The sequence below is a fragment of the Monodon monoceros genome, unplaced genomic scaffold (genome assembly GCF_005190385.1).
Source record: "Monodon monoceros isolate NGI ecotype Baffin Bay Population unplaced genomic scaffold, NGI_Narwhal_1 Super_Scaffold_21, whole genome shotgun sequence".
In the NCBI taxonomy this organism is placed as follows: Eukaryota; Metazoa; Chordata; class Mammalia; order Artiodactyla; family Monodontidae; genus Monodon; species Monodon monoceros.
The window spans coordinates 139,925,850-140,204,061 of NW_021703778.1; the positions used below are offsets into that span (position 1 = coordinate 139,925,850).

A 278,212-nucleotide genomic window follows, 5' to 3' on the forward strand; every position below is an offset into this window, starting at 1 on the left:
ACTCAAGGTAGTTCAGCCTGAAGTTGCAAATTTTTATTAGGTTTAAACATACACACACACACACACACACACACACACACACACACACACAAACTTGCTTGCTCTTAATAATGTACTGAATTTTTTTCTTAAAAATAGGTTTTTGGTCAAAGAACGTTCATAAATATTCCATAAATGGGTTATTTCGACTTTCTGCAATATTCATTATTCTTTGTTATATAACACGTAAGACAGGTTTATAATATTTACCTAAGCTTTTAGAATTTCGTACCAGTACTCCTTTATATTATTTTCCATATCGTCCTGCTGTAAAAATAGTTCATGGGATAGCACATTGATTCCTTAGTACAGCACTGTCCAGTAGAATTTCTGTGATTATGAAAAGTTCAATATCTGTGCTATCCAATATGATCAGCATAGCCTTAGAACACAGTTCTTAAGACAATGCCTGTTATAAGGAAAAATATGTTCATGATTCATTCTACTTTAAAACAGAAATATTTTAAACTATACTTTGGAAATCTTTCAATAAAAAGAGCGTGATATTCCCTGTGGATGGATAAATAAGTGTTACCTATAAATACCAGATATTAATCTTGAGCATAACTGGCTATCAACTGTTAATGGTCTGTTAATGTCAATATTTAAGGAAAATTCAACTAAAGACCAGCAAGCTAATTATTAATACATGGCCGATGCAAGTGAGTGCAGTGTTATCTTTCCAGGAAGCAGATGATCTCCATGATTTAGACATAAAGTCAGTCATTGAATGTATAATATTTGTTAGAAGAGCCTTTAGATATAAACAGGCTGAGCCATCAGAAGTGCACATTTGTCCTTTGTCACTGCTACTGCTACAGGACTCCAAGCCACAGAGACAGCTCTTACCTTCCCTGCTACTGGCACCACTGCATGGGACCAGGACAAAGTAGGGGTGTCCCAGATTTTCTGGCTAGAGAACTAGTGTGAATACTACGGGAAGCAATCACTTCCCACAGTAATAAGTTTTAACTTGGAACACATTTTCTGATGCATTGGTGAAGTTCTGTAGGAGCAATGTTATGGATCAAATAAGGTGTTTTGGTTTTGGAACTGATATAAAAACCTCACCATCATAACTTGTCTGTTATTTGAGAGATCCTTGTATCTTTAAATATATCAAGCGGATCTAGATTTTGCAGGGCAGAAAGTCTCTGTGGCTCACTGAACACGTAAATAAAGCCTTCTTACTAGGGGAAAAGCAGCATGACTTCTGAAAGGGAGACTCATGCCACAGGAATCTATCAAAGTTCACTAGAGCTAAGTCTGTGTGAAAACAAGGGCAACTTTATAGAATTTTAGAGTATGAATTTATTTGAACTGTTCACACCTTTTGACAGCGTGCCATATCAGAAATGTTCTGCTATGTGTGGAAAGCAGCCCTGCTGTGGGAGTATGACATTTCCTATGCTCACAAGAAAGGAAATAAGGGGCTTCCCTGGTGGCACAGTGGTTGAGAGTCTGCCTGCCGATGCAGGGGACATGGGTTCGTGCCCCGGTCCAGGAGAATCCCACGTGCCACGGAGCAGCTGGGCCCGTGAACCATGGCCGCTGAGCCTGCGCGTCCAGAGCCTGTGCTCTGCAACAGGAGAGGCCACAGCAGTGAGAGGCCCGCGTACCGCAAAAAAAGAAAAAAAAAAAGAAAGGAAATAAGGATCTTCTGCAAGAACTGGAGTACGTCCTGGGTGGGTTTGGGAGAGAGGCAAGTAATACAGCTATTGTTAGAGAGAATGTAGACACAGACAATAGACTGTGATAATGCTTTGAACATTATTTGATTTTATCTACCTGATCCTCTTGGTCATTGCTCAGAGGAGAGTAAAAAGCTCAAGGCTCACAGATAAAATACTCCTCAGCCCTAAATATGTTCATATGTAATTTATTGATGCCTAAAGTACTTATAAAATGTTAGATCACCTGGTGGTTTTAAAAATATGTCCGCAGATGCTTGGTACTCCTCCCTTCGAGAGTTGGAATCTGTTGCCTTTACCTTGGGTGTGGGCTGGATTTAGAGGCTTGCTTCAGGAGGATAAAGTGGCAGTGATGGAGTGTGGTTTTGGAGGCTAGGTCATAAAAAGGCCCTGCAGTTTCCATCTTGGTTGTTTCTCCCTTGGATTGCTTATTCTGGGAGAAGTCAGCTGTCATATCCTAAGGAAAGGTCCACATGGCAAGAAACTAAGGCACCTAGCTAACAGCTATGTGAAGAAAATTCCTGGAAGCACTTCCTCCCGTCCTAGTCATGCCTTCAGATGACTGCAGACCCAGCTGACATCTTAGCTGTAACCTTAGGAGAGACCTTGAGCCAGAGCCACCCAGCTGAACTAAGCTCCCGGTCTCCTAACCCTCAGAAACAGATTATATTTGCATGTAATTTTGCATCACAAAATCTCAGCCTTAATTCTACTATTAGAAGAGCTTGTCTTTCTGGGTATATTTTATATGAGAACTTCTAGATGTTTTGTGAAATATGTTAACATGTTTTGGACACTCTTTGAAAGAGCTCAATTTTCTCATTAAAGCTAATAATTCAAATGTAAGAGAAAAAATAACATAGCATAAAGCAAAGGTAACTATTAATCTTCTAATGCTTTACAAGGGGTCAGCTCTTTTCACTGCTAAACATAATTTGCTAAAAGATAGTTTTCAAGGAATAATTGTCAAACTGTGATTTTGAATAATGTCTTTGACTTCTAGGTTACCAGATGAGAAGAAACAGGAAACTCTCAGAGTTTCTGCATACTTTCAAGAGCCTTTAAACATGTGGTTGATGTAATAGATGTTTACAAATTATATATTTTTTAAGTTAGAAAAAAAAAACCCAACAGTTAGTTCATACATTTAACCATGATCCTAGGTATATTCATTTCCTATTCTAGACTTCAAAGAAAAAAAGTCAGTGCATTTTTATTCTTGTTGCCAAACTGTTCTCAGCTCTTCTGTGCCCTGAACCAAGATCACAAGGCTTGGGGTACTCCTGTTTGCTACTCCACCCTCTAGCATTTGATTCAAGTGTTATCCAGGTGCTATGAGGCCTGAAAGCTTTCAGTCTAAGTACTTGGTTAGTCAGGCCCTGGCACCAGCTTCACACTATTTACTTTTACTTGATTTAAAACAGTTTATATTCTCAAATATGGTTTGAAAAATTCTTCTAAAATATACTCCGGAAAAAGGGGGAAAAAGATACCTTTATTTTTTCTCAGTGGCCCTAAAGTGTCCACTGTGGTACTCCAGATCTCTCATTCAACCCAACACATTTTTTAAAACTTAGTTGAGGGCAAATGCATATTCTGTTTCTCCTGGAGTCTATCACATATCAAAGTTAGGACCTGCCCATGAGAAAGAAGTTTGTAAAGTCCCAGATATATGTTTCCACTGAGTTTTTGCAAATTCCTGGTTAGAACTATCTCCTCTATGTGATCTGTAATTTCCATCAGAAACTCCCTTCCCCTACCCTGTCTCATGGCAGGGGTATGTACGCTCTGAACTGACATGTCCATTAAAGGGTCGCACACATAATAAGCCCTTATAATCTGTCGGATGTTAGAAACAAGATATCTAAGCTTGTCAGAGACTTGTGTAAGTTCAGAAGTGAAAGTTAAGTGCAACGAATTAGTTATATCTATTACTACCTTTGAAGGAGATTTTTGCTTTCTAATTCTCAACTTTATCAGATAGATGAGGATTTATTTTATAGCAAATGGAATGACCCATGAAGCACAGGAAGGAGGTCGTGAAGAACAAATAGTTTTCTCTTCCTTTTTTTTATTTGTTATACTGTCTCCCTCCCTCAACACAGAGTACTACCTAAGAGCAAAAACAATCATCTTTAGGCAGAATTTATTTCTAAGGCTAGTCATAGGCCAAACATTTGACAAAGCTGAAGTTTTTCTTTGACCCTTTCATCATCATCCTTATTCCACATACTCAGATCTATTTCACTCATTCATTCATCAAATATTTATTGAGTACTAGTTAGAACTATCTCCTAACTATGTTAGGAACTATTTTAGATACTGGGGAATCTAAAAATAAATAGTGGTGAGTAAAATAGACAAAGTCCTTGCCATTACATTCTAGTTTGGGGAGACAGATAACAAATATGCAATATGTCACATGGTGAATAAATACAATGAAAAATAAAGTTGGGGAGAAGGGATAAGGAGTGCTGGTGCATGAGAGATATTCTAGATTTTATCTAGAATAAGACAGGTCTCACTGATAAGATAACGTTTGAAATGTGACCTAAAGGAAGTGAGGGAGAGTAAGCATATGGGGATTGGATGTTTCAGGCATAAGAAATAGCAAATGCAAAGGCTCTGAGGCAGAAGCTGTTGGAATATGTGAGGAGCAGCAAAGATGCCAGTGTGGCTGGTATGAAACGAGAAGGAAAAGTGTAGTAAGAGTTGAGGTCAGGGAGATCATGCCAGGCTATAGGCGACTAAGCAGAGCAGTGACTTGATCTCACTTTTATTTTAGCAGGTTCACTGTGGCTGTAGTATCGAGAAGAGAAAATATGGGTGGGAAGAGCATATCTCAGTAATCTAGGCAAAAGATGATGATGTCTTGGAGTACAGTGGTAGCAGTGGGGTTGGTGAGAAGTGGTTAGAGTCTGGGGTCTTCCCTGGTGGCGCAGTGGTTAAGAATCCGCCTGTCAATGCAGGGGACATGTGTTCGAGCCCTGGTCCGGGAAGATCCCACATGCTTTGGAGCAACAAAGCCCGTGTGCTACACTACTGAGCCTGCGCTCTAGAGCCTGCGAGCCACAACTACTGAGCCCACGTGCCACAACTACTGAAGCCCATGGGCCTAGAGCCCATGCTCTGCAACAAGAGAAGCCACCACAATGAGAAGCCCGTGCACCGCAATGAAGAGTAGCCCCCACTCACTGCAATTAGAGAAAGCCTGTGCACAGCAACGAAGCCCAACACAGACAAAATAAATAATTTATAAAAAAAGTGGTTAGAGTCTGGAAACATTTGGAAGGTAGAAATAAAAGGATTTCCTGATGGATCAGAAGTTCAATGGCAAAGAAAGCCTGAACAACTGGAATAGTGGCATTACCTTATACTGAAATGAAGAAAACTGGATGAAAATGAAAGTTTGACATGTTAAATTTGTAATGCTCATTAGAAATTCAAATGGAGATGTTGAGCCAACAGTTGAATAGGTGATTCTGGAGTTTAGGCAGAAGTTCAGGCTAGAGATAAGCTTAGAGTTTATGGTGTAAAGATGGAATTTAAAGCCACTGAGACTAGAAAGAATCATGTAGGAAATGAGTGATAAAGAGCATGATAATATGAATAAGGACAAGTAGTTTTTTTTCCTTGTACATCTCTCTTAGTGCCTCTAAGAGTCCTGTGTTAGACAGGGTGCTTCAGAGAAACAGAACCAGGAGGGTGTGCGTGGTTGTGTGTGTGTGTGTGTATGAGAGAGAGAGAGAGAGAGAGAGAGAGAGAGAGAGAGATTTATTTTAAACCTTGGCTCATGAGCCTGGGGGTCTGGTGAGTCCAGAGATACAAGTTGCGTGGGCAGGTGGGCAGGCTGGAGACTGAGGGAAGGGCTGATGTTACAGACAGGGTCCAAAGGCAGTCTGGACAACAGCATGGCTGGGCTGGACTTTCTTCACTGTGAGATTTAGGAAAATCTGGCAGAGTAGAGATGGCGGAGTAGAAGGATGTGTGCTCACTCTCTCTTGTGAGAGCACCCGAATCACAAATAACTGCTGAACAATCATTGACAGGAAGGCACTGGAACTCACCAAAAAAAGATACCCCACATCCAAAGACAAAGGAGAAGCCACAATGAGATGGTAGGAGGGGCGCAGTCACAATAAAATCAAATCCCATAACTGCTGGGTGGGTGACTCACAAACTGGAGAACACTTATACCACAGAAGTCCACCCATGGGAGTGAAGGTTCTGAACCCACATCAGGCTTCCCAACCTGGGGATCGATAATGGGAGGAGGAATTCTTAGAGGATCAGACTTAGAAGGCTAGGGGGATTTGATTGCAGGACTTTGAAAGGAATGGGGGAAACAGACACTCCACTCTTCGAGGGCACACACAAAGTAGTGAGGACCCAGGGGAAGGTGCAGTGACCCCATGGCAGACTGAACCAGACCTACCTGCTAGTGTTGGAGGGTCTCCTGCAGAGGTGGGGAGTGACTGTGGCTCAGCATGGGGTCAAGGACACTGGAAGCAGAAGTTCTGGGAAGTACTCCTTAGCATGAGCCCTCCCAGAGTCCACCATTAGCCTGACCAAAGAGCCAGGTAGGCTTCAGTGCTGGGTCACATCAGGCCAAATAACCAACAGGGAGGGAACAAGTTCCACCCATCAGCAGACAAGCAGATTAAAGTTTTACTGAGCTCTGCCCACCAGAGCAACACCTAGCTCTACCCACCATCAGTCCCTCCCATCAGGAAGCTTGCACAAGCCTCTTAGATAGCCTCATCCACCAGAGGGCAGACAGCAGAAGCAAGAAGAACTACAATCCTGCAGCCTGTGGAACAAAAACCACATTTACAGAAAGACAGACAAAATGAAAAGGCAGAGGACTATGTACCAGATGAAGGAATAAGATAAAACCCCAGAAAAACAACTAAATGAAGTAGAGATAGGAAACCTTCCAAAAAAGAATTCAGAATAATGATAGTGAATATGATCCAGGACCTCAGAAAAAGCATGGAGGTAAAGAAAGGGAAGATGCAAGAAACGTTTAACAAAGACCGAGCAGAATTAAAGAACAAACACCTGGCTTCCCTGGTGGTGCAGTGGTTGAGAGTCCACCTGCCGATGCAGGGGACACGGGTTCGTGCCCTGGTCCGGGAGGATCCCACATGCCGCAGAGCGACTGGGCCTGTGAGCCATGGCCGCTGAGCCTGTGCATCCGTAGGCTGTGCTCCACGATGGGAGAGGTCACAATGGTGAGGGGCCCACATACCGCAAAAAAAAAAAAAAAAAGAACAAACACCTAGAATAATTAAAGAACAAACAGAGATGAACGATACAATAACTGAAATGAAAAATACACTAGAAGGAATCAATAACAGAATAACTGAGGCAAAAGAACGGATAAGTGAACTGGAAGACAGAATGGTGGAATTCACTGCTACATAACAGAATAAAGAAAAAGGAATAAAAGGAAAGAAGACAGCCTAAGAGACCTCTGGGACAACATTAAATGCAACAACATTCACATTATAGGGGTCCCAGAAGGAGAAGAGAGAGATAAAGGACCTGAGAAAATATTGGAAGAGGTTACAGTCGAAAACTTCCCTAGCACGGGAAAGGAAATAGCAATCCAAGTCCAGGAAGCACAGATAGTCCCAGGCAGGAAAAATCCAAGGAGAAACACGCCAAGACACATAGTAATTAAACTGACAAAAATTAAAAACAAAGAAAAATTATTGAAATCAACAGGGGAAAAATGAAAAATAACATACAAGGGAACTCTCATAAGGTTAACAGCTGATTTCTAACCAGAAACTCTACAAGCCAGAAAGGAGTGGCACGATATATTTAAAGTGATGAAAGGAAAGAACCTACAACCAAGATTACTCTAACTGGCAAGGATCTCATTCAGATTCGATGGAGAAATCAAAAGCTTTACAGACAAGCAAAAGCTAAGAGAATTCATCACCACCAAACCAGATCTACAACAAATGCTAAAGGAACTTCTCTAAGCAGGAAACATAAGAGAAGAAAAAGACCCACAAAAACAAACACATAACAATTAAGAAAATGGTAATAGAAACATACATATCGATAATTACCTTAAATGTGAATGGATTAAATGCTCCAACCAAAAGACACAGGCTCCCTGACTGTATACAAAAACAAGAGCCGTGTATATGCTGTCTACAAGAGAGCCACTTCAGACCTATGGACACATACAGACTGAAAGTGAGAGGATGGAAAATGATATTCCATGCAAATGGAAATCAAAGGAAAGAGGAGTAGCAATACTCATATCAATAAAATAGACTTTAAAGTAAAGAATGTTACAAGGAAGGACACTACATAATGATCAAGGGATCAATTCAAGAAGAAGACATAACAATTATAAATATAAATGCACCCAACATAGGAGCACTTCAATACATAAGGCAACTGCTAACAGCTATAAAAGAGGAAATTGACAGTAACACAATGATAGTGGGGGACTTTAACACTTCACTTACACCAATGGACAGATCATCCAGACAGAAAATTAATAAAGAAACACAAGCTTTAAATGACACAATAGACCAGATAGAGTTCATGGATATTTATAGGACATTGCACCTGAAAACAGCAGATTACACTTTCTTTTCAAGTGCACACAGAATATTCTCCTGGATAGATCAAATCAAGCCTTGGTGACTTTAAGAAAATTGAAATCACATCAAGCATCTTTTCTGACTACAACGCTATGAGATTAGAAATCAACTACAGGGAAAAAAAAACCGTAAAAAACACAAAAACATGGAGGCTAAACAATACGTTACTAAATAATCAAGAGATCACTGAAGAAATCAAAGAGGAAATCAAAAAATACCTAGAGACAAATGACAATGAAAACACAATGATCCAAAACCTATGGGATGCAGCAAAAGCAGTACTAAGAGGGAAGTTTATAGCAATAGAATCCTACCTCAAGAAACAAGAAAAATCTAAAACAATCTAACCTTACACCTGCAGGAACTAGAGAAAGAAGAACAAACAAAATCCTAAGTTAGTAGAAGGAAATCATAAAGATCAGAGCAGAAATAAATGAAGCAGAAACATATAAAACAATAGCAAAGATCAATAAAACTAAAAGCTGGTTCTTTGAGAAGATAAACAAAATTGATAAATCTTTGGCCAGACTCATCAGGAAAAAGAGGGAGAGGACTCAAATCAATAATATTAGAAATGAAAAAGGAGAAGTTACAACACACACCACAGTAATACAAAGGATCATAAGAGACTACTACTCTATGCCAATAAAATGGACAACCTGAAAGAAATGGATAAATTCTTAGAAAGATATAACCTTCCAAGACTGAACCAAGAAGAAATAGAAAATATGAACAGACCAATCACAAGTAATGAAATTGAAACTGTGATTAAAAATCTTCTAACAAACAAAAGTCCAAGACCAGTTGGCTTCACAGTTGAATTCTATCAAATATTTAGAGAAGAGCTAACACCCATCCTTTTCAAACTCTTCCAAAATACAGCAGAGGAAGGAATACTTCCAAACTCATTCTGCGAGGCCACCATCACCCTGATACCAAAACCAAATAAAGATACTACAAAAAAAGAAAATTACAGACCAATATCACTGATGAATATAGATGCAAAAATCCTCAACAAAATACTAGCAAACAGAATCCAACAGCACATTAAAAGGATCATACACCACGATCAACTGGGATTTATCCCAGGGATGCAAGGATTCTTCAATATACACAAATCAATCCATGTGATACACCACATCAACGAATTGAAGAATAAAAACCATATGATCATCTCAATAGATGCAGAAAAAGCTTTTGACAAAATTCAACACCCATTTATGATAGAAACTCTCCAGAAAGTGGGCATAGAGGGAACCTACCCCAACATAATAAAGGCCATATATGACAAACCCACAACAAACATCATTCTCAATGGTGAAAAACTGAAAACATTTCCTCTAAGATCAGGAACAAGACAAGGATGTCCACTCTCGCCATTATTATTGAACACAGTTTTGGAAGTCCTAGTGACAGCAATCAGAGAAGAAAAGGAAATAAAAGGAATACAAATTGGAAAAGAAGAAGTAAAACTGTCAGTCTTTGCAGATGACGTGATACTATACATAGCAAATTCTAAAGATGCCACCAGAAAACTACTAGAGCTAATCAATGAATTTGGTAAAGTTGCAGGATACAAAATTAATGCACAGAAATCTCTTGCATTCCTATACACTAACAACGAAACTTCAGAAAGAGAAATTAAGGTAACAATCCCATTCACCATTGCAACAAAAAGAATAAAATACCTAGGAATAAACCTACCTAAGGAGGTAAAAGACCTGTACTCAGAAAACTATAAGACACTGATGAAAGAAATCAAAGATGACACAAACAGATGGAGAGATATACCGTGTTCTTGGATTGGAAGAATCAACATTGTGAAAATGACTCTACTATAACCAGTGGCATTTATTACAAAACTAGAACAAAAAATCTGAAAATTTGTATGGATACAAAAAAGACCCCGAATAGCCAAAGCAGCCTTGAGGGAAAAAAATGGAGCTGGAGGAATCAGACGCTCTGACTTCAGACTATACTACAAAGCTACAGTAATCAAGACAATATGGTACTGGTGCAAAAACAGAAATATAGATCAATGGAACAGGATAGAAAGCCCAGAGATAAACTCACGCATCTATGGTCAACTAATCTATGACAAAGGAGGCAAGGATATACAATGGAGAAAAAACAGTGTCTCCAGTAAGTGGTGCTGGGAAAACTGGACAGCTACATGTAAAAGAATGAAATTAGAACACTCCCTAACACCATACACAAAAATAAGCTCAAAATGGATTAGAGACCTAAATGTAAGACCAGACAGTATAAAACTCTTAGAGGAAAACATAGGAAGAACACTCTTTGACATAAATCACAGCAAGATCTTTTTTGATCCACCTCCTAGAGTAATGGAAATAAAAACAAAAATAAACAAATGGGACCTAATGAAACTTAAAAGCTTTTCCACAGCAAAGGATACCATAAACAAGACAAAAAGACAACCCTCAGAATGGGAGAAAATATTTGCAAACCAATCAACAGACAAAGGTTTAATCTCCAAACTATATAAACAGCTCATGCAGCTCGATATTAAAAAGCAAACAACCCAATCCAATAATGGGCAGAAGAGCTAAATAGACATTTCTCCAAAGAAGACATACAGATGGCCAAGAAGTACATGAAAAGATGCTCAACATCACTAATTATTAGAGAAATGCAAATCAAAACTACAATGAGGTATCACCTCACACCAGTTAGAATGGGCATCATCAAAAAACCTCCTAACAACAAATGCTGGAGAGGGTGTGGAGAAAAGGAACACTCTTGCACTGTTGGTGGGAATGTAAATTGATACAGCCACTATGGAGAACAGTATGGATGTTCCTTAAAAAACTAAAAATAGAGTTACCATATGACCCAAGAATCCCACTACTGGGCATATATCCAGAGAAAACCATAATTCAAAAAGACACATGCACCCCAATGTTCATTGCAGCACTATTTACAATAGCCAGGTCATGGATGCAACCTAAATGCCCATCGACAGATGAATGGTTAAAGCAGATGTGATATATATATACAATGGAATATTACTCAGCCATAAAAATGAACGAAATTTGGTCATTTTTAGAGACGTGGATGGATCTAGAGACTGTCCTAAAGAGTGAAGTCAGTCAGAAAGAGAAAAACAAATATCGTATATTAACGCATATATGTGGAACCTAGATAAATGGTACAGATGTACCAGTTTGCAAGGCAGAAATAGAGACAGAGATATAGAGAACAAACGTATGGACACCAACGGGGGAATGTGGCGGGGATACTGGTGGTTGTGGGATGAATTGGGAGATTGGGATTGACATATATACACTAATATCTATAAAATAGGTAACTAATAAGAACTTGTTGTATTAAAAATAAATTAAATTAAGAAAAAATTTAACAAAACTAAGCCAAATGATTAAATATATCATTATAATAAATGATTTTGGTGACTGAATGAAAAAAAAAGAATAAGGACAAATAGTTAATGCATACAGTGTCGGGCACTGTTCTAAGCACTTTACATATACATTTCATTTAGTCCCTATAACCACTGGAGGTAGCTAATTTTATTATTCTCAATTTATAGATGAGGAAATTGAGTCTTAGAGAAATTAAGTAACTTTCTTCTGATTAAACAGCTAGTAAATGTTAGGGCTGTTTGTTCAATCCCAGGCAGACAGAGAAGTAAAATATTCCATGTGAGAGCCCTGGGACACTCCAACTTTTAGCATTCAGGGGGATATAAAAAAGAACCAGCGAAGGAGACTGAACAGGAGGATGCAGTGGGTAGGACAAGAAGCTAGAGTGGTACTTCGGGAGCCCAGAGGATAAAATGGAGAAAATGCTCAACAGTGTCAAACGCTGCTGGCAGGTCAAGGAAGATGAGGACTGAGCATTGACCTTTGCATTTAGGAAAGCTGCTCTTGAGAAAGGCTGTTTTGACTCAGTGGTGGAGTTAAATCTCAATCAGAGTGAGTGCAAGAGAGGCTAGAAGAGGCATTAGAGTTCAGCTCTTTGGAGTTGAGCACAGGTACCACTCCAGACTCAGTCTCAGACAGGTATTCACATATGGATATGAATCAAAGTGACAGGTGAGATTAACACACTAACAAAATAGAGATTTGATTGGGAGCTTGGTGAGGAAAAGATGTGGGTCACTTTATAGCCCTTTTTCAAGGAGAACAAATTTGATTTCCTTTCTCTTGGCATTCAGTCTTGGACTTCCCTTCATTAGAAAAATTTCCAACCTCCAAATTTGCCTACTACCTCTCTCCAAAATAAAAATTTTCCTGGGTCATGTTTTATTTATATATACATCTTCATCCTAGCAAAGGACCAGCTAAGAAGGGTACAAATAAAAGTGTGATAAATGATTAATATCCTATATATTGAATATCCTAGCCTGAAGTTATTGTAGACTACTTGCTGTTCCCATATGAGCCCATGTTTGTCTCTGTGGACTGTACTCAGTCATTCAAATTGATTAAAAATTTTATATCTATCTTTCTAAAGCCATGTGTAAGATCTCGGTTTTCCTATTACTGTGGGTATTTTCATTGTAGTTTACTCTCTGTCCCTCTCTCTACCCCCCTGTCATTAGAAGCTAGTAAAGTTTCTCTTAGTATAAGACTACCTTTCTCTAAGTCCATAGAGCACCTTATTTTCATTTACCATATTTTCCCTTGTATCTTACCTATATGAACTTGCCTTACTTTTCCCTTTCCTCACCTTTTTATAGTCCAGGACAGGAGCTGTCACATGTTTTGATTCCCTATAGCCCAGTTCTAAGCACATAGGAAGTACTCAGTATACATGTTTTAAATTAATGAGTGAATATTTATTGAAGTCAATTGAGTCAAATGATACTGACCTATACTGAATGATACTGATGCTAACTGCCGACAGTGGGACCTCCCGTTCCACATGGCAACAACTGCAGAGTGTTCTTAGCTTAGGGACATAATATTTTTAGGTAGGTTTATGAAAGGTTAAGAAGTACTATAAAATATCAAAATAATAATAACTAAACCCAATTAAATTAGAAAAGTTCATGGTTTGTTGGTTTGCTTTCTGGTTTTTTTTTGCATTGATAAAAATTTTAGATATTTGTTTAATAATTAATGTACCTACTAATTTGTTGTTTCATAACTTCTCATATGTGAATCAGTGAGTATTCTTCTTTTAATTTACATTATTTCTGATCATCTGGTTCATACAATTATAAGGTGATTAGGCTATTATTTTCAGTTATGAAAACTCAGATTTCACTACTACACAGAGGTGATAAGACCAAAGGGATATAATAGCCTTAGTTAAGAATTTCACATATAACCGTTAATGAATCTTGAAAACTGAGATTTCAGACCTGCTGAAAATATCTGAAATGCAATATTAATATATTTCCCCCAAGCCTTTAATGAAATAAACAGCACAACATTTTATTACATCAACATGTAATAGAAGCTGTTGTCAGATGATAGACCGAACAGATGCCAAGATGAGGAAGGAGGAAGGGTATTTACTATGGTTACTCTGCACCGTTCACTTGATTTTACAGTTTGGCTTTCATTATTCATCCAAAGTACTTAGTTATAAATTTGCCAGGGTGATTCAGGGGGTAAAGTGCCTTCTGACAGGAGGGTTTAAACCACAGGTTGCCCATTTCATTCTATTTTGGGATGAAGATTATATTTTCTTAACTCCCTATGCTATCCATGTTAGATTACATAAGCAGAGGCTTCCAGAATCTTAAAACTAGAAAAAAGAAAAAGTTGTTAACTTGTTAATTTACACATGAGAAAATTTAGGCCCAGGAAACTTGTCACGCACCCATATCACAGAACTAGTTAATTTCAAAGCTGAAACTCAAATCCAATCACCTTGCCTCCAGTTTCTATACCTTCCATTCTTCCAGCTATCCTTCATTTTTTGCACACGAGACCAGTAATTTGAGTGATTTTGGGATTCCGGGAATGGCTCTATTTACCAGAGAATAAATTTTTAATTTGCCATAGGTTCTACCCTTTTTTAAGATGAAAATACCTTTAGAAAGTAAAAATAATAATTAACATTTGTATAGCATTTCACAAAGGAATTTCCACATATTTTTAGGTCAGTAGCTGCTATCTCAGAGAGTTGTCAGCATTTTATTAGGATGGGGCTCTGTGACAGAGGAGTCCAAGCAGCTGGGGAAGCAAGGCTAGGTAGCTGCAGGGTTCATATGGGTGGGGTCTTTTGCAAAACTGCTTGAGGCCAGGCAATTGGAAGGCATGGGTAGAAAGACTACTTTATAAGGAGGCCGTTTCTTTGAACAGCTAGATCAGTGGTTCTCAAATGGAAGTGAGTTTGTCCCCCAGAAGATCTTTGGCAACGTTTAGAGGCATTTTTGAGGGTCACAAATGGGGGTAGTGGTGCTGTTGGTATCTAGTGGGTAAGAGAGCAGGGGTGCTGCTACACATCCTAAATTGCACAGGACAGTCCCCAAAGAAAGAATTATTTGGTCCAAATGCCAATAGCGCTGAGGTTGAGAAACCCCGAGCTAAAGGGGAAAAAAATTCATTGAGGAACCAAAGGAAATTTCTTGAATTATTACTTATTTTATGCATTTAAGAACTTAGAAAATGAACTAGATCTCTCTTCACACACATGCAAACCTTTTTTTTTTTTTTTCTTTTTTGGATATGGCTGTTTCTAGGGAATCCTGAAGACTGTTTATCTGGATTTCCTTGCGTTGGATGTGGGTTGAGCCAGGGACTTGAGTTTTGTGAAACAGCTGTGGCCCTTGGCACCTTCCTATCTGGTTTTCAGAACTCGGTCCTACATACTAACTTTGTGGCGTCTTCCGTGGTAGCAGAGAATTCTTTTGTGGGACACTACACACATCCAGGTGTTCAGGTATGTCGTGGTTCTTTTTTACACAAATGTTATATTGTGTGATGTGTTTCACAGGACACGAGGAGTCGCCTCAAGAGGAATCAGATTTTCTTCAGGAGCTGACAGACATTCAGGGAGAGAAGAAAGGTCTGCAAGAGCGTTAACCCGCCCATTGCGTCTCAAGGAAACCTCACGTCCTCCCACAACCTGGCCCGCAGACTCTAGCCGAAAGCTGTTCCCCAGCGACTGAGCGCGAAGAACTTCGCTTTTTCCACTTGAGGCGCACGAGTGCGTGTGCGATCCGGCCCCCGGAGTTGCGGAGCGGTCCAATGAGCGGGCCCTTTCTCCGCGCCGGCTCGGGATTGGGCGAACCGCGCCAGGCTCTCTGCCTAACAGCGCCGGGAGCGCGTGCGCGGTCTCGAGGTGGAGTCGCTGCGGGCGGCGGGGGCGGCTGCGGCGACGGCGGCGACTGGCGGTGGGGCGGGGGCGGGGACTAAGGATTGTGAGGTGGGGAATCGCGAGTTTCTGGATTCTTTATCCGGTATTTTAAGTGCCGCGGGGGAACTGTCGTTTCTGCAGTGTTTGGGAGAGGCCAGGGCGGGAGAAGCGGCGGCCGCCGTGGCGCGGAGGTAAGAGGCGGACCGGCAGCGGCTCGGTGTGGAGGTCTTAATCAACAGGTCCCAGCGAGCGGCCGGGGGAGGGGCAGCCGGGCTCACCCCCTCCCCCACGCGCCGGGCCCGGGCGGGACCCCGGGCTGCTGCAGGCAGCCGGCGCCGGGCCGGCAGCGGAGGGCGTGAGCCCAACCTTTGTCCCTCGGAGGAACGCTGTCTGGCGGTGCCCGCTCCCTCTGGCTTGGTGAACGACTCACCTCGGCGGGGGCTCCTGCCCGGCCGGCCCGAGGTGCAGGGAGGCGCCTTCTCTCTGCGACCGCGCTCCCGAGTTAGCGACTCTCCTGACTCCCTCCAGGCAGGGTCCGGGAGATCGGCGGGGCGAAGAACACTTTTCTTTAGAAGACGGAATGTAGTTGGCGTTTCTCTGCCCGACTCAGCTGCTGGTATTCGGCTGCTCGCTGCGTTCTTTAAACAAATAAACAACTTGCTTCCTCGTAACCATTTTCAAGAAGAGCCTAATCTTCTTCATGGTTTCTGATAATTTACTCTAAGTTTGCAAGGTGAACTTTGAAGATTGTAAGTTGTTTTAAGCTGCTTTTAATGAGAGGCTTTAAACAATCTTTGGTGCAGATTATGTAACTTCCTAATGATAATAATTCACCTCTGTTTAGTTGATTGACATACGGTAAGGTGTTCGAATTTAGGTTTCGGTCGAAAGGTTTTTCTTGGCATTTGGCGCTGAAATTAAAATCTGATAGCCAGAAGGTTTCTAGTAGTACATAGTGTGTGTTTTGTCTCCATACTCGTTTAGGATTGTGAGAATTTAGATTTGGAAAGCCTGTAGCACAAGAATTTTGAAAGTTTGATTTTAATGACAAGGTGAAAGGAGTTAATATTTGGGTTTTTTAAAAGTGTATATGTTAATGATAGTATTCTAATTATGCCTTTGGATTATACCGGAAATTAATAACGTAATAAATTCTGCAATAGGAACAAATGGCATGTTGGTTATTGGTGTCTTTGAAGTATTAGTACTGGGATAATGAAATTGTTAAATAAGCTTTTTGGATTATGAACTACTGATTTTTTACTAGATTCCTGTGGACTTGGCATATTACAATTTTTTTTTTTTTTAATTGCTGCGTTGGGTCTTCGTTGCCGAGAGCAGGCTTTCTCTAGTTGCAGCGAGCGGGGGCTACTCTTCGTTGCGGTGTGCGGGCTTCTCATTGCGGTGGCTTCTCATGTTGAGGAGCACGGGCTCTAGGCGTGCAGGCTTCAGTGGTTGTGGCTTGCGGGCTCAGTAGTTGTGGCACGCGGGCTCTAGAGCGCAGGCTCAGTAGTTGTGGCGCGCGGGCTTACTTAGTTTCTCTGCTCATGTGGGATCTTCCCGGACCAGGGCTGGAACCCATGTCCCCTGCATTGGCAGGCGGATTCTTAACCGCTGTGCCACTAGGGAAGTCCCTATAAGTTTTAAAAGACTTTTTATACTATTGTAGAAGGTGAAAGCTATTAAATTATAATGTAGGAACTCTGTAGGTGAAACAGGCAAAAAATACGGAAAGCAATATGTCATTTTATCTTTGTTAAAGCAAAATCAAGTAAATCTTACCATGTACTTCAATGACTTTTGGCCAGACTGATCTGAACTTGACAAGGTGGACTCATTAATATTAACTTGTTTAGAATGTTAAAATGCGAAAGGATATGAGGGTTACCCAAGTCAGTAGGGTGAGTTTAGGAGTTTGTATGGTCTTTCTAAATTATTATTATATGATTAAAAAGCTCATCACAGACATGCCAAGAAAGTTGGTCCATTTTTTTGTATCAGTGTTCTTGTTGAGTTGGAAATAATCTTAGTCTTTGTATAGTCTAACCTCTTCATTTTCCAGGAAAAGGAAGGTGAGGTTTATAGACAGACTAGTTAGTGGCAGAGTTGGAACTAAGTGCTAATATGCTTGCCTTCAGATTCCAAGTACACTGTTCTTTTCACTATATACTATTGTTAAATAAACAAACCAATAAGTTACCCTTCTTTGATTTTTTTTTTCCATCTTGCATTTTCTTTCCTTTTCTGTTTTAAATAACCACTAACCACAATTAATTCATTCCCTGACTGAAGGGTTGTTTTCAGTTTTTCAATATTTCAGACAATGTTTAATGAACATCCCTGTGCATATCCCCTTGAGCACATTTGTGAAGTTTTCCCTAGAATGAATTGCTGGGCCATAGGTTGATGTGCATTTTCAACTTTACTAGCTGCAGCCAAATTATCCTCTAAAGTTGTAGCAATTTACATACCTGCCAACAGTATATGAGTCATCCTTGTCCAAACTTGGAATTGTCAGATTGGCATTGTCAGATTTTTAAATTTGTGCCAATCTGATGGGTGACAAATGATATAATTATTTTCCTTCTTTCACAGAGGTTTTAACTTTATTTTTAATTTACGTGAAGTGAAATTAACTCTTTTTGTTGTACAATTTTCTTGACAAATGCATAGAGCTGTGCAACTACCAAAGTCAAGATACACAACAGTTCCAGCACCTGCAATTTCCTTGAGCTGCTCTTTTGTAGTCAGCTCTTCCCCCACCCTTAACCCCTGGCATCTGATGTTGTCTTTCCCTGTAGTTTGTCTTTTCTGGAATATCAGGTAATGGAATCATACAGTGTTTAGCCTTTTGAGTCTGGCTTCTTTCATTTAGCGTAATACACCTGAGTGGCAGTCCATGTTGTTGAGTGTATCAGCAGTTTCTTCTGTTGTATTGCTGAATGTAGTATTCCATTGTATGGATGTATCACAATTTATTTATCCATCCACCAGTTGAAAGACATTTGAGTTTTTTGTTTGTTTGTTTGGACTATGAATAAAGCTGCTATAAATCTTTGCCAACAGGTTTTTACGTGAACATAAGCCTTCATTTCTCTTGGATAAGCACCTTCAAGTGAAATTTCTGGGAAGTGTATGTTTATTTAAAAAAAAAACTGTGGTGGGCCGAATAATGGCCTACAAAGATGTTCTAATCCCTAGAACCTGTGAATAAATTAGGTTACATGGCAAAGGTGAATGAAAGTTGCAGATGGAATTAATCAACTGACTTTAAAATAGGGAGTTTATCCTGGGATTATCCAGATGCTGTGCTGGTGTATCCTGAAGGTCTTTAAAGGGGAAAGAGAAGATAGAGTCAGAAAGATGTAACAATGAAAGCAGGGACAGAAATGCAGAGTTCTTAGTTTTGAGGTTGGAGAATTTGGGGCACAAGCTAAGGAATGTGGTGGTCTCTAAAAGCAAGAAAAGGCCAGGAAATGGATTAACCTTTAGAACTCCCAGAAAAGACTGTAGCTCTGCCAGCAACTTGATTTTAGCCCAGAGAGACCTGTGTCAGATATTTAACCTACAGAACCTGAGAATAATAAATTTACGTTGTTTTAAGCCACTAAATGTGTGGTAATTTGTTAAAGCAGCATAGGAAACTATACACTGTAAAGCTGGTTTTCCAAAGAGGCTGAATTGTAGTCCCACTGGCAATGTATGAGTGTTCAGTTACTTTACATCCTCATCAACACTTGGTATGATCAACCTTTTTAATTTTAGTCACTCTAATAGGTATATAGCAGTATTTCATTGGGGTTTTTATTTGCATTTTTCTCATGAATAATGATGATGATCATCTCTTCTTTGCTTATTTGCTATCTGTATATCTTCTTTGGTGAAGTGTCCAAATTCCAAATCTTTTCCCATTTTTAAATTGAATTTTCTTCTTTTTATTTTTGGCTGCGTTGGGTCTTCGTTGTTGTGCGCAGGCTTTCCCTAGTTGCGGCGAGCAGGGGCTACTCTTGGTTGTGGTGTGTGGGCTTCTCATTGCGGTGGCTTCTCTTGTTGAGGAGCACGGGTTCTAGGCATGCGGACTCAGTATTTGTGGCTCTTGGACTCTAGAGCGTAGGCTCAGTAGTAGTGGCCCACAGGCTTTGTTGCTCCGTGGCATGTGGGATCTTCCTGGACCAGGCCTCAAACCCATGTCCCCTGCACTGGCAGGCGGATTCTTAACCACTGTGCCACCAGGGAAGTCCTGAGTTAATTTTTGTATAAAGAAAGGTTTAGGTTGAGTTTCGTTTATTCAGTTGTTCCATGACCATTTGTTGAAAAGACTATTCTTCTCCATTGAATTGCCTTTGTCTCTTGGTCAAAAACCATTTGACTACATTTGTGTGGGTCTATTTCTAGACTCCTGTGTTCCATTGATCTATTTTTTTTGGCCAATATCATAGTGTCTTGATTAATATAGCTTTAAAATTAAGGCTTGAAATCAGGTAATGTGAGTTCTCCAACTTGTTTTTCCTTCAAAACTGTTTTAGCTCTTTTAGCTCTTTTGCTTAAATTTTAGAATCAGCTTGTTGATATATCAAAAAAAATTCTGCTAGGATTTTGATTGAGACTGTATTAAATCTATAGATTAACTTGATAATTGACATCTTAACAAGGTAGAGTTTTCCAATCTATGAACATGGTATTTCTCTCCATTTGTTTAAGTCTTTGATTTCTTTCATGAATGTTTTGTAGTTTTCAACATGTAGATCCTGCAAATATTAGATGTATACCTAAGCATTTCAGTTTTTTAGTCCTATTGTAAATGATCATTTTTAAAAACTTGGGTTTCCAATTGATCATTGCTAGTATAATTGATTTTTGTATGTTGACTTTGTATCCTGCGTTTTTACTAAACTCATTTATAACTTTAAGGAGCTTTTTCCTGTATATTTCTTGGGATTTGTCTAAGGATATAGTCATGTCATCTATGAATAGCGAAATGTTTCTGGAGATAGTCATGTCATCTATGAATAGAGAAATGTTTCTTTCTAATATGTATGTCTTTTCTTTGTCTTGACTTTGCAGTCTAGGAGTTCCAGTGAGATATTGATTAGGAGTGTTGAAAGGGAACATCCTTGCCTTGTTCACAATCTTAAAGCATTCAGTCTTTCACCTTTAAAATATAATGTTAGATATAGGTCATTTTGTAGATTCTCTAAGTCAGGTTAAGGAAGTTTCCTTCTGTTCTGAGGTTGCTGAGGGTTTGGGTTGTTTTTTTTTTAAATCATGAATGGATGTTGAATTTTGTCAGATGCTTTTCTACATCTATTGAGGTGACCATTTGAATTTTTTTCTTTAATCTGTTAATATGGTGAATTACACTGATTAATTTTTATTTGATGCAGCCTTGCATGTTTCTGGGAATAACTCCAGCGTTGTTACAAACTAAATCATTTTGGATTATTTTTCTTTGACATTAACATTTTTCTTAAAAATAAACAAGGAAACTGAACATAAGATTTTGTGAACCAAAGTGTTTATAAAGTCAGATAAATCAAGGTATTCATTAACAGTTGTGTAAATTTTACATGTTGGTAGGACTTAAGTTTTCTTGATCTGTCTATACTGGAGTTTATAGACTGTACCACTGGAGGACTCTTCTTTAAAATTACTAAATGGAGAAAGGAAATATTATTTGTGACACTGTAATCAAGCATTCCTCATGCTGGCTCAATTTAGGCAAGTTGTTTAAATGTATTTGGATAGTAAGTATATTTTGAATGAAGATAAAATGATTTAATTAGGAGATTTTTTTTACTTGGAATGAAAACAACCACAGGAAAAAAACAGGCTCCTTCCTCAACACCGGAAGATCAATAATAGACCCTTGAGTGATCACATAAATGTTTGGCTTGGTCCAAGTATAATGAATTAAGTGAATGTATTAAAAAGTGTGAATGAAATATAAAATAAAGTACTTATAAGAAAAAGCCAGGCTCTGTTTTGCTATACTGAAGATATTCTTTCATGAAAAATGTGGGTACATAGTAAAAAGATGCATGCTTATTAAATATTCTTTAGTACGTTGAATTGTGAAATTTTTCCTCCATCAGTTCAGACTACAGAAGACAGTTTAATTATTAAGAATAAGATTTCATGGGGAGTTCCCTGGTGGTCCAGTGGTTAGGACTCTGTGCTTCCACTGCCGGGGGCACAGGTTCGATCCCTGATCGGGGAACTGAAATCCCGCATGCTGTGCAGCGCGGCTAAAAAAAAAAAAAAAAAAAAGAAGAAGGTTTCAGTAACTTCATAATCAAGCTGTTTAATTTTATCATTTTTATAAATTTGGGCTTATCATATGATTTAACCACTATAAAAATTCAAGCAATTTCTCCCACATAATTTTAAAGTTCCTTCTTAAGTTATTAGTTGTCTCAAAGACCCTAAATATCGAAGTTTTGAGGCCTCTGAGGTTCTTGGCAGTATTGATCCTTTAAGGCAGGGGTTGACCAGTTTCTTTAAAGGGCAAGATAGTGAATATTTTAAGCTTTGCAGATCATATAATTTCTGCTGCAGGTCCTCAACTCTGCTGTTACAGTGCAAAGATGGCCAAACGAATGTGACTGTGTTCCAGTAAAACTTTGTTTATTAAAATCAGGGTATGCCTTGATTTGGCCTGTGGGCTTAGTTTTCCTACTTTGGTTTTGGGCAAAAAGTTAGCAGGAGAAATGAAAATAATTATAGTAATGTAGCAGAAAGACCCTTAGGGTCAGCTGAGTTGGGAGGTTATTCCATGCTCTAATTCCCAGCCCAGCCCTCACTTTCCTTATCTTTAACATGTGGCCACCTCGGAAGATGATTTAAAAGGTTAAAAATAGGGTATGGAAGGCACTGAGCAAAATATTCTGACACATAGTAGATACTCAATAAATATTTGCTCCCACCACCCCACCATTTTATATTATTTTACAGTGTGTAGTATATCTAATTAGTTATTCCAAATATTAGAAATTATAGTTGTGTTTATAGCTAAATTATCTTTTGAATTATGCTTTTTGGCCATATAAGTTATAACTGTTTGGTTTCACAATAGTATCAGAAACTTCACATGAAAAAAATTGAGAATTTGTGTTGAAATATAATTTCATGTTTTGAAGATTTTACATTGTCACAAAAAATGTTTGATAATGTCACTTAAAATGCATTACTTTAATTTGACCTAAAAAGTAGGTTTTCTGTATTTTGTGTGCTTCAGAAGTGCCTTTAAGACTGCATTCATTTAAGTTAATTGACTGCCTCCTGTGAGTGAACTGAACTAGGTGCTCTGCTAGGATTTGGTTGTACTTAAAAAGTACCCGTATTTAGGTACTCATTTTTGTGTAATGTTTGGGACATAAGGGAAGCGTCAGAAAGTTGTTTTTCTTTCTTTCTGAGTTACTGTCAAGATAAAGCTGGATTCGAGATTTTTAACTCCCCTCCAAAAAAAAATTTTGTGCTCCTTCACAGATCAGAGGCAGAGATGCCGCATAGGTGGATGTTGAAATAATTTTGTGCCAGTAGTTGGTGGCAGGACTAGGGTTGGATCTCACATACCAGATGCATAATCTTTCTAGTACTCTTTTCATTGCACCATTGCTTGGTTTGTTAGCTCTGTTATCACCTGCATCTGGACTCCCAGAAATCTAGTTTTCTTGTCCCACATTCTCCATTTTCCCCCTAAAGCTTAAACAGAAGCTGTTGCAAAGTCTTATCAAATTTTACTAAGAAAACTTTGTATTATTATTTAAATACAGTTACAGCTTAGAATATAATTGTATTATACTTAATATGAAAGAAAAGTTGGCTGTTTTTAAGCAGATTTTTAAAATTCTGCTTTACATTGGTTATATTATCTGTATGATATTTATGTATAAGGAGTTGGTTTTCCTTTGTTCTACAAGTAATCATCGTTCACTTTTGCACACTTTTGTCTGCCTCAGATTTCCTAACTAGTTTATTCAGAAAATTATAGGTAAATACTGAATACTTACAATGTGAAGACTTTGGGCAGGATATAGAGAAGTATTAGATAAAGTCACTGCCCTCAAAGGTCTGGCTTTGAAATAAGTATGGACAGTCCCTTAGAGATTAGGTTGGATTAAGAGAATTTAGTAGTTGTTTGAAACGGGCAGAGTCAGAGAATTGCTCAAATAATATGCAAATAAATTGTGGGATTGTACTTATAATATTACAGAATTATAAGTTTATTTAAAAAAATAATATATCACAGTTTATTTAACTGTATTACTGTTGGTGAGTTGTTTCTAGCTTTTGGTTATTATGAGTAATGTTACCATGAATGTCCTTGCACGTTTAGTCTATCAAGGTTAATATGTACATGTGTTTCTCTAGGGCTGTGCTCTCTAGTATGGTAGCCATTAGCCACATGACTATTTATTTATTTATCTTTGAATTTCATTTATTTTTTTATACAGCAGGTTCTTATTAGTTATCTATTTTCTACATATTAGTGTATATATGTCAATCCCAATCATGACTATTTAAATTTAAATTAACTAAAATTAAAAATTCAGCTCTTCAGTTACACTAGCCACATTTCAAGTGCTTCATAACCATATATGGCCAGTGGCTATGTTATTATTGCACAATGCAGATATAGAATATTTCCATTATTGCAGAAAGTTCTATTGACATCACTGTTCAAAGTATATAATTAGGAGTGAAATTGCTGGATGATAGCATAGGGGAATGGTCAACTTACTAGATAATGCCATACTCTTTTAGCATAAACTATTGAGTTTCTTCAAATTGCCTCACATTGAAAACTGTAAATTCTACTTTATAAATACTGGACATGTAAACTTAACTGTCTGTTAATCTTTTGTGAGTCTTATGGTCGTTTGGCCCTGTCCCCCAAAACACACACACTGTTGTGCATATCAGGGAATTCATGGAAATTAGATCATGAACCCCAGAGTTAAACCTCTGATCCAAGTGATTTGTCTGAGAACTATACAAATAAGCTGCAGGTGTTTTTCAAAATAATGATTCACTTAAGAGTAATCAGTAGATACCTAAGAGTTTATGAAAGGAAATTTGATGGTTCTTTGTAGGCATCTAAAGGGATAGTGTTCCTTTTATGTCTTATCCTTTTATACTTTACACCTTACCCTTTTATACTTAAATTTTATAGTGAGAGTAGTAGTGCATTTGGCTAAATTACAGTACTTTTTGCTTTCCCCTAACTCCTACCCAGAGCTGTATCCCTCGCCCCATCTCTTAATGTGTCATGCAGTATGCGATATCCTTTGTATATAGTTGTTTTTTAAAGAAATTTATTTTATTTATTTATTTTTGGCTGCATTGGGTCTTCATTGCTGCACGCGGGCTTTCTCTAGTTGCGGTGAGCAGGGGCTACTCTTCGTTGAGGTGTGTGGGCTTCTTATGGCAGTGGCTTCTCTTGTTGTGGAGCAAGGGCTCTAGGCACGCGGGCTTCAGTAGTTGTGGTGCATGGGCTTAGTTGCTCCGCGGCACGTGGGATCTTCCTGGACCAGGGCTCGAATCCGTGTCCCCTACATTGGCAGGTGGATTCTTAACCACTGTACCACCCGGGAAGCCCTGTATATAGTTTTAAACATTAACAACTTTGTGACTGAACAGAGGCTCAGAGAGATTATTTTATCCAGAGTCCTATTGTAACTGATAGCAGGTATTTGAATTCAGTTTGACTCCAAAGCCCTTGGATTTTTCTACTTTGTATTTTAGCCTGCCTTAAGACTTACCTTGTTTAACACTGTTTTTTTGGTAAGATTAAGATCCTTTTTTGGGAAAACCATCCTTAATTTAGTGTTTAAATCGTACTTGAATTAAAGTGAAGAACTTTGAACCTGTAAATTGTAAGCTCCTTGAGGGTAGGGGCTATGTCTTTTTATTTTAGTATCTCACTGCTTAATATGGCACAAGGTAGGTGCATGTTATCCGTTTGCACTTTTTAATCATTTACTTGTTAAACCTTAGCCTTACTTGTGAGTTTCATCCCAGAGACTCTTCTAATCTAGTTACCTCCTGTAATCTGAGAGAATTTGAGATTCAGAACAATTCCATTTATCCTCTTTTGGCTGTAAGTGTGTTTAATTATGGGTGGAGGGTTCTTGATTCACTTCATTTACAGAGATATAAACATGAACAGATGAATTTGCTCATGGCTTTGTCTTGCTTTTTTGTGGGCTCTTACTGATAGACATTATAGTTACAAACCTTGCGCCGATTAAGTACTCAAGACTACGGAGTCAGACTTGTGCTGAAATGCCTTCTTGACCCTTCTTGACTTGTGTGTGACTCTGGGCAAGTTTACCTGTGAAAATCTGATTAGTTATCTGCAGAATAAGGAATGTTGTACTTGTGGGGGGTTGTACTTGTGCCTGATTCAGAAGGCTTTAGGGGAGGAAAAACCTTTTTCTCTTTCCTCCTAGGTTCATTGTCCGGGGCCCTGTAAATTAAACTGACAAAAGACAGATTAACAGGAGAAATGGTTTATTACTTATGCATATGGAGACCTTCAAAGAAAAGAGTTGAAGACCAAAGAAGCAGAGAGACTGAATGATAAACTGTGGAATCCAGACAAGACAAAGGAAAAGAGGCTTTTAGAGGCTGTAAATTGTGGGAAGGTAATTATGTGGGGGGAACTAAACTGAATATAAAGGTTATTTTAGTAAGGTTTGTTATGCAGATTTGAGTTGGTGTCATCTGATTTGATAAGAGTCAACTCCCAGGGTTGAGGTCCTCTTTATGGTACCTTTTTACAAATGGAAATTCATGCTAGCTTTAAAAAGGGAAATTTATGCTGTCCTTTTTAAGCGTGATAGGGGAGGACAGTTTTTTTTCCTGTGTCTGTTTCTTAATTGCCTTTAGCTCACAATAATCCTTATGCCAGTGTCACATTTTGGGGTAGAATATTCTGATCCCCTTCAGAGTCTTTATTTTGAGGATTAATTGAGATGATGTATCAAGAATGATTAGCGAGAGGGCAGACAGCAGAAGCAAGAAGAGCTACAGTCCTGCAGCCTGTGGAACAAAAAACACGTTCACAGAAAGATAGATAAGATGAAAAGCAGAGGGCTATATACCAGATGAAGGAACAAGATAAAACCCCAGAAAACTAAATGTAGTGGAGATAGGCAACCTTCCAGAAAAAGAATTCAGAATAATGATAGTGAAGATGATCCAGGACCTCGGAAAAAGAATGGAGGCAAAGATCAAGAAGATGCAAGAAATGTTTAGCAAAGACCTAGAATAATTAAAGAACAAACACCTGGAATAATTAAAGAACAGACAAACAGAGATGAACAATACAATAACTGAAGAGAAAGATACACTAGAAGGAATCAATAGCAGAATAAATGAGGCAGAAGAACGGATAAGTGATCTGGAAGACAGAATGGTGGAATTCACTGCCACAGAACAGAATAAAGAAAAACGAATGAAAAGAAATGAAGACAGCCTAAGAGACCTCTGGGGCAACATTAAACGTAACAACATTCATATTATAGAGGTCCCAGAAGGAGAAGAGAGAGAGAAAGGACCCAAGAAAATATGTGAAGAGATTATAGTCAAAAACTTCCCTAACATGGGAAAGGAAATAGCCACCCAAGTCCAGGAAGCACAGAGAGTCCAGGGAGGATAAACCCAAGGAGAAACATGCCGAGACACATAGTAATCAAATTGACAAAAATTAAAGACAAAGAAAAATTATTGACATCAACAAGGGCAAAATGAAAAATAACATACAAGGCAACTCCCATAAGGTTAACAGCTGATTTCTAACCAGAAACTACAAGCAAGAGGGAGTGGCATGATGTATTTAAAGTGATGAAAGGGAAGAACCTACAACCAAAATTACTCTACCCAGCGAGGATCTCATTCAGATTTGACGGAGAAATCAAAAGTTTTACAGACAAGCAAAAGCTAAGAGAATTCAGCACCACCATACCAGCTCTACAACAAATGCTAAAGGAATTTCTCTAAGCAGGAAACACAAGAGAAGAAAAAGACCCACAAAAACAGACCCATAACAATTAAGAAAATGGTAATAGAAACATACATATTGATAATTACTTTAAACATGAATGGATTAAATGCTCCAACCAAAAGACAGGTTCGTTGAATGGATACAAAAATAAGACCCATCTATATGCTGTCTACAAGAGACCCACTTCAGACCTACAGACACATACAGACTGAAAGTGAGAGGATGGAAAATGATATTCCATGCAAATGGAAATCAAAAGAAAGCTGGAGTAGCAATACTCATATCAGTTAAAACAGACTTTAAAATAAAGAATGTTACAGGAGACAAGGAAGGACACTACATAATGATCAAGGGATCAATCCAAGAAGAAGATATAACAATTATATGTGCACCCAACATAGGAGCACCTCAATACATAAGGCAACTGCTAACAGCTATAAAAGAGGAAATCGACAGTAACACAGTAATAGTGGGGTAGTTTAACACCTCACTTACACCAATGGACAGATCATTGAAACAGAAAATTAATAAGGAAACACAAGCTTTAAATGACACAATAGACCAGATAGATTTCATTGATATTTATAGGACATTCCATCCCAAAACAGCAGATTACACTTTCTTCTCAAGTGCTTATGGAACATTTTCCAGGGTAGATCATATCTTGGGTCACAAATCAAGCCTTGGTAAATTTAAGAAAATTGAAATTGTATCAAGTATCTTTTCCGACCACAACATTATGAGGCTAGATATCAATTACAGGAAAAAATCTGTAAAGAAAATACAAACACATGGAGGCTAAACAATACATTACTAAATAAGAGAACACTGAAGAAATCAAAGAGGAAATAAAAAAATACTTAGAGACAAATCACAACGAAAACACAACAATCCAAAACCTATGGGATGCAGCAAAAATAGTCCTAAGAGGGAAGTTTATAGCAATACAAGCCTACCTCAAGTTAACAAGAAAAATGTCAAATAAACAATCTAACCTTACACCTAAAGGAACTAGGAAAAGAAGAACAAACAAAACCCAAAGTTAGTAGAAGGAAATAAATCATAAAGATCAGAGCAGAAGTAAATGAAATAGAAACAAATAATAGCAAAGATCAGTAAAACTAAAAGCTGGTTCTTTGAGAAGATAAACAAAATTGATAAATATTTAGCCAGACTCATCAAGAAAAAGAGGGAGAGGACTTAAATCAATAAGATTAGAAATGAAAAAGGAGAAGTTACAGCACACACCACAGTAATACAAAGCATACTAAGAAACTACTACAAGCAACTCTATGCCAATAAAATGGACAATGTGGAAAAAATGGACAAATTCTTAGAAAGGTGTAAACTTCCAAGACTGAACCAGGAAGAAATAGAAAATATGAACAGACCAATCACAAGTAATGAAATTGAAACTGTGATTAAAAACCTTCCAACAAACAAAAATCCAGGACCAGATGGCTTCACAGGTGAATTCTATAAAATATTTAGAGAAGAGCTAACACCCATCCTTCTCAAACTGTTCCAAAAAAATTGCAGAGGAAGGAACACTCCCAAACTCATTCTATGAGGCCACCATCACCCTGATACCAAAACCAGACAAAGATACTACAAAAAAAAAAAAATTACAGACCAATATCACTGATGAATACAGATGCAAAAATCCTTAACAAAATACTAACAGACAGAATCCAACAACATATTAAAAGGATCATACACCATGATCAAGTGGGATTTATCCCAGGGACGCAAGGATTCTTCAGTATATGTAAATCAATGATACACCATATTAACAAATTGAAGAAAAAAAACTATATGATCATCTCAATGGATGCAGAAAAAGCTTTTGACAAAATTCAACACCCATTTATGATACAAACTCTCCAAAAAGTTGGCATAGAGGGATCCTACCTCAACATAATAAAGGCCATATATGACAAACCCACAGCAAACATCTTTCTCAATGGTGAAAAACTGAAAGCATTTCCTCTAAGATCAGGAACAAGACAAGGATGTCTACTCTCGCCACTATTATTCAACACAGTTTTGGAAGTCCTAGCCACGGCAATCAGAAGAAAAAGAAATAAAAGGAATACAAATTGGAAAAGAAGAAGTAAAACTGTCACTGTTTGCAGATGACATGATACTATACATAGAGAATCCTAAAGATGCCTCCAGAAAACTACTAGAGCTAATCAATGAATTTGGTAAAGTTGCAGGATACAAAATTAATGCACAGAAATCTCTTGCATTCCTATACACAAATGATGAAAAATCTGAAAGAGAAATTAAGGAAACACTCCCATTTACCACTGCAACAGAAAGAATACAATACCTAAGAATAAACCTACCTAGGGAGACAAAAGACCTGTATGCAGAAAACTATAAGACACTGATGAAAGAAATTAAAGATGATACAAACAGATGGAGAGAGAAACCATGTTCTTCGATTAGAAGAGTCAATTTTGTGAAAATGACTACACTACCCAGAGCAATCTACAGATTCAGTGCAATCCCTATCAAATTCCCAATGGCATGTTTTTACAGAACTAGAGCAAAAAATCTTAAAATTTGTATGGAGACACAAAAGACCCCGAATAGCCAAAGCAGTCTTGAGGGAAGAAAATGGAGCTGGAGGAATCAGGCTCCTGGACTTCAGACTATACTACAAAGCTACAGTAATCAAGACAGTATGGTACTGGCACAAAAACAGAAATATAGATCAGTGGAACAGGATAGAAAGCCCAGAGACAAACCCATGCACCTATGGTCAACTAATCTATGACAAAGGAGGCAAGGATGTTCAGTGGAGAAAAGACAGTCTCTTCAATAAGTGGTGCTGGGAAAACTGGACAACTATATGTAAAAGAATGAAATTAGAACACTCCCTAACACCATATACAAAAATAAACTCAAAATGGATTAGAAATGTTAATGTAAGACTGGACCCTATAAAACTCTTAGAGGAAAACATAGGAAGAACACTCTTTGACATAAATCACAGCAAGATCTTTTTTGATCCACTTCCTAGAGTGATGGAAATAAAAACAAAAATAAACAAATGGGACCTAATGAAACTTAAAAGCTTTTGCACAGCAAAGGAAACCATAAACAAAATGAAAAGACAACCCTCAAAATGGGAGAAAATATTTGCAAACCAATCAACAGACAAAGGTTTAATTTCCAAACTATATAAACAGCTCATGCAGCTCAGTATTAAAAAAACAACCCAATCCCAAAATGGGCAGAAGAGCTAGACATTTCTCCAAAGAAGACATACAGATGGCCAAGAAGCACATGAAAAGCTGCTCAGCATCACTAATTATTAGAGAAATGCAAATCAAAACTACAATGAGGTATCAGCTCACACTTGTTAGAATGGGCATCATCAGAAAATCTACAAACAACAAATGCTGGAGAGGGTGTGGAGAAAAGGGAACCCTCTTGCACTGTTGGTGGGAATGTAAATTGTTGCAGCCATTATGGAGAACAGTATGGAGGTTCCTTTAAAACCAAAAATAGAACTACCATATGACCCAGCAATCCCACTACTGGACATATACCCTGAGAAAACCATAATTCAAAAAGACACATGCACCCCAATGTTCATTGCAGCACTATTTACAATAGCCAGGTCATGGAAGCAACCTAAATGCCCATCAACAGATGAATGGGTAAAGAAGATGTGGTACATATATACAATGGAATATTACTCAGCCATAAAATTGAACAGAATTGGGTCGTTTGTAGAGACGTGGATGGATCTAGAGACTGTCATACCGAGTGAAGTAAGTCAGGAAGAGAAAAACAAATATCGTATATTAACACATATATATGGAACCTAGAAAAATGGTACAGATGAAGTGTTTTGCAGGGCAGAAATAGAGACAGAGATGTAGAGAACAAACGTATGGACACCAAGGGGGGGAAGTGGCCTGGGAGCATGGTGGTGGTGTGATGAATTGGGAGATTGGGATTGACATATATGCACTAATATGTATAAGATGGGTAACTAATAAGAACCTGCTGTATAAAAAAATAAATAAAATAAAAATTAAGAAAAAAAGAATGATTAGCATACTACTTGGTGTATATTAAGCACTTCATAAATGCTTATCCATAGATAAGAGATAGGAAGAATACAAAACTGGTTTATGATGTTTACATGGAATAGCAATGAGCTGCATTATGTTTTAATAAATATATTTTGAATAGATTGTATGATTGTCAATAATTTGATTAAGCAGTTTTATAGGAATTGTGTGAATTGGTTGTCATAGACTGAGTCAGTGATGAATAATTATAATTGTGTGTTGAGGTAGAGCTTTTTTCATCTCTGAAATAATAGTGAAAGTGAATGGGGGAAAACAGTTTGTTGCTTTATTTATAAACAGCTTATGTATGTAGTGAGATCAAGTTCTACTCAGCTTTATCAGTTTCTCTTATTGACTCTCAAGCATTATTCTAGGGTAATTTTTACTAGGTCATTTTTGCTACACATGTTTAAAATAGGCTTAAAAAGTAACAGTTTGTAGAGTTTGAGTTTAATTAGGGAGATTTAAAATTTTATGTTTAGAAAGCATTTGTTTAATTTTACTCATGTCTGTGTGCTTGCATTAGTGTTTTGTTCACTTTTTTTGGAAGCCTTTCATATTTGTCTTGGGTCTTATATTCTTTCCCATTTATACAAGTTTTCTTAGAATGCTCTTCTTCTACAGGTAATTCCTATAGCATTTTCTGCAGTTGTAGTATAGCACTTACCAAATACCATTGCAGTTCTATAGGGGTTTTGTTTGTTTGCTTGTATACGTCCCTGTTTTCCATACTAGAATTTAAGTTCCTTAAGGATAAAGACTCTGCCTTAGCAGTCTTTTTCTTGCCAACGACTATCCCATGTTTTTGTACCAAATGGGTACTTACATTGTTGCACGAATGTGTAGTTTAGTAACCCTTCATAACTATAGTATTTCTGTACAGTAATCTTTAAGATTGACCTTTTGTTCTTATTTCTTGTTGCATAATATCCCCTTTATGTTTTCCTGCCTTCTAAGACTGTCTGGTCAAAATCAGATCATTACTCATACCCAGACATCAGTGAACAATTCTATAGTACTAAAAGTTCAGTGGATTCTAAACTTGGTGACAGTTTTATCGTCATCAGTCTTCTTCATTCTCAAATTTTTTTTTTTTTTCCGGTACACGAGCCTCTCACTGTTGTGGCCTCTCCCGTTGCAGAGCACAGGCTCCGGCCGCGCAGGCTCAGCGGCCATGGCTCACGGGCCCAGCCACTCTGCGGCATGTGGGATCTTCCCAGTCTGGGGCAAGAACCCGCGTCCCTTGCATCGGCAGGCGGACTCTCAACCACTGGGCCACCAGGGAAGCCCTCCTTTCCTGTTTTGATGACACAACTCTACTTCTGGTTCTGAAAATATTCTCTATTGATTATTAATTTTGCTTAATGTTCTTGTTCTAATAACTCTGAAATGGTATTTCTTCAATGACAAGGCAAATTCCTTTTTTTTTTTAATGGCCATTTGTTGAATTGTATACCAATAAGTCATCTAGGTAGAGGTAATCATCTACTAATTTGCTGACGTTTGGAGTATATTTTTTGTTCTCTAGTAAGCTTGAGGTCACTTGAGGTCAAAATTTAGTATCTCTTACAATATATTTTTAGAGACCTGCAACTTGTGACACATGTGTTTCAGGGAAAGTAATTGACTAAAGGATTGACACCTAAGATTAAAGGGGAAGGAGAAAATCTATATAAAATAGCCATAGAAATAGGCATCTAGAAGGCAAAACAATAGCCATGTGAGTTTGGTAATTAGGATTCTTTGAGTTTGTGATTATGCATTATTAATATGATGAAAGATGAACTTGACTTACTATATTGTAAAGTATTAGTGGTCGCTTTTGGAATTTTTCTTAAAACTAATGTTCTTATTCCATTGGTAAACTGGTTTCCTCTCATTTTTAAATTAAAGATGTAATGTATGCATTTTTATGTGGCAGAGGAAATCGTGACTTCCAAAGAGTCATGATCCTAAGGATTGCTTAAGTGCTTCATTTAGAAATTCTTATTTATTGTTGCATTGTTTATAAAATTGTTTAGGGCCTTGGGAATAATATTTTGATTCCTTTTCTTTGCCTGATGGTTCTAGAGCTCTTTTTTTTTTTTTTTTTTTTTTTTGCGGTACGCGGGCCTCTCACTTTTGTGGCCTCTCCCACAAAAATACCAAAAATTTTAAATAAACCTTCACTATCAATTCCTTTTCTAGAAATTTATCCTATAAAGTATGTTTGGAAAAACTGGGATATGTTACTCTACTTCTTCAACTGTAAATTTTAAAAACTCTAAATACAGATCAAGTATTTCCAATGAAAGTTTATCATTCTAATTGAGATGTGCCATCAGTATAAAATACACACTATATTTTGAAGACTCAGTGTGGGGGAAAAAATAAATGTAAAACATCTCATTATTTTTTGTATTTAATACATGTAGCGATGGTAATTTTTTTTAGACATTGTGTTAAATAGAATATACTATTAAGGGAGTCCCCTGGTGGTCTAATGGTTAGGATTTCAGGCTTTCACTGCTATGGCCTGGGCTCAATCCCTGGTCAGGAAACTGAGATCCTGCAAGCCATGCAGCGCAGCTAAAAAAAAAAAAGAAAAGGAAAGGAATGTCACCTGTTTCTTTCAAAAATTTTTTAATGTGGTTACTAGAGCATGAAGCCCTATATCAACTAACATGGAACAAAGGCAAGTGAATAAATTAGGTTTCCAAATGGTGTTTATATATCATCCCAGTTTTATAAATGCACATAAAAATACGTTTATAAAATTACTAACAAAAAATCTGGAAGAATATATGCAATACTGTTTTCACTTACTATCTCTGAAAAGTAAGGATAACAGACATCTGAGGTCTGTCTTCTGTACAATTTGGATATCTTACAAAATATTGACAAAAAAAGTGTTACTTTCATAATTTGGGAGAAAAAACACACAGATAATACTTTTTTGAAAGAAAAAAACATAGAAACTTTAAAAATTACAACTACCTTCTTAAAGTACATAAAAATTAGCAGAAGCAACAAAGCCCTTTCAAAAGTTCTAGAACCGGGCTTCCCTGGTGGCGCAGTGGTTGAGAGTAAGCCTGCCGATGCAGGGGACGCAGGTTCGTGCCCTGGTCCGGGAAGATCCCATATGCCGCGGAGCAGCTGGGCCCGTGAGCCATGGCCGCTGAGCCTGCACGTCCGGAGCCTGTGCTCCTCAATGAGAGAGACCACAACAGTGAGAGGCCTGCGTACCGCAAAAAAAAAGTAAATTGAATCATCTACCAGGTAGTATGGGGATATATTAGTGATTTAACTAAAAAGTGAAATATAACTTATGGGGAGAGGGAAATGTATAAATAAATGCTACAGCAGAGGCATAGATTAAGTACCCTAGAAGGGTAGGTTTGTTGTGGATGGGAACAGGCAGAATTAAGGAAGATTTCATAAGATATTTAATGGAAGAGGAAAATTATGACAGATAAAGAATTGAACAAAAAGGACTTTTCCCCCAGGTATGAGAAAGAATAAGTCAAAGTTGCAGAGGAAAGAAATTGCAGGGCTTGTACTGGAAATGGCAAGTACAGCTGACCCTTGAACAACTTGGGGCTTAGGGGCAAACCCCTCTGCCCAGTCAAAAATCTGAGTATAATTTATAACCTGCCCTCCGTATCTGTGGATTCAACCAACCTCAGATTGTGTTATAGTGTAGCATTTACTACTGAAAAAAAATCTGCATATAAGTGGATCTGTGCAATTCAAAGCCGTGTTGTTCAAGGGTCACCTTTAGTTTGATACGGAAGACAGAGGAGGGAGAAATAAAGTGGGAAAAGTATTCTGGACTAAGTCAAGGGGAGCCATATTCCAGGCTAAGAAGTTTGAAATGTGCTCTACAGAGTAGTTGTTAAGTGCCAGAGTCAAACAGACTTCAGTTTGATGCCCAGCTATGCCATTGAGCTTTTGGCAATGGACAAGTTACTTATCTTTGCTAAATTAAAAAATTGAGCAAGGAGATGGTTGTGAGGGTTAAATGAGATATTTCATACAAGGTGTTTAGCTCAGCGGATGAACGGTACCTAGTAAACCCTTGGTAAACAGTAGCTTAAGATAGGGGAAAGGCAACAGGAACTTTTGAAAAGGGATACTGTCATGATTGTACGTGTGCTTAAGGAAAGTTAATCTGGCAGTACTCCGTAAAATGTAAAATGATTGTCAGCTAGAGACACTGAGTTGGGGGTGACTATCAAGAAGTTCATAGAAAAACCCATGAAAGAAATAATGTGTATATGATTTAAGGTAGTAGTATGAGAAGAGAGAAGCTGAAGGAGGTATATGTGAGATATTATGGAAGGAGAATTGATGGGAGTTGGTATAATTAGTTACTAACATATTTAGGGGTATTAAGGTTATAATTTTCAGTACTTAAATTTGACCCCATGGGGATAGCTAATTTATCCAGCAGCATCTGGTCTATTGTATTTTTATGGTATTCATTTTTCAAGCTATACATTAATATTTTATTATCAAAACAGTTGGCAAGACAGGACATTTGGCTCACTATGGCAGGACATACTGAAATTGGAACAATCCAGAGTAGAGAATAACATTTTTAAAATGTTACTGAGAAGTTGGGATATTGGTAGCTTAGTTTCACTTTTCAAATAGGTTGGAAAATTCACTTGCATTTTCTACTGTTTCTCCACTTGACTACTTCTGCTGCTTGACTGAGTATTTAGAAACTGAGCAATAGATGTTATGCTGCCGCAATCTGGCACTATAGTAACTTTGTAGTCTCTAAACACATGTAACAGTGAAATTAATTACCAGATTAAACTTCATTTTATGAAGCACTCAGTTGAGGAGAAAAGATGAATTTTCTATAATCATATTGTAAAGGTAAAAGAATGATGTAATTATGTGATTTTTGAAAGGAAGCCTGTAGTCAGTATGTAGTCTTACAGAAATATAGCTAACTTAGCACTATGGATCCACATAAAGTTTCACTCATCTGGATTTTAGTTCCTATTCTAGTACTTCTAGCTCTGACTTAACTTGCGGTGCTTGCATATCTTCTGGAAAATGGGGATATCTGACCTGCTTACCTTTCAGGGCACCTGTGGAGATCAAATGAGATAATGTGCTTGGATTACTGTGGAAACTGAAAAGCTTTACAAATGCAAGATGTGAATATGAAATCACTTACAAATTTTCATTTCTAGCCTTTGGTTCCCTGACTAGCAGTTAACAGCCTGACAGAATTCCCACTTTAAATGCAATACTTCTAAAATGGAATTTATCGTCTTTCTAATCCTCCCCCTCCTCTTTCTCTCACTTCCAGGAAGAGAAACTTTATTCTCTGAATTTTCCTATTTTAAGGTCCCATAGCCAGGTTCAATTGTCATGCTCAGTATTTTAGAATTGTATTTGGTTCCTGGTCTCCAAAGCCTGTCAAATCATCCTTTGTTATCAGCATTGTTTGAAATTATCCCTTTTCCTTTCTTCTCCTTCCTTTATCCTCCCATGCATAAGTATTAAAACATTGTCTCTATTGGCTTCTCTACTTAAATTTCCCCTAGTCAACTCTGGTTACAGTGTAGAGAAGATTTAACTTTCTAAAAAACCTTTTTTTGATTCTTTTAAAACTCAGAAACCCATAGTCTCCCATTGCTTGCAGGAGAAAATTCAAACAATTTAGCTTGCATTTAGAGTCAGTTCTGGCTTTATCTTCTATCTCTTACACTGGCTCTGTTCCTTATCAGAGACTGTTCTTGTTCTCCAACTAGGCCATATATATTGTTGATCGGTAGCAATATTACTGAAAAGCCATATTGCAAGTAATTTTATCCCACAAGTTTAAAAATCCGTTTCTAGTCAGTTTGAAAATGTTGTAAATTAACTTTTGTCTTAGTGCCTTTTTCAGAAGCTTTACTTAACCTTTTGGATGCATTTAATCTTTCATTACCAAGTTGTTGAAGGTGATAATGGGGCAGTTCAAGTAACCAACCATTTGATATCTTTGATACTGTTTGGCTTTTAACCAATTCCTACTATGAGTGTGTGGTCTTGAATATCTCCAAAGACCACCATATCTTCTATTTTGTGTTTGATATAAGCAAATGGAGAATTTTCCCACTGAATTGAAAAAAAAAACAATACTTTTCTCTGCAGAATATTACATAATAAATTGGGAGCTTATTATCATCTGGTTAGCAAAATGATTTCTTGTCCCTCCAACAGTTTTTTTTTAAACTTATTTATTTTATTTATATTTATTTTTGGCTGCGTTGGGTCTTCGTTGCTGCGCATGGGCTCTCTAGTTGCGGGGAGTGGGAGCTACTCTTCGTTGTGCTGCACGGGCTTCTCGTTGCTGTGGCTTCTCGTTGCGGAGCACGGGCTCTAGGCGCACGGGCTTCAGTAGTTGTGGCTCGCGGGCTCCAGAGTGCAGGCTCAGTAGTTGTGGCACACGGGCTTAGTTGCTCCGCGGCATGTGGGATCTTCCCAGACCAGGGATCAAACCCATGTCCCCTGCATTGGCAGGCAGATTCTTAGCCACTGCGCCACCAGGGAAGTCCCCTCCAATAGTTCTTAATATTGCAAGGTACTACTATAACAGGATACTATCCAGATTTGTAAAGGAACATGGTGAATGATTGTTCTTTAAGTAGTCCCATTGGTCCCTGGGAATAATTATTGCCAAAGCTAAGTTTTAGGCATAAAAAAGCAAGAGGAGGCTATTAGGTATCTGGATCTGCAAGTGTGATTTTCATAGAAGTTCATTGGTTAAAAGAGAGACTCTCTATGGACAAAGTGAAGGAAGGTTCAAACTGAGAATAATCAATAGAAGTTTTCTTTCTTTCCTCTTTGTATTGGATAAGACTAGATAAAAGTAATGGCAGGAGTGAAGAGCTTCTATTCTGAAGTCTTACAGACTTGGTATGAGTCTTGGCTCTGTCATTTAGATTTATGACCTTGGGAAGCAACTTAACCTCTTCATACTAGTTTTCCACATCTGTAAACTTGAGGATAACTTTGAGGAGTTGGAAGGATTGAATGTGAATAATATATGTGAAATTTTTGGCACCCTGCCTGGCAAGAAGTGCTACTGCTTCTACTTCTATTAATACTAACCGCTATCCCATCACTGCTACTCAAAACCATTTAAATAATCGTTCTACTTTTGGCCTCTGTAAAATACCACATAAGGATGTTGTAAGGATTATATGATACGAAGGACTTGAAACCATATACATAAAAGTGCACGTTACAGTTGTTGAATATTTATGTTGAGGTGCTCTTTGGGCAAAATACTTTGCTTCTTTAAATTTGTCTTCCCTTTTGTCATTGGGGATAACAGTAGTACTTAAACTTGTAGAACTGTTTGAGGATTAACTAAAGTTTGGTAGCCCAATGTTCAGGACACAGAGAGAATCAGTAAATAATACTAGCTTGACCATTAAATGTTTTGTCTAAACACTTTTTTAGTCTTGTTTGGGCCGCTCTTAATGTAAATATCATTTTATATGCATGTTTAGTCTCTGGCCAGATGGTAATCATTTGATGCCGGTGTGGGGTGGGGGGGAATATGTTACTGAAATTGTATTTGCTTTCCCACTCAGGTTCTGGTATGCAATACAGGGCAGTTTATTTGGCACTAGTTTTTATTCCATTTACTCTGTTGCTATTCTGTTGGCGATCGTTACCTTGTTGAATTTCTAGATTTATTGACCTCTGCCACTTTGTCAAGTGACTTAAATTTTTCTGGACCTTACTTTATGATTTGTAAAGTAAGAGTAATTCATGAGATTAAAGGTTTTATTATTTAAACATTTAAGTTAACAGAACTTTTATTCCTTGAACCTTAAAAAGAATGACAAAAATGAGCTTCTGCTCTTTCCATCCACTGCCAAGATGACTCTTGAAATAAATCCTTTCCTGAACATTTTGAAAAACACTAGATGATACTTAAGCATCTCTCAGCCGCAGTTTATTTGGAAACCAACAGTACTGTACTTGAAAAAGAGTTGAAACACAATCAGTGAAAATAATCTAACAATCAGTGAAAATATTCTAAGTGGTTATTAGCAAGGGAGCTTGACTGTTTAAAGTTTTGTCTTGGAAGTGTGAGAAGCTTATTGAAAATTATTGAATGAGTGAATGCCTCAATTTTGGGTTAGTGATTGCTTGGTTTAACTCAGGGTCTCTCAACTTTGGCATTACTGTCATATTTTGGACTGGATAATTCTTTGGGGGTGGGGACGCTATCCTGTACATGTTTAGCAACATTTCTGGCCTCTGCTAAGTAGATGCCAGTAGCACCCCTCAACCCAGTCCTGACAATAAAAAATATGTCTAGACATTGTCAAAATTCTCCTGGTGGGGACAGGTGGAAGGCAAAATCACCCTTGATGGAGAGCCACTGTAATCCAAAAATGTTTTAAGAAGAGTCAAGGTGATATTTATAAATGTTTGATAAACTGGTAAATGAATATTTTAGGATATAGATGTTTAACAAACGATAAATGCAGCATTATTTTTCCAGCCAATTTTTCCATGTTGTCTTATTTTTATTTTTGTCTTAAGGCAATCATATGGCCTAAAATTACAGGGTGAGAATAGGAACTTGAAAATTAAATCTTTCTGTTGCAGATATGTTTTATATACAACTTTTGCCAGTTATGTTCAAAGCTGCTAAGTCTCTGAAAGTTTTCATCTGATAAAGATGTGTCTTCTAAGCTATTGACATGGCCTTATTGATATCCAGTTACATTGAGCAGGAATCATACCATTCTTTTTTTTTTGTCTGTGAGAGCAGATGACTTATGTGGCTTTAAGTTATATGTTACCCCTACTTCCCTTTGAAATATTTACTCATTTGATTTCTACTTTGAGGATTTTTTTCAAATGAAGGAATTTTGCTTCCATTCTATACAAATTTATCTGACATACTACATTCTAAATATATAAATAGTTTTAAAGCTGTGAGTATAGCAGTGGCTTCTTTGGCATGCAGTTATCTGGATGATAAATAAAGGTACGTTTATCTGAAACCTAAACCATAAACTAAGTAGAATTTTAGAAATGCCATTATTATAGGACTTGTCAGACTGTTCCATTAAAAAATAAGCCCAGGATATTTGCATTTGGTCTTTTTCTTAAGGGGCTTGGTTTGTCAGTTGTATAAATCTGTTTTGCAGCTTAAAAAAATTTACATTGTTACCTATTGAATTCAGTTTACTTCAAATATATTATTTTTTATTTTAAAAATATACTGTTTAGTTCTCCATAAGGAATAATTGAAAAAACTAGTTTTTCAATTAAATCTTTGGTGAGTTTATATATTTTTGCTTAAATTGTTGTCACTAGTAATTTCTGAGCTAGTACTTTTCATGACTAGCCCAAATACAGTTGACGCTTGAACAACATGGGTTTGTACTGTGCAGGTCCACATACAGGTGGATTTTTTTCAGTAGTAAATACTATAGTATTACAGGATTCATGGTTGGTTGAATCCATGAGTGCAGAACTGCGGATATGGAGGAATCACCTATACGGAGAACTGCCTGTAGGTTATACATCTTCCACTGCACAGAGGGTTGGCGTCCCTATACCCGTGTCGTTCAAGGGTCAACTCTATTTGAGTTTTGACTTGTATTAGCTAAATTTCTTCTCTGTGAAGATGATGTGTGGGGCATTCATTGTTGGAAACTAAAATTTTTGCATTGAGTTAAACATTTATTGAGTAAATAGGTTTTTTTTATGTGATGTCAGTATATGACTTGGTCTTCTTTTAAAATTGGTTTTGTTGAGATATAATTTACATGTAATAAGATGCAATTTTAAATGTGTAATTTAAAATCAGCTCAATAGGTATAACTTACATTAAAATTTAATAATTTTAAGTGTTCAATTTGATGAATTTTGAGAACAACTTTATCGAGGTATAATTTACATTCCATTAAATTCACATGTTTTACAGGTACAGTTTGAGTTTCATTGAATTTATATCGTGTAGATATCACTGAAATCTAGTTTCATTACACTTCCATCCCATAAAAAAATTCCCTTGTCTCCTTTTATAGCTAGTTTCTGCTCCCATCCACAGCTCCAGGAAACCACCAAACCGCTTTCTCTAACAGCAGTAATTTTGCCTTTCCTAGAAATTTCATTACAAATGGAAATCATACAGTATGTACTCCTGTGTCTGGCATTATGTTTTTGAGGCCACCCATGTTGTTGCATATATCAGTAGTTCTTTCTTTTTTATTACTGAATAGTATTCTGTTTTTTTTATTTATCCATTCACCAGCTGAAGGACATTTGGATAGTGTCCAATTTTAAGCTATCATTATTAATAATGCTTCTGTGAATATTCCATATAAACCTTTGTGTTTTTTTACAAATAAAAATATGTATTTCTCATATGGAATCAGTGGGTTATATCATAAGTGTATGTTTAACTTTTTAAGAAACTGTCAAACTGACTACCGTTTCATGTTCTCACCTGTATTAGGGTTTCAGTTTCTCCATATCCTCTCCAAAGCTTAGTATTGTCAATCTTTTAAATTTTAGCCATTTTACTGTGTTTGTAATGGTATTTCATTGTGTTTTTTTTAACAGCTTTATTGAGTTATAATTCACATACCACGTACAATTCATCCATTTCAAGTGTACAATTCAGTAACTTTTAGTATATTCAGAACTGTGCGACCATTACCACAATCAATTTTAGAGTCTTTTCATCACCCCTCAAAAGAAACATGTACCCCACTTAGCCATAATCCCCCCACCCCACCAGCCGAAGGCAATCACTAATTTACTTTCTGTCTCTCTAGATTTGCCTATTCTGGATATTTCATAACTGGAATTATACAGTATGTGGTCCTTTGTGACTGGCTTCTTTCAATTCTGTTTTTAAAGTTCATCAATGTTGTAGCATGTAACAGTACTTTCTTTTAATTGCCCAATAATATTTCATTTTGGATATACAACATTTTATTTATCGGTTGATGGACATTTGGATTTTTCCCCCCCACTTTTTATATTAATAATGCTGCTGTAAACATTTTTGTACAAGGTTTTTGTTTGGACATATATCTCATTTCTCTTGGTCGTATACCTAGGAGTGGAACTACTCTGTGTTTGGCCTTTTGAGGAATTGCCAGACTATTTTACAGTGTGGCTGCACCATTTGACATTCCCAACAGAAGTGTATGAGAGTTTCAGTTTCTCCATCTCCTTATCAGCACTTGTCTTTTTGATTCTAGCCATCCTAGTGGGTGTTGTGGTGTCTCATGGTTTTGATTTGCTTTTCTCTGATGGCTAATAATGTTAAATATCTTTTTATGCACCTATTTAATAAAGCCATTTGTATATTTTCTTTGGAGAACTGTCTATTCAGGTCCTCTTCCCACTTTAAAATCAGACTATTTGTCTTTTTATTATAGAGTTGTAAGCATTTGTTACATATTCTACACATGTCCCCCATCAGATAAATGATTTGCAAACATTTTCTCCCATTGTGTGCATTGCCTCTTCACTTTCTTGATGGTGTCCTTTGAAGCACAAGGTTTTAAGTTTTGATCATGTCTAATTTATTTATTTTCCTTTTGTTGCTTGTGCTTTTGATGTCCTGTCTTAAGAAACCATTGCATAATAATCAAAGGTCATGAAGATTTATTTATGCCTTTGTTTTCTTCTAAGGGTTTTATAGAATTCTTGCATGTGTGTTTTTGATTCATTTTGAGTTAATTTTTGTATATGGTGTGAGGTAAGAGTGCAACCTAATTCTTTTGCATGTGGATGTCTGTATATCTAGTTGTCCTGGCACCATTTAAGAGACTGTTTTTTTCCTATTTAATTGTCTTAGCACCCTTGTTGATAATCAATTGCCTGTAAATGTTAGAGTTTATTTCTGGTCTCTTAATTCTATTCCACAGATTTCTGTCTATCCTTATGCTGGTATCTCATTGTGGTTTTAATTAGCATTTTCCCTAATGATTAATGGTGTTGAATATCTTTCCAAATGTTTATTTTTTGCCATTTGTATATCTTTGGTGGTCAGATTTCTTGCCTCTTTTTAACAATTGTATTATTTGACTTTCTTATAAGAGTATTTATAGTGAATATAAGTATTTTGCAAATATTTCTCCCTTTTTATAGCTTGCCTTTTCATTTTCTTAACAGTATCTTTTAGTGGCATATTCTGGGGTGGCTATTCTGCCACTTTTTCAGTGGATCCTAAAAACCTTGTGGTATCAACAGATCTTTGCAACTGATCGGATAATAAGGCTTGAGGAAGATCTTGGAGATAGTGCTATAATTAACAATAGTAGGGAAGAAGTTCAGGTCAGTTTGGGATATATTGAAATTGAGATTCTGGTGACATCCAGAAAGTAAAAATGTACTTTCTGTTCCCTCAATCTGGAGCCCTTTATTTCTGGATCTTCCCACAACTAACTTTTTTTTTTTTTTTTTTATCATTCAAGTCTCAGCTTAATTATCATCTCCTAAAATAGGCCTTCCCTGACCATCTTATCTAATGTTGCCCCTTCCAAACATCACTGTCTATTGTATAACCCTGTTTTACTTTCTTTATAATTCTTTCTCTGAATTCATCTTATTGTGTATTTGCTTTTTATTATCTTTTACCCTATCAGAATGTAATCTCCCATTAGGACAGGATCCTCTTCTATCTTGGTCTTCAATGTAGCATCAACATTCCCGCCTCTGAATTAACTGTGGTTCTTGTCTGTCAGATTCTTTTTGAATCTTTTTGGATCCTAAACTTCTCATTTTCTTGACTTTATGAAACTATTTATAAGGTTTAAAATGGATCCAGAAGTTGTAGTTAAAGAAAAAAACCAAAAACTGCATTTTTGTTTGAGCCTAACCTAGAGATAAAAAAAAAGTCATTAAAAATCATCTACAAAAGGGTCTTGTGCTTTTTTTTAAAGCTTTTAAACCAGTTATGTTTACCTCTTTCTTATCATTGACTTCAGGTAATTTATATTGATTTTAATTGATGTTCATTAGAGATGGGTGTGTGTACATTTTTATTGCTTTATACTGAGAAACCCTAGTCATCTGAAAACAGAATTGGATATCGTATTGAATTAACTTTTCTCTGCCATTCCCTCCCTCTAAAAGACACTACAGACTTTTACACTTGATTAATTGTCTCTTTTCTGTTTTACAGAGTAAGAAAGTTAGTCTGAGTTCTGTGAAAAATCAGAGAAGAACTAAGGATAGTAGACAAGGACTTTCCAATTTGCATAATGTAAGTTCTTTTCACTATTCTTGGCCTGAATTTTGTGTTAGCTGACAAAGCTGTTTCTATGGAAACAAATAGTGCAACTTCTTAGAATGTCAGAGGAATGCTGATCACTTAAAATGCGACTTCCCAGCTGCTGGTCAAAGGGCATTACTCCTGGGAGAAGGGGAGGAAGGATGAATTGAAAACAAAAATCTAGAGTTCTAAATGCTAGTGTAGACCGACTGTTTTCATATGAAGTATATGTTTTACATATCCCTTTGCCTAAAAGTTAGGATACTGATTATATAGAAACTGGTCTTCCTGCTAACAGTTCATGTTTCCCAGCTCTCACACCAATGGTTTTGTTTCTTGGTGTGGAGTTTTCAGTGGGCCTATATCCCTCAGGCTATTTCAGGCCCCCCAGTCTCAATCATTTGTACTTATTGAAGCTTATTTAGCTTCTTTTTACCCCCTTCTTCTGTATTCAATTCACATAAGCAGAGCCCTTTCTCTCCAGTAGTTCAAAGTTAACATTGAAATAGCTTTGGCCTACGAGCCTGAAAATTCATTTTCTTCTTTTGTGGAATGTGTAAAGAGTTTTGCTTTGTTTTTAAAATTTTTCTTTCTTTTTTTTTTTTTCATGGGGGTGTGGGTATAATAAGCTGAGACTTTGATTAGGATTTGAAATGTGGGCCTTTGAGGCATTTTTATTTATTTATTTATTTTGCGGTACGCGGGCCTCTCACTGTTGTGGCCTCTCCCGTTGCGGAGCACAGGCTCCGGACGCGCAGGCTCAGCGGCCATGGCTCACGGGCCCAGCCACTCTGCGGCATGTGGGATCTTCCTGGGCCAGGGCACGAACCTGTGTCCCCTGCATCAGCAGGTGGACTCTCAACCACTGCACCAGCAGGGAAGCCCTGAGGCATTTTTAAAACAATTTGTTTATAATTAGAGTATTGAGATGAGAGGAATACTCTTAGGACCAGCAGCTTGTAACTACATTGTCTGCATAAGTCAGTCTTTCATTTACATATAAGGAGGTAATTCTCTAGTTCAGTTATTTACCAGCCTCCAAATTGTCAAACAAAGGACTGTAGGGTTTTTTGTCCCGTCCACGGCACCCCCCCCCCCCCCCCCCCCCCCCCCCCCCGCCCCGAGAGTGACAGAATAATTCCTTTGGACTAGTTCTCTTTCATTGTTTATTGTTATGTGATGACTACATAAATGAGCTAGAATATTCATGGTTTGCCTGTTTAAAAATTATAATGATCTTTAATGGTAAAACTGTGGGACACAGCATAATGTTTCTTTGATTCTGGAAGAATCTGTCATGGACCTCATGAATTAACTTGTGAGCATTATGAAGTCTTTAGGAGTGTTGGTATGGTGAGATCATTATTTAACTGGGGTGATCTGGAAATATTTCTTGAAGGAATAGTGATTTGTGGTAGATCTTGAAAGCAGAAGATGAAAGGAGAAGCAGTTCTTATTTCTTAGTTCGTAAGACATTTGGGCAGGAAGAGAAAGATATGGGATAGGCAGGCACAAATGAGGAAGCTAACTTCGAAGGCTTGTACAGGAAAGTAGTAAAAGATACAGTTAGGAAGTTTGGATTTACCTTGTGAGTTTAGACTCTGTTCTTTAGGCAATATGGAAGTCATCAGATGTTCTGAACACAGGAGTAATTTGCTTATATGGTTAATTAGGCGTTTATCCCTTAACTAGTTATCAGGGCTATAGAGATCAATAAGACAGATCCTTGCTGATTAGATCATTTACCTGTATGACGTATAATCACCTTGAAATTGTGCCTAAAACTAAACCCGTAATGCCCTTTAATTTATCTCCCCTTCTGTCGAATTCTCCATCTTAGTTAATGACATTGCTGTCCACCTTGTGACCCAAAGATAGTGGCCATGAAGTCACACTGCCTGGGTTCATATTCTGGAGCCTCCAGTTTGCTTGGTCTTATACTAGGCAGTGTCACGGATCCAGAGATGGGTCGGCATGGTTCCTGACTTCCAAGCGTTTCTAGTCTGGGGCAGACAGACAGAGATACAAATAGCTGTAGTCGAGTTTGATCAGAGATGTGATAGGGATTGTGGGATTTCAGAGGAGGCACATATCCAGTTTGGGAAATTATGGAAATCCAGAGGAGGATGTATTTGAGCTGAGACTTAAAAGGAAAATAGGCAAGGATTAGATCCTAGGCAGCCTGGTTCTGGAGCCTGTACTCTTAAACATTGTGTGGTCTTGGGTAACTGGGTAGATATAGTGGCATTGATTAGAATTGAGAATGGAGGAAAAGGATCAAGGAGAATAGAGGGGATTAAAGGGAAATATGAGTTTAATTATGGACACATTAATTTCTAGATCTCTGTGAGACATTTTGGTAGATAAACTAATGGGCAGGGATCCTGTCTCTGTAGCCCCAGTACCTAGCCAGGGGTAAGTGCTCAACTAAATTTATGTTCAGATCACCCCTTTTTTCTAAATCTTTGATGGCTTTCTTACTGCCTTGAGATTAAGGACTTATATTTAAGACCTTTCATAAGTTGGACCCAGTCAAATTTTCTAGCCAGTATTCTCTTATACAAACTGACTGCTATAGTTCAACTAGCTTTGTTTGTACTTTTCCCATACATTTAATTTTTTGTCTTCAGTTCATATGGCCTCTTTCTTTTTCCTTCATCCTGTCTTCAAGGGCTACTTCAATCCCCATTCCTCATTTATAAAACAGGCATATCTGGACCTACTTTTAGAGTTTTAGTGAGGATTAAATGAGTGAATACTATGTGAAGTGCTTGCAGTAGTGTCTGGCATAGAATTATGTGCTCAGTAAATGTTGTACTTGTTGTTACTATTACTACTACTACTACTACTACTACTACTACTACTACTACTACTACTACTACTTCTTCTAGTGTTACTACTTCCTTCTCTCCTTTTTGCCCTGCTATATGAAATATAGACACCAAGTTTTAGGAATTCTGTAACCTACATGCTTCTTTAATATAACTTTTCTTCATTCTCACTGTCTTAAATTAGTTCAGGACCCCATTTCTTTCTTTCTTTCCCTTTCTTTCTTTCTTTCGGCTGCATTGGATATTTGTTGCTGTGTGCTGGTTTTCTCTAGTTGCGGCGAGCGGGGGCTACTCTTCCTTGTGGTGCACGGGCTTCTCACTGTGGTGGCTTCTCCTGCTGTGGAGCACGGGCTCTAGGCACATGGGCTTCAGTAGTTGTGGCACGTGGGCTCAGTAGTTGTGGCTCGTGGGCTCTAGAGTGCAGGCTCAGTAGTGTGGTGCATGTGCTTAGTTGCTCCGCGGCCTGTGGGATCTTCCCGGACCAGGGCTCGAACCTGTGTCCCCTGCATTGACAGGCGGATTCTCAACCACTGCGCCACCAGGGAAGCCCAGGACCCCATTTCTTACAGTTGCCCTCAAACTGGTCTCATTGCCACCCTTCAGTCTATCCTCTAGTCTTCTACCAGAGTGATATTTCTCTAAAAGTGAGTGTGATCATGTTAGTCCCTGCTTTAAATCCTATGATGATTCTTACTACTTTCAGGATAAAGGTCAAAGTTTTCATCTGTTACTCTTCTCCAACTGGCCCCCTGCTTGCCTTTCTAGTTTTATCATTATTCATGTATGACATGCTCCCATTGTCCCATCCAGCCATTTTGCATTCCATTCTACTTCATGCAAGTGCCATATTCTCACGTTCTTCCTTCCTTTTGGTCTTGTGTTTCCCTCTGCCTGGAACAGACTGTTCTATCTGGCTAATTTTTAGTTGTTTTTTGAAATGCTGCTGGAAGAAATGTGTCCTTATGTTTTGAGGGTTTGCTATGACTATCACAGACTAAATTTTAGAGCCCATCATCTGAATTTATAACATTTCTAAGTTCAGTTGAACAAATACTTAATGGGCATTTCCTATATGACATGTATTGTGTTAAGTACAGGGAAGGTATAAAAATAAGACATGAACGACCCGTTTTTAACAAATTTAGAATCTAATGAGGAGAAATCAACTGAGAAGAATAATCATTCACTTTCTTTGCTGTCTCGGCCAGTGGACTATGAACACGCTAAGGGAGATGTGACCAAAATGGAGATTTAAGTGAATTAATATCAGGTTGCAGAAATTTTTCTGAGGGTAAAAGTCTAGATCCAGATAGACAAGCATGATTATAGTCCAAGCATGAGAACTCTGACTGAGATCACCTGGCCTAGTTTCTCTTGCATGATTGTAATCTCCACCTCCATGATTTAGTACAGTGAATATGGACACAATCTTATAATTTTTAAGCTAAGTTTTAATTTCAAATCATAATTTTTGTAGACCAGCATATATATAAATAAAAAATACTCATGATTAAGTTTGATTTTTAATATCCCATAAATGTTGTAGGTAGAGAAAGTTGAGAGTTTTAATTTTCTGGAAGTACATACACTCCTAAATTTTTAAAATTAAAATTAAACATAGCACTACCGTAACTCCTACATAAATTTCTGCTTACTTGTAATGAAAATATTAAATAAGATAAATTTGCATTTGCATATAATCAATATTATAAAACAAGAATTATCTAACATAATTTTTTTAATATATAAATTTATTTATTTGTTTTATTTTTGGCTGCATTGGGTCTTCGTTGCTGCACACGGGCTTTCTCTGGTTGCAGCGAGCGGGGGCTACTCTTTGTTGCGGTGCACGGGCTTCTCACTGAGTGGCTTATCTTGTTGCGGAGCATGGGCTCTAGGCTCGCGAGCTTCAGTAGGTGCAGCACGCAGGCTCAGTAGTTGTGGCTCGTGGGCTCTAGAGCGCAGACTCAGTAGTTGTGGCACACTGGCTTAGTTGCTCCGCAGGCATGTGGGATCTTCCCAGACCAGGGCTCGAACCCTTGTCCCCTGTGTTGGCAGGTGGATTCTTAACCACTGCACCACCAGGGAAGTCCCTATCTAACATAATTCTAATAGCTCTCGTTTTAATGCAAGAGAAGGCAATTTAATGATAAATAAGGTATTTCTATGTAGATCGCATAATTATAAGAAAACAGAGCTATAATTTGGATGGAAGACAGAAAAATCTACCAGAGTTCTTGTGAAAATGTAATTCTAGTGGCTCATGTAGCTTGCATCTATTTTCCTGATTATTGGTCTAGTGGTTTTCCTGGTAGTCTAGGAGGGTTTGTGTTAAGCAGTCTGTGACAAGATGTTTGCTTGAGAGAAGACTGGCTGGCATTAGGAATATCGTCTGAAAACTCAGCTTTTGCTTAGTTGGCATGTTCTCTAACCAACCTATTAACTGGAGTGCTACTCAACTCAAGGAGGTAGTAGGTTTATTATTGTAAATATTTTTAAAGTCTTGAGCAAAAGAAGACTAATTAGATTTAATGTGTGGGTTTGCACATATATAAATAATCTGCCTATTTATGCCCAAGAAATGGCTTGATGAAAAGCCATTGTCATCCAGTAAAATATTTTTCTTGTCTAAAATACGTTGAAGGATTTTTAAAATAGGAGAATCAAATTAATACTAAGAATTAATATAAGTATAAATAGTTTTTAGTTCTAAAACTTTATCTCATTTAAAACTCAGAACAGGGGACTTCCCTGGTGGTCTGGTTGTTAAGACTTCGCCTTCCAATGCAGGGGGTGCAGGTTCAATCCCTGGTTGGGGAGCTAAGATCCCACATGCTCGTGGCCAAAAAAACAAAACATAAAACAAGCAATATTGTAACAAATTCAATAAAAGACTTTAAAAATGGTCCACAGCAAAAAAATCTTTAAAAAAAACAGCTCAGAACAATTCTATGAATAAATTTTCCAAAGGAATCTAAGGTTCAGAGAGAGAAACTAGTCTTAAATCATAAAGCTAGAGGAAGTAGCAGAGCCAGAATTAAAATTCAGTCTTCTGGTCTCCAAGTCCAATAGGTTCTTGTTTGCTGTATAGTGTGACTTTAAAACATTTTTGAGTGGTAACAGATACTACCATTTTCTCTAAATGAATCCTCTCAAAGAATTAACCCTAATTCTTTTTTTACTGCCACCAGTTATAAAGACTGATAACTGACATAGTCTTTTTCTCACTTAAGGTAGTTTTATCCTGTAGATGCCTTAGCTGCTAATTAAAATTTCTTTTTCATTGGGTATCTTCTTCATCTCATAAACTCCGAAAAGTGAATTGTCTCCCACAGTGCTGCCTTTATGTCGAGTCAGCAACATGGCTTGCTGTATGCCAGGTTCTTTAGCAGTTAACTAGGAAGGGATTTCAATCTCATGTATATTAATTGAGCATAAAGGATTGTGTTGAGACAACTGTAAAGATGATTAAAATACTTTTACACCTTAAATATCTCATTCTCTACTAAACTAGTACCCAGAACCTTCTTATTTTCTTGCTGTGCTAAACTTTCTAGTACATCATTTTTCTTAGCTGTAAAATTAAACAGTATACTTGAGAGGGTACTTTTTTTTCTTGAAACACCTTGTTTTCCTCAGATCTATAAAATGAAAGGAAAATATTTAATCTATATAGCAAGATAATATTATATACTTATGAGATATTTTCTATATTGTGTAGAGATAGAGATTGGAAGTGGACTATGTAAAAAAATCTACTTTTATATTGTAATTCTTATACTTTTTTTCCCCATCTTTCCCCTTAGATTTCCTTCATGGATACATTTTCATAGCATTATTATGTGATGTGAGAAGTTTTTTTTTTTTTGAAGTAACATGGATTTTATACTACAGAATCAAGAGATTGGCTTTATAGGAAAAATTGAATTATAAAAAGTGGTACGGGTTTTTATAGATAACCATGACAACATCCCATATGAATGGGCATGTTACTGAGGAATCAGACAACGAAGTAAAAAATGTTGATCTTGCATCACCAGAGGAACATCAGAAGCACCGAGAGATGGCTGTTGACTGCCCTGGAGATTTGGGCACCAGGATGATGCCAGTACGTCGAAGTGCACAGTTGGAACGTATTCGGCAACAACAGGAGGACATGAGGCGTAGGCGAGAGGAAGAAGGGAAAAAACAAGAACTTGACCTTAATTCTTCCATGAGACTTAAGAAACTAGCCCAGATTCCTCCAAAAACTGGAATAGATAACCCTATATTTGATACAGAGGAAGGAATTATCTTAGAAAGTCCTCATTATGCTGTGAAAATATTAGGTAAGTAAAAACAGTAGAATAATAGAAAATGTTTTGCTTTTGTTTCTCTTGCCATGACATAAATGTGTATAGGAAGGAGGAGGGACATAAGAGAATGTAAGTAATAGCAATTTGAATTCAGACCAAGATCAGTTCCTTTCTCAGAAAGGCCATATGACCATTGTTTACTGTTAGCCATGTAGAGCTAAAGCACATATCCTAAGTGTTCAGTCACTACAACATAATTTTTATATCTAATCTTTGAATTAAAAATTTATGTATGAGGCCTAACTTTTAAAGCCTTGAAATTCATGTTTTATTTCAAACTCAAACTTTTATATCAAAATTACTGAAAAGTAGTTTTCAGATTTTGAATTTCTGATTTCCTTAAGGTTAGTAAAATAGTAATAAAATTAATATATGTAGCTTAGCATTGATTTGATTTTCTTTAATTAATGGCTGTTAATGAGAAGAACTGGTGCTATTCCTATGGCATAATCCTATACTAACTATTCCCAAATTTCATTTTGTGAAGAAAACAAAAAAACTAGTGACATGAGATATTAATAGATATAAATAAAAAAGAATTCTGTGATCAAATAAACTTTGAGAACACTGGGTTAAATAAGTTAAACAGCTTCTTATTACAGTACTTCTTGTAGCCTTTATAATCTAATAGGCGGTATGAATCTATAAGAGAAATTGATGTCGAATATGTGTTTCCAAACTTAAAATATTTCATAATTGAACTTAACTGCCCTCTCTTCCTACACACACACAGGAGAGATTCCTGAACTAGTGTCAGTGGTATACATTAACTTGTGTTCCCTTAAAACCAGGCTGACTAAAAAGAAGTATTTTATTTCTTAGTGGTTTATTATGTATAGATGTGAAAAGAGAGACACTTCACTTTTCTATGGAAGGAGAGGGTTTTCGTCGTTGTTGTTTTGCCATTTATTTAAGTGTCTATTGAATCCTGTACTAGATGCTGTAGCAAACAGCTTTCTGTTTAGTACCCAGAGTGGTCCTGTTAACAGGGCTCTGTAATATCCATTACAGAAAAAGAAATTGAACCTCAGTTAAATCACTTGTGTAAGACTCCATGCTAAGTGGTAGGGCCAAGTTTGAATTTGCCTAATCTGAATATGCAGTTGATGTACTGCAAAGAACAGAGGGTTTGAGTGGAGACTGATATCCAGCCTGCTCTTCACTCACTAGACCAGAGCTTTGGCTACCAAGAGTGGAACACCTTTTTCTGATTTACTCAAAGGTACCATATGTACTCTCTCTCTGTATATAGTATACCATATATATTAAATCTGTATATATAAAGGTGCCATATATACTATATATGGTATATACACCATACATACTAAATCTAGTCTAGAACAGTTTCTACTTTATCACAACATCTGCTTCTTTTCTTTGCTATACATTTACTAAGGATCCACATTTCTTGACAGAAAGCAGTGTGCACACTTCTCTGTGACTTAAGAAATCATAGGTGTGTTCAGTCATAGTGAAGTCTGCTAAATGCCTTCAGATGAAAGGCATTATAGTGAAAACAGAAAGATTACATATTTTTTAAAATACATTTATGTGAAGGAATTTTATGCTCTTTTTTCCTAAGAGTTTTGTTAGAGTAAAATTGTTTCATTCCCAATTGCCTCTTGTTGGCCTTCATCTCCTACCACTCCATTATTTTATATTAAAATATTCTGTAAATATTCTCTGTGACTTGGAGAAAGCTTATATTGTAATCCAACCCAAGCCTGGATTGAGTCTTCTGGGTTTCTGTTTAAATTTCTTTAAGATTAATGTATTTGTCCATTTGCTTTAATTGTATGAGGCATAAAAGTCCATCTAATAGACAATATTCGTGTAATCTCCATGAGGAAACAAATACAGCTTAAGCCAGATTCACTTAGGGAATTTTTATTTATTTTTTTACCTAACCACAGAAAACTGAAGACCATTTCTCTTAAAATTTTTGCTTTTTCCTATTTCTTTTTGTATGCTGCTTGGTTAATTTTTCTACAACTATAGATTAAAGTACAGATATACTTTCTTCCAACTTGCAATCCAGTGTGGTTTTAAAAGTTATCTTTGTGCAATCTTTGAACGTAAGGCTGTTTATTATATTTTATTTTAAAGTAATTTGAAATGTAGTACCAGGTATCTGTAAGTCATTTCTTGGTTAGGAGAATATTTCATATTTTGAGAAATAAGTGATAGATTTAATTTTAATACACTCAACACAAATGTGTTAAGTGTAGGAAACATGAAAAGTTATCGTAAGTTATAAGGTTGTTAGTCAAATCTTCAGTTTTTGGATATACTCAGTTTTAAGTTTTCATTTTAAAATGAAGTATATTAGCTTTGTATCAGACATTTTTTTTCCTGTTTATAATTTGCTAACACATCAGACTACAACAGTACTCCCTTAAAGTTGTATGAGTCTCCCTGCCAGTGTTTTGATTAATATACACATGCCAGGAGACAACTTCTCAGCCTTTTTCACAGCCAGAAACAGCAACCTTGTGTTAAATGAGGGAAGGATGGGGCAACTGATTTATTTCTTTGAGAGGGAGCCTTGAGTTTCCAAATGATACATCATCATTTATCTGTGAGTAGAGGAAATTCTCCTTAAAGAATTGAAAATGTGATTGGAAAGGTTAGATACTTTAATTATCTGGGTGGTGGTTTTTAATGAACGTATTTATAAATTTGGCACTGTATAATAATAAAAATGCAGGGATGGAATTAATAGAAAATATTCAGAAAGGATAAACTGAATTTTCTTATTTAAAAGCAGTTAGAATCTTATTGAAAATTAGAAAATAGTGATGTGGAAATTTCAAATGAATAATTAATATTAGTAGTATAAATTATAAGAATTTTGATATATTAGGGAGGCTTTCCGTAAAATTGGCACGAGTTATTCAAACTTGCTTTGCTACAAATACAATATCATTGTCTTGTTCTCTTTCATAAGTAAAGCAAGCTACCCTGTGAGAAAAATTCTGAGAAAAGAGCAGAATGCAGGTAGGTTGAGGTAGAGTAGGATCATCTTCAGATGTCTTTAGATTATAGAATTCACTGTTTGATTGATTTTTATAGTCAAAGATAAGTAATTTGGGGCCAGGATTGTGGACAAGTAAATATAGTAGACAGAATATTTAAAGGGAATAAACTAGGAAACATTGCTGTCTATCATGGATGTCACTGTATGATTATCACACTTTTGAAGAGACCTTAGGAAAGGCATACACACCCACCCATCACACAACCATGGTGAGCTATCTGTTTTGTGGCTAATAAGGAGATTCTTGAAATTTATGATTAGGGGCTTTCTGATTTACACCAGATGCTACTAGTGTTAAGAAAAAATAAAAAAGACACGCCAAGGGGAAGAAAACTAGCATGAATAAAATATTTTCGTAATATTAATAATACCATGTTTCAGGCTTTATTAGTATCTACATATTTTTTGCCAGGTGTCTCTGAATATTCAGACTTTTAAGTCAAGAGTATTCTTCTGTTTGATGTTATAAAATAAAATATTTCTTCCACATTTGTTTCTGATGTTATTTGACTTTTGATTGACCGTGGGAAATGCTGGAATTTTGCTGGATTGTGATAAACTTTTTTTAAGATTGGCTTTTAAAATAAAGTTTATTTAAAGGCAACAAACAAAATTCCAGTGCCAATAAACCTTGAGTTCATACATTTCTGAGAAGTTAATTATTCTTGCTATTAAATTTTTGCTCAACTGCTATAGATACTTCCAAACTTTATTAGCCGTTCTTTGAGAATTTTTTTTTTTTCTGGAAATGAAATGATTAGACCCATTGGTATTATGTTTAAAATGTTGGGACATTTGACGATTTTTTGATTTGTTCAGATTGCTAAAATTAGAACTAACCTAAAATAAAGATTAAAAAATTCATTTGAATATGTGTATAGTCATGTAATGTTTGGTTATTAAATATGCATAATGCTACTGAAAAATAATTAACTGCTATACCATTTAGTCTTTGACACAATGTATCAAAACTTCATTCCACCTATTAAGTATTAATAGGTTTTAACTTTTTCCCCTTGCAAAGACTTGAATCATTTTATGTTCAGAAATGCGTGATATCATTGCATATTGGTACAGGGATGCCTGGAGTCAAATGTAGAGTTTAAATACTTTTTACCTTCACTTGCTATTGACCTTTGACAAGTTACTTAAGTTTCCTGAGCCTCAGTTTCTGTATTTTCTTGAGGACCAAGTGAAAACACATATATAAACATGTTGCACATTGTAAGTTTGACTAAAATTTAACTTTTGTAAGGACCAGAAGCTACCAGAGATCATCTAACCTTTTAGTCCATGAAATTAGTTTGTGGATCTTAACCAGTAATTTTTTATTTCATTTTTTAAAATGACAGCTTTACTATACCATAAAATTCACTCTTTTAAAGTGTACTGTTCATGAGTTTTTAGTACATTCACAAGATTTGTGCAGCCATCACCATTATGTAGAGTGTTTCCATTACCTCAGAAAGAAACTCTGGACCCATAAGCATTCACTCTCTATTCTCTCCTCCCCCTAACTCCTGACCACCCTAATCTACTTTCTGTGTATTTGTTTATTTGGGACATTTCATCTAACTGAATCATACAGTATGTGGCTTTTTGTAACTGGTTTCTTTTCACATAGCATAATGTCTTCAGGGTTCATCTGTGTTGTAGTATGAACCATTACTTCATTCCTTTTTATAGCTGAATAATATTCCACTGTATGGAAATACCATGTTTTGTTTATCCATTCATCTGTTGGTGGAATGTTTGGGTTGTTTCTACCTTTTAGCTATTGTGAATAGTGCTGTTACAAATATTCACATATAATTTTTGTTTAAACATCTGTTTTCAATTCTTTGGAGTATATACCTAGGAGTGGAATTGTTGGATCAAATGGTAATTGTGTTTTAACTCATTGAGGAACTGCCGTATTTTCCCCAGTACCTGCACTATTTTACCTTTTCATCAGCAGCATGAGAGGGTTACAGTTTCTCTACATTCTTGCTTCTATTTGTTATTATATCAATATGTCTTTTTAATTTTAGCCATCCTATCAACCGGTAATTTTTTTGGCGGTACACGGGCCTCTCACTGCTGTGGCCTCTCCCGTTGCGGAGCACAGGCTCCGGACGCGCAGGCTCAGCGGCCATGGCTCACGGGCCCAGCCGCTCTGCGGCATGTGGGATCTTCCCAGACCGGGGCACGAACCCGTGTCCCCTGCATCGTTAGGCGGACTCTCAATCACTACGCCACCAGGGAAGCCCAACCAGTAATTTTTTTAAGAACTAGAAAAAAATAGAAGATATTAAGGTATATTATGTTGCATGTAAGTATTTATAAATTTTTATTTCAAATAGGGATGTATATACTGGGTTGAGAAATTTAAAAATACACATTTTTAATGGATCACTAACGAAAGTTTGAGAAATCATATCCAAGTCAAACCCACTCATTTTATAGAAAGGCCCAGAGACTTGAGATGGATTTTCCAGTGATATATATTGCAGCTAGTAAGTGATCCAAGTCATAACTAGGACCCAGGTATTCTGCCTTCAAATTTGGGTCTTTTTCTTGCTCACCAAACTCATTTCAGTTTTGTCCAGAGAAAAATCATGAAGCTTTTGTACTTGATTGAATAGTAGTCATTTCAATGATATTTTTCCATTGTCTTATATTTAGGGCTCAGGTTTTTGCTCTGCCATCTCTCTCAACTATCTTTGCTTGTATGCTTGTCTAGAATTTCTTTTTAATTTGTAATGCAATTTTTTAATGATTAATTACTGTTCAGGGTGTTTCATGAGCTTCTCGTTATTTTTAATAAACGCAGTTTAACCTAGTCCACTGAAAACCAAAGCTCAGAGATCTGAATTTTATGTCCTTAAATTTAAAAAGAAAAAAAGAAAAAGGAAAGACAACCCATCCCTACTTAAGCAAAGATTTCCTAAATGAACATTCGAATTTCGAGTCAGTGGATAGATGTACTGGAAACTGGTATAATCTCCTCATACTCAATACTATTAAGTTCCTCATCTGAATAGTCAATTTGACTGTACAGTTTAGGGGAAAAGAAGAAATCTTTAAAAGTGTTCAGGAAAAAGTCATGAAGTTGGTTGAAATATAGAAATTTCTGAGGATAGGTTAAAAGAATTGGTATTATTTAAACAATGAAATGGAAGAATATTAATGCTAGAATAGATATGTAGAAACCGTTTTCATGTGGGGTAAATGATAGCAGTAAGTGAAAATAACAAAGCTAATCCAAGGTAGATGGTTATCTCCATTGCTTTGAAAGATCTCCAGAAACGGAGATTCCTTAGCTTCCTTGAGTAATTTTATTGTTTACCCTTACTGCCAAACAATTCTCCAGAGTCTTGGGTGTTTGAAGATAGAATTTTCAGATAGAGCAACTCTTGGTGATTGCTTTCTGTTGCCCATTTTAGAGTCTTCATTCTTTTATATTTTAGGCAGCCAGGAGAGGGCCAAGGGGAGAGGAGAGTGTTGGGGGGTGGATTTGTGGGCTTATGTGTGTGTTTGTATTTATCTGATTAATTGTATCCCAAAGCGAAATGTAAGTGATTTTTCTTGCTTTTAGATAATATGTCCTCTCTTTTAACATAAATAATCAAGATTTAACTGTTGTATGAAACGTTAGAGGAGATGGGAAACTTAAAACAATGTCTACTGAACATCAAATAAGAGGAAATAGATCAAACTGCAGGACAAGGTATTTGAACTAGATATAAAGAACTCGCTTCTAGGGAAGTTGCTACAGACTAGAGTTTATCACCAAAGCCAGATTTGCCATGCCTGCCTTTGCCTTCCCCTCAGCACAGTGTCCGTCCGCATTTCTGTCTTCCCTCCCTCCTGCCTTGTTCTGGGTACTGCTCTTCCTCAGTAACCCCTTCTTTGTTCACTCCCCACTCTACACCTGTGTCATTCTTTCTTGGTAGCCCTGTGTTCTTTATTTCTCTCTCTACTTCTCTGTCCATGTGGTTCTTTTTCCTTGTGCCTGTTGTGTCTCTGTGTATGGGAAAGGGGAAGGGAGCCTCTGATATCTGTATATGGGGAGTCTCTGTTCTCTCTATAGTCTGTCCTCTCTTTGTTGTCTATCTTCATCATTATTATAAAAGAGGGTACATATTTGACAGGATGGATTTAGCTGCATCTGATTAGATTTTTCAAATTTCCTCTGGAATTGCACAGAATTTCGAAGAACTTAGGTGGTTTTCGTTTAAGTAGCACGTAATCTAATTACTACATCATACAATGGAGCATTTCTTATGTGTAGAAAATTTGCTGTTTTGCATAATATGTATTTGTAAAATACTTTTAAAGATATACCATATAGAAACAAAGTTTTTTAAACCTACAACAAAATACCTTTTGAAATTAAGAATTTTTATATGAAACTAAAATGAACGTGTGTCAGAATGAGAATCCCAGAGTTGATATTTCCAACAATTATTTTTCATTATGACATCATACTTAATATCAAAGAAAAGACCTTTTGTCAGAATTCCATTCAGAATTTTCCAATAAAATTTATCATAATCAGTATTTTAAGACTAATGCGATAGATATTTTTTGCTTTCTCTGTGACCTTAAAACTTTATTGGGCAGAGGCAGCATCATTTTTAATTTCCATTAAATTGATAAACCCTCTGATGAAATTCATGTCTTTATAAATAAGTTTATATCATTTACTGTTTCATATTTCCTTTTACATATTTATTTGTTTCAGCTACATATGGTTTAATCCATATCTTCTTGTCAAACTATATATTTATATTTAATGAAGTCTTAAAAACTCTGATTGTCTAGTAACTTAATCTGTTCTCTTTGTTCATTAAACATTTGTCATGGAAACATATTTGAACCTGAAGCATGAGAGTACTTGGGGAGCTTTCCTGCCTAAGAATGCTATCTGGAAAATTTCCCAGCTAAATTGGCCATGAAAGCAGATACGGAATTTATCTGAAAACTTCCCGTTTAAATCATAAGTTATCAATTTTGCTGAACTACTTAGTTACCCAGGCTAGTGCTACACTATCAAAGATGTTTTTACAATATTTCTCAAAAAGATACATAGTCTCTACATTCACAAGAACTGCAGTTTTGGTTTCTTTTGCTGAACTTTTACAGTGTACTGCCTAGCATACTATTGTGATGTTAGAGTTGAAATAAAATACTCTGAGAAAATATTTGAAGCATAAGACACTTGGTTAAAACAGCAGAAATAAAATGCAACAGTATTATAAAAGTAGCATTTGGAGGGTGTATTATATGTGTGAACATGTACAAACACAGTTAACTAGAGGAAATTCTTCGTACAGGTACATGGTAAAATAGAATGTGTAAGCTCCTCTAAATACTAGTCAGTGTACATTGCATGCTGCTATATTGGGCAGAAAGACACTTCAGGACAGCTTTTCTAAAGCAGATAAATGACATGTCACAATCAAGCCCTAAAATCTAAAAAAGAAACAAAAATTTATTTTTTTTTAAGCCCTTGGTACGGCAGAAAAAGCACTGCCTTAGAAGTTCAAAAAGATTCTTCACCCAGGTGCCGTTTTTCTGTATGACTTCATTTTCTCCATCTGTAGAGATTTGCTCTGAACTATGTATGTCTCAGGTTTTGGTGGGTTTTTTTAAATTGGGAAAAGTTTCTCAGATTTTATGAGGATTAAATAAAATAATATATATGTATATATGCCTGTAATACAGATATTGTTCTATGTCTTTCTATTCAATATTGGCAGTGACTAGTGTGTAATTCAGGCCAAATACATATTTGTAGTTTTTCAACTACAAATAACGGGTTGGTGATATTTCATTGTGAAAGCTGAGCTTAAGTGCAAATGATCTCAGTTTAGTCTAGCAACATTGATTAATGCAGTAAGTCTGGAGACAACTCCTAAAAAAAGATAATTTCAGTGAAAACACTTTTTACTAATTAAACAACAGAAACGTGAATAGGACTTCATAGAGGTTAGTGAATTTGTAAAGGATGATAATTAACAAGTTTAAATTGGTCTTGATGCCAACCTACAAAATTTGAACCTTAAGCCCAGTTAAAGTTGTTATTTCTGGCACTTGGCATGGTCCTTAAGTTCTCCTGATAGCCTTTACTTAAGTAGATAGGTACTAAGTCAACAGCCTCTTTGGGACTCAGTTGTATTGTTCTTCTGCTTTCAGCCTTCCTATTTCTTACAGATCTTATCTTGGTCCCTGATCTCCTGAGAGAAAGACATTTCCAGTTTGACCCTGAGATTTTTTTTTCTTTTCTGGATTTTAAACTGTCCCGGATGGTCTTTATGTCTTTAGAATTCCTCAGTATGAACACAATATGAAAAAATTGACCAGATTTACTCTTTATCTGGAACCTCTATTCCTTACCTAACTTCCTATCAACACGAGAAGCCTACTGATTTCTTAGAATTTTTTTTTCTTTTTTTTTTGGCTGCGTTGGGTCTTCATTGCTGCACGTGGGCGTTTTCTAGTTGCGGCGAGCGAGGCCCACTCTTCCTTGTGGTAAGCAGGCTTCTCATTGGGTGGCTTCTCTTGATGCGGAGCACGGGCTCTAGGTGCGCAGGCTTCAGTAGTTGTGGCACACGGGCTCAGTAGTTGTGGCTTGTGGGCTCTAGAGCGTAGGCTCAGTAGTTGTGGCTCAGGGGCTTAGTTGCCCCGCGGCACGTGGGATCTTCCCGGACCAGGACTCGAACCTGTGCCCCAGCATTGGCAGGTGATCGATTCTTAACCACTGCGCCACTTGGGAAACCCCTCTTAGAACTTTAAAGCAATCATCCCTTTTGGATTAACCACAAATTTTCCTGTTGCCTGGGCTTCCCTGGTGGCGCAGTGGTTGGGAGTCCGCCTGTCAATGCGGGGGACGCGGGTTTGTGCCCCGGTCTGGGAGGATCCCACATGCCGCGGAACGGCTGGGCCCGTGAGCCATGGCCGCTGAGCCTGCGCGTCCGGAGCCTGTGCTCTGCAGCGGGAGAGGCCAAGACAGTGAGAGGCCCGCGTACCGCAAAAAAAAAAAAAAAAAAAAAAAAAAAAATTCCTGTTGCCTCTCTGTGCTGCATCTCAGCTGTTAACTGATCTCGTGAAATAAGGCCATTGATCTCCAGTTTTATCTCTCATTAAGCCATCCCTAGTTTAGATTACCCTACCTTTTCCTATTTCCTTGCTGGCTTATGACTACAGTATTTTATTTGTGCGTAAAATATTCTAAAAATGAAAATTATATACTGGGTTTGCTACGGAAGTAAGAGGGGGCAACAAAAGGAAATATTGAATAGTTGCAAAGGAGGAACTAGAATAACTATAAAGCAGACACAAAAATTCAGTACAGCAATCAAGGTTATTTAGTATAGAAGAAAATAGGTGTGAGTGCTTTAGTTATTCCCAAGTATATCATGTCTTAAAATATTACAATAACTGCTGTTAATAAAGCCTGTAAGTCATTGGTTCTTAACCAGAAGGGTACATAGTCAACTTAAAAAAATATATATATATATATAAAATTAAAGAAGACACAGGAGATTCTGATTGTGTTTGTGTTTGAGGTAGAACTCAGGACATAAATATCTTTGTAAATTTCCTTAGTGATTCTCATAAATATCCTTGATTAAAAACCATTGTTCTGATACAGCAAGAAAATTTAGTACATTCTGCTTAAGACTGCAGGGATATTTATATAATCTCTGTAATTCTAGTCATTAAGAAAAAAAATCTAGTAGAAAAATGGTCAAAAGATAAGGAGAAAATCGATGAAAGAAGAAATACAAATGACTGTTAACCTTGTGAAAATACATTAAATGTCACTACTAGACAAAGAAATACATGTTTTTCTAACCAGATCACCAAAAGTGAAAAATTTGGGCTGTTTGTAGAAACAGGCACTCAAGTTCTTTAGTGGTAGGAGTATGAGTTAGTACAAATCTGTAGGGCAGTTTGGCAATATGTATCAAAGTTTTAAATGTTTTTATTATTTGATAATATTTGATATATATTTGATATATATTTGATATATATTTGATAAATATTTGATAATTTTATCCTAAGAATTTATTCTAAAGACATTGGAAAATATCAGATTACAAAACAACATTTACAATGTGACCTCTATGGTTAGGATCAGCATTTTTTACAAGTCTGAAAGGCTATATATATATATATAGTATAACAAAATAATACCAGTAGTTATATCTGAGAGGTATGACTACAGATAAAAAATTTTTTTTAAATGTCAGTATTTTAGTGTCTGTGGGTGGCTTTGGTACACAGAGATTATGTAGAAGTTCCTTTGTCTCTAAAATTTTAAATCCCCCTGGGCTTGAACAGACATAGTAGGGAGTTTGTTACCTTCTGGGCTGTCTAAAGTTGCTTATTGATTTCTTTCAGCAGTGAGATCCTGAAGCTCCTGATTTTCTCATTGCCCTGACAACCAGGCTGAGCCGCTTTAAATGATTACTGAAATTTTAAACAGAAGTCTCATTATTCACTCAGAAAGTCTATAGTCTCCTTAAGATTGTAGTCAATTACCTTAACTACTTTGTTGGTTTTGTAATTCTTTTTCCTTTTAAGATATTTAAATGTTTTCCTGTTTTGCTCTAAAGATACTTTAAGGCTATTGAATTCTTTATACTCAGGGAATTCTTTATACACTTAGGTAATTCTGTGGTAACTTCTTCGAATTTGATGAAATCTGACACTCCATATTCTTCCCCCACCCCAACTTTATTGAAGTATAGTTTGCAAAAAAATTTTATTTATCTAAAGTGTACAATGTGATATTGTGAAATGTTTACCACAATTAAATTGATAAACACATCCATCACCTCACATAGTTACCTTTTGTGTGTGTGGTGAGAATGCTTAAGATGTACTCTCAGCAAATTTCAAGTATACAACACAGTATTGTTGACTCTGGTCACCATTGCTGTCCGTTAGATCCTCAGAACTTATTCACCTTAAAACTGACAGTTGTACTGTTTGACCAACATCTTTAAATTTCCCCTATCTATATTCTGTCTACTCTTGTAGAAAACATTAACTTATGGTTAAATTCTGGCTGTTTCTCAAGTTTTATTTAGTTCTGGATCACAGCTTCTTAGGTCATTCAAATGACAGTTTTGACTTTCAATTTTTTTTCCAGTTTTTTGGTACATTTTAAATTACTAAAGAGCATATATAAGTTTTATAAGGAGAGCTAAAGCTGTTTTGATTTGGGGGGGAAAGATAGGGAACTTCAGAATCAACAGAAGAGCTATTCTAACCTATAAAACATTTAACAACTCTTAACTAGTAGGATATAAGATAAATAAGAATCAGTAACTTTTCTACAGGTCCTGTGTGAAGAAAACTAACAGAAAGACTTAAACCAAGAGGTTTTTTGCTTTTTTTTTTTAATGTGACTGTATAAGACACAGATATACACAGATACTCTCTACTGAAAGTTTTTCCCAGAATCATTTACAGTTTTAATTTTAGTCAGCATCTCAATAGGTTTTTCTTTCTGGATGAATAGGAAATAGAGAGTGAGGAGGTATCTTAAAAAAGATTCTGTAGCTCATTTGAAGTCAAGACATTTTTGAAAAAGTAATGAGCAAGTATTTGTCATATCAATATGAGCAAAGACTATAATACTATTGTAAGACGATTGTGGTTCTGATAGACCAGTGGACTAGAAACAGACCCTGATATATGTAAGAATTTGGTGGTATCATAAATCAGTGGAAAAGGAGGGATTATTCAATAAATGGTGTTAGAATAATTGGTTAACCATTTGGAAGAAAAGAAATGAAGTTAAAATTTCCCCTCAAATCTGTAACAAAATTCCAGATAGATTGAAGTTAACTACAAAATAGAAGCCATTAGAAAATTTAAATGTAGGTAAACATTTAATGACCTAGGGGAAGGAGTTTATAAGCTTAGACAGTGAAAGAAATCACCCAGGGAAAGGTGGATCATTCTTAACACATAACAGCCGAAAACTTCTACAATAAAGGTACCACAAATGCAATTAACAGACAGATGGAAAAATTAGAAAACTATTTCCAGCAAATGTGACAAAGTGTATACATGTGCACATATCTACCTCTTGGGGGTCAGAGAAGAGATAAACTGTAGTTCTTAACCATTTTGGGATAACCCTCTTCCAGAAAAATGTATGTGCTGCACGTGCACACTAATGGGAACGTGCATATGTACACATGCCCCAAATTTTCAGTAAAATTTTAGGAGACTCACATGTTCATAGGAGTTCTATGAACCACGAAAGAAGTGCCTGAGTAAACTTCAACCTCCCTGTTAAAGAAGTAGAAGGTTTTTAAAAATGGTAATTTTGAATATTGGTAAAAATATTGGTAATGGGATATAAATTAGTAAAACCTCCCTAGAAAACTCTTTGGCTTTTAAAATGTCAGAATCTTATTTAAAAATTCTGTTTCTTGGAATTATTTTAAGAAACACCAGAATCTCAGACATTTTTACTGTACATAGCAGTGATCATTATGTACAGAAATGCTCATTACTTATACTAGCAAAAAATTGGAAGCACCCTGAATGCTCAACTTAGTGTAATGGTTATTATAAGTTTTAGTTTAGACATATAATAGAACATCATGGAGCCATTATAAGTTTTTTAAAGACTGTTTGGTGATGTGGGAAAACAATGAAAATGCCCTGTTAAATGAAAAAAGGAAATGCAGTACGATTTTTTTTTAAAGTTGTTTCTAAGTGATGAGACTATTGGTGGTTTTAAATTTTTTATTCATTTATGTATTCTGTCCTTCATTTATTTTTATAGTGATATGTATTAGTTCCATAATTAAAACACTCTTGAAAAAAAGTTATTCCGTTGTATAATTTTTAAAGTCTTACTTAAAAATCAGTAAAATGACAATGATTTGACACTCAAAAATATTTGCAAGTTTTGTTTTTCTTTAAAACTTTGATTGTTATTGGTTCAAGAAATTTTATCTTAAAATACATGTGGAATTAAGACAGAAAATTAATTTTTGGATACCTTTTCCTTCTCCTACTAGAAGTGGAAGACCTGTTTTCTTCACTTAAACATATCCAACATACTTTGGTAGATTCTCAGAGCCAGGAGGATATTTCACTGCTTTTACAACTTGTACAAAATAAAGATTTCCAGAATGCATTTAAGATATACAACGCTGTCACAGTACACATGAACAAGGCCAGTCCTCCATTTCCTCTTATCTCCAATGCGCAAGACCTTGCACAAGAGGTATGTATTCTGAACGTCTCATTGACATATACAAAGTAATTGATAGTGATAGTAAGGCAGCGTTCTTGGAAAATACTGGTGTGAATATAAGGTTTGTTAGAATTAATTACTGCTGATCACATGTTAATAATTTATTGTGTTAGGAAAAATTTGCTTATGTGTATTTTATCCTGAAAAAAATATATGCCTTAGTTCACAGTCAGGGCTCTGTTTCATGAAGAGAATAGCATTAGGTTTGTATATGCAACTACATATTTGCATAGTAAGAGAAATATTTGTCTAAATTACTAAAGGGGAAAAATTTTAACGTAGTATAGTTTTATTATAAGCATTATACATTATAAACTGAGATAAATTAATACTGATGAGATTAAATTATATTCGATAATCAGGTATCATAAATATGTAACTTCTAAGATTTGTTACTTGTAGGTATTTTGAAGTTTTTCCTCTATAGATACTGTATAGAAGGTCCAAAATAATTAAATTTTAATGTACAGTGAGAGTTTCTCATGTTAACATGCTGATAGTTAAGTTCTAGTGTCTGCTGCTTGTTGATGTTTAGTGTTTAATGTGTTTTGCAAACATATTTTATTTTATTTATTTTAAAAAGTATTTATTTGGCTGCGCCGGGTCTTAGTTGCAGCACGCGGCATCTTTAGTTGTGGCGTGTGGGATCTTTAGTTGCGGCATGCAGGATCTAGTTCCCTGACTGGGGATCGAACCTGGGCCCCCTGCATTGGGAGCACAGAGTCTTAACCACTGGACCACCATGGAAGTCCCTCTGCAAACATATTTTAAATTGAAGGTTTTAAAAGGATGTAAGTAAGCCATCTCCTATTTTTGGGGGGTGGACATTCTGTCATTATTACAGGATTTTAAGTTATTTTAAAATGAATAATTCTGGAAGCCCATCAGGTAAATCTATTTCACTGAACCCAGACACAAAACAGAAAGTGGGCTGAGGGAAGGGTAGGACTTCCAGAGCTACAGACACGTAAAGTAGGTTAGGAGGCACGTTTTGAATTAGCACAGAATGTATTTTCTTCATGTAGATGCTTACAGTGAGCGAAGGTCCTATGTGCAAGAGTGGCAGAGAGCAGTCTCATGTTGCTCAGGATAGGAGTGTGACCTAGGGACCTGTTCCTAGAGGGGAAATTTCCCATCTGCTAGTTAAAAGACCTAGTTGAGACCTATTCTTTGTGCTCATTTTTTATTATTGAAATTAAATATGCAGAATTTTTCATTAATAAATTATCCCTGTAGTTTTACTTATAGTTTAAATGGGTTTCCTGAAAATTCCTTACAGAGGTTGAAATAGCTGACAGTACTTTGATCTTATTTATTCACAAATATAGTATAACTTTTATTGTGTAGGGTTGGGAGGAATACATAATAGATCATTGTAATCCTTCTCTTCCCATTTAGGAGGAAGGTTTGTCCAGCCAGGTACTGGGGCTTTGTTTTGTTAAGAACAGTAGGTAGAAAAGAGAATGATATAAGCAAGAGAGATTTAAATTGCTCCATTGGAAGAAAGTGACACAACAGAAAGGCTGGAAGGAAAGGAAAAAAAAAAGGAGGCAACGTAGCTTTAAAGGTTTTAGGAGTTGAGAGGCAAAGAACTAGAAGTGGCTTAAAGAGTAATGCTTTGAGAGAGAAAGAAATGGTTAAAAAGGACTTTAAAAACTCAATTTTCAATATTAGATTTAGCATAGTTAACATGTACATGGTTCACAATTGTAAAAGTATTGATTCTATATCAAGGAGATTTTCTCAAAGTTTGCTTTCACAGCCTTCAGTAATACTTGAGAATTGTATTGCTTTGGTGGTGGTGGGATAGTAGGTGATTAGTGACATTGGGCTGAGACTGGTCTTAAAATGAGTGCAAAATGACTAACCTAGTTGGGGCAACAACATACGGTTGTGCTACAAAGTGAATGACTTCCCCTGGAGTTGTGCATGCACAACTGTGTGGCAGCCCTGACTTGACAGTACATAACATGTGAGAAAAGGATGTACTTGGAACTCATCAAAGAAGAGTGTTAAATCTGATAACAAAATTCTGAAGGTTAAATGGACTCATTGCTTTTATTTTACAGCTGGAAAAGCTTAACAATCACCTTATTCAACCCTTCTGTTTTATGTTTCTGAATTTTGAGGCCAGGTGAGGTTTTGTGACTGGGATGAGACTAACTAGGCTACTCATATGCCCATTGCCTAATTTTTTGCTTTTTAGCATTCATAATTCCAGCTTGTTTCATATACAGTATTTAAAGGAAGAAATTACCTCATGTTTCAGTTAGTATATCATTTTTAAATGGAAATTTAATCCAAGTAAGTAAAAAAAACTCAAGAATTTGATGAAAGAATGTCTTAACACATTAGGAAGTGTTCTTTGTTTTTATAGCTTAAAATATCAGTTAAACATTAAATATCATATAATAGATAATACAGCTTCTGAAAACTTCAGATACTGAGATCCAGATTATATCTTTGACAATCCAGGATACTCATTAATAAATGTAAAACAAGTTTTTTGATCATTTTTAAAGTGCTTTTATCAAGAAAAGGTTGAGAACCTGGGTTTCGTTAAATGAACTTTTGCTTATCCAGTAAAAATGCAAGCCAACAAACTAGAAAATGGTATTTGATTTTGAGATATTGAGGTATATACGTGTATAAGTATATATATAACAAAAACTTGCATCCAAAAGAACTGTCGCGAATTAACAAGAAAGAGACTACTTAGGTTTTTTTTAATGGGCAAAGGACTTGAACAGACACTTCTCAAAAAGAGGAAACCCCAACAGCCAGTAAGTATGAAAAGTTCAGCATCATTAGCTAATAGAGAAATGCAAATTAAAACAAAATGAGAGACTACCACATAGACACCAAAATGACTAAAAAAATTTTTGAAAGACTGGCAATGTTAAATCTTAATGAACTTATGGAGGAACTGAAACTCTGATAATGTTACTGGTGGAATATAAATTAGTACTGCCACTTTGGAAAATGTTTGGAAATGTCTGCTAAAGCTAAAGTACCTATATCTGTGAACTAACATTTTTATGTCTGGGTATGTACCTGAGAGAGATGAAAACATATCCACACAAAGGCTTAAGCATAAACGTTCATAGCAGCCAGATAATCATTAGAAGCTGGAAAGAGCCCAGATGCACATCAACCAGTGAAAATTGAGTTAGACTCTCACTGTGGAAGAAAAATGAGTTAACAATCACAATCTAAAGAGAAGTACTATGGTGGCAGTATGAAAAAGGTACCAAGAGCGTAATGAGATGTGCCTACTTCAGTAGGGGTTGGGGAGAGGCAGACATGGCAAAGGAGGAGATTTGGGAGGAAGGAAGAAACAGAAAATTTAATATGCTAAGTCTTGAAGGACAGTTGGGAATTTACCTGAAAGCCCAAGAAAGAAAAGCCTTTCCACTGGCAAAGGGTTCAAAGATAGTAGTGACTGAGAAAGCATGGCATATTTATTGCACAATGAGTAAGGAGTAGGATATGATTTTCAAGATAGAGTCCAGGTCCTGAAGGCCAGATAAGCCATATTAATAAGTTTAAATTTTCTTACGATGGATCCACATTAGTAAACATTTTAAAGTAATTAAGTTACATGAATAGATGAAAGGAGAAAACCATATGATCAACTTGATGCAGAAAAGACATCTGAAAAAAATTTAATACCTTTTCCTTGATAATGAGAATTCTTAGAAAACCAGGTACATTTTGTTAACTTGATAAAGAACAATATCAGAAACTAATAGGGAGCATCTTACCTAATGATGAAACACCCAACACGTTGCTTTTTTTTTTAATTTTTGTCTGCGTTGGGTCTTTGTTGCTGCGCGAGGGCTTTCTCTAGTGGCAGTGAGCAGGGGCTGCTCTTCATTGCGGTGCACGGGCTTCTCATTGCGGTGGCTTCTCTTGTTGTGGAGCTCTAGAGCGCAGGCTCAGTAGTTGTGGTGCACGGGCTTAGTTGCTCCATGGCATGTGGGATCTTCCCAGACCAGGGCTCGAACACGTGTTCCCTGCATTGGCAGGCAGATTTTTAACCACTGTGCCACCAGGGAAGTCCCCAGCATGTTGCTTTTTAAGCCTGGAATAATAAAAGGAATCTACAGATTCTCACCACTAGTATTCAGCATTTTTCTGGAGGTACTAGCTAGTGCAGTAAAACAAGAAAAGTCATGAAATGTTGTAGGGGAACAGGGAAAATGTGAATAAGTTTAATTAGTTACTTTGAAAAACTAAAACCTTGATTCATTTGGTAGTCAACATGAGGCCTATTAAAGTATAGATAAAATGTGTATACACACAGATACCCTATTTGAAAATGCACGTAAAGAGATATTGAGAGAAATAATAAATTATTAACAAGGCTATCTCTGGGTGGTGGATATATAGGTAATTTTCTTATTTAGATGTTGATGTGTTTCTCAAATTTAATACACAAAAGCCACTAAAGGAGAGTTCAAAGCAAGAAATTTATAAGTGATTGCAGAGCTACTGAAGGATTTTAAACAAGAGTTTGATATAAACAGGCTTCCTGTTTAAAGTATTATTCTGATAACATTGCGGGAGATGTGTGAGATCAAGAATGGAGTCCGGCTTAGAGTATGGAGGCTAGTGTAATTGTCCAGATGTAAGATTTTGAACAGCCATTGAACATGAAGTGAAGAAGTATTTCAGTAGGAAATTAGGGCTTCCCTGTGGCGCAGTGGTTAAGAATCCGCCTGCCAATGCAGGAGACACGGGTTTGAGCCCTGGTCTGGGAATATCGCACATGCCACAGAGCAGCTAAGCCCATGCGCCACAACTACTGAGCCTGCGCTCTGGAGACCGTGTGCCACAACTGCTGGAGCCCACGCACCTGGAGCCTGTGCTCTGCAACAAGAGAGGTCACCGCAATGAGAAGCCTGCTCACTGCAACGAAGAGTAGCCCCCGCTCACTGCAACTAGAGAAAGCCCGCGTGCAGCAATGAAGACCCAATGCAGTAAAAAATAAACAAATAAATTAATTAATTTTTAAAAATAATTAGTATCAAATTGAAATAGTTATATTGTTATAAAACTGTATGACTAGCATGATCTCATTCTGGTAAAAGTAAGAAGTAAAGGATATACACAAAGATTTTCTCATGGTTTTGAGGTTATGGGTGTATTGTTTTTGATAACCAACTTTATTGAGATATAATTTACATACACTTAAAATTGGTATGCTTCATTATATAGTTCAATATTTTTGGCACATGTATACGCCTGTGTAATCTACCACCACAATCAAGTTATAGAAACATCCGTGAATGCATAAAGCTCCCTTAATTTCTTTTGTAGACAGTAACCACTTCCCACTCCCCAGACCCTAGGCAGCCAGTGATCTGTTTTCTGTTTTTACAGATTTGCCTTTTCTGGAAATTTCATATAAATGGAATAAAATAATATGTAGTCTTTTATATCTGACTTGTTTTGTTTAGTATAATGTTTTTCAAATTCATCAGTGTGTTGCATGTATTTAGTAGTTTGAACTTCTTGTTGAGTAGTATTCCATCGTATGCATATCCTACAATTTGTTTAACCACTTTCCTATTGGTGGATATTTAGGTTATTTCCATTTTATTATTCTAGCAGATGTGTAACAGTATCTTGTTTTAGTCTGCATTTCCATATGTTGAGCATTTTTTCATAAGCTGTTTCCTTATCTTCTTTTGGAAAATATTTTGATCTTTTTCCCATTTTAAAAATCATATTGTATATTTTATTGAGTTGTAAGAGTTCTTAATGTACTCTAGTTACAAGTCCTCCTGTCAGATGTGTATCTCTTGGTGAATATTTTGGTAAAAACAAGTATAAGAATATAGGAGGATATATACCAAATGATTCTCCCTAGGTTTGGGGATTATGGTGAGTTTTATTTCCTTCTTTTGGATTATCTATTTTCTGATTTTTCACATTTAACATATACCATTTCTGTAATTTAAAAAAAATAGTTTAAAATGCTCTGAAGGAAAATAGAGAAGGTATTTTAGCTAGAGAAGAGTACAAGATCAAGAGAGAACTTTCTTTTTTAAAGATAAGAGATTAGAGCATTTTTATAGCCTAATGGAAAGGAGCCAGTATGAGGTAAGAATAGCCTTTTAATTCCTTAGGCCTTTGTAGAAGTAGCTCATGTTGTATGTTGACACTAAAATAGGCAACAACTGGATTAATAGGGGAAGGAAATAAACACTTAACAGGAGTTGAAATTTCTTTAGAAGGGACTATCTCAGAGGTGCTAGGAACTGATTTAAAAGTAAAAATAGGAGGGAATTCCCCTGCAGTCCAGTGGTTAGGACTTGGCACTTTCACTGCCATGGCCCCAAGTTCAATCCCTGGTCGAGGAACTAAGATCCTGCAAGCCGTGCAGTGCAGCCAAAATAAATAAATAAATAAAAAGGTAAAGATAGAAAAAAAGTGTCTATACACAAAATTATTGAGTTGACTTTGTACATTTTGTTCAAAGTGCATTTCTAATCCAAAATTTTCTTTCTCTCTCAGGATTACTTTCTTAGGGACTATAAATTTCATTTTAAATTAACTGGGATATGATATATTTAAAAAAGAAAAGTACCCTATTTTAAAAATCAGCATTTAATTATTCACAGTTTTGGATTACTGCACTCGACCATTAGTAAGACTTTAATCGAATTCTTGCAAAAGATAATAATTGCTATGCCCCCCTGTTTATACATATAGAACTTTACATTTAGAAACATGTTTTTCTAGGTACCAAAACCAGAGGACAGGCTAATTTTGATGCTGTTATTGCTATGATCTACTTGTGGTCAAATTAGTTAATCCCAAAATTATCATCTCTTAGGTTTGATAGGGGAATTACTTTAAAAATTATTTAAAATAGCCATAAGAGGTATTAGAGAATTACTAGATTCCTGTTCTAATCATGAGTTACTTTTTTAAAAATTAATTAATTTAATTTTGGCTGCGTTGGGTCTTTGCTGCTGTGCACAGGCTTTCTCTAGATGCGGCAAGAGGGGGCTACTCTTTGTTGCGGTGCACGGGCTTCTCACTGAGGTGGCTTCTCTTGTTGTGGAGCACGGGCTTTAGGCACGCGAGTTTCAGTAGTTTTAGCACCGGGCTCAGCAGTTGTGGCCCGTGGACTCTAGAGTACAGGCTCAGTAGTTGTGGTGCACAGGCTTAGTTGCTTCGCGGCATGTGGGATCTTCCTAGACCAGGGATTGAACCTGTGTCCCCCACACCGGCAGGCAGATTCTTAACCACTGTGCCACCAGGGAAGTCCCAATCGTGAGTTAGTTTTATTAAAAAATTATACTATATATTAATTTACTTCTATATGTTTTCATGATGATAATTTTGGCTTTGTTAATCTGCATTGCTGCAAAGTGCTCTTTTTGGTACTCGAGTTAGGAAGCACAGAAAGGAAGAAAATCAGAGGCATTAATAGTGAAAACATATATAGTATAATCTTTGAGGAAAACTAGTCCACAGAGCAAATTTGTACCTTTAAATATTTATGGTAGAAAAAAAGATGGAAAATAATTCGACTGAACATACAGCTCAAGTGATTAGAAATTGAAAAGGGAAATAAACTAGAGCAGAAAAAAGGAATTAAATTATTTAAATGGAAAGAACAATAGATTTAACATCAAAAGCTGGTTTTTTGACAAGTACAAGAAAATAGAGAAACCTTTGACCAGTTAGATGAAGAAAAAATACTAATAACATTAGGAAAGAAAAAAGAAGCATAGATGCAAACACAGGAGACTAAAAAATTATAATTGCAACTTTATGTCACTAAATGTGAAAGTGCTGTCAAGTGGGTGGTTTTTGTAAGAAAATGTAAATTGCCAAAAGTGACTTAAGAAAAGGTAACCAAAAAAAGTAGTAACTATAGATAAAATTGAAAGTTGGAAATCCACCCCTAAAATAAACTACCAGGCCCAGATAATTTTACAAGCTCTATCAAAACATTAAGGAACATATGAGTCTTACGTTAAATAAACTGTTTTCATGTATAAATGTTGACTATTTCCCAACTCATTGTGCTAGAATAGTATAGATACTAAAAACAGTAGTTCTGTAAACCAGTGTATATGACTATGCTCACCAAGTCTCTAATCCGGTTTATGAACATTAATATAGAAATCTTAAAATGTGAGTAACTCACATCTAGAAATATATTAAGGTAATAATTTACTATGTGCTAGGTAGTGTGCTAAGCAGTTTATGTGGATTATCTCAATCTTTTAAGAACCTTACATTGTACGCGCCAATCTACAGGTGAGGAAACAAAGACTAAAAAAAATTCTTCATAATCAAGTGGAGTTTATCCTAGGAGTGCAAGAATTGCTTGACTTGGGTAAATTTTTTAATGTGATTCACTGTAGTATGGTGGTTGTTTCATTACTCCAATATAAATTTATATGTTAGTCTGTAACTCTTTAAAATGTCATCTCTGATTTAAAATGTAGTTACATAAACATATGATTAAAACACTATAAAATAGCAACATAACTGTTAGAACAGTTCTTCCCTTATATAATCATTATTAGTCTCTTTTACATAGTATGTTTGCAGAAATTTTCAAGAAGGAAATACCTCATTCATAGGCATAAATAAAAATGCTATTGTCAATCAGGTAACAAGATTGAAAACTCTGTGAGAAACAAATACTTTTTTAAAGTTATAATTCTCTTTAGTGCTTTTCTTTCTTACAAGTAGTTTTTACAATTTTTTTCTGAATTTTTATTTTATTTATTTTTTTAAGCAGCAGATTCTTATTAGCTATCCATTTTATACATATTAGTATATATATGTCAATCCGAATCTCCCAATTCATCACACACACACCCCACCACCACTTTCCCTCCTTGGTGTCCATATGTTTGTTCTCTACATCTGTCTCAATTTCTGCCCTGCAAACCAGTTCATCTGTACCATTTTTCTAGGTTCCACATATACGCGTTAATATACGATATTTGTTTTTCTCTTTCTGATTTACTTCGCTCTGTATGACAGTCTGTAGATCCATCCACGTCTCTAAAAATGACCAAATTCCGTTCCTTTTTATGGCTGAGTGATATTCCATTCTGTATATGTACCACATCTTCTTTATCCATTCGTCTGTCAATGGGCATTTAGGTTGCTTCCATGACCTGGCTATTGTAAATACTGCTGCAATGAACATTGGGGTGCATGTGTCTTTTTGAATTATGGTTTTCTCAGGGTATATGTCCAGTAGTGGGATTGCTGGGTCATATGGTAGTTCTATTTTTAGGTTTTTAAGGAACCTCCATACTGTTCTCCATAATGGCTGTATCAATTTACATTCCCACCAACAATGCAGGAGGGTTCCCTTTTCTCCACACCCTCTCCAGCATTTGTTGTTTGTAGATTTTCTGATGATGCCCATTCTGACTGGTGTGAGGTGATACCTCATTGTAGTTTTGATTTGCATTTCTCTAATAATTAGTGATGTTGAGCAGCTTTTCATGTGCTTCTTGGCCATCTGTATGTCTTCTTTGGAGAAATGTCTATTTAGCTCTTCTGCCCATTTTTGGATTGGGTTGTTTGTTTTTTTAATATCAAAATGCATGAGCTGTTTATATATTTTGGAGATTAATCCTTTGTTGATTGGTTTGCAAATATTTTCTCCCATTCTGAGGGTTGTCTTTTCGTCTTGTTTATATTTTCCTTTGCTGTGCAAAAGCTTTTAAGTTTCATTAGGTCCCATTTGTTTATTTTTGTTTTTATTTCCATTACTCTAGGAGGTGGATCAAAAAAGATCTTGCAGTGATTTATGTCAAAGAGTGTTCTTCCTTTGTTTTCCTCTAAGAGTTTTTATAGTGTCCAGTCTTACAATTAGGTCTCTAATCCATTTTGACTTTATTTTTGTATATGGTGTTAGAGAGCGTTCTAATTTCATTCTTTTACATGTAGCTGTCCAGTTTTCCCAGCACTACTTATTGAAGAGACTGTCTTTTCTCCACTGTATATCCTTGCCTCCTTTGTCATAGATGAGTTGACCGTAGGTGTGTGAGCTTATCTCTGGGCTTCCTATCCTGTTCCATTGATCTGTATTGCTGTTTTTGTGCCAGTACCATATTGTCTTGATTACTGTAGCTTTGTAGTATAGTCTGAGGTCAGGGAGTCTGATTCCTCCAGCTCCGTTTTTTTTCCCTCAAACAGCTTTGGCTATTCGGGGTCTTTTGTGTCTCCATACAAATTTTAGGACTTTTTGTTCTAGTTCTGTAAAAAATGCCATTGGTAATTTGATAGGGAGTGCATTGAATCTATAGATTGCTTTGGGTAGTATAGTCATTTTCACAATATTGATTCTTCCAAGAACATGGCATATCTCTCCATCTGTTTGTATCATCTTTAATTTCTTTCATCAGTGTCTTATAGTTTTCTGCATACAGGTCTTTTGTCTCCCTAGGTAGGTTTATTCCTAGGTATTGTATTCTTTTTGTTGCAGTGGTAAATGGGAGTGTTTCCTTAATTTCTCTTTCAGAGTTTTCATCATTCGTGTATAGGAATGCAAGAGATTTCTGTGCATTAATTTTGTATCCTGCAACTTTACCAAATTCATTGATTAGCTCAAGAAGTTTTCTGGTGGCATCTTTAGGATTCTCTATGTATAGTATCATGTCATCTGCAAACAGTGACAGTTTTACTTCTTCTTTTCCAATTTGTATTCCTTTTATTTCTTTTTCTTCTCTGATTGCCGTGGCTGGGACTTCCAAAACTATGTTGAATAATAGTGGCGAGAGTGGACATCCTTGTCTTGTTCCTGATCTTAGAGGAAATGCTTTCAGTTTTTCACCATTGAGAAAGATGTTTGCTGTGGGTTTGTCGTATATGGCCTTTATTATGTTGAGGTAGGTTCCCTCTATGGACACTTTCTGGAGAGTTTGTATCATAAATGGTTGTTGAATTTTGTCAAAAGCTTTTCTGCATCCATTGAGATGATCATATAGTGTTTCTTCTTCAATTTGTTAATATGGTGTATCACATTGATTGATTTTTGTATATTGAAGAATCCTTGCATCCCTGGGATAAATCCCACTTGATCATGGTGTATGATCCTTTTAATGTGTTGTTGGATTCTGTTTGCTAGTATTTTGTTGAGGATTTTTCCATCTGTATTCATCAGTGATATTGGTTTGTGATTTTCTTTTTCTGTAGTATCTTTGTCTGGTTTTGGTATCAGGGTGATGGTGGCCTCATAGAATGAGTTTGGAAATGTTCCTTCCTCTGCATTTTTCGAAGAGTTTGAGAAGGATGGGTGTTAGCTCTTCTCTAAATGTTTGATAGAATTCACCTGCGAAGCCATCTGGTCCTGGACCTTTGTTTGTTGGAAGATTTGTAATCACAGTTTCAATTTCATTACTTGTGATTGGTCTGTTCATATTTTCTATTGCTTCCTGGTTCAGTCTTGGAAGCTTATACCTTTCTAAGGATTTGTCCATTTTTTCCAGGTTGTCCATTTTATTGGCATAGAGTTGCTTGTAGTAGTCTCTCATGATGCTTTGTATTTCTGCGGTGTCTGTTGTAACTTCTCCTTTTTCATTTCTAATTTTATTGATTTGAGTCCTCTCCCTCTTTTTCTTGATGAGTCTGGCTAATGGTTTATCAATTTTGTTTATCTTCTCAGAGAACCAGCTTTTAGTTTTATTGTTCTTTGCTATTGTTTTCTTTGTTTCTATTTCATTTACTTCTGCTCTGATCTTTATGACTTCTTTCCTTCTACTAACTTTGGGTTTTGTTTCTTCTTCTTTCTCTAGTTCCTGTAGGTGTAAGGTTAGATTGTTTATTTGAGGTTTTTCTTCTTCTTGAGGTAGGATTGTATTGCTATAAACTTCCCTCTTAGAACTGCTTTTGCTGCATCCCATAGCTTTTGGATCATCATGTTTTCTTTGTCATTTGTCTCTAGGTATTTTTGATTTCCTCTTTGATTTCTTCAGTGATCTCTTGGTTATTTACTAATGTATTGTTTAGCCTCCATGTGTTTGTGGTTTTTTGTGGGGTTTTTTCCCTGTAATTGATTTCTAATCTCATAGCATTGTGGTCAGAAAAGATGCTTGATATGATTTCAGTTTCCTTAAATTTACTGAGGCTTCATTTGTGACCCAAGATGTTATCTATCCTGGAGAATGTTCTGTGTGCACTTGAGAAGAAAGTGTAATCTGCTGTTTTTGGATGGGATGTCCTACAAATGTCAATTAAATCTGTCTGGTCTGTTGTGTCATCTAAAGCTTGTGTTTCCTTATTAATTTTCTATTTGGATGATCTATCCATTGGTGTAAGTGAGGTGTTAACGTTCCCCACTATTATCGTGTTATTGTCGATTTCCTCTTTTATAGCTGTCAGCAGTTGCCTTATGTATTGACGTGCCCCTATGTTGGGTGCATGTATATTTATAATTGTTATAGCTTCTTCTTGGATTGATCCATTGATCATTATGTAGTGTCCTTCCTTGTCTCTTGTAACATTCTTTATTTTAAAGTCTATTTTATCTGATATGAATATTGCTACTCCAGCTTTCTTTTGATTTCCATTTGCATGGAATATCTTTTTCCATATAGATGGGTCTTGTTTTTGTATCCATTCAGTGAGCCTGTGTCTTTTGGTTGGAGCATTTAATCTGTTCACGTTTAAGGTAATTATGAATATGTATGTTCCTGTTACCATTTTCTTAATTGTTATGGGTTTGTTCCTGTAGGTCCTTTTCTTCTCTTGTGTTTCCTGCTTAGAGAAATTCCTTTAGCATTTGTTGTAGATCTGGTTTGGTGGTGCTGAATTCTCTTAGCTTTTGCTTGTCTGTAAAGCTTTTGATTTCTCCGTTGAATCTGAATGAGATCCTTGCTGGGTATAGTAGTCTTTGTTGTAGGTTCTTCCCTTTCATCACTTTAAATATATCATCCCACTCGGTTCTGGCTTGTAGAGTTTCTGCTGAGAAATCAGCTGTTAACCTTATGGGAGTTCCGTTGTATGTTACTTGTCGTTTTTCCCTTGCTGCTTTCAGTAATTTTTCTTGGTCTTCAATTTTTGTCAGTTTGATTACAGTGTGTCTTGGCATGTTTCTCCTTGGGTTTATCCTGCTTGGAACTCTCTACGCTTCCGGAGAGTGGCTATTTCCTTTCCCATGTTAGGGAAGTTTTCGACTATAATCTCTTCCAGTATTTTTTCGGGTCCTTTCTCTCTCTCTTCTCCTTCTGGGACCCCTATAATGCGAATGTTGGTGCGTTTAATGTTGTCCCAGAGGTCTCTTAGGCTGTCTTCATTTCTTTTCAGTCTTTTTTCTTTATTCTGTTCTGTGGCAACGAATTCCACCATTCTGTCTTCCAGGTCATTTGTCCATTTTTCTGCCTCCATTTTTCTGCTATTGATTCCTTCTAGCATATTTTTCATTTCACTTACTGTATTGTTCATCTCTGTTTGTTTGTTCTTTAATTCTTCTAGGTCTTTGTTAAACATTTCTTGCATCTTCTCAATCTTTGCCTCCATTCTTTTTCTGAGGTCCTGGATCATATTCACTGTCATTATTCTGAATTCTTTTTCCAGAAGTTTACCTATCTCCACTTCATTTAGTTGTTTTTCTGGGGTTGTATCTTGTTCCTTCATCTGGTACATAGCCCTCTGCCTTTTCATCTTGTCTTTCTGTGAATGTGGTTTTTGTTCCACAGGCTGCAAGATTGTAGTTCTTCTTGCTTCTGCTCTCTGCCCTCTGCTGGATGAGGCTACCTAAGAGGCTTGTGCAAGTTTTTTGATGGGAGGGACTAGTGGTGGGTAGAGCTGGGTGTTGCTCTGGTGTGCAGAGCTCAGTAAAATTTTAATCTGCTTGTCTGCTGATGGGTGGGGCTGGACCCTCCCTGTTGGTTGTTTGGCCTGAGGCAACACAGCACTGGAGCCTACCTGGCTCTTTGGTGGGGCTAATGGCAGACTCTGGGAGGGCTCACGCCAAGGAGTACTTCCCAGACCTTCTGCTGCCAGTGTCCTTGTCCTCACAGTGAGCCACAGCCACCCCCTGCCTCTGCAGGAGACCCTCCAACACTATCAGGTAGGTCTGGTTCAGTCTCTTATGGTGTCTCTGCTCCTTCCCCTGGGTCCCAATGGGCACACTACTTTGTGCCCTCCAAGAGTGGAGTGTCTGTTTCCCCCAGTCCTGTGGAAGTCCTGCAATCAAATCCTGCTAGCCTTCAAAGTCTGATTATCTGGGAATTCCTCCTCCCTTTGCTGTACCCCAAGGTTGGGAAGCCTGACGTGGGGCTCAGAACCTTCACTCCAGTGGGTGGACTTGTGTGGTATAAGTGTTCTCCAGTTTGTGAGTCACTCACCCAGCAGTTATGGGATTTGATTTTATTGTGATTGCGCCCCTCCTACCGCCTCATTGTGGCTTCTCCTTTGTCTTTGGATGTGGGGTATCTTTTCTGGTGAGTTCCAGTGTCTTCCTGTCGATGATTGTCCAGCAGCTAGTTGTGATTCCGGTGCTCTCGGAAGAGGGAGCGAGCGCACATCCTTCTACTCCACCATCTTGAACCCGTTTTCCAGTTTTTACAATTTTAAATCATACCTTTTTTTAAAAAAAATCTTTATAAATGCTAGTGATAGTTTTTATAACCTAGGAAGAATATTCTTTGTTTCTTAGGTACAAAGTGTTTTGAAGCCAATCCACCAGAAGGAAGGACAAGAATTAACTGCTTTGCTGAATGCTCCACATATTCAGGTAGAAAATGGAGAGAGCATCATATGTGTGGTTTTTCCAGCATCCAAAATCACTTTGAATCAGTCTCTTGGGCTAAAAGAGACCTCAAATATTAATGTAGCCTGTTTTGATTGCTTACAACTTCCACTGCAGAATAATTATTGTTAACCACATTATTTTTGAAACAACTTCTTATTCTTTACAAATTCCTCCCTTTTTTGGTCATATTTTTCCATAAATTTTAATTATCTGTGATGTTGGACCCTTGAGGTAATTTTGTTTTTTATGAAGTTTAATAAGCATTTTAGACTTTGATAACTCATCCCAGAGTATTCCCTATTATACCTAACAAATCTTTAGTTATTATTAGCTATAAAAGATACAGGGTTGCATCTGTACTTCAGTTGGAAAGTTTGGAAAGAGATCTGAATATATAATTAATTACAGCACTTCTTTTAAAGGTTTAATGATCAGGATACTATGTACATGATTAGGTTAAAATCTCTCTACAGAAATAAATCATGCTGTTACTTTAAATGCTATGGGTTTCTTTGAAACAGGCACTTTTACTGGCCCATGATAAGGTTGCTGAGCAGGAAATGCAGCTAGAGCCCATTACAGATGAGAGAGTTTATGAAAGCATTGGCCAATATGGAGGAGAAACTGTAAAAATAGTTCGTATAGAAAAGGCTCGAGATATTCCATTGGTAAGTGTCCCACATCTCTGATATGAGATCCTTTCTACACAGGGGTCTTCTGTATGGCAGATAGTTGAAGACTTTACATTTCTGGTAGTTTTTCTCTTTGGAGGCTAACTTTTTGGAATTCTTTTATGTTCTTCCTCATACTCCTTATTCATCTGAGAAATAATTTGTTCATCTTTTCTCACCCATAATTTGATGAAAATAATAGCTTGTGAAGTAATCGTTGAACAAAGAAGGGACAAGTAATCTGCTTCATTAGTCTGCCAGCTTTTTAAAAAAACAGTGGAAAGTCTGATCTTTTCATTCAATGTAATTACTTACATACTTCACATATACTTAGAAGTATGCATTGTTTAATGTTAATATTTTGTAGTTTTTGTATGTAGAACGTTTTTCTGTTAGTCTGCTATCATTGACTTAATTTTCTTTATTTTCAGAGAAATATTTTTGAATCCTAAGTTCTCAAATTGTCTTGCACAGTGTGGTATATGAAATAGGGACTGTATTTTATTAAAGGGAATTTTATGTAACTAGGTTTTCCCAACCAGAAAGAAAGAAATTGGGAATGTTATGACAAAATTTTAAAATAAAAGTTCAGGAGAAAAGTGTTACAAACTATCTAATTTCAAGCTTTATTCTGTATTTCATATTTCCAGTTTTTGAGTGTATATATTGCAGTTGCACTTCCAATTTGTATAATAAATATTGATGTTTAATACATTTTAATGTGAATTGGATGCAGCTATCATATTTAATATTTTGATAATTAACCAGATTAGTATTCATCTCTTAATGATATTTTGAATTTAAAAAGACTTTTAGTTACAAGTCATGTTCACTAATTATACCTAAATATAGTATAACCATTTGAATAGCATCCAGCATATAGAGAACAAATTTGATTATAGGCTTTCACATTGTTCTTGAACAAGTGCATTTTTATGCTGTTGTATGCTTCAAAAGCCTGATTTTAGAATTTTAACGAATGGAATGCTTCTGAAGCACAAAATGTGGGGGAAATGATCAGCTTTCAAACCTAATTGCCATGATTATTCTAGCTGTGTAAATACATTTTTTTCTCAAGATAACTGAAGGCTAGAATTGTTGAATACAAAAATAAAAATTAAAAAATGAGTACATGTTGAACCCAAAAATTGCATTTTTATTTCAGTATTGGCTATTGAATTTTTTTAAGGGTGCTACAGTTCGTAATGAAATGGATTCTGTCATCATTAGTCGGATAGTAAAAGGAGGTGCTGCAGAAAAAAGTGGTCTGTTACATGAAGGGGATGAAGTTCTGGAGATCAATGGCATTGAAATTCGGGGGAAAGATGTCAATGAGGTTTTTGACTTGTTGGTAAGTTGCCCCGAGTAGAAGAATAATTGATAGACTCTCAAAAGCCTCCTTTGTTATTGGACTTCAGAATAAAATATTTAAAAAGCATTTTAAAAATAACTGTTAAGATCTCTATACAATTTCTAGCACAATTTTCCCATGGTATAATTGTTTCCACAATATTTATTAGTAGAATTTTATTCTTGTGGGGGTGGAGGTGCTGCTGATTTTTTTTTCTTTATTACTACCAGGTATATTTTGTTCGCCTCTGAAATCACTAATAATAACTCATTCAAAAATACATGTATTAAATGCCTACTGTGTGCTAGCTGCTAGGGAAACAGTAACAAAACAAAGTTCACACCCTCATGATTTTATGTTCTTTTTTTTTTTTTTTTTTTTTTTGCGGTACGTGGGCCTCTCACTGTTGTGGCCTCTCCCGTTGCGGAGCACAGGCTCCGGACGCGCAGGCTCAGTGGCCATGGCTCACGGGCCCAGCCGCTCCGCGGCATGTGGGATCTTCCCGGACCGGGGCACAAACCCATGTCCCCTGCATTGGCAGGCAGACTCCCAACCACTGCGCCACCAGGGAAGCCCTTATTTTGGTTTTTTATTACCTACAATTGATTGTTGTTTCCTTAGCAATATTAGATAATAGCAGTGGTATAGATCTACATTGTTGAATATAATAACCATTAGCTACATGTGCTAGTTATTTCTATTTAAGTAACATTTAAAATTCAGTTCCTCATTCTTACTAGCTGCATTTCAGATGCTCAAGAAGCGTATGTTACTAATGGCTATCATATGAAGGTGTAGATATAGGAATATGGCATTCTGCAATTCCAGTCCACTGATCAGAATTCCGTCATCATAGAAAGTCCTGCTAGACAGTGGTGGTATAATCAGGAGGCCATTTAGAGCCAACTTCTGAGGGTGATTTATGATCACTTCATATATACCCATCAATCAGATTTATATTCTTATTTACTTAATATCAGTTGTTACATTAAAATCTCTCCTATCTGCTGACGTCTACTGAAGAATCTAGAAAACATCCTCACATCCTTATTGTCACCCAGTGCCATTCATTGCTTTGATAGCACAAAGTGCCAGTGGTCATTGTTCTTAGCCCTTGTTTTACTGGCTGCTGTCTCTAGATTGAGTACTGCTCCCTGCTATCTCAGGACCATAAGTGTGATTACTGTCTAGGCTGGAGGTAGCTGAGCAAGGTGGGCAGTGGTATACAGTTGTCCCTTGGTATCCATGGGGGATTGGTTCCAGGGCCCCCATGGATACCAAAATCCATGGGTGCTCAAGTCCCTTACATAAAATGGCATAGTTTTTGCATATAAGCTACATACATCCTCCAGTATACTTTAAATAATCTCTAGATTATTTATAATAATACAATGTAAATGCTAAGTAAATAGCTGTTTGCAGGTGGCAAAATCAAGTTTTGCATTTTGGAACTTTCTGGAATTTTTTTCCATCCGCGGTTGGTTGAATTCACAGATATGGAACCCATGAATACGGAGGGCCGACTGTACTGGAAAATAATTGAGAACCTAGTAGTAAGACTATACAGTTATAAAATAGAATGAATGACAGAGACAAAGCATCTGGGAAGTAAGAATATTTGTGTACTTGTATCGCTTTTCTAATCCTAGTAAAATTACTATTTCAAATTCTACTGTATTAAAATCGATGTATGTCAGAGTAGATGACCCTGAAGTGCTGCAGTGTCTTCCAGTCCTTCACTGTGGAATCTTCCAAACTTAAACTTAATGGAAGATAAAAACCCAAGACTTATGGGCTAAGTGGCTTTTCCCAGTGGACGAGAGGACCAAAATTGCAGAATGTCATATTCCTAGGTAGCTCTATGATGGAGTCCACGAAAGGCATAATTTGTGCTTCCTGATAAAATGGGATTCATCTTTTCCAATTTTTTATTTTTAAGTCTCCTTGGAGTTCCAGAATAGTCCAGTTTAGGGACTATTGATCATAAGATCATGGAATGATTTTCATAAATACAGCTTTTTAAAATAATGTACTTTTTCTGTTACAGTCTGATATGCATGGTACTTTGACATTTGTTCTGATTCCCAGTCAACAGATCAAGCCTCCTCCTGCTAAGGAAACAGTAGTAAGTGACTTTTTTAATGTTCATTATTTATTTTCTGATGGCTACTGTTTACTTTTTTCTTAATTAACAAACTTTATTTTTTAAGAGGATTTTTAGGGGACTTCCCTGGTGGTACAGTGGTTGAGAATCTGCCTGCCAATGCAGGGGACACGGGTTCAATCCCTGGTCTGGGAAGATCCCACATGCCACGGAGCAACTAAGCCCGTGCGCCACAACTACTGAGCCTGAACTCTAGAGCCCGCGAGCCACAACTTCTGAGCCTGCGCACCACAACTACTGAAGCTTACACACTCTAGGGCCCACGTGCTGCAGCTGCTGAGCCTGTGTGCTGCAACTACTGAAGCCCACACGCCTAGAGCCCGTGCTCCGCAAGAAGAGAAGCCACCATAATGAGAAACCCGCGCACTACGACAAAGAATAGCCCCCACTTGCCACAACTAGAGAAAGGCTGCATGCAGCAACAAAGACCCAATGCAGCCAGAAAAAAAAAAAAAAGTAGTTTTAGGTTCACAGCAAAATTGAGCAGAAAGTAGAGTTCACACATAATTCCCACTCTCACACATGTGCAACCTCCCCTGCTATCAACATTCTACACCAGAGTAGTGTATCTGTTACATTGGTGAATTGATGGTTTCATTATTACCCAAAGTACACAGTTTACTTTAGGATTCAATTTCGGTGTTGTACATCCTATGAGTTTTGACAAATGTATAATTTCGTATATCTACCATCGTAACGTACAGAATAGTTTCACTGCCCTAAAAATCCTCTATGCTCTGCTTATTCATCACTTCCTCCCCCCAACCCATGGCAACCACACTGTCTTGACTGCGATGGTTTACCTTTTCCAGAATGTCCTATAGTTGGAATCTTACAGTATGTAGTCTTTTCAAATTGGCTTTTTTTCTCTAGTGGTAAGCATTTAAGTCCTCCATGTCTTTTCATACCTTGATAGCTCCTTTCTTCTTAGCACTGAATAATATTCCATTGTCTGGATATACAACAGTTTACCCACACACCTACTGAAGGACATTTTGGTTGCCTCCAAGTTTTGGTAGCTATGAACAAACACCCCTGTGGAGGTTTTTGTGTGGATATAAGTTTTCAGCTCATTAATACCAAGGAATTGAAAACCTCAAACAAAAGCATGCACAGTGATGTTTATCATTTGAGCATCAGAAATGTCACTCTAAATATTTCTTGCACTCAAGTAAAAACAGGTAAATTCAGTAGATTTTATTTAAATAAATATGACATATTAATATTTCAGAGTTAGTGAACTCTGAAAAGTAAAAAAATAGAAAATACTTCTTTTTCAGAATTTTTATGACTTACAATGTTCAGCTTTGTCTTTTTCTGTCAGTATAGGTGGGCTTATTTAACTTAAATATGCTTAGTGTAGTGGGAAAAAGTGCTTTTTACAAAGTATGCACAACTCTTAAATACTCTAGCTATAGTAAAAAACAGACTTCATTACCATATGATCCAGCAATTCCACTCCTAGGTATAGATCCTAAGAGAACTGAAGACATACCTCTTTTCAAAAACTTGTACATGAATGTTCAAAACAGCATTTTTCATAGTAGCCAGAAGGTAGAAACAACTCGGATGTTTGCCAGCTGATGAATGGAAAACAAAATATGGTATAGCCATAAGAATGGGATATTATTTGGCAGTTAAAAGGAATAAAGTACTGATATATTGCTACAACGTGGATGAACCTTGAAAAAGTTATGCTAAGTGAAAGAAGCCATTCGCAAAAGGCTGTGTATTGGGTTCATTTATATAAAATGTCCAGAATGGGTAAGTCCATAGAGACAGAAAGTAAATTAGTAGTTACTTAGGTGAAAGGGTGGGGATTTAGGAGGGAATAAGAGTGATTCCCAATCAGTAGGGCTTTGATAAAAATGTTCTAAAATTGTTTGTGGTTGCACGACTCTAAATTTACTAAAAACCACCCAAGTGTATACATGGGTGACTTGTATAGCATATGAATTATATCTCAATAAAGCTGTTAAAAAGTCATAGACTTCAGTGTGCTGGATTAACATGGTAGCCTGATGTATTGCATCTGTTACTATTCTTAATTTTTGTACAAGCATAACAATTTGAAAGGGAACGCAGTTTCATTTTTTTCTTAATATTTCATCACAGTTATGCTTTATATTTTGGCTGTCGTTCCATCTTTTCCCTTTATTGGAACATATTGAAGTCAGTGTTGCATTTGCAACCTTCCTTCTGTTTAAAGTTCTTTGTAGGAAGAGAAATGAGGAAATAGTTTGTCTTTGAGTTTCAACAGCCTTATTCTCAGTACACTATCCTTTCCCACATATCTCTCCCATGAGCAAGCCCTGAACTTCAAAAGTGGCTATGCAGTGTGAGGAGACACAACAGAAGAAGGTTGGAATATTTGCTTACTTATATGACTTTAACAAGAAAGGGAGAGAAAGGAAAAGAAAAGATGCTAGGCTTATCCCTTTTAGAATACAGCATTTGACGGGTAGAGGTGTTTTCAAAATAGAAATGGTGTGCAATATTTTTTTTCCCTTCATTTCCTCCTTTCATTGAGAAGAACTCTCAATTGCAATATCTCTTGTAAAGTTTTTATCAAACTTAAACAGGTTTGAAATGAACTACTGTTATTAATGCTCGCATGGAAGATTTCCGCAAGGAAAACAGTGATAGTATATCATAATTTTATTTGGCATATGCAGAATAATTTTATATGGGATTAGTGATTTTAAGAAATAACCATTTTTTAAAATTGAAGTATAGTTGATTTACAATGTTATGTTAGTTTCTGGTGTACAGCAAAGTGATTCAGATATCTATCTGTTCTTTTTCATATTGTTTTTCATTATGGCTTATTACAGGATATTATCGTTCCCTGTGCTATTCAGTAGGACCTTGTTGTTTAACTGTTTTATATATAGTAGTTTGTATCTGCTAATCCCAAACTCCTAATTTATCTCTCTCCCACCCCCTTTCTGTTTTGGTAGCCGTAAGTTTGTTTTCTACCTCTGTGGGTCTGTTTCTGTTTTGTAAATAAGTTCATTTGTATCATATTTTAGATTTCACATATAAGTGACACCATATGGCACTTGTCTTTCTCTTTCTGACTTCACTTAGTATGATAATCTCTAGGTCCATTCATGTTGCTGCAAATGGCATTATTTCATTCTTTTTTATGGCTGAGTAGTATTCCATTGTATATGTTCCACATCTTTATCCACTCATCTGTTGATGGACATTTAGGTTACTTCCATTTCTTGGCTATTGTAAGTAGTGCTGCTATGAACACTGGGGTGCGTATATCTTTTTTCATAATAGAGTTTAATTAGAACCAACTTACTAAGCGTAATTATGGTACAGGTCGGTATCTAGTAAGAGCAACAAAAGGTTATCATTCTGATGTATGTTTTGTGATGTTAGAAAGAAATATGCATTTAAGATAACAAAATAGGTGTTATCTGAAACTCCATCGTAATCACTTGCTGAATTATAACATTACAAATGGCAAGACTAAGCTGTGTCAGGAGAAGTACTCCCTTATTTGGTAAGTTTCTTTTGTATCACACATAGCAGCCAGGGGCTGCTCCATTGGTTGCAGTGGACAAAAGTCTTGACACCTTTGTAGTTTAGCTTCCTAGGTTACTGGCACATTTGTCTGAGGAAACATATACATTGTTTAAACTGCAGTTACCTTCTCCCCGCATTGACTAAAAGAAAAGTTGTGTACAACTTTAGATTATTTCACAATATAATTGAAATAATATTGAAGGGAGGAAATAGAATATTTGAGCCAAAGGCACTTTTTTCGTCTAGTCCGATGCCCAAATATAAACAGGAGTAAATTGAAATGTAGGGGATCACACTAGTTATTAGTGATGGAATATGCACTAGAAAATTCAGAGATTATTGATTGTCCAATAAGTGTTAGCTATTATTATGATTACTTACTTTGTGCCAGGCACAATACTAATTGTTTTACATGTGTTATCTCATTTAGTCCTTATAGTATCCCTTTTAAGTATAGCTATCTTTATTACTCCCATTTAACAAGCATTGCAACTAGAATTAGAAAGGTCAAGTTAATTGCCCAAGCCCACTATTGGTGAGTGACTGAGCCAGGACTAGAACCCATGCCTATTCCAGAACTTTTGCTCTTAACTGCTGTGTAATATAACAGGTACTGTCCCACAAAGCTACTAAATGTTAGAAGGTTTCTGTATTACTGTTTATTATCAGTCCAAAGAAAATAATTACAATACCGTGATAGAAAATTGTAACTGTGGATGAATTAACCTGTTAGTAGCTATATGATATGATAGTGAGTCTGGATTTTGAGTATAATAAAAGCATATTATGAGACTTCAGTATTTGAAATTGAGGTAGGATCTCTTCTATCTGTAGGAGACTTGATAACTCTAATAATGCTGGGAGCATGACTGAAGTCTCTTGATTTTGGGGGTCTGGGCTGGGAGTATGGGAGAAAGATGTAGTTTTAGGGGAATTTAAAGACTTAGGAGGATACTAAAATCACAGTTCAGGGATACAAACCATAGAATTAGCCACTAGGCCAGTGGTATTAATAATTGAAATATTATGGGCCCCAAATAGTTTTTTTCCTCACAGTGATTATCTACTTGATCCCTTTTGTGTACTAGGACACTGTGCTAATAAGTGCTAGCTTTATAATAATGAACATGACATTAATTATAGTTTGCAGTAAGTGATAAGATGGAAATCAATAGAATTTGAACACTGAGAATAAAAGGAGGTGGGATTGATTATATAAGGTTGGCAGGAAAGGCCTCCTGGAGGAGACAACATGAAGCTGAGACCTATAGAATGAGATGAAGCCAGGCCTGTTAATTACCAGAAGGGCTTCCAGGTATAATTTCTAAAGAACTTTGTGTTTGGAAAGCCTGTAGGAATGGAGCAAGTAGGAGAGTAGAACGGTGAGGAGGGAATTCTAAGAGATGAGGCTTGAGAGGTAGATAGGGCCAGGTCAAGTAAGTCTTCTTGGCCGTGGCAGGGAGTTTGCATTTCAAATACAGTAACATGGTGTGATTTGTATTTAAAAACAAAACACATCTGGCTGCTGGGTGGAAATTGGATTAGTAGAGCCAATAATGGAAGCAAGGAGATTTAGGAAACTGTTGCCGAAGCCATTATAAAGTATGATGTTGACTTACAAATTTCGATGATAGCAGTGGCAGTGGAGAATATGAATCAGGCTATATGTTCTGAAGTAGAAATGACAGGACCTTGTAATGAATGTGGAGAGTAAAGGATAGGGAAGAAGCAAGGATGCTCGAACAACTGGGTGGATAGTGGTGGTGCTTACTAACAGGAAATGTGGAGGAAAAACTGGTTTGGGGAGAAAAATCCAAAGGTTTATTTTATAGATTTGAGATACCTGAGAGGCATTCAGGTAGAGATATCGAATGCATAGAATAGAATATATCATTTTGGAATTCTAAGGAGAGATCTGGGCCATAGTTGTATTTATTGTGGGGAAATCAGGTCAGGGGAACAGTCTGTTTATATGTACTTTATGTGTTTGCAAAAACTTCTACAGATTTTAAAAGATGATAGGTTAAGAATTGTTCGTAGCCTATGAAGATAACTGGGTTGAAAGGAAAGGTTGAGAACCACTGCCATCCAGTATACTTACTTTTCTCTTAGAGGTATAAAATGTATAATATAATTTTCATCTTAATTTTTTCTCATTTGGAAGAAGATCTGCAATTTTATAATGCAATAAAATTTTTATAAATATTTTATCAGAAGATGAAAAAATATTGAAAATTTCAGTGTACAGTGTATTAGATGGACATCCCTTTTCAGGTTAGGGCAGTTGCTCTATTAAGTTTGCTGTTACCCTAAGGTTCATATTTTTGTCAGCCTACTACTACTAACCATTAACTGGATGCCCCACAGATATCCCAAATTTCTCCTGTTAAAAATGGAAGAGAACAAATAATAAAGATATGCCTTCTTGAATGGGCATCGGAGAGGAGGAATCTCAGGATGAGGAGAAGGAATTTGAAAACTGTTGCTTGACACTCAAAGGCTTTTCTTGATGCTGCCCTTAGTTTTATAATCTGCCTTATGGTAAAGTTTAGGCCAAAGACAAAAGAAGACACACTTTCACTATTTTCTCTTCTATAAGTAATTTTAAAAGTTAGAGATAAGTCTAGTATAATAAGAAATACAGAAATAAAAATTACAAGGAAAAATTATTTTTGAGCATTGAATCCCTTAGGAAAGATGTAAATAAATTAATGAATTATTATTCCTTTACTGTGCTCCCATCATTAGGATTTCAAATGTGCTTAAAAAAAAGGGGCAAGGAGAAAAATGTTGGACTGGAAGATAGTTGTGTCTAAACAGCCCTGTAATTTAAAATTTAAACAGATGGTTTTGTTTGGATTAGAAATCAGACATTGTTTTGGTCAGATACATTGTAGTGATACTACAGCATTGTTAAACCCTGGAGCTTTCCTATAGGGGTCGGCATCTCTCCTTCATTTGAAAAGGACTCTGTTTTCTTTTGTATGGGAAAGGAAATAAGTTAGCCACTTACAGAGCTGAAGAGGAAAGATTGCTGAAGATAACTTCTAGAGCTGATAAGAATTGCAGTGGAATACAGGCATACTTCAGAGATATTGCAGGTTAGATTCCAGACCACTGCAATAAAGTGAGTCACACTGTATCTGCAAAATGCAGTAAAGTGAAACACAATAAAACAAGGTATGCCTATATATAGATAGAAGTCACATAGTACATGTCAAGTCAATACTCAGACTTTTACTCAGTCATATGGTTAATTTCCCTGATATGAAATAAACTTTGCTCTCAATTTTACTCCTCTTCCCAGCCTGCACAAAGAGGGGCCTCATTCCAAACCAACTAAATCTGAATAGTGAAGAGGTAAGACCTAAGCAGAGTAGGGAGAAAAGCATCTCTGGGTGATTTTGTTTGGCCTCTGGCAAAGGTCATAGACTTAGATACAGCGTCCTCACTGGTCTATTTAGTTTCCCTCAGGGTAGTAGTTCCCTGAGATTTTAGGGTACATCTTAAACAGCATGTATGTAACAATTATCCAAGGAACATAATTAAAATACAGAGTCTGAAAGTTTGAGACGTGGCATAAGAAGTCAGTATTTTAATAAACATCCTAGCAGGTGTTCTGAGAAAAACAGTTTGAAAACAACATGCTGGGTATCGATTTCAGAAAGTGATTTGATAAAATCATCCATCAGGCTGACAAGTAGTCTGATTTCATGCATCTTTGAAAAGCCTGATAATAAAATGATCTCTCCACCACCATAAATGATGCCTATAATTTCATGTTCAGATTGCTAAGATTGTTTGACTACAAAGCAACAATTTAAACAGATGTAGAAGCATTATTGATTAACAGGGATGGTACTCAAGCAGAGATTTTTTTTTTTAATCATCCTATAGATTAGAGACCTCATGCCAGGGTTACAGAATTGTATGTATAGTCTTTTTACCCAGTCTCTCAACTGTTTTGACTCACTACTACCCTGTATAACTCTCTAAAATTCATTTTTGGTTTTAACTGACAAAGTTTTCAAGATTTTATTAAAAAGTCTGTTTTTCATATCAAGAATAAGGCTGTTTCGGGCACACTCCAGTTGTAATGCAGCAGAACACTGTTAAATTGAGTGAGGTATCTTAAACATATTTAATCCAAGAGTGTGTACTATGTGATTCCATTTATATGAAGTAAAATACAGGGAAATTAATCTATGCTAGAAATCAGGGTGATGTTTACCGTTGGAGGACAAAACTAATCTATTCTAGAAATCAGGATGATGTTTATCCTTGGAGGACATAGCATGGCTAGTGACTGAAAGGAACGTGAGGCGGGGCTTCTGAGGTGCTGGTGATATTCTGGTTCTTGATTTGGGTGCTGGTTACACAGGTTTGTTTTGTTTATGAAAATTAATTGAGCTATACATTTAGGATTTTGTGTACTATTTGAATTTATGTAGTACATCAATGAAAAGCTACCCCCCAAAAAGCAGACTAGCATTTAAGTTCTGTATTTTTAACTGAATCACTTGCTTTACTTCAGTGTTGCTGTTTGTATATTGAGACTTAGATTTCCTCATTTCATATTTATAGCAGTAAAATATTTTTCTGAAATTAAAAAATACAGTATTCTTTATCTAAAGATACCTTCAAAATTTCTGAAAGAGGCTGTTGCTTTCATGAGGATTCTTGGTTATTATAATGGAGGGATATGTATTATATATATAGCGCTTTAAAAGTATTTTATCAGATTTCATATATTCTCATTATTGATTGAGAATAGTCAATTTTTTAAGTGTTTCAGGAGCTGAAAAAAGATAGTGTTTTCTCATAAAATAGTTTTTGAAGCAGACCAGTATTATTTTTATGATTGGTGGCCTCAGTCATGGTTAGGGTAAAAGGCTTAAGGAAAGTCAAACAACAGTTGGATAGAAAAGAACTCAGAATTATAAAATTCTTAGGCTGTCAATCAGGTGCCTGGCTCACTGAGCCCAAACCTGAAATATAACCTATGTGGGGCAGAAAAACTCATTGAAAATAGGTGTAGGATTTTGTTAGATGAAAATGGGCTTCTTCCAGATTTTGGAAAATGCTACATGCCATTTGACCAGCTTGGATAAAAAGTACAGATAGGGGAGTTAAAGAGAATATTAATTCCTTTATACCTCCTAAGAAGTAAGAATACTTTCTTTATCTTATAGAATATATTGAAGAAAATAGCATCGGAAATAACTTAGCTTTCAGTAAGGTTCATGTGAATTCTTACCTTTAGTGCTAAGAGCGTTAACAGGTTTTAGATATGCAAAAACACAGTTAACAAAAATTTTAACTTATACCACTAGTAATAAAGCCTATGTATAGAACACGATAGGAATGATTATACACTTGATTTAGATAATTTTAGCAGTTTAGGGTGTCATTATTTATGAACCCTAAACATATCCCTTTAGAAGAAACTCTGAAAGAGATTAAGGCACAGTCGCACTGACAGTGTGGTCAAGAACAGTTTCCCTGGATGGTGGCACCAGGGAAACTGACACTCACCTGCTTAGATGACAGATGTGGTGAGGTTTACAGTCTACCTTTCCTGGTAGTAGTGGTTTAGAAATTACATACCTTACTGCAGAGTCATTGTTTTCACAGGTCAGGAATGGAAGGGGAAGGAGTCTCTATTACATTCCTTCTGCTTCTATCAAACCTTTGAGGCCCCTTAGCACCTCAGCTTGTTAGCAGCTAACAGTGCAGTGTTTTGCATACTCTTGTACATGTTTGCAATCAACAGGACTGTCTTAACTGAAGAAAACAGATGAGTCTGGGAAAATTCTGCTCCCAAAATACAGTTACTAAACTAACCTCCCTTCTTTCAATTCATAATATCTTTGCACTAATGAAAAATGTAACATTTTAATTATATTTATGCTGAAGATTTTGTGTTGCCATTTCATTATTGTTGTTCTTACTTTTACCCTTTTTATCTTTTAGATCCATGTAAAGGCTCATTTTGACTATGACCCCTCAGATGACCCTTATGTTCCATGTCGAGAGTTAGGTCTGTCTTTTCAAAAAGGGGATATACTTCATGTAATCAGTCAAGAAGATCCAAATTGGTGGCAGGCCTACAGGGAAGGGGATGAAGATAATCAGCCTCTAGCTGGGCTTGTTCCAGGTAAGAGACAGTATAGTAGAAAGTACAAAGTTTAAAAAAACATTTAAAATACAAATCTTCAAAGAGAGAAACTCACTTTTTCATGCCTTTTAAAAAATGATGTAAATACTTTTTCACGTCGTTGATTTTTATGTTGTATCTGTAACATAAGTATCTTGAATATAAATTAACCAATTTGTTGGGCTTTAGAATGGAATTACGATATAATCTCGTCAGCCAATCCCATGTTGTACTACATTCACTGTAGGTACATTGAGACTACCCTGTTTTCAAGGCAACAAAACTTGTATTGAACAACAAAAGCATCAAGGCAACAAAACTTATACTATAACAGGAGATTATCATCAACTGGAGCATCAAACTTGATATCTAAAGAGGAATTTGTGAAGATGCATCACTTTATAAGGAATCAGGAGAGTAAGACTACTGAATTTATCTCTCCTAAGATATCTTAGGGTGGAAATAGGATGCCCCCAACTTTTCATTGAAGAAGACTCTCTAATTTAGACTATACTAAAATAAAACTTTAGCTCACATTGGACATAAAGATTATTAAGGGAACATATTTCTTCTGAAGAGTGAAGATGATGCTTAATGGAATGAAGTGTATAGATGTAATTTTTCCTACAAATTGTTCCTGCAGTTCCCAGGATGTGGGTATGGTGGAATGAGGGAAACAGAACCAAGGAAAGTATAAGATACTAGTGAAGGCAAAGGAATACTTACAGAATGATGAAATGGGAATAAAGTGATAATTCATCGGCTTATTCACTCAAAAAATACTGTTATATCAGCACTGTATAAGGCACTGAGATAAGCTTCTCTTCCATATTTGACTTTAAAGCATATCCATTAATACTTTAATTATACATTAATGTAAAACAATAGGTTTTTTTTTTCTTTTTTTGTGTGCCCTACTTTATAATACTTACATGGAATTGTCTGTTACAGTACTTTGTACTGGATATTCTCAGTTTGTAAACTTCTAGGCCACTGACTACATCTTACTTATTCTTTTAAATTTAGGGCAGTATCTGCTAAATTAATAAATAGGTGGTTTTTAAAAATAATTCTGCCAGAACTGATGCTTCTGAATTAGACCTTCTACGGCTGTTTTTTTTTTTTTTAAACTCTTCCAAGCCTTGACTTTTGCCTATAACATTTTTTCGGGATTATACCTCCTATTAAACCTTAAGATTTTGAGCATAACAGATCTGGCTATAGAATTTGGCTTACAGTGACTACAAGTAATACATTATGTGTATAATGAAGTCACAGCCACAAATCATCTGCTTTAAAACCCCAAAGCCGGGGATTCTGTGTACACTGACCCGTATATCAAGGAAGGAGGAATGGGCTTCGTATATTAAGTTCAGAGGATGGTACTATACCCTTGATTCTTCACAGTAACGGTTACAGGAACATTCCTCTAGAATCCTGGGGTACTGGGCAGCCATTATGGTTCGTAGTGCTTGTGCCAGATATCAATTTGATATCTTTCACCATGTCAGCTTTAGCCCATAAATACTTAGAACTAATATCTATTGACTGATTGATTACATTGAGTTTCTGAAAATATATAGATAAATCAAGGAAGTTTTAATGATACCATTTGTAAGTCTTTTTATAGGACAAATAAATGGACCCACGTTAGTTTGAGTTTGACGGTTTTCTGTCAGAAGGATTTCTAAGAGGTTATAATGTCCATCTCCCACTAATGTCTGCTTCCATTTCAAAAACAGTCTACATATGTGTGTACTATAAAAATGTGCCATAGCAGTACATTACTGTAATGTTTTAAAACATTTTAATATGTAAATTATTTAAATTATTTTGTTCTTTTTCTTCTAAATCTGTTGAAGTCAAATACTTTTTTAAAAAATTTAGTGCTCTTAAAAATTTCCCTATAGTTATAGCTACTTGTTTTATCTAGAAACACAATCTGTACAGCTTCTGGAGATAACCTGATTTCTTTTAATGCTTTTTATGTATATCAAACTCAATACTGTTTTTGCTTGTGCTCTTATAAAATGCACTAAGTTCAACAGATTATCCCAACATCATAGATGGAATTTGCTTATTGATTTTTAAGAATCTCTGGCCTGAAATGGAAAGAATTAAATATAAAAATTAAATATAAAAGTAGAACTCTAATTCAGAATTTTCTAACTAAAGCCACTTTTATCCTTCAGGAAAAAAATATATTTGATTCTAAGGTAGATGTCTGAAAAGAACATGAAAATCAGAAACCTTGAAAGCCTCCTATATTAAAATCTTAATCCTGAGAGGAAAAATGTAATAGGTTTTTCATTTATTTGTATCATGGGTAGCTTAAGGTAGAAATGAAAAATCTTTAAAGCATATACATACATACAAAGAAAAAGAGGGATTGAAAATGATAAATGCAAGGGAATATGTTGAATGCTGTCTTGGAATCAAAAACTGGTGACTGTTTACATATTATTTTGGAAAGTTAACTCCTAGAATTAATTTGCTTGATTTGCAGTAATTCAAATGATCAGAACCATTGTAACATCCAGCACAGTGCTTTCCACATAGTAGATGCTAAATGAAAACTTTGTAAAAATTGAACTATTAAGTTTTCTAGCACTGGTTTGTTATTTATCTTTTTTAATAGATGATATATAGTCCAGTAATACATGTTCTAGGATTGATTGAGAGCAAGGTGGAGACTTAATACTTTAACTGTTTGGAGCGTATAATCATAGTTGACATACTCTGATGTGGTGGCAGGAGGATTTAGAAGGGAATATAAATGAAGAGTTACTTCTGGTGGTGTCCCTTGATTTAAAAAAAAATACTTCTATACTTTTGACTTAACTATTTTACTCTCTTTCCTTTCTGCTTATTAGGGAAAAGCTTTCAGCAGCAAAGGGAAGCCATGAAGCAAACCATAGAAGAAGATAAGGAGCCAGAAAAATCAGGTTGGACGCTTATATTTGACATTGAGGTTTCTTGGGTCTTCATCTGGAATCAGGTTTAGATTTACATATCATAACTGTCAAGAAAGATGTATTCATGGCAAGAGTGATGTAAGAAGCAAAACTGATTACCTTAGGACTGTAAAGGAAGGAGAGGATTTAAGTATTAAAGATTATCTATCTGTGATGTGAGATTAATGGAAAATTATAACTACTTCTCTGAAAAATAGTTCTTCTATGAACAATGTAACATGTGTCTATAAATTTAAAACTATTTGAGTTCTTCTATTTGAAATATGTAGCTTTATTCAAGGAAACAAATACCACATTTACACTTACGTTTTTTATTCTCAACAGGAAAACTATGGTGTGCAAAGAAGAATAAAAAGAAGAGGAAAAAGGTTTTATATAATGCCAATAAAAATGATGGTAAGTTCCACTCTCAGATATAGTTGTATTTATATCCCAAAGAGGTCCATATCTAACACTTGAAAGAAATTAAATTGATATTTTCAGGGAATTTTATTTCTGGTCTTGGCCTCTTAATGTAACATGTGTGCTTAATAAAGCCATTTAGCAGAAATTATTTTCTTTTGGAATCCTATGAGGAATGCACAGTTTTAAATTCTGAGAAAAACTGGTATAAAAATTATAGTACAATTTACCATGTACAGTGTTATATTGATAGTTTCCTCATAAATTTTTTCCTACTTAAACTCCTTATTTGCAAAATTAATACATGTTTCTAACAAATTCTAACAATATAGTTGTATTTTAAGTAAAAAATGAACATTTTGTCTATAGTAACTCATGTCACCAAGGCAAGCCATTGCATAGAGCCTGCTGACTGAGTCAGGCACACAGGAGAGTTTTCTGTTCTATTTTAATTTATTGTTAAGATTAAAAAATTTTTAAGTTGTAGCTTCTCTTAAAATCAAAAGCTCTAATAACAGTGGGCTCATATTCCCACATGACACTGGTCTGCTGGACCTGAATGATATGCTTTTGCCTTTATACTGGGCACCTACTTAGTTCAGCAGTCTCCGCCACATCCAATGTTTTATAAACCCAGCCTGATTTAGTGCTTTCATTACCTTCTTGGTTGGTCCTTATGGGCTTTAGAATTTGCTACCCCTTCTTTAATTCACATTAGAAACAAGCCAAATAATAAAGCAAAGGGAGTCTTTAACTTCTTACACAATTTATAAGGCTTATTTTTATTCTCTCAATACCTTGAAAATTTCTTAAGTGGCATAAATTGAACTAGTGAAAATAAAATGTTATAGATTATTGGAAAATTTGATACAAAACTAAACCTGAGATTCCATCTACTATAATAAATTTTTTTTCCCAAAATAAACATCCTTAATGCTAATTGATAGATTATGTAGCTAAGAAGATTTATTGGAATTTTAATCTTTTCCTCTATACTTGGGTAAGTGATTAATATCTGTTTATCTTTTGAAATACACTAAAATTAACTGGTTCAGCTCTAATAGCTGTTATAGTATGATATATCTACATCTGTGAGTCAAAATGCTTCCACAGTCTGTACATGTTAGAAGAAGGAACTTAGATTTTTCAGAGGGAAAAGCGTTTTGAGAAGGGAAGGAATTACATTTCTGTTCATGGTGCTGTTATCATAATTAACATTTTTATTAATAACTATCATTTATAATAACTTCTATGCCAGGGGCAGTAACCTTCATCCATTTAGTTCTCACAATAAATTCCTTGAGACTACAGATTAATGAATTCAAGTTCAGATGTGAAAGTGGCCTGCTTAAGTTCTTACAGCTAATACATGGTTGAGTTGGAGTTTAAACAACTAGAGTTTGAGTTCCTGCTCTGTGCTCTGTGCTAAGCACTGACAAGATTAAGATGGTCCCCTGCCCCCATGGAACTTATAGCTGACGGTCTGACTACACATCTGATGCTCTTACCCAGTTAGGTGAAGTAATATGATTGAGAAGATAGCAGGTCACTAGTTGTATGCCTTTGTTCTTACCACTTGACAGCTCTGATTTCATTTGGATTATGGGCTTTAGGAATGTTACCCCACCTGTTATAATTTATACCTCTTCTTGAATCATGATCTCAGGTTAGTATTAGTATTCCAGGATAAAGTAAACATAAGTGTAGAAAGTTGGATAGCATAGATATGCTGTGTTTTCAAGTTATATGATCACAGAAAAGTATTCCAGCTTTCTCTGATAACACTAGTTGCAGCACTATTTGTAAATGTTTGTCTATGCCAGGTATTGTTTGCAGCATATACATTGTCTTCTCCTTAAACCAACCCTCTAATTAAAGTATTAGTATCCCCATTTTACAAAAATGACAGATATTATTCTCATTAGTTTATGCCTTGGTGCCTCACCCTCTGTCAAAGTATTGGCTGCAAACTAGCTATTTGATATGAATCAGTATAGTTATATTGTATTAAACATTCAAACACAGTATGAAACAAGAAGCAATAAACATTTCTAGAAGGATTAATATATTATTTGATTTATTTTCGTAATCCTGGCAAGGATATAATGACATGGGAAAATACTCATGATTTTCCATATTACTGTCTTGATCCCAAAAGTTAAGCATTTTTAATGATAATAACTTGTGCTTTTTCTCAACTTTTTGAAAGATCTATGAGTATATATTTATTACATGGCAATAATTCTGTCTGAAGGGCTTAACTTTTTCTTTTTCAAAGATTATGACAATGAAGAGATCTTAACTTATGAGGAAATGTCACTTTATCATCAGCCAGCAAATAGGAAAAGACCTATCATTTTGATTGGTCCACAGAACTGTGGCCAGAATGAATTGCGTCAGAGGCTCATGAACAAAGAGAAAGACCGCTTTGCATCTGCAGTTCCTCGTAAGTTTGGATGCATTCCCATTTTCCTGTGCTTTTCAGCTTACCACCTTAGAACCTAACTGTGTAGGGAAGTTTTTCACCCATTTCATCAAAAGAGTGTTGTCCAAGAAAGAGGAACTTTGTTTTAACCAAATCTTTTGAGAATTTGCTATTAAAGATAGTCACTCTTGATAAATATACATTTTCTCTAAGAGTATGGTACTAATTACGTTCTAAATGAATTTCAATTTGGGCCTCTCACAATGCCCTGCTCAGTATGGAATCAGCTCCTGTTTTTTTTAACTGATGCAGAAGATAGAAATTTAGACCTAATTTCTGAATACAGAAGTTCTGTTTAAAGATTGTATAGTACCTAATCTTATGGAAAAACTGAGTGATAGTATTTTATTTTACTTTTAAAATTTATTTATTTATATTTATTTTTGGCTGCGTTGGGTCTTCGTTGCTGCGTGTGGGCTTTCTCTAGTTGCAGCAAGTAGGGGCTACTCTTTGTTGCAGTGCGTGGGCTTCTCATTGCGGTGGCTTCTCTTGTTGCAGAGCAAGGGCTCTAGGCACGTGGGCTTCAGTAGTTGTGGCACGCGGGCTCAGTAGTTGTGGCTTGTGGGCTCTAGAGTGCAGGCTCAGTAGGTTGTGGCGCATGAGTTTAGTTGCTCCATGGCATGTGGGATCTTCCCAGACCAGGGCTCAAATCCGTGTCCCCTGGATTGGCAAGCAGATTCTTAACCACTGTGCCACCAGGGAGGTCCCCAGAGTGATAGTATTTTAAATGAAATGCAAGATGAAGTAATTTGGAGTGTAAGCATAAAACATATTAAAGGTAATGGTTATTAAGATAGTAAAAACACAGTTTTGTTCATTTCTCAATCTAGAAATAAAACCAGTCAATGTTAAATTAAACACATGGGGGTCTAACATTTCCTTAATTCATTATTTTTAAATTTGTATTACAAAATAAACATTTTTTCTGACTAACAGAATTATCCCTCATCCTTACTCTGATCCACGTCCATTATTTTTACCTCATTTTGTTTGCCTAGATACAACTCGGAGTCGGCGAGACCATGAAGTAGCCGGTAGAGATTACCACTTTGTTTCACGGCAGGCATTTGAGGCAGACGTAGCAGCTGGAAAGTTCATTGAGCATGGTGAATTTGAGAAAAATTTGTATGGAACCAGCATAGATTCTGTACGGCAAGTGATCAACTCGGGCAAAATATGTCTTTTAAGTCTTCGTACACAGGTAAAACTATTTTGGTTTAGGGTGTTGAACTTGAGGACATTTTTCACAGAGTAATTTTTAGTGGGAACTGTATTTTGGTCCAAGAACCACAGGACCTAATTAAGTTCTCATACAGTTTTTTCACACCGATTCCCTACGAATTTAGGTTGCTAAATCTCTTTCAGTTTCCTCTGAGGGGAAAATACATATATTCCATACTTACATATATACACATGTACATGTTTTCTGAAACTTAAAATACAGTAGCTGTAGTGCTGGTAAATGTGTATATACTTTAGTATTTTAAAGGTTATAAAAGGTTATAAAATACTTTGGTATTTTAAAGGTTATAAAAGAATTTCCCTTTCCTGATTCTTATATGAGAAAAATTAGAATAATTAGAGGTCATTTTTATGGTTTTAAATGACATAGTTCAAATATTAGTAAGTATCATTATGAGTGCTGGGTTGTATCTAACGAAATGTCCACTGTTCTATTATCTGTCATACAAAAGAAAACCTTCAAAAATTACTAACAGTTTCTTTTCAGATTTCCATTAAAAATAAAATAATTTTAGAAATTTGGGATTTTTAAGATTGTGTTTGTTGTGAATTTTTTTTCTTTTTCTACATTGTACAGCTTTAGCGTAAAACTTTCCTTAATGTGGTGGAACCTACTGTGTATGTCAACTCACGAGACATAGGCAGTGGTAATTAAAGAGATGTATATGAAAGAGAATTGAGGGACTTCCCTGGTGGCTCAGGGGTTAAGAATCCGCCTGCCAGTGCAGGGGACACGGGTTCAAGCCCTGGTTTGGGAAGATCCCACATGCCGCGGAGCAACTAAGCCCGTGCACCACAACTACCGAGCCTGCGCTCTAGAGCCTATGAACCACAACTGCTGAGCCCGTGTGCCACAACTACTGAAGCCCATGTGCCTAGAGCCCGTGCTCCGCAACAAGAAAAGCCACCGCAATGAGAAGCCCACACGCCACAACGAGGAGTAGTGCACCCCGCTCACCACAACTAGAGAAAGCCCGCGCACAGCAACAAAGACCCAACGCAGCCAAAGATAAATAAATTTATTTAAAAAAAGAAGAGAGAGAGAATTGATTCCAAAATGGCTTTCCTGAAATAGTAATTAGGTTTTCTTTATTTTTTAGTGAACAAAAGAGCTTATTAGTCTCTGCTGTTTCAATTATAAATATCAGACTTAAGAGAAGGATTGATGTTTTTACTAAATTCCTTCAGAATTCTTTATATTATTTTGGCTAACAGATTTACCAAAGAGCTTAGAGTAGTTAAGCATATTGTCTTAATTACTGTTTTTAAGATAGAAAAGGACATGTCCCTAATAATCCCCATTTTTGTAGAGTGCTTCAATTTAGGGACACACATTCATGCAAAGGCAAGGTGAAAACCACAGTCTCTTAATTCAGACAGTATGCTTTTTCTTCTTGGATGTGCTTTTCCAGAATTTTCTTTTGTATGTGTATGTGAAGTTTTTCTCTGGTTCTTTTTGCATTTAGACCCTGGCACATGGTAAGGTGACTGCTCATTTGTAATTCCTTCAAAACGGATTTTTAATACGGTTATTTTAATCTGTGTGTGATCTTATTAGCAGGGTATTTTATCATCACATAGTTGTAATTCTTCATTAATTTTATTTCATTACATATAAAGAGTAAGCCAATATTCTGTGTGTGTTATAGGTACACAATATATTCTTATATTGAATGGTTAAGATCTATCTTTTCTTTACAGTCATTGAAGACTCTCCGGAACTCAGACTTGAAACCATATATTATCTTCATTGCACCCCCTTCACAAGAAAGACTTCGGGCATTATTGGCCAAAGAGGGCAAGAATCCAAAGGTAAAGTTATTATACTGTCATACTATTCCATTGAAAGTAACATGAAACAGTCATGGCTTAATATGTCACAGTGCTTAAAAACTACATCAGCTTAGGCTTTCAAACGGATTATTCTTTCTGCCATATCACTTTCCCCAAAACTGCCACAGTTGCCTCTGGTTGGACTTCAGCAGCTCTCCAAAGCAGGGGGCTTCTCTTGTTGTTCCGCATACATTCCCTATTATCACCCCAAATGTATGGTAGTAATACATACAGTTTTATGTATTCCTACCATATATACATACAGTAATACATACACCTTTGGCATTTCTTAAAACTTCCTTACACTTCTTCACACAGATCTATGTTTTTTTCTAACAAGGATTAGGTAACACCCTCCCCCCACACCAAATATTCTCAGCAGATTCTTAGGGATTACCCACTTTTATCTGCAGGTAGTCCACATATGCAAGGAGCCAAACTTGAGTCCTCTTGCTTTTCTCTTCTTTTTTCTCATTGAAATTTTATGTTCTGTTTGTCTTCTGCCTTTGATCTTTTCGTATGATCTGAAATGGAAAAATGTTTTTAGTTATTTTTTTTTTGCCAGAATATAGTCAAATTTTATTTTATATGTTATAAGGTACAGACCTATGATGCCAGAGATTGTACTTTAAATTTGGCATTGAAAAAATATAATTTGGAAATATAAATAATTATTCAAAGTTCCATAATGTATTTACTCCTCAGATTTGAAATTCAAAATCTGGCCGTCCTTTCCTATGCCCCAAGGTATCAGTCAGCATGAGGCTGCGAATCTTGTGTTGCAGCATGCAGCAGAGAATTCATCTTTGAATCCTTTAACTTTGAGCAACACTTAGTTTTCTTTAGTTTCATAGCAGAAAATAGCTGCTCACAAACATAAGCACTTCCAAACATGGACAGAATCTTTGCATAATGGTTTTTATATTTAGGGTAACCTCCCAAGATATCTGTAGAATTCTGGGATTCCGACCTTATCATATTTGGCTTTCAGTATAGTGCTGACCTGCAATTCAGTAACTTCCATTTGTAGCTCTTTATTCACATTATTAATACTAATTGAGAAAGGGGAACTAAACAAGATTAGTTCATTCTCATAAAGTTGGAAAAGTCAGAGAACGTTTTTTGGAATTGAGTCTTCAACTCTTTAATTTGGGGAATGTAGTTCAGGCTGTCATTTTCATTTTCAAAAACTAATTTCATCGTAGGAAAGTGGGCCAAGTTGTTCCTTCCCAAATGAGTCTACCAAAGACAAAATTTCACTAGGAAGGAGCCAACTGAATCATACATTTGTGTCACCACTTGTGAACGCCTTTGCAGAGAAATATCCAGCATGTTTAGATATGTTATAATAATGTCAACCAAAAAGGTTAAGTCTCTGACCCAATCTTTGCTCGTAAGCTGAGGCTCAGATTTTCCTCTAGAAGACATGAAAAAGTCAGTTTCCTCCAACTGTTCAAAAAGCTGCCTTAGGACCACACCACAATTCAGCCACTTAAGTTCCATAGAGCAGAACATGTTTCCATATTGTGCATCTAACTGATTAAACACAGCACCGATTTCTGTGGTCCGAGCCATGGGAGTGTATCCGGGTTATGGTATAAACTATGTCCATGACGTGATCCATTTTTAATCTTTTAGCACAAAGTGTCTCCTGGAGAATGAGACCGTGCAGAGACTTAAGTTCCTTGTCTTGGCAAAGCCCTGACACTTTAGATTTCAGTTTTGTAACTAGTTCTTTAACACTAACCATCACAGAGTCACCATCTGTGCTAATACTTACCAACTTTGACCAGTCCACGTTAAATTTTTTTAAGACTTTCCTCATCACGTAAAACTATTTCCTGATGTTGTGCCTGTTATGGGAACCATGTCCAGAAGTTCTTTGATCACATCAAAAGTTTCATTGACACCATGAATAAATACAGCTACGTGGGGGGGTGTTATTTCCATCCACACCTTCCTGAGCTACAATGGAAAAAAGCCACAAATGATTCAGCTTTTTCTTGCAACTTGTCCTGCAAGTTCTCAGTCGTATTGTTAACATGCTGGGCAACAACATTACCAGCTAGTCTTATGTTGGCAAATGCGTGTCTGTTCAGGGCACATGATTTCTGCTGCGCTCAACAGACAGTCTTTGATAAACTCACCATCTGCAAGAGGTTTTGCTGACCAGGCAATTTTCTCACTTAATACATAACTACATTTCATGGCAGCATCACTTATTTTATCCACGTTCAAAAGCAAATCATGTGGAAATTTCAGTCTTTTTTTTCAGTTTGTTGAATTTTCTATCACACGTCTTTTCTGTAAATCCATCGTGGTTCCTATGATGATTGCTTTCATAATGGTGTTTTAGGTTACATTCTCTCGACACAGACAGGCTTTGTTTGCATATTAAACATGTAGGAACATTCTTTACCTCCACAAAGAAATACGCTCTCTCACATTTTTCTTGAAATGCATGGCTTTCTTATTCTTTCGTTTTCCCATTCTCCAAGTGCCCTTTTTTCCGTCTCTTTCATCTTGGCCTTGGCTTTTTTCTCCAACAAGGTCCAGAACTACAGCAAGCCCACTGATCTCTGTTCCTTGCTTCTCTTCCAAGGCTCGCTGTGCATCGGCCTGTGACTTGAAGTCAATATAGGCGATCCTTTCACTCATCCTATCCTTGCCCACCAATCTGATTTGAAAAGCATCCTAAAACACTTTTATTAATTCATGCTGAGTGACTTTGTCAGGCAGGTTCTTGATCAAAAGTGTTTTGGCATTTCGATCTTTGTTTCCTTTCCCTTTGGTTTCTTCAATGTAGTTTCATATCCAGGGACCTTTGTTTCACTGAGTTCCAGGGCTTTTTCCTGGTCATCAGCAGATTTAAAATTCACTAACCAAATCTCCTTCTAATTTCTGTTTTTTGGTTTCAGTGGAAGCCTTCTGTTTGGTCATTTCCTTCTGTTTATCAGGTGCTTTCTTCGTAGGCTCTTCATCCTCCTCCGAGGTCTCATGTCTCTTCTCATGGTCCTTGAGCTTGGCACTCCTCCTATCTTTTGGCAAATTGGCCCCTGTGGCTCCCCTCCTGTGTGGTGATATTAATTTCTCAGCAAACATGGGAGCCAGAAACGTTTTTTTTCGATTTTATTTCCGGGAGCAGTAGCAACCTTCCTACCATTCTTAGGGACGACAGCCTCATCTCTGCTGCCATTGTCATTATCTCCTGACATCTCATCTTCCCCATCTTCTATTTCTTTTAGGGAAAGACTCATTTTCTTTAGTTCACCTTGATTTGTTTTCCTCTCCAGACTGAGAACTCATTGTTAACGGGACCAGCTTCCATCTCTACCCCCATCAAAATTAACAACATAAATAAGGAGTCTAAAGCCAGAAACTTTAACCATCACTTCCCAAATTAACCCGCACAGTGTCGTCCCTGACGAGTTCTCCTCCCTTTAAGGCTATCGCTGGTGTAGGGCACTGCCCACTCAGAGTCCTGCAGGCCATTACACGGAGCCAGCCAGGACTGGACGCCCAGGAGAAGCCTGCAGCATCCCACAGGCACCAACAGGCCAGGAAGGCCCTCTCAGCAGCCGCCCAGGACTCTAGGCCCCAGGCAGCTAATTATTTTAGATGCTGGATGTGGTTGAGGTAGTCCATATTATACCAAACAGTACTAAAAATTAAATGATAATATATTGATATATTAATCAGAAAGCATTGACATTTTATTTAAATGTATGAAATGAAAACCGTCAAGTGACATGCTATATCAAAGTAACAAATACTCTTCCTTGTTTTTTGCCAATTTCCTAAAAATTTCTATTTTACAAAGGAATCACTTAGATCTCATTTCATTTGCTATGCCTTTAAATCTCCTTAAAAGCCATAAAAACACATAATAATATTCCTCCCTAAAATCTCCTCAAAAGTCTTTGATTCTTGACTATTCACCACACCCACCAGCCCTCTTTCTTCCTCCCCAAGGTATCTTTTTCTACTCTGGGTCTACTTACAGTTGTTATTCAGTCTGTATGTGAAGGTGGTATTTTTCAGTGTCTTCGACATCAGGGACTTTCCCATCCTTTGTGTTGAGCATAATTCTGGTTGCTTTATTTAGGCTAAGTAGGCCAGCTGTTTAAAGTAGTGTTTCACTCCTTTTTTATTTTTGCAACACAAGTGCAAGTTCATAAATAAGTAGGGTCAGAGTATCTGCTGTCCTAAGCACTTGAGATGATACAAAAGAAATCTGAGACATAAAGTGGGGGAGGTGGTGGTGGTGGGATGAACTGGGAGATTGGGATTGACATATAGACACTAATATGTATAAAATAGATAACTAATAAGAACCTGCTGTATTAAAAAACTAAAATAAAATTCAAAAAAAAGTATGAGACATGTTTGCTGGCTGTTCTTGAGGAGGATCACATATAATAAGGAAAACTAGATCGATAGTCTATGAAACTTGGTGCCCAGTTAACTACTTTGGTAGACCAGAAATACTGTCGTGGTTCTAGGAGAGGAATGCACATAAAGGACCAAAATGGACTCCATTTTACTTGTTCAACCTAATTTTCTATTTTCTGACATGCACACTTATTTTTTGTTAGGTTATTCTTCTCCAGCAAGAATTTGATACCATGCCAAGGGCCACATGCCGTTCCAAAACATGTTAAGCAACTTTCTTTTGGTTGGTGGTCTCTGCCAGGGCTCTCATGGAATTTTTTAACCTATTTTATTTTTGATATTTTAATATTTAATTGTAATATTTAATATTTTAAATATTTTACCTACTTTAATTTTAATTCAGATTGAGTGAGTTCTAGAAAGAATACCTATTAACAGTTGACCCTTGAACAATGTGGGGTTTGGGCACCAAAACCTCCACACAGTTGAAAATCTGTGTGTAACTTATAGTTGGCCCTCCATATCTGCAGTTCCACACCCTCAGATTCAACCAACTGCAGACAGTGTAGTACTGTAGTATTAACTATTGAAAAAAATCTGTGTACAAGTGAACTGTGCATTCCAAGCCTGTGTTGTTCAAGGGTCAACTATATACATGTTTTTAAAGCAGGAACTTAATCAGTTACCACAATGTTTTAGCAGTATACAATGTGCTTGATTTTCTAATTATAGTTTTCTAATTTTAAAAAATTAACTTTATTGAGATTACTTTACATGCGTGCATTTTAATTGTATGATTTAGTGAGTTTTGGCAAAATGTGTACCTGTGAAACCACCATGCCAGTCAACATTTAGAACATTTGCATCACTCTAGAAAAGTTCTCTCATGCCCCTTTAAAGTTAATACCCCTCCACTCTTTCCTAGGTAACCACTTACCTACTTTCTGTCACTATAGATTTGTCTGTTCTGGAAGTTCATATAAATGGAAACCATTTATAAGTTTAAGTTTATAACCATTTATAAGTAAGTTTAAATTTGTATCTAGCTTTTATTAAAATAAATTTATTAATTATTTTTGGCTGTGTTGGGTCTTCATTGCTGCACGCGGGCTTTCTCTAGTTGCAGTGAGTGGGGGCCACTCTTCGTTGAGGTGTGTGGGCTTCTCATTGCGGTGGCTTCTCTTGTTGCGGAGCATGGGCTCTAGGCGCTAGGGCTTCAGCACCTGTGGCACGTGGGCTCAGTAGCTGTGGCTCGCTTGCTCTAGAGTGCAGGCTCAGCAGTTGTGGCACACGGGCTTAGTTGCTCTGTGGCATGTGGGATCTTCCTGGACCAGGGCTCGAACCCGTGTCCCCTGCATTGGCAGGCGGGTTCTTAACCACTGCGCCACCAAGGAAGTCCTGTATCTAGCTTTTGATAAGTATAATGTTTTTAAGATTCATCTATGTTGCATCTAACAGTAGTTCATATCTTATTGCTGAGTTGTGTACCATGATCTAAATATATCACAATTTGTCCATTCACCAGTTAAAAAACATTAGGGTTGTTTCCAATTTTGAGCTGGTGACTAAAGCAGCTCTAAACATTCATAGTTTTTTGGTGGACATATGTTTTCATTTTTCTTGAATTGCTGGATCAAATGATAAGTGTATGTTTTAAGTGTATAAAAAGTACAGAACTATTTTATAAAGTTTTCCTTTCTACACTCTCACTTTGGTTCCATTTGCTCTACATCCTTACCAACTTTTGCTGTTGTTGTTTTGTAACAACTTTTTAGTCATTCTAATAGGTGTGAAGTGTTACCATTGTGGTTTTCATTTGCATTTTCCTGATAACTAATGATAGCATCTTTTCATGTAGTCATTTGGACAAATTCTTTTGTGAAATGTCTCAAGTTTTATTTTTTTTAATTGAGTTGCTTTCTTGTTGAATTGTAAAAATTCTTTATATATTCTGGATATAAATATTTTTTCAAACTCTTTGTAATTTAAAAACATATTTTTTGAAGATCAGAATTGTTTTTAATGAAGTACCTCTGTCCCTTGGTATGCATGGGAGATTGGTTTCAGCACCTGCTGCGATACCAAAATGGAGGATGCTTAAGTCCCATACTTGGCCTTCCATATCCACAGTTTCATGTCTTCAGATTCAACCAACCATGGATCATGTAGAAATGTATTTATTGAAAAATATCTCTGTATACACAGTTCAAACCTGTGTTGTTCAAGGGTCAACTGCATAATTTTTTTCATTTTTCTTATGGTTAATGATTTTTGTGTATTGTCTAAAAAAATTTGCCTACTCCAAGATTATAAAGATTGATTCTGTATTTTCTTCTAAAAGCTTTCTTGTATTAGCTTTCCCTTTAAGGTCTATAATCTATCTCAAATTAATCTTTATTTTAGTGTGATGTAAGGGTTTGGTTTTTTTTTAATCACACATGGCTATCCAATTGCTTTAGTGTCATTTCTTGAAAAAGGCTATCCTTTTTTTCCCATTGAATTACATTGGCATCTTTGTCAAAAATGACTTGACCAAATACGTAGCGGGGAGGGATTATTTCTGGACTCTATTCTGTATTTATGCTAAATCACATTGTCTTGATTACTGTAGCTTTATCTTTTCTCGAAAAATGGTCATTAAAAGGAATGAAGTACTGATACATGGTACAACATGGATGAACCTTGAAAACATAAGTAAAAGAACCCAGTCACAAAAGACCATATTTTGTATGATTCCATTATTTGGAATGTCCAGAATAAGCAAATCTATAGAGACCTGAAGTAGATTAGTGGTTTCCTAGGGCTGGGGGTTGGGAGAAAATGGGGAGTGGCTGCTAATGACTATGGGGTTTTGGAGGGAGGGGGGTGAGGGGGGATGGAGGGTGATGAAAATGTTTTGAAATTGATTGTGGTGTTGATTGCACAACTCCTCTGTGACTATACTAAAAACTATTGAATTGTACATTTTAAGTGGGTAAATTGTATGAATCCCCCATTGAATTGCTTCTAGTTCACCATTAAATGGGTGAATTGTAAATGAATTATATCTCAAGAAACCTGTTATCTGGGCAAAATAAATCCCAGTGGGCTTTTCTCTGGAAATTGAAAAGATTATTTTAAAATTGTATGGAAATTTTAAAGAATAACCAAACACTTTAGAAAAAGAAATAAGTTGGGAGACATTTTTGTTAATTTTCTTTATTGTTTGACTATTTTCCATTTAATTGACTTATTTTTATTCTTATACTTACTTTGGCTTTAATTTGCACTTGCTCTAGTTTCTGAAGAAAATTAGATGATTTTTAAACCTTTCTTCTTTTCTAATATAAAGTTATAAATTTCCTTCTAAGTAGTTCTTTAGTTGCGTCCTACAAATTAAGGTTATATTTTTCATTACCATTTTGTTAGAAATATTTTCTAGTTTCCTCTGTCATTTTCTTTAACCCATGGGTTATTTAGAAGTATCTAATTTCCATCTGTTGGAGATTTATAAAATATTTTATTGATTTACAATTCCATTGTGGTAAGAGAACATACTCTGTAAGATGTCAGTCTTTCAAATCTTGGTGAGTCTTATTTTATGACCCAGTTCTGTTCTATCTTGGTGCATGTTCCGGCACACCAGTAAGAATGTATATTTTGCAGCTGTTGGGTAAAGGGTGGTGTATCTGATTGCCTTTTATGTTTTATCTCCTTTGGTATTTAATAGTGTTTTATCACACAGTAGAAGTGTTGAGTAAAAACAAATTCTCAATTTTAACTCTGTGAGATAGTGCTAACTAAGAAAGTGATGGTGTTCCTCACCAAATGCAAAATTTAAATAATCAGTTATTTCATTGTACTGTGAATCTGTTCTGCTGTAATGGGGGCTTGAGAGTGGTAAACTAATAGTATGAACTATTATGGTCAATTTTGCCTATAGATAATTTTTTCAGGCCAAAGATATTTGAGCAAAAACATTTTGTTTCAATTTCGTCATGAATTGTAATTTGAAAAATTAAAACATAAACTACCAAGTAAATAAGTCATTTTGGCAAAAGATGAATGCTTAAATTTGATGAAAAACTAGGTGGATTAGATATTCAAGTGAATCTATGTAAGATGTGGGGCTTAACATTTATTTTTCAAATCTAGTAACACAAGGTTTAGATTCTACCTTGAATTCTAGAATGTTCTTTCAATAATCTTGAGCTTTGAGTAGACATAAGTTTTAACCAGAATGTCACAGTATGTTCAGTTACAGTGGTGTAGTAGAGTCCCTGCTGGGAAACAAAGGATTCTGTGTACCAGAGCCAGATGCACAACATTCCAGAATGAAAATTAGAGGGCCACACAAGAAACTAATTCAGGACAAGCCAGAGCTGTCTTTTTTTTTTTTTCCTTGACTTATGTTTGTTTTTATCTTTAATATCCCATAACTTAAAGACAATGATATAAAATTAATAATACTTAACACTATGATATATGATCTTATGTTACATGATAAGGAAATAAGAGAGGGAAGAAAACAAAGATATTTTAATAAAAATGTATTCTGAAGTAAATAATGAAGAAATACTTATGACAACTACAGTCCTTATTTCTTTAACTGGTCACATGGTCATAGGTGGTATTTGTAACTACTTTCTTCTACTACGGTTTTTTTTTTTAAACATCTTTATTGCAGTATAATTGCTTTACAATGGTGTGTTTCTGCTATATAACAAAGTGAATCAGTTATACATATGTTCCCATATCTCTTCCCTCTTGCATCTCCCTCCCTCCCACCCTCCCTATCCCACCCCTCTAGGTGGTCACAAACCACCGAGCTGATCTCCCTGTGCTATGCGGCTCTAGTGAGTTGGATGGACCTAGAGTCTGTCATACAGAGTGAAGTAAGTCAGAAAGAGAAAAACAAATACCGTATGCTAACACATATATATGGAATCTAAGAAAAAAAAGGTCATGAAGAACCTAGGGGTAAGACGGAATAAAGACACAGACCTACTAGAGAATGGACTTGAGGATATGGGGAGGGGGAAGGGTAAGCTGTGACAAAGTGAGAGAGTGGCATGGACTTATATACACTGTCATATTTTTAATGTTTTCCTTCTGTTAAAAAAGTTCAACCAGTTGAAAGATACAAATTGGTATTGTGGGTCCAATATAGTATTGATGTGTGGCCTTTATGTCTGAGACATATGGACATTTAATTAGTTCTCTTCATCGACAGGGGTGATTTGGGGGCAGTTTCACTTTCTTGGACACATGTGCCTGATTATCAGAAGGTTCTCGATAAGTATTGCATATAACCTTGCCATCTGCTTATCTGTGAAACAGCTGTTTCCTTTATGCATTAAAGTAGCCTGCTCTATATGGCTTCCCAGACTCTTCTTAGGATACTTGTTTTTGCATCTTGAAGACCTCCTTTGTGTATTGAAAGCAGAGAAGCAATTTTAAAAGGTATTTCCCCCCAAAAATATATTAGATTATTAAAATCTTGGATTTCCAGCAGTGTTTTCATAGAAAAAGGTACCCATTCTGTTGAGCCTTTTCTCATGATGTTTACTCTTTTTAACTCTGCAACAGATATAGAGGGCAGGGGTTCTTTATAAGAGCCAAGAGCAGGTGGCACTTGAGGTCCTGCCAGAAAGGTTCACTGTTACAGAAGATGTTATTTTTAGGAAGAGGTTATGGTGCCCTGAAATGTTTGAAAACGAACGTCTATAGGGAATTCAAAGTAACAGTCTGTGCTCTTGAAGCCTCTAGTCTTGTGGATAAAACAGAAATATATAAAAACCTAAATAGCAGTATAAACAGGTTATATTGAGTTGCAAATGGTTTGCAGTGTGAGTGCTGAAGATACCAGAGCAAAGGAAATCCCTGTGGCCATGACAGGGTTGGGTTGAACACTGGAGGCTGAGTATCTTGAGAGACAGAAGGAAAGCAGTGTTAAGGCCATTTCTTGTTCTACAGCCATCTCTGACTCATTGTATATTTTGGTAAGGAATGGATTACCTCATAATTTTTTTTTTTTTTTTTTTTTTTTTTTTGCAGTACGCGGGCCTCTTACTGTTGTGGCCTCTCCTGTTGCGGACGGAGCACAGGCTCCGGATGCGCAGGCTCAGCGGCCATGGCTCACGGGCCCAGCCGCTCCGCGGCATGTGGGATCTTCCCGGACCGGGGCACGAACCCGTATCCCCTGCATCGGCAGGCGAACTCTCAACCACTGCGCCACCAGGGAAGCCCCTACCTCATAATTTTTATCTTCTCTTTGCAGCCTGAAGAGTTGAGAGAAATCATTGAGAAGACTAGAGAGATGGAGCAGAACAATGGCCACTACTTTGACACAGCAATTGTGAACTCGGATCTTGATAAAGCCTATCAGGAATTGCTTAGGTTGATTAACAAACTTGATACTGAACCTCAGTGGGTGCCATCCACTTGGCTGAGGTGAAGGAAACATCCATTCTGTGGCATGATTGGACTTGATCTGGCAAACTGCCAATAGGAAGATAGCCCTCATACTTGAGCAAGTCTCTGAGAAGGTGGCAGGCAGTATAAATTGTAGACCTGTTCTTAGATCTTGAACTAGTGAGAAGAAAATCCCCTTAGGCAATTCATTAACAGCATTCTTTATTCTCTGTACATGGGCTTTAGAGGTTCTTGCCTCATTTGGGGATTTTAAATGGAAGTTTTCAACAGAGCAGTTCCATTTTATCCACATAAAAACCTTTTAATTCTGTTTTCACCTAACCAAGTCTTTTCTGCCTAGTCATATTTCCATGAAAAACTTTTGTGTGTATACACAATGGTCCATGTCTCACATAGTAATAAATATTGATGTTATTTAACAGTTAACTTAAATGACTTCATGGGAATTTGTGGGTGAAGGGAAACTGCTTCTGTGCACTGGGCAAGACAACAGTATTTGGTTAGTCACCAGAACTACTTTAAAAAAAAATGGTGCCACTTTGGTCTGGAGCTACTCTGTTAGGCTTGAATTCATTTGTATGTCTTTTAATTCATAAAAACATTCCGTTAGAAGCACCAATTTTTTTTAGCTCAAACTTGTGGATCAGACTTCACTGCACACGTGAAAGGTTTATGCAAAGGTCACACCTGTTTTAGACTCTGATCTAAAATATGTACAACATATGCTGATCTTTTTAAAGGTATAATGATTTTCTGAATTTTTTTCTTTAATTGTTGCAACTGATTGGGTAACTTTTACTTCCTTTTCCTGATCTGCATAGTACAATAGAATGTATAAGTTACATTTTTATGAATGGCAGATACTGATATAAACTCTGTTAAGCTTCTTCCTCATGATGCAAATAGTTTTTACATGCATAAAAGGACATAGCACATTTGACAGTTTTTTCATTTTTATATATGAGCACAGTATAATTTGATGACTGTGCCATATATGTAGGTAATAAACTGGAATTCTGTGATCAATATAGTTGCTGTACTGTATACTAATATTTAATAGATTGACAAATGGTCATTGATTACACTTGTTCAGCATTGGAATAAAATTATATGAGGGAAATGATATGACAATTGACTTTGAGATCAGAAGGAAAAGATGACCTGAAAGTCATTTGAACATTTTAGGAAAAGAACATTGCAGGGGAAAAGTTAAGCATATAGAAATAGGTTTTTATCCTGATAAGGTCTGCCTCTTACGATCAGAATGCAACAAGCTAAATCATAAAACATTTAAGCTAATGAAACTTTCATACTGTCTCTATAGCTTGTAGCTTTAAAATTCAACTTCTGTAATTGGCATGGAAAGTTAATTTGTAGTATTTTCAAGGCTTAAGGGATGGTGTGATGTGTGACAGACAACCTCAAATGTGAATGTCTTGATTTTATTTATATGGTGACTTTAGCTACAATTCCTGTTCCCAAAGCTAAACACTGGAATGATACTGAATTGTCACTTAATTTAACATAAGCAACTGTTTTTAATGAGTAGTTTGTCTCAGTGTCATGTACATACTTGAGTTTTTCTCCTTTGCATAATATTATTTGAACAAATTGTAGACAGTTTATATGCTGCCTTTTTTTGTTGAAATTCACGTGGCCTCAAAGTTGGCTGTGGAATATATCTTGTGTGGAAATACTTTCAAGATAATGTTCCTTAGGAAGAAAGTAACATTCCTAGGTTGAGGTAAGGAATGCCATACATACTGTCTCTTCAGGTCTGAAACACTCCAGTTTATGGCAGGAAAATGCAAAGGTCACAGTGATTTTCAGCACTGAAAACAAGGCACCGTAAGTACTTAATCTTTTCAGTTTTCCAGTATACTTTCTCTTTAGGAACGAAAGGTAGTCTGTGGTAGACAGTGGAGTTTTGTGAGCTGCTTATCATAACTGACAACTATTTTCAACCCTACGATCTAAAACGTTTGCAGTTTGAGTCAAGTTAGAATGAGATTTCAGGCGGTGTCAGTAAGTGGCTGCTGTGCTAGTCCCTGAGTGAGTTACCTGTAGACCACAGGGCCAACACTAGGGCCATGTGCTATGCAGACTCAGGCATGGCTTTAACAAGCAAGTCCAAGTCCCCTACCGAGGCACATGCTCTGCCGTAGTATACTTCTTAAAAATCTAAGCTGATGAGGTCTTTGGGGATCATTTAAGTCCTGTATATTTTTCTTCCTCATCAGCAGTGGTAGAGGGATAGAAATGTTTATATCCCAACTTTCCTCAGTCCTGGTGATATGGATGTGCTCATATTCGACATAGTCCCTACAAAGTGAAAACTGAGTTGTTGCTGACTTCCTTGAAAGAAAATGGAAAAAAGCCTTGCTCTCCACCTAGTTGTGCCCTACACCGCTCTGGCCAATTCCATTTCCTGTCCCTCTGTGGTTCTGATTGGAGACCCCAGTGTGGAGGGAGGCCTTAACCACTTATAGGAATGATACCAATCGCTAATGAAATGTACATTAGTTCAAGTAAGGAAATAATCTTCCTTTACTAAATTTCCTTAAGTCAGAACAAACAGAAAGGAGAATAGTGTTTGTTTAGATTAATCCAGATTTGCTTTCTATGAAAATCTAATGTCTGGATTTTTTTTTTCCTTTTCTCATGGCCTAAGGAATAATTTGAATGTAATTCTGTGAATGTGTGTGGAAAATTTAAACCAGGGATTTAGCCTTAATAAAGGTAACCTTTCTGACATCTATTGTTAATTCTCCTTTGTACTCTTATCCTGCCTGTATCTGCACTCTGTTGTTTTGAGATGTAACACTGCACATTGTAATGTAAAAATAAAAAGTAAAATTATATTTCAAATTTAAAAAGTCACTGAATACTTTCTCTTGCTGTGTTTATATCCTCTGCCATTCAAGGTTTCAACACATCTAAAATGACCCACCCTTGTCTTCAAGTTTTGCCAGAATCAAGTCCATTGGAACCTCTGGGTGAAACACAAATACGTTTTAATTTATTCTTCACAGTGGGGAAGTGCCCCCTACTGGCACAAATGTAGGTTGTGTTTCCTTAATTGTTTGTTTAAACTGTATTAAAGATGACAGATAGACAACTTAAAGCTGTGAACTCTGGAACTAGTTTTCTGGGGAAGAAGGTATGTAATACTCAGGCGAATTCCACTACATGCAACCACCAATTTGAGAACACTGAGGATAGGATGACTTGTTGACAAATATATAACATATTTTCATTCTCCATTCTTCATCCCTTCCCTTTTTCTATAATACCTACTCTGTATCTCCCAAAGGAGGCCAATCAGGTACCAGAAAGTGTTTGTTACACATACACACACACGCTACCCCAGTCGAGCTTTCTATTCCTATTCCTGATCTACTCCCTTCCCATACAGCTCCAATCACCCCAACCCTACACAACAAATTTTCTGTCCACTCTTGTCTCTTTCTTTTTAACAATATGCTAAACTGTAAAATCTTCTGCACTTACTTATGTAGGGAGGGTAGCCAAAGCCAGTAAGTACCAGAGGTTTATGGTGCCACAGGAAAAACTCTAGGGTACTTCTCTGGCTTAATTCCTTAAGTTGAACATAAATTTATCTAAACGAAAACCCACGAAACCTGGCTCTCTGCATCTACTTTCCAGCTAATTTTTGCCTCCTACAGAGCCGTACATACATACATACCACTTAAGAACCAAGGCTCTGAAATCAAGATACATTTGGCCTGCCTTCCACCTGCAAAATGGAGATGATGGTATTTATAACTCACTAGAGTGTTGGGAGGATTAAATATTAAGCAGTTCATTGTTACCTATTTATTTTCAAGACTTATGAACTCAGTTGTTGGTTTTCCAATCACTACTGAATTTACATTGAATCTGAGATTTTATTGTGAGCAGCAACAGGATTTCCTAAAAATCAGCTCCTCCAGGACAGGCCTTATGTCTTTACCTTTACCCAAAGTTTTTAACATAGGGGAGGCAAAAAGGATAGAAGTTAAGGATGTAAAAATTCTGAAGGTAGACTGCCTGGATTTAAATCTGGGATTCACCACTTCAAGCTCATTGTGCCTCAAAATTTTCTTCTGTGAAATGCAGGATTAAAACAATACGTACCTCTTAATGGTTGTTGTGATGAGATAATAATAGATAAAACACAAATGTCTAATACCACTAAGCTATTTTATAGTAGGTCTTTGTTAAATGTATGCAAAATTACTTTAAAATTACCTACTTTAAAATTAGTCTAGGCTGTGATATCAGTTGATTTAAACACAATACGGTTAACGCTAGTGTCACAATTTCACGAATTAAAAACTGTTCCATGGCCAATCATGTCAAACAATGCCTATAACTGAGTGCAGGAAAGCCTGAATAATCATGGATGGCTCACACCAGATCAAACTACTAAAAACCTCAGTCACCCGATATGGTCATTCAAATGCCTCAAGTTGTTACTGATTATAAAATACTACAGTTACCTTATTACTCTCAAATGGGAATTAATTATTTTTTCTTAGAAAAAACGGCAGTAATAATAAGCCCTCTTAACTCATTGGCAATCATATTTATTAGTATCCCAAAATTCAACAATCACTCACTCACCTCAGTAAGTTTATGAAGGGGGGAAAAGGGAAGCTACCCACTTCATACATGTCTGCAGAGAAAGCTCTTTTTGGATGCCAATCCCACGTGGTGATCTGAGCATAAGAACACAACTTAGCAGTAAATTCATTAAAAAAGGAACAACTCATTTTTAAATCATTTTACTGTATATTACCATAGTCACATTTGAACTGGCAGAACTGTTCCCATGACAGACAAGACAGACCTGTCATTCAAGGAAGAATAAGTGAAGGTTTTCATAATGTTTGAGGAGAGAAGTCCCACAGTAACTAACACAAGGATGGCTGCAGCAATCTCAGACAACGGTGTGCAAGTAGGTAGGAACAAAGGGTGTTCCAGCAGTAGCTGGCCTACGTGTGTTGGCCTGAGACCACTGCTGTTTCCTAAGGGGAATTTCTTAATATGTTGGTAAGCAGGTCACTTGCAACAGACATGTAAGTGGAGTAGGGTGACACTTCGCAGAATAAATTCTGTAAGTTTCTGGGCAGGTTCTCCAAATCTCATTGGTGATAAATGGTTGCTGAATTATGATTCTGCAAAGGTAACCCCATAAACAGACAACAGGGAATTTTACAACTGGTGAAATTCTTAGGCCAAAAATTAAATAGCCACACATACCAAACCTACACACCGTGAATTAAAATGATGCCATGTTAGGCCTTCTGAAGGAATCAGAGCAGGAAAGATTATTCAAAGAGAAGATCCTCATCCTTCTCTTCAGCCAGAAGATTAGCAGGTTCCATCACCTCTCCAGCTGCCTTCCGTTGTTCCAAGTCCTTATCAGACTTTTCCTTGAGAATCTTTTTTTTCTCCTGTATTTTCTTTAACCTATAAAATAAAGGAGGGAATTTTCTGAATGCTGTTTTGGTACTAAGTAGAATTGATTTCTTCTAGTTTTGTAACAAGGATAATAAACACCTACAAAGTAGGACAAAATTGTACCCTTATTAATTTCAATTTCAGTAACATATTTATAACCCATTAAAAAAAAAAAGATTTGAGGTAGAATACACACACATTTTAAGCTAATAACTGATTTCAAAAGCTCCTGTCTCAGGGTGAATAAACTTTGATGTCCATTCCCTGATAATGGAACAGGTTTTCAGCATTCAGACACTAAAATTTTGGATCATTCAATCTGGATTACCACAACCCTGCACATCAACTGAAGGACAAACTAAATTTTGCTAATTACGATTATAAATCATACTCAGAAGCTACTCAAGGTCCAAGACAGCTATGTCTTTCCTGAATACGCCTGCCTTCACCTATCTCCCACTTCTCTGAAACTGACACACTGACCCCTGCACACCACCTATTTAGTATTTATTGTCCCTACTAGCTCTAAATGTTCAGAGCTAATTCCTGTACAGGTATCATTTCTCTCCAAGTACTCTGACTTTCTAATGGTATGATTTATATTATTATGTAATGTCCCCAAGTACTTTATACCTTCTCCTGGAACATTTCCAACATGCAATACGTATTTGTTGATTGACTGATTAATTCCAGTTTCTTTTTATGTAGGAGACACCCCATCTAAATCATTGTTTCATTTTAAAGAATTATCGAGGCTATTTATAGTTTCTCTGAAGGGCCTGAGTTTTCAGAGATGCCATATTTTAGGTGTGTGCAAAACTTGGCACAGATCTATCTCCACAGCCTTTGGCAATATTATTCCTTGTTTCTTATCAGAATAAAATACAAGTTGTACTAATTCTTTTTTTTTTTTTTGCCCGCGCTGCACTGCATGTGGGATCTTAGTTCCCCGACCAGGGATCAAACCCATGGCCCTTGCAATGGAAGCGTGGAGTCTTAACCACTGCCAGGGAAGTCCCAAGCTGTGCTAATTCTAAAGAACATAAGCCAACATGTCTCAGCAAATCGAGCTTTTGGAATATGGAAAAACAAAAAATGATCAATAACTGCAAATTCCAACAAACCTATAGAACTCTTCTCTCTCTCTCTCATCCAGCTCTGTGATGATATAAGCAAGGGTACGTTCAATCCGGGGAATGATGACTAGGGTTTAAAAAATATATATATAGTGAGAACTTCAAATCTTTTTTCAAATTGCCAGTGCTCATTTGTATAACAGTAACTTATTTTTTCTAACTGTAAAATAAATGTACATTTAATGCAAAAACCAAAAACACAGAAATAAAATGAAGTATAATCCAACCACTCTATAGTTAACTAATTATAAATATTTTGGAATATGCCCTCATACTGTCTTTTCTATGGACAGGTAACACTGGACCGTGATATATATACAACACTGAATATACTGAATTTATATGAATATGTAACATTGAACCATAGATGTTATTTTAAATACAACAGCAATCCATTGTTAAAAACTGGAGCACTGAGCAGAGAGAATACAGGAAGTTGGATTTTCTGTCAATCATAAGGTTCTACTTTACACAGAATTTGCCTATTCTGCTTCTAGAATGTGAACTCCTTGTGAATTGGAACTGTTACCTTATCCATTTTGTTTTGCTTGCAATTCCATGCAAGAGGCTGGCACAAGCAAGCAGTCAGGAAATCTTTAACACTAATAGAGCCCAAGCAAAATAATTTCCTTGCTGCTCAAATTTTGCTCCTTTCTTACTTTAAAATTGAATAAGTGTTGCTTTAATGAAAACTGAGTTTCTTAAGCAAAAAGTACTGCGGCAACATTCAGCAGTCATAGTTTTAAAATAATGAAATGAGAGATGGAAAATAAATGCATCCAATGGGAAAATTTATTTTTAGAAATCAAGGAGAACAGCAAGAGAACAGGACATAAGGCCTAAGAAAGAGAGCTTTAAAGTTTAATACTTCATGTGTTCAAAAACATTTATCACTCAGTCATTGGAAAGAACTTACAAAAACATTAGGGCTCTTGAGAAATAGTTTCACCTTTTATTCATGAATAATCAGAAATGAGTAAAACATTCCGTACTTTTTAACTCACCACTCTCCTCTAACTACCCCCTAAATCATACACACACTTCTATCAAAGAATTTACTAACAGTTATTTGTATTACTGACTCACTGCCCTTCCCACTGTGGGCAGGGGCAACATCTTATTCAGTAGGTGATCAGTGCCTGATTCCTAGTAGGTCCGTGACAAATGTGGAGGTGCGGACAAGAGGATGGACAAAGAGCCCCACAGCAGCTTACACTCACCATGTTCAATGGCATTTACACGCCTGTTGGTTATCTTAATAGCTTCATCCAAAGTAACAAAGGAAGTCTAAAATAAGAGGATAAATTAATAATGTAAGCACAAAGTCTTCCTACTCATGCCCTGTCCACCACTCGCCTTCACTCAGCACTTGTAAAAACACTTGGAAACCAAGACTACTTCAACATACTTAAAGAACAGAAAATTCTTATGAGATTTCCATAGAGCTAACATGATTTCCATTCTATTAGAATTTGTTTACTTCAGACTCACCTGAAGTTATAAAGATGGCAAGAGAAGAGAATCATACACTAATGACCTAGATATATATTAACTGGCCACAAAGAGGGGGGGAAAAAAAGGCTTTCATGCATAAACCATATTATATTTGCATTTAAATCTATATTGACTATTGCTGTTCTCACCTAGCCAAGAGTGAAACTATACCATTGCACAAACATTTTGTTAGTAGTAAAAAGTAGGGACGATGGTGCAGAAGCCACCATTTCAGAAACTTACCTGCAGCGAAGCTAGTTCCACCAGTAGTTCCACTGCTTTGGCATAATTCCTCTTCAGTTTAGCCAACTGTTCACCTCCTCTGGCTAAACCAGTCAGTTCATAACCTGAAAGAACCAGTCAGACAACATTTGTATTTAGGGTGTAATCTTCCCCATAAACTTCCCAAAAGAAGATAAGTCAGAATAATACCAAACATGGAAAAACAAATTCACTAACCCAAACATTAAGTGCCCATTTCACTCCCCCAAAACTGTAGGACATGTTGCTGAATAGTTTTGCACAAGGATACTATTCTAAATCTAACTATAGGAGAAGTTACCTTGCTGGATTAACGAATGCACCCCTTCCCTTTGTAGATTATACTGCCTGATGCCCCAGTACGGTTGACACTCTGTTAACAGGTGACTCTCTAGAATATTCTACTTCTTTATTCAAGCAGTACTAAATATTTGATGTGAACCAATTTAATATGAGGGCCAAAGAAAGAATATTGTTGTTTCTATGAAAGAAAGTTGATTACTTTGCAAAGACTCAACAAAGATGCATTACCACCTGAAACATGCTGTCAAATTAGGAAAAGGTGAGACAATTATTAAAAAAGTGGGCAGGCTGGCTATAAAAGTCTAGGAAGATTCAGCATTCAGATTGTATCACAGTGCCTAAGATCTTAACTGTACTTTAAAAAGACCCAAACTGGAAATTATAAACAATACATTGTGGGTGTGGTTTATGCAGAAAGACAACATGGAAGTCTAATCAGTGGATTCATACTCAAAGAAAGGCCATGGCCTTATATTTTTAAAATTGCAAATGACTCTATAAATTTCTAGGTTGAAATAAAATATTTTAAGCAATGTATAATGTTTTGTGACTCCCTGCAATAACACTTTTTTGATTAACTGATAAACTATTGTCCCAAATATATCTGATAAGAAGGCTTCTGGACTTCCCTGGCGGTCCAGTGATTAAGACTCCACACTCCCAATGCAGGGGGCATGGGTTTGATCCCTGGTCGGGGAACTAAGATCCCACATGCTGCCCGGCGAGGCCAAAAAAAAAGTAAAAAAAAGAAGAAGGTATCCAACACTGGAACCACTGAACTCTAAGCAGGTCTATTTATCATCATTTTCCAGAATAAGGTTCATTTAAAGAGGAACTGGAAGAACCCAGAGACACACACATAAAAAGTTTCACACTTACTGTCAGTTCCTTCATGGTAATGTTCAAATACTGGCAAAGTAACACCTGTTAAACACAAAAACATATATGGATTCACAAACATGTCCTTGAAGTACTGTTTCTTAACCACTGTTTCCTGTGTTTCTTTTTCAGCAAATACTCAAAAGTTAAGAGATTGCCTGGAACTGTAACTGGTTTCAATGAATGAATTTAGGAACCTTCCTTAAGTGTTCATTCCTATTCAAAAGTCAAATTATCCTTAGTAAGGGATCTGGCTGTTACAATGTTTGTTTTTTTTCTTTCATCTTTGAGGTATACATAATATACAAATAATTGCACATATTTAATGTATACATTTTGATGAGTATAGAAATATGCATACACCCATGATACCATCATCACAATTAAGGTAATAAACATATCCATCACCTCCAAAAGATCTGTGTCCCTTTTCCTGTGTGTATGTGTTAACACTCAACATGAGATCTACTTTCTTAAGTTTTTAAGTGCACAACACCCTATTAACTGTAACTATACTACTGTACAGCAGGTCTCTAAAATGTATTTATCTTGTATAACTGTAACTTCACATCCACTGAACAACAGCTTTCCCCACCCCCATCCCCTGGCAACCACCAGTAAACAAGTTTTAACATGTAAAGCCAAACAACTTTGTCTAAGGAGAAAAGATTAATTGGGCCATCAAGATCTTGCTGTATAAACGGGTTAATTTTAAAATGTTATCTTTTCTCCGCCAAGAGTTCCAAAGGGTTGAAAAGTTACCTGCTACATTATCTTTCTTTGCTCTAATCTTCACTTGGGCTTTATTTACATTTTGGATTACTGTGGTGCTGCAGAAAAAGAAAAGGCCTTGATTTAGTTGAGTTTTTAGAGTGAGAAATAAACCAGCAGGGACCCATCAGGTGACTTCAACGAAAGTAAGATGTCATGATTATGCTTTGATGATTGTCTTCTTTCAGAAAAGAACAATCACTGCTACCAGAGGAGGGCCTCAGAGAGCAAAGTATGAACAATATTCAAACATTAGCCATAAGAATACAAAGAATGATTTTAATGTACATGGGCTGCTTAAGTTTTCAATCAGACATGTGGTGCATAGATGTGACTTTAGGGATTTTCATTCCACTAATGTAATTTGGAGAAAACGTTCCTTCTGGGTTTGCTGTTCAAATCTGTAGGTGTGCCTAAGCAGGAGTTCAATTCCTTTACCTTGGAATCTATCTAATTTCCATCTGGCTTTGTCTGACTCCCCACCTGTTACTATCACAAAATAAAGTGTCTTCCCCATAACCACCCTAAAACACTTTCACATACCACATACACACTATTTATTCCCACCCTCTCATGGAAAAGTCAATGCAAATTGTTATCCTACCAACACTGGCAAAAATTAAAAGTCTACTACTTCAAAATGTCTTATGAAAAAAAGAAAGGTCGGGCTTCCCTGGTGGCGCAGTGGTTGAGAGTCTGCCTGCCAATGCAGGAGACATGGGTTCGTGCCCCGGTCCGGGAAGATCCCACATGCCGCGGAGCAGCTGGGCCCGTGAGCCATGGCTGCTACGCCTACTCGTCCAGAGCCTGTGCTCCGCAATGGGAGAGGCCACAACAGTGAGAGGCCCGCGTACTGCAAAAAAAAAAAAAAAAAAACAAAGGTCTTATGCCCCTCAAGCTGTAAGACTGTCCACAGGTAATGTTCCCAGATAACACAAACTAAGAATGGAGGCATTGTGTTATTGGTAAAGAAGACTAAAATCAAAAACCCTGAAAACTTCCACTTCTGCCCCTGAGTAGTCATTTGACTTTAGGAAGGCACTAAACTTAAACTGAGAACAACAATGCTCGCCTGGTCCACCTCACAGGCTTATTTGGAGAATCAAATCACATAACCAAACATAACATATGTAAAGCAATAACTAAGCCATTTTGTACACTTTGTAAAGCACACATTGACATATGCCATAAAGTCCATGCCCTTTAAACAACCAATTCCATTCTCAAAAATTTTCCTAAGGAAATAATTCAAAAGAAATTTAAAAATATATACATAAAGATGTTCATGGCACCTTTTCTAATAATCCAAATATCTGAAAATCAACCCAAAGGCCCACCATTACAGGAAAACGTTAATACATTATCATACATCTAAAGATTATGCAGCTATGTGAAAATAGGGAAAAATGTTTATGATACAATACTAAATGAAAATGGACTGTAAAATATTAAGTATTCTGTGCCTGCAACTATGTAACAGATACACGTGGGTGGTAATAAACACAAAAGTGTTAAGGTGATGGGGTTAAAAGTGTTCTTATTATTACTATATCATTTGTCTTTAATGCTTATGTATTTTTTTAAATTAAAAGAGGCTTTTACATGAAATTATGAACATGATAGCACTTTGTTTTTCAAAACACCCCACTTAAGTGTTCTTACCTGAAGTCCCCTGCTGTGAACTTGGCCTCAGCAAGTGAAAAGGCAGCTTCTCTCATCACTTCACCCATCAACATTTTAGTCTGGAAAAGCAAAAACCAACAGCTAATAAAACCAAGTTTTTTACAGGGAAAAATCATATCATAACCATGTTCCTTTAACAACCATCAGTATTTTACACTAGGTGTACATGTAAATATTGATTTGGTAACAATAAAATAAATATATCCAATTTTGCTTGAACAGTTTTGGTTATGGTTACTAACAATGTTGCAAAACCATGAGTTTTATAATTAAAATACTGGAACAAAGGCACTAAGAAATAGAAAACTGAATCTTTACTGAAGGGCCGACCTTATTCCTGAATGAGTCCATGCTGTTTTGCTCAAATTAATCTTTTAAATTCACTATACTGCTCTCAAAATCCTAATGGCACAGTGATTCTAAAATCTGGAATATTTAATGTTTGAGAATACACAGTAATTTTTTTTGAAAGAGAAGAAAAACTGGGACAGGTGGGTAGAAAGTTACCAGACAGGCCAGAGGACAGTCATCATAAATTCTGGGGAAAGAGCATTTCGGGCATTAGAAACAGCTAATGCAAAGGTCCTAGAGGAGGATGTTAGAAAAAAAGCTCCAAATGAGATCAGAGGGGCAGGCAGGGGCCAGAGTAGATCAAGTGGGGTTTGGGGGCAAGAGTAAAGAGTTTGAATCTTATTAAATATACTTTCTGAAACTTGTTACATTTACAATGGCATTTTTACTTTTGAAAGAAAAATGTTTAATTAAAACGCCAACGGTCGTGCTGGATTTTCCATAGATACTTCTAAAATAAATACAATTCTAAGCAAACTTCACTCTACCTCTATTATCTTCTTAAGGATCTGTCGAAATCGAAGAGTTAAGGCGTCAGATTTTTTCTTTAGGAGGTTTCGACCTGTCTGTGCTCCTTTTAACCGAGCCCTCATGATGGTCTGTGCCCTATGTAAATAAAGTTAAAGACATTTAAAATAAAAATACTTCCCCAATATGGTGTTAAAATTATGCGAATTCCTTGATGTCATGAGAGCAAGAATATATACCATTTGTAACTGACAGGCTTAATTGGTTTCTCAATACTGTAGATTTCCACCCTCAGTGTTCCATAAATAAGAAGTCTTTTTTATTTAAAACAGAAACAATCCTTTAATAAATAAGAACTTAATAATTTGATAAATGTTAATAAATAACATTAATAATTTAATAAATTATAATAATAAATATTACTTAATTGGTTAATAATTTAATAAATTTTATTATGATTTAATAAATATTTGTTAGAACTATTTTATGATGCCAGCATAGTTTAAATAATTACTTGATTTGTGAGTTAAAACAGTATATGTTTCCATTAGGGATGCACTAAGAATTTAAAAAAAAATCTGTCCAATGATATGTATCAAAATTTGAAATGCATTTACCTTCAGGACCAACAATTCTACTTTAAGGGATTTATCCCCCTGATTTACTCCCACATGTACACAAAAACATGTACAAGGTCAAGGACGAGTAGTCCAGCCTTATTTATAATAGCAAAAGGGTGGGAACAAGTTAAATGTTCCACAAATCATGGTTCATCATACAACAGAATGATATGAAGCCATTAAAAAAAAAGAGGAAGCTAGATCTGCATGTGCTCCTCATATTACATTGTCTCAGTTATGCACAGTAAGGGATGAATGTGCTTATATAGATAAAGAGAATTGTTCTAGAGAGGTTCACAGAAAGTGGTAACAGTTTCCTTTGGAAAGTGAGGTTGAGTGAAAAAGATGGATTTACTTTTTACTACTATATTCTGTTTTACCTTCTGTATTTCATACCACAATCATTTATCACTTTTTCCATTAAAAGTGTGGCATCGAAAAAAAAAAAAGTGTGGCATTGAAGTGTTTTGATATCATCAATTAAGACTCTACTACCAATCACTTTACTAATTTGTAAATGACTCCAGGTAACAAATGACACATATAAGTAAACACTTCTGAGAAGTGACAAGCCACTTAAATCTCCTTACCTCCCTATTTCAATCTTTTCTCATCAGAAACCCCAAAACCAAAGTCAAGAAAGCAACAGCAGAAATTGACATTTCCATTCTTGCTACCATATGCCAGATAAAATTTAATAATGAGAAAAAAAAGTGGATAATAAGATTCAATAATCAATTGTATAACATACCTAAAGTGATTTAAGGGGACATAATTTCATATGACTGGTGTTATTACCAACTGCAAAATAGTTTTTGCTAAACTTCTGACTAAATTCTTAGATTATACTGAATCTTCTACCATAGGCCAAAGATTACTAAAATAATTCTATAGCTGGAAGGGGCTTTAGACATTATCTTGAAAGATAGGAAAACGAAGCTCAGAAAAGTGAAACGACTTTCCCACAGTCACTCGGTGAAGAAAATGCAGAGCAAGACCTGAAACAGATTTCTGACTCCAGGGATTTAACCAAGGTTCAAACCTAGGTCCACTGTACCCCAACCATATGCCATACTACCTCACCTATAGATTAAGGGGACATAATTCAGGTGAACAGTTCTGTCTTTGAAAAACTAGCTATCAGTGGCTGAATTTGCACTGACTAGCTTCACTGGAGGTCTAACCAAGTGAAGCTGGTTCAGCTTCCAGCCTGAGCAAGAGCTATGCACCCCAATGTGTACATTTAACATACCGTGTTGTTGACACTAACCACCAGACTTTGGGCTCAAAGAGTTGAACCAAATTTAAGTCAAGTCCTAGTACTGCAAATGGCAGCAAGTTTACAGTAAAAAGGTGAACTGGTTCATAAAACTGAATTCACCACGCTAATTTTAATTTCCTCCTATATTTAATTTCTTTTCTCATGAAATAGACAAATTTTAATTCTTGAGACTCAAAGAGTGACTTGCCCAAAGGCTTATAGCCAGTATGTAGGAGAACCTGGATGTGACTGACTTCTGTTGACTCCAAATCCTTCATGCCTCTTTTGCTTCCACTCTAAACTTGTTTTGCTCTCTCTGGTGCCTAAGTGGGTGACAGCCCCATTTCACAGGATAACACTGTAAGGTAGCAGTGTCTGAAACAGAAGTCACTAGTGTGTTTTCTAGCCTCGCTCTTTAAACACTTGTTCTTTTACAAGTCACAGAGCTGCTTGGCCCTACAAAAAATGTTTGACCTTCAGCTAGGATGATGACTTTGCTTCCAGCTGAATCAAAAACATCTGACTACATGACAAAGTACCTGCTGATAAGCCTTGGGGAAAATATTTAGAGAAGCAGTTATTTCCTGCACCTGATTTTCCTCTTAATCGGCAAGCTGAGTGCTCTCAAATAGCAATTTTCACCTTCACAAACCTATCATTCTTGTCTAAGCCCAAAGAGTGTATTTTCACCTCTTAGTCTCAAAGTAAAAACAAAACAAAACAAAATGTTAACATTCTGACTACTATCAAAGATAAACACAGCCAGACATTAGTTAAAGCTGTGAAAACAGATATTATTCAGTAACCACTGACAGCAGGGGAAAGAGCTGAGCTCCTTTCTGATTGTGCACAGGTGATTAGGCATTTTAAAATGAGTGAGGAGAGTGAGAGTGGACGCGAGTCAGAGAAAAATTCCAAAAGGTTGGGCATTGGAAATGCCATCAGGCCAGCTGTGTCTGCTAGCAGGCAATTAAAGAAAGGAGGTCAGGGGCATAGTCTCAGGTGTTGCATAGAACAAAGAGTAAATTCTGGCTGGATGAGTTTTCTCAAGCAGGCATTTTACTAGGGGCTGGAGTCATTCTAGGAACATAGCCTTAGGCTACTAGAAGCCATGCTAGAGTCTGGTGTCTCTTAGGGCAGAGGTTTGGATGGAGTCAGTCTTTAAGTGCTGGGAGTTCTACAGTCCTCACTACCCCAGGGTAGTCCTGAGCCTTACCTATTTCACAGGCACTGCCTTTCTCCACACCTGACTTACTTCCCACCTAGGACTAAGCTATTAGAAAGTCAACAGGCAAAGGTAGAAACCAACCAAACAAAAACCCCTTCATTTCATTAAAAGCTGTAGCCACCCAGGTAGGTACAGAAATCTAGCTTTGGGGGTTAAAATATAACTCTTATTTTAAAGCATCCTCAGATTCTCTGAGAAAAAGTCAAAATAAAGAAAAACAGCAGAACACCCCCAAAGAGATAGGACCACAATCAAAAGATCTAAGTGTCAAAGCCAAAACTGATTTTCTGCTCCTCAGTGAAAAAAAGAGGAAAAGGAAGAGGGGGAGGGGGAGAGGGCAAATAAGAACAATCTTTACCTTCCACACGTCGTTAGGCACATTTGAGAAAACTCAAATTTTTTCTCCTGACAAAGAATTCAGGCCCAAAGAGAAAAGGAGGCCACAACTGAACGGATTCCATGGCATGGGTTCATTTAAGTAACATTTTTTATGGACCTTCTGTGGATTAATAATCAAGACACTTCTCATCCTGGAGAGAGCTCACAGTTCAGTGGTAAATATACATAAACAAATATGCACTTTACAATGTGATGGGTGATTATTAACAGAAGTCTGAATGACATGCAATGGTGACAGACAAAAGGAGTGCCTCGGAAATTCAGGTCTAGCTTCCCACCGCATGTGACATTTCAGGGGATCTTGGAAAATGAGTATGGGTATCCAAGATCAAACCTGATGCCCACTTTAGGGCGATTCGATTAAACCCCCAAATTGGTTTAGAAGCCTGCTTCCCACCGCAGTAGACTTCTCTTCTCAAAGCACTTATCAGGGCTTCCCTGGTGGCGCAGTGGTTGAGAGTCCGCCTGCCGATGCAGGGGACACGGGTTCGTGCCCCGGTCCGGGAAGGCCCCACATGCCGCGGAGCGGCTGGGCCCGTGAGCCATGGGCCGCTGAACCTGCGCGTCCGGAGCCTGTGCTCCGCAACGGGAGAGGCCACAACAGTGAGAGTCCCTAGTACCGCAAAAAAAAAAAAGCATTTATCAAACTTCGTCCGCTTGTCTATCCCTCCACTAAACTGTGAGCTCTGTTAGGGCAAGAGTGGCGACGATTCATAGTTATATAAATCCAGTGTCCGGATCAATAAGGGAATATGGAATGAATGGCTCGATTAATGACTAAAGTAAGCTGATCTCTACAAAAGCCAGCAGGCCGGGCGCCTGTTCTCACGCGCTGGACTTCCTCTGTTCAGTCTGGTTCACTCAGAGGAATGTGTAAGGGGCCCCTCAGGGAGCCTCGCCCTGGACTCACGAGAAGAGACTGGAGAGAGCTCAGGTCAGCCCAGGAAACAAGGAGCCCCGCTGCTGGTCCAGGGTATGGAGGGACAGCGGCTCGGGCAGGTCTTCCTGAACACCTGTTCGTTCCATTCTTTTACTTACATTCTCGAGGGAAAGATTTCAATTCGGTCTTTGGCCGACATTCTGACGATGTCTGTTCGGCCCGGGTCCCTGGCCAGGCAATCGTGGCTGCAACAAGCCCACCCACTGAGTCTTGCTCTACCTGAGTCAGCTGGTTGTGTCCCGTGACCCCCTCCGGCGTTGCTAAGAGGCAGCCAGGATACGCCTTCTTAACTTCCGCTTCCTGTCGGTAGGGGTAGGGGGTAGGGGTGTGGGGAAGGCGACAGGAAGAAGGCGATGCCCGGATGTTGAAGCGCGCGCACCCCGGAACCGCCTCTCATTTCCGGTTCGTCTTCTAGCCCCCACCCCCGCCCCCCCTAGTCTCCAGCTCCCTGGCGGCTGCGCAGGGCGAGGCGAAAGAACAGGGAAGAGTACACTCCGTCTCTTCCTCTACTTTTCATCTTTGGTCACAGCGCCACCTCATGGTTGACTAAAGCTTTCAGAGAGGATTTATTTTTCAGGGACAAGGAATCAGAGTCCTCCCTCTTACCTGCGCCTTGAAGGTTACTTAGCGAAAGCTAAAGACAGCGAGAAAACGTACTTTTCAGGTCCTCCTAAGGTCCACATTCTTCTTTGTTCTCGGAGGACCTGGACTCTATGGTCAGTGACGAAGAGGGGCCTCCATCCTGTTGGCGCTTGCGTGCTGGTGGTTGCGCATGCGCGGTGGGGTCGAGCGAAGCGCACGCTTAGAGTCGGCGGCTGCTACGGGTGGATCAAGTCTGGTCTCTCCGATTGAAGAGCGTGGCGCCGGACACCAGTGCGGGATTCACACACATACCTCAGGTGACTAGGCGCCCCGATCGGTTTCTCCAGGAATTCACTTTGGTTGTGTCCAGTGACATGGGTGGTCGATAGAGGGTAGGCCCCGGGCTAACACCCCCTCCTTCTCCCGTCCCTGCGCGGGAAGTGTCTGCACACAGCTGCCACCGCCCGCCGGCTCCGTGTCGGTCTCCCCGTGTAGCAGAGGTGTCATGGTGCGAACGGAGGTCTCTCGTGAAGGGAGGCGGGCCGAGTGACTGAACAGCTCTTTAAGTGTGCTTCAAGTGGGGACGCCGTGAGGTGGGGCGGCCTTGGGAGAATGCCGTGACGCCCCCGCCCCGGGACGCGGAACACTTTGCCCTCTCCGGGCCTGAGAGTTCCATCCTTTTTTCGTTTTTTTTTTTCTTCCGCCCCAGCAAATACTCTCAATTGTAACCAGACCTGGCACTTCAAGGAACCCATTGATTGGGCCACAATATTGACAAGAGTTGGGTTAAAAAAAAGATCCAAGTTTGTTCATCTGATAAGTGATATTAAAAAAATCGAAGCTGCTTTCGCCCTGTGTTGCTGGCGTGGTGCGTTTCTGGAGAGAGAGTCGCTCCTTAAGATGGCACTAAAAGATCCTACTGAAGAGTTTATTACTCTTCGTATCGGTTTGCCGTGTTTCAGCACCGATGAGAATAGACTTGTAGAAATACGCGCTGTGATCTTACGGTTAAGCAGAACTAAAACACATAAGATACGGGAATTTTAGGTCCTTTTTGTCAGCGCCCCAAACTTAGGCTACTTTAACGTTCATTAACAAGAAACATTGTTTCTTGGGGAAAAGGTGTAGCAAAGAAGTCTTGTTTTTTCTACCGATTTAAGCTGTTATCCACGGGGAAAAAACCTTGTAACTCTGTGTCTTTCAACAGTTTGGAATTATTTACATAGAGCTTTACTGCCTCTTCTCAGTTCATTGTATGCCAAATGACAGCGATTCTCAAAACATCTCAAAAAGATGCACAGTAATGTTTTTAGAGATGGGTGCTTCCTATTTCAACGACAGTGAACTAGTTTAAAAGCTTTGTTTGTGTAGCACTTATGTAGTCAGAACGAGCATTCAGAACATAACTAAGTGTCAGGCCCGAATCAGAATGATCACGGGAGTTGCCTCTATCACATTATACTTTACTTTGGAAAAGAATGTGGACTTCTGTATCCATTATGGCGACTTGAGCATGCAGTGGTTTCAGAAGTCCTGCCTACTGTTTGACCAGGCAAAATTACTGACATTGCAGGGTATTTGAAATTATCTTGGAATTCAGTTCATGTATTTTGAAAGATGGGTGTTCTTTACTGGAGAACACACACAGTATTGTAGTACTCTGACATTTTGAGGCTTTGTGGGTTAAACTCTGGAGCCAATGTCAGATGACCTGGATTTAGCTCCTGTTGTACTTAGTAAGCATTTGTCTTTGAGGAAGACATTTAATACTTTATTTTAATAATAAAATAATTGTTTAATGAATTAAGTTACAAAATGGAAATGATACCTCCTTTGCCTTTTAATAGCTTATATTTGTATAGCACATTACACTTTCCAAATTTTATCACATGTATATTATTTCATTTGATACCCGCCACAAACCGGTGAAGTACATGGCACACACTAGAAACTACAGTTAATGGGAATGCATTTCCCAAGCAGCCACAGCTAGTAAGTAGGAGAGCGAAGTCTGGAACCCATGTCTAGAGCTATTCCCAAAGTCAGGCTATGCTACTTGCCTGACTTGAAGACCCTATTGAGGGTGAAATAAAATAAGTCGAAGTGCTTTAAAAATTATGTAAAAGGGCTGATAGATACTTGATGTGTGACTCCTATTTTCCTGACTGATTTTTTTCAAAGTTACTGTTATTAGCATAATATTTCCATAAATAAGGAGATAGGTTCAAAATCTGTTAACCATTATGCAGGTTCTTTTGCAAAGTAGATTTTTTTTATACTCCATTACTTGTCTTTTACTGGGAATGACATACCATTAGCAGTATTCCTTTATTTACACTGTCTATTGCAAAGAGACTTGTACCTCCTGAAGCATTAGCATCCATATCTCCCTTCAGGATTCTTTTACACGATTGCCTATGTTCTTTTACAATTGAATTAAGTCTTGCTTCTCCAAAATTATTGGCTTTACTATTTGAAGAAACTTGGTGAGTAAAAGTGGTTAGCACCTGTTAAATCTCTTAAAACTGTTTCATACATTTCCATAACGTTTATTTTTATATCCAGTTTGAAACTTTTTCAGCTCTCAAATTTTAGTACCTTACATGCAGATAATTGACAACAGTTGTCCAAGAAAAAAAAAAGCCCTGTTTAGAAATGAAACAACCAGCTCAGCTGTTTCTTGGTGGGTAATTGAATGTCTGCTTCCCTTTATTTGCTAAATCCCTGTTTTGTCAGGCTTCAAAGAGAAATATATCTCTGCCACTGTTATTAATATGCAGCTTTATTTTTTGTTATACGGGATAGGTTAATACTAGAAGTTTGCACTAATTTATAGTTTATGTTCCAGCACTGAATATGTACATTGATAGTGCTTTTTGTTTAAGATGTTTTACTGATTGTCATGTATTTATCAGTGATATTGAGAGAAAATATAGCCTGTTGTATAAGACACAAACTATGGATTCAAACTTCATAGGTTCAGATTTTGACTGTCACTTGTTAGCAGTATATGACAAAACAAGATGCTTAACCCATGCTTCATGTTTTTCATCTATAAAATGGGGAAGACTAGGAGGAAAGTGATACCTCAGGGAGATGGGCAGTGGCCAGATAAATAGGACCCTGTAGGTAGTGGAAAAATGTATAAATCAGTGGGTAAGCCACTAGGAAGAAACATGTGGGTACAGGTAGCAAGTTCTCAAACTGCTCTGAAGCAGAACTCTGGTGTTCTATGAGCTGGATGTAGGTGTTCTGTCTTTAAGATAAGTAATGACAGTCTTATTTCCCAATTAATAAGAAAAAAAAAATAGGTGAAGTTTCACAAATTTTTCATAGGACCTTAGGTCTTATTATTGCCTGTCTTCTGAGCTTTGACAATAGTAAATTAGTTAAGGTTAGCAGAAAAACATGAAAATTATCAACTATGATTAATTTGGGAGCTTCCTTTTAAAAATGTGTTTCTACATATGGTATGATTTTAGGCCTGTGGGTCATAATAGGAGTGGTGTTGAAAATAGGTTGGGTGGATCAAAGGGAGTAATTTTAAATATATTTAATGTGTGGAGGTTAAGAGAAACTTGAACTTTATAGTAGTGGGAACCTATAAAGCTGTTCTCGAGCTTGGGTATAACTATTCAACAAAAGAGAAGAATATTTGGGAGTAATGGGAAAAGTGGAAGCTAAAAATTTTGGTAGTTGTGAATTAAATTCAAGTTTGTTTTAAGAGGAAAAAAATTCAGATTAGTGTGTTTTGTGATTAATAAATTTTTTGTTTTTGTCTTGACATGTGATACTGTAATTTTGGCTATAATAAATAATGGAGTATATCATTTGATATATGGTTAGGGTTAGGATTTAATTTGTTGGAAGAGTCTTCCCTTCATATAGCAGGCGGTAACATATCCAGTCTTAGCTGACTTGGAGGAAGAGTAGCTTTAGTTTTTCTGACAGGTTTATAATAGTAGTGATGCTTCCTATCATTTGTTATTTCTTAAAGTATTAAAATAATATTTTACTCTTAAGGTATACCTTTAATCGTTCAGTGTCAGGACTTTGTAAATGGTCATTATTTTTTATGATTCCTCTGAAACTGATGGTAGAGAATCACGCAAGCCTTACAAAAATGTGGAGCAAAATAAAAATTAAAGCTTGGTTCCAGAACATTCCTCTGTTTTCTGGTACCTCTGTTTTCTTTATGTCTTTAAGAAGTTTAAAGAGGGGAGAAAACCGATAACTTCTTCCAGTGGCAAGATGTGGAAAATTGACATTTTAAAATTTTGACCTTAACTGAACACTTACTTGATTGTTTTGTTCAGATTGCAGAATGCCGGGTCTAAGTTGTAGATTTTATCAGCACAAATTTCCTGAGGTGGATGACGTAGTGATGGTGAATGTAAGGTCCATTGCTGAAATGGGAGCTTATGTCAGCTTGCTGGAATACAACAACATCGAAGGCATGATTCTTCTGAGTGAGTTGTCCAGAAGGCGTATCCGTTCTATAAACAAACTCATCCGAATTGGCAGGAATGAATGTGTGGTTGTTATCAGAGTGGACAAAGAAAAAGGTAAATGAGAAAAAGATTTAAAATAATTTATATTTTAAAAATTTATATTTACTTATTAAATATAAGTTTATATTTAATATATAAGTATTCATATATTAAATAATTTATATCTGGAAATTTTTATTTAAAATGATTTATTTTAAAATATATTTTTTGTAAATTGCCTACTGAAGTAAAAAAAAAGAAAAAAACACCTCCTTTTGTCTTTAAACTCTTTTACATACAGAGTTGTTAGAGAAGGGTGCTAGTTAACCATCTAAACAAGACCTTTTAAGTTAGTAGTGGGTTTTTTTTTTTTTAATTTTATTTATTTATTTATTTCGGCTAAGTTGGGTCTTTGTTGCTGTGCACGGGCTTTCTCTAGTTGCGGCGAGCGGGGGCTACTCTTCGTTGCAGTGCATGGGCTTCTCATTGCGGTGGCTTTTCTTGTTGCAGAGCATGGGCTCTAGGCATGCGGGCTTCAGTAGTTGTGGCTCGTGGGCTCTAGAGCGCAGGCTCAGTTGTGGTGCATGGGCTTAGTTGCTCCGCAGCATGTGGGATCTTCCCGGACCATGGCTTGAACCTGTGTCCCCTGCATTGGCAGGCAGATTCTTAACCACCACGCCACCAGGGAAGCCCAGTAGTGGTTTAATTAGTACATCCCAGGACTAGTTTTTGTGAGCCAAGTAACCTGAATTTTATTCCCAGAGGTTATCAGGATCTTGATAATTGACTCATTGCCAAACTCACCAAACTCAGAGAGACAAATAAGCAAACCAGAGTGCTAGTTCATTCATATTTGTCAGGTGCCTTTTTATTGATTTAGAGTTAGATTAGTAATCAGGTTATTGAATAAGTGATGGAAATTGGGCAAAGGTAAGTGGATTTTAGGAATATTTTTTATGTCTTTAAAAAAGCAATATACTGCAGACACACACCCAAAACCCAATATTGTATGTCTCTGATAATCAGAATGTTTGTGACCCCCAGATCCTATGGGATCTTTCCGGCAGAGATGAATAGGTATTCATTTATTTACTCTTTGGGTATCCCTTCTTTGGACCCCATGTAAATCTTCACCTTAGTGAACACAATTTTTCTAAATATATTGTATAATACCATTGAGTAGGTTTTGTCTTCAACTGGCTTAATATAGTTAAGATAATTTGTTTTAGTCATCTTACTATAGTTTGTTAGATTTTAGTTTCAGGCAAGTGGTTACTGTCATGCTTAAAAGACCAATCAGTCACCCTGACTGAGCTTGGCTTTCTGAATCTCCTCAGCCACCTAGTTAATTGATACTTCTGCAAATGAATAATTTTATACATAACTGACTTCTTTTCTGATTATAATCTTAGACAATAAACTTTCGAGGCAGCTTATATTACCCCTTAGGTGGTGCTACCACTTAGTACATTGATTATTCTAAATGCTTTGATATGACTGACTTGTGGCACCCTCCCCAGCTTCCATTTATTAAACTGCTTGAAGACTGAGATTATTCCTTAAACTTGTGTTTCGTTGTTGCTCCAGTAGGACTTTGAATGGTGTCTTATCTTATATTGCTTTCCTATTATATGAAATATATACACAAAAAGGAATCAAATACATTTTCAACTGCCGTCAGAAAAAGTGAAAGGGTAAACTTGTATAAGTACAGTATTTACATGTAAAAATTTATTTTCATAATAGCATTGTTTTCATAGTGTTAATTAAAAACAAGAAACAACAATCTAAATTGTGGTTATATAAATCATGACACAACCAATCAAGGCAATTTTATACAGAATGGGATCTGAATATTCTGATATGAAAAGATCTCCAGGGTAAGATAAGAAAAAAAGCAAAGTGCAGAAGATCTACAGAAGGGATCCTTTCTGTTACTAGAAGATTAAGTCCTATTGGATAAACCATTCATCATAACTGCTATAAACCCTAAACAAGTATCTGAATGGGTGATAAAAATTACTCAAGGAGAGTGAGAGCAACCAAAAGCAGGCTGAAACTGAAGGCAGGTTGACACTTGGAAGAAAGGAACTGCACTGGATAAATTTTACAGTTTTTTGACTGAGTGCATGTTACAGACAACTTCCAAGCAGGGCATTGACAATTCTAGGGGAAAACATACAGTCTTAATGGCTTGAGAGCCAGAGATGAGAGTTCTGGACAACCACAACAGTTGGAAAGTAGTGATAGGGATTAGAGAAAGGAGAGACACAGAGGGAGAGCCCCCAAGTTTATATATAAATTATGCTGAAATCTCTGGCCAGCCCGTGAAACTAGTAATACACAGGGTAGACTGCAGCCCAATAGGGTAAAAATCTAAACAAATTTTGTTTGCTTTCCATCTGGGGAGACAGAGCTTATAGTTTTGAATTCAAACAAGCTAACTGCTAAAACAAAAATTCAGTATCCTTGGGAATTCCCTGGCAGCCCAGTGGTTGGGATGCCTCACTTTCACTGCTGAGGGCGTGGGTTCAATCCCTGGTTGGGAAATGCAAGCCGTGCGGATTAGCCAGAAAAAAAAAAAAAAGAAAAAATTCAGTGTCCCTAAGAGGAACCTAAAGGAATTCACAATGTGCCACGTATATTTCCTAATGTCAAGGATACAACTCAAATTGCTAAATAGTTGAAGAAACAGGAAAATATGACCCATACAAAAAAGGTAATCAATGGAGACTGACCTAGAGATCACCCTAATGTTGGAATTAGCAGATAAGCATTTTAAAGTAAATGTTATAACTACTCAAAGATATTAGGAAAATATGCTTAATAGTGAATGAACAAAATGAAATCTCAGTAGAGAAATTAGAAACTCTCATAAAGAACTAAAATGAAAAATATAATATCTAAAAAATTCACTGGATGGGCTAACAGCAGATAAAAGATGACAGAAGGCTTCTTGAAATTTGAAGGTAGTTCATTTAAAAAGAACCAATCTGAAGAACTGAGAAAAAAAAAAACCTGTCAACTATCAAAAGCTCTATTCCAAAAGAAGGGGAGAAAAAGAAAGAACAGAAAATATATTTGAAGAAACCATGGCCAAAAGTTTCCCATATTTGCTGGGGAAGAAAAATGTTTATATATTAGAGAAGCTCAGCAAACCTGAAGCAGGATAAATACTAAGACCACATTTAGGCATACCAAACTATTGAAAAACAGAGAAAATCTTCAATGTAGCCAGAGGAAAATGATGTTATTTGTAGGGGAACAGTAATACAAATTACTGTGGCATTCTTATTGGAAATAATGAAGGTCAGAGCATTGAATGATATCTGTAAAACACTGAAAGAACACTGTCAAACCAGAATTCTGTATTTGAAGAAAATATTCAACAACAAAAATCAAATGAAAACATTTTCAGGTAAATAGAAACTAGGGGGATTTATTACCAGGTAAGACCTACATTATAAGAGATGGTAAAGGAAGTTGTTCAGGCTGAAGAACTGTGATGGCTGAAATGGAAAATATGTGGGTAAACGTAAAAAACCATTTTCTCCCTCTTTATTTTTTTTTTAATGGGGGTGTAGTTGATTTACAATGTCATGTTAGTTTCCAGTGTACAGCAAAGTGAATCAGTTATATACATATATCCACTCTTTTTTTAGATTCTTTTCCCATGTAGGCCATTACAGAGTATTGAGTAGAGTTCCCTGTGCTATACAGTAGGTCCTTATTAGTGATCCATTTTATATATATAGTAGTGTGTATATGTCAATCCCAATCTTCCAATTTATCCCTCCCCCCACCATCCCCTGGTAAACATAAGTTTGTTTCTACATCCGTAACTCTGTTTCTGTTTTGTAGATAAGTTAGTTTGTACCCTTTTTTTAGATTCTACATATAAGTGATGTTACGATATTTGTCTTTCTCTGTCTGACTTACATCACTCAGTATGACAATCTCTCCATCCATTCACATTGCTGCAAATGGCGTTATTTTGTTCTTTTTTATGGCTGAGTAATATTCCATTGTATGTATGTACCACATCTTCTTAATCTGTTCCTCTGTTGATGGACATTTAGGTTGCTTCCATATCCTGGCTATTGTAAATAGTGCTGCAGTGAGCATTGGGGAGCTCCCTCATAATTCTTTAAAATACATTTAACTACTTGTCTCATTGTGTACCCATGGGACTTTTATTTATGGAGGTGACTGGTGACATGGAGAGGCCAATGCCATTGAAAGAACATTTTTATTATTAAAGTTTCCCAAGAGATGGGAACCCAGCATGCCATGCAAAGCCACATGAGGAAGCACCGGTTTTGATCAGGAGATAGAAGGAGCAAGGGGAAAGCCTAGGCCAGAGCTTTTATTGAGGTTTCCATGACAAAGGCAAGGCAGGTCGGCGTAAACAGTTTAGGGTTGGCTCATTTGAATAGTTTGGGCAGGGCTTGGTGCATTGGGGCTGTCCCTAGTTGTTTGGTACCTGGCTCTATGCTGGTTTAGGGCATGGGATAATATTGGCCTGCTGTGTGGAACTTTGATGAGATGATTGGGGGTATGGGCTCTAGATTGGTTGATTTGCATGTAAAAGGCTGCTCCCACTGAGGCCTTTGCCAACTCTAAGAATTGTCTAGTGCCAGGCAGGGAAGTCTCTTCCCCAGTCAGCCAGGCCACAAATGTCAGAGCATCAAGAATACAGAAAATATAGTTAATGCAGTTGACCCTGTGATGAATGGATGCCAAATAGACAAATACAGTGTCTTTTGGCTTTATCTCTCATTTGGATAATTGAAAATTATCCCCTCCACTAAGGTAATAGAATATGCAGTTACATGATGATAAAAATTCATTTCTGAAAACAAAAATCTCTTACCTTGTACTTTTTATGCAGTATTTTGTTGATACGATTTTAGTGGGGAATAAGTGTAGGTATGCCAACCCAACAATCTGGTGGTGAAAATTGTCACAGTGATTCTTTGGCACTTAGACAGAGATAATTTTTTCAAATTTTTCTCATATAGGATATATTGATTTGTCAAAAAGAAGAGTTTCTCCAGAGGAAGCAATCAAATGTGAAGATAAATTTACCAAATCCAAAACTGTAAGTTGATTTTTTAATCAAATTAGTCCACTATTTGATGTGTTTAATAAATAATCTGCATGGTGTGTTCCTGGCAGAAACAAAACCTACATTTTCTGTAACAGTATTACCATTTCTCATTCTGTGTTACATAGAAAAACAATTTGAAGACTTTATTTCAAAAGAGTATGACTTCAGTGTTCTTGTCTCATGATGTTACTACCTTAAAGCATTGCTTGATGTGTAATATTCTCAAATCAGTACTGGACCATTAGTGTTTTTAAGGTATTTTAGGTTAAATTAACTATGGGTGATTTCAGCTGATTGGGCTTGTCGCAGCATGTAGTTTTTGATTTTCAGCTCTGTTCTGGGATAAGGATCACAGAGACAACCAGCTGTTGTTTGTTAAGAATGAGCAAAGGTCAAGCTTCCCTGGTGGCGCAGTGGTTGAGAGTCTGCCTGCTGATGCAGGGGACACGGGTTCGTGCCCCAGTCCGGGAAGATCCCACATGCCGCGGAGCAGCTAGGCCCACGAGCCATGGCCGCTGAGCCTGCGTGTCTAGAGCCTGTGCTCCGCAACGGGAGAGGCCACAACAGTGAGAGGCCCGCGTACCACAAAAAAAAAAAAAAAAAAAAAAAGAATGAGCAAAGGTTTGTAAAATGTCTTTGAATCCAGGAAAGCAAGGCAGGGCCTGTTACTTAGTGTGGTTCTCCACCCCACCCCTCACCCACCTTGGTTTTTTTCCTTTTCTTATTAGTTTTGCTGTAATTTCCTCAGTAAGCACTAATAAAGCAAGGACAGTCATTTCTTCATTCTCATCTTTCTGTATTTTTCTGTTCTCTGGTCCTATTTAGATTTTCCTTTATTCCCTAGATCCTCAGTGCTTATTGGCAGTTTCCACTGGTTCTGTTTTCTCTACCCTTCTCTTGTGTCTTTTGTTCCTCTGCCATGTGTCCTCAAGATAAAATGCCAAGAAAAGTGTTTACATGAAGAAAAGATTTTTAAAATCTTGCTTAGCCCCAGTAAAAGAGAGTACAAATCTAAAAGCCATCAGACCATTACCCAAATCTTTCAAGTCCCACCAAGTCCAGATCTGAGAAGCACTGCTCTAGGAAACTTCCTTTTTGTTTTGTTCCCCTAGGATATTGTAAAATGAGCATAATAGATCTTATTAGGATAATAAGACGATAGAATGAAATAGCCAATGTTAGTACTTTTCCTCACTCAGATTTTGTGTGTAATTAACATGAAGGCCTTTTTATACTCTTTCTCTTCTTTAAGCCCTTTTATGTTTAGGAGATTAGGAAAAGAGTTTGGCAGCAGGTGGGTAGGATTGAAGGATAACTGTTAAATGATAACAGAGCAAAAGAAATAATAAAATCTCCATCCAGGTTCCATGCTCTCATGGAGTAGTAATAATACTATCTTACATTTTGATCCGTAAGACCTCACTACAGTAAAAAGGAAAGATACTAGTATCTCCCTTTCCAGTTGAGGAAATATATTCAGAGAGGTTTGTTTGTCCCAGAATTGACTTGATCTGGGTCTTAGGTTGTAAATGCTATACTACTTGTACTTGTTATACCCACTTGAGTTGGTTATTATGGAAAAGCGAATATTTCTCTATGGAGAAAGAATTTGTGTGTGGCGATCTTTTGTTGTTAAGGAATTAGTGTAGTCAAATTAACCAAACGTTTGTTTTTATATGCTATCTACTAAAATGTAAAAATACCTTTTTTTTTTTTAATATAGATCTCTTACCTTTGAATTGTTGAGCTCTTCATTTTGTTTCTAGGTTTACAGCATTCTTCGTCATGTTGCTGAGGTCTTAGAATATACCAAGGACGAGCAGCTGGAAAGCCTGTTCCAGAGGACCGCTTGGGTCTTTGATGACAAGTACAAGAGACCCGGATACGGTGCCTATGATGCATTTAAGCACGCAGTCTCGTAAGAACACCTTCTTAGCTCTGCTTCTCCATTGATACTACAGCTGCTGGGTCTAGCACACAAGTTGAGAGCCTGACATTTAATAGCACAACATTCATGTATTAAGTCCTTGCCAAATTTAGATTAAAATATTTTAGTATAATAGGCCCATGATATGGGCCAGTCCTATAAAGCCGAGCCTATATGATTTGGTATACCATAGTTATGTAGTTTTGTAAACCATATGGTTTCATCTCACACTACTGTCTTACATACTCTCCTCTCCTAGTTTTGTTATTGTCCTAGGTGACTTCAGGGCCAACATAGATGTTTTGTTTAAAACTTGTTTTCTTTACCTCAGTTCCTTAGACCTTCAGCCCATGCCACATTAGCTAGTCTTCCATATAGCCTTACCCTGGGTCTTACTGTCACCAGGATTTGCTCTGTCTCCGAAACCTTTAATTCACACATTCTGTTCTTTCACCACAGCCTCCTGTCCTTCCAGCTCCCACAGTTAGTCCTACTCTGTGTCGTTTTAATTCTTATTATTATCAGGCTCTGATTCCAAACCTTTTTTTTTTCTCCCTTTTTCACCCTTTCCTGCCTTCTCTTTCTTATTCAGCATAGACACACCATGGTCCATCATTTCAACAACTTTCTTGCCAGTGTCATGAGTTTTGCCCTGTTTTTCCTTCTGTTACATCCAGCCTTGGAGCGATGTTCCTGCCTTCTCTGCACTTGTAGACTGCTGGGTGCTGCTAGGAAAAACCACAGTCTTGCAGGTTGGTGCCACTGCATATTCATGGTCTCCAACCTCAGCTGGGCCTTAACTGCTGCCCCACATTCTCTTTACTCCTGGTCACTTCTTCCTCTCATTCTTAGATTGGCTATTTTAGAACTTCTCCACACTCTTCCTCAGATACCCACTCTGTCCCTCTCCTCTCACTCTCACCTGGTGCGCTCACTACCTAAAAAAGAAAGTAGAGGCCATTGCACAGGATCACCTCTACTTCCACTTTCTCAGCCAACTTATCTCCATCCCACCTGTCACTACCTCCTGTGCTCCTGTCATACTGGAATTCGGATCCTTCCTGCTCTCAAAGTAATCTTACCACCTGTGCCCAGCTATTCCTAAGGGATGTCTTTCCATCTACTATTCCCTCTCTTGGGTCTTCAGCCTTTTTCTTTATTGGTTTTGCTCCATCAGCATAAAAATATGCTCAGATTTCTCCTATTTATACTAAAAACGAACTTTTCAACCTCCCCTCTACTTTCTCCTGTCACAAGCACTGTGTCCTCTCTTTTTAACAGCCAGATTTCTTAAGTTCTCTGCACTTACTGCTCTACTTCTGCACCTCCCAGTCCTTCCTAGATGTTAATACCTCACAAGCAGCCTCACCACTGCATTGTTACTTTCCCAGCCCTTGTGCTGCCAAGGGTTGTTGGTCTCCTCAGCCCTCAGAATGGCCAAGTGGGGCTTAGAACTGTTAGAACCTCCATCAGGCCTACTCCTCAGAGGCTCCAAATACCTTCTAGTTTACCCCCTCCCCTCATGTGACTTATTTTTTTTTTAAATATCACCTTGTGGGAAAGGTGAGAATAATAACAGCTAACATTTATATAATTCTCACGACAACCTATGGTATAAGTGTCATTATTATTCCTATCTTATAGATGAGGAAATTGAGACGAGATTAAATTGTCCAAGTTCACACAGCTACCAAATGGTAGAGCCTCAAACACAGGCATTGTAGTTATGCTACAGAGCTTATGCTATTAACCATCAAGCACTGCTTTGTATTTCTGTCCTCCCTGACTTCAGTCCTGGATCCCTCAGTCAGTACATGTCTTACCTTGGTTTGCTGTCATTGTCAGCCCCGCTTACCTCTCTAGCTTCTGCCTCCACCCCGTCTCCGTTACCACTCTGCATTCTTAACAAATAACAGGTTACATTCTTAACAAATTAACATTCATCTTAACGAATTAACATTCACTCATCACCGTTCACATTCTTTTCTTGCTTCATCAGACATGTTGCAGCTGTCCAGATTTAACTCATGATAATTCTGTGCCACATGTGCTTCATTTTTTTTTCTCTTAATTAAATAATTAAATATAATTTCTGAGATTGTTGGAAACGATATTTTATTCCTCCCAAGCCGGAATTCCGGTCACTTATCAGTGGTAACCACTATTCTGAAATTAGTATGTATCATTATCATTTATATACATATACATGTGTGGGTAGGTTATGAAAAGTATGTATAGAATCTTTTTTATGTTTAAATAATTTGTTTAAACAAAAAAAAATTTATTTTATCATTGTAACAAGATTTTCTGTACTTTACATTTTTACTCAATGCTATTATTGACCAGAATTTGTCCAAATTGATAGATGTATGCCTACTGCATATTAATTTCTATATAGTATTTCGTTGTGAGAATATGCTTTATTTGTTCCTCTATAAAGAGATTTTTACATAATCCCCTCCGCCCTTTTATCCCCCTACTTTTCAAAACTGCTATGACGAATGTCCATGTACATGTCTCTCTGTACAATGTTTGGGAATTGCTAAGATACCTAGGAATAGAATTGTTGGGTCATAGGATTGATTATATGCACCTTTAAATTTACTTAGTTTTGCCAAAGTACTCTCCAAATTGGTTCTACAATTTATATTCCCTCTTCATCAACATTTGGTATATATCTCAGATTTTTTTTGCCAAACTGATTGACGTACAATCGTGTCTTGTTTTGATTTGCATTTTGCTGGATGTTGGTAAAGTTAACAGCATTTCATATGTTTATTGACCATTTGTATTTCTTCTGTGAAACATCTGTTTATCTCATTTCCTCATTTTCTGTTGGTTTGTCTTTCAGTTATATCATAACTTTCTTAAAACTTTAAGTTCTACCTTAGCTCGTTAAAATCCTACCATTCTTTTAGTCGTCATTTCATTTTTTCCATTTGTTCATTCGTTCAGCAAACATGCCAGTGACTAAGACTGTGGTCCCTGTTTGTGGCACTTACAAGGGTCAGATGAAATGCCACTTCACCCATGAAGCCCTTCCTGACCCCACTAATATCTTCCTCTCCTCACCCCCAGGGATGCACTTCTGTTTGTTTTTTAAAAAATTTTTTCCATGTTTTTTTTCTTTTTAAGCTCCTTGAAGCAGGGACTGCTAATTACATGGAAATGCTTAATTATAGTGGGATGTGAGACGTATAAGCATAACTCATTTTATTGCACTTCGCATATACTGTGTTTTTTTTTTACAAATTGAAGGTTTGTGGCAACGCTTCATCAAGCAGGTCTGTTGGCACCAGCTTTCCAACAGCGTTTGCTCACTTCATGTCTCTGTGTTACACTTTGGTAGTTCTTGCAATATTTCAAAATTTTTCCTTATTTTGTTACCGTGATCTTTGATGTTACTATTGCAAAAAGATCACATCTCTCTGAACACTCAGATGATGGTTACCATTTTTTAGCAATAAAGTATTTTTAAATTAAGTTATATACATATTTTTAGACATAATGCTATTGAACACTTAATAGACTACAGTATAGTGTAAACATAACTTGTGTATGCACTGAGAAACCAGATGTGTGACTCACTTTATTGCTATACATGCTTTATTATGGCAGTCTGGAACTGAACCCGCAGTATCTTCGAAGTATGCCTGTATAGGTGACATTTTAAATTGCTTGCTTTAGCCAGATCTCTAAAATTTTTCTTTTAATAATAATCAATTGGATGTTTTCTGTTTGTCATACAGGCCTAAACGCTTTACTTGCATTATCTCATTTAATACTACAATCCAGTGAGACACACTGTTTTCATTCAAATTGTACATATTTGGAAATTGAGGTCTAGAAAGGCCCAAAAACACATAGTGATTAAATTGTGAAGCTAGGATTTGAACTCTAATTCTGACACTGAAGGCTGTGCTCTTAACCATTATTCTGTGGTATTATGTTTGGTGTCCTAATTATCAGTAAAGTAACCTTGACATTTTGTTTTGTGTATGTGTGTGTTGTTTTTTTTTTAATTATCAGAGACCCATCTATTTTGGATGGCTTAGATTTGAATGAAGATGAACGGGAAGTACTCATTAACAATATTAATAGGCGTTTGACTCCACAGGCTGTCAAAATTCGAGCAGGTAAATGATTTTTTAAATGATGTTTAAAATATTTTGCATGTACCAAAAAAGCGGTTACATAATGAGCCTCACCAAAGAATATGTTGCTACATCAACATCTACCTTTTTCTAAATGTTTTTCATAACAAGAAAAGTTAAAGAAATTATCTTTGCTTTTACAGAATTATAAAATACATATATATTGACGCAAGTAAATGAGTTCAGCTAACCTTGTTAGCCCGCTTTCTGGGGCATGGGGGGTGGCGATTATTTTGTTTTAGTGCATGCTTTAAAATTCCAGCAGTCCAGTAATATCCTCCCAGGCCTCTGGATTAACCACTGTTATGTTAGTTTGCAACATACTCTTTCAGCAGAGATTTTTCCTATCCACATATGGTGTATAGGAATGTATGCTGTTTATATTCAGATGTAAATTTTTATGTTTTTATAAGGATGGATACTATGCAGAATTTTCTTCAACTAGCTTTTTCCACTTGGTGTATCATGGCTGCCCTTTCATGTAGAACACGGGAATCTTTCTCATTTTGAATAGCTAAGTAATATTCCATAGAATGATAAACCTTGATATAAGCCAGTTTCCTCTTGATGAGTGTTTAGATGGTGCCAGTCTTTTTACAGCAGTTGACCCTTGAGCAACGTGGGGGAGTTAGGGTCGCCCATCCTCTGTACAGTCTAAAATCCACATATAACTTAGCCCTCCGTATATGTGGTTTTGAGTCCAAGATTCAACTACCATGGTTCGTGTAGTGTTGTAGTGTTTACTGTTGAAAAATTCTACTTGTAAGCAGACAATGCAGTTCAAGTCTGTATTGTTCAAGGGTCAACTGTATTACAAAAAACACTGCAAATTAACACCCTTATACACATACACTTAACCCATTTATACAAGCGTTCGGTAAGGCAGATTCTTAAAAGTAGAATTGCTGGGTCAGAGGGTATGCAGTTTTTAAACTGTTGTAAACAATTTGTGGTTATTATTTCATTCAGTCTTCATCACACTCCTCCTTATCTCCATTTTACAAATAAGGAACTGAAGCACAGAGGGGTTGAAATCATGACTTTTAACCCAGACATAGCCAGAATTCAAGGTGTTCGTTAAATTTCTCTTTTTTTTTATAGTTTCATCATTCAGGGGCTTGATGTGAATGAGAAGATACAATTTCAGTGCATATTCAGATATTTTTAATTATGAAAATTAATGGCTGGGATTGATTGATAATTGAAAGGATGATGAAAGCTTTCATACATATTTGAATACTAGTGTATTTGTCATGTCTCTGATTTCTTTTAAACCTCTAAAAAAAATTTTTGCATTTTTTTGGTATAAGCTTTTGAATTTTTATAATTTTAGATATTGAAGTGGCTTGTTATGGTTATGAAGGCATCGATGCTGTAAAAGAAGCCCTGAGAGCAGGTTTGAATTGTTCTACAGAAACCATGCCCATCAAGGTGAGTAGTCAGTTTTTTCCCTCCCTGATAAACCAAAATCACCTAAACCAAATCAAACCAGATTTTTTTAATGATCATGTCTCATAACAAATGTTATGAAAAGTGGTTCTTGATATGATATTTCTAGGAGATGTTTACAATTATGTGTAGGCTTTTTGTTGTAGCTACTGCTACTGTCACAGTGGATGGAGATTCCTGTTGGTATTTAGTGCCAAGGGGCCAGCTGTGCTAAGCCTACTTTACAGTAAAGAGTCACTGTGCCCATAATGCTCATAGAATCTTGAAAAGAGCAACTTATTCTCTCATATTCACACAGAGCTTTCAAGATGTTTGCCTTGAATCTTTCATTAGCAGTAAAATTAACTGGATGGTTGTTATTCAGAATCTCATAGAAGAATTTCTTCTATCAGTTTAGTTTGGAACCAAACAGGAATTTTAGAGACAAATTATCCATTGTGCCAATGATAGCTATAGTTAGTTTAGCCACCAAAGACCCAGAAGTCATAATCCTTCATATTTGGTATTGCAGTAGCCTGTTTATACTACTGGATTAGATCATAGTATCAGTTAGCTTTGGCTACTTTAACAAACTACTCCAAATTGCTGTGCTGCAGAATTGGGAGTAAGTTTTGGGGTGATTTGTTGTTAAAGCAGCAGATAAGCAAAACGATTCTCGAACATCCTCATTGTTGTGTGTTGTATAGGTACATTCATAATTGAATTTTGTCTTCCTTAGATTAATCTAATAGCTCCTCCTCGGTATGTAATGACTACAACCACCCTGGAGAGAACAGAAGGCCTCTCTGTCCTCAACCAAGCTATGGCTGTTATAAAAGAAAAGATTGAGGAAAAGAGGGGCGTCTTCAATGTTCAAATGGAGGTGAGGTCAATACTGGGGTGTTTTGCCTTGTTCTTAAAGTTCTTAAGAAATTTAAAGGATCTAAGTGATTTGCATTCTAAAATATCTAATCGGAGTCATTTTAAAACATGAGATACGTTTAAGATTACAACTCCCCTAAGCATAAAATAATCATTGACTCAGAGAGTTCCTAAAAGGGTGTTTATAAGTAAATAAGAACTCTCATGGGATGGTTATTCAGGACTGTGGTCACTGATCCCCCAAAAGGAAAAAAATATAGACAATGAAAATAAGTGATTGGTTATTGCCAGAATTTAATGTAGAATGCTTAAAATTTGATTTCAGAATTAAAAACAAGAATAGTCTCATACTTTCCTCATCTCAACAAGAACAAAAACTAATTTTCATATATAATTTTCAAAACAGTTTCTTCTGTGGAAAAGAATAGTAAGTAATTTATTTTGAAGCCAGAAGATGCATTTTTACAGGACATCTTTTTGTGTATTTGAAAGATACAGCCACTGCAATTATTTTCATATATTTTCTGTTCTAGCTTGTTAGAAATTGCAGAAAATGTATTAGGTTTTAATATTTATGTTTTCTTTTCCTGTATTGTCTTACTCTCATAAATTTCTTTTATTATTTATCTCATGGAATTTATTGGTGATATTTCAGCACTCAAAAGTGAACAGATAGGGCAGAGTTGTTAGCAAAGTGTTTTTTAAGAGTTAAAATACCAGGCAGTAATACTATTGAAATTGAATTTGTGTACTGTTTGACTACTTCACTTTGAAATTGTGCCTCTGCTTCCACAGCCCAAAGTGGTCACAGATACAGATGAGACTGAACTTGCAAGGCAGCTGGAGAGGCTTGAGAGAGAAAATGCCGAAGTGGATGGAGATGACGATGCGGAAGAAATGGAAGCCAAAGCCGAAGATTAACTTTGTGGGCAACAGAGTCCAGTTTAAGGAACACAAAGCAGCCTTCCTGGCTGTTAACCCTAGACTTGAAAGTTTTCCAGTATTGAAAACTTCAAAGCTGAATATTTTTTATTTCGAAGTATTTAAATGTTCCAACAGACCAAAACGTGAAATGCCCTCCTAAATGTCAGCTGTTTTCACACAGTAGCTCTGACACCTTGAGCATTTTTTAAGGGAGTGGCCTGATTTCACTAGAGACAAATCTTTAAGAACAGTCATAAAATGGGGCGTGTGATTTCCATTTCTGATGTCTCCAGATTGGCACCCCTTTGTAGTTCAGTGCCTCCATGAGATTTACCAGGGGCACCCAAAGCAAATAGTCCTAACCTTTCTATATAAAATGTATCAAGCAAACATTAAATAAATTTCTGGGATATTTAACCATAGGTTTCTTCCTTATTGTCACCAGTTAAAAGCATTATGATTACTAAGACCCTAATTCTATTATCTTCATTTTATTTGAAATGTAGTAATATAAAGGCAGGTGACCTAAAGGATCAATATAGCAGATCCTTTCAAAGGGAGGGTTTAGAGAACATAATTTTAATTAGTGAAAGTTTACTCCTAGGGGGAAAAAGCCTTAAAATGCAACTAAAGAATTACATTGGTTGTGTGCCTTTTACCTATTTGAGACTGATGACAACATGTGGGATGAGGGAGAATTTGTCACACTGGTCCTTGTTGGCGTACTAAGCTGCTTGCCTTGAGTTTGTAATTCAGGGTGGTAAAGGTTTTAGGGGTGTTTCTTCTGTTTTTTAAGAAAAAGATGCTGCTTTTTAAATTAAGTTATTTGAGTCTCATTGCCCAACTTTCGATTTTTTTTTCCAGTAAAATATCTGCTAGGTGCCACCTAGAAGCTTCAGTTCTCTTCATAATAGAGTGGGGATCTGTTTGAACACAATTACAATGGTTTTTCTGTGTTTCCATCATTTTTTTCTTTAAGAGCTGATTGTTCTAAAGGTAAATAAATAATATATACAAAGGTAAATAAATTTCATAGATAACGTATGGTTTGCAGTTACAGCTACAGTAGCCAGGGTGTAGAAAGTCTTAAGTTAACTTTGGTCTGCTTCATAAATTTAATCTCTTAGGGTACTTGAGGTACTATATAAATTAATTTTACTAATCATTCCCAAGAAATACTTCTTAGAAGATTAAACCTAACCCACCTTAGTCAATCCAGGACTAGACTTACCTCAGTGTTAAAGGGAATGGAAAATAGAAGAGTGTGTTGGTGGGCCATTTGAGCCATTTTTGAAGGTTTGTCCCTTTGTTTAATTTAGCAGCCTCTACTAGCTCTTTAAATCCAGAAGTCTAATTTCATATAACGGTTTCCACGAGGGAGCCATGATTGCTGGCTTGCATACTGGGAATATTTAGAGGAGAATCTGGCACATAATTTTCACTTCAGTCTTTCTGAGGAGTCAAAAAAAAGTCTATAAAGCTCACAGCATCAAGAATGTTATCAAACTGTAACAGGTGCTCCTTAAATGTTTGCTGTAAGCAGAGGAATTGAATTTTCACTTTGTTTACTGAATTTTTTTTAATACTTCAAAAGCCATAACTGTCGAGAAATACCGGTGGCATCAGTGGTGAGTGATTTTATCCCATGCAGGTCTTTTGCTCAGTTACGCAACAATTTTGCAAATTTATGACCCTTATGAGAAAAAAGATCAATACCTCACTGATCATGAAGGAGAGAACTAACTAAACTTACCCTGGTGACCTAAAAGTATCACTTTCAAATATGAGAACAAGATCACACCCAGCTCCAAATAACTTGAACAGATTGACAAAGACAATTGACCAGTTTATCCAAATGGATCTCTCCCCACAAAGACTCTTCATTAAAAATTGACAATTTCATCTACTCCCCATGCTGCCTTTGAGGTCAAGTGGTTATCGACTCATAACTGAAAATAGTTTGAGTCTCCATTAGGCATAATTAGTTGAAAATCTTAAATGGCCTGGAAAAATATGAACGCAAACCATTTTTCACGTTTTCTAGTAAAACAAGACAAGCCATTACTTACATGGATAATGCTCAGACACTTAGTGGAAACCTACAGAGACGTGCGAAGCTGTACAGTTACTACTCAGCTGCCGTACTTGACCTCGCTGCTTTTACATCGAGAACGGTGTAAATGGTTCCGGATTTTTAAAAATTCAAGTGCTAGTTACTCTTGGCGAGAGTTGACCCCTGATTTGCCTCAAGGTGATAGTCAACTACTTTTCAACACACGATACTGATACCATACAGAGTGGGGTGTAATTGTGCTAATTTAGAGTCAAGAAGCCATCAAACCAAATGCAGTTTAATTCAGGTAAACACCTGTTGATAACAAGAAGCAATAAAGAAACTAATTCCAAGGACATAGACCTTGGTGAAATGCCAAATGGGAAATGGTGCTTTAAAAGGCAGTCTCTTAGAATGTGAGGAATAAAGTAAAACCTCAGATCAGTTATTCTAGACAAGATTAAGAGGAGACAGTTCAAACTATTGAAGAGAATGAATTTTTACTTAAGCACTTTGGAAGTATCCACTCCCCTTAAATGTAAGTTACGTATCTATTCATTAAAGGAAGCCGAAGCACTTGTACTTGGCAGATTACTGTATTAAACTTGAAAGTAATAAAAATGTTTTTAAAGATACTGTATGATGCAGACTTTTCACTACTTCAGATTAACCTCCTAACTGGTGAAGCTTCTTGGTACCTATTTGTCTCCATTAATCTTCATTCTAAAACCCAAAATTTCATGCCTTGATTTAATTCTTTTCCCATTGACATCTTTCTGTGTCCTTTAGAGAGCTCCTGTTCCTGTCCTTCAACAAACTCCTGCTCTGTCTATCTAAATGACATTTTTTTCCACAGAGAAACTGTAATTTTACTTTTTTTTGTATGTGTGACTAATCTGAGTCCGTGATTTCTTTTCTGCAACGTATAATACTTACGAAAGCTTATTTTTCAAAGCAAAACGATATTTTCAAAATTTTGCCCCCCATCCCCACTTTAAGATGAGGCATGTTTTAGTGACAGATCACTTGAGATGTTTTTATAATCAGCTTGCCTAATAATTCGTATAGCCTTAAGCATGAAAAACCTTTGAAAACTAAAACTTGGTATAGGAATTCTAATAGCCAGGAACAAATAACAATTTTTATTCATTCCAAAGAATGAGTTGCTGACAGCATTTCAGAGAGCGCCACCATGAGACTATAGTGTTTTATTTAGTATTACAACGTGGCCAGTTAGTGTGACAAGGGAAACCTACTTTGGTACCCAAGGAATGGCTGGTTGTGATGATGAGCGAAAGTCAAGATGCTGATGCCTAATGGCTACTCTAGCATTTCCATGTTAACTTTGAAGGTGGGGAAGGAAATAGCACCACTGCCCACTGTAATCTAAGGAACTCTTCACCAATCTCACTCCAAAGCAGTACAAAATAGAAAAAGCTAAAAGTCTTAACACATTCCCTTTTTCCAGGAAATCCTGTCATCTGTTAAGAGGGAGGAATCCTGATCCCATTCCCTCAGGTCCTTGTCACGTTAGCTTTTTGATAGCTTCAATCCACTCTGAACGCTCAGCCTTGCTGCTGGCCTGGATATAATAGTGTGTGTCATCCTTAGTAATCACTTTGAAGAGATTTCCCTGGACATTCCCTTTAACCCCTAGGCAGGAAGAAGAAAAAAAAAAAATCAGCGAGTGAACATCCATGTCTGCTTTCAGCTGGGAGTAGCTGAAAGTCAACTGAGACACAGACAAAAACACATACCATGAAGTATTTCTTAGTACAAATGTGTATGGTTAGGAAATCCCACCAGATGTGCGCTTTCCTGTATTCCTCCTGTCCATCCCCTCTCCCTCACCTGTGCCTTAAGGCCTGCCAGTGCTATGTCTGGACATTCTTGGAAGCCCTCTTGGCCCGCCCGCTATGCAAACCACAGGTCTACAGTCTAACTCACATCAAAGAGTCCAGTATGTTTATGTTAAAACCAGACACAGATGTGGGATTTGACTTGAATTGTTGTAACTTCTTTGAACCTCAATCTCTACATCCATAAGTTAAGAATAATACTATCCTCCTACCTCAACTGTCTATTGTGAAATTAGTGTGCTAACAGTGTGTTGTCAGTCCTTAAGCACTATTGTAAGCTACTGTTCTTAGGCGGAAGCCTATGGGCCAGTAAGCACAGAAAAGGATGGGAAAGAATATGAAAGACAAGGGTCATTTAGTTGTGTTGTTAACACACTAAGAACACCCCACTTGCCCTTTCTCTAATGGGCTTCAAAGCTCACACCATTCATCGTCTCGCTGAGAAAGCCCATCAGCCCTCACAGCTTAGCCCTTCAACAGCAGAGTGTTAACTGAGAGCACAGGAGGGAGGCCCCCGAGATCAGGCCAGGGCGAAAGTTGCCCCTTACCAGTGGGAACGCCATTATCCTCCAGAGCAGATACGAGTGAACCACGAAGAGAAAACCCACCCACTGGCCGGTTCTCTTCCTGCAAAGGAAAGGAGACCTGATTAGGAACTGTGTGAAGGCACAAAAAAGAAGAGTCACCCTCTCATCTATAACCACCCGCAGTCAGCCTGCTAAAGTAGTCTGTGAGAGTCATTTGTAACTGCAGTTGAGGCTGAACTTGGACATCACATGGCAAGTCGTCTGCACCAGCGAGGAAGTCCGGGCTTCTTCATTCCACAGCCAGCTGCAGCAGTGCCACCCCCCTCCCTGTCCCTCGGCCCTCCCTGTGGTCTAGCAGGGTCCCGGGGTGGGGGGCTCTTTCAAGCTCCTTCAGTTTCTCAGCTTAGGGTGGGGTTCCTGACTGAAGCTCAGCAAGGGAGGAACGTCCATTCTTATTTCAAAAAACAAATGAATACGTCTACCAAGACAAGGCTGAACAGGCTGACTGAAAGGACATTTTTCTTTTCTTCTGATTGGAATTAGATCAAACTCAGCATGCAGGAATACTTATTATCTGAAACTCAGAATTATGGCTTAAATATTACATGGTAAAAGAAACCTTTCAAAACGTTGGTGGGGACATGAGGTTGAGGGGGCAGAATTCCTGGACTCTTTGGGTGGAAAGGGGTGAAAAGAGACTAGAAAGCACCAGTTAGGAGTCTCTTGATCAGCCCACCTCACCTTCCCTAGGCACACAGCCAGCTTTGGAGAAACTGAAAGACGCTTTTCCTCTCAAAACAATGTAGATCCACTGAGCAGGCAACAATGTGATGAAAGAAAGGAGTGATCAGACTGTGAGGGGTAGCTTGCACCGTGGAAGGAAAGGCATAGTGGGTGGGAGTTATGGTAGGGATGCTGGGAGGAAGGGCGGAGGTGAAGCCAGCTGCCTGCTCTGCTCTGGAGAGATGTCTGGGAGCATGACAAGGCACTCACTTTGGAAGGGTCGTAGTAATGCAGAAAAGCCGGGTCCTTCCTCAGAACAAAGCGCCGCACCTTCCAGTTTTTCCTCTTGTGCCCCTGAGGCAAAGAGAGGGTGCAAGGCTCATCAGTGACAGCTCTCAGTCACTTCCTCCCACCTCTGTGCCTCCAGTGTGGAACCTCGAACCTCCCAGCCAGCCTGCTCCAACGAATGACTTTCTCAAAAGAGCCTGGAGACCTGGGGATTGCAGTGACGTGTCATGGACTTCACGGCTCAGTGACACTTCACCAACAGCAGTCACCTTTAGCCGAGTTGACACAGCCAAAGAGGGTCAGCACTGAAAGAAAGGGGGAGCACTGCCTGGACACCACTCAGGGCACACGGAGGACAGGGAGGTCACAGGTTTCAACTGGACCAAGAACTCACAGGCAAACTTGAACCCAAGGGCACCAAATTTTAAGCGTCAACTTAGTCCGAAAACAAACCTACACCTACAGGTATATATGTGCACTTATATACAGTGAAAACCACTTTGGCATTCTGCATCAGAAAAAGAGTAAGGCGTATGGTTACCAAAGGGGAAAGGGGGTGGGGGAGGGATAAATTAGGAGTTGGGGATTAGCAGATACCAACTATTATATATAAAACGGATAAACAACAAGGTCCTACTGTATAGCACAGGGAACTATATTCAATATCCTGTAATAAACCATAATGGAAAAGAATAGGAAAAAGAATATGTATATATATATTTATAACTGAATCACTTTGCTGGACACCAAAAACTAACACGACCTTGTAAATCAACTCTACTGCAAAAAAAAAAGAGTAAGAAACAATCAATTATATGTTTAAATCTAAGCGTGGAAGATACTGCCGTGCGTGTGACTGTGGCTTCACCCCTAGGTCACAAAGCTTCCTTAACCCTCTAGTCTGGAGCACCCCGAGTCCCTCCCACACCCTCCTCCTCTCCCAGGACCTCACTACCTCCCCTCACCAGACTCCCTTCAGGCCCAGCAGAGGCAGAGCCCTTGGAATAAACAGGCAGTTACATGGACGGTAAGCAATCTAAGAGCAGAAGGGGATCCTGATACGCAAGAAGCAGGTGACAATGACATCGAGTGCTCCAAGAAGATGGGAACGGTGCTGAGCAGTGTTGTACAGACGCACACATTCACGTGGCGTGTCAGGACTGCATAGACACAAGAGGTGTGTAGGAGACTGGCTTACACCTCACGTGCCGGGACGCGGCAGCTTGGTTTGCAGGCGCAGGTGGACATGCCGCAGGTGTGACTGTGACCTGGCTATCCCCGCTTAACGTGGCCGCTCTCCCAATGTGGTAGGAGCAGTGGCCACGGTCAGTTTTTAAACACAGAGATTACACTGCAGAATTTCACCTTCAACCTACTGAAGTAGGTGGAGAAAATACTTCTCAAGGGGGCAGGCAGAGTACCACAAAAGCAGGCAGAGACCCCAGGAAGCCTCAGGGAGCAGAAAGCCAGCAAAGGCAAAATGCCAACCAGTAGGCAATGCCCTTCCAGACAAATAAGTGAACTGGGCAGTGACACAGGCATTGTTTTCTAATGCTGTGATAACTACTTGTGTGCACTTTTCCCGGAACGCCCCCTTGTCTGGGGCTCGTGTATGCGCGAGTGGACACGTGCATGCCCCTTGATTTGCTCCCGGTGGCTGCCACTGGACCCTGACTTTAGCAGATTCTGCTGATAATTAGTGCCCCTGGCAGTCTCAGCCCTTCCCGCCCTTTGCGGGGATTCCTGCCTCCCCCGAGCTTGCGAACTGCCCATCTGCTCCCCGCTCCAAGGCGGCCATACCTGCTTGGCCAGATAGCCTTGCTTTACCACTGTGCCACTTAACTCCACGGTGCTGAGACTGATTTCTTCCTTGGAGCTTATCCTCCTCTTGGGGCTCTCAGCCTAGCGGGAAGGAGAAAGCAAGGACTCTGTTACCAAAAAGTCCTAGTTCTAGGCTGTGGAGGCTACCGCGGGGGAAAGGAAAAGCCTCCATACAGAAAACCCACTCCACCTGGGGTGAAGCTGTTCCCCCAGCCTTGGCCTCTCACCCGTGACTGTGGATCCCCACCCGCCCCCCAACTCTGTTGCCTCTTCCTCTCTCTGCCCCTGTGGCAAAAGGAACCCACTCCCTAACTTACAAAAGTGTACAGGGCCATGGAGTCATCCAGGAACTGCTCAGCCAGATCCCCAGAGCGAATGGCTCCCGTGCTTCGGGTGCCTACCGGCCTCAGGAAGTTCTCCTCCATGAGCATGGAGGCCAGGGTCATGGCCTCCAGACGGCTGGCTGCAAAGTTGTTGGAGATGAGCCAGTCCACCAGGGAGGAGCCTGCATCAGGGTAAGGGCAGCACCCGTCAGACGACAGGCTCCAGACCAGCTTCCTCAGGGGTGCTTGGCTGTGACCTCATTGACCTTGACCTCTTGGGCAGCCTTGCATAGCCTTGGGGCTCTGCCCTAGAGCAGACCGAAGGTCACACCTGCTGCTCAGAGCTGTGGCCGCACTCACACGTGGCCATCTCAGGCCAGCCCCTTGGCTGGCAGGCAGCTCTGGCCTCAACACAAGCCGCTCAAGCACACTGAGTCCCGGATCACCCAGCCCCAGGTTTCCAGTGCCTGGCCCAGCCCCCGAGAGGGGAGGCTCACCTATGAAGGTCTTTTTGTAGGTGCTTCCCTGCTCCATGTTGGGGCTTGGCCGGATTCCGCTGCTGCTGTCATGCATCTTGTCCACGATGCGACTACACAGAAGGAGGGCAAAGCAGAGGGACCCTGGTCACACTGACAGGTATGAGGGAGGGTCCAAGAGTCGTTGCTAAGGGTATAAAGCACATGGCACATGGGATGATACACATCGCAAAAAAGGGGGTATTCCATTATGCATCAGAATTTGAGAGGCAGGATTTGGGGACGTTCCTTTTTCTTCTTGCTCATCTAAATGTTCTAATATTTCTAGACTAGACAGGTATTCCTTTTGTAGTAGAACTAATGAGCTGTGGCTTTTAATTTAGAAACAAAAGAATGTTCAGTAATGATTCTCTATGATCTACTGCATAAAGTTCAAACTCCTCCAGCTGCTTCTCAAAGTCACCCATCACTTGAACCCGCACCCATCTGCCACTGGTCCTGCTTTGCACTCACCACGGTTCAGCCGCGCCCTAGATGCACAATCAAGATCCCAGAGCCTGGTATGAAGCTTTTTGGTAGTTTTGCTGCCTGGAAGGTTAGGGGGTATTTCCTGCAGATGGGCTGATGTAAGAGATTCCATGATGGGAACTCCTTTCATCCGTCCCTACTTTATAGTATCGCCTCCACTACTGTTTTCCTTCTGTTCTGTGGGGTGATTCCTGCCACAAATGGAAGATCTTTTCTCATTCTCTGTTTATGTACTTGGGCTGGAAAGCCCCTGAGATGAGACTTTGTTTATTCTCATTTGCATCTCCTGAGCACCTAGAGCAATGTATGGCATGCCGTAGGCACTCAATAACTGTTTCTTGAATGAATGAATAAATGAATGAATGGATGAATGGATGAAGAATCCCACAGAGCGAGAATGCAACCGCTACCGGAACACATCGTTCTTGCCCCCAGGCTGCAAACAAGACTAATGACTTGGGTGAGCAGGGATTTCTGGGGAGCTGTCACATAGCCCTGAGCACTCTGGCTGAAACTGAAGAGAGGGTGTCAAGACACTGAGGGGGGCAGGAGAGGCAGAGGCCCCAAGAGGTTCCCAGGGCAGGTAGGTAGGGCCACTCCCAGGCAGAGAAAACAATGTAAGCAGGACAGTGACAGCGAAAGGCCCTGAAGCACAATGGTGGTACCAGTCAGGCCTGGGTAACAGCCACAGGCCGCTCCCCCCGCCAAACCCCACCCCAACCCTGCATCCCCGCTGCACACACACAGAAGAGTCTGCAGCCAGGCCAGATAGGGCAAGGGCAGGGCCCAGGCACTCACTGCAGGCTGATGTGAGGGGGCAGCTTGAAGGAATTCTTCAATATGTGGAGCTGTTGGACCTTCCCCGGCTGCCCCGCGTGAATAGCTCCTGTTATCTCAAAGGCCCAGGCGTCCCTCTCCTCTCGAGAACAGGCCTCCAGGAAGTACTCCGTGGATGTTTGAGTCTTCAGCTTAATGAGGAGCTGTGGGAAGACAGCCAGTCAGACCAAGCAGGCAAGAGAATGCTGGCTGAGCAGCTAAAATGACAGAACCGAGGGGAATCCAGGAGGCCACGTGGTCCAGTGACTGCCGAGTGCCTGAGCGCTCAACCACACCCCAGCTTGTGGTCTTTAAAGATTTGCTTGTACACCTCCAGTGATGGGGAGCACACCACCTTTCCCCTTTGGACAGACTCATTAGCATAGGGTCTGCTTCCTGGGCACTTGGTCTCTCTGCTCCTGATTCTGCCTTCTAGAACCACATAGATTAAGCTCACCTCCTATGACAGCCCCTGTGCTGAAGTGGGAAATGCACAGGCTTCCAGGTCACACTGATGTGGATACTTAGCTATGGACGTTTGGGCACATTAAAGGACCCACTGACTCTCAGTTCCTTCATCTGTCATATGAGGCTATTAATGCCTACCTTGAAGGAACTGTTAGTTCTGTTCCTTTTCATCCTCTTTCTAATCGGGTCTAATCATCCCAAGTCTTTCACACGTTCCTCATATGATACTGTTTAAACTTTCTCAACCAGTTTATGCCCTGCTAAATGTTCTGCAGTTGGTTCAACATTCTCATAAAATATGACCCTTGGAATGGAACAAACTGCTCCAGGGAAGGTCTGGGGGTACAAGACAGCATGGGCCTGAGGTCTCATTAGCAGTGGCATCCTCAAGGCTTGATGCTCTGTGCAGTCAGCTGAGAGTCTTTTTCAGGTGGGCCACATCTCCTCCATCTTTTAAATGGGCATTTAGGGTTTTTTTTCAAACATTGTGAGATTTTGCATGTTGATCCTACTAAATGTCATCCGAGTAGACGGGGCTCACCACTTCTGTTGGAAAACAGAAGGATTCTGTCTCATTCTGATTCTGGTTTCCAATGTATTAGCTCCTACCTCGCTTTGCTTGCAAACTTCATCAAGTCCTTCACCTAAACAGCAAAAATGGTGGATAAGACAAGGCGGGCTCACCGTCCCAAAGAGTACCATGAAGCTGTTCCTCCAAGTTAACATGGATTCACTCATCAACATCGTGGAAAGATGAGTTCAACCAGCACCCTGTCAGTCTGTAGTTCGCCATTTTAATGAAAAGATCTCAGGAGAGACTATAAAGTTCCACGTGAAATCCAGACACATTTTTTTATAGCTTCCCTAATTAAAAATAAACACACACACACACGATACACTTTATAACTTGTTCTTAGTGAACCTACTGACTCCTCTTGGCTTCTTCCCCCTCAAGTAGTCATGAACTGGCAGATGCCAATTTTCTCTGTTTGAGAATTTTACGTAGAATTAGCAAGAAGTTCACAGCTCCAGTTAGCAACTTGTCTCCTTTTTCGAAACACAGAACAAACTTTTCCTATCGCCAGCCTGTTCTACCAGCACTTCTGCTCTCCACTGTTCCTTAAAGACTATGAAGCGGTATCAGGTCAACAAGTTAACCTACAGCGGAGGAAGAGCCAAGATGGCGGAGTAGGAAGAGGTGGAGTTCGCGTCTCCTCACAACTAGGGCCCCTACCAGGCACTGGTCAGGGACCTCGGAAATCTAAAGGGACGGGAGGAATCCCCGAGCAACCAGGTAGGATGTTGGGGGCGAGGGGGAGGGGAGGAAAAGAGGAGGCGGGATGGGACTGGCACCCCTGAGGGGCGGCTGGGGGAAGGGAGGGGTTCCCATGATTGGAGGAGCCCGCCCATGGAGCAGGGATTAGCAGGGATGGGGAGAGACCTTTGGGGTACTGGGGGATCGGAGGGGAACGAGGCTAGCGTCTCCCTTGCCTGCTTGAGCCCCAGAGAGCCTGCTGGGGCCCTGGGCCTAAACCTCAGCCCTCCGTGACCCCCTCCAGCCACGCTGCACCTAAGCTCCGCCCACCACCAAGGCCTTTTCCAGGCTTCTTTTTTTTTTTTTTTTTGCTGTCGTGGTTCTGTTTTGCCTTGTGGTTGTTTCATTTATATTTTTATTTTTCCTAATATATTTTTAATTTTTCTAATTTTATTTTATTTTTTATTCTTTGTTACTGTTTTGCTTTTTTTTTTTTTTTTCTTGCTGCGCTGCATGGCTTGATTCCCAGGCCAGGGCTCGGACCTGAGCTCCTGTGGTGGGAGCACTAAGCCCAAACCACTGGACTAACAGTGAACCTCAGGCCCCAGGGAATATTAATCGTTGTGAGATCTCCTGGAGGTCCTCATCTTGGCACCAAGACCTAGCTCTATCCAACTGCCTGCAAACTCCAGTAATGGACGCCTCAGGCCAAACAAACAGTAAGACAGGAACACAGCCCCACCCATCAAAAAAAAATGAGACAACAAAAAAATATGTTACAGATGAAGAAGCAAGGTAAAAACCTACAAGACCAAATAAATGAAGAGGAAATAGGCAACCTACCTGAAAAAGAATTCAGAGTAATGATAGTAAAGATGGGCCGAAATCTCGGAAATCCAATGGAGCCACAGATTGAGAAAATACAAGAAATGTTTAACAAGGACATAGAAGAACTAAAGACCAAACAAACAGTGATGAACAACACAATAACTGAAATGAAAAATACACTAAAAGGAATCAATAGCAGAATAACTGAAGCAGAAGAATGAATAAGTGACCTGGAAGATAAAATGGTGGAAAAAACTGCTGAGGGGCAGAGCACAGAAAAACGAATGAAAAGAAGTGAGGACAGTCTCAGAGACCTCTGGGACAACATCAAACGCACCAACATACATATTATAAGGATCTCAGAAGAAGAGAAAGAGAAAGGGTCTGAGACAATATTGGAAGAGATTACAGTCAAAAACTTCCTTAACATGGGAAAGGAAATAGCCACCCCAGCCCAGGAAGTGCAGAGAGTCCCATACAGGGTAAACCCAGAGAGAAACACACCAAGACACATATTACTCACACTAACAAAAATTAAATTCAAAGAAAAAATATTAAAAGCAGCAAGGGAAAAGCAACAAATAACATACAAGGGAATCCCCATAAGGTTGTCATCTGATTTTTCAGCAGAAGCTCTGCAGGCCAGAAGGGAGTGGCAGGATATACTTAAAGTGATGAAAGAGAAAAACCTACAACCAAGATTACTCTACCCAGCAAGGATCTTATTCAGATTGGACAGAAAAATCAAAAGCTTTACAGACAAGCAAAAGCAAAGAGAATTCAGCACCACCAAACCAGCTTTACAGCAAAGGAACTTCTCTAGGAGGGAAACACAAGAGAAGAAAAAGACCCACAAAAACAAACCCAAAGCAATTAAGAATATGGTAATAGGAGCATACGTATGGATAATTACCTTGAATGTAAATGGATTAAATGCTCCAACCAAAAGACACAGACTGGCTGAATAGATACAAAAACAAGACCCGTACATAGGCTGTCTACAAGAGACCCACTTCAGACCTAGGGACACATACAGACTGAAAGTGAGGGGATGGAAAAAGATATACCATGCAAATGGAAATCAAAAGAAAGCTGGAGTAGCAATACTCATATCAGATAAAATAGACTTTAAAATAAAGACTGTTACAAGAGATAAGGAAGGACACTACATAATTAACAAGGGATCAATCCAAGAAGAAGATATTACAATTGTAAATATTTATGCACCCAACATAGGAGCACCTCAAAACAGGGCAAATGCTAACAGCCATAAAAGGGGAAATCGACAGTAACACAATAATAGTGGGGGACTTTAACACTTCACTTACACCAATGAACAGATCATCCAGACAGAAAATAATAAGGAAACACAAGCTTTAAATGACACAATAGACCAGATAGATTTAATTGATATTTATAGGACATTCCACTCAAAAGCGGCAAAATACACTTTCTTCTCAAGTACACATGGAACATTCTCCAGGATAGATCACATCCTGGGTCACAAATCAAGCCTCGGAAAATTTAAGAAAACTGAAATCGTATCAAGCATCTTTTCTGACCACAACGCTATGAGATTAGAAGTCAATTACAGGAAAAAAACTGTAAAATACACAAACACATGGAGGCTAAACAATACACTACTAAATAACCAAGAGATCACTGAAGAAATCAAAGACGAACTAAAAAAATACATAGAAACAAATGACAATGAAAGCACAACAACCCAAAACCTATGGGATGCAGCAAAAGCAGTTCTAAGAGGGAAGTTTATAGTAATTCAATCTCACCTCAGGAAATAAGAAAAATCTCAAATAAACAATCTAACAATTTAACAATCTAACAATCTAAACAATCTAACCTTACACCTAAAGCAACCAGAGAGAGAAGAACAAAAAAACCCCAAAGTTAGTAGAAGGAAAGAAATCATAAAGATCAGAGCAGAAATAAATGAAATAGAAATGAAGAAAACTATAGCAAAGATCAAAAAAGTTGGTTCTCTGAGAAGATAAACAAAATTGATAAACCTTTAGCCAGACTCACCAAGGAAAAAAAGGGAGAGGTTTCAAATCAATAAAATTAGAAATGAAAAAGGAGAAATTACAACTGACACCACAGAAATACAAAGGATTATAAAAGACTACTACAAGCAACTATATGCCAATAATATGGACAACCTGGAAGACATGGAGAAATTCTTGAAAGGTACAACTTTCCAAGATTGAACCAGGAAGAATTAGAAAATATAAACAGACCAATCACAAGTAATGAAATTGAAACTGTAATTTAAAAATCTCCCAGCAAATAAAAGTCCAGGACCAGATGGCTTCACAGACTAATTCTATCAAACATTTAGAGAAGAGCTAACACCTATACTTCTCAAACTCTTCCAAAAAATTGCAGAGGGAGGAACACTCCCAAACTCATTCTACGACGCCACCATCACCCTGATACCAAAACGAGACAAAGATATCACACACAAAAAAGAAAATTACAGACCAATATCACCGATGAATATAGATACAAAAATCCTCAACAAAATTCTAGCAAACAGAAACCAACAACACATTAAAAGGATCATACACCATGATCAAGTGGGATTTATCCCAGGGATGCAAGGATTCTTCAATATATGCAAATCAATCAATGTGACACACCATATTAACAAATTAAAGAATAAAAACCATAGGATCATCTCAATAGATGCAGAAAAAGCTTTTGACAAAATTCAACAACCACTTATGATAAACTCTCCAGAAAGTGGGCATAGAGGGAACCTACCTCAACATAATAAAGGCCACATATGACAAACCCACAGCAAACATCATTCTCAATGGAGAAAAACTGAAAGCATTTTCTCTAGGATCAGGAACAAGACAAGGCTGTCCACTCTCGCCACTCTTATTCAACATAGTTTTGGAAGTCCTAGCCATGGCAATCAGAGAAGAAAAAGAAATAAAAGGAATACAAATTGGAAAAGAAGAAGTAAAACCGTCACTGTTTGCAGATAATATGATATTATACATAGCAAATCCTAAAGATGCCACCAGAAAACCACTAGAGCTAATCAGTGAATTTGGTAGAGTTGTAGGATACAAAATTAATGCACAGAAATCTCTTGCATTCCTAAACACTAACAATGAAAGATCAGAAAGAAAAATTAAGGAAACAATCCCATTTACCATCACAACAAAAAGAATAAAATACTTAGGAATAAACCTACCTAACAACGCAAAAGACCTGTACTCAGAAAACTATAAAACACTGATGAAATAACTCAAAGATGACACAAACAGATGCAGAGATATACCGTGTTCTTGGATTAGAAGAATCAATATTGTGAAAATGACAATACTACCCAAAGCAATCTACAGATTCAGTGCAATCCCTATCAAATTACCAGTGACATTTTTCACAGAATTAGAACAAAAAATTTTACAGTTTGTATGGAAACACAAAAGACCTCGAACAGCCAAAGCAATCTTGAGAAAGAAAAATGGAGCTGGAGGAATCAGGCTCCCTGACTTCAGACTATACTACAAAGCTACAGTAATCAAGACAGTGTGGTACTGGCACAAAAACAGAAATATAGATCAATGGTACAGGATAGAAAGCCCAGAGATAAACCCACGCACCTAAGGTCAACTAATCTATGAAAAGGAGGCAAGAATATATAACAGAGAAAAGACAGTGTCTTTGCTGGGAAAACTGGAAAGCTATATGTAAAAGAATGAAACTAGAACCCTACCTAATACCATACACAAAAATAAACTCAAAATGGATTAAAGACCTAAATGTAAGGCTGGGCACTATGAAACTCTTAGAGGAAAACATAGGAAAAACACTCTTTGACATAAATCACAGCAAGATCTTTTTTGATCCAGTTCCTAGAGTAATGAAAATTAAAAGAAAAATAAACAAATGGGACCTAATTAAACTTAAAAGCTTTTGCACAGCAAAGGAAACCATAAACAAGATGAAAAGACAACCCTCAGAATGGGAGAAAATATTTGCAAATGAAGCAACTGACAAAGGATTAATCTCCAAAATATACAAACAGCTCATGCAGCTCAATATCAGAAAAACAAACAACCTAATCCAAAAATGGGCAGAAGACCTAAATAGACATTTCTCCAAAGAAGTCATACAGATGGCAAAGAGGCACATGAAAAATGCTCAACATCACTAATTATTAGAGAAATGCAAATCAAAACTGCAATGAGGTATCACCTCACACCGGTCAGAATGGCCATCATCAGAAAATCTACAAACAGTAGATAGTGGAGAGGGTGTGGAGAAAAGGGAACCCTCTTGCACTGTTGGTGGGAATGTAAATTGATACAGCCACTATGGAGAACAGTATGGAGGTTCCTTAAAAAACTAAAAATAGAACTACCATATGACTCAGCAATCCCACTGCTGGGCTTATGCCCCGAGAAAACCATAATTCAAAAAGACACATGTACCCCAATGTGTATTGCAGCACTATTTACAATAGCCAGGACATGCAAGCAACCTAAATGTCCATCAACAGATGAATGGTTAAAGAAGATGGGGCACATATATACAATGGAACATTACTCAGCCATAAAAAAGAATGAAATTGGGTCATTTGTAGAGATGTGGATAGACCTAGAGTCTGTCATACAGAGTGAAATAAGTCAGAAAGAGAAAAACAAATATTGTATATTAATGCATATACGTGGAATCTAGAATAGAGACACAGACATAGAGATCAGACATGTGGACATGGGGCGGGAAGGGGAGAGTGGGATGAACTGGGAGATTAGGACTGACATATATACACCACCATGTGTAAAATAGATAGCTAGTGGGAACACGCTATAAAACACAGGAAGCTCAGCTTGGTGCTCTGTGATGACCTAGATGGGTGGGATGAGGGGTGGGTGGGAGAGAGGTCCAAGAGGGAGGGGACACATGTATACATATAGCTGATTCACTTTGTCGTACAGCAGAAACTAACACAACATTGTAAAGCAATTATACTCCAATTTTTAAAAATTACCACCCCCAAGAAAAAGTTAACCTACAAGTTCCAAGGTTTAATTTATTGAAACCCAGAGTCTTAAATGCACCTAGAAAACTAGGTTGTCTTCTTAGAACTGTCTCACTTATCTGTAAATCTTTCTTTTTTATTAACCATTTATTCAACAAACATTTACTGAGCATCTGCTATGTGCCCAGACATTGTGTCTGGTCTGATGATGCTACAAGGAAGAAGATGCAGACCCAAGTCTCTTACCAGGCTCAGCACTCCCCAGCAGTCCCATCCCACCCCCACGGAGAGCTATACCATCTCTCTTAATCAGTGGCATTTCCAGGTTTGCAGTGGAAATTACAGAATGACATTTCACTTTTGCAGCCTCTTAGGCTGGAATGATATTCAATGCCTCTCTCTCCCTTGCCCTCAACATCCAGTCAACGATGTCCTGTCAATGTCTCCTTCATAATGTTTCCTCAGGTTCATCCCTTCTTTCTGCCTCATTTCATGCCTGATTATTTTAACAGCTCCTTTTGTTTCCTATTTGAGAAAACTTTTAAACTATAAAGAAGTACAAAACAAACACCAGTAAACCCATTACCCAGAATTGACTGTCATTAATATTTTCTTATACTTAGAAGATTCATCAATTTGTCTAGAAGAGTCAAAGAAGAAAAACATGATAAGAAAGAAGAAAATGGTAAGATCCCTTCTTTATGGAACTAGTTATCTTATTAGGAACTGAGCTTAGGTGTTCATTTTGGTCTTCCTAAGAGAGTTTTCACCAGCCCCTTCTCTCAGTCAAGACCTTCAATGGCTCCCTATTACCTGTACCTGGCCCCAGCCAATCTCCCACCACTCCTTCAGTGAACATACCCTTTGGCCACAATGGCCATCCTGATCTCTAAATTTATCCCTACCTGTCCCTCCACTTTTGCCCAAGACCTTCTACCTGCCTGGAAACTCTGCCTCTTTCCTCTTTCAGATCTTTGCCCAAACCTCTATCCCTCTCAAAGCTGTACCTGAGCAGACAGCCTATGATGGCATTTTCCTCCCCTTCAGCAATAGTGTTCTCTACGGCTAACGATGTTTGTACCAACATTTGGAACTCTGAATGTTTTTCTGTTAATCACTTGCTTTCATAATAAGATCATTAACTCAAAGAAGCAATCTTACCATTTTCTTCCTTGACACCTCCAAGCCCAGCAAATTTCTTGGCACTTAATGGGCCCTCAGTAAATGATTAATTCAGATTCGTTTCTGATGGTAGAGTTGAAGCTGCCCCGAACTTTTGGAACATGTGCCCCTCGGGTGATGAAAGTCATCCTATTGAACCCCAAGTAGCAGTAATTATTCACGTTTGTGTAGTGGCTCCTAGCCTACAAGGTGTTTTGACCCACCGTTACCTTCATGATTCTCATCACAGTCGTGAGAGTCAGGTGTCATTATTTTATCCCATTTTATAGATGAGGGACTAAGGCTCGAAGAGATGCAATTACTTGCCCAAGGTCACATGCCTGGTACGTGATGCAGCCAGGATTTGAGTCTAGGTTTTTCAGTAACTCAGCTCTTCCCATGACCCACACCACCTTCACCAAAGAGGCCAGAGACGGGAGGGTCCAGGGAGTGGGAGGGAGGAGCTGGGAAGCGGGGGCCTTCACTTACTGGTCGGTTTTCATACTCCAGGCAGGGGCAGGTGATGGTGCAGCCATCCAGAAGGATGCGGCCCTTGGGGGGGATCACTTTCCGACCCCCCTCGAGCTTGTAGTACAGCAACGTGTTCTGCCGAAGGATGAACCATCGCACCTTCCAGTTGTGGACAATGTGACCCTGAGGACAGACAGGAGAACCCTGAGGTGAGGTGGCCGAGGGGACAACGTGGTGTCCAGGGAGAGGTGGCCCATGGCACAGGTGACCAGACTGTGCCATGGGATCAACTCTCCAATACGGGGACAGAATTATCTCTCTTTTTTAGCTTAATTTTATTTTTTTACTTTGAAATAGTTTCAATTCAGAGAAAAGCTGAAGAAAATTATAAATTTTTTTACAAAAGCAATTAAGAGTTAGTTTTTAACATGATGAAGCTCCAATCACTTCTCAGTATTTTATTGTGTAACTCCTACCAAAAAATAAAAAGGGTATTTCCAACATAACCACAATACGACATTAGAAAATTTACATGAATATATTATTTTCATCTGTTCCACAAACTCCATTCAAGTCTCACCAATTACCCCAATAATGTCCTTAATTGCCAAAGGATCCAGTTCAGAATCACATGTTTTATTTGCATTTTCATGAAGAAAGCATGAGCTTTGGATCTCTTTGTCATCTCTTTTGAGTATGTAACAAACACCTTTGGCATTGACTTTCTAGTTCCCATCTGTTCTTTTTTTCTGGTTATAAGCCTTGAAAGAAACTGCAAAGTCAACAGAAGAAAAGATCCTGCTACTGGGACACAGCCATTGTTAACATTTTGTATTTCCTTCCAGTCTTTTTCCCTTTTAGTTTTTACTTTCTGGTTTTCTTAAAAATCAGGATATTACATATATGAGTTTTATTTTCTAGTGTTTCTTTTGCTGACTTTGCCAAGCATCGTCTCACACCATTAAATTTCTTTAAAACATGTCTTTTAATGACCACTAGGTGGATGCATCATTTTCTTGTCCATCTCCTGTTGTAACTGAGGTTGTTTTTTTTCACTGTTATAAACAACTCTGCAATGAATATCCTTGCACATAAATTTTGATCTGCATCTCTTAATTTTTTTTCCTTAGGATATATTCCGAAAAAAGAATATTATTAGTTGAAGGATGTGGGCAATTTGTAAAGTTGAAGCCACAAATTGTTAAGGACCCTAACATTTTTACCTAGCCTGCTGTGACAGGCCTAAAAGGCAGGGGAGTTGGGGGGGCTCTCAGGTGGGTCATGGAGCTAGTGGACAGGATAGTCAGGTGAAGGCAGAGAGTCTGTTTCTAGAACAGAACAGTGGATGGGAAAATGTCTGCTGAAGAATCAGAATGAAATGATTTTGTACACGCTCATGAAAGTGACTTTCTTGGCATGTTTCCCAGAGCAGAGCCCAATTAGGGCTGGATTCTAACCAAGAGAGATGCACTTTATCTGATTCAGAGACTGTCCCCGATTCATGGTTTCCTGACCCAGCATTTATTAATTTCAAAGGCCGCTTCAATTCTCATATCTGTGGTGCTGCAATTCTGTTCCACGCTCAGCGTGCGTGTACTGACTGTGTTAGGGAACTGAAAATTGTCGAAGGAGTCGACTGTGTGAGCACTGGTCTACACCAGACCACATGGCCCAGACTCAAGTCCCCTCGCCCAACAATCCCTGCTGAGGGGGTCCTGGCGCAGCAATTAGCAGTAAAGGCAGTTGCTGGCACACAGGTGTGGCTCCGGCATGGCGGCCGGTGTGAGGCGGAGAAGGGGAGGGGGCAAAATAGTCTTAAACCTTAAAACATAGGTGTTCTGAGCTGAATTATCCCCCCCTCCCCATTCATATGTTGAAGCCCTAACCCCCTACTACCTTAGAATGTGACTGTATTTGGAGACAGGGCCTTTAAAGGCGTGATTAGGTTAAATAAGGCCATTAGTTGGGCCTTAATCCAATCTGACTGGGGTCTTCACAAGGAGAGGAAATTTGGACACGCAGATGTCAGGGAGGCATGCACACAGAGGAAAGGCCATGTGAGCACACAGCAAGACGTGCCATGTACAAGCCGAGGAGAGAGGCCTCAGAGGAAAGCAAGCCTGCCAACAACTTGACCTTAGACTCCGACCTCCAGAACTGCAAGACAATAAATCTGTTGTTTAGGTGGTCCTGTCTGTGGTATTTTGTTATAGCAGCCCTAATAAACTAAAACAACCGGAAAGGAGAAAGGGGCCTGGAGATGTTAGGGAGAAAAGTGTAACCAACACATGTTGAGCAGAACAAACCAATAGAGATAGGGCTACGTTTCCTGGACAAAATGCTACATTTCCCAGAATCGATGGCAGGAAGGAACAGGGAGGTGGCCAGGTTGCTGCCAGTCCTGTGCATGGGGCATTGATGCATGTTTGGCAGCCACCAAGGTGGCAGGATAGTGGTGGAAGGACAGGTTCTTCTGACACCCAATCCCCAGAGTTACCAGGGACAAGTGGCAAACAGTGGCGGCAGTGACGTTTCCACAAGAAACGTCTGGTGGTGCTGTTGGATATTTTGGTCTGGCGGCATCATCTCTGGCTGTGTGGCACCCGGCCCTCCCAAATATTCCTGAGTTACTTGATATTTATTATTCTCTATGAAATCCCTTCCGTTGAAACTTGCTAGAGTGGACCGTGTTATGAGCAGCTAAGAATCCAGACTGACAGCAAAGGAGAGCAATCGAAGAAAGGCTGATGAGATAGAATCTACTACGTAGGTAGAAAACTCGGAGCAGCTGGTGACTTCACTGTGGCCAGAGGGGAGTCCCTGAAGACTTTTAAGCAGAAGGATGACAAGCGTAGGTTCTCATGTTAAAAGGATCAACCGACCACACCTGAGCAGAACAGCTGAGTAAGGTCGGCCAGACTGGAGCAGCCAGCTCAGCTGGAGGTTACTGTAATAATCCACAAAATGAGAAGGAAAGCCCCATTATCCCTGCTTCTCAGATAAGCTTCGCCATAATCAGAGGGCGTAAGGGACTCGTCCAAAATCAGCAGGCAAATGGTGTCAGAGACCAAAAGTACAGTGGTATAAGCTGAAAAAGAACCCAGGCTTCCCTTCACCTGGGAATCTGCCTCCCTCTCCAGGCTCCTTGTCTGTAAGTGGCTGACTGGGACCAGAGGCCAGTTGGACCATGAATGGCTTAGAGCCCCCTTAGGGGGAAGGAGGAGATTCCATAAGCTGGGATGTGACCCTAGGACTGGGCTTAAGAAGCACAGAATGGGACTTCTCTGGTGGCACAATGGTTAAGAATCCGCCTGCCAGTGCAGGAGACACGAGTTCGAGCCCTGGTCCAGGAAGATCCCACATGCCGCAGAGCAACTAAGCCCATGTGCCACAACTACTGAGCCTGTGCTCTAGAGCCCACGAGCCACAACTACTGAGCCCACGTGCCACAGCTACTGTAGCCCATACGCCTAGAGCTCCGCAACAAAGAGAAGCCACCACAATAAGAAGCCCACGCGCCGCAATGAAGAGTAGCCCCCACTAGCTTCTCTCTGCAACTAGAGAAAGCCTGTGCACAGCAACAAAGACCCAACGCAGCCAAAAATAAAAATTAAATAAATAAAAATTGAAAAAAAAAAAGCACAGAATGTTACAGCTGGAGGACCCTTTGAAAAAGCCTATACTATACTCCCTAACTTTAATGATGAGGAAACTGAGACCCAGAAAGGTCTTGCCCAAGACCCTACAACCCCAAAGAAGCAGAGATGGTATTTGTTGTGGGTTGAATTATGTCCCCCCAAAAGATACATTGAAGTCTTAACCCCAGGGAACTGTGAATGTGATCTTATTTGGAAATAGGGTCTTGGCAGATGTAATCAGGTTAAGATGAGGTCATACTACACTAGGGTGGCCCTAATAACACTAATATGATTGGTGTCCTTATATGAAGAGGAAAATTTGGACACTGAAAGACACACAGGGAGAAGACAGTCATGTGACGATGGAGGCAGAGATAGAATGATGCATCTACAACTCAAGGAACAGCAAGGAGTGCCTGTGTGAGATAACAGAAAATGCAATATATTGCTCTCTGCCCCCGGTTCTTGGTACACAGCTCCTGAACCCCCTGTAATTTCCTGGGTGACAGGAGTATCTTTTGTGCTAATGAGACAACTCTGGGTGGGCTCCTGGGTGAGGGCTGGTCACTGGAAAGACCACACCATGATTAGAAGCTTGGAATTTTCAGCCCCCCTTCCCATTCTCTTGAGAAAAGAGAAGGGCTGGAAATGGAGTTAACAATCTATCATGCTTACATGATGACACCTCCATAAGATCCCAGAAATATGGGATTTGGAGAGTTTCCAGGTTGGGGGACACACGGGGGTGCTGGGAGAGTGGTACACTCGGAGAGGGCACAGAAGCTCTGGGCCCCTTCCCACATACCTTGCCCTACACATCTCTTCCATCTGGATGCTCATTTCTTTCCTTTATCACATTCTTTAATAAGCTGGTAAACATAAATTAAGTGTTTCCCTGGAACCTCTGATCTATAGGCAGTTGGTCAGAGTACAGGTGACAACCTGGGCGTTTGACTGGTGTCTGAAGTGTGTGTGTGTGTGTTGGGGCATGGGGGAGGGCTGGGGAAGCAGTCTTGTAGGACTGAGCTCTTATGCTGTGGGATCTAACGCCGTCTCTGAGTAGATAGCGTCAGCCTTGAGTTAAATTGTAGGACACACACTGGGTGTTGCAGAGAATTGCTTGGTGTAGGGAAAAACCTCCACACATTTGGTGACTAGAAGAGTCAGAAGTGAAGTGTTCTGTGTAAAAGTAAAGGAACCCCACAGGATAGAGAAACACACAGTGGGGAAGAGCTAGGTTTTTCCTACACAGGAAGGAAAAACCTGCGTGTTTCCTTTACAGCCTGCGAATACAAGAAACAAAAGCGACAAAGAAGGATTCTCCCCTGCAGGTTTCAGAGGGAGTATGGCCCTGCGAACACCTCGATGTGAGAACTTTAGCTTTCGAAACTTCTTCTAGCCTTCTTGCTTTTTTCTTCCAAGCAAATTTTTTCCTTACTCATACCATTTATATTTTTACTCTTTGGATTATAATATTATAAACATTTTTAACCTCTGCATAACTGAAATTCACTTGTAATCATTTGTTTATTTGGGGGGACATATAGGTAGTTTCCAGTTTTTTCACTACAGAAATAACACTTTGTTCCTTAAGCTTGTATGGCATTTCCTGGGGATAGAGTCCTACAAATGAAATTTCTAGGCCAAAGCGTGTCGACACTGCCATGTCATTTTCTGAGTGTTGTTTCTGAGGTACGAGCCGGGCAGCAATGCCTGATTCAGTGCTTCAGCTGCTTCTTAAAGCACAAGCAGTCCTACCCGTGCAGATCCGCCTTCCTTCCCCCTCACGCTCCTTCTAAAGCCAGGCCAAGTGAGCACTCTGCATTTCTGTCGGGAGCTTTGCTTCTTTCTTGTCTGGGCTGGATTAAGAGCCAAATCCATCATGTCCCTGCCCGTCTCCTGCTTTGCCCTCACTGGTGACGACTGTTCTGTACGCTGGGTTTCCAGCTTAGGCCCTGCCCCACTTCTGGACAGTAATCCCCCCCCGAATCTGTGGAATCCCACCGTCGTAGCCCTGCACCTTCTCCAGTGGCCACGGGGGCTGCTGTTGCCATCCAGGAGGAGGGGGGAAATGGGGGAGAGGAAAAGTCCGCCTGATCAGTGGGCAGGGACAGTTAGCAGGGGCAGGGGCCCCATCCCTGCCTTGTAGGAAAGGGTGTGGCTTCCGCTTGCCTCAGGGTCAGGCTCCAGCTCCAAACTCTTGTCTTTGGGTTTGGCTGGAATGTGCTTTAGGTATTTCAGCCAAGGCCCTCGGTGGGCTTTTGGGGCCAGACCTGTTGACTGTCCTCACTTCCCTGTACCCTATACTCCCTAAGCTGCCACCCTGGACTGGGTGGCCCATCTGGAAGAGAACTCACATCCTTCCTTCCCTCCAGCCCTCCCCTGACTCTGCGTGGTGGTGGTGTTGGTGGGGAATCATATAAAGTAACCCCCAGGAACAAGGGGATGCCCCAAAGGGCCCCTCTGCGAGGGCTTGTCCTCAACAGGCCCCTACCAGGGCTCGGCTATCCCGGCAATCAACAATGCCCATCAAAACCCCTGCCCAAACCCCTCTCCCTCTCACCTTATGAGCTGCAGGAAAAGCTCCCCATAGGTGGTCTCTCTGAGGTGCAGCTGCCTCCACAAACTGTGAGGGACCAACCTATCACTTTAATCCCAGTGGCATGGAACAGGCGTGGAATTTTGTACCTGCTTGTATCCACTCTGACCCTTGATCCGGCACAGCCTCCTACACCTCCTGCTTACAGTTTTGAGCAAACAACACACCCGCCCTCCTATGTCAAATAGTGTGTAAAATAACATGGCTGCATTACCTATTGAACAGAAAGTGACTTGAGACCTCAGGGTTGATCTGGTGGCCAGGGGAGGCCGAGTCCCTTCATCCCTCTTCATCCATCCCCCTTCCAAAGCTATAAACTCAGAAGAGCCAAAAGGCTCATCCCCAGATTTTATGCTCTGCTCTTAGGGTTAGCATAAATGTTTAGTGTGAATATCAATGTTAAAAGAACTTTTAAAAATCTAATTTCCTCTTGCAGCTGCTTTTTCATTCATTTTCTACTTTTTTTTTTTTTTTTTTTTTTTGCGGTACGCGGGCCTCTCACTGTTGTGGCCTCTCCCGTTGCGGAGCACAGGATCCGGACGCGCAAGCTCAGCGGCCATGGCTCACGGGCCCAGCCGCTCCACGGCATGTGGGATCTTCCCCGACCGGGGCACGAACCCGTGTCCCCTGCATCGACAGGCGGACTCTCAACCACTGCGCCACCAGGGAAGCCCTCCCGATATGTTGAGTTTTTGTCTGGACTCTTGCTTGCTGTGGGAAAGGCCACATGGGGTGATGTGGAAGAAACGAGGATGGCGGTTCCAGTCCCGGCTGTTATTAGCCCTGGGGCTCTGGGCAAGCGCTCTCATCTTTCTACCCCTGTTTCCTCATCTGTAGTACAGGAATAACAATACCCACCCTGCAGTGGGCAGAAAACGGTTTGGAGTCAGCCTGAGTGGGTTTGATCCTGTTCCATCACCCACTAGTCCAGATCCTGAGCTACTTAACCTCTTGGAGCTTTGTTTTCCCCTTGAAGAAACGGGGCGGGGGGTAATGTGGTACCACCAACCTGTCGGACTGTTGGGAGGATTAAAGGAGACAACGTCCAGGACTGGTGCACAGTAGGGGCTTAAGAAACATAGGCTTCCTCCTCCCACACGGGTTATTGTGAAGAATATAGGAGATGATGCATTAACTGGACGGGCGCTGGGGACTACCGAACACACTTTCGTTGTTTTAATACATCATATTTAAATCCTATACGCTTCGTATTTTAGTAAGTTGTTTTAATTAAGCTGTCCACTACGAGTAGCCGCCCCCTGTACCCCACACGCCCTAGCCAAGCGAGATTCTCCTCCTCGCCTGTGCCCTGGCCCCTCTTTTCTATCTAAAGCTCACCCCCAACCACCGTCCACCCGGCTTTCCCTACTACACGCGACTCCGCCCAGCGTGGCCCCAGGCCGGCCGACCGCGGCTCAGGTGAGCCGGCGCCCGCCACGGGCCCGCCCCGGGCCGTGTCCGGAGAGGCTCCGTTGCGCTCACCCTCTTGACGAGGAAGCCCTCCTTGAGCACGCCGTCCTCCATGTCGCCGCCAGCGCGCCCTCCCCGGTGCGCCGTCCCGCGCTCCCGCTCCTCCGCGCGCAGCTCGGCGCGCGCTGCGCCCAGGAAGCGCCTCCGATCCGGCGCCGGCGCCGCCCCGCTGGCCCGCGCCCAGAGCCCGAGGCCGCGGGGCCTCCCGGGCAGGAAGTCAGTCCCGGACGGGATTTCTGACGTGGTCTCCCCGCCGAAGGTGCCCTAAGGTCCGTGGTTAGTCCTCAGGGGAGGGCCGCCCCCGTGTCGCCTCCCGGAGCCTCCCCCGCCCAGGCTCTCTTCATCCAGGTTCCCCCAGCGCGCTCTGCGCCTCTGACTCTTCCCGTCTTTGCCCATCTTCCTCCACTCCCAGCCTTAACCAGGTACTTGCCTGGCACTTAGTATATTGCTGTTGACTATTACTTAACGGAATTAAGCTGAACCGAAAGGATTTCAAAGATTTGGGGTCATTCCTGAGCTCCATGGAAATGGGGGTGGGAGAGTGGAGGAGTTGGAACCAGGCTGGGAGCTTTATCCTGGCCTCTGGTGGGGGCAGAGAAAAGTTCCCATTAGCAAGGTCACAGGTTTAAGGAAGCAGGCACAGTCGGTCCCCAAAATACACCTCTCCCCTCAAAAAGTTAGAGCTGAAGTTTCCATCATTAGGGGCAAAAGTTAAGGGAGTGCCAAGGAGCTCAGTAATCAAGATAAATAATATTTTAATGCAATGTTTTAAAATATGTTAAATATTTTTAAAAATTTTAGTAAAAATTAATGCAAACAAAAATCCATGATGAACAAAATGTCACAAATTTAAGTGAGGACTGGATGGATGGACAACAAGCCATATTGGAGCCTGAAACAAAAGGAAGCATCAGTAAAACTGATCCTGTCTGGTAGTCCTTAGGAGAAGGTCAGTTTATTCCTTGTTTGCCCCGCAGTGTGAAGGGCCCTGTTAGGACTGTTCACCAGGAAGGGGAAAGGCCCCAGATGCGTAAAAGGGAAGAGAAAGCTCTAGATTGGGAGGTGGTGCCCCTGGCTGCCTTTCAGACCCAGCCTGGAGCCCACTCCCAAAGCACAACGGGCTCCTGTGCCCTGGAAATGGCCCATTTCAGCCTTCTGCACAAAGCAACTTTTGGATCTCAGAGGAGTCCAAAAGCAATGGGGCTTCCACTCCATTGCAGACTGAACATCGACTCAGCACCTTCTAAAGCCAGGCCTGTATTGGGTGCTGGGTTCTATTTAATGCACAGCATGCCATGAGGTGAGTTTATTATCTCATTCTTTCCAGCCAAGGAAACTGAAACTTGAAGCAGTTAAATAACTTGCCCAAGGTCACACAAACTTGGATTTTAACCCCAGGGCAGTGTGAATGCACTTGTTTCTCATGTCAAGAGCTGGGAAGAGGAGGAAAGGATAACCGGAGCTGTGAAAACTTGCTAGGCTCAAACCCAGGACATGAGAGACTGGAATGGGAAATTCTTATCCTCTTTGGCTCTAACTATGGTCTGTTTTTCTTCTTCTCGGATGCTGGGGGGCAGTCATTTGGCACAGAGGCAGTTTTGGCCTTACCCAGACACAACCTTCTGAGGCTTAGAAGAGGTGGCATTTTCTTTGGCAAGAGGAGTTCCTGAATGAGTTCACAGAAATGGGAAAGGGAGAAAGATTGGTCCTCTATCCTGGCAGCATCCATATTAGGAGGGAGCTAAGGCCTCTGCATACTTAGAACCTGCTTCCTGTCCTAGGAAAGCCCCTGGTCCAGCCCACCCCAAGTCTGACTCACTGGACACAGGGCATGAGTCACACACCCTCTTCCCCTGGTTGTGGTGGCTGAGCCACCAGTCCACCAGGGAACTACACTAACATAAACCAGACTCAACCACAGCGAAGAGGATGGAGACAGAGGAAGCAGAGAGACAGTGGGAAACAGCTTGAGACTGGAGGAAGGAAGCAGGGAAGGGAAGGAAACTCGGGACCAAGGAACTTGTTCTTCCAGAGAGACACCTCCCGTCTCCTTTTCAGGGCCAGAGGCTGATGTGGAAGGGACTCTGACTCTCTCAAAAGGGCCAGCTGATGTCTAGAATGTGTAAGCTGTAGAGAGCTATAAGGTCAGTATTTGGGTGTTGGTGATTCACAGTCTGATGTGAAATTCTACCATTGGAGAGTCACTTCTTTAGCTATAGCTAAGAATCCCATTTACTAACACTAGAAAAGGATAAATCATGAAGCCTTATTCACAATGAATACCTTGACCCAGTGAGTTTGTTAGAACCACAGAATCAGAATTTAATTCTTAAATCATCTAATCCAGTAACCTCATTTTATAAATGAGGACCCCAAAGCCCAGATAAATAAAATGACTTGTCTGCAGTCCCACAGCCAGTTAGTGGCAAAGCCAGGACCAGAATACAAGCTAACCATGTAAGGCTTGCTCCTGGCAAATGCAGGGGCACTTCCCCCAACAGTGTCCTGCATCAGAGCAGGACTGCAGTGAGAGAGTGACTGTCTGCAAAACCAGAAAAGACTTTAAACAATGTTTTCTATATTTTTTCTGATCATAAAAATAATCTGTGCTCATTATAGAAAGTTTAGAAAATACCCAAAAGGATAAAACCACTCAAATCCCATCACCTAGACAGGTGATGAGTATTTTTACATGCACGTATATTTTTATTAAATTTTATTTTAAAAATTTAAACCCTTCCTTTTCCATCTGTCATAGCTAATAAGCATCTCATCAAATCATTAAAAACAATTCAGAAACATAACTTTAATGGCTGCATAATATTTCATCATGCCTATTTCATAATGTATTTATTTGATCATTTCCATTTAGGTTGAATTTCCTGTTTCACTGTGTAAATGATGCTATGATAAATATCTCTATACATAAAGATTTTGCTACATCCCTGATTATTTCAGATAAATATCTAGGGCTTAATTTTAGGTTAAAGCATATAAATTTTTAAAATTCTTGACACATGTTGCCAAACTGCTTTCTAGAAATGTACCACATTTCTAGATGCCCTCACCAGCAGCATATATTAATGCCGGTCTCCTGTGTCTATCAGACCCAACACAGACCATCCCCAGTTGCCTATGCTCTGTATTATCTCTGTTTTATCTCTGTTGGGAGTGGACCCCTACTCCCCAGAGGCAGTCAGCTGGAGGGGGTCCCCCTGGAAGAGACTCAGAACTGGGAAGCTGCTGGGGAAAGGGGCAGTGAGAGGCCCAGAATAGGGCACCACTCACAGGAAAAGGAGGGCTTGTGGGGTCCTGAAATGTAAAAGTTTAGGCAGAGACAAAAAGGGGGAGGAGAGAGGAGATAAGAGTGCGGGCAACAGGAAAAGTTGGAAGAGAAATTTTGCCCAAACCTTGGCTTTGCCCAAGGCCATCAAATGGCCCTCTTACAGTGAGAAACATATTCATTCATTCATCCATCAATTCATGCATTCACTCACTGGAGCAGGAGACTCATATTGAGTGTATCCTGTGTACAAGGCACAAACCAGTTGCCATGGGTAATACACAAACCCTGCCCCCAGGCCTCACCCATCAGTGTAAACAAGGTATCATTTTGATTAACCACAAATATTTCCCTGGTCTGCCGCAGCTGACCCGGCAGGCCCACCAGCACATAGTGAATGCAGTGTTCCAGATCCCTGCCCCTCACACCATCTGTGGTGACGACCAGTGATTTTCATTTCCTCTGAGTCATAGACAATTGTGTGGTCCTACTTGCATGACTAGAATGGCCTCCACCACATGCAACTTACCAGAGACTTCTACATCACCTAAACTAGTCTGTATTCTGTTCAGCGAAATAAGGCTATTTCGCTTTAGCTTGAATGTCATGGCAGTGTCCACCTGCCATAAGTTTCCAAACTTACTCTCAGTTTCTTTTCTTATCTACCAAACAAATCACTCTCAAAAATCATGGCTCTAGAGCATGGGTCCTGGAATCTAAAGCATGGCTTTAAATCCTATTTCTGTCACTGCATGACATTTGGCAAGTTACTTATCTTCCCTGAGCCTTATTTTCCTCATCTATAAAATGGGGTAATAATCGTACCTACCTCACAGGGTTATTGGACAAAACAAGTGAGATCATGAAGGTAAACTGTGTGGTTCAGTGCCTGGTACGTAGTAAGGACACAATAAATTCTCTCTGTTCCACTTGATCCCAACCCTGTGAGGTTAGTAGATGGAGTCTTGGTAATAAATACCTCCAGAGTTATGGATAAGATACAAAAGATGGGCAGGGAGTAGAGTAGGGAGTTTTTATTTACGGTATTCCTACTATGTGCCAAAGACAATATTTACTATCTCATTTAAGCCTCAAAATTTCCCTGTGAACTAAGTATTATACCCATTCTGTAGATGGAAAAGAAGATTCAGAGAAGGTAAATAACTTGGACAAGATCACACAGCTAGTATGTGGCTGAGTCCAGGTTATAATCTAGACCTGTCTGATTCCAAGCCTTTTTCTTTTCACCACTTCATACTGTCTCCTTTGGCCAAAGGATGTTCTCTCTTCCTTAGAAGGAATCCCCTTGTCCTAAGTCAGGGTCCCACTGTGGGAGATTGCATTACTGTTCCTGATTATTCACTGCCCTATCCTTGTGATAGAATCATACGTCCCTGCTCCGAGTCACACGCAAGAGACTTGGGATGGGTCACGTGACTTGCTTTGACCAATGAAACATCAGCTGGATATCCCAGCAGCCGCTTTAAGCACCATCACTTGGTTCCACCATTGCTCTTTCCCTGTGCCACAGCCCAGCATGACCCAGAGAGGGGCTGTTCCTACAGCTTGGATCCATTAATGAAGACAACCTGGGAAGGGAGCTGCAGCCAAACTGAGTGAGAAGTAAGCCTTTGTTGTTGTAATTACTGAGGTTTGAAGGGAGGGGTTGTTTGTTACCATGGTGTAACTTAGTGAAAACTGATACACCCACCTCTCTATCCCAGCTGCCCACTCTCACCATAATGGATGCTATAGGGCAATGCCAAAAGAACTACATGACTCGGAACCTCTCCCAGACATGAAGGGGTGGAGTGCCCTCTCATTAACACCCTGGAACTCACCTCCCTTTTCCACTGGAAAGGCTGGAACACCTTGAGAGGGGTGTCACTCCCTCCAGGGTGCTCAGCCAGCCTTTGGTGGAGGAGAGCCCAGACTCCCTGCCACCAGTACCAGCAAGCCTGTGTAGCCCCCAGAACCCAGTCCTGAAGGAGAAATGCCCATTGGCAGCTGTCTCACTTCCAGGAGGTGGGGGGTGGAGCAGGACACCTAGCATGACTCAGCTGTGCTCACAGGCAGAGCTGGACCTGTTTAATGTAGATAAGGGCCCTCCCCTCCTTCTCTTCCCCCTTCCTTCCTCTTCCCTCCTTCACTCCCTTCCCTAAATGTTATTCCTGGAGGTTAGGCTTTCTTTTTGTTTATTCTGTGTGGGTAATAAAGAAAGGGGCAGAACCTTGGCCTGGGAATGTCTGAGGAACCCCACAGGAAGTGAGTGGCCATGGCGCCATGTTTGGCCAAGATGTATCACATTCACTCTCCAGGCCTCAGAGACTCCCATTGGCAAGTCATCAGAAATACCTGCAAGGCTTTTACCAACCCCACCCAGGTCCATGGCTCACAGCAGTGCAGGTTTTGTTCTGCATAAAGTGGGCAAATGGGGCCGAGGGCAATGTGTGTCCCTCAGTCCAAGATCTCCGAGCCCCCAGGGCTGCATTCCTAAGGGGAGGGTGTTTCTTCGCCTGAAGGCTCCATCCACTTGCCAAGCCACATCCCAGCAGGGCACATCTGCTCAGAGTGGGCACCTTTTTTCTACTTCATACAAAAGTAGCGGGGGCCATCTCCAGGAGATTCTGATGTGTGTGGATTGGAGAATCCTAATTTTAGAAATCTCTGCAGGTGAGGAAAAGCTCTGAAGGTAAATTGGCTCTGGGAACCTGGGCCCTGGAAAATCACTAAGTTTCTCAGCCCTCCCATCAGCAGGACCCTCTGCACTCCAGCAGCCATGGGTACCAGCTGCAGATCAGCGCCCTTGCTGATGCAGCCCCAACCAGACGCTGCCCCAGGGGGCCTCTGGCCTCTCCCGGGTGCTGTGAATGGCTCGAGCTGAATTCAGGTGAGCCATCTCCAGCCTGGCCTCCCGCCTGCACTCATGCGGGCACAAAAGCCACAGGCCCCACGCACCCAGCTCCGCCCCGGGAGGGGCTCTCTGATGCAGGGTGAAGGCAGCCCCAACCATCTCCAACGCAGAGCTGTGAGCTTAAAGGTACCAGAGGGGTAGAGGGTTGCTGCCAGCTTCCTAGGGTTAAAAATGATAAGAGATGGTGAAAGGATTGAATTCTGATTCTGAGCAATCAGGCTCTTTTTTGACGTACCCTGTACCGGAGCTGCTGTAACCAGAAACCCCCAGGACTGGAGCCTGGCTCTTCTAAGCGCCCCACGCGCGCCTGCGGAACAGCACGGACGGGCACCGAACCGGTGGGGGAAGCGCCAGCTAACCGAGACTTCTCACTTTCCCCTCACTTTCACTTTTCACTTTTCTCACCTGAGGCACGCATATCAGAGCCGTGCGGCTGCGGAATCAGTACCTGGGAGCGCGTGCCTCCTTAAATTCTGCGCCCTCCTCTCCTTGGCGCCGTTGTCCTAGTCCCACCCCAGTCCGGTCCTGGGGACAGTGTAACGTCTGAATTAGCTGACGCTGCTGACAGTCTGTGCGGGGGGCCTGCCCACGCTGTTCTAGGATCTGGGGCCCTTAGAAGCCCACTTCCCAGAAGCAAGGTGAATCTCCCCTCACTTGATGATCAGAAATTGAGGTCTTTCCTGTTTCCAGTAAATGCGGACGTGGAAGGAAATGGCAGACGACAGCGATTGAGGTTGCAGGCTCTGGATCTGATCTTGATAAAAGCGCAGATCTGACTCCGGAGGGCTGTGCCGGGCCTGGGACTCTGCATTTCCGACTAGCTCTCAGATGATGCTAGCTATTGTCGTTGGTCAGGGACCACAACTGTCAGTTACTCAGCTACTCTAGAGGGGAGACCGGCAACATAATTTGCAGGGCCCAATACCGAATGAAAAGGTGGGCTCATGGTTCAAAAATTAAGAATTTCAAGACATTGATAGCTAGGTATTAAAACAATTGCTGGGCCCTTTGCCACTTAACCTGAGCCTCATAGGGTTGTTTGGAGGATTAAAGCTTAGCTATGTAAAGCACTTAGAAAGCACCTGTGCCTGGTAAACCCTTGATAACGTTAGTGATCATTATTGCCCAGCCCCAAACAGCCTCGTCCTGAAAACATGAACTATCAGTCTGAGAGCTTACGTAGACCAACCTTCGCTTTACAGGGGAGGAAATGGAGCCCCATAGCAGGAGCTCAAAGAATAACGGTTGGGTGGACGGGTGACTCGGGTCTCCAGACACCAGGTTAGGGATCTTCCTTCTGGATTGTCTCCTCAGTGGGGAAAAAAAAGTGGTAACAAGAAGTAGGTAACGTTGCATCTCTCAGAAATGCTGGGGAGAGCTTGAGACTGGATGGGTGAGGGTTGGCCCTATATGAACACAATGCTAACCATTGCATCACTCACCCGTTGGACTTCTAGAGATGTATCTTCTGAGCCTGTTGGTAAGAGCATGGAATTATGCAGGAACTGCAGAGATGCTGTCAAACACGCCCTCTGAAACAGATCCAGACTGCTGTGCTTTATGGTTTGTGGTCTGCTTTTCATAGTTTCTCTCTCTCCTCCCTTATTACCGGCTGCCACTTCTCTTGCTGTCAGGGTGCCCATCTCCAGCGGCTACTCTATAAATTGACTACAATCTGATTAGACTCAGACAACTAACCCGGGTTATTAGATGGTGCTTAAGAAAAGGGATAAATGGCGTCCAGAAGCATTAGTGCTGTCATCATGTAATATCTATTTCAGTTTCTCCAGGCTTTTCCTCCTTCACCTGATTTCTGTTTCTGTGCTTTGTTTTGCACATGAGTGAGGTTGCCAGATACTGAATTCTGGATGAATGAGATATCAACATAGCAATAAGGAAACTGATACCAGAAAAACTGCAGGTTTTAAACATTACTGCCACTGTTACAATTTTCGTTGTCATTATTAGGATAAAAAGACCGACAGTGAGTTTCTGAGGTCATTCTGAGAACCAGACCTGCTCGTCACTTCCTATGACAAGACAGGGTAATCCGTGCTAAGATGGTAGTTGTGCCTTCTCTTTCTAGAGGCCACAACCAGGCAGCTTATATTGAGGACAATCCTGGACCCCTCATGGCACTTTTCCAGGGATGGGGACACGCTATGGCCAGAGATGTGAAGATGCGGTGGTGAGCTATCCAGCCCTCAGCTTTGTATCCACCCCAAACCAGGACACAGATCATGGCCGCCTCCTCCCTCTCTCCCTCTTACCCCTCGTGGTGTCTCTTGATTGGCTTAGGAAGGGAAAAGTGGGGGAGGCTCAGGGGTCAGCCCAGTCAGGTAGGCAGCCCCAAGGACTGGGCAAGACAATTGTCCTCCTCCCAGAATGGTCCTCCCCACTTCCCTCTCTAGCATATGACCCTGCCTGTCGCAGACCCACCTCAGCTACTGAAGCCCCCTTCAGCTACTCCCAGACAGAGCTGTGGCTCAGCCCTGTGTGTAACCACAGCTTACTAGTAATAATGATAGCTGCCATATTTAGGGTACCGTCCTAAGGGGTCCATTAATCCCAACGGGCCTGTGGGATAGCTGCTGTTTTTCTCTGCATGTACAGGTAAAGAAACAGAAGTAACTTGCCAAGGTGATACAGGTCTGACTCCAACTCTGAGCTTGTAACCTCAGAGGTGCAGTGAGGTAGTGTATTGTATTCTACGGAGGTGGTCTCCCAAGGAATGGAGCAGCATAGAGGCCTGGTGCTCCAAAGACTTCTCTTTTTTATCACTTTTTTTTCTGTTTTTAAACGTGTAATATTTTATTTTATCTATTTTTAGCTGTGCCGCTCTGCACATGGGATCTTAGTTCGCCGGCCAGGGATTGAACCTGTGCCCCATGCAGTGGAAGCACAGAGTCCCAACCACCGGCCTGCCAGGGAAATCCCTCCAGTGACTTCTTTTTTTTAATTTTTTAAAACATCTTTATCGGAGTATAATTGCTTTACAATGGTGTGTTGGTTTCTGCTGTATAACAAGGTGAATCAGCTATACGTATACATATATCCCCATATCTCCTCCCTCTTGCATCTCCCTCCAGTGACTTCTGAATGAATAACAGAATGCAGGGGATGGAGGCATTTTGGAGGACAGGTAACTCTGTAGCACAATCCCAGGGAGCTGCCTGGTCTGCAGGCCTGAAATGCTCTGGGGTGCCTTGAGGTGCTTCTCCTTGTGGCTGTGGCCTGCTCAGTACATTGCTGGCTCCTGGAAGTGGACTTGGGTAGGAAGCCTGTCACCTATGTTGTCAGGGTCTCTGGGAAGTAGGCCTGGTGGGGAACAGTCCATATTTCCCTGAAGACCATGGTCAACTTGAGAGGATGCAGTGCTTGTGTGTGAGACCCAGAGGCAACCAGGGAGGGCAGACCTGGGGTGGGTCAGCCCAGCCCTAGGACCTGGGATGACTCAGTCCCCTCCTCATGTGTCCTTTTTGGAGCAGACTCTTGGGAAGTGTATTTGTTTTACCCTCCGGCTCCTTGTTGTAGCCCCTGAATCAAGGTAGCTATCCGAGTTACATGTCCCTGGGCCCCAAGGGCTGCACATTTGCATCTCGTAGCCTCACACCTTCTTCTCCTTCTGCCTTAGAATTAACACCAGGAGGTCCTTCCTCCTGGGGTCCTGAGTCAGGACTGGGTTCCAGGATGGGGACCTCCTCGCTGCCCCCAGCCTTGCTGTCGCACAGATGGGGCAGGTTTGAGACCTCTGTGGTGGGCTCTCATTCTGCGACTTTACCCACCAGCTCTAGCCCTGCAAGTGGTGTCACTGAGCTCATCTTAAAAGTCTGAGGGCTGGACACCTGGCCTGTCCACCACCCATATACACATGCATGTGCGCGCACACACACACACACACAGACACAATCGCACGCATGTAGTGCTTCTCTAACCACCAGCTGGTCCCAGTCTGTGCCTTGGTAGTGGGATGACAAGTAAAATAAACAGACCTCCTGTTTACACATGGTCCTTTTCTCTAAGCCAGCGTTATCCAATAGAACTTTCTTTTCTGATGGAAATGTTTTATATCTGCCCTGTCCAATACCACTGATGGCTATTGAGCGCTTAAAATGTGGCTAGGGTGTGGAACTGAAGTTTAAATTTTATTTCAGTTAGAATTATGTAGCCACATGTAACCAGTGGCTAGCAAATTGGACCGTGCAGATCTTGACTTACAGGGATCATCTTGCTTTCCAAATAAAAACTCAGGACCCAGGGCCCAATACACGGCAGTGGACATGTAGGGCAAAATATTTGAAATTGAGACTGAATGCTAATTCCTGGACACTAGATTTGTGCTTGAGCCCTAGCTTAGGTTTATAAATCTCCTCTCTCCTTCTTTTATACATTTTTATTTCTAATCCTCACAGAAACTCTGTAAAGAAGATAATCTTACTCCCTTTTTGCAGGTGAGGCCAGTGAGGCTCAGAAAGCTTAGTGATGGCCCAGGTCACGCCCCAGAGCTGTCTAGTTCCAAAGCCAGCCTCCTCCCACTGGGCCACACTGCCGCTCCTTAGGCCTTTTGAAGTCAGTTCTTCAGAGGGTGGCCCAGCCCTCCCCCAAAGCCCAGGGCACAGTTGCAGTGAGAAACCTGGGTACAGAGCTCTCTGAGTTCCATGGCGGAGGAGAAGTTACTGGTGTATCCAGGAAGGGAAGGGAAGAGCCGGCCCACCCTGAGAGCCCGAACTGCATCCCAGGCATCTCCCATGCAGAGCCCACTGGTGTCTTATGGAGGAGGGTGTGTGGGAGGTGCCAGGTCCAGGGCCTGCCTCCTGCCTAAAATTTGCTTGCTGTCTGAATTCCAACAGTGACAGGCTGGTTTTCTCTCTCAATATCTCATTCACTTGCTCTCTCACTCTTTTTTTTTTTTTTTAATAAATTTATTTATTTATTTATTTATGGCTGTGTTGGGTCTTCGTTTCTGTGCGAGGGCTTTCTCTAGTTGTGGCAAGCAGGGGCCACTCTTCATCGCGGTGCACGGGCCTCTCACTATTGCGGCCTCTCTTGTTGCGGAGCACAGGCTCCAGACGCGCAAGCTCAGTAGTTGTGGCTCACGGGCCCAGTTGCTCCATGGCATGTGGGATCTTCCCAGACCAGGGCTCGAACCCGTGTCCCCTGCATTGGCAGGCAGATTCTCAACCACTGCGCCATCAGGGAAGCCCTCTCACTCTTTTTTAAGAAGAAAATATAGGAGAAATTCTTTGATAGATTGGTTTTGGGGGAGGCAAAGGGGGTTTTGATAGGGAGGAGGGTCATTTGAAGGGTGGGGTTAGAGGGAAAGGCAGGTCTGGGTGGAGTTCCAGAATGTGCAAACTTTAGTCAAAGAGCCTTGAGGACACAGGGTTCCTGAAGGGCAGTGTGGGATGAGCAAAGAAGCAGGGGGGATCATGGGGAACACTGGTAGGCCACATGTGGGGAGACACTGAAGGCAAACTTTTCAACCCACTTAAACTCTAGTCTGCTTCTCTCAGAGCTCTTAAACCAGCCTGGTTCCCTCCTGCCCCAGGGCCTTTGCATGCACTTCTCCCAGTATCCCCAGCCCTCACTAGCTTCTGCCTGGTTCACCCGTCCCCTTCCTCCTTCAGCTCCTAGCTTATAGATAGATAGATTGCTTTCTCAGGGAGGTCTTTCCAGCTTCCAGGCTTTGTTGTATGTATTGTATTGTAGGTTCTCACAGCATCTGTTCCTTTCCTCCATGTGCTTAGCTCAGCTTCTAATTATTTACTTGTTAGGATTACTATTTGGTTAATGTCTTACTCCCTCATTGGATTCTAAACCTCATGAGAACTGGGACCGTGTGTGGTTTTGCTCTTGATTTTAGCCTCAGCAACTTAACCCTGATGCCCGGGACGTAGGTGCCACTCTATAAATATTGGCTGAAAAAGTTAAACAAAGGTGAAGTTGGCCCATCTACCACAGGATTTTCTGCCCCTTTCCACAAAGAACTTGGGTTTGCCCAGACTGGTCACTAGAACTGTGATTTGTCCATCCCCAAATCCCCCTTAATTTTCTTCTCTCATTCAGGGAAGAAAATATGTATTGGTTATAATGCTTTGGGCTACAAGTAACCAAAAAGTCAACTAACAGTAGCTTAAACCCTAGGGGGATGTTTTTATTTACTTAACAAAAAGTCTGGAGATAGATGGTTTCAGACTTGATTCAATGGCTTAATGCTGCCATCAAAAACCAGGCTTTTCCCATTTTTCTGCCCTGTCATCTTCAGTGTGTTTGCAGCAACAAACATCACATTCTCTCAAAAGTGTCCCAAGCTGGAAGGAAAGGGACAAAAAGGGACTGGGAGCATATTGTTTCCAAGACTGAATTTAAAAAATTAAGCGACCATCTGTATAAACCTCTAGGATAGTACTTACGACAAGGCTTTGTAGTTCTTTCTTTTTTTTAATTTTTAAAATTTTTATTTATTTTTGGCTGCCTTGGGTCTTCGTTGCTGCGTGCGGGCTTTCTCTAGTTGCGGTGAGCGGGGGCTACTCTACGATGCGGTGCGCGGGCTTCTCATTGCAGTGGCTTCTCTTTGTTGCAGAGCATGGACTCTATGTGCGCGGACTTCAGTAGTTGTGGTACCCGGGCTCAGTAGTTGTGGCACACGGGCTTAGTTGCTCCACAGCATGCGGGATCTTCCCGGACCAGGGCTCGAACCCGTGTCCCCTGCATTGGCAGGCGGATTCTTAACCACTGCGCCACCAGAGAAGTCCCTGTAGTTCTTTCCTGACCTGTGACCACCCCTCCCCAGTCTCCTCCCCAACCAGCTTCTTCGTAAGAGAGATTGTACTATAGGAATTTCCTCTACCAGCCCCTAGCACAGTCCGGGCACCCTTGGTGCTCACAGAATGGGGAGCCTTTAAGGGGGCCAAGACTGAGAGGCGGGGAGGGGCCACAGAGTGGGGAGAGGCTGTGCCCATTGCCAGACTGGGGAACTCAGGGAAAGTGCGGTAGCACAGGAAAGAGGAAGCGGGAAGTCTGAGACAAGACTGGAGAGAGTTGTGGCAATATTGACACAGTCAGAGGGAGCTGCAAAAAAGGGAAGGGTGTGGATGACGAGCTTGTGCTGATGCAGCTACCTTTAGGTCCCGAGTGTTTCTTCCATCTCAGGGCGTGTTGTTTCCCCCCAGAGAGGGCAAGTGTGTGGCTGTCACCCTACTCGGAAGCATCCAAGTGCAAGTGAGCCCTTGGTGGGTGTTTCTGATGGCTCCTGCAATAGTTGGAGGAATTCAAGGATTTTAAATCCCTCTCTTTCTTCTCACCTATTATGGTCCAATGGAACCGAATGCTCAACACCAGGCAGGGGAGAGAAGCTGAAATATTAGGGGTCATTAAGAGAGAAGGAAGTAGAACCAACCCCCTCCACCCCCATCTTCCCTCTCACGTCCATTCTCAGCATCCTACATCCTCCCCATTTCTTGGGCCCCAGACTGCTGAGGCTTCCATGGGGGGCAAAGCTCAAGGGGTCAGGCTGGCTCTCAGGATGCCATCGGATCAGGAAAGCCATGACAACTGCTGTGATCCCATCATGTGCTTGGGAGTCGGTCCCCCCCGTGGTCCTAGCCCAGCTCTTGTCCATCAGAGCAGACCCAGCTCCCCTCCATTGCATCCTCCCCTCTCATTGCCTTAATTCTTCCCAGGTCTCACTTTGAGAGGAAGGACGTCATCCCAACTGGCTCAACTGCTTTGCCTTGCCTGGGGAAACAAAGCTTAATACGCAGAATGAAACCATTTTAATGGCTGGCTTATGCTGCCCCAAACAAGACATCGGTAAGTGGTTTCTCAAAATAACACATCCAAAACCAAAACACATACCACATCAAACATTTAAAATATTCAGTATGACTCTCAGATTACCTTTTCCTGTGGAAAGATAATCAGCAATGGCCTCTAGGACACTCCACACAAGGGGGAATACTGTTGGATCTGAGAGCATCTTGGCCGAGCTCCTGAGGAGGGAAGAGGATCTGAACCTCACCCTTGGGGTTTTCAATGATCTCAGCAGAGTTAGGAGCCAAAGACGAGGGATCATGGCTGTGAGACCTTTGAAAGTATGGGAACCTCTGTAATTTGCCCTGTTGGAGGTTTCATTATCTGCTACCCCCTTCACTCTGGGGACGATTGGTAAGCCCCTCAAACAGCAGCAGAGGAAGGACAGGATGTGTGCTGGTTTGGGGGGGATAGTGTGGATGGAGTCCGCTTTAAAGAGGAGCTGAAAGTTGCAGACTCCTGGGGTTTGCAACTCAGAAGCAAAGACAACCCAGAGCAATTCTAGGCCTGAGGTGTGTCCAGGGGGTCAGGACCACTGTGTGAAGAAGGGAGAGGGTGGGCAAGCTGAGCGGAGGGGCTGACATTTTCCAGCTGTGCTCTCCAGTCCTCTGGCTGGAGCAAGGACCCAAGGCCCTGGAGGAGTCAGAACTCACCCAGTCCTCCCCAGGCTCCAGGACCCTTTCCTCCACCCATAAGGAAAAACTAGATGAGTCCAGGAAATCGGAAAGGTGGAGTGTTGGAGGTGGCTGGGGACGGGTGGGGGGAAATATGCTCCAAGTGGCTGAAGACTATGGGAGATAGGGGGCGTACTCAGCAGAAAGGCTACACTCATATTTGTGACAGTGCCTTTTAACTGAAAAGCGCTATCCAAATGCTGTTGTAAAATCTTTGCGTTTTCTCCAAGTATAAGAGAAGAACTTCTGCCTAGTGGCCGTTAGGGGGCAGCCAAGTCCCACACGGTCGAGATGGCTTCCGTGGGGAAGGACCACCTCGGTCGGCCAGGGGAGGGCATGAGGGGCAGCCCTGGTGGGCTGTGGCCCACGGAGAGTCTGTCAATGGTGGACCCAGGGGCTTCAACCCGAGGTTGAAGCAGGCCACCTTTGTCGGGTGCTTGCCTCCTTGCTCTCTGCAATCCCCACGTATGCCCAAAACACACTCAGAGCTTCCTGTCTGCCACCCAGGGCCCACCCACCTGCTGTCCCACACAGAGCCCGTGCTAGGACCCGCCTGCCCCATCCAATTTTAGTTCTCATTTCCTCGCTTTCTGCTAAAACACTGGCTCATCTGAGAAACACATTTGCGCTGAATGGCAGATGACAATTTACTGTTTAGCCCATCCAGGGGTATCTGACTTGAGGGGATTCGATCCCGAATGATGATGGGGTAAACTTAGTTTCCTCAGGCCCCTGCGTGGGGGGTTATAGTAACTTGTGAGACACTATATTTTTCTGGTATACTCTGCCACTGTTACGGGACCATCCAAAAAGCCTTTTGCACACATTTCTGAGACTCTCCAGAGAGTGTCTTATAGGAGCTCCACCTATGCCCCAGACCTCCAGGGGGAAGCTCCTGACTGTTTCTACTGCAACGTTACAGGGACCACCTGCCTTCCCCCGTGCAAAGGTGTCCTCAGCATACCAAGCCCAGAGCAATATCATAAAAATATTCGCAGCCAGCACTTATATAACACTTATATGCCTGGCACTTTCCTAAGGACTCATATGCACTCAGTCTTCACAACAACTCGGTGGGGGGAACTACTGTTATTACCCCTGCTACACAAATGAGGAATGTGAAGCCCAGGGAGGTTAAGTACTTTGACCAAGGTCACAGAGCTGCTTAGTGGAAGAACCAAGATTCTGGGTTGTTGTGAAGACTAAGTGTGTGTAAGTCATTAGGAAAGTGTCAAGCAGCCTGGCTCTTCAGCCAGGTCTTTAACCAATGCCCACAATGCCTCTTTACAGAGCTCAAGAAACCGGGTTTTCAGCCCGGAGTCACCTCACAACTTTTCTTACTAGGACTCAGTCTGGGGCAGACATTTACCCTACTCAGCGATGCCTGTTCCTTTGGAACTCAGACTCTGTTTTTCAGGTAGACTTCAGGGCCTGGCACTCCTTCCTTTAATATTGGTTATCTACCAGGCTACTCCTACAGGCAAACTCCCCACAGCCCTTCCTGCCGCCGCCCTGGGACCTAGGCCAGGAGAGAGACAGGCTTTGGTTTGAAGAAGCCTGGTAGACTTTTGGCAGCCTCTCTCATCTGGTCATCCTAACATTGGTCCCCGTGGCAGGTGGAATTACCCCATTAGGGTCAAAGGAATCATAGGATCATGGAGTAGGAAGGAATACAAGGCTCAAGACCCATCCTCTCATTTTATATAAAATAAGAGCCCACAGAGGTGAAATAACTTGCTCAAGTTCACCAAGCTCAGGCTATCACTAGAGACTAAATCATTTCATTAATAACAACAACAAATTAATATTTAGTAAGTGCTCACTACATGCCAGGTACCAACAGTTAGCCCTTTATATGCATTATCTCATTTCCTTCTTTTGACATCCCTGTAACCTGGCTCTATTTGATCTTCATTTTACAAATGAAGAAACTGGGATTGCAGGAGATTAAGTAACTTGCTCAAGGTTGCATGGCTTGTGAACTGTGGAGCTGAGATTGAACCCAGGTTTGTCTTTGACTCCAAAGTTGCTGCTCTTGAACTATTATAGTGTATAAGGGAATCACAAGCATCCTTGTTAAACTCTGACAAGAGGAGGGCAAGCCTGGCTATGTCTTGGTTAGAGCTGGGGCCCATGGAGACAGGCCACAGTCATACATGCCAGCCCCCTCTTATGCTCGACAACCCCACACCCTGGATGACAAGGACCCAGGGCCTCCTGGGACAGAACCTGAATGCTGTATACAATCTGAGCTCACTTATATACAGTTGGGGCTTGGGAAAGATAGGTTGTGGGGAATAACATCAGGGCACTGCTAAAGTGGGGAAGGATCCTCACCTGGTGGCTCCAACTCAAAACCAAGGCCAAAATGCCTCTGGTTCTGGAGAAAGGCTGCGCTGGCCCCGCAGCTGGTGCCGGACTGAAATGTCAGTGCTCCGAAGGAGAGGGCTGTGTGGCAGAGCCGAAGGAGCCTTCCCACTGGGGGCTCAAGGGACTTTGCTCTAAGCCTTATACCCCCAAAGCAGGGTGAAGAGGGGGACTTTATTGGCAGAAGGCTGACCCAAGTAGAGTGTCACATTGACCAGCTAGTGCTGATGGTGTCGAGGGGATAGAGCTTTCAAAGAGGCCAGTGGTGACAACTGGAGGAGTGGAGTCTTGGCAGTGAATGGGCTGGTGCGAGTGTCAGGCACAGCCCTGGGACATAGAATCAGGGGGAAGGACCCAGATGAGCCCTCAGGACCTTGGAGGACCTGCTCATCACCTGGCAGGGGGTGGGCAGAGAGCTTCATTAAGTGGAGGCAAGGCTCTGCTTCCCATTCTGATCCCTCGGGGCCTCTGATTAAATCACCTCTTTTTTTTTTTAATTTTATTGAAGTATAGTTGATTTACAATGTTGTGTTAATTTCTGCTGTACAGCAAAGTGACTCAGTTATACATATATTCTTCTTCATGTTCTTTTCCATTATCGTTTATCACAGGATATTGAATATAGTTCCCTGTGTTATACAGTAGGACTTTGTTGTTTATCCATCCTATATATAATAGCTTGTATCTGCTAATCCCAAACTCCCAGTCCTTTCCTCCCCCTCCCACTTCCCCATTGGCAACCACAAGTCTGTTCTCTATGTCTGTGAGTCTGTTTTTGTTTCATAGATATGTTCATTTGCGTCATATTTTAGATTCCACATGTAAGTGATATCCTGTGGCATTTGTCTTTCTCATTCTGACTTAGTGTGATAACCTCTAGGTCCATCCATGTTGCTGCAAATGGCATTATTTTATTCTTTTTAATGGTGGAGTAATACTCCATTGTACATGTATATACCACATCTTCTTTATCCGGTCATCTGTCGATGGACATTTAGGTTGTTTCCATTTCTTGGCTATTGTGAATAGTGCCGCTATGAACGTAGGGGTGCATGTATTTTTAGAATTATAGTTTTGTCTGGGTATAAAGCATTTACTTCTTGCCCTGCCTTTGGGATGAGCACAAGACCTCAAAATGCTCTGGGAAAATGCCTTCCCAAATATGCCTTTGTCTTTACACACAATTCTATAAGTTGCCCCAATCACTTGGCAAGAGGGGTCCCTATTCTCTCTAGATTTCAAAAAGGTAAATCAGACAATGTGAAATCCATGGCAGGGCTGGACACCCAATTCTATTTTCCAAACTGTGGATTAACACAAGCAAGGAAAAATGGCTCAGGAGATATGAGCTGGGTCATGTCCCAGGAGCTCCTGCACCGGAAGCTCAGGAGAGACGGAGGTTCCTACCTGAGGGCCATTGGTGCCCACATTCTAGATGTCTTCGCTGGGCGACGATGGAAATGGGCACACAATTCTATTTACATTTTCCCCTTCATTACACATTAAAATATTTTTAACATATTATTTTCACTATGTGCATGCAACAAAAAAAGGATACAGTGAGAAGTAAATGTCCCTCCTGCCCTTCCTCTCTGTCCTGCCCACCCCACAGGCAAACACTAGTGATTGATAACATCTGCCTGATGCTTTACAATTTAAACAATGATTTCCCATAAACTGTCTCATCAGACCCCAGCAATAACTCCCTAAAATATGTTAGGTATAAATTTTTATTGTCTCCTTTTACAGATTGGGAGTCCAGCTCAAAGAGATTAAGTGACCAGCTCAGAGCGACACTTCTGGTAAATGAGAGTCGAGATTTAGGCCCAGTTTCCGAGCTTTTTGAATTACATCACACTGCCTCCCTTGCAAAAGAGCCCTGGGTTCTTAGAACTTGGAATATGCCATAAATAGTTCACCTTCTACAAAGAGAGACTTGTGGTTGGTCAGGAAACAGGAAAAATCTCATCATTTCTTGAGTATTTACATTCCAGAGTGGACTGTTCATTCTCTGCTTTGGGGCAGGCTTACAAGGAGATTTCTCTGTGTTTTAGATAATCCTACAATGAAAAGTCAGCACTGGGGACGATTTCAGGTGAGACCAGGGATCCTGTGTAGACTAGCTTCACAGGGCTGCCGTAACACAGTACCGCAAAATGGGTGGCTTAAGTCAGCAGAAATTTCTCTCTCACAGTTCTGGGGGCCAGAAGTTTGAAATCAAGGTATTGGCAGGGTTGGTTCCCTCTGGAGGCTTTGAGGGAGAATCTGCTCCAGGCCTTTCTGCCAGCTTTTGGTGGTGACCAGCAATCCTTGGCCTTCCTTAGTCTATAGATGCATCATCACGCCCGTCTCTGCCTCTGTTGTCAAATGGCATTCTTCGTCTGTGTGTCTGTCTGTGTGAGTGTCTGTGTCTCTGTTTTCTCTTTTATAAAGACAACAGTCATTGGATTTAGGGCCAACTCTAATCCAGGTATGACCTCATTTTAACTAATTACATTTGCGAAGACCCTATTTTCCAAATAAGGTCTCATCCTGAGGTTCTGTATGGACTTGAGGGGATACTCATTCAACTTACTACACTGTATCTTCCTGTTTTGTTCAATAAATAGGGATGACACTTCTGGAATACTCTAAGTCTTCCTAACCAGCTATGTCCTAACCCAGGAAGATGGTACCAGGACAATTCTGCCCATCTTACAGGCAGGGGAAGAAAAAGGGAGTAAGACAGATGGAGGTGACCTCAGAGCAGCTCACATACTGCTGCTGGCTGCAGCCAAGAAGCAACATACGCTGGGCCTGGGGTGGGGGTGGGGGTGGGGGAGTGTATCATTTTATTGGCATGGATTTTGGGTCAAAACACTCATATTTTAGTGAGTATAAGGATAAATTAAGAGTGGGGCAGAGGGAAGGAAAAAGGAAGAGGGAGAGCTGGCTTAGTCACAAAAATGACCCTCCCTCCCCCCAAAATAGTTGGGAATTCATTTAACTTGGAAAAAATGATATATATATATATGTATATTTATAAATTTTTATTTTTAAAAATTTATTTTTGGCTGCGTTGGGTCTTCGTTGCTGCGCGTGGGCTTTCTCTAGTGGCGGCGAGCGGGGGCTACTCTTCGTTGCGATGCATGAGCTTCTCACTGTGGTGGCTTCTCTTGTTGTGGAGCACAGGCTCTAGGCACACGGGCTCAGGAGCTGTGACTCGGGGGCTCTAGAGCGCAGGCTCAGTAGTTGTGGCGCATGGGCTTAGTTGCTCCACTGCATGTGGGATCTTCCCGGACCAGGGCTTGAACCCGTGTCCCTTGCATTGGCAGGCAGATTCTTAACCACTGCACCACCAGGGAAGCCCCTCAATGATATTTTTTCAAAGAAAATTTTAAAGTGGGAAGGGTAAAGGAAAACATGAATGAATGAAGAACTCTCCTCTTGACTATAAAGTCTAAATAAAGTTAAGATTACAAAAGAATATAACTTAAAAACACAATGAGATGGATCACAAGATTTAACAAATAAATTCTAAAACTCAGCTGGAATATGAATGGGCAAAATGTCAAAAAATGTTTTGGGGGAACTTAAAATAACCAGACAGCCATTACTGTATTTTCTTGGAGTAAAGACAAGAGAATCTGCCCAGGGGAATAGAATAGACTCTACAGAAAGAGACTGAAGTTATTTAAGGACTTGATGTAAGATGAATGAGCATCAACACAAGGCTATAAGAAAGAGTCACTATTTAACAAATATCATCTAAATCGTGGTACATCATGGGGACTTCCCTGGTGGTCCAGTGGTTAAGATGCCATGCTTCCACTGCAGGGGGCACAGTTTCAATCCCTGGTCGGGGAACTAAGATCCCACATGCCACACAGCACGGCCAAAAAAGAAAATAAATTAATAAATAAATAAATTTTCAAAAAAATCGTGGGACATCAGCATGGATCAGAATTAGCTTATATCCATATTTTTTCCCACCGTGCACTACAATACATTTCAAATGGGTCATAAAAAGCCAGAGAAGGAAATGGAAAAGCAAATGCGTTTCAACTGTGATGAGAAAACATTTTGACTACTGCTGAAAGAGATATCAGAGACAGGATGGATGGACCCAAATGTGTTGTTAAAAGCCTTTTGTGCCACAGAATGTAATAAAGCCAATCCAAAAATGAAAGCCACAGAAGGGGGAGAAATATATGTGGCAAATAAAGCTTTCTATCCAAAATAGCTAAGGAATTGATATAACTATAAAAGGCCAGGATCCTGTTCCTTTTTTGAGAAGTAATCAGAGGAAATGAGCCGATAGTTTACACACAAAGCTTTATATAGAAAAATGACCAGCCCTATTATAAATCTTGAACTTGCAATATGGACAACTTTTATACTGCTATAAAAATCAATTTAAATGCTAAAACTTAATGTTCAATTATTCAAATTCCCTTGAGACTACTTTGGCAAACACTACAAAACAATTCCAATCCTTTGATTCCGTAATGTTTATTTTAAGAAAATGTCTAAAGAAAATAAGGTAAAAGAAAAAAAAATCATCTCTACAACGTCTTCATGGCAGTATTATTTAAATAGAAAAAAATTGGAAAGCAATCAATTGCACAGTGATTTCTTAGTACTTCTCAAAGTGGGGTCTTAGGATCCCCTACATCAGAATCACCTAGGATGCTTGTAGAAATGCAGATTCTGGGGCCACACTTCTGACATAGCCAATGAGAATCTCTGAAGGGTGCCTGGGAATATTCATTTTATCAAGCAGGTCAGCTGACCCATAACAACACTGAAGTTTAAGAACCACTAACCTCTAAGCAAACCGCAGACCATGGGAACATTTAGAGGACTAGACGGCGTTTCAGGTGACAGACCCTGTGCCTGCACAGAATTGGACAGAAGGAATAGTGATGACTGCAGAAAACACCAAAGCCCATGGGCAGCCAATGCCCCATGTGAGATGCCCACAGAGCAGTGGCCACAACAGGGTAGAATCACTTAAGTCCTTGGTGCTTGTTATGTTGTATTTTGCTCTAGAGACTGTTTAAAAAATTCCTCACGGTCATACAAGTTTTCACTGATTTGTCAAAATCCCAGGAAGGGCACTTGAAAAGTTAACAGAACACTTACAAATAATCTCCAGGATCCCTGCCTCGAGCCAAACCTGCCTGGATGTCACCCCCTCCCCTTTCCCTCCATTGGACCCCCAGTCTCTAGGCGGTAACAGGCCCTTTCTGCCTTGGATTCGATCCAAGCCCTCGCATCCCTTTACGTGTCACCCCACCGCGTCCTTGGCCGTGTCTGGCGTTGGCGCCACTGTGTGGGATGTAGTCCTCTCATTAGGAGAGTTTACTGCCCACACATTTTTGCAATAAACTGGGGAGCAGGGAGAGCTTAGCAGGCAGCTTTCTGGAGACTGCTGAATATTTCCTTTTCAGGATGAGAAGGGGAGACAGTTCTGATAGGGTGTGTTGCTAACGCAGTTCTGAGCTTCTGTGGCTCCCAGAGGGCTTACTTCCTTGCGAGCCGATCCCTGAGGTACAGAAATGTCACCATAGCTCTGCTTCCCACAGAAGCCTCTTTCCTGGAACCTACAGATCCATTCTTGCCCAGAGCCTTGGGGCTTCTTGCCAGGATCTAGGGATGTCACAAGAAACTACTGTCCTGTCAAGGTTGGCCAACCTCCCCTAAGAAGGTTGGGCAAATGCCCAGGACTCCAGGTGCCTGTGTGGGATGGGAGAGCCCACCCGCTCTCTACATGGAGCAGCGGGGGGTTAGTGGGGGACCCAGACCTTGCCCAGCGACATACCCAAGGTTTGAATCTTGATGTTCTGCAGCCCTGAGGGAGAGTACAAATGCTTTCTTTCAAACTACCACATCTGTTTCCTGGCCCTGAAATACCAGATCTCACCCACTCCTGGCTATTTCACAGCTGCTCCCTCTAGGTGGTACCCAGTCTTCGGCATCCTTGTGTGGTCCAGCAGAGGGGGCTTCTTTTCCACGAGGGAGACCAGGCTGGGGAAAGAATCTCCTCAGGACACCAGAGTGGGCGATTGGGAGTTATCACTCTGCTTCCAGCCCCCATCAACACCCTATAACCTCACTGCCGCTTTCAGCCCTTTTGCAGGTTTTTCCCACGGGGTCAGAACCCAGCCCAGAGAGCAGATTCCTCACTTTCCCAGCCTCCTGTGCAGCGGGCCACCCCGTTGAGGAAGAGAGCAGAGGAGTAGAAGCAGGAGGGGCAGGAGAGGCACTGGGCTGAGATCCTATTGTGACTTTTGGAATGGACTTTTGATCTTTCATCCAAAATATGTGAGTGCCAGTGCTGTGCTAGGGAGCTACGACTGTAAACAGACAGGCCCCTGCCTTCAGGGAATTACAGTCTGATGGAGGAGGCCAAAAATAAACAAGTAAGCAAAGCCATGAAATGACATGTTTATATTGTAGTGAGTGCTCAGAAGGAAATAATCAGGTACTGTGCTAGAATATAAAGTAGAATTCTGCTTCAGAAAAGATGGTCAGGGACGACCTCTCTGAGCTGAGCCTGGGTGATAGGAAGCTGTTGACCGGGAACAGCATTCAGCTGAGGGACCAGAAGGTGCCAAAGCCCTTTGGAGGAAGATGGATTCTAGGAACTGCAGGTTCATCGGGGTTGGGGTTCACTGAATGAGGGTGAGACCTGTGGCCTAAAACGGTTGGATGGGCGGGGGCCAGACCAGTCAGACCAATTCTAGGGATTTTGATTTGTGTCTATGTAGAATGGGAGATCATTGAAGGCTTTTAAGCAAGTGACAGGATCTGGTTTAAATTTTCATGCATCACTGTGGCTGTAGGTCTGGGAATAGGCTTTAGGGGAGGAGTGGGGGAAAGGAGAGCATTCAGGAACCCCTGCAGTGTCCAGGTGAGAGAGGACGCTGCTTGGACTCGGTGGTGGAGTGGAGGGGAAGGGGTGGAGCTTGAGGCATATTTGGGAGGTTGGACCTGGAGATTTGCTGATGGGCTAGAGCGAGAGACAGGGAGGAAGCGAGGCTGAATCTCAGACTTGCAGCTTGAGAAGCCTGATGACGGATGGTGCCAGTTACCAAGGTGGGGAGGACTGGTGAGACAGAGGGGGACAGGGAGTGGGGGATGGGAGCGGAACAAGGTCTTCAGGCTTGTCCTCACTCCAAAATCAAGGAAGTCGTTATCTCATGTTCCTGCCCAGCCTCTTGAGTAAGCCCTGTGAACCCCATTTTCCAGGCTGAGAAAACTAGGTTGAGCCCAGCAGGTCAAGAGCCGGGGCCGAGAGATGACACCAAGGAACCAGTTTGCCATCTGGGAAATTTTACACCCAGCCTGGTGCCCTCTTTCCCAGCCCAGCTATGAAACCCCCTCCCAAATACCTCGCCAAGGCCACTTTGAGCCACGTTGGCAAGAGTTCCAAGGACAGCATGCTCTGGCCCCAAGATATTTTGTCCTGTCCCTAATCTCCCCTTGAGTCTCCTTCCTTTTCTAAAAATGCCTGTCCAGTGCCCTCTCCTGGTCAGCGTCTAGAAGGTGGGGTGCTCGTGGGCTTGGACAGGAACCTAGGAAACATGGAGATTTGGGCCTGATGCTGGTTTCAGCTCCAACCTGGTCTGGGACCATTACTTCCCTTCTCTGAGCAGTTTATATTTCTGACTGCAAAATGGGACATAGTCTCCCCCTTTCTTTACAGGGTTAGGAATAGGGGCTTTAGAGTCAGGAAGACCTCAGTTCGAATCCCAGCCAGCTGTGTGACCTTGGCAGGTCGCCTCTGTAAGCTGCAGTTATGTCACCTTCAAAAGAGAAACAATAAACCCCTTTCCTATGGGAGTCTTGTGAGGATAAAGCGAGATTGTGGAGCCCAAGGGCCTCATCCAGAGCATCAAGGTAAATGGTAGCTGCAGTGATTGTGTTGTTGTTGGACCCTGACTGAAGGAGACCATCCATACAGGGACAGGGACAGGTACCAGTTTCGCTCTGGCAGGTGGGAAATTATAGGATCCGGGACAATGAGCTTTGGTCTACATGTCCCAAGGCTTAGACACACACATACATTTAATCTGACCTCTGCAGAGTCAGGAGAGTCCAAGGTCAACTGAATATTATTTTGTGACTTCATTATTTTGTCTGTGCCTTAATGTCCTTATCTGCAAAATGCAAATAATAATCATTTCTACCTCATGGGGTTGTTGTGAAACTTGAGTTAGCTTTTTAAACTCTAAATATGTACAGTGCTTATAACAGTGTCAGGAACAGGCTGTTGTTCGTATTTTAGTAGCTGTAGTAGCAGTAATGGTATTCATAGCAGTAATGGCAGTAGCAGTAACAGTAGTAACAGCAATAGCAATAGCAGTAGCAGGGGCAGTAGCAGTAGTAATAGTAGGAGCAGTAGTGGCAGTGGGTTTTCATCAGCATGGTTTGGGGGAAATGTCTCTTTACCGTCGTAGATGTTTCCATTCTCTCATCTGCAGAAGGAGGAAAGGGCAGCTAAGGGCTGGGCTACTGACCGTTCACAGACTGATAATTTTGGACAAAGGTGCAGAACTGAAAGATTCATCCTACCACATTAGAGCTTGAAGATGGACCTGGGAGTATGTGAAGTTTAATAGTCACCAAGCTCCAGGCACCAGAGCAGTACATCTACGGTGCTCTTTTCTCCTGTCTAGGGCAATATTGGGAAAAAATACGAACTAGTGGATTTTTCTTAAATCTAGATTTACCCCATTTTTCAACTTTGAGAGTTTGTCCTTTGTACCTTGGGGGTTAAAATAGTCTTTCTTCCATAAAATGTTGGTGATCGTTGCTGGTGATGTGGTTATTTATGATGATTTAAACTGGTCCATGAAACCCCAAACCTGAAAACCACTGGTCTTTTGACAAATGGGGAAACTGAGAGCAGGGGAAGGAGTGACTTACCCAAGGTCACAGCCTGGTTTGTGACAGAGCCAGTGCTGGAACCTGGGTCTCCTGACTTTCAGTCCAGTGCTCTTTTTACTGGACTCTTCCATTGTTCACTTAGGGATCTTTCACTTGCCAGTGAGTAAAACCCACTGGCTTAAGCAAAAGGGAAATTCAAGAAGAATTTCAACTAGAAAAAAGGAGAAATAGATTCTTGGCAGGAAAAAAACTTCGAGTGCCCATGAAAACCCTGGAAATAGACCCCCATCTCTGGTTCAAAACCCATGACTAGACTTCCCCAGTCTCTCCCTCATCCTCCACCAGACCCTTTCCAACACACACACAGACACCCCATACACAAACACACACGCAACACATTCATTTCCCCCCGACACACACACACACCACACACACACATTCTCGTTCTGAGCAGCCTCTGAGGACCCATCTTTGACTCACTCACCCTGACTCAAGCCTTCTCTCAGGATGCACCAGCCGGGAGGGTCTAATCCACCCCACATCCAACCCATCTTATTTCTTCCTCAGGGACAGAGCTACCTCCCCGGCAAAGGCCATCAGAACACACTGTCCCCAGGAGCCTTTCATCCAGGATTTATTAGCTGGGTAATTATGGGAAGCATTTTTCTTTTCTGCATTTTCTTTACTGCGTTGGTGATGATCTGTACACATCCAGAGAACTAAAAATAAATAGCAGGAGGTCTGACTTGTTTGAAGCTGGGTCAGTGTTTATTTTCTCAAAGATCAAACCTCCTTGATATGGATGTAAAGCAACATGAAATGGGCCTTAGGTGCATGGACTGCGGTCTGTGATTTGAATATGCAGTCGGGGAGGATTTGCCCTGAAAATCTTAGCTGTGAACTCTGTGTCTCTCTCGCCTTGCCCCCGCTCCTTGGTCAGGCCTGGGGCATGGGAGACACGCTCCATGGATCTCCCAGTTTGCCCTGGTGTTGCCATGATTCTATTTCACCACCTGCCTTGACACCCTGAGCAAATGGGTACTCTTCTCTAGGCCTTCTCTAGGCCATCCAGCTAATGGGCCGATGGAAGAGACGGCAGGGAATGATGGCAGAATATTGATCTTAACTGTTGTAGTGTCCTAAGGATAGAGATGGTTTGTGACGAAGGAAACATGAAAACCAGTCATCCGAGGCCTTGACCCTCTTTCTTTCCCATTCCTCCCAACTAGAGGTTAAAATGCCTGGGTCTCAGCCCCCAGGCCCAAGACCCCTGGCAGTGAGCCCAGGTAACCACTGTGTGCAAGAGCCATCTCTTCTGTGGGTCCCATTGACAAAGTGGTAACTCCAAGGAAAGGGCCATATCTAACCTACTCCCTGACGCTCAGGGCCAACTTCTCCAGGAGGCCCAGTAGACAAGGAGCCTGAGGTCCTGGCTTGGTTAATTTTACGTGTCAGCTTGACCGGGCCGTAAGATACCTAGAAATCCGGTTAAATATTACCCTGGGTGTGTTTGTGTCACATGAGAGTGACATTTGAATTGCTGGACCCGTAGGGCAGGTTGCCCTGCCCAGTGTGGGCGGGCCTCGTCCAATCTGTCAGAGGCCTAAGTAGAACAAAAAAAGACAGAGCAAGGAAGCATTCAAGCTTTTGCCTGGCTGTCTTCAAGCTGGGACATTGATCTCCTGCCTTCAGACTCAGACAAGAACTTACACCATTGGCTTTCCTGGGTCTTCAGATTGTCAGCTGCAGCCTGTGGGACTCCTTGGCCTCTGACGCCACATATGCCAATTCCTTACAGTAAATCTCTCTATATTTATATATCTATGTATCTATATCTATATATCTCCTACTGGTTCTCTTTCTCTGGAGAGCCCAGTCTAATACAGGCCCACAATACTTTTAGGGGCCCATGAAAGTGTTTTAATTTAATTTTTAAAAATCAGAAGTAGAAGATGAATATAATAATAATGAATATATAAAAAATGAGTCAAGGCTGAATTATATTTGTCTTTATGCCAATGTAGTCATAAAGTATAACCTAAAATATATGTTTTTAGAGGAATGGGCTATGAGGGCGCAAGTGCCTAAGGCCCATGAAATGCATAAGGTGGTCCCGCTCACCCTCCACAGTGCCCCATCCTTGAGGGTTGGGGGTCTGTTTATCTGAGAACCAGTGTCCGCCTATTGGTTCAGCGGGTTGACCAGGATGGTGTTTCTATGGCCTCGCACTGACCTTGAAGAAGAGGTTATTTCTGAAGATGCTGTCTTGAGTTGTATCTATTAATAGAAGCGTGTGTGTCTAGTGGGGGTGGATCTAGCAGTGCAGAAGGCAGAGTAAATCAGAACCAGACATTCAAGACCAATAGCTTCTCCTTCCGAAGAGGCTAGCTGTCAGGGAGCGCCCTCCCTACCCACACCACCAGTTTTCCTCTGTGTCCTGTCCTGGATCTTGTCTAATTAGGTTACCCTCTCTCTCCTGTAGACCCGGACTCAGTATTTAGTGAGCCTTCATGATGTGTCAGATACTGCTCAGGGCAGAGATCAACAACCGGATGCTCACAGCCTCTGCAGGCAAACAGCCTGTTAACAATCTAATGGAGCAGAGTACAAAGTGCTATGGGAAGACCTGTTTTAATTCTGCCTGGATGAACCACGAAGGCTTCTTACGGGAGGGAGTGCTTGAACAGGGCTTGGGAGGATGGCTGTGATTTTGACCACAAATGTAGCCTCAGGGAAAATGGGGGTGTGGGCGTGTGCCCTTGCATCTGCCCACAGGGAAGAATTTGTGATGATCAGAAATGTGATAGAACCAACAGCAGTTACGTGAAATGAGTGCTGTCAGTTGTGAGCCCCAAATTACACCTCTGTTCTGTGACAGTGTAAAATGATTTCTTCTAGCCAAAAAAACAAACGTAAATTAAAAGTACCCTGTCATAGAAGACCTACCAACATCACAAAGCATTCTGTGCCCTACATTTTTGATCACCTGCAATCTGACAGGAAAAGAAGGGAAAGAAGTTCATTCCAAGCAGACGACATGGCACAGGCAAAGGCGAGGAGGGCCAGTGTCCTGGGAATGGCAGGAAGTCCTGTCCACTCAGAACTGGGGGCATAAGAATGACATGGCCCCAGTCGATGCCCTTACCCCAAATAGGGAAACAGGTACAAAGAAAGGGAGCATCGTTTTCTTTCGTGGGAGGAGGGTGGCCTCTTAATGATGAGCATGATAAAGTGCATGTCCAGAGTGTGTTTTTAGGGCTCTAGCTATAAACATCCTAGCTGATTTAGGAACTCCATAGTATAGTGTAGTATAACAACAACAAAATTGGTCTTTGTCCTAGGTTCCTGGCACAGAGCTTCCTTGGAAATTCCTGATAGGAGTGTCTTTTGCTATTCATAGCAGGCCCTTTTGAACACATCAGAGTTTATGCTAATGAGGTGACTCAGGATGGGACCCCTAGAGATAGCTTCAGGATGGGGGCTGGTCAACCAAAAGACCAAACGTGGTAAGAGGGTGGGAATTTTCAGCCCCACCTCCCAACCTCTGAGGAGGGGAGGGGGGCTGGAGATTGAGTTATAAAAACTCTGGAACAGCAAGATTTGGAGAACGTCCGGGCTGGTGAACACATCGAGGTGCTTGGTGGGTGGTGTGCCCTGAGAGGCCATGGAAGCTTCACCCCTGCATACTTTGCCCTGTGTATCTCCTCCATTCAGCTCTTCCTGAGTTGTATCTTTTACAATAAAGTGGTCATTGTAAGTAGAGCACTTTCCTGAGTTCTGAGTCATTCCAGTGAATTATAGAACTTGAGGGGAGTTGTGGAAACCCCCAGATTTGTAGTTGGTCAGGTAGAAGTGAGGGTCATCTAGGGATTCTACTTGCAGCTAGCATCTAAAGCGGGGGAAATCTTGTGGGACTGAGTTCTTTAACTGGTGGGATCTGATACTAACTCTAGGTAGGTAGTATCAGAATTGAATTGAATTATTGGAAACCAAGTTGGTGATAGGGAATTGGAGAATTGATATGGAAAAACAACATGTATTTGGTGTTGGAAATACATGGAATATACGGAAAAAACCCCATGTGGCGTCAGAAAAAAAAACCCATGCATATAGAAATGGTCATTCACAAGGAAACATCATCAATCTTGTTTAAAGGAGACAATTTGCAAAGCCGCTCATGCAGTTCACAGTTTGCTTATGGCTAATGCAAATTCCTTTTGGCTTTAGAGCCAAGCTTGTGAGAGACGTTCACAAAAAACAGGGCTTCTCGGGGAAAAACTAGATATTCTGTTCAATTTAATGGCAAAGTGGGAGGCCCAGATAGAAGCACTGGAATGCACAAGTTCCCGGGTCCCTGTCCTCTCTGTCACTGGACTGGTACAAGAGGAGGGCTGCTGGGCCTTCATGACCTGGAAGCTCACCTGAGGCAGTTCCTTCTGGAAGGATGTGGAAAGAAGCAGAGGGACCTAGGGTTCCAGTCTGGCTCTTCCACAGATGCCCTGCATGCCTTGGGCAAGTTGCTCCCATCTCGTACTTCAGATTTTTCATCCGTAAAATGAGGGATACTGGGCTTGATGAATGCTTAGGTGTATCCAGCCTGAAGAGTGGGATTCCAGGAAGGGTGCCCCAGAGATTGCTGGAGGACACAGTAAAAGAGCAGGCATGGGGGTTTATCACATTGAATAACAATGAGTGTTGAGTAAAGGAATTTTTCAGAGAATCAAACAGCCTCCAGATGACTCCTGGCCCGTCCCTGAGCCAGAAAATCAGAGAAACAGAGAGAGACTGGGTGCTGGTCAACAGAGGCTGTGTGATTAGAAGGCCGTCCGGTTAATCACCCTACCCTTGGCGGTCCTGACTTCTCCCTCGTGTGTCCTTTCCCAGGATGGGCAGCATGGCGCCACTTACTGCATTTTCAAGGGCCTGCTGCTCTGATGAACCATGAAGACCCCGAAAGCTCATTCAATATGCACGTGACATACAGCAGGGAGGGAGAGCTGCTATGCTGGAAGGTAGAAACAGGATTCAAAACTATGCCCCCGGGGCTTCCCTGGTGGCGCAGTGGTTGAGAGTCCACCTGCCAATGCAGGGGACATGGGTTCGTGCCCCGGTCCGGGAAAAGCCCACATGCCATGGAGCAGCTGGGCCTGTGAGCCATGGCCGCTGAGCCTGCGCGTCCAGAGCCTGTGCTCCGCAACGGGAGACACCACAACAGTGAGAGGCCCGCGTACCGCAAAAAAAAAAAAAAAAAATTTGCCCCTGGACTTGAAAGATGGGTTGAAGCTAATGAGATTATGTTTAATAAGGAGAAATGAGAAGACCAGGCTCGGATCCAAAAAGACCAACTAGATCAAGGGTTGGCAAACTACAGCCTGTGTGTGAAGTCCAGCCTGCAGCAGTTTTTGTAAAATTAGGTTGTATTGGAACACAGTCACATTCATTTGTTCACATGCTTTCACACTACAATGGCAGAGTTGAGGAGTTGCTCCGGGATCTTATGGTCCACAAAGTCTAAACCATTTGCTATCTATCTGTCTGACTCCTGAGCTAGACAAGGAAGTCTAGAGGGGGAGATTCGAATTTATAGCAGCTCAAATGAAAAAGAGAAAGAGAGAGAGAAAATTAGTGTGTGATTATTTAGTCTGGATTAATAGTGTTACAATGTTAAGACAAAGAATGTATTGACAGATAGGTCTCCTTTAGCTGTAAGCGACCAAAAGCCATACAAAATTAGCTCAGCACAGGAGGACTGTACTGGAGGGAAGCTGTCAGAGGACCCTGACAGGTCTGAGCTATCAACTTGGCCCTGGGCCTGTATGTCAAGGAGGCTGGGTTGGGTCCAGTTGCCCCTTTCCCTGGTTTCAGGTGTGTATGAGCCTGTCAGCCATTGCACCAATGGAGCCCCTGATGGATGGACCAGGAGAGCAGGGAGGGGCAGCACCAGGGAAAACATCCTGGCATCCAAGTGAGATGGGGCATCTGCCAGAGGCTCCAAGCCCTGCGTGGGATGTTACACAGGGACCACGCCGGTCCCCAGGATGCTGACTAGTTGAGTCCTTAACCACCTTCTCCTAGATTGAGCTGTTGCCTTCCTGCCCATCAGGGATGTATAAATAGATTTTACTTTTTCCCCCAAAAGTTGCTGATGGATTTAGCTGCTCCTAACTTCGTGCCAGGTCGAGATGGTGTTCCTGTCTCTGTAGTGGTGGTTTAGAGGCTCAGAGCTGGGATGGGAAACTGCGGAGTAGAGAAGGTGCTGCTGAGTCAGATACGTACATGGGGCACTGCATCTGCCAGGCCTTGGCTGGGGCTCCCACGCTGCAGAGGGAGTGGCCTACGACCCAGGTTAAGAGATCAGTTGAGAGCATCAGGGGGACATGGGAGACAGCAAGCGTGGCTGTAATCATAGATCCTGGCTCTGCCACTTACCAGCTGACTGGTCTTCTACAAATTAACCTCTCTGAGACTCAGTTTTCTGATCTGCAAAATGGGGAAGAATCATACCTCCCTCTCAGGAGGATCTTAAAAAATATTCCAGGGCTTCCCTGGTGGTGCAGTGGTTGAGAATCCACCTGCCAGTGCAGGGGACATAGGTTTGATCCCTGGTCCGGGAAGATCCTGCATGCCGCAGAGCAACTGAGCCCGCGAGCCACAACTACTGAGCCCACGTGCCACAACTACTGAAGCCCGTGGGCCTAGAGCCCGTGCTCCGCAACAAGAGAAGCCACCACAATGAGAAGCCCGCGCACTGCAACGAAGAGTAGCCCCCGCTCGCCGCAACCAGAGAAAAGCCCGCGCGCAGCAAGGAAGACCCAACGCAGCCAGAAACAATAAATAAATGAAATAATAAAATAAATAAATTTATCTTTTTTTAAAGCCAATTCCTCAGTTATACCAGCAAAGAGCAAGGGTTGGCTTGAGGGCAGCACGGGGTGGGGATAAGAGCCTGGCTTCTGGGCCAAAGTGCTTGCGTTCAGAGCCTGGCTGCTTGGCCCTAAGAGATGTATTTAACATCTCTGCTCTTCAGGTACCGAATCTGTAAAATAGACCTAGTCACAGCTAAATGCTTCACGCAATTGTTATGAGGATTTAAATGTTAAATACCTGCAAAGAACTTAGAACAGTGCTTGGCATGTAATACATGAGAGTCTGCTAAATACCCAGCTGACGTTCTTGTTCATCCTTTTAAACCCATGCAACTTCACCTGTCGAAATTCCTTTTACGCATCTCGTAAGAAAATCCGCCTTGACACTGTCATCCCTCCTTCCTTTTAAGGATGGCACTGTATATCCTTTTTTCCTTCATGTGGTACTAACTGCACAGTTATCTTCTGACCTTTCTTTTTTCCAGCCTTCTGGCTCCCTTCCCCTCCAGCACTCAGCAGAGACACCCCCATCCACACTCTTCTGTTAGCAACACAGGGCTTAGCTGGGGCTTCCTGAGTGTATAGGAATCCAAACACCTGTCCAGCACCACCAGGGCCTGAGGGCCCTCCATCCATTCAGTTATCAAACGCTAAGGGGTCATGTGTCACGTCCCTGGCACTGTACTAGGCACCGGTGGCACAGGATGAATAGCCAACGTCTCTGCCCTCAAGGACCTCACAAATCGAGAGGCCAAAAATAAGAAAACAGATCATTAAAGTAGACTTTTGTAAGTTAAATGATGAGAGGAAGCCCTGGTCTCTTGGGAACACAAAGGAGGGGACTAACCTAGGCTGGCGGGTCAGGACCAGTGTCCTGGAGGAGGTGACGTCTCCTACAAAGGGCACCTGCCCTGGCCCAGGGCCCCTATTGAGCACATCTGGACGCTGCTGGCCAAATGCTTTGCTCAGGCCTCACCAAGGGGGTGACCCAGTTTCATCCTGACCTCCTCACTCCCTGGCTGTCCTCAGTTTCTCCTTCTTGCATGCTCCCACCCACCCCCAGCCCTTTCACATGTCCTCCACTCTTCCTTCAGTATCCTTCTGTCCCCACTCTGACTCCCAGTCAATGACTTTCTTCTTTTAGCTCTTGGCTTATATGAAACTTCCTCCAGCAATCTTCCCCTGACCTCCCCGACTAGGTTAAATCCCCCACCCCTGGCCCATCATAGATGCTTGCAGAAGTTGGTACCCGTATTTTGTACGCGGAAATACACATTACGTGACTGGATAATTCCAATCTCTCCTACAGATCAAATATTGGGTTGGCCAAAAAGTTCGTTCGGGGTTTTGTACGCTGGTATGAACACCCGAACGAACTTTTTGGCCAAGCCAATGTAAGGTTGAATGAATTAATGAATTAATTAAAATGAATAAGACAGGACAATGTGTATGTTAGTTTTGAGAGGCTGAAAGTTACTGCTTCCTTTAAAGTAATTTATTTTTTATTTTATTTATTTGTTTATTTATTTATTTATTGCGGTATGTGGGCCTCTCACTGTTGTGGCCTCTCCAGTTGTGGAGCACAGGCTCCGGACGCGCAGGCTCAACGGCCATGGCTCACGGGCCCAGCCGCTCCGCGGCATGTGGGATCTTCTTGGACCGGGGCACGAACCCGTGTCCCCTGCATCGGCAGACGGACTCTCAACCACTGTGCCACCAGGGAAGCCCTAATTTTTATTTTTTTTTATTTTTGGCTGTGTTGGGTCTTGGTTGCTGTGCGCCGGCTTTCTCTAGTTGTGGCGAGCGGGGGCTACTCTTCGTTGCGGTGTGCAGGCTTCTCATTGTCATGGCTTCTCTTTTTGCATGCAGGCTTCAGTAGTTGTGGCACCTGGGCTCAGTAGTTGTGGCTCAGAGGCTTAGTTGCTCCGCGGCATGTGGGACCTTCCCGGACCAGGGCTCGAACCCCTGTCCCTTGCATTGGCAGGCAGATTCTCAACCACTGCACCACCAGGGAAGCCCTAAAGTAATTTATAATAATTACTTATTTATACTAGTTATCACTTATCACATATAACAAACATTGCAAAAGAGTTCATTTGTTTGTTCATTCATTCATTCACAAATATTAATTCAGCACCTGCTTTGGGTCAGGCACGGTTCTCACACTGGGACGAGAAAGCAGTGAAAGGGTTAAACATGCGCCCTGCCCTCTGGACCCTACATTTGGATGGAGAAGCCAGAGAATAAAGAGACAAACACACAAAGAAACCAGACTTCGGAAAGTGACTGGTTGTCACAACCCCACAGCTGCAGACCTTCACAGCTTGTCCTGTCCTTGAGGATATCACAATGAGAAAGATGACATTGACTCAAGAAATACAGGAAACCTTGGGAAAGTCAACCAGTTGTCCGGACTCAAGCCTCTTTGAACTCCTTAGCACAGGCCAGCCAGGAGTTGTGGGTACCAAATGCCCCAGGAGCAGCAGGCGGGCTGGGCTAGGAGATGATGGAGCACCTGAGGCCCTGGCTGGTGGTGCATTAGGCATGGCTGCTCTCTGGTGGTGTCCTTCTCAGCTGGCCAGAGAGCAGCTGTTGGCTGCTGACTCTTGTGGCCCGACATTCCCTTGCCTCAGCAGACAGGAGCGGGAAATGAGGGCGAAGCTGGCCAGTCTCTTGTGACAGAGTGCTGCAGCCTGAAACCCGAGGAGATGGGCTGAGGTCAGCGCTGGCCTCTGCTCCCCAACCACAGGTGAACTTAAGGCTTTGAATCTTTGCTGCCCTGAATGAGGGACTCCTTATAGTGGCTACAGGGTGACAGAATCAGGATGGGAACTGCTCTGGGGAGGATGGATGTGGGGTTGAAGGTGGAGTGGAGTGAGTCTCCTCCACAGGCCCAGAGGTGATGGAATGACGTGCGGTTCTCTGCCCTTTATGGACTCAGGATTACACCTGCCAATTCCCTCATTCACTCAACACATGTTTATTGAGCTCCTACTATGTTCCAGACCCACACTGTATAGGTGCTTGGGATGCGGCAGTGAGCAAGATGTGGTCCCCAGCCTCCCCCAGATCATTTGGGCAACATTTTGTTCTTTTTGGCACATTTGTCAGGATCTCAAGTTGTCCTCGTTACAATCCTGAGTCCCATGAGAACATTATTGTCATTCCCATTTGATGGATGGGCAAACAGAGGCAGAGAGAGGTTAAGTAATTTGCTTAAGGAGAAGCTAGATAGAACCAGCAACCAGATCTTGCTTAATCCTTTTGCTGACCCCCCACCAAGGGGATTCAGGGAGGTGGTACTTTCTATTGATTTTTAATGATTTGTCCTGACCGTTAGAGTCTGAAAGTAAAACCTGATAAATTAGGGAAGGTTTCATGGAATACCTGACCTTGTTTTCCTCATTCACTGTTTCATTTTTAGCACCTTCCTCCTGAATGGAACCAAAGCCCTGGACAGGCAAGGGAATACATCAGAGACCTATTTAAAGTTCTTGCTTTCATCACTCACATCACACCCTGGCCCGTCTTTACCAGGCCTGCTTAGAAGGCCTCACTGGCTGGACTCAAACCCATCTCGGTTTGAAGTTGAAAGGCCTCCTGGGTTACACATCAGCCTCTTAAGGGTCAGAGACACAGCTTATGCTTCTGTGCCCCCTCCCAGCACCAAAGAGCTCCCTGTTCCCCGTGTAGGCGTTCAATAAACCCTAATTGATTAGTTGATTGGGAACAACAAATATATGGTGGAAGTGCCTGGAAATACAATCTCCCAAAGGCTGCCAGCCAGCCAGGGGCTCAAGGCACAGGTGTTTTCAGATCAATGTGCTTGCTCATCCCCAAGGCAAAGTTTAAAGTGAGTGACTGAGCATTATTTCAGAACAGTGCAAAACTGGAAACATGCAAATACCCTGTTATAGGGGAATAGCTAAGCTAACTGAGTTATATTAAGATTCTGGAAGACTGTATAGTTTTTAACAATGACACTACAACACAATACCATACAGAGAAATGTGTACCAAGCACCAAAATGGGAAAAGCGGAATATGTGAAGAGTGTAGAAATAGACACACATCCACTTAGAAAGACGAGAAGAAAACCTGACTATTTAGTAGCTGCTTTTTTTTTAAGTTCACTAAGCAAAGGGGATGATTGTAGCAGGGTGGTGTCTCTCACAGTGTGTGGTGTGATGGGAAGAGTCCCTGGGCCAGGTGACCAGATGACCCAGGGATCCTGGTGCTGCCAATTATAGACCACGTGCTCTTGCACAGCCCACTATCCTGAACCTTAGTTTGTAATCTGTCAAGTGAGAATGTTAATACTTGCCCTGCCTGTCTCACAAGGTATGATATTCATAGGTTTCCTGTAGAAATAATAATGTGTTTGACTATCGGGTGCTGACTCATACCTGGTTCAGGAGTCACAAAATATATATCATATAAATGTTATTGTTTTTCCGAAATCCAGAAAGTCTTGCAAAATCCCATGGGTTTGGGGTAAGGAATCGTGGACCTGTACTAAGCATCTAGACGTATAATTTTATTTAACTTAACCTTCACAATAATCCTATAGAGTAGGTTTGATCATTCTCACTTTACAGATGAGAAAGCTAGTGTGTGCAGAGGTTAACTAGCTTTCCTATTGATAATAAGTGGCCCAGTTCAGATTGGGAGCATTCAAAGCCCATGATTTTGGCCACCATGACCACATCAGCAGGAGTCCAGAGATGCTTGCTGGAGTGACATCTGCTTGCATTTTGACTTATGAGACTAACAAAGGAGAATATTTCTCCTAATACGTGATATTGATTGCATGCCAAGCACTTGACCAGCATTGTCTCATCTGATCTCCTCAACTCTGGGAGGTGTGGACTAATATTAACCCCGTGTCCAGATGGGAGACTGAAGCTTAGACAGTTTCCATAACACGCCCAAGTGAGTCAGGGACCTGGGATTCAAACTCAAGTCTAATGACTCCAAAGCCTGGAATGTTGCATCTTCTGTTGAACAATCAGGAATTTGCCAGGGGAACACACAGTGTAGATGGCCACATTCTGGAAAGACTGAGAAAGGGGCCGGTTACAAATAGAGTTATAAATGTGGAACAATCTGGTCCTTCCATTTCCTGGTTCTATGCCTTCACTTTCCCCTCCCTTACCCTCATCCTGCCTCCTTGTGTACAACAAGGTCAGCTGGCATCTCAAGGTCGTGAAATATAAGCTAGAATTGGGTCCCGAGTGCCTTTAGCAGACTCACAGAAAGGAAAATATATGGATAACTAGAAGGAATGCACGGATATGTCAGTCAGAAGGAGAAGGTGAGTCGTTTCTTAGGATGTTCAAGGCCTACACACAGGCCAAAATGATGAGATATTCCCGCAAAAGGTGCCATCTGGTCCTGCTGGTCAGCAGGCCTGAGGCCCTGGGGGAACAGATAGAGTGAAAGTCAGCAAAATAACACCTAACATCATTTTGTTCTCATTTCTAAAGTGATTCAAGGAAGACACTTGTTCTTTGGTGTTGAAGAGGTCTAGACAAGTTTCTGCCTCCTGCTTTGACCCTTGGCTTTGGTTCAGCAGGACAGATTGTCCCAGGGAGCAGCCCGTGGGCAAGCCAGGTAGGCAGTGGGCATTAGCTGTCCTTCACTGTCCACCCAGAGGTGGTTAGCAGACTGCCTGCTTCTAAAGGATTTAGAGAGCTTCAGTTTCCCCATCTGAAAACGGAGCTAATATTTGTTCAGAGCTCTATAGTTTTCCTGGAGACCCTACTGCAGAAAAGGATAGCTCCTAAATCAGATTACTCGGGAACTTCCCTGGTGGCACAGTGGTTAAGGATCCGCCTGCCAATGAAGGGTACATGGGCTCGATCCCTGGTCTGGGAAGATCCCACATGCCATGGAGCAACTAAGCCTGTGCACCACAACTACTGAGCCAGTGCTCTAGAGCCCGTGTGCTGCAACTACTGAGCCCTCATGCTGCAACTACTGAAGCCCACGTGCCTAGAGCCCGTGCTCCACAACAAGAGAAGCCACTGCAATGAGAAGCCCACGCACCGCAATGAAGAGTAGCCCCCGCCTGCCACAACTAGAGAAAGCCCACACACAGCAAGGAAGACCAAATGCAGCACACACACACACACACACACACACACACACACACACACAAAATCAGATTACTCCCAACTGGATCAGGTCTGAATCCTGGAATATACACAATTTTTAAAAAAATAGTACCACATACACATTTACATGTGTATGCATTTTTTAAAAAAATATTTACGGGTTTCCCTGGTGGCGCAGTGGTTGGGAGTCCACCTGCCGATGCAGGGGACGCGGGTTTGTGCCCCGATCCGGGAAGATCCCACATGCCGCAGAGCGGCTGGGCCCGTGAGCCGTGGCTGCTGGGCCTGCGTGTCCGGAGCCTGTGCTCCGCAGCGGGAGAGGCCACAGCAGTGAGAGGCCCACGTACCTCAAAAAATCAAAAAAACAAAAACAAAAAAACTTGCCAATCTTAAAATGTCACACAATTTTCCTTTACCATAAGAAACGTTCCAAAATTGTTGGCTTTCTGTGATAAGTGGTTATTGGTAAAAAAAAAAAAATTATTTATTTGGCTGTGCCAGGTCTTAGTTGCAGCATGAGGGATCTTTTAGTTGTGGCACGCGTGCGGGATCTAGTTCCCTGACGAGGGATCAAACCCGGGCCCCCTGCATCGGGAGCACGGAGTCTTAACCACTGGACCACCAGGGAAGTCCCTATACACAAATTTTGAAAGGTCATGATTCGCACTTCTGGGTGCTTTACAGTTTATAAAGGAAGGGCCTAGTTTGGGGCATTCCCATGTTGGAGCTTCCTCAGCTTTCAACAGTCAACCTAAGGCTCCGAACAGGTGCAGGTGTGGCAAGCATAGACTGTAATGGGTGAGGTCTCCTAGAGGTGGGGTGCAGACAGGGTAGAGGGTATTAGCTCAAGGCATGAGCAACATCTCATGAATTAGGAAGGAGGAGCATGAGGGCTAAAGATATGATCACAAGTGACGGCTGGATGCTTAAAAGAAGTCAGGTATGTAGCAGGGATCTGGATTGTCAACACACAGAAGTGAGAACACTGCTGCGTGGAGAGTGGGAGAAGGGTCGGTTAGGTTACAAGCAACAGAATCAACTGACTAACACAAACTAAGAAGGAATTAATTGGAAAATTGTGAGGGGCACCTCAGGGTGTCTAAGGAAAGGCCAAAGAACACTCTGAGAAAACAACAGGAACCCAAAGTCCTCTGGGGATCCATGTGGCAGGAATGATTTATTGGACAGTCCCTTTAGGCTTCGTTTTGATACTCAAATGAAAGAAAAAAGGGTTGATTGTCCTTCCTTGTCCTTCCTTGTCCTGGGAGAGGAGGACCCGCCAAGATCATGTCGAGGGGGAGAGGGGTCATTCTGCAAAGCAGGAACTACATTGTATTGTATTTGGTAAGGATACTGTAAACGCCCACCAGCTAGGGTCACCAGTTTGCTCTGGTTTGCTAAGACTTTTCCCGTTTTGGCACAGGAAACCCCTGAGTCCCAGGCAAGCTGGGAGGGCTGGTCTCCCTACAACCGGTGATGGGCCAGAGCTGGCCAGTTAAAACTCCCTGTGGGCAACGCCCACAGACTTTTAATAATAGGGGTGGCAAATAGCCCACTGTAAGATGTTTGCTGTGCTGAACTGGACTGTAATGCCCCCTCTGGTTGCTCCAAACCTTCAGCGTGGTTACTTTTACACTCAGCTTTGCCAGGAAGGCTAGGATATGCTCCCAGTGAATCAAACTAAACTAAGTGTGAACTAAATCCACTGAGCTAAATCTCAAAGGGGCTCAGTGTCTTATCAGAAGTCATACAGAGAGTAAGTGGCAGAGCCAGAGTTAGGCCTAAAGTCTGTCTGATTCAGTACTTATGCTGTTCCCAACCCTTGCCCTGCTCTGGGCTGCCCCAATCTGCCAGGGCCCTGAGACCCCAAAGGTCTGTGGGTGGGATGGGGGTTGGCTCACAGGTAGCTTCAGGACAGCTCTGCAGGCCCATCTCACAAAGGTTGAAGCGTAAGAGGTGGGGTGAGATGAGGTGAGATGGGTTGGATGTGGGGTGGATTAGACACTCCTGGCTGGTGAGAAGGCTTGAGTCAGGGTGAGTGAGTCAAAGATGGGTCCTCAGAGGCTGCTCAGAACGAGGAGAGTGTGTGTGGTGTGTGTGTGTGTGTGTGTGTGTGTGAGAGTGAGAGAGAGAGAGAGAGAGAGAGAAGTTTGTTAAGCCCTGCAGGACCCAGCCTGGAATAACCTACCCCAGGGCAGGAGTGCTTATATAACAGGTAGAGAGAAGGGTTTGCAGAAACCAAACACACCCACGTCTCAGTTATGCTGACCCCAATCCATGACCCCGCGTCTAGGAGGGCAGGACAGATGCTAGGGCATGCGGGACCCCAGGCTCTACCTGCAGTCTCCCCTACCGGGCCCCACCCCCAGAAAGGGATCCCTGGCCGGGGTTGGGCCAGGCCCCACGAGTCTCCCTCCTTGAGAGCTCTCGCCTCCGTTTCTCTTCCCCCCGACCCAGGCCTCCAGAGCCCCACACACTGTGATGCTCGCCTGCGTCTCTCACCTCCACACTGTCCTCCTCACCCCCTTTCTCATGTCCTCCTCACCCCCTTCCTCAACAAGATCCAGCTGCACCAGCATTTCATCTGTTCCTCAAGCTATCCAAACTCATTCTCACTTTTTGGCCTTTGCACCAGCTGTTTCTTCTGCTTGAAATACTCTTTCCCCATCTTCGTGTGGCTGGTCCTCCTCATTATCCGGATTCAACCTAAATATCGTCTCTCCCCAAAGGCCTTTTAGGGCCACCTGATCTAAAGGTGCTCCCTAGTCATTTGCATACCACTCTGTTAATGTATTACAGCCTGTTGTTTTCTTGTTTGTTTATATCTGTCTCTCCCTGACTTGGTTTACAAGACATTTCCTGATCTAGCCTGCCTTCCTGTGGACTCCACCCTTCACCCTGGGAGCTACTGCAGAACCACAGGGGCCCCTGCTCTTTCTCTGAGTTCCCAGTCTCTGCGTGTGTTGTCGTTTCTACCTGGAGTCCGGCACTTCACCCCCTCTCCTGGCTATCCGACACAGACATATTTCCTGACCCCTAAGTCTAGTTAATTCCTTTTCCCTAAATCAGCCCATCAGCGTTCTCTGCACCCCATAATTCAGGTGAAGCCTTCAGGCAGGGAGGGCAAAGATAGTCTGCCTTGTTCACTGCTGTGCACAGGCCCAGCACAGGACCTGGTGCTTAGTAGGCTGAATGAACGAACGAAGGTCTGCTGCATGGACAGCACTGGAAGAACTTAGCTACTGCTGCTGGAAGCTGTCACACTGAGAGTTTCCAGGGAGACAGCTTCCATCCTGAGTTTGCCTGAACTAAATCGAGAGCTGGGTCCAGAGAGAGCTCGAAGTAAACAGAGACCAACGATGCTGGCTATAATTGAGCTCATCCGTCTCTAGTTGGGCTAAGAGAAGGAGTAAGAGTGTTTCAGGAAGAGGAAAGGCCCAGAGGCAGTGAGCAGGGAGCTGCCAGGGAAACCACAAGTCAGTCTCCCTGGATTGTGCAGGACTGAGGGGGAGTTGAGAAATGAGGCCAAACCACAAAGGGCTGTGTAAAGCCTTGCCGAGGTGGTGAACTTGATCTTAAAGTTAGTGGGAAATCATTAAAGAGTCTGGAGTAGGGAGTGAAGTAATCAGATCTGCATCTAAACAGAGAAACCACTGCAGCTACAGGATGTGTCTTGGGATGAAGAGCTCCAACCCCGACCTAAATCCTTGAGTTCTCTCCCAGGTTACCCCACACTGTACTTCTAGCTCTCGCTCTTAATGGAATCCCTAAATGGGTATAGGATGCAGGGCTTCAGAAGAAATCTCCCTCCTTAACACCTGAGTGGCTCCCCAAAAGAGACAGCCACAACCTAATCCCTGGAACATGTGAATGTGACCTTATTTGGAAAAAGGGTCTTTGTAGATGTAATTAAGTCAAGGATCTTGAGATGAGATCAGCCTGGATTATCTAGATGGGCCCTAAATCCAATGATAGATGTCCTTAGAAGAGGCAAAAGAGGAGAAGACGCAGACAGGAGGGGAAGAGGCCATGTGACCATCGAGGCAAAAACTGGAGTGATGCCACCACAGGCCTAGGAAGCCAAGACATGCCAACAGCCACCAGAATCTGGAAGAAGCGAAGAATGATTGTCCCCTAGAACTGCCAGAAGAAAGCCGTGCTGTCACCTTGATTTCAGACTTATGACTTCCAGCACCGTGAGAGAATAAATTTCTGTTGTCTTAAGTCAGCTAGCTTGTGGTAATTTGTTACAGCAGCCACAGGAAACTAATACATCCCCATGCTGTAACTAGGAAGATTCAGCCTCAGGACCCTTCACCATCAGTGGACCCTTATGAACCAGAACACTTCCTTTCTGTTTAAAAGGTGTGACTGTAACAGAGGCAAGAAGCCAGGCTAGACTATCAGTGGATCCTTCTTCTTTGTACCGCTTGGCGTTGAAAGGACACCTTTGCCCACACCTAGAAAGCATATCACCAGAATGAAGCATTGGACAAATCAATGGAGCTGGGTCTTTGGCCAAGGTCCAAGGACTCTGAGAGTGAAGCTAGAATGCTGGCAGGGCTGTGTGGGAACTAATGGTTTGGGAAGAGCAGGGAGGGCGGTGAGTTGTTCTATGGTGGTGGGCACAGATATGGCAGGGAGGGTTGTTGTTCAAACAGGATTCCTAACTCCAGTTTCCCAAAGGGGACTGTGGTGCTCTGGAACATTCAGCTTGGCTTTTAGGGTGGGCTTACTAGGGCTGACATACTGTGAGACTTCCATTTCCAGACAGTGAGAAGCCAGCCCACCCCTGAAAGCATCAGTACTTGACCTTCAGGTTTGCACTACGTGTCTCTTCCCTGGGGAAGCCTTACGTACGTATCCCTGTGGATGAGTCAGTTCCTCTGTTAGACTGAGGCTTCTCTTTTGGAGGCCTGATCAACATTGTACTGTACTGATATAACTGTCTTCATGAAAGAGCAGTCCACGCCTTTCTCCTGACTAGCTGTGAGCACCCCGGTAACCAGCCCGGTCCCTGGCTCACTGTTGGTGTCCAATAAGTAGTTGAAGAACTAACCAGATCAATGCTCAGGCCCATCTGAGTTTTCAAAAGGAGAACGATTTCACCTGGTAGTTTCAAACCCTCTGAGAGCACCAACAGCTAGGGGCCCAGCTTAATCTCAAGAGAAGGAAATAGGATCAAAGGTGAAAGGCCCAGGGAATAAATAAAGCTGCATGTGGGAGGTAGAGAAGATGTCACCTCCAAACCCGGGGTTGCCAGAGGCCAAAATTTCACAACCCTTCCTCCGTGAGGAGGGATCCTTGTGCCAATTGGTTTAAGTCTTGGCCAAGATGGCATCCCATACTTCCTTTTTTATAACCCCGTCTCTCCTCCCAAAAACCTCCCCCTCCTGAACATTAATTTCACGTTGTGAATAGCATTTGGAGGGACTGGACTCTAACAGCATCCAGAGTCTCATCAAAGTACAAAAGGACACGTGACTCATCACAAGTTCTCCCCAAAGGGTCTTCGGCTTACGTTTTAACAAAAGAGTGACATGGTAAATCGGGATTGTAGACTGGTTGCCACCAGACCTCCTCTGTAAAATAGGGAAATAACGGTGCTCACCACGGATGGGAGAAAAGTTGCGAACGAGGGCGAGCAATCAGTGCAGTGCCTGGCCGCAGTCGCAGGACTAGCAGCAGCAGGGACCACAGTTGTTCTTCTAACCTGTGGTGTGATGAGTCAGAAGGTCTCTTTGAATCGGGTGAGGGTGGGGCAGAGGAGGTGAGGAAGGAAAGTATCAAGAAAGAAAGGTACCCATTTAGTAGAGTACAGAAGGAGCTGGCCAATGAAGAAGGGTCTCAAGTCCCCTCGGCCTCCTTGTTCTGGGTCCTACCTCTTGCCTCTTGTCTGAAGCTCCATCAGGTAGACCCTGTTCCATTATGCTTGCCTCTTTCTTTTTATAAACACCTGCTCTAATGGACTAGCCTTATAGATTTGTTTATACTAACATGTAAATGACTGTTGGGGCTTTGCTCATTTGCATAAGGGGAAGGGCTTTCAGTTGAAATGAACACCATCGAGTGAGTGGGGGAGGCAGAGGGCTTTCTCAATGATTCAGAAAGCACAATGCCTATTCCATCCGGAAAACCAGCAGGTATTCTACAGTCTGGCTATGCCGGTGGGCCAGGCCATTTTGGTTTTGGTTAAACTGGCTGAGCAAATTCTGAACCCTCCATCCTCTTCCTGGAAGTAGGAAAGTAGGCAGGACCATGGTGGCGGGGAGAGGCGGACAAGGGATGCTAGACAGAACAGAGGTACACAGAGCAGGAAGGGATGACTCCCTCCAAATGTGCTTCTAGGGGAAAGCAGCACTGCCAGGGGGAGAGCAGAACTCTAAAAAGCATGACTTTCAAGGTAATGAGAAGTAAGGGGTTCTAGCCTTCCAGCTCTTTGGGGTACCCTCAGACTCCTTCCATGGGCCCTCCCGCCCCATGAGACATTGCAGGTCATGGCTGGCATTTTCAAGAGAAGCCCATCTCATGGGAAGATGCAGTAACCCACAGTCAACCTGGATACTGCCCGGGCCTCCCCATCTGCCCTGCAGCCTGGTCCCAAAGTTAGGACTGGACCAGACTATGATGGGGAGTCGGGGGTCGGCTGGAGAATTCAGGTTACCAGAGATGGTCAGCACAGAGATCGTGGAAAGGACTGGTGGAGAATGCCACCTGCCCTCCCCACAGCATGGCCCCATCCAGCATGCTCCAGGACAGTGTGATGCCAGAGTGTGAAGGGCCTGGTCTCCAGCAGCTCCTAGGAAAGGGGCTCCAAAACAGAAGAAACAGAGATGGGTCAGAGCCAGTCCTGGAACACAAACACCGGTATATTTTGTGTGCATGAATGTGAAAAGAAAGAGACAAAGAGACCAGTGGAGACAGAGCAGGCAATGGGTGCACAAACCAGGCATGTATCCTTCTGAAGAGGTGCCATAGCTGGGAGACAGTCCCACCCGCCTCAAAGCCCCTTTTGTAGAGCAGGGACCTGCCGCTCCTCCAGGCCTGGCGTGGCCTCAGAGTGGAAGGTGCTTTCCCTGCCTTAGCCATAAGCCCTCCAGGCCTGAGCCTCCCAATTTTCTGCATCCCCTGTGGTGGTGTCTGCGTAGCCCAGAGCTCTATAAATACAGGTTCTCCTAACTGACCCACTCAGTGGCTGCCTCCCCAGGAGACCCATGCAGAAAGCGAGGGACCAGGACAAAAGGACTTCACGGGCACTCCCTAGGTATTATTGCTGTGAATAAGCATAGACCATTGTGACTCACTGGCAGGGGGGGGGGGGGGGACACGGCACAAGGGACAGGATGCCTAGCAGATGTCAGAAGCGATTCAACCATGCAGGGCAGCACATGGCGATCTGTGACTCAGAGATGCTGCCATGTCCTGTGGAGAGAGGCCCAGGACACCAGAGGTTCATAAAAAGTGAGCAGATTCTCTGCTTTGCAGGGCTGGGATTACTCCAAACTTTGAGTCCTTGGGCACTATGGGATTGGGGCCCTGAAGACACACAGATCCTGTGGTCAAGCTCCAGGTCATCACCTCCCTTTGCTAGGGGCTCTGTCCCCTACGAGGGAGAATAGGAGCCTCAGGGCACCTGGATGAAGCAGAAGTACAGTGCTCTGCACGTTGCCAGGCAGGCAGGTTTACTCGGGGACCTCTCGCACTTGGGAGTTTTTATAGGGCCCAGAGAGATAGTGCCAGGGAACAGACAGGGCAACCTCTGGAGCGGCCAGACCCAGTGGGCCACCCAAGGGCTTGCTCTGGCAGAGAATCATGGAGGCCTTGGGCTGGGAGACATCAACAAGCTGACCACCAGATTCTGTCGTGGAGGGGAGAGCAAAGGTGAGTAGTGTGGTCTAAGGGGCTTAGAGGGGTAGTGGGGTCCAGGAGACCGAGATAATGTGGATCAAGGGGAAAAGACCGAGGAAACAATTACTGACAGAACGGGGAACCAGACACTATTCTTCCTCTGGAATCCCCTCCACCTGTAGATGGAAAGCAATTGACCCCCACTGGAAGGCTGAACCCCTAGAAGCCCCAAAGCCCTGGAATTGGGGCCACAGTAAAATCAAAGGTAGGGTTAACCCCTGCAGAATGTAGGTTGTGCCTAGACTGGAGGAGCCTGCCCAGGACATAGAGGCTGGGGATCGCCCTTCAAACTGTCCTGGACAGGGTCACTGCAGAACACAACCCTGCCAAAGGCAGAGTCTCCCAGCCTTTCTCCCAATCCAGGACACCGCCCCTGCCCACACCCCGCATCCCCACCCTGGCCTGTGCCCTAGCTGGTGCTGTCTGCACAGTCTAGGTGGAGCAGTACAGCAAGAAGAGGAGATTCTCTCCACAGGTGGTATTATCACTTTTAATGTTCTATAAAAAGGGAAAGGCTGATTTCTACCTAAGAGTCATAGTGTGGTCAAGAAGAGACCATGTACCATGGGAAAGGCTGTGTTCTGATGGACCCCTCCACTCAGGGAGGGGGCAGAGCTGGAAGTGGGCTGGAGTTAGGATTTCACCTGTCTACTGCCAGCAATGGACCTGTCACTGAGGAAGGCGGGGCAACCGAGATGACAATGCCCATGAGCACGGCAGGGTAAATACTGTTTAAGGAGCAAGCTCAGTGGGTCAGCCTTTCTGGGAGGGCTGAGGACAGGGTAGCCCTGAGGAGGTTTGCTGCAGGGCTGGGGCTATGGCAGAACCAGTACTGACCCATTCCCACTAAGGATGCTTCGAAGACCCTCCCAAAGCTGAAAGGCTCTCTCTTTCTCCCTCCCTCAGTCTCCATGACTCTCCAGCACTGCATACCTGCTCCTCCACCACCTAGAAAGCTAGACTGCCCCGGCTGGTTTGAAAATAAACCAGTCCGGTACCTTCACTGCCCAACTTCCCCCCTTCACACTGATTTGTCTCTAGGTCCCCATTGTGGATCCATGGGGCCCAAGATGGCCTGACTGTGCGTTGGGGCTATCATTCGTTTTTAGCCACTGCAAGGAGGTGAGCACCAGGGGCCCTGCCACAATCCCCCAGACCGGGGCAGGTGGGGAGGCATAAGGGGGGACTTCTCAGGAATCGGGCCATCGACAATAGTGGAGGGAAGGCTGCAAGAGGGTGGGAGGGGTCTGCTCAGGGCTCTATCTCTGGCAGCTGCTGTGTTGCCTAGGGAGTTGTGGGTGGGGCAGGTGGGGTGCTTACATGGATAAAGGGGCTGCTAGTGGTAAAGGCTTTGAAAATAAGAGAAAAGGGGGAAATGCTGCCGAACACACAGGGATTGAAACCTCCAAAAGCCCAAGGTTGGTGGGAATCCAGCACCAGGGGGGGAGCCCCCGAAGGCCAAGGGATCAGCGTGGGACCCTGGGGGAGGGGAAAGGAGCCAAGGGAAGACCTCCCAGCCCTTGCAGACCAGCACTCCTGCCCAGCAGCCTCCTGGCTGCCCAGTCTCTTCTTAGGCTGCAGCTCAGCAGGCCCCTGGGGGAGGTATTGGTTGCAAGCAAGCACCTGAATATTGCCTAATGGAACCAGCTGAAGCCCAACTAAACCAGGTGAGAGGGAGGCAGGTGGCCCCCGCAGCAGCCCAAAGCCTCCTCAGGCTTTGCCTCCCACCTTCTGCTCCACTCTGTGTCCCTTAGTCAGGACAGGGCCTGCTGCTTCCAAAGTCACCCACGTAGTCCCGTCCCTGTGTAGCCACAGGCCTCCCGCCCCTGAGCTGGGCTGAGATCCACAGACCCTACCCGAAGTGCCCCTGCCGCCTCCACACCCCGCCCCCAACGCCTGACCACGCCCCCAACGCCCGCCCACGGTGGCGGGGGGTGGGGCACGGGGGCTCCGTGTGCCCTACGGGGCAGGGCTTGTGCTGTACAGAGGGGGCAACCCTACCAGCTTGGTACCCTTGTCCGCAGGATCCATGAGAGCCTCCCAGCCCACCCCCCTCCCCCAGCTCAGTCAGTCTTGACGTGGCCGTTGGCCAGGGCCAGGGGGCCGCTGGGCTCCCCGGGCTCGGCGTTCTTGTCGAAGCGGAGGCGGAGGGTGTTGCGAATGATGAACTGCTCCATGATGAGGGCCCCGCAGAACCAGGGCACGGCGTACTCCAGGGTGATGAGGCCCATGAAGTCAAAGTCGAACTGGGAGTAGTCCCAGGGGCAGGCGTTGAACTGGCGCAGGATGAAGCCGGTGGTGAACTCCCACAGGTAGGTCCAGAGCGTGTAGATGAGGCAGCGCACCAGCAGCGGGCAGCGGCCGCGCAGGCGCAGGTACATGCGCTCCACGATGAGGATGGACGTGCCGTAGATGAAGAGCGCCCACACGCTCGTGACCCCCGGGAACTTCCAGTTAAAGTTCACCACGAATTCCCAGGCCGCCGTGAACATCACCTCGCAGAAGTAGCCATGGATGGCGTACAGGTACCAGCGGGACAGCGCCGTCAGGGGCTCGGCGGAAGCCATGGCGCTGACTGGGGCTGGCTGTTAGGGACGCAAAGGAGACACAAGTGAGGGAGGAGGCCCACAGACTTGCCCGCCCCAAGTCTCTGGAGTGACCAGGCCGGAGGGGATTTCAAACCTGCCTCTACCTTTCTCTTTTAGTTACTCATTATACTCCTAACCCTATTCCATGTTCATTACTTTATTTCATATTCCTTACCTGAGCCAGGTAGGCATGAGAAATAAAAGGAGGAAAACAAACAGCCCCACTGGCTTCCTCTGAGAAACGCTACTCAAGTGCTACTTGGAGAGAGGTGTCTACTACACTCCCTATAATAACTCCTTAGGCTGACTGGTAGTCAGTGGAAGAGTACCCCCATTTCCAGGCTACTTGCTCATTTTTCACTAGGCCCATCCACTGGGGTCCCCATCTCTTCCCCCACTTCTTCTCAAACTCAGGTGAGTTCCACATCACTCATACTTCAAGTGAGCTCTTTCTAAGCAGCCCGTCACATGTGTCTTTTATGTGTGTGTATGTGAACATATACATAACATAAAAGTTACCATCTTAACTGTTTTAAAGTATACACTGAAGTGATATTAAGTAGATTCTCATTGTGCAGCCATCACCGCCATCCATCTCCAAAATGTTTTCATCATCCCAAACGGAAACTCCGAACTCATTAAACACTGTCTATCTCCCCGTCCCCTCTCCAGCCCGTGGCAACCGCTATTCTACTTTGTCTCTATGAATTTGACAACTCTAGGTATCTCGTTTAAGTGGAGTCATGCAGTATTTGTCCTGTTGTGACCGGCTTATGTCACTGAGCCTAACGTCTGCATGGTTCATCCATGTTGTAGCATGTGTCAGAATTTTCTTCCCTTTTTAAGGCTAAATAATATTCTATTGTGATCTACCTAGGTATATTTTGTGTATCAACTCATCCATTAATGGGTGTTTCCACCTTTTGGCTATTGTGAATAATGCTGCTCTGAACATGGGTGTACAAATATCTGTTCGAGTCCCTGCTTTCAGTTCTTTTGGGTATTTACCCAGAAGTGGAATTGCTGGATCATGTGGTAATTGTTTTTATTCTCTGAGGAGTGGCCTTGCTGTTTTCTACAGCAGCTGTACCATATTACATTCGCACCAGCAATGCACAAGGGTTCCAATTTCTCCATATCCTTGCCAGCACTTATTTTCTGGTTTCGTGATGATGGCCATTCTAATGGGTGTGAAGTGGTTGCTTACTGTGGTCGCATTTGTTTTTAACTGCTCCCTTAAGTGGGGTTTTGGTGTTTAGTTTCGATATTGAGAGGAAACCAGTGGGCTGACAGAGGAGAGAGTCCTCCCCTTTACTTCTCATTCCCTTCCGATCCTCTCTTTTAAACCCCACTGGCCTTCAAGGCCCCATCATGCTTCTCCGAAGACTGGCCTGGCCCTCCACCAGCGACTGTGTGGCCCACTCATTTGACCCTTTACTCAATGCCACCCCTAGTTACTATCCAACCAGCCTGTGTACTCCTTGATGGCAGCAGCTGTCTCCCGGTCCTCTGTTCTGTGGCCTTGGTACAGTCCTCCCCTGAGCAGGTGTTCTCTAAATGACACGTCATTTATGTGGAGGGTGGGGTGGGAGAGTTCAGGGTTATATCAAGAACGGGCAGGCAGAGCAGGAGAACATGAACCCCAGCTGCCAGTGGACTCCAGGCTGACACCTCTGGCAGTCCTCTCTCCGAGGTGGTAGAAGGGACAGGTTAACAAGATGACATTTGCAGTCTGCCCACCTGTCTGGGAATCCCAGCCTTACGTTTCAGCTAAAGCAGACCTAGTCACAATAATGCCTACCCATGCACATTGCTTGGTGGTCTTCCAATCACTTTCATTCACATTTTGTCATTGGTTCTTACTAAATTAAGACTCGTGTGAAGGGCAGGTAGTTTGACTTCTGTTTTTTAAGAGAGGTAGTTGAAGCTCAGAGAGAAGTCATTTGCCCCATATCCCAGGGCCACTGAATGGAAGACGTGAGACTAGAATCCGTATCTTTTGATTTCGACTTCAAAACTCATCATACTTCAGCCATCTCCTAGACACGCGTGCCTAATGTCACTCCCCTGCTCAAAAACATTCAATGGTTCCCCATTTGCTAATGAAACGCTGCAGTGTCGTTGGCCTGGCATTCAAGACTCCCTGATCTCACTCCAATCTACTTTTTCAGCCTAATTCTCACAGTCCAGCTCTCTGCGTCTTACCACCATCCCATCTAATGTGTTTTATGTGCCTTTCTCCTCTTGCCTCCACAAGTACAAACCCAGCTTACAGGTTACCTTCAGAACAAAATCTTTTTCATCCTCCCAACCACAAATCCTTTCTTCCTCCCCTGAATATCCACAGCATGTACTCTGTCTCTTTGGTACAGATGATTTTGTTTCACTGTTGATGACTTTCAGTCCCCAGCCAAACAGCTTTCCTGTGTTCTACACCTATTTACCCCACTCCTTCCCGAACACCTCCACCTAAGTGTCACATAGGCACCTCATATTCCTTTCCCAAATCAAACTCATTATCTTCCCTCCCAATATCTCCTATGACCCCCATCATTTGTTCTCTTTTTCTTTTGGAAATTAGAACACTTTGTGCAATGTTTTGGTCCACTCTTAGCTTCTTTTTTCTTTTTAAATTATGCAATTAAAGGAGCACCCAGCACACAACTCGACACAGAGAGTGTAGGAGGACCGGCCGGTGATAGGAGCCCAGGCCTCTGGCCTCAGGCTCAAGCTCCCCTCGCTGCTCCGGCCATGGCACCGAACAGCAGCCCCTCAGGGCCCGGGAGGGTGAAGGGGGAAGGCAGTTCCAGCCCCAGCAGCTTTCCCGTCCCTACTGGTGCCCGACTGTCAGCGTGTCTTGTCCCACACCTGTGGCCGGGAGGGGACCGCTTGTCCTCTGTCCAGCAGAAGGGGTGGTCACCTTCCCTTGCTGCGAGGCGAGTACGGAGGGCCTCCCACTGGAGGTGCCGCCTCAGGCCAGGTCACCCAGGTCCACCTCAGGGATCGTATGACCCCCATATATATATATATATTTTTTTAATGTTGCCTTCACAAAGGAGGTAAAGCCTGGGCTGTGTTTTGTTTTTTTTTTTAAAGAAGATGTTGGAGGTAGGAGTTTATTAATTTATTAATTTATTTTTGCTGTGTTGGGTCTTCGTTTCTGTGCAAGGGCTTTCTCTAGTTGTGGCAACTGGGGGCCACTCTTCATCGTGGTGCGCGGGCCTCTCACTATCGCGGCCTCTCTTGTTGTGGAGCACAGGCTCCAGACGCGCAGGCTCAGTAGTTGTGGCTCACAGGTCTAGTTGCTCCGCAGCATGTGGGATCCTCCCAGACCAGGGCTCAAACCCGTGTCCCCTGCATTAGCAGGTAGATTCTCAACCACTGTGCCACCAGGGAAGCCCTGACCCCCATCTTGATTAATGGTACCACCATGCACCCGGTTAGCAGAGAGAGGTCATTCTTGCTTCCTCTGCCACTTCCCCCCTTTAATCTGAACTCCCTGAAAGTAAGGACTTTGATTCAGCACTGCATCCCCAGGTGCCTAGAATAGTGCCTTGCACACAGTAAGCATTCAGTTCAAGAGTGAAGACATTCTTGGGACTTCCCTGGTGGTCCAGTGGTTGAGTCAGTCTTACTGCGCAGGGGACACTGGTTCGATCCCTGGTCGGGCAACTAAGCCCATACGCGCAATGAAGAGCCCGTGCACTGCAACGAAAAATGCTGTGCGTGTCACAACTGAGACCCGACGCAGCCAATAAATAAATATGTACATTAAAAAAAAAAGAATGAAGACATTCCTATCACTCAGCAATTGCTACATAACAAATCATCCCCAAACTCAATGGCTTAAATAAACTCTCATTTATTATTACAACTCACGTGCCTATGGGTTGGCAGATCTTGCCTGGCCTCAGTCACAAGGCTGTGAGTCATCTGGGGGCTCTGTCCTATGCTTGGCTGGGATGGCTCTGCTCCACTTGCCTCTTGTCCTTCTTCTGGGCCTAGTGGACTAGCCCTGGCAAGGTCTTCTCATGGCAAGGGTGGAGGCCCAAGAGTGAGCAACCCCACTGCACCGGTGCTTTTCAATACTAGTTAAGTTGTTAAGTCACACCCACTAACATCTTGTTGGCCCAAGCAAGTCACATGGCAAAGCCACCAAGTCAGCCATTAACGCCTATCCTTTCTACCTCTTAAACATCTGAAATCCATCTCCTCCTTGTCATTCCTGTTTCTCATTCCTGCTCTAGTTCAAGCCCCGTCATCTCTCACCTGGATGACTCCAATAGTCTCTTACTTAGCCAGTCTCCCAGCCTTGCATTGCTCCTTTCAATTTACTCATCACTACTGTGAAAGCGTGTATAGAAACAGCAGTCTTTCTAAAATGCACATCCAGTGTTTCTCCCCACTTAAAGCCCATTAGTGGATCTCTAACATCTACAGAGTAAGGCTCAACCCCTAGGCATGACTGGCAAAGCCCATCGTGATCCGCTTCTGCTTCGGAGCCTGTCCTCCCGATCTCTCCATTGCTGTTTTTGCTACTTGGGGTGCCCTTCCCCCAACCATGGCCTGCGAAGCCATAATCCTTCTTCAAGATCCAGCTCTTCTGTGAAGACTTTCCTAAACACCTGCAACCCTGGAGCTGTCCACTGCCCTGTCCACCTCTGCATCCCGTTCACTTCTGTGATAACGTTAGCGTTCAGCTTTGCCATGATTCCTCTGGAGGCCAGCACCAGTAGCCACCTGATGAACGTTTAATACAACATTAAGAGAAAAAAGCAGGATTCAGAGTGGAATGCTGAGTATGATTTTGAGTTTGCAAAGGCATACACACATGTAAATATACAAAAAATTTAGCCACAATCATCTCTAGATGGCGACATCATAAGTGATTTTTATTTCCATCTTTATACTTTTCTGTAGACTCTAAAATTTTTTTCTAACTAGTATGTATAACTTTTATAAAAATAATGGTATCTTAAAAACATTTATTTTTGTTTGTTTGTTTGTTTTATTTCCTTTTTTTGGCCACGCAGCATGTGGGATCTTAGTTCCCCAGCCAGGGATCGAACCCGCACCCCCTGCAGTGGAAGCACGGGGTCTCAACCACTGGACCACCAGGGAGGTCCCTTAAAACTATTTGTTGAATGACTATATATTAATCATCTTAGCACCTTGTATATAGAAGATGCTCAGTAAATTTGCCAGACAAGTGAACTTAAGGAAACCTGAAACTGTGTAAAATTAACACCCATTCTTCCCTCCTGAGCCATGCCCAACAACAAACCATGACTCACAGGTGTGAATGGTGTGTAGGGTTAAGTGCAGGGGCTCCAGATCCTAACTGCCTGGGTTTGTGTTGTGGACAATAATACCCCCCACCTGTGGGATCTAGGGCACATTACCTGACCTCTCTGTCTCAGATTCCTTATAAGTAAAGTGAGAAGAAGAGTAACTACCTCTGAGGGTTACAGTGAGGATGAATGAGCTAAGAGATATCCACTACTAGGGCTACAGCAAATGCTCAAAAAAAGATGGCTTTCATTTCTGGCACAGAGCCAGGATTCCTGGTCCGCTTCTCCCTCCCACCTGTGGCAGGGCCTTTCTGCCCCTGGCCTCACTAGCAGCCGGGCAGCCTTCTGTGCCAAGCAAGTCAGGTCTTCACCTCCACCCAGAGCACTAACCCGGCAGCCAAGCCACCCGTGAAAACAGTAATCACACATACAGCCCATGGAACAAAAACTCAGCTGAGGAGAATCGAAGTGAGCTTCCAGCTCCCGTGTGGCTGAGGAGGTGTGATGAAAGGGGAGGGGTCTCAGAACCAGCCCTGTGAGGGCCTGGCTTTAAAAGAAGCGTGAGTGAAAGGGCCAGCGTTCCTGGCACAGTTTCTCAAGCTCTAGCTTTATGCTGAACTCCCAACAGGTTGCTAAGCTCTGCCCAGAACAGAGCTTGGGCTCCAGGGAAACACAGAGCTGCGAGGAGGGGTCCGCAGTCCGAGGTGGGTGGACAGTGGTGGCCTGGAGACCCCTCTGCCTCCTGCCCGACTCAGGGTCCTCTGAACGCAGGTCTGTCCACCTGACAGGAACTTGTAGCCCTGGCCCCTCTGTCCCCCAGGATCCGGAGAAGGGACTTCTTCAGATGTGCACTTCAGCAGCCTCATGTAACTGGTGGAGTCATCACTCTGGTCAGTCCCCTCCTTGATGCTGATTTTAAAACCCTACTCTCCTTGCCTCTTGGTCTGATCTTTTGGGGGAGGCCAAGAATGGTTTCCCAGTCAGTTACAGATCAGAGGCTCCAGCCACGCCCACACCCCCGGAGCAGGTGACTTGGAAGAGTTGGACGCCCAAACCCTATGGAGCAGAAGCAAGATTAAAGGAGTGGCTGTCAAAGGGAGAGAGGGCAAGTGCCGAACAGAAGAGAGGGTGTGGGGAGAGAGAACAGGGCGAGCCCGAGGCCTGGATTCTGGTTTTAGAATCTCTGTGCCTGGAAGAACACGGGTAGGTGGAGGGGAAGCATACCTAGGCGAGGTCAGGTGGTGTCTTGAGGAGACCTGGACTGGTCCACGGAAGATGAATGGGGAAGAGCTGGCGGGGGCCAGGAGGCGGGGGTGAGGACAGGGGCGGGGACGTGAGACAGTGTCGTCAGGTGGGATGGCAGCTCACACTGTGATGGGACAGATGCTAAAATTAAAGGCAGGCATTGGCCTGGGTGGATTTTCAGAACTCCACTCCCCAAACCCACTTCTAATATTCACCGGAGCTGTGCCTGAACCTTGAGCTAGGACAGGTTCCCCTCCCTCTGCTGGGCCCAACAGCCTCCATCCCTGCCTGGCCTCCCCCAACCTGAGCCCGTTGCCCCAGACCCTTCCAGTACCTCCTTGTTCAGCCCTGGGATCGAAGCCCCGGGTCCACCTGCATCAAGAGGAACCAGCAGTTCACGGGATGTTGCTTCTTTCTCCTGGTGACAGACATAACCATCCTGAGGACCATGACACAAAGATGGGACAGCCCAGGAATGAAAACTCAGGGTGGAGTAGAGAGGAGAGCGTGGGCAAGACTGAAAGCAGAGAAAAGAATCTGCAGAGCAGTGGATGGCTTCTCAAGCGGGATTTTAGGGAACAACAGTCAAGTACAAGAGCCCTCATGTGTGATGAAAGAGCCAGGCACACGGAGTCCCAGCAAAGGGCCAGAACCCAAGGCGAGTCATCAGGACACGGCACTGCCCCTCCAAGGAGACAGGTGGGGGAGGGGGAGGGCTGGCTTTCAGAGCCCTGCTCCCTAGGAGTATCTCACCTGCTGCTCTTGGAACCCGCTGAGCTATTCCTTAGGGTGACAGAGCACAGAGTGAGCAGTTGAGAGGAGCGAAGAGAATGCCATCAAAGTCCAAGACAGGCTGGAGGCAAAACCGGATGGGATGATTGCTCTTGGTTTTGCCAAAACCCCCCATCTTGTAGCATCTTAACTTCCTGGAACAACACGACAACTCTGGGAATTTTTGTCCAGAGGAGCGTCTTGCTAGAAAATCAGGATTCCCCTTCCATGCAGACAGGCTGGGCAAGGCTTCCTCTTTCACCTCATTTACTTCCCAAATTTCACTCCCCATCCCCAGGCAACAAAACCATTACAGTTAATTAATACCACTGCTCTGGGGAGATGCACAGGCCTTCCAGGGGTCTCTGAGGACAAGGCATTGGGGGCACAGCTTGAGCAACCCTGAGTGCAGTCTCCTGGTGGGGTAGTGGAATTAATGAGGGGTGGGCGGTCGCCCTTACCTCTGGGTGCCAGATGCAAGTTCTGAAACAGTCCTGAGCCTCCCCTGTGGTCATCAGGTTGAGGGGGAGGAAAACATGGGCTTGCTTCAGGGCCAGAAGGGAAGCAAGTGGGGGAAGATACCGGTGGTCACTGGCTTGCCCAAATGCCATAGAGTTCCACCCTCTCTTGCTGTGGGCGCCCCCCCAGGAAAGCTCCCTGGGCTGGTCCTCCTGCCACTTCCCAAGTCACAGTAATAATCAGGCACTCTTCTCAGTACTTTCCATGTACTAACTCAGATAATCTTCAAGCCCATTTCACAGATGGGGAATTCGAGGCAGAGAAAGGCTAGAAAATTAGCCTAAGTTCTTACAGCTCCACGAGGCAGAACTGGGATTCGAACTCAGCTCCAGAGCCTTCACTCCCAGTCAGCACATTGCACTGTTCTTGAGGCTGACTACAGGCTCCTTTGAGGGCAGTACCGTTTTCTGAGTTTCTGCTTGTGGAAGGCTGAGATGGTATATGGAGAGACAACAGGAAGCAAGAAGGATGTGAGCTTCTCGGTAGATCATCAGCGAAGCCCAGAAGTGGTGTCAGAGCTCCTGAAGGCTCTCCGTCTATTCTGAGGGGCCAAGTTCTGTTCTGAAGCCACGTTCTGGCAGTGTCCACACGAAGATCCTCCAGGGTCACGGCTGACCCTCACAGGACCGTGGCAGCAGCCACCCCTTTGGACCTTAAGGCACGTGCCATTCAAAGACCTCTCACCAGGACACACGTTACCCAGAGTCTCCCCGATGGCCCGCCTGCCCCAATGCTGCCGGGAATCTCAGACGCCCCAGCCCTGCCACGGAGATGCCAGCCAAGAGCAGCGGCCAGCGTGCAGGCTGCCCAGAGAAGCCCTGTGCCTGCAGCAGCGACAGCAGCCAGAGTAGCAGAAGCAGCCGATCCGTGCAGGGCAGCCGGCCGGGGAGGATTTCGGACAGCCTCAGATGCTGAGCAAATCCCAGCTGGCAGGTGCGGCGGGGGCAAGTGGGCTTGGGGAACGGAGTCAGCCCGGCACCGAGGCTCACCAGGGCTCAGGCAGCAAAGGGCAGCCTGCGGGTGGGGACTGCAGGACCCTTCCCAGACTTCACATGGCTGCCTCTCTGTTGTCATTCAGATCTCAGCTCAACCAACACCCCTCAGAGGAATCTCTGATCCAAAATAGCCTCCCCGTCACCCACATCATCCCATTTTAGTCTTAGCGCTTTCACTTTCCGACATTTCGCTACTTGTTCATTGTCTGTCTCCCCCAATTAGAGTGAAAGTTCCACAAGGGCAGGGCTCTGCCTTGTTCACTGCTGGGTAACTAGTGCCTAGAACAGTGCCTGGCAGTAAGACCCACTGATACCTGTGAATGAATGGATTGATGAATGAATGAATGAATGGGCCCAAACAGGCGCAGGCCCTTAAACACTGATGAGAGCAGGTATAAAGAGCTAAAGAGCTCAGCCTTTCTCTTCTCCTCTTTCTTAGGAAATATAGCCTTTAAAATTTTTTTATATCTAGCATTTTAAAATGTCTTTCTTTTTCCTGATTGCAAAAGTGACATTTGCTCACAGTTGAAATTTAAACACTGCAGAAAGGAATGATATAGAAAGCAAAAGTCCCCCATCATCCCACATCTCAGAGAAAATCACTTTTAGTGGCATGCGGTGTACTCATTGAGATTTAATTTAGTTTTAAAAGAAACAAATCCATGCATCATCGAAAGAAAAGGCATTCATAATTCCAGCAAACTAGCAGCCATTATCATTTCCCCTTTGCGATCTTTTCTCATGTGTTTATTTTACAAGTTACCATAATGTACTTATCCTGTAACCTGACACTTCCACTCATTACATCATAATCAATTTTTCCAAGGTGTCATATTTCCTATGTTCTCCTTATTATAATGGCTGTGTAATGGTCCACCAAGTGGAAATCTATAATTTACTCAACCTAGGTGTTCAACAAAGGGAGAGCAACCGTTTCCCATTTCTACTCTGACAATGACACCACAAGAACGTCTCTCTTATGCCTGTAACAAGAGAATTCAGCCCTTTTCTTTGCTGGAACTATTTCCTAAAGAAAGATTTCTTAATGAACAATTCTACAAGTGGTGTCACTGAACAAAAGGGTACAACTGTTTTAAGGCTGACGATGTAGGTTGTTCTGGGGAATTCTGTGTAACGCGGGGAATAGGTCTCCGTCTGAGTCACCGCGTTCCCACAGTGGCCTCCACGACCATCTCTCTACCCCCCATCCCACTCCCACAGTCCAGGCTCTCTCACACCACCCCGGCTATAAATCAACTCGGTAACACACTTCCTGAAAGACCCTCCAATCACAAACTGATTTTGCAAGCCTCGGTTGACTGAAAAATAGATTCTAGCCTTGAGTTTTAAACTCTCAACTAGCAGTGGAGTCAAGATCTATCTAAAGCTGAGAAATACCCGGTTTACCCTTTCCCTCTCTGCAAACTCCTACATAGAAGCTAAGGGCTCTGGGCTCCCATGGACCAGTCCAACAGCTCCTAAAACGTGTCCGAGTACAAACCCACCAGCGCTCCCTGCCCTGGTTTCCCGGGGAGCTCTCTGCCTGCCGGCCCCCGGTCCCACAGTGGGACTGTCTGCCCTCTTCAGACAGAACAGCCTTTAGGCCGGACAGCCTCTGCGGCTTGGGAGAGCAGCCAACTGTCATTTTTTTAAAGCATCATCAAGGAAAAGCCAGAGGCCGAGGCTGGAAAGAAAGGCTGTGTGAGGACAGGTGAGACTCCCCAGCCAGGGGGCCCCTCGCCCTACATGCCGCTCCTCTGGACTGAGGAGGAGATATGGCTGAAACATGGCAGAAGCAGCAGAGAACTTGCTCCTCTTGACCCCCTGGTGGCCACGCTTATGGCAGCTAAGGCACCACAAAGCCTTCACCATCCAGTGCCCTGGATGCTCTACCCAAGGCCACACAAACCACTCATGGCTTCTGGGCAGAGTCTGGAAGCCTAGGTGAGATCCAGTTCCCACTGCACAGAGGTGAAGCCCAGGGCCCAAAGCACCCATGAGCATACAGATAAGAAAGAGAATTGGGGAAGATGCCATCTCCTAAGTGCTGGGTGTCTCACATCACTCATGTCAGCCCATCTGGGTCTGACCCAGTTCTTAGAGGCCATGTGGCTATACAATGGCTCTAGCATGTGACACGGCAAGAAACTGCTGGAAAACCCCCTCCCATTCCAGGACCATAGCCCTGTGACAGGCCCTTGGACCGGAAGCAGGCTCAGAACTGGAACCTTCAGGCCTGTGCACATGCTGCTGAGGCAGGAAGGGCCAGGGATCCCCTGGGAGCCAGTAACATACTCACTTATCACACCCTTGAGTGCGCGGCTCCGAACAGACATCAGGATCACTGTCCAGGAGTGTCCCGGGTTAACCTTTGTCCCGGTGCCTGGCTGGGCCTCGGTGCCATTCTCAACAGTGTGGGCAAGCATCAGCCCCAGGGCTCAGCTGATCCTCGGCTAGTGGATGGGTGGCTTCCATTTGTCCCTGGAATTAAAGAGGAGGAGTTCATTAGCTTAAACTATCCCCAGCTCCGAGCCACCAGGCCAGCCAGAGAGGCGGCCTCAAGGCAAACACCACAGCTCCGGGCTCCAGGCTCAGCACCTGACACTCATCACACCCAGGCCATGGGGCCTCTCCTGGAGCCTGCCACCTCCTCTCTGCCATCCTGCTTGCCCAGGTCTGGTTAATCCGGAGATGAGAGCCTGGAATGGATCCCAGGCAGTTCACATGGGGGCTAGGACTCGGTGCTTCTTGTGCCATGAGTGAAGTGTGTGCACACTTGTAAATCTGAGCAGGGATATAATTTTAGAATCCAGCTCCATTCTCAATTTAGCTTCAAATTACACTCTCACCTTCCCCCTGTAGTGGGTACATCTGTTCTCAAGGGCAGTCAAGAACCTCACGGAAGACAGACGATGTAGAGCATTTGTTTTAGCATTTGGGGAGCCAAGCACGTGCAAAAACAAGCACACCAACAAAATGTGTGCTAAAAACCTCTACCCGCAATCCCACTGCCCTCATATTTATTTCATTTTATTATTTTATTATTATTGTCGAGACCCTTCCTATTAACATCGGTAATTGACTATAAGCTGATATAAATCTGACTTTATAATGCCCCTTGCCACATACATATTTTTAATAGAGCCCTAAGACTTGACCATCTGATAGAGACTTCGACATTTTTTTTTCTTTAATATGAAGGTGCTGAAGCTTCCCTGAAAATCCCTTGGATAAACTGTACCTTCTGCACGAGCCCAGGGACAGAGATCAGATCCAGCCCAGCCCTACAGAGGGATGGACCAGCTGCTCAGAAGCTGAGAATAGTGTGTGACCGGGGGAGGGAATTGCCCCCATCCCCCAGTGGACGACCAAGCAGGGTGGGCCACAGAGGCACCACCCTGCGCTGATGCCCATGGCCACCCTCCTCCCTCCCCCAACCCCCCAGGCTCTCTGAGCAGGGGTGACTCGGGCCTTTGCTCCCGAAGGTGACAACTTGCGAGGCAGCAGGGGAGCCAAAAGAAGTGAAAGTGCAGGGCTTGGGGACCTGAAATTCACTGTGTGCACCTGTGCTTGCAGGCAGGGAGGGCATGCACCCCTGGGTCTCTCCCCTGGGCCTCTGCACTGAGAGAAGTGAAGGACAGAGTGGGTGAAGTGCTGCAGGCTGCTGTGCTCTCCTGGCCTCTGTCCCTCCCCAGCTCCTCCACAATCAGGAGCCCCCAACCCTGCCCCACCTGTCCCCACCCCTCCCTTCTCCCAGCCTGCCGGGGCCATGGGCAGGGATCACCCTGGAACATACCTATCAGGGGCATGTCCAGCGCGCCCTCCATCTCCAGCACCACCATGACCCTGTGCCTGGGGAGTTTGATCCCCCCACGGGCACTTCCCCTTCTCTGGGCCCTAAGCAGGCCGCATTAACAGCACTAGTCAAAACCAAACAGAAACAGAAACCAAAGCCCACATCCTGACAGCACAGCCCGCTGGTCGCCACGGCTAGCCCTGGGGGCCCGAGGCTGGTTAGGCTGCCGCCCTGGCGGATGAAGCGCGGCAGTCAGAACAGGCTCCCTCCTGGGGCCAGCCTCATGCTGGACACCTCCTGCTTCCTGGTCTGCAGGCTCTTCCCCCAGGGGAAGAGCTGGACGAGGAGGTGATGGGGTCCCACCTCTGCCTCCAAGTGCACAAGCTGTCCCCAGACCCCTCTGACACCCTCTGGTCCCTTAGACCAGGTCCCAGGGTGTAGAGGGCACGAGGCTCCCTTGAGGACAGCATGACCTGAACCAGAAGTTTTTGGAGTAGAGGAATGTGTGAAGAGCCCTTATACAACTAACATGTGGTAGTACTTGTACTTTCTCAAGTATATGACCTCTCATAATTCTCCCCAGACTCCTGCAGGGAAGGCAGGAATTACCCTACCTCCCCACCCCCACCCTGTCCCCAACCCTGCTGCATTTTAAAGATGAAAACACTGAGCCTCAGGATATTAAGAGATTAGGCTACGTCCATACATTTGACTCAAACCCTGGTCCTCGGGCTCCAGAGTCACCCCTCTTGCCATATAGCATACCTTCAAACAGCTTTCCATCCCAATCTCATTCTCAAGGCACACATCTGCATGCACTCATCCCTCATTCGGTGTAATCTACTTAGTCCATCCTGTAAGCAGCTTATTTGAAAATGTACAGCCAAGTCCGTCCAGCTTCTCCTTCAACATGTCCCGATGCCCCAGAAGCTTGAAGGGGCAGAGACTACCATGCAATTTCAAGCCCTCTCTAACTGCCCTCCTCTGCAGCCCACCACACCCACTCCTCCTTTGAGACCCTGCCTCCTCTTCATTCCTTTGTGATGCCATCCTCCCACAGCCCCCCAGGTATTCCATCACTGATGTTCCCACAGGACTTTGAACAGCCTCCTATTGAAACATATTGCCCCATCTTAAAATGATTATGTGTCTGTTTCCCCCTCCACATGATGAATTCCTTGAGACCATGAAACTTCCGTTGGATGCAGGGACAAGCAAGGTAGAGAAGGATCCAACTAAATTACTGGGTGATTGCAACATCCAGTGTTATTAACCAAACATAATGATGTCTGGCGTTCTTCTCTAATTTTTAGGCCACCATCATGGAAGGGTTCTCTCCCACAAAGCACCATAAACGTTGGTTTACAATGGGCAGGGCTGTCTCTGGAGACCAGGGAAGAAAGGAGGGTCCTCGCTATCCTTTCTCCCACCTCCAAGAGCCATCACCCAGGCTGAGAGGTGAGGATAGATGGGGTGAGTGCCTTGGGTCTGGACAGTACAGAAGACATGTCACATGAGGAGGGATGGGGCAGGAACAGAGCGTCCTAGGCATCCCGGGAGACACCGCAGGCTTTCATATGGGCAAGGAGCCAAGCTCAGGTTCAGGTCAGAGAATAACAGTGCCTATTCTGTTATTTCTACAATGTGCTGGCACTCTCCAAAGAAGCGTCCAGTTTCCATATATGTAGGATTCATTTCCCAAAGAGGTTTAACCAGCAGCTGCTGGCAGGAAATTCCCTCTGCATCATTCTCTCTCCTCCCCTATAACTATTTAAGGTAAGCTGGGCTTGCAGGATTGAATCTCTGCTTCTCTGACCGGAACCTCAAAATCAAATCTACCCCCATCCACCACCCTTCTCCATGGCCTGGAACCTAAGAGTGAAGCCAGGAAGTGGCAGGCAAACACTATCCCTTTTTCTCTCCTGTTCTCCTCTTCCCCAAATCACCCCACCCAGGTGCCCATAGAGTAAAGAGAAGATGCCCCAGAGACCCATTGGGGAGCCCTCTGGTTTTTCAAATCCTCCCCAGTTCCTCCCTTTTGACCCAGAACAACTGCTTCTACTTGTCCTGTAGTAAGACCAGCCCTGAACACAAGTGGATTGGCAACTTCCCAAACCAAGGAGTGACCGTGCTCAGCTACAAACGCAATGGGAATGCCACCCCCCCCCCCCACCAGGGGAAAGGCTGTGTCTGGTCAGCTCCCCCTTGGGAGCAAGGAGACCCAGGCCCTGGGGCCTGGCTGGCATGCGGAAGAAAGGGTGTAGATAGGGGATGGACCCCCCCTTCCCTCCACTTGGCCATGTCCTTCCATTCCATGCCCCTCACTCTGGGCTTGGAATCTAGGTTACCCTGCCTGCTGGACATCTCATCACCCTGTCTTCTGTCTCACCTGCAGGCTACCCTGTCCTGACAACCTCCTCTTCTTCCTTCCTCCTCCCCATGCAGCCCACTCCACCTGACACACCCCTCCCAATGTCCCCCCCTGGAACCAACCCTGACCACCCACCCCCTACACCTTAGAGGGTGGCCTCTGGCCCCGTGCTCCTTTCCTTTCCCTCCCATCCCACCCCCTGGCACTGTGTAGCTGCTGCTCACTGCCTGAAAGGCTGGACAGCTGCTGGGCTCTCTAATTAGCTGCCTGGCTGCCATCCCAGCAAGGCATGTGTTACTGTAAAGAGCCGCCTCACCCCCCCTTCGTCAATAGTCCCCTATGCAGATCCCATCAGGCGGCAGCTGAGGGGCCCCAGAATCCTCATCACGTGAGACCAGCAAGGCTCCTTCTGTCAGCTGGACAGGAACAGGCAGTGGACTCACAGCCTCACCCACAAAGTGACCGGGAATTTATGTATCTGCTTTCTCCCTATGACTGCCCACATCCTTCGGATGTCCCACAGGTGAATCCACCGCACCATGCCTTTGGAGCAATGGGGACCCTGCCCCTTCATTGCCTCCCCGGTGGAGGCAGAAAGAAGCCCAGTTGGTCTTTCGGAGGACAAATCTGGAGCATCTCAACAGCGCGACTCCCAATGCCCTACTTTTCACAGCTTGCTACAGCCAAGCCACCCCCAGAGATTTCTAAACAGCCAGGGGACCCAGTCCCAGAAGTCCTGTGGAGGCTGGTTTGTTTATACGAGGTGTTGTATTCCAGCAAATATTGACTGAGTACCTGGTGCAGGCCAGGCACTGTACCCCGTGTGAACAAGACAAGGCTCCTGCCCCCTTGGTGCTCACAGTTCTGTGGGGAGACAGACAATAAGTAAGCCAGCCAGCACATACTGTAATGTCTGGTAACAGGCCACGAAGGAGGGCAAAGGCCTGGTAGGGGAGAGAAAGAAATTAGGTGCTGGAGGGCGAGTCTTAAACTTCTCTAAGGATCTAGCATCAGGGCCTACATCAGAAAGACACAAAGAAGCTTTGCAAAGAGCTTTGGGAAAAGCATTCCAGGCAGGGGGAACAGTAAGGGAAACAAGCTAAACAAGTTTGAGAAATAGCCAGGCCAGAGAAGCTAAAGTTTGTGTAATTAGGGGTCAGACATTCCCTGCCCCTTATCGCAAGGGTCATCTGGTGATCCCTACAGGGCCAACTAGGTCAGGGCAAAGTGCCCAACCGCCAAATAAATGTAGCCAGTCAACTGAAGACTCTTCTTGCAGGCGGGGGCTGGAAACCATGGATCCCTCATCAGCTGTTCCTTGGCAATTTTATTAACAAACGAAGGGAAGGTGAAATCCTCTGACTCATGGCCTGGAATTTCCACCTGTTTCTGATCAAAAGAATTTAAGTAACTTCACCAGGTCCTCTCTAGCCTGGGTGTTTTACCTTAACAAGAAGGTAAATATTCCTTTTTACTCCAGGTAGTTTGTTGGATTTTCTGTCACTTACAATCAAGAAAATTCTAACTAGCACAGACGATTCCTCCTCATCTGGAACACACCTAGCTGGCACGAGAGTCATGTATCTGAGCACCACCTACCCACCTCTGCTGCTGTGAAAACCAGTGGCTCTGCCCTTTGCGGACAGTAAGGGGCAGAATCTCAAATAAGAAAGTCAGATGCCTGGCATGGTGGGTGAATCTCAGCAGGATGGCTATAGCTCTGGGGGCTCCAAATCACCCTCCCAGTCACTGATTTTGTCAGTTCCCCTTGACTTACCTGGTCCTTGCCAGCAACTAGCACACCTCGACTTCTGCAAACAGGACATGTGAAAACTAGTAGCCTAGAGACGAGGCCCAAGCCAAGATCAAGAAGTGCACAAAGAGATATTTTTCTGAAAACTGCAGAACTGCACTAGCCAGTTTGATAGCCACTAGCTACATGTGACTCTTTAAAATTTAACTTTAAAAATGAATAAGATAAAAAAAGTCAGTTCCTTAGTCTCACTAGCCACATTTAAAGTGCTCAATAGCTACACGTGGCAAGTGTCTACCATACTGGACAGTGCGGATGTAGAACATTTCCATCATCACAGAAAGTCCCACTGGACATTGCTCTAGAACTTACCAAGGGTGATGAGAAGGCTGCGAAACACGCAGACCTAAAGCTGAGCTGAGCTTCCTTGCTCTTGGAAATCCTCTTTTTTTTCTGAACAGACACCACTGCCCTCATTCTCTCCCTCAAGCCTAGTTAACCAAGGCTGCCATTGTGAGATGGGGGAGGATGAACCCTTGTTCCAAGAAAGTCACTGTCTACTGTCTGAAGAGTGACTTTTATCCAAGAGGCCAGGAGAGGGCTCTGGCCATTGGTAAAATGAGGCCAGCCCCTGAGTCTCTGGCTATAACTCAGTGTAGGGGGTGCTGCTTGGGGTATTTAAAAAACTCCAAACCATTTATTGAGTACCCTCTATGTGCCAGGCAGGTGTCACACAGGTCATCTCATGAGTCCCCTCCATGAGCCCATGAAGCAGGCATTAACTCCGACTGACAGGAGGCAAGGGAAGCTCAGAGGTTAAATGACAGCTAGAAAATGGGAGGGCCAAGGGTTTCATCAGTACTTTCCCCCTGCTACACCATTCATGGGAGGTGCAGATGTGCAGACAGGAATTAGGGGACTTAATTTACCTATGGCAGTGGGCCACCTAGAGCTGCCCTTTTTTCTCAGGGCAGACAATCTCATGTAAGCTGTCCCTTCCAGCCTACTCAAGCCCACCCAGGGGCTTGGGAGAGCTGCCTTCCAAGGGTCTGCCCATGAAGGCCCGGTTATTGAAAGACACCACATCAGAACAAAAGGAAGGCCACCAAAGGAAGTACAGAAGATAAACCCTGGAAGGGGGTAGGGGTCAGATATGTAGCATTTCTCCTGGCCAAAGAGGAGAAGGGCATGATCAAATTTTTTGTTTTAAAAAGCCATCTGGACCACGAGTTCCTTACCTTTGCATCCTCATGTCCTGGATAAAACTTGGCATACGGTAGGGACTCAAAATCCAAGTGTTGAATGGAGGGAAAGGCACAGGGGCAGGTCCTCCAAGAGCGAGGGGCCTGGCCAAGAGGAGCTTGAAGGGCAGGTGGGTTGGGGGGAAGACCGAGAAATGAGTTGTTCTGGGGGAGCCGTGATGGGTGCTGTTTGCTCCATACATGACCCAATCTGACTGTCCCTTTCCTTTAAGTAATGGCCCAGAGGAAAGGCCAGCATACACCGGGCTGGGCACTGACTGCAGCAGGCCCTTCCACCATGGGCCTTAAGCCCAGCAACCCTGGCCCCTCACTCAGCCTCTCGCCAGACAGCTTCATCTACTGTGAAAGTACCGAGCCTTGCAACACTCTCAAATATGGCTCCAAACAGCACTTAGGCAAGAGTAATTAAAGGGAATGTTATCTCAGTCAGGCTCTCATTAGGCACGTAATTAGACTGCTGAAAACAATTAACATTCCTTTTGACGAAGGAAGCAGAGGACCTATTACATTCATCAGGACGCCTCAGACCAGCCTGAGGAAGGCCGAGAAGAGAACTCATCACCTCCCAGGCCTGCACAGGACAGAGTCAGCATCCGGGAACCTAGACCAGGTGGCGAGTCCTGCCCTGGGCCAGGCTCCTGGGTGAGTGGACACAGATGGCAACGGATGCCTTCATGTATGTATTACAGATAACAATAACACACTCATACAGGCTCACAGAAAAAGAACTTGAAGGAAATGTATGACTATATCAAGATGGCAGACCAGGGGCGAATGCCTGAATCCCCCAAGTCTTAGAAAATGACAGAAAAGACATTTTCTAAGAAGAATAAATCCATTACAGCACCAGAAAACGAGGCAATTATATGGGCTCCCTGAAGATGGAAGCAAATGAGAATAAACAGATACAGAAACCACAACCCCCCAAAATAAAACCATGGAATAAAAATAATAATGACACTCATACAGCACATATATGTGCCAGACGCTGTTCTAAGCACATATTATCTCATTTAACCTTCACAAAAATCCTTTGAAATACAGACTATTATTTTCCCTGCTTTACAGATAAGACCCAGAGTTACACAGCTTTCCCAAGGTCATAGTGCTAGTAAGTGCCAGGGCTAGGATTTGAACCCCTGAGGATTCTACACTCAGTCAGAGGAGTGGCTCTGCAGGGTCCAAGTTTGGAGAGATTAGGGGTCCAGGAGAGGCCCTGAGTGGTTGGTCATAGGCTTTGGAGGAGCCAGGCAAGCGGGCTCCTGCCCCACCTCTCCACCCAGGCTCCTGCCGGGATGTTAGGGTAGGGAGGCAAGGGGACACGTAGACGGCTCCTGCATTCCCAGCAGACACATCCCACCCTCCTGTCCACAACCAGGGGCAGCTGGCTCTAGAGCACGGAATCAGGTTTCACACAGAGGTGACTGAAAACCCTGAAAATACAAAGGGAGAAGAAACACAAGCAAGACTTACCAAACGTTTGACAAAAACCAAAGCAACCAAAGAAGCACCGAATTAGAGAACAGAAGTTCTAGCTGGAAAACAAAATCAATAAAGTCACCAGAATGAAATGTTTTTCAAAGTATGATTAATATCCTCTGAGGGATAAGAGGGGCTACTGAATCTATGAACCCAAACAAAGCTGTTGCCAGAAGAATGATAAAGATCTCAGAAATGACGGAAATACACCATGGTTAACCACTTATCTCTGGATGAAAGAATAGAGCGACTTCATTAAAATGTTTCTTTATATAGAAAAACTATTTTTCTAAACTTCCTATATCAAACATGTGTTACTTTCAGAATCGGGAAAGTTATTTTTTAAAATGCCTGGCGCGAGGTAGGTGCTCAGTAAGGGGGTAGATCCTGCCCCGTACACCAACCCTTGGCCCCATCCAGACTGGTACATAACTTGCTGTCCCCCAATTTCTCCATCCATGCTCCCGTCTCCGTGTCTCTGTGCACACTGTTCCCCTCCTGGAATGCCCTTATCTATCGCTGTTTACCCAGATTTGCCTGTCCTTTAAGGCCCAAAGATTACCCTTGTTAATGAAATGTCCCTTCATCGTACCTAACCCACTCTGATCCCTCCTCCCCCAAACTCCTAAGGGCACTTAATTCTCCAGGGTCATAGGACAGCTCTCACTGAGCTGCCCTGTGGGGTCACAGTACTGACAACTTACATGTCCTTTACCTTTCAGTGACCAAGTCTTGTCTCCCCAACTCAATGGTAGGCTCCTTAAAGACACCGAGAGGGAACTAGCTTTCGTTCCATACCCCACTGTGCCCAAATAAAGCTGAGAAGCTTTCGCAAGAACATTCTTATGTGTCAGTTGAATGAACGACGAATTAGCTTCTGATCCTGGTGGGAGTAGAAAGAGGAAAACTATTGTGGAAATGTGGTTTCTCAACAGGGCTGGGCACAGCACAGCAAGGTCCTCCCACGTGGGTGATGCCCTCGAAAGTGGGTCACCTGGTCGCAGATAGCTTGACCTCCCATGCCTTGCCTGGGATCCAGAAATACCTGCAAACCCAGGGTGGATGACTGGTAAATCTCGGGGCAAAATGTGGATAAGGAGTAAGACATTTATATGGTCTTAGGTTGTCTCCCCACAGATTGCTTATTAGTAGCAAGGAAAAATCAGTAAATGCACAGTGAAGAAATCGTACACCTTGACGAAGTGATCCAACTTAACATCACACGTAAGGGGCGAATGGACATCCGGTGCCTCTGGATGTAATACAATGAAAAAGATACAACATCACTCATGTGTATGCTAGCCAGGAGGGTATAACTCGGTCTAAATGTGAGGCAACAGCAGAGAAATCCAAAAGGAAGAACATTCTATTTTTTTTAAAGGGGGAGGAGGAGGCGGCTATATTCTTAAAAATGTCAATGTCATGAAAGACAAAGAAAGGCTGAGGAACTGTTCTGGATGAAAAGACTAAAGAGACATAACAACTAAATGCAGTGCTGGATTCTGGACTGGAGAGGAAATAAATGCTGTAAAGGACGTTATTAAGTCAATCAACAAAACTGTAAGACAACCAGCAGATTAGATAAAAGTATCATATCAAAGTTCAATTTACTGAAGGTTCTGTGAAACAGTATTCTTAGGAATCCACACTGAAATATCCAGAGAGAAAGGGCCGTGATGTAGGCAACTTACTCTAAAAAGGTTCAGGAAAGGACCTCCCTGGTGGTGCAGTGGTTGAGAATCCACCTGCCAATGCAGGGGACATGGGTTCGAGCCCCGGTCCGGGAAGATCCCACATGCCATGGAGCAGCTAAGCCCGAGAGCCACAACTACTGAGCCTGCGCTCTAGAGTCCGAGAGCCACAACTACTGAGCCTGAGTGCCACAACTACTGAGCCCACATGCCTAGAGCCCGTGCTCCACAACAAGAGAAGCCACCGCAATGAGAAGCCTGCGCTCCACAACGAAGAGTAGCCCCCACTCGCCGCAACTAGAGAAAGCCCATGCGCAGCAACGAAGTCCCAACGCAGTCAAAAATAAATAAATTTAAAAAAAAAAAAAGGTTCAGGAAAAAGAGGGAGAAAGAGGGAGAGAGAGAAAACATAAATGATAAAGCAAATGAGGCAAAATGTTAAAAAAAACTGGATCTGGATAAAGAGTATATGCGTGTTCTGTACTATTCTGGCAACTTTTCTGTAAGTTTGAAATTACTTCCAAATAAAAAGTTTGGAGAGGGACTTCCCTGGCGGTCCAGTGGTTGGGACTTTTTGTCTTCCAATGCAGTGGGTGTGGTTTGATCCCTGGTTGGGGAGCTAAGATCTCACATGCCTCGTGGCCAAAAAAACAAAACATAAAACAGAAGTAATATTGTAACAAATTCAATAAGGACTTAAAACAAAAAGTTTGGAGAAAAAAACAACAACAAAGGGGTCCCTTCCATTAGACAGGGTGGGGTGGGGTGGAGCAGACATGGAGGGTGAATCCAGGGAGGACATTTGTCCTCACATGTCTACACCAGCCCCAAAATTCCAGCCCTGTCAAAATGTCCCTCATAGACACATTTCCTCTCCAATGGGGCCCTCCCCTTTTCTTACTTCTCCACCTCTTTACTCCTTCCTCTACCCAAGATCAGCAATCTTCCAGGAGGCCGCCCTAACAGTACCACAGGACAGAACTGGTTAACCTTTTGGATCTATTCTTATATGTAGTTAATATTTTCTGGAGATGTTCTGACACCTGTTTTGTCCACAAGCCCATACTAACGAGTCAGGTTATATTTTTTAAGCCACAGCCTTCTAGGTGTTTCATGGTATTTCATTTCCACCCCCCCCCCCCCCCCCCCCCCCCCCCCCGCAAATTTGTGGTTAGTCCTATTCATTCTGCCTGACTTTAGGCCTTTAGACCACGTTCATCCCTTCTGAGATCTCATGCAGGCTTTCTAGGGTAGATGCTCTGTTTCCCACACCCCACCACTATCACCACCACCTAACTCCAGAGTAAACCCCCCTGCCCTCCGCTCCCCCCACACAAGCACAGCCTCCCTCCCCAGGTACTATGAGGAGGGGTAGCCACTTTAAATAATGCACCTCGTTAAATAAGGAGCAGCTGATGGAGTCTCTTTAAGCAGCCTCACTGCAGGAAAGGGAATCGGGCAAACCAGCTCATCGCGCAACTTCATTTATTTATTAATTCAGAAATCCTTATATGCATCTTTTATGCACAGGCTACTCAATGCTAAGTGGGTTGGAGTATGAAAGCTGAAGCACAACAGTGGAAATTCTACTGTAGCGTCAAATAGCAGAAGCCTACAAATAATAAGAGCCTCCATTCTGACAGTGCCTTTTACTTAAATGAACTTACTTCAAGTTTATCTCATTATTCATGCATTCCTTCACACGTTCCTTAAACAATTACCCAGTATCTATGTCATGCCACCAGGTACACGCAAAGACCCAAGAGGCAAAGGGCCAAGCTCGGGCCACAGGTGGCTGACATTCTAAGTGATCCTGGATTGGCCCACTAGACACACACTGAGGGCACCAGCCACGACGGAACACCAGAGGAAGTTATTCTAAAGAAGAGAAAATGAGTGAGAATCAGAAAGAAGCTACTGTGGCTTCAGCGCACAAATAAATGTTGTTGTTTCTAAGTACATGGTTTTATATTATAATTTAGAATTATATTAACTTGTTTTTAATTACCTAGGGGACCCTAAGCCTGTCAGTGCTGAGAGCCTCTAAAGATCTTAATCCAGCCAAACAGTAAGTAGAGGTCACAATCCTAAATGCCAACAAGGGTCAAGCAGCCACCTCAAATCAGCGAAGACTCCAGAGCTATTAAGAAAGCAGAACTGGGCTTCCCTGGTTGCGCAGTGGTTGAGAGTCCGCCTGCTGATGCAGGGGACACGGGTTCGTGCCCCGGTCTGGGAAGATCCCACATGCCGCGGAGCGGCTGGGCCCGTGAGCCATGGCCGCTGAGCCTGCGCGTCCGGAGCCTGTGCTCCGCAACGGGAGAGGCCACAACAGTGAGAGGCCCACGTACCACAAAAAAATAATAAATAAAATAATAATAATAATCCCTTTACAGAGAGGAGACCCAGGTAGCCAGAGTTAAGGTCATACAAGTACTAAGGTGCTGTGGCCCAGACCCAGAACACAGATCTCCCAGTTCCTGGTCCTGGTCCTTCTTCCAGACCAGTTGTTCTCAATGGGGCCACCCCTGGGATGGCGGGGGTAAGGGCCTTCTGTCAGCATCATGGTGGGTGGGGAGTACCACAGGTACTTATTAGTGGGGACCTGGAATGCCAGACGCCCTGCAGTTCCCACAACAACCCACAAAAGAACCCACACACACACATAACTTTAGAACATTCCACTAGGCATTCACAGAGGTGAAAAGCCCATTCATAATTATCGGCATCTAGAACCAAACTCCCTTTCTGAAATAAACAGAGGATTTTTGCATGGTTTTAACATATACTGACTCGTCCAGGAATGCCACCGGAGTGCAAGTCGAGGGGATACTGTACTGTGTGTTTGGAACTTTACCAAGAGTGGTCCACCAGCTGGGAAAAAGCCCCAGCGTCACCTCTCCTGGTATTTGAGTCACCCACACAACACACCTGTATCTTGTGGGTATTTGTAGCTGTTACATTCTCAGTGATTCTATGTACAGGTTCAAGCAGCTGACTCCTTCCTTCTGTTTTCTCTGTCGTCGTGCCCAAACAATTACATACTGGAATATGTGATATTGTATTATAATTAACTTTTCCTTTATTTCTCTTAATACAGTTTAGGCATATGGATTTTTTTTTTTAATTTACGTATACAGGTATGTCATATTATCTATGAATTTTATTCGGGGTAATTGGGAGGCATTACAAATAATTGTTCTAATAAAAAGGGGCACCATCCCAGATTGTGGGATGCAAGGGAAACTGCAGTGCTGAGGGAAATGGAGGGGTGAGTAGAATCAGGGTGGCTTCGCATGATCAATCCCCACAGAGTAAATTCAATGGTCTTTTACAGATATTGACATGAAGTTCCTGAACGATGGGTACACGACGTGGTCAACCCATGGGGCTTAAGAGAGCTATTCAATTGGGGACCTTTGGGAAATTTCATGTCCACGATTAATTTAAGTTATACTACACCTCGGCATTTTCCAGCACGTAATGACAATAGGTAGGAGACCACACACCATCTGCAGGGCCCAGGGAAACGACAAATGGTTGAACGTCTGGAGGCAGTGGTGCGTTTAGAAGAAGTCAGAGAACTAGGTGCCAGGCTTGGTCTGGGGAATATCTTCTTAATGCATGAGAAGATGAGTAAACAGTATGTAATAGGTTAAAAAGGCAGGCCAGAAATACTTAGGGCTCCGAATCCGAGAGGGGCTGGTTATTTAATGGGAGGGGAAAGGTGGCCTAAATTCCCATAGGCATGCCCGTCACTGCCAAATAGGGATGAAAGGTTAAAAAAAACCGTGTCCTTCAATCAAGAGGGGATAGCTAACTGATTCATGTGTCCTCCCCATCTGAGGACACCTGGGGACTGGGACAAAAGGAACAGCACAGCCTGCTGGCTTGGATGCTAATGGGAGGCCTGGAAACAGGCTTTCTGAGCCTGGCTCTTCCACTAACCCTCACGACTCCATTACCTCTCCTCTTGGTTTCCTCATCAAAAAAAAAATGAAGAAAACATAATAGAACACTTTCGATTCCAGCACCGCACGTTCTTCTGTTGTTTTCATGTTCTTCCAGGAACATTTGTATGTGTGTGTGTGTGTGTGTATTTTTTTTTTTTCTGCTTTTAATTTTAAAATGTCAGGTCGAAGCAGCCGTAGGGATTAACAAGCAGATTGACTCTCAGATGAGTTACTGCATCCCTTCCCAGAAGGAAGTAGAGGAACCTGGCTCACTTGGGCTCTGAAGAAACATCCAGATGTAGGACATGCATCTAGGAACGAGTTTACAAGTCCCTCTGCAGAGCTGACTCAGCCAGGGGGCCAACAGGGCCCTTCCCCCCACCCCCAATCCCAGGATTAAAGTGACGTACATGCACCCAGCAGTCACTCCCACCGTGAGGACACATCAGTTCATCCCTGAGATGCCATAGCAGCAACAGGGAAGCCTTCTTGGTTTAGGAGTCAAGCAGGGCTGGGACTAGGGTGAGGGAGGAGTGACACTTGCCTCGGCACAAAACTTAAGGAGGTGCCAAGAAAGACTTACTAATCAAGATAAATTATATCATAATGCAATATTTTAAAAAAACAAATTGGAAAACCAAGGCGTGGGCTATCATACTGGAACCAGGGCCAAGATTAGAGCAAGGCCAAGGAGGCGAGGTCACGTGAGGGTCTGTGATGTTAGCACAGTCCCGCATCGCAAGGACCTATCCACCACTTACTGCCAATAGCATCTCTGAAGAAATACCGCACAGAACCACAATCTCTGGTCCCAAACCCTTGGCATTCAGAATTGTTTAGATTTTTTTTAAAAGGTAATGTAGAGCATATCCAGTAGATTACATAATCCCCACAGCAGGGTCTGGGGGCAGCACCCCCAAACACATGCACATTTCTGCAGCCAGATCTATGAATATTCACACTCTGCCTAGTAAAGAGACCACCGGTGGCCTCAGGTTCGTCCAGGTCAGGATTTGCCATCACACGAGTTAAAGAAAAGCCTTTTGGTTTTAGAATGTTTTGAATTTTGAAACTGCAGATAAAAAAGTGTGGGCCTGAATAGCATTACATTACATCTCTTAAAGAAAAAAGGCGGCAGATTGGACCCAAAACTTTTGTTATAAACTTGTACAGAAAAGAGAGCTGCAACGGTCCTCAGCAGTGATCACCCAGAGGAAGGCGATTTCTAAAAGTCAGTCAAGCCCAGAGCAAACTTAAAGCATTTCCCACCAGCCAACCAACCAACTGACATTGTTAAATACTGTGTGTGTGTAAAAGCCTGTACAAAGTCCTGGGCTGTACTGAGACATACTAGACACGGGTCCAGCCCTCAAGAGCTGAAAAGTTAGAGGAGACTGGAAGGTGACCATAAATCATTGAATATTGGAATCTCAAAAGGGCTAATCCACACCCACACTTCAAAAATGATGAAACCGAAGTTCAGAGAGGGTGAAGGCCTTGCACAAGTTAGAAACAGGAAGTGAGTGGCACAGAGAGATCAGACTCAGGTGTGCTAAAACTGCTCTTCACTGCCCTCTGCATAAAAGCACATAATAATTGCCAATTTAGTGAGGAAATGAAAAGAGTCGTAAAAGATCCCAGCGGAAGCGGTTTTGGTCAAACACACCTTTGCAGCAAAGATGGGTTCCGACTTCTACAAGGACTGTAATTTGGGGAGGCAGCAAAGCAGGGGAGGGACCTCCTGGCAGGGAAATAATGAGGTATGGGGCAGGGCGGGCGGGTGCATGGCGGGTGAGTTGGGCACGTGGATTAGGCTCTGGTGAAGGGCACAGAACGAGCTGTTAGAAAAGCAGGTAAAGGCAATGCATAGAGAGTTTAAATGCCAGAGTGAAGAACTTACAATTATGTCCTAAGGCCGCATCTCCCAATCATTTGAGTTCTGCCTTCATGATTTATGGCTGCCCACAACCCTCGTAGGAAGAGGCAGAGCATGGCTATTTAAAGGAGCCCACTCTGGGGTCAGATTCTTTCCATCTGAATCCGGGCTCTGATGCCAACTGTGTGACCTTGGACAAGCTGCTTAACCTCTCTTTGCCTCAGTTTACTCATTTGTAAAATAGAAATAATATAAGTACCTCCCTTGTAAGAGTTACATGAAAGAGTGTTTACTGTCCTGAAAACAGTAACTGGCATTCATTTTAAGTATTCAATAAGTGTTAGTTGTTGTTAATTTAAGTTAAATTTGTAGTTATATATGTACTGTAGCCTTATCCTAAGCTATAATATCCATGAAATCCTGGGCTTCTTGTGACAGCTATGGTTTTGATGATACATAACAAGAGGGTCCATCAAAAGTCTTAACTAAGGCAGTGAATACAACAGGTAGGACGCTCCCAAGCTGGTAAGAGGGCCTCCAAAAGAACCACCCAGGAAATCTGATATCTGACCTTGCAACTGAAAGGACAGGATGGACTGGCATCTGACTATACCTGAGACACACAAGGTGTGAGACAAAAGCTGGCCATCTGCTGTGGGCGGAGCCAAGGGAGCCGGCTGAGCTGGGGGATGGGCCTGCATTCCCAGGTTCACTGCGCCAGAGGATGTGTGATTGTCTCCTTGGGCTAAAGTGGGCCACAAGCAAGTGACGGCTGGCAAGAGATCAGAGCAGGTCTTGTCCAGGAGGGCCACTCGGACAGACAGAAGGACCTTAGCCGGAAGAGGCTGGAGGTGAATCGCGGATTTTAGGGGCTGAGGAGAGAACAGTGATCTAGAATAGTGGATAATTTGCTCTTTTCAAGACAACCAGGAGTAAATGGTCCCAGCAAATGTGGGGGAAGAGTGTCTGAGAAACCCATGAACGTGGCCACGAGAAGAGACTCAGCATTAAGTACCTGCCAAGCCCAGGAAGCTGGGAGCTGGCAGACAACAGTGCTGGCCAAGTAAGCCCTTTCCTGTCCCTCTCAGACCAGTGACAAAGGACTGGATGTATTAAGTACTGAATTGAGACCGTTTGTGACTTAAAGTGACCACAGGACCTCCTACCGCCTAAGAATGACCCAGAAAGTTATGGGGGCTGATTGAGTTTTCCTCCCAGGGCAGGGAAACAACTAATCCCACTGAATCAACATAAAGGTCCAGCAGGAGACAAAATTAAGTCGTGTTAGTGAGTTAAGTCATCCCAATGAGTCATGTTTCTTTACATTCATTAGAAACATAGCTATTAAAATGAAATGTTTGTCCCTTTACCAACTAAAATCATCTCTCAATATTCCCAGTGGTATGGTAACCACCATTAGAAATCACTGCTATAGGGCAATAAGGAACTCAGGAATAAAGCAAGGCAGGTAGGGACAGAAAAGATTGGTTTGGTGGGTTCAATGGGAACTCATTTGCTCCCCAACCTTGCACACGATGAAATTAAAACAGAAGACGTACCAATGGAGAACAGAATCCTTGGACAAATGGCTTGCGCAAAGGGAAATCAAGGCGGCCCAATTTCACGAACAGAAAAGCTGTGATTCCCTGAGTTCCTAGGCTGAGCTCATAGTATGATCTTGCTCTTTTAAGTGGAGCTAGGGCAGCAGAGGGAGATACGTTCTCATTGGCTCTGAGTCGTTCGGAAAGCATCAGCCAACGTCCTCTGGTCCCGGAGCCCTGGAGGATCCTGGACTGAACCAGGCCCTGGCATCTGCTAAATGTAAGTGCAGACTGTAAGACATACACCAAGGCACAACTTCCCTGCTGCCTTCACTTCAAGATACAAGAGGTGTACCTCATCATTTAAGAGATGGCGTGTGTAAGGGGGAACAGACGCCACCTCTCGGCTGCCCCATTTAAACAAATGAGGAATGATACAACCTAGTCCCCCTTCCCAAGAAGGGACTTGCTCCAACTGTATCTTAGTCCCCTAACTTCCAATTTGGCTTCTTTCTCCTTCAACCCCACCTCTGCTCTCCCAGCTGTGACTTCCTCCAACTCCAGACCAGCTGAGTTATCATTTGAGAAAAAACCAAATTATCCAGATTCTACTAGATGACCCAAGCATGATTGCTGGAGGAGGTGTTAGAGAATATCTCTTCCAACATTCTCATTCTACAGACAAGGAAACGAACTCATGTCACATGAGCTGAGACAAGAACCAAACAAAGTCCCCTGACCCCAGCACAACGCTCCATTATACACCGTCATGATAACTCTCAAAGGAGGTCAGCTCCCCTCCCGCAGGCCACCACCTCAATCTTCATTCCTCTTCCACAAACAACTCAAAGTGGTAGGAAAGCCCCAGAGTTAACTTGCCTAGAACAAACAAGGATAAAAGAGTTGAGGACCATCCCGATGAACTGGCCGGTCACCTTTGAATGGAGTAATCAGTGGCCACAAGTACTTCCTCAGAAGAACATGATGGTCCAATGCTTACCGTACTTTGCAGAGTATACCTGGGACCAGGAGTCATAATCAAGGTCTCCACAGCTGGACCATAATGACGGGCAGGGGAAGGCCCAGAAACTAGGTTGGAGGACGAGGCCTGGAGTCAAGAATCTGCTAAGATGAACCACTATGACTAGTGGAAGGAGGGTGACAGAAGGCAAAATGCTGCCCAGACAGCTTATCAAGCAAGAGAAAAATCTGGCATCCAAATGAAATGGGGTTTATGAGATACATCCCTATGCCAAGCAGAAGTCTGGTCCTCTTATAGCAAATCCCAGGCCATCTGGTCTGCTTCCCCAGTGCAGGGTACCGACCCCTCTCTTCCCAAACATTCGTCAGGATATTGTTTTTCAAAGGAGAATCTCAATTTTCGTCTCCTTTTAAGTAGCTGTGTTTAATCCGCACCAGCTCTCCTTCCTATACTTTAACTAACACCACCTCCACTTTACTTCCTCCCCAGCGTTTGTTCCACCACGCAAACCAAGGTTATTGAACACAGTAGCATCAGACAGATCTCAGTTTAAATCCCAATTTGGGCTCTTGCTAGCTGTGTGACATGGGCAGTGACTTTATCCTTTATCGAGTGCTTAGCCCAATGCCTGGCATATAGTCAGTATTCAATAAACAGTGGCTGTCGTCATTATTATTGCTATGTTCACTGAAGCCAGCTGAAGCTCCCTGTGTGGAATTAAATCCCAAAGGGCTGACACGGGCTGTCCAAGGTCACACAAGTGAGTCAGGGAGGGATCCCGGATTTCCTAATTCCGGAAGCCTTCGCCAACCATCAGCTCCTGCACAAACAACAGCGTTGCCCAACAACCTAGAAATCTGGGTCTCTGATCATATCCAAGTACCACAGCTGATGATGTAATAGGTACTCGCCATGTGCTGGAAACTGGGCAGGCTATATGAAAGCTTTAAGGCATCTACAGATCAGCATAGGAAGGTCATCTCCTTGTTTGTGGCAGGCAAAAACACAATTACAAAACGAAAGTCTGGAGCCGCTGCTTATGTTTCCCACTGGTGACAATATTTCTCGTCCATATTTGTTTTCAGAAGGCAGATGAAAGTAAGACCACTGACCTGGCTGCCTTATTCCTGGCTTTAGAAAGGCTTTTTCGATCGGGAATGAGTGGGGGTGTGGGTCCTAGGGACGGAAGACTAAATGGAGTCTGGCCAAGGACAGCTATGAAAAAGAAGATGGGGGCTGGCAGTGGTCCCCACCGTTGCTCCAAAGAACTCCAGAACTCCAGAAAAGAATCCTCTCTTTGTGGCCCTTCAATCTCCTTCTTGGCTGGTATCCCTAGCTCGGGGCTGCTGTCAAGGCCTTAGGAAAACTCAGGGTAAGTGACCTTTCTGATGAAAACGGACCATTCCAGAAACTCACGTGACAGGAGTGCCTCTTAAAAACTGAAAGGAGGGCTTCCCTGGTGGCGCAGTGGCTGAGAGTCCACCTGCCGATGCAGGGGACACGGGTTCGTGCCCTGGTCCGGGAAGATCCCACATGCCGCGGAGTGGCTGGGCCCGTGAGCCATGGCCGCTGAGCCTGCGCGTCCGGAGCCTGTGCTCCACAGCGGGAGAGGCCACAGCGGTGAGAGGCCCGCGTACCGCAAAAAAAAAAAAAAAAAAAAAAAATTGAAAGGAAACAACAAATGAATGAATCAGCTAGAAGGCCTTCGTCATTCAAGTCCAACTACGAAAGCAGTCAGAAATGGCTAATCCAGTGTGTCCTGAATGCAGGGCTTCTGACGTGGAAAGGAATGGCAGAAAGAGCCCTCTCCAATTACGCCCCCGATTTATTAGATCTCCCTATGGTAAGTTAGGATTTAACAATGCAAGTCTTACTTTGTTTTAACTGCCATGCTTCCAGAGGGAGCAGCAAAAAGGAGCAATCTGAGGACCCAAGTTCTGCCCATGTAGACTGTCTGCCCTAATTCCAAGGATGCTGTCCCTCTATAATACCAGCCACACTGAGAGCCAAGAGCCCTCAAAGGATATCAAACTCCCTGCTGGGGAGCAAGCAGAGTAAAGAAAAATGGGGAGCTGGATGTTCAGAAACAGGAATTGGCAATGACTTTGGTTACTCAAGTTGCCAGACTTGATGGTGACCGACCCCAAAGGCAGAAGCACCAACATCCGGGGAGGGTGGAAAGTTACCTTTCAGAGCCATCCTCTGAGGGACCAGGGGGCCAATAGCACTCACTCTGTGACCTCGACCGCACCAAATCTATACATAAAGGAAATGATGTTAAAATGAACATTGAGGACAGCCTTAGGGCGAAGCAGAGTGGAGTTCACACCTGCAGGATGGATGTGAGCCAAGGGAAGGGAGCAGATTCTCTTTTTCATCTGGGAATGGGATAGAAAATGGGATAGGTTCCTTATTCAGCCTCAGTTCTACCTATGGCTGTGAGTTGCAGGGGTGAAAACCCCTTCGTTTTCCTTGAATCATAGCAGCATGGCACGTCCCACAGCTCAAAGTCTGAGGCAAATGTACATTTGAAATCAAACACATAGGTACCTAAAGTCTATCAGTGCATCTTTATCTCATGATGGAAAAGTGTAACCAGTGGATCTCCTCTGGTACTTAACGGTAAACATCCTTAAATCCCAGGAAAGGAAAACTTCCCCGACACAGACGTTCACACACACCACAGCCAGTGTGCTAACCCTTAGTGTGACTCAGTTTCCCTCCATGGAAGCCACAGTCAAAAGTACCACCTCCCAGCCCTCCCCCAGAAATCAGCTTAGACTTTACTTTTCAAATACAAAGCCTCTGACTTCCGAGAGGTGGTGGTGGAGGAAGCAGAACACCTGGTCAGTAAGGCTGAGTTTCTTCTTGCTCAGAGCATCAGTATCCTTTTCGACATTCCCTCCTTAGCCAGGTGTTGCCTCAAAGGGAGCTGAGAGTCTGACAAGTCAGAAATTATCCACACCTTAAAAGGAATGTTCCTGGAACAAAAAATAAAAATAAAAAAAAATAACCCAAACCACCTTGTCTGTAAATTGGGGGTGGGGGAGGAGTGCGGAGGAAAGTAAAGAGATACAAATTTGAAAACAGTCAGGCTGTGCCAGGGTTAGATTTCCCTTCCCTCAAGGACAGCCAGATCTGATACGGCTGCTGATAAGGTCAAGCGGCTTCACTTTACTGCCCTTCCCCAGGTCTCAATTTATAACATCAGCGTCCCCAACATCATCAGAGACCCTTCTGAGAGCTTGGAGGGTGACTGTCACCGACATCCAGGCTGCACACCATCTACCAGAAAAAACCCTACTAGGAAGTAACCTGAAGGTATCCAGAGAGCAGAGGCAGACAGAAAAGCACTTGCTGCCCACAAGTGCCTTTCTGATTAAAAACTTACACTTTTAAAACCAACACTGCGCTTTCCCTATCACAAATGCTGTAATGTAGCCCTTTCCTGCAAAATGACACCTTTCCCTTTAGAAACAGTATGTGAATCTGATACAAGTGAAATTAAACACAGTATAAGGCTCCCTAACTCATTTAACATCTTTCATTCAAGAACCCAAGGCACTTAAGTCACTTTATAAATGTAAAAACTCATGCCTCATCACTTTAAAAGGGGGAGTCGGAGGGAGTATCATTTTCCCATCTATGGTCAGTACATTTGAGTAACAGTCCATGGAAAAGCCCCTCTCTCACCACTGGAGGTGGGGAGGTCAGGCCTCTATACCATTATCCTCAGCTCAGAATAGCTTGGGGATTAACCCAAAGGAGAACTGAGCCATAATCAACCCTGCCCATCTAGAGGGGAAAGGGCCCTAGAAGTGGGGCGGGTGGTGCTCTCCGGTCTAGCACCTGCATCTGACTTCAGCCACAAGGTCCAGGGCCATATAGAGCTATAGCTCAGGGGACTTCATTTTTTCCTGCTATCCTTTACTGCTCCCTCCCTCCTGTACCTTTAAGTGACCAAAGTCAACACTAAATCAGCTTGTAATTTCCCTCCAAGGATGAGATAAATAAGTTGGCCCACTCTCTACTGTCTCCCCAGTTACTCAACTCTGTCCCCAAATATAAAGCCTAGGGGAGAAAGGCCAAGCCTCATCTCAGCCCACCCCTCCATTCCTCTAGGGTGTCCTGGGAGGCCCACCCCTGGCCCAACCACTCACAGCATTAGTTCAGTCACAGGAGCAGACAGGAGAGTCACCCAGCAGTTCAAACCTCCCCCCCCATACACACACACACAATCCAGTGCCTTCTGTCTCCACAGGCAAGCAGATGTAGCACTGCCTTGCAACCAGGGGGAAAACCCGACTCTCAAAGGGCTGTCTTTTCTAAGAGGAAGAAAGGCAATGGGCAGTCCTGCCACAGGATGGAAGCCGGTGGTCACATGCAAGCCAGATCAGAGCTGGAGGCACCTTGTTCTTGGAGACACAAGGTCGGGGACTGGGGACCTGGAAACTGGCCCATTTGTTTTCTAGAGAGAAAGACACTGTATCCCCCATCCCTGCCCCGGGAAGGCTGTTCAGCCCTCCCCTTGACCCCTCTTCCTGGTTACAGCAAAGAGAAAAACCCAGGCCCCCTGATGACCCAAGTCTGAAGGCCGGAATAACAGCTCCTTTGCTACTGGGTGCTGAGAACGCAGGAGAATTGGTAAGCTGAGCCCCCAAGGTTATGCTGGCACAGCTCCCAAGGGTCCTGCTCCTTTCCTCCTGGGAGGGCTCGAAGTGGCATCAGAGCAACCTGCCACCCTAAGCTCTGTACCTGAGGCAAACAAACAAACATACCCCCCAAGGAAACTGTGGAGAAAGAGGGAGACATAGTCCAGGGCAGGAAGGGAAGGGGATCAGTTTCTGACTGGGCACAGAAAGAGGGAAAGGAAGACACCTGGGAAAAAGGCCAATATCGCCTTCCCCTTGCTGTAATGGTCCCCATCCCGGCCCCGCATCTCCCGCAGAGGACCGGAGATCAGGGTGGGCAGATGGAGAGCTGGCAGCCAGGGGGCTGGGAAGGGGAGGACGCCTAGGTGTGCAGTCCACCATCACCTAGTTTTTCTATGCACCCTGGAGAGAGGGTTCATCTTGGCACGGTTCCCTCCCCTTCAGAAAAGTCCTCAGCCTCAAACTCAGGAGGGTCCGTGGTTCCCACTCCCAAGCCTCTCTAGCTTCCACCCAGCCTGACGCCCCCTCCGCTCCCCTGAGGCGGCCTAGGGGATGCTCTCCGCCCGGAGGAAGAGGGGATGTCAACCATCCGCTGCCGGAGATCCCCGGCTGACCCCTTCCCCTCGCATCTCCCCAAGCCCCCTTTGTTTCAGGAGGTGAAAGTTGCCAGCGTGCACCCCCTTCCCCAACACGCCCCCCTGTGCGCCCATCCCCCTCAGGGAATCCAAGCCTGGGCGCACCATCTAATTTGCGGCACGCTCTCGAGCCGGGGCACCGCTTCGAAACCGAAAGCAAAGAGGAAGCGGGATCCGGCAGCGCCCCCAGCCCGGTCGCCCGGTCTTCCCCATCACCGCACCATCGCCCGCGCCCCCCCGCACTCGGCGCTGCCCGCCCCGCGCGGCCACCTCTCCCGGCGGCGGAAAGGCCTCTCTGCGGGCATCGGGGGCACCTACCGGTGCGGGGCCGGGGCCGGGGCCGCGAGCAGGGGCAGGGCAGGGCCGGCCGCCTGCCGGGCGCAGGTGCGGCCGGGAGCGCTGTCTCCCCTGCTCGCTCCCGCTCCTCCTCCCGCGCCGGTGCTCGGGGCGCTCTCCTGCGCCGCCTGCTCCCCGCCCCCAAGCCCGGCGCTCGGGCTCCCCCCGCGCCGAGTTGCCGGCCCTGCCTCCCCCACGCAGCCGGTCCTCCCGCGCGGCGCCTAGTCCCGCATTGTGTGTCGGCCGCCGCGGCGGCGGTGCGGGGGTCGGGGGGCTGTGGCCGCCGCTGCCCGGGCAGAACGAAGCCGGCGACGGCGGCGGCGGCGGCGGCACTCACCCATAGTACGGATGCGGTGCAAACTGCACATGCTCGCGTCTGACAAGCGCTCTGCCTCCGGCCCCGCTTAACTCCTTGCTCGCCCGCTCCCCCGTTCCCCCGCCGGGTCCGCTGCCCGGCCGACCGCACCGCCTCGCGCCGCCGTCAGTCGGCGGCGCCCCGGGCGCCTGGAAGCGCGCCCTCGGTCCGGGCCGCGGCGCAGGTGGCTGCAGTGCAGAGCTCCTCGGCCCTCCCAGCCCCTGCCACCGCGCCTGCGTTTGAGGTGTCTGCAGGAGCCCCGAGGAGAGGACCAGCCGGGACCCCTCAGCTCCCAGCTTGTAGGAGTTGTGTGGACTGCGTGTACAATGTCCACTGTGGGTATCCTGTAGGTCCCAGCTACCTGAGGGCCACGGTCAACGTGGTATTGCAGACCCACTATATGCCAGCATAATGTTCCGTGCCGTCCATTCATTGAAACGGGCCTGCAAGATGAGTTTTATTATCCCCATTTTCAAGATGGAAGAACTGAGCCCTGTGGAAGTTAAGGAATCTACCTAAGGCAGAGCCTGAACGTCCAAGGCCCACAGTTTGGTTTATACCACAAAGATTAAACATAAGATTTTCCTTCTGAAATCAATCTCGATTCTTCTATTGGAAGGTGGAAAATAATGGATGTCATCTAGAAAGCCTGGAGATTTTGGTATGTGGAACTGTGGGAAATCAGTGGCAGAGGGCCCTGCCTTGAGACAGGCCCCTCAGGCGGGTCCTGGGTCCTGCAGAAAGGCTGCGCAGGGAGTAGGAAGACAATGCAACCCCAATCCCTACACCAAGCCTGGGTTTGGCCCTGGGCTCTGCAGCCAAGAGGGAAGGACATTTTTACAATTTCTAGTGCCCCCTGAAGGTATCTTTTTGTAAATAATCCGTCCAGGGGGTGCTCTTTTCTAATTCTCACACAGACCATATGTGTGCCAAGACCTGATCTGTGAGGTCTGATGGCTGCTTCCCTCCTAGCCCTCACCCCCTTTTTGTCATGTGCCACAGTGACAGAGAGCTCTCAGGGGTCCAAGGCAGAACAGAGTCTTCTAAGAAAAGGAACCTGAGGTTCATCCAGCTGGCCTTGCCCCACTCTGGATGAGAAGCTGAGCTGCTGTCCTCCAGTCCGAACCTAATCTGATCCTAAGTCTTGGGTTTCTCAAACCCACAGAGGAAGTGCACAGCCATGTGGTGCCAGTGGCAAGAGCTCTTGGCTTCTCTGAGTTAGTTTCCTCCTCTAAGATGGAGATAATATCGCCTATTTCATAAGTATATTGTGATGACCCAATAGCAATGTATGTAGAGTCCTCAGTACAGTAGGCCTTCAATAACAGGAAAGTGTTTTCTGCTGGGGGTAAAGCAGAGATGGGGAGAAGCGATCAGAGCTACAGTGAAGCATGTGGGCTGTCCTAGAACACTGTCAGAGAGGCAGGAGACAGCCCCCTCCGAGAAACACCTTGGCAAGAAGAGGCTTCAGTAAGTCTGGCAGCAAAGCCCACCTGCTGCAGAGGGACCTCCCTGGTGCCCCCTTGCCTCGGAGGACCAGTTCTGCTCTGGTTCTCAATCTGTGGCTGGCCGCTGATCCTACTCCCTTCTGGCTGGGGGAGGCAGCATTGCTCAGAGGAAAGCACAGCGGTCTGTTAAGGCAGAAGATCTGAATTTGGGATGACTTATCCATTAGGTACTTTGCAGTGCCTAGCACCCACAATATTTTGGGGGCCAGCAAAAATGTTTGAATTTCTTTTGAAATCAGAGGCAAAAAATAAACTTTGAGGTCAAAGAAAATGTTTTCCTATATAATTTTAGTATAGAAGCCATAGTATATAGAAGCCAAGGTGCCAGTTACAGAATCTGAAGAAGGAAGAGTTGGGAACTAAGGCACAAGAGTTGGCATCAGTCACTCTCTCCTGTAACCAGCTCTCCTATGGACTTAACTCCATCATCTGGGTCTTCCTCATTCCCAAATTAAGAATCATTTCTTCCTAATAAAAATTTATATAATGCGTTACAATGGACATATCTTCTCTCTTTGGGTAAGGCAGCTGTTTTTAATCCCCATTCTATAAATGAGGAAATCAAGGCTCAGAGAGATTATATATGGTCAAGGTTATATTGCTAGTAAAGGCAGAATGCAGTTCAAACTTAGGTCTTCTGGCACCCCATCCAAGGTCCTTTCCATCTGCACCTAGAAGATTTCAAATAAGATCAGGTGTGTACAGGACAGAGCTGTCTGTTGCAGAAGCAGACCTAAAAATAGCATCTGTAGCAGCAAGTGAGTCCCCTGGCTTTTCACCCAAAGAATGCTGAGACAAGCATGCGGTGTTCTGGGAATGGATTGGGGCGGGGTGGCCCTGGGTGAAGGTAGGCACCATGATAGTGGTTCCAGTGATTCAAGTATAGATTCAAGGTGGAGGGCCATGGGGCAAACCAAGCCCCACCGCACTAACACACGCCAAAGGACGCCAGCCCTTTGACTTCTTGTCTTATCAGAGCAACTTGGATCTGAGTTCAGACCCCACATCCCAGCCAGATGTCTTGAGGCAGTTTATTTAAGCTTTCTGAGCCTATTTCCTCATCTGCAAAATGGAAATGGTGATAAAACTCAACCCCATGGCTGTTGCAAGCACAAATGAGATGATGCGTGTTAGGACCATAGCACAGTGCCAGGAACACATACGTAGTTTGAATTCCCTGCCACCACAGGCAACTAATGGTCTTTCTCTTCACATTTCTCTTCTACCACTAGGCAGGGAAAAAGACAGTCTTTCAAGTGTCTTTGTGTTTCTAAAGTGCCTTGAATATGTTAGGTTCTTAATCATATTTTCTGAAAGACAGGCAGAACTTTTCTGCCCTTCTACAAAGCAAACCATCCATAAAAGCCGTAGCTCTTGTCCACCATAAGTAGTTTTCTCAATGACTTTCAAGGGGCACCAGAAAAACACTTCTGTATGCTCGTTAGAGAGGACTGGTTCTTTGGGGGTTGCCCTCTGACTACAAGTCAGGAGAGATGTTGCTCCAGAGGGTGATTTCAGTGGAGGGACTGGGCCAGCAGCCAGAGCAGGAAGGACCAGGAAGGAGGGAGCTGGAGCATGGAAGTTGGAGGCCGAGAGAGAACTAGGTATAGTGTGTCCCAGATGCTGTGATAAGAAAGAGAGGAGTGAGGTAGGGGCCGAGGAAGCATTGAAGTCAAAGGCAATCTTGAGCTTGGAATTATTTGGACCAGCTTAACACGAAAATAAGTGGGGTGAGAAAGAACTGGTGTACCCCCAGGGAACCAGTCCTCCAGAAGAGGCACACAGAAATATTTCTGTTCCCTTTGAAACAGAAAGGAAAGAAACTTTCCCATGAAAGTCATCATGAAAATTACTTATGGTGGACAAGTGCTTCTGCTTTATAGATGGTGTGCTTAGTGGAAGGGCAGAAAAGTTCTTGTCTTCCAGAAGATATGGGCATGGTCTTGGCAGTAAGAGAGGAGGTCAAGGTAATCTGCTGGAGTTTGAAAATGGGGGGGGGGAAGGAATCTCTTTATAAAAGCCTTTTCTTGAAATAGGAAGGAAAGAGGCATAAAGAGGCTAAGGAGTATGAACCTGTACCATTTAGGATTCTTTGGTTGCAAGCAACAGAAACTGACTTTAGCTATCTTAAGTCTAAAAGGAATTTATTGGCAGGCTATGATCAGGTGGCTCACAGATTTGGAGGGAATGCGGGCAGAACAGACTTGAAAAGGCTAGGACCAGGACAGCTTTGGGAGTCCAGGGAATGGGAAGTAACTGAGAGCCTCCTCAGGGCCTTGCTGCCGGAACAAAGGGGCTTCAATCTTTTTATCACTTCTGCTCAAGTGTAAGAATCAAATTTGCCTAAGTTCACTCACGCATCCACATCTTGGCCAGGGAAGGGCCAGCAGGATACCCAGAGGTAAGCTCTATCAGCACCCCACATCACAAATGAGAGGTAAGACAGAGAAATCAAAGTGCTGTTACCGTTACCCAAAGGAAAGGAGAGGTTGCTAGGCATCCCCGGAAAAGGGAATGTCCATGGTATGGGGGAAGCAAGTAGCACAGGAAATGTACACCTGACTTGGGGCCCTGTAAAGTTCTCAGCTATGAGAAAAGGTGAAGGGGGAAGCACAGAAGCCTTCAGAAAGTAGCAGGAAGCTCTGAAAAGTACTGGGACAGGAAGGCCTAGACTGTTGATGAAAATCACTGCTCGTGCTGGGGTGAGTATAGAGCTAGAGACAGGCCAACGTTTTAGGGACTTTGCACAGCTGCGAGCTGTGCTCAGGAATGGATGAACAGTGATAGGGAAGCAGGCACAATAGGTTATTAAGGATGTCCTTGAATGTTTATTAAATGCCTCTGAGGAGTGGAAAGTGGTACCAGTGGAGGGGGAAGAGGCATCAGGCCCCAAGGAAATGGTCAAGTTGACTGCAGTTTTATCAGAAGGTTTGCTACCCACATGTCCATGTGGGAAAGGGGTGCATACTTTCACAGAGCTCTCAAAATAATGTATGTTCCTACTTTAGGGATATTTAAAAGTCATGTCCTCTCTCTTTTTTTCAGTCATCAAAAAGAAAACGCAGTGGATAAGAACTATGCAGTATTCATGAACGCCTCGAGCCTGAAAATGAGGAACTCACCATTGTGTGATAATATGAATTCATCCATAAAGCATTACGACATTAACGTGTGTGCAGTAAGGTAGCCTGGAAAATGAGTGCAGGTTCATGAGACTAGCAGTAAATTAAGGGGGAGGGGGAGGCCAATGCTAAAAGAAATCAAAGTGAAAATATGAACATACATTGGAACTACACTACACAGTTGTAAGTGTGAGTTTAACTGTGAAGGTTGTAAATTTGGGGAGGGCTAGAGTTGATTATGAAACTTGGGAATCATGGGGAGAGCCATCCCCATCCGCAGCTGCTCTCATTTCCCACTCAGCAGTCAGCCCAGGTGCTGGGCAAATTTGAAAGAATTTCTGCCCTGGAGATTAGAAACCAAACTCCAAGCTAGTCACCTCCCCTCGTGCCTCCCTTTGCCAGGATACAAGGAGCTTAGTCGTCTGAGGGGGGACAAAGGAGTATTGTTAAGGCGAGCCTGGTTATGAGAAGGCTTTGCAACTAAAAGCTTTTATGCTGCTATCTAAGCCCTTCTGCCTGGGGGACACTGGGTGCCTGTCCCAACTTCACTATATCAGTTCAAAGAGAAATTTCAGCCTGACGCAGTGATTGCAGAAGGATATCTTAGGACTCAGCAACATTAATAGGTTAAGAAATTCTATCACAGCATCTCATCCAAGACCCAATTCCTGGCCCCACTAGGTCCTGAGATGGGTTAGAGTGGGAGAATCTTGCTTTTTGTAGATCTGAGTCAAAAGAGTTGTCCCATAGGAGCTGGCTGAGAAGCAGCCCAGCTTGGGAGGGGGAAATGGGGGTAGGTGGGGCGGTGGTATTGGGATTGTATCACCGAGGGTAGGATAAAATCTGTTTCAATTCTTTTTACCCCCTTTGTCCTAGCCCATCTAGGAGAACTCTGCCACCTTCGGGAAAGTTTGTGTAAGCCTGAGGGGTTGATGATCTCAGGGACTCCATCTTGTCTGGGGAATTAGTTCAGGTGAGGTGTCCTATTAGTCTTAGATGCTAACTGATTAAGAAGTTATATATTTAATGTCTTCTCTTCTCTAGTACTGTGCTGTTGAGAGGACTGGAATCCTGACTTCAAGGAAATTGTTTTTTGTTTTTTGGGTATTTCTTGCGGTACACGGGCCTCTCACTGTTGTGGCCTCTCCCGTTGAGGAGCACAGGCTCCAGACGCGCAGGCTCAGCGGCCATGGCTCACGGGCCCAGCCGCTCCGCGGCATGTGGGATCTTCCCGGGCCGGGGCATGAACCCGTGTCCCCTGCGTCGGCAGGCGGACTCTCAACCACTGCGCCACCAGGGAAGCCCTCAAGGAAACTGTTATTCAATTTAACAACTTTAATGTACCATGCACTGTGCTAAGAATTAGGGTCATAGTGGTGAAAAGATTGAGACCTAAGCATATGGATATGGGAACAATACACAACAGTCTCTAACTCAGTATTACCCGATGCTCCCAGTGACTTAAATTTTGTACCTCCCGTGGAAGGGCATGTGATTATTTGTGTTCTCAGACGGAGCTGTTTCCATGCCAAGCTTTATCTCTACCACACTTGATTTGTAAAGTAAACTCTCAGGCACTGGCTCAAAATTGACTAGTATTTACAAATTTATACACTTCTTTCTGTCAAGAGACTCTTTACCCTTCTTTCTTGTCCACGGCTTAGGTCAAGGGTTTGCTTTCTCTTGTGCCCTTCAGCAAGTACAGACTTGGGAAGGGGTATTGCCATCTTTAGTGGATTTTTCCATATCTGTGAGCAGTAATGTCAGGTATAGAGCTGTGATCTCCCCGGGGAATACAGCAGAGGGGTACAGGGACAGAGAAGGAACAATAGTGGGGTTCCCAATGGAAAAAGGAAGACCACAGAGGGGATAAGTGCTTTGTTCTGGACCTGCATGTCTGTTCAGAGTGCACAGGCTAAGAAGGGAACTGGTTGCTCGAGGCCTCGTCTTGACCTGGTAAGTGCCCTTGTGGGCAGTTGTATGATGGGAGATTAACACTACACCATATCCTGGAGCTTTTACTATTTAAGTCCAAATTCGTGTTGTAGGAAAACATTGGACCCGGTGGGTCCCACCCCCGTCCTAACTGAATGGAACTGGATGATGGCCTGAAACTCTAAGAATGTCAAAGGAAGGTTCACGAGGGTCTCTGGTGCTGCAGTCCAGGATAAACGTGGGTGAGTGTGGAGGAGTGAGAAGGGGTACAGGGAAGGAACAGGGGCTCCAGACTTTCTCCCTGAAATCATCCGCCATGCTGCTCCCGCCCAGAACCTCACAAAGTCAAGCCTCTGGACTACACCCAACTAGCTTCACATTCCTTCTTTCCTCAAGTGGAGACCACGGCTGAATACGACATTTCCCTTGCACTATGTAAAAGGGGCTTGGATTAGAACTAGGCCTAACTTAACTCTGTCCCCAGACTTGTGTCTGTTCCTTCAAGACCTGGACAACTTCCAGACCACAAGAACATGGTGTATAATAGGAATCCAGTTGCTGTCGTGGTCATAGCTTAATTGCTCTGAAGAGGTAACAGGACCCAGGCAATATCAAAAGCATGTGAGTCCCCTCTGATCTCGGCATTGGTCCTCAGCTCGCCCCCTTGCCAAATCCCTGCCCAGGATCTTCACCAGCTGGAGACCGTGAGTTGGCATTAAACTTGAAAGATGGGAAGTTATGAGGGCAAATTCTGGCTCTCCGACTGGCAGATTGTGGCTTTATTGAGTTAGTTGTCAACTTCTCTGAATCTCAGTTTTCTACTTTACTGATGAGATCAATATTTTTAAAACATTTTAATAGCTTTATTAGAAAAATGATTCACATTCCTTAGAAAACATTCACATAATATAAAAAGAACAAAGCAAAAACTAAAAACATTACACCAAATTTCTACACCCAAAGATAATCATTGTTAATATTTGGCGGAAAAAGTCTTCTACCCATATTTACATACATATAGTTTTACATAAAGTCAATTATATTATACATACATACTTTTCTAGAAATTGTTTCACTTGACATTAAGTAATGAATATTTTTCCATGTCAATAAAAATAATTCTTCAACGTAAATATTAATGGCTGCATAGTATTTTATTTTCTAGATGAATTTTAATAACTTATTTACTAGGTTCCAACTGATGGACATTTAGGTTATATCTTTTTGTCTTTACTTTGTTATTATTGCTGCTATAAATATTTGGGGCAACACGGTCTTTTCAAGCATCCTTCTCCTAACAAGAAAAATGTTGAATGATGTAGCTCAAGGAATGACACAAGAATTATAAAACTCTGTCAGTGAGAACAGGAATTTGGAGTGGAGGAAAAGGTCCTAGAAAATTTTTAGTGATCTTTACCTCCATAAATGGTTTCCAATCTTATGTACATTACTACATATGTACATTACTATTCCACTGGCTTGAGTGGCAAGTATATTTAGGGAAATTTCTCATTCCGGATATTCCAGTGGATTTATTTCTTTTTCTAAAATTTAATTAATTAATTTGGTTGCACCGGGTCTTAGTTGCGGCAGACGGGCTCCTTAGTTGGGGCATGCGAACTCTTAGTTGCGGCATGTGCGTGGGATCTAGTTCCCTGACCAGGGATCGAACCTGAGCCCCCTGCACTGGGAGCACAGAGTCTCAACTGCACCACCAGGGAAGTCCCCACCAATGAATTTATTTCAACACTAAGATTTTGCTTCCCAAAAGAATCATGTTCTTCCCAAGAGTGTCTTTGTTCCAGAGATCCTGGGTCCACGTAGGCACAACCCCCTGTGCCCTGCAGGGAAATTCCTGCTTGCAGGTTCAGGCAATTCCAGATGCCATCTGAATGTTTATCCAGTGGCCAATGGGACAATGCATAGTGCTTGGACGGAGCAGCAGTCACGTCTCACTCCCAGAGCAATGTCTGTTGGTTTCCCATCCTAGGAATGGGCGTGTTCTGCTCCATCGCTTACCTCCCTTTTTTTGTTTTTTGTTTTTTGTTTTTTTGCGGTACGCGGGCCTCTCACTGTTGTGGCCTCTTCCGTTGCGGAGCACAGGCTCCGGACGCGCAGGCTCAGCGGCCATGGCTCACGGGCCCAGCCGCTCCGCGGCATGTGGGATCTTCCCGGACCGGGGCACGAACCCGTGTCCCCTGCATCGGCAGGCGGACTCTCAACCACTGCGCCACCAGGGAAGCCCACCTCCCTTCTTATGTACAAGACCTGTCTGTAGGCTCTACCTGATTCCTTTGGGTGGACCCAACTCTGTAAGAAGAAAAGGACTAGTGTTCCCTCTTCTGGACCTGAACCAGGAAATTGAGAACCTAGAAATGTGGATATTCCTTTTTGGAAATGTGCACTGTCCACAGGACCTCTCTGAAAACTCCAAAGCTCACTTTTACATGAGGAAAGCTCCCAATAGGTGGATTCCCTCAGTGCTCTGAGTCAAGCAGTCTGGTTCCAGCTCCGTGTCCCATCACTTTATTTGTGGCGGAGTAAAGATGATTCTTAACGCTCAGCTTGGACTTTGTGCAGAAGAGACTCTTCCTGTGCCCTCCTCTTATGGCACAGTTGGGTGAGAGAGACCTGGAAAAAGTTCCAAGCTGATGATCTGTGCATGCTGGATCCAGGCAGCTGGGAAAAAGGAGAATGTTGTTTCCATCTATCCCTACTTCACCTTAGTCTTTTAATACCACTAAATTCTCCTATCCCCTTCCCTGAAACTATGTAAAGTTGAACAAGGACAAAGGATACAGAGTTTAAAGTCTCCACTTTAGGCAGAGCTTAAAGCTTCGTTAATCACCACTTTTCAAAGTGACCAAAGCCTGCAGCGGTCCGAGGAGAAGGGAGCAGATCTAGCCCTAGGTGTGGCTGGGAGCAAGAATGCTGGGGCTCAGGGTCCTTTAGGAAAATAAGCCATGCCGACCACTAGATGGCGCTGAGCAAGAGCCTCCGACGTCCTGGCGGGTCCTGGGTCACACCCAGGACTCTGAGACGGAAGACAGGTTTGTCATCTGGACTAAACCCCCTTCACAAAAAGGAGTTGGCAACAACAGCTTCCGGTAGGATATGAGCCCTGACGCTTCTGGTAAAAACCCCGAGCCTGAGCACAACGACCAGAAGCACAGGAAGCAAAGGTCTGATTGATCAAAGGAGACCTACTGTTTTCATCCCAAACCACCCAGGTGTGGGGCAAGGGCTGCAACGGCTATGCCTTCTCATTCATTCAGGTATTTCACATCTTCCCTTCTCTGTGAATGCTGGGGTGTTTGCTGGCCCAGTATTACAGCCACCCTGGAAGGCGCCCTGCAGGGGAGCGCGGTATCCCTGAAGCAGAGGGAACGCCAAGCCCTGCCCCACCCCGGTTCATAGGCCTCTTCCAGTCAGGAGAAGCAGATGCTTAGAGGGGAAGCCAAGGGGCTCCCCAGGCTGCTATAGCGCCTGCCACCTGCTTGGAGCTGGTCTCTGCCCAGCCCGTCCTGCCCCCTGATGTGAGCTGCCATTGTTTTCCTCTGTGATGAAAGCTAATGGAGAAATAAGACAGCTGGTTTCAAACCATGATGTTGCAAGTTCTAAAATGATCTAGAATCCCAGTTAGATGACTGGATTTACCAGGTTCTCATTCCCTGAGCTCCATCAGCTCCCAACTCAGCTTCCCTTTCTCCCTCCCTGCCATCTCCTTTTCCCCCTCTCCGCCCCTATCCTACCCAGCCCCCGTCCGCCTGGCTCTCTCTTGCTTGGGGAGCCCACAGCTGCACTGGACAGATCATTTTGCACTGATATATGTTGTCATTACATCAGCTCTACCCTGTGTTCCCCTCTGGGGCCGTTGCTGCTCTCTGAGAAGATCACTGGAGTGTTCGAATATGATGTACGACAAACCAGTCAATACCAGGCACCCTACGGGTCCTAAGGAACCGGGAAATACAGAGCCCTGAGCCTGAATGCATGTTTATTTGGTTTTGTTTTGTTTTTTTGCGGTACGGGGGCCTCTCACTGTTGTGGCCTCTCCCGTTGCGGAACACAGGCTCCAGACGCGCAGGCTCAGCGGCCATGGCTCACGGGCCCAGCCGCTCCGCGGCACGCAGAATCTTCCCGGACCGGGGCACGAAGCCGTGTCCCCTGCATCGGCAGGCGGACTCTCCACCACTGCGCCACCAGGGAAGCCCTGAATGCATGTTTTTAATGTGTCCCCAGGATTTCGTGATGGGGAATCACTGCCTACCTTCTCACTGGAATCCTTCTCCTTCAGGCCCTCCTTCCACCTAATCCTCTTAGTAGTTAGTTTCCAGGTCCCTAGTCTTCGCACATCTTCCTAGTCTTTTACCCCTTTATACCTTCACGTTCCCTCCTCATTTAACAACATTTCCTAGGTGCCTATCATATGCCATGCACAGGGGCAGACCTTTATCTCCATCCCTCAGAGCAGGTAAGAATCCTGCTCTCTGTTTTCCAAATGCAGAACCCCTCCACCAGCTTCCTCCGCCTGGCTCTCTTTGGCTCCAGAGCCCACAGCTGCACTGGATGGATCATTTGTGGGGATACAGGTGGTAATTGCATCGGTTCTTCCACATGTTCCCCACTGGGAAGAGCCTGGATTCAATGGCAGGTATGTCTGCTTCTGAAGCCTGTGCCCTGCGTTCCTCCGTCACACTTGCCACAGTCTGTTTCCTCGCACAGTGCCTGGAAGATAGGAAGTGCTCCATAAATACTTGTTAGTGAGTAGCTGGATGAATAAATGAAAGAGGGATCCACACTCAACGTTAGGGTACACCCACCCAATACACACACACACACACACACACACACACACACACACACACACACACAGAATTCTGCCTCTGGGCCTTCTCGTTTCCTTCCTACCCTGCACCTCTCTGCAAGTCCCATCACTGTCCTCCCAGCCTCACTTGGATGATAACTGAGCCTCTGTGACCCAGCCCATGGTTGCTCTGGCTGGTCCCAGAGATTCAGCAGTTGAAATAGCCTCCCAAAAGCTACCAAGCTCTGCCCCTGCTCCTGAGGCATAAGGCTGGACCAGGACTGGCCCTAGGGCTCCTGAGAATCTGAGGCCCCTCCCCGCTCTCCTCTTGGCTCTCCTTCTTTCCCTTTGCTCTCCTTCCAACAGCAACTGAGAACCAGGCCCTGAAGGCAGAAGAAGGGTTGCTTTGATTTGGGAGGGTTTCCATGAGGCAGGATGGATCTCTGGAGCCCAGAGCCCTGCTCAGAGAAAACAAGTGGGGTTAGGAAGTGAGGTCTCTAGCAGGCCCAGGACATGGGAAGGATGAACCGTCAAACATTTCACCAGCTCTCCTAGAGTTATTGCTGTCTCTCAAGCTATCTTGCTTAACTATTGCAATCCTGCAACAAAGAGAATTCTCTGGGAGCAGATACCACCTCTGGACCTAGTAGAGGAGATACCGAGAGAGGGACGTAGGAGAGTATCTGGTAAACATTAGACTTCCAGCAAATATCTGTTCAAAGAATGCATAACAAAAGCTACCATTTATACAGCACTTGCTAAGTGTCAGACACGTACTATCTCATTGAACCCTCTCAACAAGCCTAAGATGCGAGAATTATTATCACCATTTTACAAACAAAAATTAACTCGGAAAGCTTAAGCAACCATCCCAAGGTTACATCAGCACATATGTGGGAAAGCTGGGACTTGAACTGCGGCCTGGCCGGTTCCAAGGTCCCCATTCCTTCCCACAGTGCTGTCCGGGGAACCAGGCACAGACTAGGATGCTGTGATATTGACTCTGGAGGAATTTCTTTTTTAACTATTTCAGTCTAAACGGTATGGTGTATGGATATAAATGGACTCTCCTCTCACTCCTAGAGTGGTTAGTTAGCACCTGAAGTGCTCTAATCAGGAATCTGCACTCTAGAGGGTGGTTACATAAACACTTCAAACGCCATCAAAATGTACACTAGCGGCCTGGATGTGCTTGAAGGATGCTAGAAATAATCTTTCACTGGTGAAATGAGTGGCTTTCAAAATATGGAAGTAGCCAGAAAGATGATGACGAATGATGTGTGAGAACCAGACCAGGCCAACTCCCCAACTCCCCAACTCCCTGGAAGCAGGTTGTGGGACTTTTGGTGCCGGCTTGCTGATAAATGTTTGTACATTTGGCAGACTTTGGCCTTGGCCATGTTTAATGCCCCACCTGTAGGAGGTAATGGAAAGGGGACAAGAGGCCTCCACTCACCTCTCATCACCAGTGGCTGGAAATATAAGAACCGACAATTGCCAAAGGGCCAAAGGAGTTCAGATCTGTTCACAACAGGTGCCTATCCAGGCCTGATGCTCTTCTCGGAAGAGTGAGAGGAGGCCCTCAGCTTCCGTGGCCCAACTGAGCCTTCGACTCCAGGCACATGATGACTTTCTCCCCTTCTCGGTGCTGTCAGGCCACTTGTAATAATAAGCTAACATCAAACAGAAACGAGCTTTAGGTGTTGTGGGTACCATCTCTCCGTGAATCCTTAGAGGGGTCTGGAGGCTCAGAGCCTTTCTCTCAGCTCCCACCCAGTCCTGCCTGCTCCCCTCCCTCTCCCACTACAGCACCCATCCAACATGGCTTTTTTTTTCTTTGCCTCAGTTTTGCAAAGTTCCCCCTTTGCTGTGGTGACTCCCTCATAATCCTGCCTTTTCCTCCAACTCTCAGATATTATGACCTGAAGGGTAGCTGTGCCGAGGAAATAATTTCCCCACTTTACAACAGGACAAACTGAGGCAGGAAGCAAGGAGATGGTTTATCCAAGGTTATAGTTGGGCAGCTAATAGAATCCCTGGAACAACTTGAAAGTCAGCTATCATGAATGAATGAATGAATGAATGAAATGGTGGGAGGGAGGGGAGAAGAGAGGGACATTGGCGTCAGCAGATACTATCATCTGGCTTGGCAGCGGCCATGGTCTGACTCTGTCTCAGTCCATGGAGGGCTGCATAGAAAATGCTTTTAAGGACTTCCCTGGTGGCGCAGGGGTTAAGAATCTGCCTGCCAATGCAGGCAACACGGGTTCGAGCCCTGGTGCAGGAAGATCCCACACGCCGTGGAGTAACTAAGCCCATGCGCCACAACAATTGAGCCTGCACTCTAGAGTCCGTGAGCCACAACTACTGAAGCCCATGTGCCTAGAGCCTGTGCTCCGCAACAGGAGAAGCCACCGCACCGCAACGAAGAGTAGTCCCCACTCGCCACAACTAGACAAAGCCCGTGTGCAGCAACGAAGACCCAGCGCAGCCAAAAATAAAAATAAATAAAATTTTAAAAACAAAGAAAGTGCTTTAAGACAAAAAGATTGTGGGGAAAAGACAGTGTCTCAGACATTCCAACCCTTGATCCCAGAGTTAAGTTAGGGGTAGGTCACCCTGAAGGTCCAAAAGAATTCATCCTTGGGGAGGCGTGGCATGGGAGCTGTGGTTGAGGGCACTGCTGGGGAGCCAGGCCTCACTGGAGCCTGAACAGCTGCCCCTGATGATCGGGGACCAACGAGAGGGCAGGTGGAGGAGACATCAGAAACCCAACCAGAGCTCGGGGGGAGGCAGGCAGGACCTTTCTGGGCTGCTAGCATTGGGTGGCTGGGGTCAGGCAGAGGAGAGAACCGTAGCAAAGAAGGCTGGTGGGACAATCCCTAGCATTCGATGGGAAACTGCTCTGCCTGTGTGCATCCTTGCCAGCCTGCTTATTGATTACCTGCAGCCCCCAAAGAATGCCAGGGTCTAGGGCTGTGGGAGTCACTTTCTCCCTGGAGTGGAGGAGGGGGCAGGCCCATCCTCCTCCAGGCATCCATTCTCCCTGGGGAGTACTAGGTAGGGACTTATAACAGTAAATAGGAGAGCTATAAAACTGAGCCCTAAAGGGCATTATTGGGACAACTAGGGAAATTTAACTATCACCTGTACAGTCAGTGATAGTATTGTGTTGATGATAAATTTTGTAAGTGTGATGATATTAGGAAAACATGCTTGTTCTTAGGAGGAACATGCTGAAGTACCCATGGGCAAAAGGTCATGGTGTGTACAACTAAGTCACAAATGGAAAAAATAAATAAATAAAAAATATATATATATATATTCACACACACACACACACACACACATACATATATACATGGAGAGAAAAAAAGAATCAGGGAGAGAAAGTAAACGTAACAATGTGTTAACAATTGGTAAATCTATGTGAAGAGTATATGGGTGTTTAATGCACAGCTTTTTGCAACTTCTATAGGTTTGAAAATTTCAGAATAAAAAGTTGGGGGGAGATTTGAGGGAAGAAGAATAGCTATCACTTATTGAACAATGATCAGGTCCCAATATTTATGTTAACTCTATTATCTGATTTAATCCTCAAACCAGCTCCAGAGGGAGATATTGTGATTCTCACATTAAAGATATGGAAACCGAGTCCCAGAGATGCTAACGAACTCGCCCAAGTTTACAGAGCAGGGATTGAAACAGAGCCCAAAGCAAGGGGAGGGTCATGGAGAGGAGTGTCGGCTAACACTTTATTGAGACTTTCTGTGTGCCGGCAGTGTTTTAAAATCGTCCGTGTGTTTAACTCATTTCATCCTCCCTCTCTAAAAGCTTTGTGCTTTGTGATAAATCACTTCATCGTCACCGCTGGGAGGGAACAAAGGGGCACTCAAACACACGGACAGAAGTGTAGGTTGGTGCAGTCTCCTTTGAGGGCAGTTGGGCAGCATCTAATGAAATTTAAAATTCACATT

General features: G+C 42.0%; 5 protein-coding genes across 8 annotated transcripts; 2 read left to right on the forward strand and 3 right to left on the reverse strand.

The window, feature by feature from the left end:
* Positions 1-15,724: 15,724 nt before the first annotated feature.
* MPP5 (membrane palmitoylated protein 5) lies at positions 15,725-119,084 on the forward strand. 2 transcript variants are annotated; one of them, XM_029238348.1, is made up of 15 exons: positions 15,725-15,846; positions 44,922-45,002; positions 51,649-52,170; positions 66,271-66,479; positions 81,163-81,240; positions 81,780-81,926; positions 83,119-83,280; positions 85,328-85,405; positions 94,958-95,141; positions 98,015-98,086; positions 98,441-98,512; positions 100,797-100,964; positions 102,002-102,204; positions 103,947-104,057; positions 114,730-119,084. In XM_029238348.1, exons 3-15 carry the CDS (start codon positions 51,804-51,806, stop codon positions 114,904-114,906), a joined length of 2,028 nt encoding a protein of 675 aa, XP_029094181.1. In that variant the 5' UTR covers positions 15,725-15,846; positions 44,922-45,002; positions 51,649-51,803; the 3' UTR covers positions 114,907-119,084. The 2 variants fall into 2 exon arrangements, with proteins under 2 accessions (XP_029094181.1, XP_029094183.1); XM_029238350.1 differs by lacking the exon at positions 15,725-15,846 and adding an exon at positions 26,213-26,301.
* A 373-nt stretch (positions 119,085-119,457) lies between these two features.
* On the reverse strand, positions 119,458-132,524 carry ATP6V1D (ATPase H+ transporting V1 subunit D). The gene is made up of 9 exons (XM_029239450.1): positions 132,243-132,524; positions 127,717-127,834; positions 126,857-126,936; positions 125,186-125,253; positions 124,424-124,468; positions 123,224-123,327; positions 122,707-122,773; positions 121,475-121,553; positions 119,458-120,359 (listed from the first exon to the last, which is right to left on the reverse strand). Exons 1-9 carry the CDS (start codon positions 132,281-132,283, stop codon positions 120,218-120,220), a joined length of 744 nt encoding a protein of 247 aa, XP_029095283.1. The 5' UTR covers positions 132,284-132,524; the 3' UTR covers positions 119,458-120,217.
* A 387-nt stretch (positions 132,525-132,911) lies between these two features.
* On the forward strand, positions 132,912-154,329 carry EIF2S1 (eukaryotic translation initiation factor 2 subunit alpha). The gene is made up of 8 exons (XM_029238897.1): positions 132,912-133,043; positions 137,043-137,291; positions 142,238-142,317; positions 144,093-144,244; positions 148,283-148,389; positions 149,741-149,838; positions 150,575-150,718; positions 151,513-154,329. The coding sequence occupies exons 1-8, from the start codon at positions 132,917-132,919 to the stop codon at positions 151,636-151,638; spliced, it is 1,083 nt and encodes a 360-aa protein (XP_029094730.1). The 5' UTR covers positions 132,912-132,916; the 3' UTR covers positions 151,639-154,329.
* A 493-nt stretch (positions 154,330-154,822) lies between these two features.
* Positions 154,823-178,452, reverse strand: PLEK2 (pleckstrin 2). Its single transcript, XM_029238898.1, has 9 exons — positions 177,975-178,452; positions 170,274-170,438; positions 161,038-161,219; positions 159,733-159,824; positions 159,230-159,417; positions 158,892-158,993; positions 157,074-157,157; positions 156,102-156,180; positions 154,823-155,347 (listed from the first exon to the last, which is right to left on the reverse strand). Exons 1-9 carry the CDS (start codon positions 178,014-178,016, stop codon positions 155,220-155,222), a joined length of 1,062 nt encoding a protein of 353 aa, XP_029094731.1. The 5' UTR covers positions 178,017-178,452; the 3' UTR covers positions 154,823-155,219.
* Positions 178,453-225,256: 46,804 nt separating this feature from the next.
* TMEM229B (transmembrane protein 229B) lies at positions 225,257-262,549 on the reverse strand. Of its 3 annotated transcripts, none has more exons than XM_029236151.1 (3): positions 262,491-262,549; positions 238,484-238,665; positions 225,257-227,360 (listed from the first exon to the last, which is right to left on the reverse strand). In XM_029236151.1, the coding sequence occupies exon 3, from the start codon at positions 227,340-227,342 to the stop codon at positions 226,839-226,841; it is 504 nt and encodes a 167-aa protein (XP_029091984.1). In that variant the 5' UTR covers positions 227,343-227,360; positions 238,484-238,665; positions 262,491-262,549; the 3' UTR covers positions 225,257-226,838. The 3 variants fall into 3 exon arrangements, with proteins under 3 accessions (XP_029091984.1, XP_029091985.1, XP_029091986.1); XM_029236152.1 differs by lacking the exon at positions 262,491-262,549 and adding an exon at positions 239,981-240,078; XM_029236153.1 differs by lacking the exon at positions 262,491-262,549 and having other exon boundaries at positions 225,257-227,356; positions 238,484-238,835.
* Between the last annotated feature and the right edge of the window lie 15,663 nt (positions 262,550-278,212).

Coding starts and splice junctions, on each gene's coding strand:
- MPP5 (XM_029238348.1), top strand. CDS start 51,804: ATGACAACATCCCATATGAATGGGCATGTTACTGAGGAATCAGACAAC. Junction 52,171..66,270: donor TTATGCTGTGAAAATATTAG/GTAAGTAAAAAC, acceptor TTCTCCTACTAG/AAGTGGAAGACCTGTTTTCT. Junction 81,241..81,779: donor TGAATGCTCCACATATTCAG/GTAGAAAATGGA, acceptor TCTTTGAAACAG/GCACTTTTACTGGCCCATGA.
- ATP6V1D (XM_029239450.1), bottom strand. CDS start 132,283: ATGTCGGCCAAAGACCGAATTGAAATCTTTCCCTCGAGAAT. Junction 124,469..125,185: donor AAAGAAAGATAATGTAGCAG/GTAACTTTTCAA, acceptor TGTGTTTAACAG/GTGTTACTTTGCCAGTATTT. Junction 121,554..122,706: donor TGTAAATGCCATTGAACATG/GTGAGTGTAAGC, acceptor TTTAAACCCTAG/TCATCATTCCCCGGATTGAA.
- EIF2S1 (XM_029238897.1), top strand. CDS start 132,917: ATGCGCGGTGGGGTCGAGCGAAGCGCACGCTTAGAGTCGGCGGCTGCT. Junction 137,292..142,237: donor CAGAGTGGACAAAGAAAAAG/GTAAATGAGAAA, acceptor TTTCTCATATAG/GATATATTGATTTGTCAAAA. Junction 150,719..151,512: donor TCTTCAATGTTCAAATGGAG/GTGAGGTCAATA, acceptor CTGCTTCCACAG/CCCAAAGTGGTCACAGATAC.
- PLEK2 (XM_029238898.1), bottom strand. CDS start 178,016: ATGGAGGACGGCGTGCTCAAGGAGGGCTTCCTCGTCAAGAGG. Junction 159,418..159,732: donor CTACAAAAAGACCTTCATAG/GTGAGCCTCCCC, acceptor ACCCTGATGCAG/GCTCCTCCCTGGTGGACTGG. Junction 155,348..156,101: donor GGATAATGGCGTTCCCACTG/GTAAGGGGCAAC, acceptor CTTCCTGCCTAG/GGGTTAAAGGGAATGTCCAG.
- TMEM229B (XM_029236153.1), bottom strand. CDS start 238,610: ATGCTTGCCCACACTGTTGAGAATGGCACCGAGGCCCAGCCAGGCACC. Junction 227,357..238,483: donor CGCACTCAAGGGTGTGATAA/GTGAGTATGTTA, acceptor CCTAACAGCCAG/CCCCAGTCAGCGCCATGGCT.